General features: G+C 47.6%; 11 protein-coding genes, 1 long non-coding RNA gene and 1 pseudogene across 48 annotated transcripts; 7 read left to right on the top strand and 6 right to left on the bottom strand.

Annotated features, from left to right (window-relative positions):
* Positions 1-1,111: 1,111 nt before the first annotated feature.
* Positions 1,112-21,002, bottom strand: ANKLE2 (ankyrin repeat and LEM domain containing 2). 2 transcript variants are annotated; one of them, XM_036014498.1, is made up of 13 exons: positions 20,755-21,002; positions 15,393-15,866; positions 14,105-14,296; positions 12,172-12,365; positions 11,904-12,092; positions 10,057-10,179; positions 8,468-8,534; positions 7,025-7,197; positions 6,010-6,116; positions 5,080-5,270; positions 4,086-4,704; positions 3,137-3,268; positions 1,112-2,636 (listed from the first exon to the last, which is right to left on the bottom strand). In XM_036014498.1, the coding sequence occupies exons 1-13, from the start codon at positions 20,939-20,941 to the stop codon at positions 2,429-2,431; spliced, it is 2,856 nt and encodes a 951-aa protein (XP_035870391.1). In that variant the 5' UTR covers positions 20,942-21,002; the 3' UTR covers positions 1,112-2,428. The 2 variants fall into 2 exon arrangements, with proteins under 2 accessions (XP_035870391.1, XP_028359389.1); XM_028503588.2 differs by having other exon boundaries at positions 14,093-14,296; positions 20,755-21,001.
* A 2,476-nt stretch (positions 21,003-23,478) lies between these two features.
* GOLGA3 (golgin A3) lies at positions 23,479-56,333 on the bottom strand. Of its 4 annotated transcripts, XM_036014496.1 has the most exons (25): positions 56,009-56,333; positions 50,196-50,507; positions 47,879-48,157; positions 45,571-45,683; positions 43,697-44,352; positions 43,169-43,280; positions 41,812-42,118; positions 40,362-40,564; positions 38,324-38,461; positions 36,305-36,466; positions 35,633-36,001; positions 34,537-34,614; positions 33,311-33,574; positions 32,280-32,374; positions 31,703-31,919; positions 30,140-30,283; positions 29,467-29,664; positions 28,916-29,032; positions 28,504-28,643; positions 27,843-27,975; positions 27,528-27,650; positions 26,767-26,931; positions 25,782-25,945; positions 25,059-25,207; positions 23,479-24,881 (listed from the first exon to the last, which is right to left on the bottom strand). In XM_036014496.1, the coding sequence occupies exons 2-25, from the start codon at positions 50,326-50,328 to the stop codon at positions 24,853-24,855; spliced, it is 4,488 nt and encodes a 1,495-aa protein (XP_035870389.1). In that variant the 5' UTR covers positions 50,329-50,507; positions 56,009-56,333; the 3' UTR covers positions 23,479-24,852. The 4 variants fall into 4 exon arrangements, with proteins under 4 accessions (XP_035870389.1, XP_028359378.1, XP_028359379.1 ...); XM_028503577.2 differs by having other exon boundaries at positions 23,479-25,207; positions 56,009-56,332; XM_028503578.2 differs by having other exon boundaries at positions 23,479-25,207; positions 47,999-48,157; positions 56,009-56,332.
* A 3,355-nt stretch (positions 56,334-59,688) lies between these two features.
* Positions 59,689-85,545, bottom strand: CHFR (checkpoint with forkhead and ring finger domains). 3 transcript variants are annotated; one of them, XM_036013921.1, is made up of 18 exons: positions 85,273-85,445; positions 80,900-80,999; positions 77,768-77,877; positions 76,895-76,954; positions 76,568-76,774; positions 73,070-73,237; positions 71,014-71,173; positions 70,012-70,166; positions 69,761-69,923; positions 67,860-68,002; positions 66,622-66,738; positions 66,080-66,163; positions 65,499-65,569; positions 64,453-64,540; positions 61,706-61,813; positions 61,275-61,347; positions 60,847-60,928; positions 59,689-59,809 (listed from the first exon to the last, which is right to left on the bottom strand). In XM_036013921.1, the coding sequence occupies exons 1-17, from the start codon at positions 85,409-85,411 to the stop codon at positions 60,886-60,888; spliced, it is 1,989 nt and encodes a 662-aa protein (XP_035869814.1). In that variant the 5' UTR covers positions 85,412-85,445; the 3' UTR covers positions 59,689-59,809; positions 60,847-60,885. The 3 variants fall into 3 exon arrangements, with proteins under 3 accessions (XP_035869814.1, XP_028359429.1, XP_028359430.1); XM_028503629.1 differs by having other exon boundaries at positions 59,691-59,771; positions 85,273-85,505; XM_028503628.2 differs by having other exon boundaries at positions 59,689-60,928; positions 85,273-85,545.
* A 282-nt stretch (positions 85,546-85,827) lies between these two features.
* LOC118497880 lies at positions 85,828-105,109 on the top strand. The gene is made up of 2 exons (XR_004900394.1): positions 85,828-85,957; positions 104,059-105,109. It is a non-coding gene; the product is annotated as an uncharacterized LOC118497880 (long non-coding RNA).
* On the bottom strand, positions 88,063-105,864 carry ZNF605 (zinc finger protein 605). Its single transcript, XM_036013920.1, has 4 exons — positions 105,743-105,864; positions 102,260-102,380; positions 101,938-102,027; positions 88,063-96,763 (listed from the first exon to the last, which is right to left on the bottom strand). The coding sequence occupies exons 1-4, from the start codon at positions 105,755-105,757 to the stop codon at positions 94,974-94,976; spliced, it is 2,016 nt and encodes a 671-aa protein (XP_035869813.1). The 5' UTR covers positions 105,758-105,864; the 3' UTR covers positions 88,063-94,973.
* A 5,986-nt stretch (positions 105,865-111,850) lies between these two features.
* On the top strand, positions 111,851-123,124 carry ZNF26 (zinc finger protein 26). 3 transcript variants are annotated; one of them, XM_036013929.1, is made up of 6 exons: positions 111,851-112,103; positions 112,267-112,319; positions 115,426-115,719; positions 116,146-116,272; positions 116,531-116,626; positions 120,027-123,124. In XM_036013929.1, exons 2-6 carry the CDS (start codon positions 112,287-112,289, stop codon positions 121,376-121,378), a joined length of 1,902 nt encoding a protein of 633 aa, XP_035869822.1. In that variant the 5' UTR covers positions 111,851-112,103; positions 112,267-112,286; the 3' UTR covers positions 121,379-123,124. The 3 variants fall into 3 exon arrangements, with proteins under 3 accessions (XP_035869822.1, XP_035869823.1, XP_028359431.1); XM_036013930.1 differs by lacking the exon at positions 115,426-115,719 and having other exon boundaries at positions 111,855-112,103; positions 116,164-116,272; XM_028503630.2 differs by lacking the exon at positions 115,426-115,719 and having other exon boundaries at positions 111,855-112,103.
* Positions 123,125-126,173: 3,049 nt separating this feature from the next.
* On the top strand, positions 126,174-141,869 carry ZNF84 (zinc finger protein 84). Of its 13 annotated transcripts, XM_036013919.1 has the most exons (8): positions 126,368-126,508; positions 126,773-126,892; positions 128,228-128,336; positions 132,102-132,298; positions 134,613-134,739; positions 134,951-135,072; positions 135,455-135,550; positions 138,518-141,869. In XM_036013919.1, the coding sequence occupies exons 7-8, from the start codon at positions 135,466-135,468 to the stop codon at positions 140,497-140,499; spliced, it is 2,067 nt and encodes a 688-aa protein (XP_035869812.1). In that variant the 5' UTR covers positions 126,368-126,508; positions 126,773-126,892; positions 128,228-128,336; positions 132,102-132,298; positions 134,613-134,739; positions 134,951-135,072; positions 135,455-135,465; the 3' UTR covers positions 140,500-141,869. The 13 variants fall into 13 exon arrangements, with proteins under 13 accessions (XP_028359386.1, XP_035869804.1, XP_035869803.1 ...); XM_028503585.2 differs by lacking the exon at positions 134,951-135,072 and having other exon boundaries at positions 126,174-126,372; positions 132,126-132,298; XM_036013911.1 differs by lacking the exon at positions 134,951-135,072 and having other exon boundaries at positions 126,198-126,372.
* Positions 131,590-131,768, bottom strand: LOC114489744 (annotated as a pseudogene).
* A 4,010-nt stretch (positions 141,870-145,879) lies between the features above and the next one.
* Positions 145,880-155,867, top strand: ZNF140 (zinc finger protein 140). Of its 6 annotated transcripts, XM_036013935.1 has the most exons (6): positions 145,880-146,231; positions 146,528-146,583; positions 148,917-149,036; positions 149,425-149,551; positions 149,864-149,959; positions 153,637-155,867. In XM_036013935.1, exons 4-6 carry the CDS (start codon positions 149,518-149,520, stop codon positions 154,800-154,802), a joined length of 1,296 nt encoding a protein of 431 aa, XP_035869828.1. In that variant the 5' UTR covers positions 145,880-146,231; positions 146,528-146,583; positions 148,917-149,036; positions 149,425-149,517; the 3' UTR covers positions 154,803-155,867. The 6 variants fall into 6 exon arrangements, with proteins under 6 accessions (XP_035869828.1, XP_035869825.1, XP_035869829.1 ...); XM_036013932.1 differs by lacking the exon at positions 148,917-149,036; XM_036013933.1 differs by lacking the exon at positions 148,917-149,036 and having other exon boundaries at positions 145,881-146,231; positions 149,867-149,959.
* Positions 155,868-162,131: 6,264 nt separating this feature from the next.
* Positions 162,132-164,535, bottom strand: ZNF891 (zinc finger protein 891). Its single transcript, XM_036013931.1, has one exon. It carries the CDS (start codon positions 164,513-164,515, stop codon positions 162,848-162,850), a length of 1,668 nt encoding a protein of 555 aa, XP_035869824.1. The 5' UTR covers positions 164,516-164,535; the 3' UTR covers positions 162,132-162,847.
* Positions 164,536-167,285: 2,750 nt separating this feature from the next.
* Positions 167,286-184,708, top strand: ZNF10 (zinc finger protein 10). 11 transcript variants are annotated; one of them, XM_036013926.1, is made up of 7 exons: positions 167,286-167,666; positions 173,186-173,345; positions 174,461-174,593; positions 175,282-175,371; positions 176,954-177,080; positions 177,442-177,537; positions 179,739-184,708. In XM_036013926.1, the coding sequence occupies exons 4-7, from the start codon at positions 175,339-175,341 to the stop codon at positions 181,199-181,201; spliced, it is 1,719 nt and encodes a 572-aa protein (XP_035869819.1). In that variant the 5' UTR covers positions 167,286-167,666; positions 173,186-173,345; positions 174,461-174,593; positions 175,282-175,338; the 3' UTR covers positions 181,202-184,708. The 11 variants fall into 11 exon arrangements, 9 of the variants coding, with proteins under 9 accessions (XP_035869819.1, XP_035869818.1, XP_035869816.1 ...); XM_036013925.1 differs by lacking the exon at positions 174,461-174,593 and adding an exon at positions 171,111-171,261 and having other exon boundaries at positions 173,205-173,345; XM_036013923.1 differs by lacking the exon at positions 174,461-174,593 and adding an exon at positions 171,111-171,261.
* Positions 184,709-185,463: 755 nt separating this feature from the next.
* Positions 185,464-198,435, top strand: LOC114489727 (zinc finger protein 268). Of its 2 annotated transcripts, none has more exons than XM_036013909.1 (5): positions 185,464-187,228; positions 190,533-190,733; positions 194,403-194,529; positions 194,832-194,924; positions 195,845-195,960. In XM_036013909.1, exons 1-5 carry the CDS (start codon positions 187,196-187,198, stop codon positions 195,880-195,882), a joined length of 492 nt encoding a protein of 163 aa, XP_035869802.1. In that variant the 5' UTR covers positions 185,464-187,195; the 3' UTR covers positions 195,883-195,960. The 2 variants fall into 2 exon arrangements, with proteins under 2 accessions (XP_035869802.1, XP_035869801.1); XM_036013908.1 differs by lacking the exon at positions 195,845-195,960 and adding an exon at positions 196,001-198,435 and having other exon boundaries at positions 185,467-187,228.
* Positions 198,436-208,767: 10,332 nt separating this feature from the next.
* ANHX (anomalous homeobox) lies at positions 208,768-222,644 on the top strand. The gene is made up of 9 exons (XM_036014136.1): positions 208,768-209,163; positions 211,687-211,814; positions 213,744-213,867; positions 214,952-215,138; positions 215,569-215,683; positions 216,580-216,872; positions 220,422-220,569; positions 221,673-221,757; positions 221,963-222,644. The coding sequence occupies exons 1-9, from the start codon at positions 208,915-208,917 to the stop codon at positions 222,047-222,049; spliced, it is 1,416 nt and encodes a 471-aa protein (XP_035870029.1). The 5' UTR covers positions 208,768-208,914; the 3' UTR covers positions 222,050-222,644.
* Positions 222,645-231,862: the final 9,218 nt, after the last annotated feature.

The following is a 231,862-nucleotide window of genomic DNA, read 5'->3' as shown; positions in this document are numbered from 1 at the left end:
TCCTACGAACAGTCTGGACAGCTAAGCCAGGCTCCGTGCCAATTTCTGGAACCACAGGTGCAACAGGCGGCGCTCACATTTGACCTCCCAGGATGAGGCCAGGGAGCCCTGCCCGGCTAGCCCTGTACCCCCGGGACCTGCAGGCCTGAGGATGGAGGTGGCAGGTCCTCCTTCCTGTCCTGTGTGTGGACCTGCCTTTGGTGGCATTTCTGCCCTTTACACAACCTGTGAGAAGCGAAGGAGGATCTCAGAAACCAGAGTGAGTCTGAGTGGGACACAGCTTAGGAGCAGGAGGAGGGCGTTTGGACAGTTACAGGGCCCAGTGGCATCGGTGACAACTACACACCAGAAACACATGAACCAACACCAGCATGAAGGCGGCAGGCAGTTCTTTATGTGCTGATGCTGTTCGTTCCAGAACCCCTTCTGTTGAGACAGGTGCGTGTGTGGTCTGTAAGCCAGGAAACTCGGGTGTTGGTGCACACGCAAAAAACATCAGTGTCAGACACAGGAAAAGCATGTGCCTCCCAATGGCCCAGGGAGCACACCCGGCCCAGGGAAGCTCTGAAACTACACCCAACAGGCAGGCATCCCCCAGCCCGTCACTTCCTCTGGAAACTGGATGCTTCTGTGAACATCCGTGTACAGGCTCTGCCCAGGGCCTGGCACCTGGGATGGCAGTTGCTCCACAACACGGAGCCCGTCAGGCCTAGCACCCGACCCCACTGCAGGGCGGTTCATGTCACCCCTTTTCGACGGCAGGAGTCACACAGCAATTGCTAGCGTCACAAACTGCAGCTAGGAAACACACTGACTTCTCCGAGGCCAGAACAACGTTCACAACTGTGTCGGGAATGAAAGGAAATGACTGACCAACAGTCACCGAACATGGCTTCAGATTTGACTAAAAACAGCATTTTGCCTGGTCACAGGTGAGAGGTCTTTCTGAAATCTTAGAATTATTGCCACATGGTCTTAAAAATGATTCCTTTCACTAACTGGTTCTAAAGGAACTTCGTTGCCGGAGATCTCGCTGGGACCAGGCTGCCCAACAGAAACAAACGGGGAACAAAGGCCAAACTTCACAAGACAGGAACAGCAGTCGGCAGAATTAGGGCAGAGCACTCCTTTAATGTCCATCTGAATATTTACAGCAACACACAGGGCAGTAAGGTAAGAAAAAGACAGATGAGCACTGTGAATGTGTCTACTCTGATTTCTTCTGAGAACAAAGATGCCATTTAAAATGCTGCTGGAGTTTACAGCAGAACATTATTTTCTGTCTCACGCAGATTGTCAGCGATACTACATGTGAAAACACCTGGTGTAATCATAGAAATTTTAAATCTGCACCTTTATTTGAAAGACAGCCGTCTTTATGAATGAAAAAGAATCTTCATGCCTACTCAGCATCACTGTACATTCTCAAAAATCAAGTCCAGGAAAATAAAAATCATTTACAAAAGGCACTGAAGTTAGCAAAAGTGCTGGTAGTTTTCAGTTGGCTCCCACCCTGGACGTCCAGAGTGCGGCTCTGCGAGCAGCTGCCTGTCACTCTGTGGAGTCTGTCCCTGGGCGTCTGGTGTGGCACTGGGAGCGTGACTCCCACAGTCTGCACTGAGACCCCGGGGGCGGGGCTGAAGTAAACCACACTCAAATCACTGAGCCAGTCTCAACCCCCTCAGAAGTCAACCTCTAGTTTCTGTACTAAAATGTGATGCTTTTATAACAGAAATCCAACTGGAGCAAGTTCCAAAATATTCTGAGTAAATTCTGAAACATGAGATCACTTCAAAGCCAGGAAACAACTGTGTGCCCTGCCTGGCAACAGAGGCAGGCGGGCTCCGAGCCGGGGCACAGCACACTGCTCGGGGCCGCTGCCCAGGCCTGGTGGCGCACGCAGGCCTCCCAGGGCCCCTGGCTGGGTCTGAGAAAGCAGCTGTACCTCTGTCCAATCAAGGGGAACCCCAAAGTAACTCCCCCACCCCAGAAAAGGAAGGTGGACACAATTCACCTCAGTGTCCAGAACTGAGCTGCAGTAAGGTGGCTCCAGCAGGGGGCAGCTCCTGGCGCGGCCGACCCCACCTCCAGGCACGGGTGGTGGTCTGTGGGAGCACAGGTGGCCTTGGCTCCCAGGCAGTCACACATGCAACCAGGACAGTAACCACGTCTGGGTCACTGCCACACTGACAGATTCCAAAATCTGGTACCTGAGTCTGCTTTCACCAACTTCTCCCAAAGTACCAGATACATAAATTTTATACAGAACATACACATTTTCTAAAATACTTTTACTCTCAAAATGATTAATAAATTAATCAGAATATATCCTTTTTTTGGTGAATTTTAGCAACATACACGTTATCCTTCTTTCTTTAAAAATAAAGCAAGAGCCGCGCAGTGAGCCCCAGCCCTACAAGGATGCGAGCTAGGCCAAGGGCACCATCCTGCGCAAGTGGCCCTCGTTGGCAGGGCTGTAGCGCCCAGGGCTGCCCAGGCAGGGCGAGTGGGGGGCCAGTCCCGGCCTCCTGGGGCTGCCTCCTGAGGGACCACTTCTCCCTGGGCTGCAGCTGGGAGGGCGACTGAGGTCTGGCTGCTGAGACGTCGGCTTCCCTTTTACCGCAGGGCTTGGCCAGCTGAGGAAACCGGAAAAGGTCTGTCAGTGCACGTGGGGGTGGGTGTCAGTGCACGTGGGGGTGGGTGTCAGTACACGTGGGGGTGGGTGTCAGTGCACGTGGGGGTGGGTGTCAGTGCACGTGGGGGTGGGGCGGATTAGAGGCCACGAGGGGACCTCCTGCACCTGAGCCCAAAGGACCACTGCGGCTACAATGAGAGGCCCTTAGAACCTCAGAACACAGGCCTTGAAGTTTAAGAGCTCATTTGATTGTCTACGTAAATCCCACATGATCATGACCAGGAACCCTGGGTGCCCCCCATGCCCTCCCTTGTCAGAAGCACCCCTTCGGCTTCTTCACGCACTGCAGACCCCCCCTCTGAGGTGCCCCCAGCCATGGACACATGTCGGGGAGCCAGACACCAGCTTGTCCAGTGTCCTGGGGGGACCACCACAAGCACGCGGGTCAGAACTGGGGGGCCCCAAACTCCAGTGCCAGCAGACGCCGGGGCCCGTGCGTACCTCTGTCTGGCAGAGGGCGGGTAGTGCAGGACGGCGCTCCTCCACCTGTGCACGGCAGGGTGCTGCTGAGGGTCCACGTGTGCACACTCCAGAGCTGCCAGCACGTCCCGGTCCAGCTTAGATGGCTCCTCGCTGGAGGGCGTTACCGAAGAAGAGGAAACGAAGAAACATGTGATTAAAAACAGACTTCTGGCAGCACTGCATTTCTTTTTCTTCTGACTGATTGATTTTGGGGGCACAGCGGAGAGAAACATCAATTTGTTGCTCCACTTATTCATGCATTCAGTGGTTGATTCTTGTATGTTCCCTGACTGGGGACTGAACCTGCAACTGTGGCGTTCCCGGGACGACACTGGAGCCAACCGAGCTACCCTACCAGGGCAAACCGCTGCACCCTTAGCTCATAAACCCAGCACAGGGGCAGACCTGGGCTGGTCCCCCACCACCATCTTAAGCACCAGCTGTCAGGCACAACCCAGGCTGCGGAGGGGCCGAGGCTAAGGTGGCAGAAAGGACACGTTGGCTTGGGAGAGCGTGCCCCCAGGACCTGCCCTGCCGTGAAAATGCAACTCCATTTCCAGTTCTGAGAACCGTTGACCTGGGACAGGCCGCCACCTGGGGGGCGGGGACTGACCCCCAGACCTCTCTTCCCAAAGCAAGCAACATTCTTAGGACAGTTCCAGTCATTCTGGGGATGTCTATCTCCCCAGGAACAACAGCAACACAAGGACAAGCTGAAAAGGGCGTGTCTCCTACCAACCTGAAGATCCAGCCGAGACAGACTGAGCACCTCAAGGAGCTACACACCCAACACGTGTGGACAAGTGGTGCGTATGAGGCCAGGCTGTGGGCAGAGGGAAGCTGCCACACACACTCGCTCCCCCACTCCGTGTCATCGAGCCTCACGCCCGTCCTACAGCGTCTCCCCGCACACCCCCCCAACTCATACCCAAAAAGGAAGAGCCTCCAGACAGGCTCCTCCATGGTGGGGGCCTCTGCGGGCTCCGAGGGCGCAGAAGTGCAGCTGTGCTGGGCCTTGTGTCCAGGACTGTGGGGACCCAGGCACAGGTTGGCGATCCCTGTCGACATCTCGCTGTCTGTCCTCGCCTGGCTGTTTCCGAGTCTGCTGGCAGCAGGAGGCTCTGACGCGTCCCTGTCCATTGCATCCGCTCCTGATGTCAGGATCTTCTCATCTCTCGTGTTCACACTTTCATTTGGTGTCTCAGAAGGGCCACTCCCTAGATTCTGCAAGTGGAGCTTATTGAACTCCACCGCCAAGCTGCGGACAGGCGACGGGAGGGCCTCCTCCCCGCTCGTGGCCTTTGTCCTCTTCCCACCCGGGATCTTGCTGCCACTCAGGGGGCTGCAGCACCCATTCCTGTTGGGGGGACAGGTCCTCTGCTCCAAAGGAAGGATGTTGCACCCCAAGTCTCCCAAAGCCTCCACTGTGGGCTGGCTGTTGTTTCGAGCTGTGTTCTGTCGATTTTTAACCTCTTCCAAGCTCATGACATTGTCTTCACTCAGAAAGGCCTCCCCAGAGGTGGAGTCGCTGCACTTCCCACGGCGGCCTGTGGGGGAGACAGAGCAGCCCCTCAGGGGCGGGCAGGCAGTGGAGCCTGCACAAAGCACGAGCAGCACAGTGCAGACCCCATGACCACCCAGTCCCTCCTCAAAGCCTCCCGAGACCCCAAACGAAACCACCCGCCATGCTCGAGGGGCAGGGAAAGCAGGGCCCTGGAGCAGAAACAGAGCCTCCAGGAAGATGAGAAGGACAAGGCCAAGGGCAGCCACAGGTAGGGCGGGCTAGTGCCTGGTGTCTCCGTCTAATCTGTGCGAACACAGGGCAGCGGCAGGCGTTCCTGTGTGTGCAGGGACATGCTCGGGTCCACGGCCACAGGGCGGGGTCCAGGCCAAGAGTGCAGGGACGCCACGCGTGTCCTTACCCAAGGCAGAGGGGTTCTCCCGAACACGGGCTTCATTTTCTCCTGTGTCTCGCTGGGACCCTCTGCCCATTTCCTGCCGCGTGAGATATTCCTCCAGTTTCTGCAGGCCTTCCTGGGAAGACAGGTCGACAAAGCAGCCCAGGAAGTCCCAGTACTCGACCCAGGGGTACCCCAGGTCGTGGGCCAGGTCCCTGTAAGAATAAAGCGTAAGTGATCAGTTGTGAGGCCGGAACAAAAATCCCAGAACCGACAACAGAAAACAGCCAGCTAAGGCAGAAACCCTGGTTACGGTCTCATCTCACCCTAAATCTGGGGCAAAGACAGGACTCTGGGTCCTCTAGCACAGGCGAGCAGCTCACTCGTGGGGCTCTCAGGGGATAGAACACGCCAGTCACTGGGGCGGAAGGAGCCCGCAACCAAAACCAGCTTCACCAACAAACCGTACGGTGAGGCAAAACAGCACAATGCCGCCAACAGACGGACCTTTGTGTTTTCATAAACCAGTGATATAAAGTAGGAAACGATTCTGGTTTTAGCCAGGCACATGGAAATTTAGAAGTCCTTTTCAAGTTTAAGCTGTAAACCTGAAACTGAGCACATATTTTAAGAAAAAATTCTAAATCCGTTCAACGATGCTTTATTTGATTACTCTGTAATTTAGCTCCCTGTCACTGGCAGCTTCTGGCCACCCTGAACACCCCGTGTTCTACTTTCCCCTTCACTGCCAAGGAAGCACCCAGCGCAGGGCACTCCTTCCAACACTCCCCGCCCCTCGGACACAGGCTGCGCAACCTAGGGAGGGCTGCGTGTACAAGGCCTCCAGGGAACCAGAGCTCCAGGAAGAGCCTGGAACATCCCAGTAAATGCTTCCCGGGGATTCTGACTCTGGAGCAGACGTCACTGGCCTTTCCACCCGCAGTTCTGACGCACCTGCCCGCTCTCTCCATGCCTCTTTCTGGGTCCGACTTCTTGACATCGTGAAAGAAGCCCGCCTTCTCTCGAGGCGGGGTTTTCCAGAGTCTGCGAAAACCTTCTGCCTATGAAGAGAACGCATCTCGAGCTGTGTCATGCATCCAAGCTGCTGGAGAACGTGAAGACCCACCAGCACCACAGAGCCAGCTGGGTACTCCCAGGGTCCTTCCCCTCCTCCCAACACAGCCTGGACGACATGCCCACCTGCCTTGTAGCTGAGAGAGCTACAGGGGGCCGCATTCTGACTGAAGTGTGGCGGGGGAGGGCCCTTCTCATTCCCTGTGGCTCTGGGTGGGGCGTGGGGTCGGAGCTGCACCAGGAGGCCTGAGGAGGAGGAGGCCTCGCCTGGGAGCACAGCACCGACCTGCCACCCAGAGGTCTCCAGGCTTCTGTTTCCCGCCACACGAGAGAAGAATTAATGCCTGTGTTTTAGACCCATTAGAATTTTGTTTTATGCAGCTGACTCTAATCCCACTGATGCCACTTGTTTTTGGAGATATTTTATAGTTGCACGTAACTATTCAGAATTTTTTCAATGAGATGAAAGATTATACAGGCCACTATATGTAACAGCTCAGAAGGTGAACTTCAAAGCTTCCAAGTGGAAGTTTCCTTGTGACAATGCCAGTCTGCACCACTGGGAGAGACAGCCCAGCTAGACCGGCCACGCCCTGTGAGAAGGGCTATCAGAACTCAGGGGAGAACGTGGTGACCATGGCATGGGAAGCGTCGGCCCAGGTAAATGTCGCTCCTGAGGTGCAGGCTCCCCACCATGCCCGTGCTAGTGGCCAGTGAGGAGCAGGACCAGGACACTCCTGTTTCCCCAGCGAACCTCTGAAGCCCCGTCACTCACTCGCTGGGGTCCCAGGAAGACCTGGTCTCTGAGACCAGATGCGGGGCAGAGGCAAGAACACCCAGCACTTCTGGTGGGGATAGCCAGGAGCTTATTCCAGAAGCTTCCACAGCAGCTCACCTTGGCTGGACTCAGGGGCCCTGCGAAGGCTCTCAGGGTCATAACGGGGTCCCTAGGGCTGCTTCCACCGTGGCTGATGTGAAAGGCCTTGGCCGTCTGGTCTGAAGACCACAGCTCCCCGATCACTGGGGACGACATGTCCTCTGCTCTCAGGAGCGGCACGTAGTAGTGACCTAGGGAGACACCAGGGCTTGTCACGTCTGCAGAGACGGCTCCTCGCCTCAGCACACAGGTGGGGGCTTCCAGTGGGCAGCCCAAGAAACAACGTGAGTGACCCCTGACAACACAACAAGGCCGCGAATCTCTGGAGCTGAAGGGGCTGCACAAGAGGCCAGATGCTCCAGGCTCCGTGGGTGAGCCCCACGCTCTACCTCGGTGGGAAAAGGGAGGGAGGGGGGCGCAAGCATCAAAAAGAGGGACTGTCTTCACCTCCCCTCCCAGGTCCCTGTCCTTTCAGCACGTCCCAGTTCTGGTCGCCGACCACCTATCTCTAACCTGACGGGCACTCGCAGGCGCTGCGCTGGGAACTCAGGACAGAACAGAGGGAGGGCACGGGGAGGTCACAAGCGACAGTGTGGCCAGGCTGCAGGGGACAACATGCACACAGCTGGTTGGCTGCCCAGAGCCAATGAGCCTTATGTATGAAAGTAGGAAGTGGCAGTAGTGTCTGTTCAATGCAGACCGAGTGACAGGGATCTGGATAAGGGAAACGGAGAGAGAGGACAGAGAGGCAGTCAGTGGAGGTCAGTGACCTCTGGCTGCAGGTGACGAGGAAAGGCCCCTCTGCTGTGTCACCTGAAACTCCCTGGAAACACAGAGGAAGACAGTGGGAACAGCCCCTTTCCGAAACCAGCCATCTTCACAGTCTGGAAGCCTGACAGCTACAGGCCAAGGCCCACGGGCTCCCGACCAGAGAAACGAGGGCCCTGAGAGTGAACGTGAACCTCCACAGGGCCGTCTTCAAAAGCTGAGCAGGCAATCCAACTCCCGGTCTGAGGGGTGGGATGCAGAGCTGGCCAGGCCTCAGGAGTGGGGGCTGCCCAGGGAGCGAAGGGAGGAGCTGCCCCACTCTGCCAAGGGTGGGGGCAGGGCCTGGCACAGAAAGAGGTGACAGGGAGCTCAGGCACTGGCCCTCCTGCTCGCATCTACCCGAGAAAGGTCAGATACACCTGCCACATGAGCCGTCTGCAGAGGGTGAAGGGTGAGGCACATGACCGACAGCTTGGTCTCTCAGAACAGCTCAAGGGGTCAAAGGAGGGACAGTAGGAAGACAGAGGTGGAGCAGGAGCTGGAGAGTTCAGGAAACAGGGTAATGAGGATGAGGGCTGACACGTGGAGCTCATGCATAACCCTCACTTCACGCCCTGGACCCTGCCAGGCTGGGACCTGCCCAGTCATGCCCAGCAGTGGGCCCCACACCCCCGCACCAATGCCCCTCCTTACCCTTTAAATATTCTCTGATCCGCTCCTTCAGTTCCATGGATTTATTTTTGCTTCTTTCACAAATAACCTATTTTAAAAAAGAGTTATGTGAACTTCACTCAAAATCTTAGTTTACCACATTTTCTTATCATTAAAGTTTTATAAATCCAAGTTTTTAACTCAACAAAATAATAGTACCTAATGCTCAATATTTCATAAAGCCCACCACCAAAAATTGTGTCCTGAACAGTTAAAATCTTTCTTCCATAACGTTTTGTAACAGCTTATGTTGCCAGGACAAGAAAAACGCTAAGATTCTGGGTGAATTTTATTTCCTTTCTTCACGTTGTTCTCCATTTGCTAGTGGTCTGCACGGAGAAACCTTCGAGTGCACCATGGAGTGGAGCACGGTGCACAGACAGGCTCATGGTTTTCGGCCGAGTGCCGCTGCCCGGGAGCCCACTCTCTGGCAGGGTCGACACACAATAGCCATGTAGCACGAAACGCCAATGTTTGCTTTTTGCAATTACAGGAGTCAACTTTGTCAGCCCTTGAAGAACTGGAGTGACAAGAACATCTTTGCTAGAAGAGAATCAAAACTCAGTAACCTTCAAATAAGGAAGACACCACGATACGATCATCCTGAGAGCCTGTGAGAACTAACTCACAGCACGGCTGTGCAGTGCACCCTGGGACAAGTGCAACTAAGTGTCTGTTTGAGTCTGTAACTAATTGTGAGAGGTGTCAAATGTTTTTGAAATGTCTTACCAAAGAGCATTTTATATTAAAATATATACATATGCACAGAAAATGCCAAGTCAGATATATGCAAAGTACTGTTAATTTCTGAGTTGTAGAACTGTCTGGATTTTCTTCTTGTTCACGTGCACTCTAAACTTTCTCCAGAAAGTAGGCACGTGACCCCAGCTGTTACAAGGAAGGCGTCTGCTACCAGAGCAGAGTCCTCACAGGTCACATTCCCAAAGGGTGGGCAGGTCAGGCCAGGTCAGCCAACAGCTCCAACCTCGGTCAAGTCCACTTCCCAGACACAGGCAGGGCTCAGCCCTCGGCGGCGGCGGCGGCGGGGGGCGCAGGGTGGCAGCACGGGCACATTTTGCTCAGTTGCCAGCACAGAGCATGCGGAGGCCTACATGCCTCAGGTGGGAATATCTGGGTGGGGCTTAGGTCAGCACCTGGTGTCCCCTGGGCTGCACCTGTCAGCTGTTTGCAGCATCACCATCCTCATCACCACCCTTACCATCACGACCATTATCACCATCACCACGACCTTTGCCCTCTCTGGCCCTGGCCAACTGAGATATGTACAGAGAGAACTCAACAAAAGACTGTGAGCTGCTGAGAAAACTGACCACCTGTTTCAGGAGAATAAAATCAGCACACAGGGCTGCGCATCCCCTCCTGGCTCCATGGCGGCCCTGTCCTCAGCAGCCGGGCTCTAGGTGAGTGTGAGCGTGCACACGCGTGCACACACACACACACACACAATCCGAGTTGCTCCTGGCTTCATGGTGGTGGTGATCACAGACTGCAGTTTTACGTACTTTCATTTCTAATGCCACACAGTGAAAGCATTTTAATAAAGTACTTACGTCTTCAGGTGTTTTACCACATTTATTCCGTGGACGTCTGGCAATCAAAGGGTGTGAAGAAAGCACGTTGACCACACCTGCATTCCCAAACTTACAAGCAAAGTGCAACGGTGTGTCGTAGCCCTGAGAGGTGCAGAGGAAGAACACGTTTACACTCCTTCGTCTCGTAAGGTTGCTTTACGATGAAAACAGTTACTCAGTATAAGAAACAAAGTCCCCGAAAACAAAGACCTTGTTTTTATAACTGAGAATACTGGCGGCTACCACCTATCCACTTCTTGCTAGGGCTTGAGCCCAGCACAGTGCCCTGGTCACCATGTATCTAGTGCCCAGGTGCCCAGGTCTGGTGGGAGCTCACAACGGAGTTGGGGCGTGAAAACTGCTCAGTGAATAGCAGCTTTGACAATTCAAGGCCTGGTACGATGTCTCACAACTGATGCTCAAAATGTGAAATAAACAGATGAAGGCAACATCCAGAATAAAGCAAAGTCTATGAAATTGCTCTGTGCTCAGAGAAAATTCTCTGGCAGCTAATGCCATTGCAAACCCAACAATCCAGTCCTGGGTTCCTCAAAAATTAAAACCAGAAATACCTATGAGCCAGTAGCTCTGGGTATTTATCCAAAGAAACACAAATCACTAACTTAAAAAGGTATATGCACCTGTGTGTTCCCTGCAGCGTTATTTACAGCAGCCAAGATATGGAGACAACCTAAGTGTCCCTTGAGGAAAAGGATGTGGTGCACACGCACAATGAGTATTACTCAGCTCTTAAAACAAAAAGCACCCCCCGCCGAAATCCTGCCGTCCGTGACAACATGGATGGACTGAAAGGGTATTATGCAGAGTGAAGTAAGTCAGAGAAAGACAAAAGCTGAATGATTTTACTTTTATGTGGAATCTAAAAAATAAAATAAACAAGGAAGCAAAACAGAAACAGACTTATAGGCACTGAAAACAAACTTATGGTTGCCAAACGAAAGGGGGTTGAGGGGCTAGATGAAAAAGGTGAAGGGGGCCCTGGCTGCTTGGAGCTTCACCTCAGTATGACCAGGTTGAGGGTTCAATCCCCAGTCAGGGCACATACAAGAATCAACCACCGAATGCAGTGGATTCGGTGGAAAATAAGTAGAACGACAAATCAGTGTTTCTCTCCCTCACTCTTTCTCTCTAAAATCAATAAATTAAAAAAAAAAGTGGAGGAATGACAGCCTTCTTAAAAAAAAGGTGAAGGGATTAATATGTATAAATTACCAGCGATGAAAACAGTGACAGGATATAAAGTTCAGGACAGGGAACATGGTCAACAGTATTGTGACAACCGTGCCCTGGTGTCAGAAGGGCACTAGACTTATCGAAGGGAACCACTCTGTAAGTTATGTAAATGTCTAGTCACTATGCTATACACTTGAAATTAATACAAAGATAACTGAATATAAACCGTAATCGGAAAATAAATTAAAAAAAAAAAAGAAAAAGATTTTAAAAGACAATATTCCCAAATAAAGTTACAACGGACAACTCCCCGCCCAAGTTCACAATGCCTCTCAAGTCCCTCACTCGCCGCTGTAGTCCTTCCCAAGGGTCCCCGCTGGGGCGCCTTCCACTGCTACCTGCAGCCCAGCGGCCCGAGGGTCACAGCACCCTGCCTGGTAGGGCACACCTGTGTGTGTGAACGGCTCCTTTCCCAACCACCTTTCCAAGCCCTCTGAGCTCACGGGGTGCACGTCTCCTTGCTGACCCTGCACGTGCAGGGACGCAGCACATACTCAGAGCCAGGCGCATGGGTCTGGTTTCCACGGTGAGGCTGGCCGTGACGTCACTGAAGAAAGAGGCGGTGCACTCACCCCCTTGTCGGGCGTATTCAGGTACAGGTCGAGGATGTAACAAATGCGTTTCTGCAGCATGTCCGGGGAGTCATCAGGGTACATGAGCTGCATAAACTCAGGGTTCTCCAGCGTCTCAAGAGTCAGCTGGCAGATGGAAGCCTGATTCTCTCTGGCAGCAACATGCATGACGTTGTACCTACATCCCTCCTAAGGCAAGAGCAAAGATTGTGAGTTTCATTTTTGTCACCCGAGGTCTTGAAACTAACAATGCTGGACACAAGCTCACCTGTACAATGGTTGGGTTGTCCCCAGAACCAATCAGATACCGGGGGTTACTCCAGACAAGGCTGGAAAAGGTGTCTTCGTCTCCCTGCTCCACAGCTTTTCGCAGTTTGGAAGTGAGGTCCTGTGTACGGGGATTCTTATAACTGTTTGCTCGTTCTTTGTTCACGGTTTCTGACTCGGATGAGCACAAGCCATCTGTTGTTGAGAGACAGAATTTAAGAACACTTAACTTCAATAAATTATGTACACAATACAAATCTGAAAAGGAACTAAAAATAAAAGAAAATATTAAAGATAAAGGTTGAAATAATTAAATAGAAAAAAACCAGTAATGGCAACAAGAAATAAAACAACAGCTAAATGAAACCCCAAAACTAGTTGAAAAAAAAACTAATATATAACCCTTTGATAACCTGCCCCACAGAAGCCCCCAGTCCAGCTGAGAGAAGCAGGGAAGAAACAGGAGTGCCCGGTGACAGCAGGATGGTGCCCTGGCAGCCAGCAGGGGCACAAATGCGTGGCAGCAACGCACGCACGAAGAGCAACGACCCGCTGGGATCCAGCCGGGAAAGCTGGGACGGGGCAGGGCGCTCAGTCAGAGGAGCCGGGCAGGGGCACGTGGCTGCTGGCATCACCCCAGATCTGCAAAGCACAGGGAGTGACCTTAAAGGCAGTGAGCCAAAGAGACTTCGGCCAGTTTCATGCCAATGCCTGGAGAAGTCTGGAAGATATCCTGAGGGAGACTTTTGCAAACAGCACAGAGGGAAGCCCGTAAGGCAGGGGTGTCAAACGCATTTTCACCGGGGGCCACATCGACCTCGTGGTCACCTTCAAAGGGCCGAATGTAGTTTCGGGGCGGTGTAAATGTAACTCCTCCCTGACAGTGAAGCGAGAGGTAGGCACTGCTGCGGGGCAGAAACCAGGTGCCAAGCCGGACAGAACAAGGGGGAGGGCCGGGTTCGGCCCGCAGGCCTGGTGTTTGCCGCCTGTGACCTAAGGGCTTGAAATCCTTCTGGCTTCCAAGCAAGAATCACCTGTGTGAAGTCAAGTAGGGGACAGAGGAAAGAAAGCAAATGGGACTCTGGACAGATGGCCAAATGTCTGTGAGGAGGGGCTGCCTCTGGAACCCCAGCCAGCCCAGGAAGCAGGACAGCTGGGAGCTCCAAGAGTGGACAAGACTGAGGCCAGGGCTGCGCACACAACCGATGACAAAGGTCTCCTCACAAGACCAGGTTCTGAGCCGAGAGGTCAGGCTTCCAGCTAAACGGATGGTCTGGGTCAAAGCTGCTGCCCCAGTCCTAGAAGCAGGTGTAGCTTCAGGTGGGAAATAGGCTGGTCTTGGCATCAGAAGGTGCCCCAGCCCTGGCTGTCGTGGCTCAGTGAACTGAGCTCCGGCCTGCGAACTCAAGGGTCGCCAGTTGGATTCCCAGTCAGGGCACACGCCTAGGTTACAGTTCAGGTCCCCAGTAGGGGGCGTACGAGAGACAGCCACACACTGACGTTTCTCTCCCTCCCCTTCTCCCTCTTCCCTTCTCCCCTCTCCAAAAATAAATCAATAAACTCTTTAAAAAATGCCCCTGAATGCAACAGGCAGCAGGGAGAGAGGAAGACAGAAGGAACAGGACAGAAGAGGTGACGGTGGCCCTCGCGGCTTCTCCCACAGCTCGTCAGTGTCGGGGCCTAGAGTAGCTGCCCGGCCCACTCAGCCCCTGTCGCCTCCACCCTCAGGGTCCCGGCCCCCCCAGACCAGCCCAAGGACCCATTCCCTTCCAGCTGCTCCACACCTGGACTTCCCTTCCCCGGCAAACTGGACTTCTCCTAAAGGCAGGAGAAACTAATTCCCATGTATCAGGAAAGACAGCCAAAATACTTCTGGGCAAAGCTGATAGTAATGCCACGCTGTAAACAGCTACATAACCTACCCTTTGACCCACCACTGCTAGAGAGTGACGCTACTTTCACAGAAGACGGTAGAGAAGCTTTGCTTGGAGAAGGGAGATAATCACAAATCCCTCGAGCGAATCTCTCGGCATCTTCTCTGCTTGAAAAAGCCTTAAATCGGGATCCTCTGATCATTTTGGCAGCTTGCAGCGCTTCCTTCTTGTCTTCGTAAACGTGAACCCTTTCTGGTGGGACGCAACAGAGGGAAGGTGGAGACGAGCGACGGGAGCCGCTGTCCTGCAGCCGCACCGAAGGCCCAGGAGCCCCCTGGCAGCAGCTGCTCCCCGGCTGCCCGCCCGCCTCCTCTCTGACATGAACGTTTCATGGCTGTGACACAGGGAAAAAGTGCTTCGCTGGCCAAAAGAACACAGTAAGCTTGATCATGTATGTGTGTGGATGTAAATAACATGATACATTTTTATACATATATGTAATTTTATATCCAAGGATATAAAATTCCATATTAAAAATAAAATTCATGGGTTAATGACCTAAACAAAAATAACAAAGAAAGCAAGTTTTAAAACTATGAAGGTATTAGCAAAACAATGTAAGAAAATTTTAAACATAATTTTGGGTGGGAAATGCCTTTTTAAGCATGGAAAGGAACCCAAAATGCATGAAGAAAAAGAAAGTTCTGATTATATAAAAATATTATAGTTCTTTAGGGGAACTATCACAATCAAGTTCTATATAAGACTCTGAAAAAATACATAACATGCAAATGATAGACCGGGATAAAATATTTTTAACTGATATACCAGAAGAATGGTAATGCCCACTGCCCAATAAAAACAGTCAATAGTCCTGGCCTGGTGTGGCTCAGTGGACTGAGCTCAGGCTGTGAACCAAAGGGTTGCTGGCTCAATTCCCAGTCGGGGCATGTGCCTGGGTTGTGGGCCAGGTCCCCAGTAGGGGGTGTATGTGAGAGGCAACCACACATTGATGCTTCTCTCCCTCTCTCCCTCCCTCTCCTTCTCTAAAAATAAAATAAAATAAAATAAAATAAGTAAATAAGTACCTCAAAAAAAAAGGAGGGAGATGATTAATTAACAAATAGTAGCCAGCCAATAAATATTTTATTTTTAAAAATTTCATATATAGATTAAAAAAATTTTAGGAGAGTTCTATATAAAAATGCCAACAGTGGTTAACTCAGAGTGATGAGATTATGGTGGCAAAATTATTCTTTCTTCTCTAACGCTGGGATTTTTAAGATCACCTCATCCCTGTGGTCAAAGCACCCCCTCCCCGTGCAAAACACCATGCGGGTTATATTACCATTTCTCGCTGGGGCATCCTCGTAGGCTGGACACACCCCATAGTACAGAGGCGGCCCAGCAGAGGCCCTCGCCACAGTTTGGGGGCCGCCGACCCCGGCCACAGCACTGCAGGGCATTGCGCAGGTCCGAGACTCCAGGTCATCTTCCTCCGGAGGACTCAGGCCCACACCGTAACAAAGATCTCTGTCTTCAGGAAAGCTGACCTGCTCGCGAGGGCTCCCCACGGCAAACTTTGAAGGCCTCTGCGTGCTCTGGCAGAGAGCTGTGGCACCCACGGGGGTCTGGGTGGGAAGGTGCGAAGGCGGGGTTCTTCCACACTCTAACAGAGCCTGAGCCAACTTCTTCTCAAAAACGAACCTTGTAGTTGAGGTAATGGGTCCACATTTCAATCCGGCCTTGACAATTTCCTCTCTGAGGTCATCCGGATTCAGGAGTTTCAGTCGAGCGAGGATGGCATCCATTGTCATTTCACCTAGGCCCAAAACAACACAAACCAGTTGGCTGTCTCTACATATATCTTTTTTTTATTTACTACCAATCAACCAAAGAATGCATAAATAAGTGGAACAACAAATCGATGCCTCTTTCTCTCCCTAAAATCAGTTTTTTAAAAAAGTGGCAAAAAAAGCTGGCTTCAAAGTTTCATTTTAATCCAGTGTTTCTCCATATTCTCTGGAGTCTGTGAACTCCCTATGAGAATTTTCATTATGTTTTTTTGTTCCCAAATCTATCAGAACACAAACAAAATTAAGATACACAGTTAAGGCTCATCTGGATAAGAATCTTATAACCTAGTACAATTACACAACAGGACCACACTAACATTCCAGGCAGGGGAAACAGGCACACTCCCTTGTTGCTAGTTGGACTGTAATTTGGAACAAACCCCAAGGAAGGCAAGTGAACAGCTTCCATCAAAACTCCAACTCCAGAAACTTATCCTACAGATACATTTGCACTTTATCCCATAAGTGGCAGAAGTTACGCAAAGATTTAAAACAGAGGAGCCACATGGCTCTAGCAGTCCTTTTGCTCATAGCAACAACAAATAGCTCATGTTTAACTTTTTGCCTGTCTTTCCACGTGCCTGGTGCTGTTGCAAGCACTCCACATGCTTGAAGATATTGAACAGAAACAGTAACTCTGGGAGGCCTCACCACTCACTGCTCACCCCCACTTTACAGACGAAGAACCCAAGACAAACAGAAGCTAAGGAACTTGTTCAAGTCATAAAGCTACCGAATAAATGGATGTGAGCTGGAGCTGTAATGAACACATTTGGAGAAACAGCAACTAAACCCATGGAGCACAGATTTAAGTGTGGTCAGCTAGCATCAGCAAGGAACTGAGCCCTGTGATTAATGGGGCTTGAGACAAGGGCCTAGACTGGAACAGGAGGCCTCGACAGTGGACAGATCAGGTGCCATGCGAGGGCCTTGAGGGACTGCAGCCAGCCTGGACAATACCTAGATTCCCAGTCCAGGTGCCCAGGAATTGATTTCACCTGAGGCAGAGAATGCCCGACACAGAACAAATGGAGATTTAGGCACCGAGCGCTGGAAACATCTGTCGCACACCATGTGGGCACTTCAGTTTTCAAGTCTGAGAGTTAGAGGACAAGAGGTGCAGAGGGTGAAGGACAGACCCAGAGTCCTCAGCACACAGGTAGTGGTCACAACACCAAGAGGCTAGACCAGGGAACCACACACACACAGACAGGGAGCCTGAAACGGAATCTGAGCAACACCAAGGAGTAAAAGGCAGGAACATAAAAAAAATTGGACATATTAACATCAATATGAAATATTAACATCAAGGAGGTGATGGTTTAAGAGGTGTTCACAGATGAAATGATAGGCCTTCCAGGACTGGTTTTAAATTACTCCAGCAGAACAGAGGGCCGGTGACAAAGAAAACGAAATTCGAAGAATACCAGCTGCAGCTGGACAATGGGTACGGGGGCTCATCATATTACCCTATCTATTTTTGTGTGTTCCTCTTCAAAAAAACTTTTTATGATGCCCTCCCCTCACTGCAAGATTTCAGACACGGCTGCTACTTATTTGCAAAGCAGAGCCAGTCTCAGAAACAGCGACTGTGACGCACAGCCCCCGCGAGGAGGGGGCCTGCTGGGCGCAGCACTCCACCGGGAAGAGCCCCTCCTCGAAGTCTCTGTGCACCTGATACCAGAGCAACTGAGATGGCTCGGTGATAAGGACCTGGCAGGACAGGGACAGGGCAGGTCCAAGCCACACACAAGGCCAAGTCCAGGGCTAGGGACACACTGGGGAAGATGCTGTGAAGAGAGAGGAACTCAACCCCTTCCTGACAATATTCTACTTTTCATACTATCCCTGTGTCCTTACTCTGAAGCCACGTTTTTAACATGTCTAAAGGGGACTTTGTCCTCGCAACTAAGCAAACGCTAAACAGAGCAATTACACTGCACTGTACCGTATCCCTCACTGTGTGACCGTGGGCAAGTCATGTAAACTCTAAGTCTCCGTTTCCTCATCTGTACAATGGACACACTAGCTCTCCTTCTTAGGTTACAATGCGAATTAGATAAAACAGTATGTGCGAAGTCTATGCCACTGAGTTTGACACCAACAAACTATCCACAAATATCAGCCACAGCTAATGAGCTAACAAGGAATACAAGCTTCTAATTCTGCAAAAAGTACACTGTTACTAATATTCGTACAACCCACAGGTATCTGCTCATGTGTGCGGAGGAAACGAAGGACGAAGCAGAACCTTGAGGGACCAGTTACCCCTCGTGGGGCAGGTGGAGCCGCACAGGAAGAGCAGTTCTTCAGAATGTGACTCTATGTTCTGACTTCTAGAAACATACCTAAAGAATAAGTCAACAAACAAAGACATGGGGGGGACCCCCAAATAGAATACAAATAAAAACAAATGGGCTCAAATGTATTACAAAGTAGTAACAGAGTCCCTGGGGAGAAGGAACCCATTCAACACTAACAGAGAAACAGTCCCACCTGACTACAAACTAAGGCCAAGACTAAAGAAGGGCCAGGAACCCAGACTGGAGCTGGCAGGTGGTTGTCAGTGGCTTCGGTTAGTGGTTCGGAAGCTCCTCTATGGGCACTCTGGGGCTCAGCAGGGATCAATCATGGCTCCTGAGGTTACAAATCAGGAGAGGGAGCCTAGAACAGGGGTTAGCAAACTTCTGGAAGGCCAGGGAGCAAATTCTGAGGCTCTGAGACCCACAGGTCTCGCAATCGCTCAAGAAGAGCTATAGATGAGCGTGACTGTTCCACTGAGACTTTATTTACAAAAATGGTGGGGCCCGACTCGGTCTGCAGGCCCTGGTGTGCTGACCCTTGGGCTAGAAGTGGACAAATCTGTCTGACCCCGAGTGACTGACAGACACATAAAAACAAGAGAAATCGAGTTAGGTGTGAGGATTTAGGGGTCCCCAACCTCTGGACAATGGATGGTACCAGTCTGGGTCTATTAGGAACCTGGCCAAGCAGGAGGAGATGAGCTTGAATGAACTGCTCTTGAATCACCCCCAAACCACCCCCCACCCCTCCCCCAAGGGGTCCATGGAAAAATTGTCTTCCACAAAACCGGTCCCTGGTGACAAAGAAAGTTGGAGACCAGGAATGACATTCCCTGGTCCCCCTACCAGTAGTGTGATCATGTAAGACACTAACATTGGGGAATCTAAGTGAATCATCTACAGACTTAACTCTATTTTGAAACAATTACAAACACAAAAAGTTGAGACACAGTAGAGGTCATGCAGACCCATCACCCTGCTTTCCTCAGTGGCAACGCCTTAAACATTGTAGTGCATGACCCAAAACAGGAACTGACCCACAAACCAGACAGAGGTCTAGCTGGTTTCGGGGGGCATTCTTTTGGGTTTCTGTACGGACCCAACCATTTGCCACCCCTGGAGATCCACAATCAATCCCTGAACCGTTCAATCACCATGCACACCTCCCTCCTGCTGCACCTTTAGTCATGTCCAACCTCCTCCCGGCTGTCCCCCACCCTGCACAACTCTGATCTGTTCTACTGCTACTGTCGCTTCGAGAGTCACACGCTGCAGACCTTCTGGGGATGGCTCTGTCACTCAGCACAGTGCCCCCGAGCACTGGGCAGGCTGCTGGGGGGGGGGGGGGGGTTCCCCCCCCCCCCCCCCCCCCCCCCCCGGTCTCACTGCCGGGGAGCATCCCCTAGCATGAACCTGCCAGTGTGTTGAACACTCACCCCTCAAGAGACATCTGGGCTGATTCCAGTTTTTGACAATTAAGGATAAAGCTGTAAAATGTGAACATGGGTTTCTGAGTGAAAACGAGTTCTCCAGAAGAAATGCCCCAGAGAGCGGTGTGGGTTCCATTCTCCGAGAAACTGCCTGTTTTCAGAGTGGTCACACCTTTAAGGTTTCCACCAGCAGTAACAAGACCCTGTTTCTCAGCGTTTGCATTTTTTTTCTTTTAGCCGTTCTAATGGAGTACAGTGATACCCCACCGTGCATTTATTTGTGTTTGGCCAGTGACTGGTGGTGCTCAACATCTTTTTTCCACATGTTTCTTTGCTTTGTACTATTTTTGTTCACTTCTTAGAAACCTAAAATCATTTCAAAACGACAAGCGAAAAACTTAAAAAGAAACTGTAATACAAAGAAACACCGAGCCTCAGCCCTCCCCATCCTGTGTCTGGGAGGTTTTCAGTCCCGGGCCCTGTCCCGATCGCGTAACTGGGCGGAACAGCGCGCGGCTGAAGGTGCCGCCGAAAGCTTTGTTAAAGGGCGAGCGCAGGCGGCCGGCGACGCGGCGACGCGACAGCACGGACGCGGGCTAGACCCGGTGTCCACAGACGACGTCCCCGCTGGGATCGGCCCACCACCGCGGTCGTCCCCACGGAGCCCGCCTTCTCGGGGCTGCTTTCTCAACCGCGAGGTGTCATCCCCAAGGACACCCTCAGCCCCGAAGTTCCAAAGCGAAATTTCGCTTTCTGTTAAAAAACTGCACCCTTCCGCAGGAGCACTCGAGAAACTTGAAATGCGGGCCAGGGAACTGAGGGCGCGAGAACGAGGCGGGTGCGGGAGGCGGAGAGGGCGCAGACCGCGTGCGGACACGGGTGGGCACCAGACCAAGGGAAGCCCAGACAAAGGACGCCAGGGGGCTCCCCGGCAACGAGATTCGGACGGGCAGAGAGGCCGACGAAACGGTCCGCAGACGCGGGGCGGGCGTCCGGCCTCAGCGCCGGGCCGTCGTCTGCACCGTAAGGACCTCGGAGTGCTACTCCCGGGCTTTTCCCAGAACAGCACCCCCAGGTCGGGGTGGGGTCCGTCCAGGAGGCGGGGAACCGAGGGGCCTTACCTGGGTCGGGTGCCGGGTCCACCATCGCGTGCGGTGGCGGGGCGGGAGACGCGTCCTGGCCCAGGCCCCGCGGCCGCCTCTCCAGCCGCCACACCAGCCAGCGAACCGCGAGCAGCAGCACCGAAGCGCCCAGCAGCTCCCAGGCCAGCGTTGCCCACTCGGTGGCCACCAGCCGCTGCCACAGCATCGCCACCGCCCTCCTCTCCGCCGCGGCTGCCGCCACCGAGGAGACCCGCGCCCCTCAGGACCCCGCGTCTCGGGCTGCCCACGCCGCCGCCTGACGGCGCCGCCGCTCCCGGGGTCGGCTGGCGGGGGGCCGCGGCTACGCGCACAGGCCAGGGCGCTCCCACCAGCTTCCGGCGACCCAGCGAGGGAAGTGCGACTGCGGCCCCCCGCTGATGGCACCGGGCGGGCGAGGGCACACGGCCAGGCGTGGCACGGGCAGCCCCGGACGCGGGGTCCTGAGGCGGGCGCGGACCGGGGGCGTGCCCCAGGCGGGGGCGTGCCCCAGGCGGGGGCGTGCCCCAGGCGGGGGCGTGCCCCGGCGGCGGAGCCCTGCTGCTCCTCTCCCCACAGCGCCTTTTCCTCGGCTTCGTCGACCCAAGCGCTCTACGAGCAGAAGGGGCCGAGCAGAAGGGGCCGGAGACCTCCCTCCAGCGGCCGCGCGCCTCCGCCTCCGGGAGGACGTTTCCCGTTAGCGGCGCGGCCGGCTCCACCCTCCCCTTCTCAGCCCGTCAGTGCGTCTCCTGCCCTGAGTGCGGCAGGCTCCCCCAGGGAGCGGGAGAGCCGCCCGTTTCACCCAAAACTCTCATCCGGTTCATCCTTCTTGGTCAGAAGTAAAGTATAAAAGGGGTGAAACCGGGGGCCTCCAAACTGACACTCAGTCCCGCTGCCGTAAGCAGGGCCAAGGGCTGGCCAACGACACCCTGGGGCGCGCGGCCTGGGAGGGGTGCCGCCCTCTCCGCTCCGCTCCTCTCGCTCGCTCGGAGCCTCCCTGGCTGTGCAAACTCCCCTCCAGGTACCGGCCGCAGGTGGCAGCAGCGACGCGGGCCGGAGGGGGAACACGGGGAAGCGGTTGTGAGCTGGATTTCACAGCCCACCCGAGGCTTGGGCAAACACATTCGTTCGCGAGTGGACAGTGTGTGCGACTACAGAGGCGAGTTACCCCCAAACATGGCTCTTCCTCTCTCTCTCTATGGACCCCAATGAAATATGAAAATCTGTAACAAAAAATAGTTTATTGCACAGATTTCAAAGAATTCCCAAGCACGCTGAAATTTATAAAAAGAAAAAATGAACATGCTTTTTAAAGTTACAATTTGTTGTGCATGGTGACACCTTCCCCCTGAACTGCCCCCACCTGAGGAGTCTGTTTTATGAAGAAATGTCTCATCAAAGGAAGAAACGTCTCACCGAAGGAAGTGGCTAAGCGTCTCTTGAGCTTTCTAGCCTCTCCCAGACAGTGCCCAAGGACCCTGCTGACCGGAGACCACCACACAGGAGATTCGCCTGGGGCGTGCTCACTGGGCGTGTGTGAATAAGGCTGAGGGTCCCACACGTCCCAGTGCCGACCACGTCTCGGGGGGCTCTCAGGAAGGGGCATTTCCCTTCAGACACGCTGGTCCCTGTCGCTGCCAGAAATATTCACACACCACACTTTTGTTAAAGGAACACGCATGAAGTAGGAATGAATGTCACAATGACTGTGCAGTAGCCCCAGACCAAGGAAGGTCTAAGCCTCGAGGGGCTGCGTGAGACTCCCCAGTGCCATGGCCACGGGCCGGCTTCCCGGTGGGCGCTGCCGTCCAGACCCGGGGACAGGAAGGGCACGTTTTACACCCCAAGGGAAGCTGACGCTCCAGATGTGGGGCGGGGCAAAAGTGGGGTTACAGTCGTGAGCACAGCAAACAGGTGACTCTTGTGTTCGTACTGTGTCAGTTTGCACACGAGCAACTGGGAACCTCCTTTCGCCCCACCCTGGAGAACAAAACCTATCCGATCTGCGGCATCTGCCTGATACATGTTGTGGAGAAATCAGTGACAATCTCAACGCAGTATTTTTTGCAACCTAAGAGAAACAAGTAATGAGATTTTAAGGTGTCCGAGCCCACATTCTCTGGGTGAGGGCATGACGGCGCACTCGCACACAGGACGAAAGAGACACACCAATGCAACGCCACGGGGAGCCCGTCCTTCCCGATGCTCCAGGCACGACTGCTGGTGTTCACGAGGAGGTTCCTAATTCCCACTTGTCCCCACACAGAATGTTGCACACATCGGGAGGTAGAAGTGACAGCAGAGTCCCATGGAGATAAGAAAGCTGGAGCCCCCAGAAGACACCACATGAGCTCTTGAATCCCAGCCCAAGGCTGGCTGGGCGCTGGCTGGACTGGAGGGTGGGAACTGCAGATGAAGGTGGCACAGGGCAAGGCCAAGGAGCCAGAGAACACGCGTGCAGAGGCGCACATGCACACGGACCAGGGAAGGGGCTGAGGACAGAGCGGCTTCCCCTTGCTGGACGCACTCAGAGTTCGTGTTTCGTCAGGGAAAGGACACAGGGGTGACTGGCAGGCCTTCCACAGCATCTGGGGCTGAGTGCCATTTCTTGGTTTTAAAATTAAAACAAGGGTAATGCAGCCAAAATAAATAACAACATCAATTATCATCTTTCTCTTCTGATGGTACAAAAACATTTTTTTCAAAAATGATTTCCAACTATTACGGAAAGCAGAATACATTTATAATGAGTTTTCAAGTATTGTTTCAAGATTGACCCTGTACAAATGAGACACGTGTTTAGAAGTCCCAATACTTGCCGGGGAACCTTTTTTAAACAATAAACATCTTTGTGTTAATACAACTTTATCAATGAACCTTCTGACAGCATATTATAAGAGAGCACAGCTCAAAAATACCCTTTTCTCCACAGAGGAGACTCAAGGTGTGCACACACGTCACTCCACCTTCAGAGCAGCAGATCTGCACAGGATGCACGTGCACCCACCTCGCTGTTCTCTAACTTGTTACAATAACTATTTTAGGTTTTCTTAGCTAACTTGGGGACAAGCTTACAGCCCTCCAGTCCCACAGTCTTTCCGTTTTTGCCGGTGTGCTTCGGGTGGGACACGTGTACAGGCAAACCTCACGCACTCGTGGTGCCTGGTTTCAAACAGGGCTTTTCCACGTTGGGAGAGCATGGGGACCTCACCACCTTTCCCCTCGGGGCAACCTGCCTCTTCCAGGAACCTCACTGCGCTCCAGATAAGATGTTAAAGCACTGTGGACCTCCTGATGGCCGTCACCACCCAGTCCAGCATGTCTCCGATGACCACAGGTCCTGGTGCTCACTGCCACCCAGAGCACAGAAGGTGCAGCCTGCAGAAGCCATGTTACCTGGGCTAGAGCCCCGCCTACCCACCTGACCTGTGCCTCTCTCCAGACCTCAAACGTCAGGCCAGCTTGTGGGGACCATGGCATCCTTTTGGGTGCCCCTGGTGACCGCAGGGCCTGTCTGGGCGATGACCAAGGCGAGGCCAAGCAGGGCTGGGTTGGAGAGGTGGACATCATGCACTTGTACCAAGGAAAAAGACACTCAAAAATAAAGTGAAACAAAAACTAGAAAGAATGCTCTTTGTCTAAGAATATTTGGTTTTAGAAGGTAAATAAAATAATTACGTTTCTTAAAATATAATTTTCTGACATCCCTTAATCCTACATGTACATTATTTCCTAACAGCAGATTTTCAAAAGGCAATCAAAAAGCAGACAATTTAGGTCATTTTTAAATAATATGAGGACATACTTTTTAAAGATTAGGTTATAATTCTCAGTATTTACATACACGTCCTATGGTGGGATGGCTAGGAAAAAATAAAATAAAATAAAAACCAAAGGTGCAAATAAAGTTTCACTTCCGTGGGAGGTGAAGCTCGTAGTGGGTCCCACAGGGAGTGAAAAAGTGAACCCACGGCCAGGTTCCCCAGGACCAGCGGCTGCAAAGCCACGTTTATGTCACTCGTGAGGTTTCGCTTCCACATGTAACCCTCAGAGACCTTCCAACACTGTCACCAAAAGCTCACCCAGGATTTTAAGGGTTGGTCACTTTGTGGGAAGCTGGCTGTGATCCGCTCTGTTATTTCACCCCTTGTAAAGGCAAACACAAAACTTAAAACTCCATCACTGAAAGACACAGCTCGGTCAGACACATGACCTTGTGAGGGACCGTCCGGACAGTTACACACACTCGGGATGGGGATGCTCCATGGTCGCCATTCCCAGCCCCTCTGTGGGAGCCCTGCTGGGACCCGGTGGCTCTGTGTCTCCTCCGGGGTTGGCATGGGCACCTGGGGAAGCGGGGCTGGCGGCGAGGTCCCCTGGAGTCCACGAGGACAGTGACTCGTGCACAGTGACTGCGTGTGCCTCCATCTGGCGCTGCAGGCTGTCCATCTCCTGCCTGGGGACACAGGGAGAAAGGTGGGAAGGCCAGTCAGAGACGAGTCAGGATGCCACTGCTTCTCCACGATGGATGTGGAGCCTAACAGGCTTCAGCTGGATGGCCATTCGCTCACACATCTCGGGCACCTTCAGGGACCAAAGGAGCCTCTCTATCTACACCAGCAACAGCGATGGGGGACACAGAACTTAAGGGGCTCTCGACACTGTTCTTGGTGCCGTGTAGAAACCAACAGGCCATGAGGCTCCACACATAGTCTTCTGTTCAGGGACGTGAGGAGGATGGAGCCAAGAGACTCACACGCAGACTCCCTTACAGGGTCCAAAAAAGAGGTCCCCACCAGGCCATGCACTCTGTACATCAGCCTCATGCCAACAGAGTTGAAGGGCTCAGGACCTGGTAATTTAGGGCTTCTCAGGGTTATTTAGCTGCAGGCAACTCTCACCTTACAATGTGACCCCACTTAACAGAGACCTGCTCAGCCCCGGCTGGGCATTCAGTGCTGCAACAGGGACTCTGCCAAGCTCAACACATGACTCAGAAACTAAGCAACATGAGACAGAGCCCCTCGTACTTCAGTTGCTGGAGGCAGCTGTTGAGGTTCCTCAGGGGCTCCTTGCTCACGGCGGGAGGGGGCCTCAGCAGTTCCTCCAGCAGCGAGGCTGGGACCGGGCAGTCAGGGACCTTCACTGGCGTCACAGGGCTGGAAGGGCTGGCCTCGCCTCTCCGTTCCTTCCTCTGTTCATAAAAGCATATAATTAGCTGTCTGCTGCCTGCCCCGTTGTCTCCGCTCCACACGGCCCTGGGAAGGTATGTAAAGTCGTCTGCATCCACTGAGCTAGCAGCCACAGGGGCTCAAGAAATGTTGGCCGAAGAGAAAACCTCCCTGCTGCACACAATGGACACACACAGTCCTGGATCCTCAGGACAAAGCCAAGCCCTAAATGTGAGCTCCCACACAGGACTTTCCACGAGAGATCACAGCCCTGACTCTGAGTTTCCCTAAGAAATTAAGTCAATTTTCCAACTCAGATGACTCCCCTTTCTAACACTTCAAAGTGTAAAGACTTTGCACAGATATATGCTGATGCTACTGAAATCCTGAATCTGTGCCACTTCTCTGACCAGGAAACCATGAGTGTATGCTCATGTGAGTATGTCTCTGAGAAGAAACAAATGCTAGGCACGCAGACAATCTGAGAGGGGCCTGTGACCACAGCCTCGGGGTCCTGGGGTTTCAGGGCCCAAGCTGGTCTCAGCTGGGTGCACCAAGGGACTAGGGATTTTAACACAGCAAACCATGACCTCACTTGGTTTATAATGCCCAGTCAACAACATGATAACTGAACTCATAAATAAAAGCAAACATTTTGCTGGAAGTCACCAAAATAAATACTAGGACTATTGTCCATGCAGAATTCTCCACATTTCACACAGGGGCTGCTGAATGTGGGGTCAAATACAGTTTTATGTCTGAGATCCACCGCCCCACCCCCAGCCCCCGTCCACCTCCCCGCAAAGGCCTGCAGTTCCCATTCCTGCCGCCAGAGCCCGCTCACCGTCTTGGCTGCGCCGCGTCGCAGGTCCAACTTGAGCTGCTGGTTCTGCTGCAGCAGAGTTTTCATGTTGTTCTTCAGCTCCGACACTTTGGCCTGAAGCACAAACTTGTCTTTCTGGGTCTTGGACAGGTCCTCCTGCACTATCTCCAGCTCAGACTTGATGTTCTAAGGGAAGTCAAGTCACAGAGTTTTCACAGTTGAAAGATCTGAAATGCTGCCAAGGTGTCTGCGTGTCATGAGTCTAAGGAGACACAGCAAGGTGCTGACTGTCGTAGGTGCCCCTGCCTGGCTCCAGGTCCTCCCGGCAGGCCAGCCTGTGATGCTGGCAGTTCCATTTACATCCCGCATGCCCTCACCCCCTCACTGCTGCCCTGACCACACCCACAACGAGCCAAAGTCCCCAGTGCGAATCCCATGCTCAGCTACGGAGAAAGAGTGAAAGTCGGTCCTGGGGGCCAGTAGAGCTGCTACAGACAAGTCATGCTCCCAAACCCTCTGCAGTCAGGACCACCCTCCAGGCACCAGCGTGTCGATGTGTCACATGTGCTGTGTCACTCATTGCTGCATTTCGCAGCAAAGCCCAGGTGTGGCACCAAGCTCTGGTGTCCTTGGCCTTCACCTGCTGCATGACCCGGACATGTCCATGAAATGGGGTAATGTGGTCTCACTGTCATCGCTGATGTGGTGGGAGCAGTGGCTGCCCATGTCCTGGCTGTCTGAGGCGAAATCTGCCCGATGACCCCCGGCTGTGCTCCCAGTACCTGCAGAGACTGCTCAGCCCCATCCAGCTCCCGCCTGCTCTGCTGCTCAGTCAGGTCCAGCTGCTGCTTCAGGGACTGGATTTCTCTCTCCTTCTGATCCACCTCCCACTTGAGGTTCTCCATCTATAGGAGGGAAAAAAATCACACAAGCAAAAGAATTTCACAGTGGCTTTCTTGCACAAGAAGTACTCCATGTCTGTGTCTTATTTAACACCACACTTAGAGACACATGACTGTCCCTGAGCCAGCAGGCAGGGAAGCAGCCGAGTCCAGCCATACAGGTCCTGTCACCAAAAGCAGAGCCGCCCTGCCTACCTCCTGGTTTCCTGCGGGCTGTCTGCTCAGCTGCTCATCCAGCTGCTTCTGCAGCAGCTGCAACTGCGTCCGCGCCTCTGCCAGCTCTGCCTGGAACTGTGCGACTTCCTGGGCACGTGTGCCCTCCTGACGCCTGGCACAGAGAACACGGCAGATGCAATGACAGCATGCAGCCCACCTGACCCCTCAGCCCAAATGTGTCAGCTCTGTGTGACCAGTCCTGGGGGGTGGGGGCTCATGTGCTGCTCACTCTGGGCAGGGACCCTCTAGGGGTGGTTGATGAACTGTCTCGACTGAGCCTCACAAGCCCCCTGGGGTTATGGTAGTGGGGAGAGTTTCACAGGGACCTGAACCCACACAACTCGAGGCTGCCCTCGTCGGAGCTGACAGTGAGCCTCAGAGGTGGGCATAGCCCTCAGGACTCGTCCCCCAAACAGGATTCTCCACTGTCGATGAAGGGCTGGGAGGGCGCAGAGGGTACGGCAGCATGGCGACTGTGACATGGGGGTTAAGCACAGACTTCTTGAGACAGACTAGACATCTTCTCCTTCCCAGGCCTGCTCACACGGTGACCTCAGAGTGTGCAATGTACTAGGTGGACATGGGGCAGAGCCCCGGTGGGGACCCTGTGGCAGTTGGCCCTCTGCCTGTGGATACTCACTGGAGACAGTCGGCCTCCGCCTGCAGTGTCTGTACCAGGAGCTCCTTGGCCTGCAGCTCCTTCTTCACCTCGCTCAGCTCCAAGGTGGCGGCCTTGAAGTGGCGGCGGTTGTGCCCTGCTTCCGCTTTGGCCGCAGCCACCTGGAAGGACACTGGCCTCAGCAGAGTTCAAGGCAAGAGCAGTATCCCCTCTGCCCTTGCTTGTCCTAATGGGTACCAGGGCTCTCCTGATCCCACTGTCACCCAGGCCCTGATGCCACCTCTGTGCTCGGGACACGTCAGAAAAGGCACTGGTACATTAAGTTCCTGGAGGGAATGGCTGTGTCAAGGTGCTCAGTTTTAGACACTGAAAACGCGCCCTGTAAAGGCTGCACGTGGCTGCACGGTGGATGTGTCGGAGGGTGGCCACACACCTGTTCCCTGAGGCTGTGCACTTCCAGCTTCTCTCTCTCCAGGGCGGCTTGTAAGGTCTGCACCAAGTGCCTCATCTGGCGGTCCTCCTCCTGTTTGCGCTGCATGATGGCTTGCACCTGCAGCACGGCACCAAGGGGACCAGTCAGGAAGGACCACCATGCCACAGCCTATAGAGCCCAGGAGAGAGCACAGGCCACCGTGGTGGCCCACATGGGAGACCAGGGCCAAACAGAAACCAGTGAGTTCTCTGATGGCTGGAAAATCCAAGGCTGTTGATGGCCACAGGAGGACACCCCTGAAATACCCAGCTCCCCCGAACTCCAGAAGCTTTGGAGCCCTGAACCGAGAACAGGGTCTGGAGCAAGACCCCTGCTGGTCCCTTACAGACAAGCAACTGCCTTGACGTAGTGAGGGTCCACCCTGGCCCAGCAGGAGTTGCCCACCCCCAGCCCTCCCAGGACTCAGTGACGGGACAGTTCGGGGCCTATGTGCACATGTGAGGAGGGTGTCACACTCCCCCTGCAGGAGCAGCGACGACTGAGCCTGATACCTGGAGGTTCAGCTCTACAAGGTCAGCCTCCCTCTTGGCCAGCGCTGTCTCCAACACGCTGTTGTGCTCCCGCAAAGCCGAGTTGGACTGGCCGAGGCCCGTGAGCTTCCCTCGCTCATGCTCCAACTCCAGAGCTAACTTCTTTTTTGACTCCTCAAGGTGCTTTATCTTCCTCCTAAAGCCCCTGGACTCCTGAAGCTGAAACAAGTCCCAGTGATGTTACAGAGTCATGCGTTCTGGTCAGGGGAGCTGTGACCCACTGGGGACAGAACAGCCAACATAAAACACAGTGACAGGTACCCAGGGCCTGACTGACAGTCAGTCCCATTCGATCTTTAAACGTCCAGCCCACCTGAGCTGCGCCCCCTGGAATTTGCAACGAGAGCATCACAAGCAGGAGCATAGCTGCCACGAGGCCTCTGACGCCCCCCACATGGGTGGCAGCGGACATGTCCTGCTAGCTGCTATTGTTACCGTGCATGGGGTGGGGGGAGTCTACACTTGGGCGGTCTAAGATCCAGAAACGTGGTCGGACGGGTGTGGAGTGCAGAGCAGTCAGGTTCAGCACACAGGCCAGCCAGGCTGATGCTCCAGGGTCCTTTATGTCTGCACCAGGGCCGCAGTGGAGCGGCGTGGCCCATATACTTTGCCGCGTGACCACGAGCTCACCTACCTCGTCCTCCAGCTCCAGCACCTTCTCCCTGTACTCCTCCAGCTCCTGGCTAGTCAGCGCGATGACCTCCTGCAGCTCCTTCTCCAGCATCACCTTGCTGTGGCCCACAGTCTGCAGCTCCAACTCCAGGGTCTGGATTCTCTCCTAACAGCAGGACAGGAAGGTGGACAGAGTCGTGGGCTTCAGTATGGCCGTGGAACGTGCTGACCTCCCTCCTGTGTATCCCTGCGTCACCTGACCCGAGAGGCTGCTGACCACACTGACAGCAGGACGTAACTAACCACTGTACACACACACGGGCACACATACACGTGCATACACACTCTTGCTGCCGCTGTGGTGTAGGTGCTGTTCATGCTTGTCTCTCCACTGAGCCTCCTAATGAGGGGTCTGACTGTCCACTCAGACTCAGGAAGGTGAATGACCTGCCCACAACCCACTTTCTGTGTGTGGCTTTCGGGCTGAGCTCCTACAGCAAGTGGAGGGTGGAGTCTATAGGCTTTGTACCTTCCCACCTACTGCATAAGCCAAGAAATGAAAAAACCAGACATGTTTTACAGTGGAAGGGAAATTGTAATTGAATAAATTTTCCCCTATGATAAGTGCAGGTGATTGTAGAAACAAACTTCACCTGAGAATGCAATGACTAAATGGAAGTGAAATGCCTTAAATTGGAGAGTAATACATAAAGTGTGAACTAACTTACTCAGGCAGACTTACTCTGAGTAGCAAAAGTGAAAAATGGTCAGGCCCAAGGCAGGCGTCCCCAGCAAGTCTGAGAGCCTTCATGTCATACCTTCAGCCCTGCCCACCCACTCCCCAGTGGGAGCTCCCGCCTGCCACCATCCTCCATTACGCTCAGGGCTGCCAGCCAACCGTGACCTTAAAAATAATCTACAAGCCAAAGGCTTTGGGCTCACAGCACGGACCTCCTTCCCCAGTTCCTCCAGGATAAGGCCCCCCTGTCAGCAGAGCCGCTCGCCACCACCTGCATCTGGATGTGGGCGCATGCCAGCATGGACCCGAGCGTCCCGTTTTCCCGTTCTCTCCCTGTCACAGCCTCCCCTGGAACCACCATCCCTCCACAAGAGAGTCGCAGGTCTCACCCTACCTGACCTCAGTCTGCTCAACACACACCCTGACCCCTTCACATCACACAGGCCCATCCTCCGCTGAGACACCAAGCTGTCCACCCTAACACCTTGGTTCCTCAAGTACTACCTCCTCCGAAAGATTTTCTTGATTGCCCCGCAGGCACTGGAGCCCTCACCAGCCCCCACTCACACTGCTCACAAAAATGCTCCCCAGACACTGAAGGGGCAAGAAGGAGCCAGCGTGGTGAGCACACTGTGGGCCACGCCTGAGGACTGTCCAGTGTCCGAGCAGACCCCACGGCCCCACAGGTCCACAGGGGCTGAGGGAGAGGACCTGCACGCAGCTCCCACCCCTGGCCACATCAACATGGTGTTGAATTTTAGAGAGCTGCTGCCCACACACTTACTCCGCCCCCTCACATCCCTACCCTGGGCACCCGTGATGGGCCAAAGCAGACGCAGTACCCACGTGCAGTGTGCGGTCACTGGGGCCGCCGGCCTCCTGGGCTCTCAGCTGGCTGAGCTCGGCCTCAGCTGCCTCCTTGGCCGTGAGGGCCTCCTGCAGGCGGCGGCTGAGGATGCTCACAGCGCTCTCGTAGGCCTTGTGCTTGCTCTTCATCTCCTTCTGAGCACTGCTCAGGTCCGAGCCCAGACGCATCACCCTCTGCTTCTGCTCGGTGATAGCCCTGGGGCATGTCAGAGGAAACAGGCTATCTTAAGTCCCCCATACCTGCCCCCCACTCCACCTCTCCTGATCCTGCACCCCCAGATCCAAGACCCGTGGATGTGGCCGGTGCTGGCAGCCCCACAATGCCCATCATTGTGCTCAAACCCACCTGGCCCCTCCTGGAGCTGTTCACAGGCTCCTAACCAACGAAACAATGAACCCGACCACAGGGTTATGAGTAAATCACAGCTGATAAGCAGCGCCGGTGTGCATGTGTGGGATGTGTTGGGGCAGGGCCGGGGTGGGGCTAGCATCCACCAAGAGCAAGACACACAACTCCAATGGAAATACAAACAGAAAGGGTGAGGCCCCAACTCACCTGGCGGCTCCCTGGTGCAACTCCTCGATCTGTGACTTGAGCGCCTCATTCGCCTCCGTCAGCGCAGCCACCTGCTGCTTTTCAAACTGCAGAGACTTCAAAGGAGGGAGGAGGAACCAGTGAGAGCAAAGCCCCATGTGCCTCGGCAGCCTGATTCTGGACGCACCCCAGGCACGTGGTCCCGTTTCAGAGCCGCCTCCAGCACGTGGGCTTTGAAGGTCCTGGGAGAGAACTTTGCACTTTTATGAGGGACCGTGTCAGAGAGGTCAGGTGCCCCTGCTGTCTGTGTCATGGCGATGGAGGGAACACTGGGAAGGGGCCCCCTCCCCCTGGGCTCCCCAGCACCCATGGGAGCGAACGTGAACCAATTTGGGAGGCTCAGCCTCCTCCTAGCCCCTCTCGCTGCCCTGAGCACGTCTGTGACATGACTCACACCGAGGCCCCCACTCCAGTAGCTCCACCTGCGCACTCACGGCTCTAACGCTGTCCCTTCCCAAAACCCTTAGCTTGCGGCCCCCAGTCAGTCTGCCCAACCTGCACCCTGCCTGGCCCTCTCCTGAGACTTCAAAGGCCTCACACACCGAACAGCCTTGGTTTGACGTGTACGCGCATATGTCATTTCAGGAACACCCCGCAGTCCCAGCAGGGCCCTGGACTGAGGTCTCGCTCTCCCTGCCCTCTCAGGCACCCTGGGCCCTCGCAGCACGGCCATCTACACCAGCTCCTGCTCGCACCCTGGCCTACCCTTGGCCACAAGACCTGCACAGGTGCACCTCCCTCCTGCTGGCCCTCCACACCGCTCACCAGCTCCCACTCCCAGAGGCCGCAGCAGCCGCTGCAGCCTGGCGCTCCCTGCTGTCCCTCAAACCCAGGTCACCCCTGGGTCTCCCCACAGTGCCGACTCTCTTCCTGCACTCAAATCCATGTCACCTGCCGGCAGGTACCTGTCGCCCTCACTGCTGTATGCCCCCCTGCCCCAGCCCCACGAGAGCCCGAACAGCCAAGCCTTCTCAGGCAGCGCATCCGCAGACCTGCAGGTGCGTCTCCATCTCATCACGCTCCCGCTGCACCAAGTCCAGTTGTCCTTCGAGAGCTGCCATCTGCTGCTGGACCTGGGACACCTCCTTTTGTAAGCGCGCCCGCTCCGCCTCCACGGACTTCTTGTCCCCTTGCACCTGGATCAGCTCTCGCCGCAGCTCCTTCACCTCCACGTCCAGCCTCTTCTTTGTGGCCTTGAGCTCGCTGATGAGCTGGTCTCGGGAGGCAGCGTCACGTCGGTAGGCCTCCATCATCACCTGCCAGGACAGAGCTGCAGCCAGGGCGGGTGGGGCCCCCAGCGGACACGCAACTTACACAAAAACGCTCACAGGCCCTGAATGGTGAGGCTCAGCGGGCTGGGTGTCACACCACACACCAAGAGGCCACCGGCTGGATTCCCAGTCAGGACACATGTCTGGGTTGCGGGCCAGGTTCCCAACTGGGGGTGTGCAAGAGGCAACCAATTGATGCGTATCTTGTACACTGATGTTTCTATGCCTCTCTTTCTCCCTCCCTTCCCCTCTCTCTAAAAATAAATAAATAAAATCTTTTTAAAAACACTCATAGCTTGTCTGGGGCTAAATAAAGATAACACTTTGCCAAAAACTGAAGACACCATCAACTGAGACGCCCCCGTTATTCTGCTCCCTGACGCGCTGGTGAAGCACACAGCTGCTACGGCAGGTGCGGGCACCTCCGGCCTCCATCCTCCTGGGCGTCCGGCCGTTCCCTCTCTGAGCCGTGCTCCCGGCTGGCAGCAACGCCCACACAACTGGGGGCGCGCCCTCAGGGGCCAACCCTGCTCAGACCGTGTGCCGGCAACACTCTCTCATGCCCCCCACACGGATGGCCTTCACGAACCGACATGCACTCTGGGTGCGCCAAGACTGACGTCAACGCTGGGTCACCGTGTTGTTCTCCGAGCGTGCGTTAAACAGAAACTCAGCCTGTGCAGGGGTGACGCACCTTCTCTGCTGTGACCACAGGGCATGATGCGGCCGGACACCAGCCCCACTGTGGACACACCTGACTCTGGAGACTTTCTATGGGAGGGGGAGGGGCACGTCTTAGAGTCAAGAAGTGCCTTTAAAAACTGAAGGCATCTAGAGGCTCGCTACCTTGCTCTTGATCAGTGCGACCTAGTGATGTGATTAAACCACTTATAAGACTGTGTGCACATACTTGTCTCATGTAAAGAACACCAACAACTCAACTTTACCTTTTGTTGAAGAAACTGTTCTTTTATTTTCTGTGTCTGCTTTTTCAGAGAGGCAGTCTCTTCCTGCAGGTGCTCCACCTACGAGGGACATGTGCGCACTTTAGTGCCCGAGTCAGGGCAGGAAAGACAACTTCCCAGTGGGACAGGAATGCCACCCCACTTCCTACCCACTGTTTTAAAAATAATAACCTTAATCCAAGGTGCAGCCACCGGTGACCTGGTTAATAACACCACAGGCAAAATGGAAGCATGAGCAACAATGCCTCATACCAATGACTGTCTCTTCCAGAGCTTTCCAACTATCCGCTGGTGTCCCTCTTACTGACAGTAAAATCAAACTCCAATTTACTCAAAGAATCTGCACACGTGCTGTAACCCCATCCCTGCTGGTTTGAAAATCTCCCTCCGCGTGCCCTAGGAAGTAACTTAGCTCCGTCATTGTCCGCAGAGAAAACACGGGCCTCCCTCGATCTTACTTCCCAAAAGGGAAGTGCCGTTGGTTTTTTGTCTTGTCCTGTTGCTTATGTAGTGGGACCTGAAGACAAAATTATTGCCTGACACCCACTCTAGTTCTGCACATCCTGCGGCTTTCTTGTTTTGCCCGTACTTTTAACATTTGTCTACGCCCAGCTGTGTTAGCTGTTTGCACCACGGCTCCCAGGAGTGGGTGCTAGGTGACATCCACACAACCAGACACTCAGGCCACCTGCCCACCTCGCCCGCTGACACCAGTCTGTCGCACTGCTGTGTGCTGTGGGTCCACTGCTCAGGCACACAGGAGGGAAAAGACAAAAGTTCCACACACTTTCCCTGCCTGAGCTCCACACATTCCATGGACAGAAACTGTGTTTATTGGTAGATTACTTTCAAAGCCCAAACATAATTGTTCCCTGGCTCTTGGCCTGTACATGCCCAGCACCTAGAGGGCCGGAAGCCTACCACCAAGGGAACGGGTCCTCCCCCAGTGAAGCCCTGGCCTCAGTCTGGGTGTACTTTCACCTTTGTACAATGGGGTTTAAAGAAAGAGCCAAACCCTGAACATCGATGCTCACATGTGTGACTGTGACTTGTACAAAATGATGGCAAATGGTACTACCTGGCTGGACTTGACGGCTAATTCCTGTCTCAACTGCTCCAAAAGTTCCGATGTCTCCTCAGCACCTTCTTCCAAGCGTCTGGCTCCTCCATCAAGCTGCTCCCCACTGCTCCTGGCCGCCTGCAAAGCCACCTCCAAGACAATCTTCTCCTTCTGCAGGAAGCTGATGGTGTCATCCCTGGTGGTGGCCTCACTTTCTAGCTCTTCTAGCCGGGCCTGCAGCTCATTGTAGCGCTCCTGCAGGTCGCCAAGGGTCTGCTCCCGGCTCTGCAGTGTCTCCTGGGTCGAGGTAAACTGCTTCAGCAGGTCCAGGTGCTCCTGCTGCAAGGCCTCGAGCTGCTGGTCTCGCTGGTGCAGAGTCAACTTCACCTGGAAAAGGGACCAGATTCAGTGTGACCACCCACTCTGGAATTTTTACTGTTGCCCTGTTCAGGTTGAAGATAACCTGCATGGACATTTTGCAGCATCTTGTACATAAAAGTAAAGTCTGGCATACAAGGACACTTGCAGAAGTAAGCACTTGGCCAGGTCTGCCATAGCAGCCAGGTCTGGTGGTGTAACACTGAAATGAATGTGATAGGTGGACCAGCACCAATGCACACAGCAAGGACAGCCACACGAGGCAGCCGTGTGTGGTCCAGGCATCTCAATGGGGCTGCAGCAGGGCCTTGCCTGCTCCAGCTGCTGCTCCAGGGCTACTGCCGAGGCCGCCACGTTCTGCAGCTGCTCCTTCTCCTCCTCAAACTCCTCCAGCCTCCGCTGCAGGTCCTCCTCCACCATTGTCTTCGCCTCCTGAATCTGCACAAAGGCAGCTTCTTGGTCCAACATGTCAGCCTAGAGCCGGAAGAGAGTGCATTTTAAAAAACAGGATAACCTGAGTGCCCCAGCAAAGTGAAAGGACACCCTCCCAGTGGTTATGGAACTCAATCCACATCACTGTCTGCCCATGCCCTGTGAACGGAGGAGCCAACGGCCACCAGAGTGAAAGGCTGGTGACCTCCCACTGCCCACTAACAGGCTCTCTGCCTGCTCTCTGTCCACAGTCCTCCCCAGTGCTGACCCTCGGGCCTGGCTGGAAGGAGAAGCAAGCAGACAACTGTCTGAGGACCTGGGATAAAGTGACAAATGATATCTCACACTGCCTCTCACATGAAGATGAGGACCCTGGGGTGTGACACAGGGAACATCCTGTGTCACAGGATGATCCGGATACCACTTGGTAAAGCCAGAGACTAGGGTCGTGGGACAATATGGGAACCCTTACATCTGACTCTGTACATGAGACCCAACATCCAGGTGTGTTTCACAGGGAAAGTAACGTCAGTTTATAATTTAGAATTTTCCAGTTCTTTGAGGCTAGAGCCCATGAAGAGCATGTTTTTCACAATGTGACTCTCCCCTCATCCAGGTCACCTGTGAGGACAAGGGCCATGTGCAGAGAAGGAGGAGAAAGGAGCCACACCAGTGGCAGAACACCGGTCTTTGGGGTGACTGGAAGGCCAGTGACAAGACTGCCACGCCCCACCCCTGTGATGCTGCATGCCCTTTTCTCTGCCTGATTTCTCCCAAGAAGTAGGTACTCTTCTCTCATTTTATAAAAAGGGAACGAGGCCCTGGCTGGTGTGGCTCAGTGGATTGAGTGCCAGCCTGTGAAATGAAAGGTCATAGATTCGATTCCCAGTCAAGGCACGTGCCTGGACTGCAGGTCAGTTCCCCAGTAGGGGGCATGTGAGAGGTAACTGATTGGTGTGTCTCTCACACATCAAAGTTTCTCTCCTTCTCTCCCTTCCTTCTCCTCTCTCTAAAAATAAATAAAAATAAAAGTAAAAATAAAAGTAGACTAAAAAGAGAAGAGAACAAGGTTCTGAAAGGTCAAGAAATCATCCAGGTGTCACAGCTTGAAAAAAGGACAGGTATTGGGTCCCAGACCAAGCTGCTGCGTCCCACCGCCCTGACCCTGACCCTGACCCTGCACATACTGCTGGGCAGGAGAGTAACAAAGGCTGAGGGCAAGGAGACACTTGCTGCCACTGGGCTCTGCGATGCTCTCAGACATGCACTGCACTGAACGCCTTCCTTCCCGCTCACTCTCTGCCCAGCACCACCCGCCACTGGGCTGTGTGCCAGGACCCAGACCCACCACAGGCCAGAGGAGACAAGCATGAGAGAATGTGAGGAACTGAATCCCGACACCTAACCACTGTAGGCTGTTCAATACTTTAAAAGACATACAGCCCCGACTGGTGTGGCTCAGTGGATTGAGCATCGGCCTGTGATCCAGAGTCGCTGGTTTGATTCCCAGCCAGGGTACATGCTTGGGTTGCAGACAAGATCCCCACGTGGGGGGCGTGCAAGAGGCAACCACACACTGCTGTTTCTCTCCTCTTTCTCCCTCCCTTCCCCTCTCTGAAGATGAATAAAAATATTTGGAAAAAAAAAAAAGAAATGAGTTCTCTTTCCCCTACATTCAAAACTACCCAACTTCTGAACATGACATATATTTCTTAAAAAAATAAAAGTAAAAAATAAAAGACATACAAATGTATGTGTGTATTACTCATGTGTATGTATGTATTTGTATATTTCCTTAGCCTTGACCGGAGTCAAAAAAAGCCCAATTCAAAACAAAAAAAAAAAACAAAAACAAAACCCTAGTGACAGGCAGCGGCCGTGGGACAGCCCGGCCCGCACCTCGATGCCCTGGAGCTGCAGGGCTATGCGCTCCTTCTCCTTGATGGACCTGTGCTGGGTCTCTGTCAGCTGCTGGGACAGGGACACGTTCTCCAGTTTCAGGTGCTCCAGGAGGCCTGTCTGGGTCATCTGTCCAACCTGCAAAGAAAACACATGGCAGAGAGTTGCTAGATTTCCAGCACTAGATTACAAGTGCAGACCAGCCTGTGCCCTAGGCTGCCAGGGTGAGACTCTGCCCATTGGTGGCCCCTGAGGGGCCAGTTCCTGAGGAGCCACCACACAGGGCGTCTGCCCACCCTCTTGCAGGACAACCTGACACTAGGGGCAACGGGCCCTGTGTGCCTAAGAGGGGCAGGCAGGCGGCCCAGGAGCTAGAGGTTACTCCTCTGAGAACGTGCAGTTTGTGGCAAGATTTATACCTAAGTTCCCACTGAAGGCTCATCCTGAGCCCCAAAGGTGAGGGGGCCTTACCTAGACGACAGGTGCAGCCAGGGCTGGAGATCTGCCCCGTCGGTGAACTGACCAGCTGTGACGAGACACACTTCAGGCCCTGCCAGTCTCCATGTCAGATTGTCCTGGGCACACCAGGTTGACCCTGTCCATTCCTGGGATCCAGCCCAGGGCCTGGCCCAGGCCATCAGCCAGGCCTCCTTTGACTACTGTCTCCTGGGGAAGCAGGCACCCAGCTTTGAACATGCCAGTGCCAGAGAAGGGGTCAGCGGACGCAAGGGTCTGCAACTGGACCTTTGAGCACACACTTCCAGCTCCAATAACAAGGCTCCTAGAAGGACACGAGTCCCAGGGCCTCAAGGGAAGCCACTACAACAAGAGGGGCACCACTTGAGGGGACTGTGTCTGGAGACAATGACACAGTAAAGACCACCCTGACTCTCCCCCTGCTGGATGGCCCTGGGAACAGGTCTAAGTGACTAGGAAAAGGGGGGAAATGCTGAACCTGGGTCCCAGAGGGATTTGTAAACAGCAATTACGTTTCTCAAACTGCCACTCCCGGAAATCTTCCTGTTTTCATCTTCCCAACTCCATCTCTGACTTTTGTCAGATACAAAAATCTGGCATATTTAAATACTTTATGCTTCATTTAAATGAATGTACCATAGCTTCAAAATTACAGTAACTTGTAAAATGATGTATTTTTAAGTTATGTTGTAAGCAGAACCAATGCTTGTCTATGTGGTCCTTTAGCTTAGATATAAACTTAGAGAGTTTCTACTTTGTACATACGTAGACTTTAGATGTTTAAAAAAGGAACATTTGGTCGAGTTAGTATTTCACACTCTTTACCAGGGAAATAAAGTTTTAATTAATGTAAATTATTTTATCTGGACCAAAAAAGGGGGCAGGGAACAAAATCCATAGTTAAATTCAAAAAGAAGCCTGAGGCTGACACAGGTGCCACGTGGCACCTTCGTGGTCAACCCACTTAGTCGAGAGCCCTGAGGTCCAGAGCAAAGAGCAGTTCAGCCCGTGCCGGCTGTTCTGGGTCCTCCAGAGCAAGACATGGCTCAGAGGGCGCAGCCCCAGCGTGACTGTGCACCTGTGCCAGCTCCCACGTGTGCCGGCTCCCTAACACAATGAAAGGGAGGAGAACCTGGGGATCAGGCATCTTGAGAGGGAGAAGCTCTCGCTGGGAAGAGAAGGCATGCCTGCGCCCCGTGCGTGTCACAAACAAGTCACAGGAGAGCAGAGACCGGGCAGACTCAGATTTGGGAACTAGGTTCACAGGACAGAAGTCACCCTCAGAGGACGACGAGTCCTAGCAGTCAGAACTGGGGACACAGTTCCAGAGAGGAGTATTTTAGGGTTAGATGTGTGAAGCGGAGGTTGTGACACTCCCTGTGTCAGAAGGTCACGAAGACGCTTATGTACAGGGTGAGTATGGGCTACATGACTGGTTAGCAGATATTTTAAAAAGCGCACCAGAGAAATCCAAAAAGCAGAAGTCTTTCTAATTTACAGAAAAGCAGTTGCTCCACACGGAACACGAAGTGTGAGCTGTCCAGCCCTGCTGGGGCCATACCTGGATGTGGGCCATCTCGCCCTGCAGTCTGACCCGGGCCTCCTGGGCCAATGCGAGCTGCTGCTGGTACCACTGCCTGACGCTCTGCAGAGACGCGATTTCCGCCTGGGATGCCTTCAGCCTGCTTGTGAGCGTCGTGCGCTCCAGCTGCACTTGCCTCAGCTGGCTCTGCAAGGCTGTCATCTGCTGTCGTAGGTCATGCACTGGAGGCGAGAAAGCACAGTGCTCAGGCCAGCCCACAGCTGCACTTGGAGGTCCAGATCAGGACGGCCTCTCCACAGAGCAGGGACCCTGCAGGCTCCCGAAACACACAGCAGTGATGTTTAAAGTTGCAGTGCTGAGCCATGTCTCCTGGGGATGGGATTAGCTTCCTGTCACAATACTTCATCACTTGGTCCTTGTCACATGTGTCTGTTTATGACACCCAGCATCACCTATAGCGTTGATGCATCAGCACCAGACTCACAGAATGAGGCTCAACTAATACACGTTTATTCTACAAGACAATGCAGCCTCCTTGCACGTAGGAACAAAACAGTGTTTCGGGTTCTTTTTAAATAGCAAACTACCCGAAAAAGCACAAAAATGCAAAAAACATGTCACTGAGCCTCGCGTGAGTGCAGGTCCATCCACTGCCTGATGAGCTCTGGTCGGGTCAGGCCCTGCAACCCAGATTTATAAAATCATTTTTGAGTTCAGAACTTTTTGGATTTTATAATTTTCTTAAGGGACTGGGTACGCAGAATGCTCAAAAAACTAAAAACAGTCTACCGTTTTGTTTTTCAGTTGTGCTGTGTTTTTTTCTAGTTTCAAGGTGACAGCAGTCCGTCACTTTTTCTTTTATGTCATCAGACCTAAAACCTAGCGTCACACGCCTTACGGCCAAGACTCTGTGCTGACAGCAGCCCCACAGCCGCCCGGCCAGAAGGGGCTCATCTATGCCTGCAGCCTGTGCTGGAGGGGCCGAGGCCCGGCTGACGCTGAGGTGTCCTGAGCTGACAGCCAGTCTTCTTGGCGACTGGCTGGGTCTGGGGCCTGCACCCAGGTTCCCTGGACGCCGGTATTGCATGTCATTCTGCAGAGGATCCCCACAGGGACCCAGCCAGACCCACAGCTGAACTTAAGGTAGGAATAATAAAGGTTTACTAATCCACAACCTATTGTTTTTTTACATATTTTAAATAAGACCTGTCATTCTGTGGAATAAGCAGGCAGCTCTGACGACTGACTCAGGGTCAGAGCCCACATCTGAGACCTAGGCCACCCTGATGCACATGCAGAAATTTACCAGAAATAATCCCCATTCAGAAAAGGAGGCCCTCATGTACAAATCAGAAGGAAGTACAACCCCCCAGCACATTCATATGGCAACAGGTCAGTGTCCAAAGCAGGCACCTGAGGTGCACCCCACTGCCGAGCCCAACCCGCAGACACCAGGTCGCACACGCACCTGTGCTGTCCTTGCTGAGCATGCTGCTCTGCATCTCCTCTACCTTGGCCAGGAGGCGCTGGTATTGCTGCTCGGCCACCTGCAGGTCTCGGTGGGAGGATGCCAGGCTGGCGTTCTTGGCCTCCAGGGTGTTCTGCAGGTCGCTCATCGCCCGCTCCAGGTCCCAGCATGACTGCTTCAGAGTGTCCACCTCCGAAGTGAGCGCGTCCTGCTTCTGCTGGCTGCTGTGGCTGTGCTCCTCCTGTGCCTGCAGCCGCGTGTTCAGGGCTGCCAGCTGTGCCTGCAGCTCTGCCTTTTCTTTAAGTGCCTGGAAAGATCGCCAAAAGGCAACCCAGTCAGGAGATCCAGTCACCTCTACCTTGTGCATTAAGGAGGCTGCCACACCACCCAGTGAGACAAAGAAAGGTGCAGACAGGTGGGCTTTCCAGGAAAACACTGATTTCCAAATTATCCAGGTGTCTGACACAATGGCCCCCCCAGAGGAGGCGCACTATCCAGACAGCCAGGGGCAGGGGACCATGTACCTGCCTGTTTCCGCAGAGTGGTGCTGCACAGGTGCACCCTGAGAGGGCTGTGCAGCACCTGCTCACCTCTCACACAGCATATTTGTTCAGAAACAAAAAGCTCACAAGCACCCCCCCCCAAAACGCGCACACACACACACACACAGTACCAGGAGCCCTGAGGGATCCTCAAAAGACAGAGAACCAGGTTCAGATCTGGGAAAATAAATCGTCAGGGAGAGGCTCCTACACAGGGACCCTATAGGGCCAGTGGGGGCCTCGGGCAGCCTAAGGCACCATCCTGGGCTGGGTGGCAGGCCCTCAGAGGCCACTGTCCACAGGATAAAGCAGGAGAGAGGAGAGCAGGGCCTTGAGAAGCCCCAGGGAGAGCAGGGCACATCCACAGGAGCAAAGGGCATGAGCTCCACCATCCGGAAGTCGGCCTATCAGGTGTGCAGGAACTCCTGAGTAGAAAATGATTTTTAGGAATATGCTAAGCAAATAAAGCAAAGTTCGTATCAGAAAAAGAACCCACAGCAAAAAGCGTTCAAGGGGAAAGATGACAATTTTATCATGCCAGAAAAAAGTGAGGTCCAGCCAAATCAATCTGACTCTTAAGCATGGCTGGTTATCTGGCATCAGGGTGAGCAAATACTGCAGGCTGACCCAGGCAGAGATGGCAGACATGGGAAATGCCAAAGGGAAGCTCACATGCCTCTGAGCGGACAGACCAGGCCAACAGGACGTAGGCACAAAGGTCTGGCTGCTGCTGCTGCTGTATTTGTAAGGACATGTGAGACTCTACCCAATGATCAGAAAGCACACAGCACACGTGTCCACCAAGCACCCCTTACCTGACTGGCCTCGTGGGATAAGGCTTCCAGCTGTCCTTCAAGTCTCATTTTTTCTTTAAGAACCTGCAACATCTCATCCTGAGTTTCAGCCACAGAACTTTCCATGGATACGCTGGGGGAAAAGGTACACGTAGTCAGGTGGTGAGAATACGAGTGATCATAACCTTCACATCTGTCCACACTCTCCAAACCTCACACATCCCTGCCGCTCTCCCGCAGTTGAAAATAAGTAAGGAAAACGATTCCAATGGAGAGCTGTCAGGAAACACCCCCACCACAGCCGGGCATGTTCAGCCCCCCTTGGCTGGAATCCCCATGTGGAGATGTAAGCCAAGGTGAGCTCCCGTGGGCTTTTGTAGGCAGGTCTAGGAAACGCTGGAGGAGAGAATGTCCTAGCGTTGCAAACGATGACCGGATAGCTCTAGTTCCATTTCTAAAGAGCAACATGTGTGTCGAGGAAATGTGAAGGACTGAGAAGTTAGGTGTTGCAGCCCCTGCCCGGGCGAGTGGGTCCTGCGTGGTGCCCACCTGCTGCAGATGCTGTCTGTCCGGCTCCGTGTCTCCCCATTGACCTCCAGTCCTTGGTCTCGGTGCTCAGCTGCCGCGGCCTGAAGGACATCCGCGATGGATGGGAACTGGCCCAGGGAACTGGCAGCAATCTCCTGGCCGTTGACCACATAGGAGGCTTCACGCATGCCGGCACGGTTCACGGGAAGGCGGTGCACGCCCCGCGTGGAGATGCCACTGCAGGAGGAGCTGTCGCTCTCATTCCCATCGGCCTCAGACGTGTTGTCTCCAGTCAGGGAGGAGTTCTCCAGGTCGTCGGCCTCAGGACACAGGCTGACCTCAGACACCACTGACGTCATGCTGCTTCGGCTCTGCTTCAGGGAGCCCCTGGTGGAGTCTGTGGCCAGAACATTTCCACCCGAACTCCCAGCATTTGACTCTTCAGTTCTATAATCAGCCAGGGACCGAATTTTGCTTGATTTGGAGCTTTTTTTCTCCTTAGGATGTGCCAGGAGCCCTAAGCTGCCTACCTTTGGCCCCCGAGGCACGCTGGTGCGCAAGAAAGAATATTCCTTTGTCATAGCCACGGTGCTGGCCCTTGGTAAGGTTTCTGGGTTCAACATGAGTTCAGGATCAAGTGTGCTGAAAGGCCTCATTTTAGTTGCAGGCTGGCTGGACTGAGAAGGAAATAAAAGCAGGAGTACGTTTGAACTTAGCAACAGCATTCAAGCTGTGCTGCCCACAAAGAGGCTGCACAGATGACAGCACCCCCTGCGTGTGCACCGCCCCTGCCCAGCTCCGCCCCAGCCCACTGTGCTCTGTAGCCTCACTGTCCCTGCGTCACATCCAGGGACCATCTAAGCACACTGTCAATGACTGCAACTTGATTACAATTAAAAACAGCTATTAGCCAGTCCTTCCTCATCACACCTCCTTTGCAATATTTTCCTGGCTGTTCTCCCATTTTTATACTTTTGGATAGACTTAAATTTTTTCTTCAAGTTATAAAAAGAAGTTCTACTGAATTAGAACTAGCTTATATCTGTAATTACTTAGCAGATAATGAGTGGTTTCCCTCCAGTTATTCAAAACTGCTTGCAGAGGAAGTTACAGAGAGTTCATCCAAATTCTGGCCACCTTTACTGACATTTTAATGTGATGCTCAGATAGTTACCACTTTTCTTTCATTTTTTTATTTTTTAAAGATTTTATTTATTTATTTTTAGAGTGGGAAGGCGGGGAGATAGAGAGAGAGAGAGAAACATCAATGTGCAGTTGCTGGGGGTTATAGCCTGCAACCCAGGCACGTACCCTGGCTGGGAATCAAACCTGCAACACTTTGGTTCGCAGCCTGCGCTCAATCCACTGAGCTATGCCAGCCAGGGCTGATAGTTACCACTTTTCTTATAAACATGATCTTTTCCCACTAATATTATAATTGGCCTTATTAGGATAACTATTGGTTTTTAATACTTGTATTTTTCAAATTTCTGAATCCTATTTTAATAATTTTATATTTTTATAAATTATAATTTTTGGTTGACTCTCTAAAGTTTTCCAAGGCATCGCCAACATGTGCAAACAAGCCACCTCTGCCTGGAGGCAAGGACTGGCTGGCTGCTCTAGGGCAGAAAGCAGTGACACCCGTGCGCTGGCTTTCTGTGCTCTCCGAATGGCAGATTCCAGGGTGGAATGCCCTTGTTTCAAGGGAAGAAGAACCAGACAGGGTGGGAACCAAGGCCCTGCTGGAAAATCCCTGAAGGGGGAAACCAATGAGAAAAATGGCCTTTCCAGAGAAGCACAGAGAAGTGAACCACAGATCCCAGCATGGCATCTGACTGACCACGCCTGCTACACAGAAGCTCTCCATTAGCTCTTCCAAGAGTGGGACTCACCCGTTCCTGGTGCCGCTTCACCCTGTACTGTTTCAGCTGTTCCTCCAGCCGCTTCCGAGCCTGGAGTCGGACCTGCTCCTCCTTCTCCAGGGGCAGCGAAGCCTCTGCTGAGCCTGGGGTGGGGAAATGGACTCTTGGAAACTCATAAAGCACCAGGCACAAAGGACAAATCAAAATAGCAGCTGTGCTGGCTGCATTTCATTACCGACATGATTTAGCTTCTAAACAACTCATGCCATCTAGTCTGAAAGGCCTACTTCCAGAAGGAAAGACACTGAGCCCCAGACACTGGCCACAGATGGGACCCATGTGGCAGAAGACACCCTGGCCATGCCTGGAGCCTGGGCTCCACACAGCACCCAGCGGATACAACAGGACATGGCAACTTGCCCCTAAGTAACGAACTGGACTCCAAGTTGGTGCTCGTGGGGAGCCCTCCACAAGCTCTAACTCGGATCTCTGAGGTGACAGAAGGACCAGAGGAGAATAGTCCTGATGGAATGACACCCAGTCACATGGGCGTGCCACACCAAGCATGCTTGCTTTATGCAGTTATATCTGGAGATAGGATTTGATCCACAGCTTACCGAAGTTCCCACAAAAATGACTCATGTTATATGAGGTCAGTAACAGAATTGAAAGTATCTAAACCCAAACCTTTTCCTTTAGATAATCAAGGGGAACAGTGAGTGCAGTAGTACAAGTTGCAGGTGTCCGTCACATACAGCAAACATGCACGCTGGGGGATATGCTGATGAGAGCAGGTAAATGTCCTGACTTAAGCACTTCCTAAGCAACGCCACCCTCAGAGGTGGAGTCCCAGACAACAGGCAGTTGCTGTTTTAAATAACCCCTAACAAACACCTGAGCACCAGAATTCCAAGAATTTCACTAGGAATTCACCAACGTCATTACTAATTGGTGCTTTTATCAGACCTCTAGTACTCTTTTTGAGGCTTGAGTGGTTTGAAATGCAGAAACCCAGCGGCCAGTGGCTGCATGCAGGGCACCCGGACCTGCAGGTTCCACAACAGAGACACAGCCCGAGAGTCAGGGTCATGAGTGAACACTCCCCAGGAGGGGCAGCAGATCCCTGCCACATGGGCGCCTCGTGGGCATCTGGCGCATGCCGGAGAGCAGGAACCAGACTTTTATGTGACGTCTCTTCGCTTAACTGTTGACAATGAGTTTACAGAAAATTTAAAACACAGTATGGCCTTAAACAAAAATAATGCCTGTGAAGAAAAAGGCAAACAATCCTAAAGAAAAATGGGCCAAACGTATGAACAGACATTTCACAGAAAGGAATGACCAAATGGCCAACAGAGAACAAGATGCTCAAACCCTCCCGCAACCAGGGAAGGGCAAGTTGCAAGTGAAACAATCCGTGCTGATGCACCCACCAGACCAGTAAAAACTGAACAGAAAGTGTCTGGGTGCGGGAGGGCTGGGGACAGTGTGCTCTCACGGGTCCTTAGTGGCAGTCACATGACCACACACGACAGAATAAATAAAAACGCCCGTTGCTCTGGACCAAGAAGCTGTCTCTGGGGGGCAGCCCTAGAAGCTGCAGCAGTGATGGCAGTGATGCTGCAGGCGTGAAGACGAGACACGTGTGGCAGGAGACGCACAGCCGTGTCCACGCAACAGTGAAGGGGTGAGTGAGAAAAACCTCCAACAGTGGGAGCAACACAATCCCATGGAAAAAAGCAGGGACCCCAAACCCAGCAGTTGACAAAGGTCTATGGAGGGTCAAGAGAATGTGGCCGACCAGGATGGGGAGTGGTAAGAGCCCCCCGCCCCAACCCCCGGTGTGTGACATGACCCACTGTGCACAATTCTAGGTCTGGGTGTGAGAAAGTCATTGGCAGACAACAGTCTGAAGGTTTCTTGGTTTGTAGGCCAGTGCTCAATCCACTGAACCACACCAGCCAGGGCTTGGTCTGGAGGTTTCTTGGGCTCACAGGCTGCCAGTTTGTGACTTGGCCATCCCAGAGTCCCAGGATCAGCACAAAATCAATGATGATAAAAATAATTCACAAGAGAAAGCTTCCAAAGTGTTACTGTTGAGATGCATTTCCTACAGGCTGCTGCTCCCCATCCCAGATGACAAAAGTCACATAGTGGCCCTTTAAATCTGGAACACCAACGCCAACGCCAGACCCCGAGGATGTGTGCTTCCTCTCCAAAATGGAGCCATCTGATAAACGCACAGTCCACCACACTGACGAAGCAAAAAGCCTGTGAAGGTGGTGGCGGCTGGCACACGGGGGAGGGCAGGGAGGGGAGGCCGGGGTCGGATGCTTACACAGTTGCGTTTCTTGCATAGGAAGACTGAGTCTGAGAGACTGCAAAGCTTCTTTTCTAACACTGCCCTCAGCACTAGTCCCCTGAGACTTCGTTAGGTTGTCATGGAAATCAGCCACACCTGGAGGGGCATCAGGACCCACTGGGCTTGCGGGGGGACTGACAGCCCATGGCGAGCCTGGGAGCTGTGGCGTTGGCCCATTCTGACAGGCGTCCCCCTTGCTGGGCATGTCTAGGCTTCCTCCTTCATCCACAGCTCTGCTCGCCTCAACGCTGGCACCTGGAAGAGAGGGCAAGCTGGGCCATCAGGTTGTTCTGCAGATGTGCAGCTGAAACAGGACGAAAGAGAATCTGGAGATGTGAGCACGAGCAGTCCGCACACCCTACATCGGTTCACTCCAGGAGGAGAGCAGGCCCTGGTTCCCTCGCCACGGGCGGGAACACGGGACAGGCCACTCAGCCACTCAGAGCCTGCCATCCCCATCTGTGGAATGCCTTCACCTTTGCATTTTGGATGAAGAATTTAGGATCGTTTCCTTTTTATTTAAATACGACCAATGGGAAATCTTGTGAAAGTCTGTATTAATGAGACAGAAAAAGAAAACAAATGCTTAAAACATAGCTGGCCGTGTTTCTAACAGGGATCAGGAACTGCAGGGCTAATCAGAGCCATAGCCTCACAGTCATTTTCACAGTCATTTCAAAGTATAAATTCATCCTCCAAAATGAGAAATCTAAGGCAAAGAGGTGGATTAGCTGATCAGGATGATTTCAGCAATGTTGAGCCCCGAGTGTGTGCTTCTGCTTGACAAACACCTGTCAGGTAAAAGCCCAAGATTTATCCAATGATGACCCATCAAGCTCAGTTTCACCCATTAACACATTACACATACACTTGTTTATACATTAGCTTAAAAACTCTTTCCTTATCAAAAGGAAGAAAGGAAGAAAGACTTTATACACTCCAGTGACTGTTAGTCTTCTCCCTGCCCCTCACACTGGGGGTGAGCTAGTCAGAGGTTGAAGAACCAGGGTGGTGTGTGGAGGGAGGGAGTGACCCGTAACACCCTCTTTTGCCCAAGTAAATTTAAAATGGGGTTCTATCACTTGAAATGTGAGTCCCAACTAACACAGTGACTTATGGTCATGCCTCTCTAAAAGGAAAACCAGAATAAAAAACATTCCAGACACAAAGCAGAACCAGGGGGCTGCCCTCAGCCCTGAGACTGTGTCTGCTCCCACACAAACCACCCTGTAGCTCTGCTGTATGTGTCGGGGGGTGGGGGTGGGAGGGGAGTCCTGCATTTCAGATATAAGACAATCAGGTTAATACCACTTTCTGATGAGTTTACAGGTCTGGGAGAGTCTCACAAACCTTACTGCTTATATAACAAAGTAATTTTTGAGCATCATATTGCACTTTAAAAATATCTAAAAGTGAGAAGGCCCAATAAACAAGACTTTGTTTCCAAACACAGGCCTGACTATGGATAAACAAGTAACGATGATGATGATGATGCCTCCCGAGTGCCTGTGTCTGTTTCATGTGGGCCACTTCCTCCAGCCCCACGACGGCCTCGAGAGGTAGGCTCCACCCATCTTCTGCTTCACACAACGGGACAGTGAGCCCGAGGTAAACTGCAGACCCTCTGCAGGGCTCACTGCTCTCCGTGGTGGACCTCAGGGCTGCCTCCCCATCTGCCCCACTCTGGGATTCTCCGTCTCGGGCCCATGCTCTCACCGGCCTCACCGGCCACTTAAGCGCAGTAACCAACAAAACCATTTTAGGTGCTTAAACACCATTTTGAAGAACCAGGATGCAATTTCCGCCAGTAAATCAGTACACACACACTTTTTGCAAGCACACACTACACTAAGTGTCATGACCAGGAAGGGGCATGAGGACTCAGTGAATTAACCCATCAGCTAACACACAAATGTGACCTGATAATCCTTCGATCACTACTAGACCATTCTGGGTCCCAGTTAGTAAAATTCCGGCAGCCAACCAATCAGAGAGGTAGGACACCCAGCCAGGAACAGTGATGTGTAAGAAAGACCCACAGAAGCTTCAGGGAAATCATCACGGCTGCTCTGCTGGGGCCGAGAGCAGGGCAGTTCCTATTCTGTTTAAACACAGGCCGTTGATTTACAGTTGGAGTTAACTGAGAAAAGACACTCATCTGATCGCTACAACACACTTCGAATGAAAAGTTAACTGTCGTCCTAAACACCACAGTCCGCCTCCGAGATGCCAGCCGATGCCCATCCCTGTTCAGAGACAACGTGTCGGCAGCACAGAGTGCCCGGTGACTCACGCTGGGCTTCGTCCCGCTGGTCCGGAGGCACCTGCGGGCCCAGGGGCTTCGGGAGGGCGCCAGGGAGGGCTGAGGTGCCGCTGTGGGATCCATCCTCCAAGAGGCCACCCTGCACAGCTGACGCTCCATCCATGGTCAGGACGACTCAGACTGGGTGACACCCAGGGGCTGCACGGGAGCTGCGGGCAGGCACAATCTCTGCCATCACCAACAGTTGGGGTCCCCTTGGAAGGACGGCACTAGGTTTTCCATTTTGAAGACATTTAAAGTCTCATAAATGGCTTGAAATCAAACCGAGGAACATCATGATACCTGACAGGAGGGAAAACAGAAAGTATTATGAAACGTCACTATCAGATTTGAACTAACAATTCCAAGATTAACATTTGCTTCTCCGTTCGCATCAGTATAACAAACAAATGCAGATACCAATGTGGCTGAGTAGGTGGGGCAAAGTTGCCCCGAAAAGCAAGAGGTCACCAGTTCAATTCCCAGTCAGGGAACAGGCCTGGGCTGTGGGTTCAGTCGCTAATTGGGGTGCCTACCAGAGGCAACTGATCAATGTTTCGCTCTCACATCAATTTTCCTTTCCCTTTTTCTCCAACCCTTCCCCTCTCTAAAAATGAATGAATAACATCTTTTAAAAAATCATTGCAGCATCCTAGGTTTTAAGGATAAAATGCTGAGCCAGTCACACCCAGGCCTGTTCCTGAAGGTGCTTATTGTCATTATTGGTGACGGCCAAAGACCGTCCTGCCATGGCAGAGAAGCTCCCTCAACTGGCGATGTGTTTTCACAGGTGGCCACTGAGGGGGGGTCCAGGAACTGAGGAACTGAGTTTGTTGTTTATTTAAACTACCATATCTTGCCATGTATAATGTGCACTGTTTTGCCAAATATTTAAGGAAAAAATAAGGATGCACATTATACATGGGTAGTACTAATTCATATCTAAATGTTTTTAATTCTTGTATTTAGGCTTATGTGTTAAAAGTAGAATTCTAGAAAGCGACATCCAGATGCAAAATAATACCCTGGAATGTGATCATTGATTTTGTTTCTAAATAAATAAAAAATTGAATTAAAAAATTAAAATGAAAGATTCTTTTTCCTGAAAGTTTAGGCCAAAAACATAGGTGTACATTATACACAACAAAATATGGCACTTAGAGTGTACACAGCCACCGGGGGCCAGGGACTTCTGTGTAAACACTCAGAGGGCTCCCCTCCTCGGAGACCTAGCACGAAGGTGCTGAGGCCACTGTTCAGAACCAGCTTCGGGCACAAGGTCACGGGGCACTGAGCTGGGGAAGCACAGGAGTCGAGGCCACTGTGGAGTGGGGGCAGAGAGAGCATCTTACAGGAGGTGACCAGTCCATCTTGCGTTTCCAGCAGTGTCGGTGCCCTTGAGCCCATCCTGCAATGCTAAGTTTAAGGGAGCAAAACTGCCCAGTTTGGCGACTGGTTTTGGCTTGTGAACTGGCTGAGGAGGATATTATCACCTTGTTTCCTCGTCAACAAATAAGGTGTTATTAGCTGTTACTCTTTCTATGGGAATGTTGACATTTAGTTCCTTTAAAATATTATCCTATGCACTGTTCTATGTTGCACATGTTTCAGGATAAAATTGTGCACAACTTCCTCTCCAGCTTACAAATCCCACTGATGTTGGGCTACAAGCCAGGCAGTGGTCCTCACCAGGGGGGCTGACATAGGTGAGCCTGCTCTGCCAGGTGCAGTGCCTCTGAACACTTCTTCACCCAGTCCGTGAACAGGTATTCTCAGCGGTCTCATCACCTGCTGCACCCATGCAGTGAATGACTAGTAGTGGGAGTGTCCCCCTGGGCGAACCTGGGGTGTGGAGGGAGGGGGCTGACTTGAAGCTCCAAATACCCACACATTCCTCCCTGCAGGCCAAAGACACCGTGCGTTAGTGCTATTAACAATACAGGGTGTGGCAAACAAAGGTTTACAGTTGTAAGTATGCAAAACAGTTTATTCTTGTATTATTATTTATTTTTTAAAAGATTTCATTTGTTTATTTTTAGAGAGCATAGAAGGGAAGGATAGAGAGAGAGAGAGACAAACATTACTGTGCAGTTGCCTCTTGAGTGACCCCTTCTGGCGACCTGACCCACAACCCAGGCATGTGCCCTGACTGGGAATCAAACCGGTGACCCTTTGGTTTGCAGGCCCGCACTCAATCCACTGAGATACACCAGCCAGGGCTTGTATTATTATTTATTAATTACTGTATTATTTTCCATATAAACAGCTACAAGCCTACTTTTGCCCCACCATGTATAAAAGCTTGTATCTACTACTAAGCATAAAACTAGCACTGAAAGGATTTGTACTGGAAAGAACTGTTGATAGAAATGTGTGCAGACACGAACTATAATCCACTGTAGCTCATCCAAGGGCACTGGGCTCCAGCCCGAAAGAATCAGAGAAAGAAGGGGAGGTGCTGAAGTTGGAGAAAACGTGATCCTGCACGCAGTGAGCTCTCAATCTCATTCTTGTGTCTTCAGTAACCAGTAACCTCTTTCACCCCCAGACTTTCCAGGTGGGGTGTGTGTGGGAGGCAAACAGGCCCTCGGAAGCTCCACTGAACTTGCAAGCCCCACGGACCCTCCCTGAAAATCACCGATTCCCATGGTCCCAGCTCCAGAGAAAACCATTGCAATGCCCACCAAGCCTGCTCCGCAGCCCCACTCCCAGGGACTCCCTGGGGTGGCTGCTGGTACACTGGTCAGGCCAGGATGAGATGCTACAGAGGAGAGCCAACAAAGCCAGGAAAGGCACGCCAGCACAGGATAGCCAGCTGCCCCCTTCATTGCAGGGACAGATGATGGCAGACAATGTGTAAGAACCAGTATGGAATCCGTGCTCACAGCATGTGGCATACTGTATGTGTTGGCCACCCCCACAAGTTCCCTAACGAGAAAATGTTTGGATTTGCTTTGAAACGTGGGTGAAGATGTCCACATCACCACCATGCTCCCCACAACACATGACGGGGTACCAACGAGATCTCAGTGTTTTTCAGGCAGAAGCTGGTTCCTCTACTGTGGCACCCTTTACCCCACACCGCCAAGCAAATCCCCAAATTCTTTCTATGTACCATCAGGTGCTGCTCTGAAGACTCTCTGGGGCCTCAGGTACAGCACCTGGCCCGGCCTACTCCCTTCTGCCATCAGAAACCCCCTTTGTGCACATCACAGTACACCTGTGCATGTGCCCGTCTCCTCCATCGCCCTGTGAGGTCCTTGGAAGCAGAAACCACCACCCCAAGTCTGCCCTGACATCCCTACTTAAGAGCTGGCGCCCAAGGCAGGCTGCTTACTTAAATCTTTAGCTCCACTGAGTTCCACCCCTCAGAGACCAAGCTAGCGGTTCCCCGCAAAAATGATTCAATGTCTGCATCTGTGAGGATCAACACTGCCTTTCCGAATACAGAAAAACTCTAGTCCTACTAAAAACACAAAGACAAATGTGCCAGCTCTCGCAGCCTGATGCCATCACATACTCCACTCCTTTAATTCCCTTTATTGGGTTTCTTGGTAAACAAGAAACCTTTTGATTCCCAAGTAGTTCTACCCCCTAAGAATGTGAGGCCCTGAGACCGTGACTCGCTGTGGTTCCCCATGAGGATGGCTCCTGGTCACGCGCAGCCCCTGCCCCTGCAGCCGGACAAGAGGCAGGGCTCATCGCCTGCTCATAGCAGCGCACCCGCCTGCCAGGGAGGGACTGGCCGTCTCAGCCTGCCCTTGGCCTTGTTGGAGTTTTACTTGTCCTGAGTTTTAATCCATCGTTTATGGCCTCATGACCTCCAACTGCTGACCAAACCAGGACAAGGAAGAGGGTCAGGCAGCTAGGAAGCTGTTATTAGTAACATGCACCCCATTCTGTAATTTTTTAAAAAATAAAGAGATCAGTCTTATCACAGTTCCATTTTTGGCTACCTGCACTCTGCGTGTTTCCTAGAGGGAAGACACAAGGCAAAGCTCTCCCCTAGAACTGTGCGGCGTGTTCCTGACTCCAGGTTCAGCCCCGCCTGGTGACAAGGGACCTCATGCTGAGAAAGCGCTGTGTCAGGCACCTGTGTGACTCCCAGCTTCCCCCACATGGCAGACTACACGAATTCAGCATCTACACGCACCCCACCTCATCTCCGTTGTTACTGTTGGCAATCAGAAACAACACAGCACGGCAAAGATAAAACAGAATTTTCTTAAGAAGTAATGTCTTCTGCTGAGGCCACACTAGTGACTGAAAGTAAACAGAGACCGGCACACAGAGTGAACCTTGGGGAGCCTCCTGCACAGGCTCCGGCGGAGACATCTGGGCTTCAAACCCAACCTGCCACCACGGCTGTGAGGGCATGGACACACTGCTGAACCAGCCTCGTGAGTAAGATGAGAAAACAATATAAAATTCTTGCCAGGATTAAATGCAATATGGCACAGGGTCTGTCCCATGCCCTCAAAAAATGGTTGCTATTATCATTAATGTTATTTCCTTTCCATTATTGCCTGTCAAAATTTATAGGCATAAGTCAACTGAAAATATCCTTTCTCACTTAAAGTATACTGCTGTTTAAGGCAATCAGCAAAAAAAAAAAAAGGTCTATCTGATGTCAGATGATTTTTATTTCTTTTTCTCACTCTCCAAGGCAGACTGTCACTGAGAGCTCACTCCCATAAAGGGTCACGTTTGCAATATAAAAGGGACAATTAAAAAATTTAACCCCATGAATCACTTAAACCCATGAGTCAACTGTGTATCATTTACAATGTCCCACTGTGGCTTTCAATCATAATGACAATAAAATCCAAGCCTCTCACCATAAACTAGAGAGCTGCACCCAAGTAGCCCCTCCCTCCGCTACATCCTCGTTCCTGTCACTTTCCTTCCTTCTCATGACGCCTTAGCCACCCGTCTGCACCTAAGGACACCAAACCGACTCCTCCCTCAGGGTCGTCACACTTGCGTTCCCTCTGCCAGAAACGCGCTTATTCCACAGCTTCGCGCGGCCAGCTTCCCGTCATAGAGACGTTGGCTCCAAAGTCACCTCCCAGACCCTCCCTAGCACCAGACCCTACTCTCGGCAATTCCCTCACTGGCTGTCCCTGTCCCTCCACGACAATGTGAGCTTGGTGAGGGCAAGGTCCCGTGTCCCAGGACCTAAAACGAACAGTGCCTGGCACGAGGCTGACACTCAACAAGCACCTGCAGCAAGTCTGAGCTGCTCACCTCTCCATACTGGTGTCAATGCCTGGCCCAAATCGCTCCGGAAAGTGTCACCTCTCCAGAGAAACAGCTCTAAGCACAGGGGGGAAAAATAGAATCCGGTGGAGGGAGAGGCAAAGGGCCACACAGATTCTTTCAACCTGGTCTCACACTAACCATGTCACACCATGTCACGCCTGTCCTACCGACCGCAAGTCTGCAGATGGGCTCCGGCGCTGCCCGAGGTTCCTAAGCAGCTTCCAGAGCAGCTGCGGGCACCTCTGCCACAAATCACGCCCCGTCACGCGCGAACAGAGTGCCGAGGGCTCAAAAGGAAAAACATGCACGAAGCTAGTTCCTCAGGCATCTGCACAGGCCGGCTTCCGGGCCCCGAGGCTACCACGGAGCAGAACGGGGCTGGCGCGGGGCGTCGCCGCCTTCAGAGGGAACGCGGCCTGCCCTCGGGGTCCGCCCAGGCCCTTCCGCCCCTTTCCCAGCCTCCACGCCGACCGCGCCGCGGATCCGGCGTCCACGCGCCCTTCCCGGCGAGTCGCTGCCAGGAAGCTTCCCGCGACCCTCACCCCAGAGCTCAGGAACCGCGGCGGCAGCGCTGACCCGTGGCTCCAGCGGCGACGTGGCCGCGCCAGGGGCGGGGCGGGGCGGGGCGCATCGACTGCTTCGGCCCCCCTAGGAAACACCCTGTGCTCGCTGCCTTCGTTCCGGAAGACAGGATGACCTTTTCTCTCCAGCAGGTGCCCTCAGGCCGGGGATTCTCGGGCAGCAGGGCCAGCATCCAGACCACTCACAACTGGCTCGAAACAATTTCAGAAAACGAGTTGGCGGCTCTTCCCCGTGTAGAAATGCAGCTTCCTGGCTCGCAAGACCTCCACAATAAAGCCGGACAACTGAGCTTCCGGCGGAAGTGGCGCTCCAGGACTCGGACCCCGCCCCGCCCCATCTGTCAGGTTGTGGGCGTGGCCACCCTCCCCGCCTGTGGGCCCGTTGGGGGCGTAGTTAGGAGGTGCGGGGGCGGGACATCGGGCCCGTTCACACCCGAAACCTTCCAGCGCGCTAGAGCAAAAGTGACTGAGGCTTTGGAGCCACAGCAACGTTTTACCTTTTAAAAAAAAAAAAAGTTGTTGGGTCCTGGCTGGTGTGGCTCAGCGAAAAGAGCACCGGCCTGCGAACGAAAGGCTCGCTGGTTGGATTCCCAGTCGGGGCACAAGCCTGGGTTGACCAGGTCCCCAGTAGGGGCATGTAAGAGGCACACTGAAGTTTCTCTCCCTCTCTTCCCCTCTGTCTAAACATAAATAAAATCTTTTTAAAAAACTGGTAACATAAAAAATGTTGGCATAGAGCCCTGGCTGGCGTAGCTCAGTGGATTGAGCGCGGGCTGGGAACTAAAGTGTCCCAGGTTCGATTCCCAGCCAGGGTACATTCCTGGGTTGCAGGCCATGGCCCCCAGCAAACCGCACATTGATGTTTCTCTCTCTCTCTCTCTCTCTCTCTCTCTCTCTCTCTCTCTCTCCCCCCCTGCTTCCCTCCCTAAAAATGGATGAATAAAATCTTTTAAAAAAATGTTGGCATAAAGCTTGAGGTTTGGGTTTTTTCTTTTTTCTTTGCCTATAGATATCAAGTTGTTACAGCATCCTTATTGAAAAGACCTCCCTCCACTTACTTGCTTTGGCACATTTGTCAAACACCAGTTGGCTGCTTGGCAGAGACTTTGGGTCTGTTTCCGGGGTCTCTGCCGTGCCATCTCCTTGCCTATCCCAGGAGCTTTGCAAAAAGCTGTATTATCCAGCAGAGAATTCCTCCCACTTCATCATCTTTCCTCATTGTTCTAGCTATTCTGACGTCCATGCCAGTCCATGTAAATTTTACAACAAACTTGTCTGTAAAAATCTTTTCTGGGCCCTGACTGGTATGGCTCAGTTGCTTGGGTGTTGTCCCACAAAGGGAAAAGTTGCCAGTTTGATTCCCAGTCAAGGCCCATGCCCAGCTTGTGGTTTTGGTCACAGTCAGGGCACATAGGAAAAGCAACCTCACAGTGATGTCTCTTTCCCTCCGTTCCCTTCTAAAAATAAATCTTTTTTGAAAAAAAAATCCCTCCTGGGATTTTGATGGGAATTAGAATAGCACTATAGATAGATTTGGGGAGAATTAACACCTTTACTATGTTGAGTCTTTCAAGTCATGAACACTTGATGCCCCTCTATATTAGGTCTTCTTTGGTTTCTTAGACATGCTACCAAAAGCCACTTATCTCTGCTGCATCCAGTTTTGCTGACTTTCCAAGGGATAGGGAAGAAAGGCAAGTAACAGAAGCAAAGAGCACATACTTGTTACAGACATAACACTGACTATGGCATGCCCAAGGGAGGGCTGGAAAGTTTTTGCCAGGAGACAGAACTTCCTGGAGATGGAGCCAATCTATTGTGAGCTTTTAAGTGCTCTACTGTTTCCATCTCACAGAAGAAGAAATAGGTTCATTGAGCCCGAAACAATCCAAGTGAGACAGGAGAGAGCCAGATTTGGCTGCACTCCACCTGCACCAAGGATGGTGGGCCTAATTCTGCAGGGAGCTATGAATCCCACCAAGGAGAATGTCTAGGATCCTCTGTGTTCCCACCCACGCATGGCTGGTGCTTGCAAGGGGAGTTGCCAAGACCTGGCCAGTGCTTTATTGAGGCTCCCACCAGGGTCAGGCCTGGACAACTGAGGCTTCTGGGACTGGGGTGGTTTCAGTTCTCTTGGTGGCAACACTTGATACTTGACATTCATCTTACTGTTGCCTGGGACTGCCCCTGAACTGCCCCACTTGCCTGTGGGTGCTGGTGGCTGGGAAATACAATGGGCTCAGGGCTGGCCTGTCGGTGATGGTGCCAAAGACAGGCTTTCATGTGAACGAGGGGGAAATGCCAGATCACCTGCTTCTGCCTGATGGGAGGTGAGGAGGGTCCCAGTACTGTGTTTAGGTCCCTGTGTCCAGCCAAGTTAGGCCCACTCTGGGCTTTCCAAGTCCAGTTAATTTTCATCTCTTGCTTCCTTCCTGGTGGCCACCATAGCAGCAATCCTGACCCAGAACCTGGGCATTTCTGGGCCTAATCTGGGCAGCACGTGCTAGTCTGGCTGCACGAGTCCTGCTGGAAAAGTCCGACTTAGCCTGTCCTGGTTCGAGCACTTGCCTGCAGCAAAACCCACTGATGCCATCTGCTCCTCTCAGGTCTGGGTCTGTGATTCCCATTCTGTTAGCACTGATGTATTAGAATGATTTGTTTGGCCAACAAGGCCCCTATAGGATTGACCACTCACATTGGAGCTTGGACTGCAGACCAGGAGGGGCTCAAATGTAGCCTCTTGGAGGGGGAACAGTAGGTGGTGGTGTGGGCAGGACTGACCCCCTTTTGATGGGGGATATTGGGAACCCAAAAGGGACTTGGGTCTAGGGACAGGCTGAGAGGCTGAAGGACACAGCTGCACCTGTGCTGGGCTGACGGGGCCAGAGAGCACGTGGGAATCTCCCCTGCATAAGCCAGGCATACTCGGTACAGGCAGGGCTCCAGCCCAACCGTGGGCTGGTGGTGGGGTGGGAGGGTGCTGAGGAAGAGGAAGTACAGAAAATCACAAAAACATGGCGTGACGCACACCCACCCACCTCTGTAGAACAGCTGCCCTGGTCCTAGGGTTCTGCCCTAGACTTACAGCTGACAGCTACTCTTAGCCTGTGCACTCATTAGGAATGGGGATCCCAAGTTCCACCGGGGTCGGCCCACACCATGGGCCCCCCCAGTGTGATGTGGCACACACCTTCCTCTTCATGGATAGATTCAGCACAGTGTGAGGAGTTCCATGTTATTTAAACATAGACAAAAAAAAAAAAAAAAGCTGGTACATCCTCCAAGGGACTGCACCTTTGTTCTCACTTTTGGGGAGAGGTGGGGTGGGCTGAAAGGGTGATGAGCCAACATCTTAAGGTGTGGAGGGCAGGCCTCACTCCTGCACAAGCAGAGCCTGGGGCTTGGACACAAAGCTGTGGCTTCAGAGTGGACCAACAGGGCACTCTGGTTGGCTCTCTCAGGTTGGCGGATCCAAGAGACCCTGCACCTTTTCATGGGTGCTCAGACCTGGGGCCCAAGCCAGGGTCACTTGTGCCTGAGAGCTAACTCAGCAGAATCTCCTTAGTATTAACTAGAGATGTCTACAGCCATCTGTCCTTGTGATGGGAAGGGTCACATCGTAACCAATACATGAACAAACATGCAGGAGAGAGAAACAGACACGGCTTGTTTATTAGAATTCAGGAAGGAGGCCTTCTCTCACAAACAGGTGCTGCTTCTCAGTCTGTATCAAGAGCAAGACAACAGTTTAAAATCGTATTCCTGAGAAGAAGCAAAAAAGTTACAATTTTGCAAACAAAATTAACAGGTGATTTTAATAAAAGATAAAAAATATTTTTTCTTTTACAAAGAACAAAATTTCAAGTATTATTCCAGATGACAGCAAACTCAATGCAGGAGGAAAGGGCAAGGACTAGTGGAAGCCAAGGCCCCTGGAGCTCTTGGTGGGAAGGGGCTGCTCTGGGGGGTCAAGATGCCAGCAGGGCTGACCTGCACGTGCGCCTTGGCTGCCCAGGGCCCCGCAAGAGGGAATAAAGAACTTGGGGACAGTGGGTGGGGTCTGCAGCTATGCAGAGAGAGGAGCAGCAGGGCCAGCTCTTTGCTTGCAGGCTCAGGGTGGTGGTGCCCCAACCTCCCCAGGCCTGGGAGGGGCCACACACTCAGTGTCGGTGTCCAGAGCTAGCAGTTCTGGACACCCGATGATGTTTTTATTAATAAACGGAAACATACATTTGTTTTTTCAAATACCGTACTATCCCTAATATTAGTCAATTTGTAAATTATAAATTATATTATTTGTGCTACAATTTGTGGTATTTAAATCTTATTAAAAGATAAGCACCAACCCTATTAAAATAAAAGCTCGTAAGAGCTGTGGCTTTCCCTGCGGGGCACTGCAAAGCCTGTGGGCTGTAAACGTTTTTCTTAAAGAACAGAATGTTTCTGACAAACTTTCCTTTTTCTCCCATGAAACTTTTCTTGGAAAGAGATGTGCATTTCAACCACAGCTGTGGGAAAGGTACAAAGAGCAAACCTGCAGGCCACCATCTCAGGAGGAGGAGGGGACAGCTGATGGCTGTTCTGGCTGAAGCGCTTCAGGTGGCCCCAAGCTCAAAGGATGGAAGTGCACGCCCTGGGCTCCCCAGGCTGTTGCTGGGGCCTCAATGAGAGGGTCTCCTCCACAGAACAAAAAGTCACACCAGAGTGCTGGATGCAGAGGCCCCCAGTGTGCCCTGAGGGAGTGTAAAATGCCCTACAATGTTCATATTTAGTTCTTCCTGAAACATGCTGTCACTGACCCTTGTGCTCCCAAGCCACCTTGGTGCCTCCTCAGATGCTTAGTTCTTGAACCTCGTCTGTTCACAGATATGATTGAATTTCCTGCAGGGAGAAAGCAGTCAAATTACACACGAGAGCAAACATTTAACACCACCAAAGAAACTCAGAGGTGGAAGGGAGAGGTGAACATTTCTATGCAAGTGTTTCACAAAATGAGGTAACAGGAGAGTAGAGTTCCTAAATGGCAACACCACTTGTAGACTACATGGTTAGAGTAGTATATTTGTAAGTAGTTAGTTGGCTAGTCCACAAACATCCCTAAAAGCTGAGATGTCAACTGGGACGCAACACTTGAAAAAGCCCATTAGAAGAACAAGGGTCAACCCCTGTCCCAGCCTCTAGGACCTGAGAGGACACACCCCGCCCGGCACAGTACAGCGTCACTCACATTGCATGGTGGGCCTTCACCTGAGTGCGGCAGTTTCGACCCCAGTAGCAGTCAGGACGGGAAGTTACAGCCACTAGAAAGAGAAAATCATCACAATGTATAGTGTGTACACCATACTCATATACTCAGGTCAGGGAGTTTACCTAAGACCCAGAGACACTGCAGCTGAAATGCACTACAATTTGCCCTGCTTTACACTTTTCCTTCCACTGTTCCAGGAAGGATAAAAATGTTTAACTGAAAACCCAATTCAGGAAGTGGTATTACTCCAGCTCGGACATTCTGTGCACCTGGGGCCTGAGGTGGCACGGCACTCAGGCAGCCCTCTGTTAAGAACACGAAGCAAAGGCCCAGACAGAATGCTGACCTGTCATGCAGGAGCATAGAAGCCACAGCAAACAGACATGAGATGGGGGTAGGGAGTCACTTACCTGGCAACTCGGAGGCAGGAATGTTCTGCCGATACTGGTAGGTCAGCTCTCGGAAGCTCCGCAGACCACAGCAGTAGCACAGCACAGTGCTCCCCGTGACCGTGTAATCTGGAAGACACAGGTCATGCAGCACGACCAGACATCAGGAACGCCAGTGTCCAAAACAGCAGGACAGACGTGGCTGTGTTCACTAGTGGAGGACTAACACGCTGATCCATAAATGGAGGAGAGAGCGGGCCAGATGTTTGGGAAACAAGAACAAAACCAATTCAGATGCCAACTTGTTTCTTTACCGTAAAACAAGTCCACTTGGATTAAAATTTTTAATATTTTTAAAACTCAAAAAAGCACTAAAAGGAATGATATGATTTTTCTCTAGTTATTTCCAAGTATGCCATGAAAATTAATGGCACATAAGGGTCAGTAACTGAGTGCCCACAGTCCACATCACAATGGAGACACGTGCAAGGAAGGTGAGAGCTAAGGAAACTGGGAAATCTGCGACACCGAGGACACGTGCTGGCCTCACATAACAAAGCCGTCACATACACCCACACCCAAAGTGCAAACAGCCTGACACAAATAAGGGCTGATGTCACAGACAGCAAATGACCCATAGAACAAAAGGATCCTCAATTCTGTGAATAATCAAACACGGGCAGATAAAAAGACAATGAAACCCTGTTCACCTCTTTATTTACAAGACCTGACAGATGAAATTGGCTGCCGGTCCCCACTCCGGAGGCACAGCCCTGGGAGGAGTTAGTTAACAGGACGAAGTCTCAGCTGTGTGCACCATTTTTTCCGTAAAGTAAAAGAAACATTTTTCACTTTCACTAATTATTGATTTGGATATTTTGGTATGTCAGCTATTTCTCACATGGTGTATGTAACACTGATTATTCTCAATTAGTGTCTCAATTTGATCGCTATCAACTTCAAAAGGTCTACTCAACTGTGGAGCACCATCCAGTGAGAAATCTCCAGCACAAAACTTGGCAAACCACTTTTGATATGTTCAATCAGTCACAGCACCTTGTCTATACACTGCACAAATCTTTTATTTTGCGTTTCAGTTGCAGTTTTACCTTAGAATAATAAAAAATAATATGCCAAAAATGTCTTTTCCTTCATCTTCAATATTAAAATGGTTACACAAAAACTCATCCATTTTGACATTTTTTTAAGTGCACGCTGATATGACAGCTGTCACAATACAATCTAACAACATTGTTTCAAATGGAGTTAAAGACAACTAAGCGCTGCTAGAGCCATCTTATCTAAAAAACCAAATAAACTTTTGGGCCAACCCAATAGGTTACAATACTATAGTAATTAAAAATAAAGGTGTATAGATCTTTACTGGTGTGTGGAAGGTCCAATATGTATTGCTGAGTGGACAGGTTATAAAATGGCATGTGTGGTAGGATTTTATTTATGCAAGTTATGTGCACGTGGGTGTATGTGGTCATGAGAATATTATCACTGGGTATAAGCTTTTAGGTGGTAGGATTTCCAATGGTTTTTACTTTATGCTTCATACTGCCCCGTACACTTCCAATTTTGTGTGAGCCATGTCATTCTTACTAACAAATGAAAGGAGTTAAGGCCCAGCTGACAGATTTGGGCAACTACCCAGGAGTTCCCAGCAGAAAACACCTGAGATACTCCCTGGAGTGTATCCACAACACAGAAACAGCCTGGAAGGATTCCCAGCAAACCTCTCAAGGCTTTCACAAAAGAATCATTTGAGCCCTGACCAGCGTAGCTCAGTTTGTTGGCTGCCATCCTGCAAAGCGAATGGTGGCTGGTTCGATTCCCAGTCAGGTCAAGGCCCATACAAGAGGCAACTGATTGATGTTTCTCTCCCTCTTTCTCCCTTTCCCTCTCTCTACAAATTAAATAAAATCTTAGTCCTGGCGAGTGTGGCTCAGTGGATTGAGTACTGGCCTGTGGACAGGTTCTGTTCTCGGTCAAGGCACATGTCTGGATTCTGGGCCAGGTCCCCAGCTGGGGGCATGTGAGAGGCAACCAATAGATGTATCTCTTGCACATTGATGTTTCTTTTCCTCTCTTTCTCCCTCCTTTCCGCTCTCTCTAAAGATAAATAAAATCTTGCCCTGACTGGTGTAGCTCAGTGGATTGAGTGCGGGCTGCGAGCCAAAGTATCACAGATTTGATTCCCAGTCAGGGCACATGCCTGGGTTGCAGGCCATGGCCCCCAGCAACCGCACACTGATGTTTCTCTCTCTCTCTCTTTCTCCCTCCCTTCCCTCTCTAAAAATAAATAAATAAAATCTTAAAAAAAAAAAGATAGATAAAACCCCTTGATTTTTCTGCAGCCTCCCTCAGTGACAAAAGTCATGATCTGCCAAGGCACCAGGTGTCTCTGTGGGAGGAGCCGACCCTTCGGTCACCAACACACTGAATGACAGGCAATCGAGGGCCCGGAGGGTGTGGGAACAATCCACTCAGGACCTTGACACCAAACATCTCTAGTGCTGGGCCCCTCCCTCCTGTCTGGGAGAAGAGATCCTGGAACGGGTCATGAGGACTCAAACCCCACTTTGAAAAAATTCTGAAGTTTTAGGGCTTTTCTTTCCGTCTCTGCCAGGGTGGGCAGAGGTCGAAGCTGTGGGTGTGGGAGCACTGCCCAGGGGCCCGACAGACACAACTGCTTCACAGGAGGCCCAGGGGCCACGGACATGCCAGCGTTCTGCAGGGGATGGCAAGCACCGTGAGCTTACCCGTCAGCAGGAACACTCCTCTCTGCAGCGCTGCCAGGCTGTCAGCCAACACGTTCTTCCATGTCAAACCCCTGGTCGCCAGGTAATTCTGTGGTGGGGAAACAACGGCAACAGGAGAAACACAAGCTTGGACAAGAGGGTAAACGGTTTGTGAAAAAGCCCTCAAAGTTGTAACCTAAACACGGTGGGTCTTTGTAGAGGGCAGCCGTGCACCTTATGTGGGCTCACCTCCATGACCACAGCTTAGGACAGCCAGGAGGGCCCGTGCACCAGGGCCCCCAGACCAACGTGGTAACACACCCACAAACCAGTGTACAGGGATTCTTGTCCAGATGCTTCCAAGCCTCACCAGGCAGGCCAGCTTCAGACTCTAGTGCAGAGTGACGCATATTCTCTGAATCTATGCCAGGATCTCTACCAGGGCATCCCAGCACAGGAGTGTGAGACGTCCACCCCAGCCGGAGCAGCTACACCACAGTGACTGGCCCATGACCATGTGGCCAGGAAGCTGGTGTCTGGATCTGCACTCTGCCCTTCATTCACACAGAGCTGCCCAGCTTTCTGGGCAGACCTACAGGGAAGTTCCATGTGCACACCTAACCAGGGGCAGTAGTGCTCAGGAATGTGCCATGCAGCTGAGAGGCCCTCAGTCCTATCTGGGAGGCTGCACGTAAATGGGGTGAGAGGGACTGATGTGCACATTAAACACACTGAAATCCTAAGAGCTGTGCTTGCTTCCTGACATGGGGAAGGAAATTATCAGAAGAGAGCCAGAGAGAAGGCTCCAGCTCCACCCAGGCCCAGGGGTACCTTGGCCCAGCCAAAGAACCTCTGTGTGGGGCGAGCAGGAGCCATAGAAGCACCTAGGATTCATGGCATGATGGGCGTAAAGGAAGGACCTAGTTCTTGGACTATGGGGGAAAACAGCCCTATATAAACACGATGCTGACCATCAGTGGTGGCACGAGTCAGAAAATGCCAAGTTATTAAAGCAACCAAAAAAGTGCTGGGGAGGCCTCCCCCTGGCCCTGGCCTAACCCAGGTACCTTCAGGATGTCAGACTCGTAGTTGTTGTTGTTCAGCACCCCGTCCAGACACCTGTCGCCCAGGTTGAGCTCTGTCAGGTAAAGGGAAGCAACATTACCTGTTTTACGAACATTTTGTAAAAGCACTGTACCCCCGACAGCTAATATAACCACCTTCCCTTCATCATGGAGTCTACAAATAAAAAGTTCTATGACAAACCACAACTTTATAGTGAGAACAATAAAATAACTTCCATTCCCTCTTCCTGAAATGGCCTGTTCTCCAGTCTCCTCGGCGCCTGGTCTGCTATCACAGATCTGAAGGCTATGGCCAGGCTGTGCCCTTTTAGGGGTGGTGATCATTGTGCATAAATAAACCCTCTTGACTTTGAACTCAGGATCTCCTGAATTCCCCTGTTATTGTTTGGTGCTGAGCCAACACTTTAAATGGCCAGCCATGCAGTATGTCGGGAAAAGGCAGTTAATTTGTGTGGACCTATAGTGGCCTCCCCATCCTTGGACACGTGACAGGCCACACCACCCCATTCCACCCTCAAATGCACCAATATACAGAGGCAGAACTGGCTGAAGAGCAGCATTACCACAGAAGGGGGCCAGGCAGCCGAGGCAGCCGGTCCGGGTGCAGCCCCAGTACAGGTGGCAGAAAGGCTGCAGGCAGACGGTACCTGTGGACACAGCACAATTGCCAGTCAGGATACTCCCGTGAAAAATCAGGCCAAAGGGCCATCAAATAAGCAACAAGCTTGATTTTAACAGCAACCCACAAACTCTAAAGTAAAGCATCATATTTATCTACCAGACTTAAAAGTGACACATGAAAGAATGACTGGGGCCCCAATGTATGGGCAGGCATGAGATGCAGACTCCAGAAAGAGAACCACCAAGTACGGACACTGGATATACAGCAGGGAAAGCCTCACCAATTGGTGGGAAAAGCTGGTGACTCATGTGTCCACTCAGGGACCACAAACTGCACGATGGAAAAGCAGAACTGCATCCTTACTTCCCACCACACACAAGCACAAGTGTCAACCACATGTTGAAACCCAAGCCTGAAGGACACACAGGCGAGGCTTCACGGTAGGAGGCTGTTCAGGCAGACGGCATGCACGTGCTTACTCACACTGCTGGGGTGCAATGCGGGAGTCCTGCTCATGCTCCGCCCTCCGGTCAGGCATGGGCTGGAAGCAGCAGGTGCATATGACATGGCTTCCTTGCAGGGTGCACACATAGTCCTGGGCTGCAGATAGACAGGACAACAGGCCAGTGTGTGTTGGGGCACAGGCAGAAGGAGCAAATGAAAAAAAATCTAGGGGGTGGTTATAAACTACACACAAAGACATACAGACAGACCTCCACGAACACTCAGGAGAATTCAGACCCCTTCCCCTCAATAGACAGTTAACAGTATACCACTGAAATGAAGAAGTTTAAATAAACTGAAAACAACCAAAGTTATCTTTTGGTTCAGTGGTTGTTATCAGGATGTCAAAAATCACAAAGGTTTTCTGCCATTTCCTATAAAGGAAGGACAGGCCACAGAGCACACACCATAAAACAATATAGCGACAGGCCTGGCAGGCAACACTGGCTGACCCGCACCAGGCGATGGTGCATGTGGCCCAGCCAGACACTCTCCATCCACTTGAGGCTCTGAGCACGCACACTAGCTCCAGGCCCCATCCCAACGGGGACTTGTGTCTGCAATCTGCAAACGACAGAGACCACCTGGTGAGTGGCAGGGTCAGCAGGAGACCAAGCACTGCACGACCCTGTGCATGTGGCCTACAGAAAGTAACCGAGAGCCACTACACAGCGCTGTGACAGATGGTCAAGAATGTGGCTCTAGGTGACATTCTGGGTCAGTGACCTCATTCTAGGTCATGATGGGTTTAGGCCGACAGTGGCTAAGAGGCCAGGCCCTTGTGGGGCCACAAACCACAGATTCCGTGTGTCCACTCTCCCTTTCCTGATGGCAACTCAGGACTTGGCTGGCAGAAACAGGCAGACAGCACTCAGGGCAGCTCCGGGAACAGCATGGGCCGTTGCCAGAAAGAGGCAAGTCTCTCACTGGAGGGGCCCATGCGTGGTTGTTTGGCTTTGACAGGTACCACCAGGAACACCAGCTGCCCCAAAGTCGGTGGCTGTGGGGGCTCAAGGTGAGAATCAGGACTCATTTCCCAGGAGTGTCCAGGAGCAGGGAATATGATAATTACCTAGTTTCTTAGCCCAGAACAGATGTAAGAAGCAATAAGCTACAAGGCAGTGGGACCACCAGAAGCAGGGGATGGGAGAGCAGAGAGGAGCCACACCCCGAGTGATCACAGTAGGGCCACATCTCAGAAGGCACTGCCGTCTCACCTGGTGTGACACTGGCAGACGTTGATGGTGTGTCCCCGGGTGCCTGCATTGCCCGCTGCTCGCTGCCAGGTCCCGAGTAGTGGAAGAGCTGCCCCACCTGCCTCCGGTACTCAGGGCACTGTCTGCACACGATGTATGGCTGGCTTCGAGGACAAACACACAGACCTGAGCTCAGAGGGGTGGGGTGACAGCTGCCCTCACAGATGGAGGCGGTGGGGATGAGACAAGGGCCAGATCCCTGATCCCAGCAGTGTCTTCTCCACCCATGGACCTAGTCCCCACTTCACACCTCAGCCCTGTAGTGCCGACTGTCACCCGGTGAGTGTTCTGGGCTCTGCTCTTGGCCACCTCTACTGTTCAGTTTCCACAGCCCTCACTCCTCAACTGCTCCTGGGGTGTTGAGGTGTCCTTGCTTTGCAGGACACCCCCAGGGGCACAGCAACTCAGTCTCCACAAGGAGCAGGACCTGCTCTCAAAGGCTCAATGCTGGGAGAGCTGCGGCTGCATCCAGAGGTGCCCCCAGACCCCCAGGGCACCTGGGACTATCACCCTGGCCACCCAGGGAATGTCTGCACACATTAAAACCAGAACAAAATGCACTGCAGTTGAACGCTGCTGCCCTCAGGGAACTTCCTAAGTAGCCAGCAGGAGCCCAGCCCACCCAGCCTCATGCAGGTCAGCTGAACTCTCAGGATGCAGATAGTACAAACAACCCACGGAAAGACTGACAGGGACTCCTTCCCATTCAGTCAGAAAACGCCTTCCTGAGCCTGCACCAATGGCAGGAACCAGTGAGGGAAGAACAGGTGGCACCCAGCCTGGGACCCAACCCAGGTGGGAAAAAATAAAAACCATCCACAGGTAGTGCCATTGCTAGGACCTTGCCAGCAGGCATCTGAGGACACTTCGAGGGCTCCTCCCCTCAGCTCTCTGACCTGGCTGGCCCCTCCCACCTGTTCCTCATGGGGGAATTGACTGGGCACTGCAAGAAACTACAAACGTAGGAACTCACTGCAGCATGGTTTCTGAGTTTAAAACATCGGGAAACTACAAAATCTCAGACACAGTATAAGCCCACCTTCACAAAGTTATTTACTTCTGACTACAGTGCATCCTACTTTGTCAGAAAAGAAGTGTGCATGACACACATCTGAATGGCCAGATGGATAAACAATATGTTCACCCTGAGGTGACTTTTAGTTTCTTTTTGCTTGACAGTTATTTGCAAAGTTTTGTGAAAAGGAATAAAGATAAATTTGGGGGTTTTGTTGTCGTTTTAAATATCACGGCCTCGGGTCAAAATTCAGACCCTGGACTTGTGAGTCAGGAGCCTCCACATTCTACAGCAGATACAGTGCGGTCTCCCCAGACTGCACACTCTCTGCATGAACATCCTGACAAATGACAGACACTGGCACTTATGCTGTAGGACTTTATGGTCAGTAGATAAGCTACAGAGTACATGTGCTCGTGCGGGACAAGGAACACGTTAAATGATGCCTATTGCGGCCAGAGTCAAGAGAGGTCAGCATGCGAAAGGGTATCAGTTACTGTGGTGATCATCTCACCTGTCCAATCACGCAGGACACCTGAAACTCACATAGTGCTACACGTCAGTTACATCTGAATAAGCAGGACCCCAATACAGATAAGCAACAAAAAACCAGAATGCTCCATGTACACTTGAAAACCAAAAAACCAAGGCACTGGAGGAGGCAGGGTAGCTGATACTGCTCAGAGCCTGGGAGCCAGGGGCTGTTCTCAGTGCCCGCCCCTCCATGCCACACTCAAGACAGGGAACATCGCCACCTGAAGTCACATGTTGCAAGTGAGCCCAGAACACCAGAGAGCTGACTGCTCGGTGCAGAGCCTGCCCCACTCCTTGCCAGGTGCAGGCTCACCTAACATCCGAGGATTCGCTGTCCTCATCTGACAGGTCCAGCAGGTCCTCCAAACTGTCCTCCTCGTCTGAGAAAGACCTCCTGACTTTGGGCTGCAGCATGTCCTGAGTGATCTTGTTCCTGGCGGCCATGCTCTGCACATCTTCCTCGCTCCGCCTCTTGTCTGCGATTCAAAGGACACAGCTCTGCTGGCAGGCAGGACCCTGGGGACATGTCCGTGGCTGCGGGAGCTGGGCAGGGGCTCCACTTACCTGGGTGCTGGAGAAGGTACGCCTCTACCAGGTTGTTGAGGATGTGGTTTTTACAAATCCGCTCGACCAGACAGCGGCACGTGGGGCACAGTGAGGAGCGCTCCATCCAGCCCGAGTAGCAGGCCGCGCAGAAGGTGTGCATGCAGGGCTGTAGGCTGTGGTGCGAGGACGGGCCTTCAGGTGACCCCGCAGAGCACTTGCAGGGGGAACTTCTGCCCACCAAGCCACAGCAGCCCCAGTCCCCAGGGCATGGCCTGCCTGGAGCGTTAGAAGCTGGGATTCCGGGTCACACTGCCTCTTTCCCCAGAGGAGGGCGTGGCCTTGCCCCAGCTGAGGGTTGGCAACAAAACAAAATCGAGCAAACTATCACCTCAGCAGGGCCTGGAGCCTACACTTCTGTGTGGTGCCCACAGCTGGAAACATCTGCATCCTGAGCAAATGACCAGGAATGCTGCCTGACTCCCACATCCCACCAGAGAAACAGTCCCCACGTGAAAACACAGCATTCAACCTAAGCTATGTTCACTTGGCCCTTGTCAAGTAAAAGAAACTAGAGGCCATGGGGCGATTCTGTGTCCCGGAAGGTTCAGAGAGCACACTGCACTCCAGAAATGCAAGGAACACAGACGCCAAGCACAAGAGGCCCGCACTTAAGCTGAGACACGGATAGGCTCTAACTCTCCCCACAGAAAAGCAAGGCATGAGCATTCTCCCACAGCCACTCCTGGGACCTTCCTTCTGTGTTACCTAGTGTGTCCTTAACCAGGTGCAGTTCACCTGGTCTGCATCTTAGGTGGACCAGCACTTAGGTTAGACATGACTATGTCAACCAAGGCCACTGCCACACCAGTCTCATGGCTCCTTCTGCAACTTTGGTCATGGGGGCCAGGTTTTTGGCTTATAGGCCATTTAAGAAAGACTATTAACATCAGTGGACTCGACCCCAAATGTGACCCAGAGGCTGACTGCACCTGTGGCCCCCAGCCACCCACACAGGCGCACCTCACACAGTCGTACAGCAGGTCCTGGCAGATGCAGCACGTGAGCTGCTCCTCCATCCTGTCAGGCTTCTCAACCGCAGCCCTGACCCCCTCAGGGGCACTGAGGGTGTCTCCACCCTGGTCTGTGACCAACAAATGCAGGTTCGGGTTGGGTTCTCCATCTGCAAAAGATAGGGACAGGTTGTGGCAATCATATCCAAGAAGGAAACAGACACTTGCTCTTTTCATTTTATGAAAGTTTTAGCCTGCAGACAGAACACAGTCCTGGCCAATGTTTTAAGGGCATTTTTAACAAGGTCCATAGTAAGTCTCATCCTCCAGTCCATTTAAGTCCTGTTTTAGAAAAATAGCTAATGACATAAAAGACATTCAGGAGACAGAGGTAAGGCCCAGCTGTCAAAGAGTAGTGTCTAACATCATTTTTGCTTCAACAAACAAAAGCATGACTCATATACACAGGAAACTGATTGCTGGAAAGTCAAAATCTCAGACATTACCATAGGAAGGGGGAGAGAGAGGGGGAAACATCAATCTGTTGTTCTACTTATTGATGCATTCATTCATTGATTCCTGCATGTGCCCTAGACTGGGGATTGAACCCACAACCTTGGTATATCGGGCTGATGCTCAAACCAACTGAGCCACCTGGCCAGGGCCATTACGAGGAGCTTTAAAACTTTTCTTCTAGCCCTGGCTGGTGTAGCTCAGTGGATTGAGCGTGGGCTGGGAACCAAAGTGTCCCAAGTTCGATTCCCAGCCAGGGTACATTCCTGGGTTGCAGGCCATAACCCCCAGCAACCGAACATTGATGTTTCTCTCTCTCTCCCTCCCTCTCTCTCTCTCTCTCTCCCCCTCCTTCCCTCTCTAAAAATAAATAAATAAAATCTTTAAAAAAAAAAAAAAACTTTTCTTCTCCTGGTGGGATTTTTTTTCTATAATTCTCAGGTGTTGCTAATCATAGTTTTATTTTTAATTAATACTTGTATATGGCTAAAAAGTCTGAAAGTTTTTAAAAGAAAGCAGAAGCTGCACCCTCTGCTTGGCCTCTCCTCACCTTCAGTCTCCCTCCTCCGAAGACACTGCTTTCGTGCATTTTAGCCGCTTCTCCTCTTGGAGACTCGGTGTGTCTGAACTATGATGCTACGTTTAGGTCAATTTTGGAAGCCATCTCCTGACATCTACTATGGTATAGGATTCTGTCCCCTGGGCTTCCTTCCCAATTTACTGTAACACAACTGTTGGCTCAGTACATTATATGTAGGTTATTTGCTTAAGTATTTACTACTGAGATAAAGAGTAAACTATCATTGTTTTCCTCCTACAACTTTTCATCTTTACTGAGATAAAAAATGGCTTCATTTTCCTGGCTGGCATAGCTCAGTGGATTGAGCGCGGGCTGCGAACCAAAGCATCGCAGGTTCGATTCCCAGTCAGGGCACATGCCTGGGTTGCAGGCCACGGCCCCCAGCAACTGCACATTGATGTTTCTCTCTCTCTCCCTCCCTTCCCTCTCTAAAAACAAATAAATAAAATCTTTAAAAGATCCATTTTTACACTTGCTTATTTTTATATACCTGTTGCTGATTCCTCCCCAAGCTGGTTAATTATATCAGCTAATTGGCTCTTCCTCCCATCCGAAGCCCCCTGCTCTGGTGCTTTCCTGTCCTGCTCTCAGGACTGACGCATAGCTATTGTCCTACTGCACATGCCCAGAAATATTTTACAGGCTTTTTAACTTTTGTCTTTTAAAGCACAGATTTTTCTCTAAATTACCTTTGATGTGAAGGTTCAGACTAGCTTAGAGATAACATATTCCTAAGAACTGGTTGAGTCAGGACAGAAATACAACTCTGAATGCACTGTTTCCAGATGAAGACCATCTATCTCCTCATAGTAAACAGGAAAGAAGACCCCTGAATTCCATTCAGAAAACGCTGAGGTATGACAGGGCTCAGCCTGAGATGCATCCTCGTGCTTCTGTGGAAGATGAGCCCCCGGGGTGGCAGGCTGCAGCCCTGCCAGAAGGTCAAGGGCACAGGGAACCACGAGATTCTGACCTCCTCTCATTCTCTTCTTAACGGGCTCCAGACTCTCTGGATTCTGTGGTTCTGATGGAGGAAAGGATGTTCCCTCTCTGTTGGGGACAGTTGAAGGGACGCTGGAGGTGTCTTCGCTTGTCACAGGTGGACCACACTCTTTCAGGGAGATGCCGGCACCTCCGGTGGCTGTGAGACAAACAAGAGAGGTTTGATCCACCAGCCTGGAAGGAGGGAGCATGGGGGTGAAGCGCCAACGATCCAAACCAGATGCAGGTGGTTTAAGATGCCATGTGTAAGAATGACATGTGCAGCCCTGGCTGGTGTGGCTCAGTGGACTGAGCGTCAACCTGCGAAATGAAAGAATGACATGTGCTTCCAGGAAACACCTAACCACTCAAGTCACTTCTGAAATGCACTGTGCCCATTGCTGTGCTCAGGGGTGCTGGGGGCACGCAGCACATTCACAGGGAGAGACACACATGTCTGCAATGGGGCTCAGCCTTGAACATTTAGTCTAACCATGGCCAATCCACAGGCATGTCATCACGTAAAACACACTGTTGACACCCAAGTTCATGCAGATACCTTAGGAAGAGGATGCAGAGGGCCTCACTGCAAGAGGAAGACCAGACAGGTGGGGATGGAGAATGTGAACACTTTTCCAAGGGTAACAAAGGGAAACAGGGAGAAATAACTCCTGGCAAAAGTTCTGGCATTTAAAAAAATTAATCAATTTATTGATTTTAGAGAAAAAGGAAGGAGAGACACATACACACACAGGGGGGAGGAACGGGGGGAGACAGAGAGGGGGAGAGGGGGAGAGAGAGAGAGAGACAGAGAGAGAGACAGAGAGAGACAGAGAGAAACACCGACACATTATTCCACTTATTGATGCACTCTCTTTGGTTGCTTCTTGTATGTGCCCTGACTGGGGATTGAACCTACAATCTTGGCCTATTGTACGACACTCTAACCAACTGAACTGTCTGGTCAGGGTGGAAGGACTGGTCTTCATGAGCAAAAAGCAGAGTCATCAATCAAAATGAATTTGACAGAAAGGTAAAAAAGCTTTCAAATAACCTTTATCTTAATAAAGACCTCAATTGTATTATTGTAGAATGTATATCTAGTCTGTAATGTTCAAATGGTAAGTGTTTCTATTTGCTTTTTAAAAAACTGGTCTACTGCAGCAGAAAGAAAAAACTTAGAAGTGTTTTGTGAACAAACTGTCTTGCATCCTAAGGGAAGAAAAGCAGCAGCTTTGAGCCCTGGCTGGCGTAGCTCAGTGGATTGAGCGCGGGCTGGGAACCAAAGTGTCCCAGGTTCGATTCCCAGCCAGGGTACATTCCTGGGTTGCAGGCCATAACCCCCAGCAACCGCACATTGATGTTTCTCTCTCTCTCTCTCTCTCCCCCTCCCTCTCCCTCTCTTCCTCCCTTCCCTCCCTAAAAGTAAATAAATAAAATCTTAAAAAAAAAAGAAAAAAAGAAAAAGAAAAAAAAAAAAGAAAAAGAAAAGCAGCAGCTTCCAGGGCCGGGTGGGTCCTGAGGGCATTGTACTTGCAGTTGGGCTCCTTGCTCCAACATGAAGGTTATAATGACACCCATGGTGAGGACTAACTAACCCTAACCAAAGTGCTTGGCACCCCACTTCACATTTAGGAGGCATCCTGGAAGTATTAACTGCGGTTATTTTCTTAATACACTTAGGTATACAGATAGGAAAACCCACATTTACAGAATTGGAGCTAAGTTTTCATCGGAACAGTTTGCTTATAGGAACAGTTTTGGTGTTTATATATTTTTAAATTACACAAGTAGTATACACGAATGCATCACCCTTTTATGGCAGATTAATATCCCATTATGTCCATACACACACGCATGCCACCTTCATCCATCATTGCGTATTTAGGCCAGGGGTGTCAAACGCATTTTCACTGGGGGCCACATCAGCCTCACAATTGCCTTCAAAGGGCTGAAATAATTTTAGGACTGTATAGATATAACTACTCCTTAACTGTTAAGGAGCTGAAATTACTTTTAGCTCTTTGAAGGCAACTGTGAGGCTGATGTGGCCCTCAATGAAAATGAGTGTGACACCCCTGATTTAGGCTGTTTTTGTACCTCGGCTGTTGTCAATAATGCTGCAGCGAATAGCGCCAGGAGTGCGGAGGCGTCTTTGAGATGTTTCACTTCCTTCTGGTATATACTCGGAAGTGGGACTGCTGGGTCCTACAGCAGATCTATTCCTGGTGTCCTGGGGAGCCTGCACACTGTCCTCACAGTGCCTGCAGCAGTGTGCAGCCCCACCAGCAGGGCACCAGGGCTCCCTTTTCCCACATCCACACCAGCACTTGCAATCTCTTGTCTTTTTGATGATGGCCATCCTACCAAGTGTGAGGTGATATCTCATCGTAGTTTTGGTTTGCATTTCTCTGATTATTAGTGATGTGGAGGCCCTGCTGGTTCCTGCCTTTGAATGTGGCTGTGATGGCTGGAGCTGTGGCAGTCATATTGTAATCAGAAGATAAAAAGCAAGAGGACAAAGAAGCAAAATGTGGCAGACAGATAGTATGTGCTAAGGTCTTGAGCTGATGAGTCTGTGGTTGGCTGTGTGTCTCCGGACTTTGTGCCAGAGGCCAGGTTTTCTTTTTCTCACACCCAAACACCCTCATTGAGAGTGTCTTTGAGACATAAAAAATCTGCAGGCTGGCCTATAAGGTAAGAACAAGAGAACAAGCATTCAAGAGACAAATAAGTATCCCAAAACTAGGCGGAGAAGGATGTAAGTTTACTAATGAATATCAGAGACCTTAATAAACAGGGGAAAATAGCATTTTTCTGAGTATTGTAAAAATGTCAATTCTCAAAACAAAATCTCAAAAAGACTTTTTTTTTAAACTTGAAAAGATAATTCTGAAGATAATATGGAAGAAAACTATAAAATAGTTAAGAAAGTAAGCTAAAATATTAATATGTATAGTGTGATCCAATTTAGAAAATAAATATGTATATATTTTAACATCTTAATGATACTTCATCTACAGAGCAAGAATTTTCTCTAGTAACAACAAAGGAAGGCAAAGAATTCATGCTGTAAGGACCAAAATACATAAAATTGGCTTTAAAAACATATGCTACTCTAGATGAGTCTAAAAATGTGAGGTCCAGTAAAAGAGGCCAGACACAAAGGCCATGTAATAGAGGACTCCATTTACACGAAGTGTCCAAAGAGGCAAATTCAGAGACAGAAAGCAGATTAGTGGTTGCCAGGTGATTTTATGGTATGTGAATTATATCCCAGTAAAACTGTAAAAAGTACCACAGCACCATAGTCTCTGACCTTCAGCACTTCCCCTGCATCTGAAACAAGAATATTTACTGCACAGAAATCTTAACTACTGAGAACCTGATGCCACCTCTGAACTCCTTAGAGGCTGATCTGTCTCACGACAACATAGGTCAAGATTAGTGAACAGAAAGCAGTGTAGTTCCATCCGAAACCCCAACTCACCGGGGTTGGAGGGTGGTGCTCGCCCTGCAGGGGGCTCCATGGAAGAGGTAGCGACCCGGGGGAAGAGGTCAGATGTGGAAGTTGATGGCTGTGGTTCCTCAAAGCACACCTGAGTGGTGGGCAATGGCGGCAGGAACTGGGGCTCATCCCCTTGCCCGGCACCTGAGGTATCTTTGGTCACATGGAACATGTTTTCTTTATTGGCCTCTGGAAGCACAAAAGCAGCAGAAGGAGCAGTCAGGGCTCAGAGTGCAGCTGCTTTCCACACCAGCTGATGGAGAGGCCTCCTCGTCACTGCAGACAGCCCTCTGCTGAGATCTCACTTACCGAAGGAGTCCTGTGCCAGGCCGTGCTCCTCACTTAAGGACTCGTAGAGGTACGCCACGTCTAAAAGGAGTGAGCCCAGTCAGAGTGGTGTCAGCCCACACACCGAGCCAGAGCCCATTTTTCCCATCTCTTCCCTCCAGTCTCTGTGTCCTCGTTGACTATTCTGACCTATCAGTCACTAACAATATTCACCAGTTTCAGGGATTCTAAAACAAATGATTCAAAACATGCTAACCAACTTTAACATAAGCCTCAGGAAACCACGTCTGGAGTCAGGAAGTTTTGTGTCAGGAGGCAAAAGGGAGGCAAGGCACCAGCCAGGTGAAGAGCCTGCGCCTTCCTGTCCTTCCACGGAAGGTACAGACACGAGACTCTCTGTGGCCTGGGCTGGCTGTGGTTATGCTGCGGGCAACCTAGGGCACGCCCGCTCCTTCTCCCTGTTTCAGGGGTAACCCTTCAAAGCTTCCTGACTCTCCTGGTCCAGTATGGTCCTTCTTCCACAGACTCAGAAACTCAGAGCTGGGAAAGCCCTAATGGAACCCAGTCTAAGCTGCTGTCTCCTGTCAAGTCTCCAGAGCAAGACCAGCCGTGGTCTCTAGTCCCCATTCTAGGCCTTACTACCCACAATGCAGATGTGTCCTACTGTGTGCCCAATCCATCCCCCTTCGCTTCCCCAGGGCTGCCCTTTGGAGATCCAGGCCTCACATCCACGGGGGTATTTTTGAAGGGCTGGGCCCCATTCTTGAACAGACACAACTCACACCAAGAATCTATATAAACAATAGAGAGACTCTTTCCAGGAAGCGTCCCAGCTGTAGCAGAACTTCCCCCTGCACAGCACATGTGCGTCCACCCCATTGAGTCTCCTCTTACTGTGTTCTGGCTCGTTCTTCCTGAACACAAAGTAGATAACATCCCCCGTCTGTAAAGGACAAGTCTGCTTCTTAACAACCTTCAGCTTGTTAATTACTGTTCCATTGGTGCTGCAGAGAAAATAAAAATGCAATTTTAAAATCACATGGTATTAAAAATGTGTTTCTACAACTACTAGGAAAGCAGTTCAATATTACCACTTTGATACATGCACCCCTATGCTGATTGCAGCAAAAGCCAAGATGTAGAAGCAACCTAAGTGCCCACTGATCGATGGCTAGATAAATAAACAGTGGTGCACCTATACAGGGAATATGACTAGGCTGTAAAAAAGAACAAAATATCGTCATTTGTGACAACACGGATAGACCTACATGGTATTGTGCTTAGTGAAGTAAAACAGACAGAGAAAGACAAATACCACATGATTTCACTTATATGTAGAATCTAAAACACAAAACAGACCGTTACTAGAGTGGGGAGAGGCTGAGGGACAGGTTGAAATAGGGGATGGGGATTAAGAGGTACAAACTTCCAGTTATACAATGAATGAGTCATGGGATGTCATATACAGTGTAGGGAATACAGCCAGTCACACTGTGACAGTTTTGTATGGTGACAGATGGTGACTGGACTTATTGTGGGGATTTCATAATACACGGAAATAACGAATCACTATGACGTATACCTGAAACTAATAAAATACTCTATGTTAATTATGTCAATAAAAAATTAGCACCTTGAAATGATAAATTACTCAGAGGAATGATGTAAACACTTAATGAGGCAGAGACAGAAGCGCCCCCTTACTGGCAGCTTGACCAGCAACCAGCCAGTCTGGTCAAGTGTTCCAATGTCTCTGCTCTCCCACCACCACATTCTGCAGGTGGACCCTTGGACCTGAGCCAGCAGCTCTGGGCTCTGGTTCCCAGGTTTTCTCCTGCCTCTGTACTTAGCTCTGTCCATAGGTCTGCCCCTCCCTCCAGGAGCCATGACCTGGACCAGCTCACTCTTCAAATGAGACCTGACTCCTCCTGAAAGTGGGAGGTCAGCTGGGGCCCACCCAGCTGGGAGGTTGCTCCAGTCAATCAGGGACACCCTGCTGCGTGGGAGAGGTACTGGTGGTGAGGAGGCCAGGGACCTGAGTCAGAAGAGACAGGAAGCCCTTCGCTGAGGAGGGACTTTCCAGTGCAGCTCTGACGCCCGCGGCACAGCCACATGCTGCCAAGGGCCTGTGCTGTTGGGCTCCTCCTCACGATCCACCCTCATGCTCTTCCTGAATAGAACATCTGACTTCATGCTACTGCTTCACTGCCCACCCCCGCACCCCATGACATCCTGCTGCTCTCAAGCTACAGTGTGGCCACTGGGTCTCGCGCCCAGACCTGCACCCCCACTCACTCTGACCGCGTAGAGCGCCTGTGGTTCCTTCTGCCTGGAACACCCTTTTCCCCTCCAGCGTCTCACTGAGGAAGGCAGTGGCCCCTAGGTGCTGGAAAAGGCAGGTGGGGATTCTTCTCTGGAGCCCATACCCTGATTTCAGTCCAATGAGACCTGAGTTGAACTTGAACCTCCAGAACTGTAAGATCATGAATTTATGTTGTTCTGAGCCACTAAGTTTGAAGTAATTTGTTACGGCAGCCACAGGAAGCTAATACTGTCACATGGCCCATGCAGGAGAGCCAGGACCAGATGCAGAAGACCGGCTGTGGAAGCAACGTGGTTACTGTGATGAGACATAGAACCACACCTACAATCCGAGACAAGGGGCATAAGAATGCCAGTGCTTCCAAATAAATCCCAGTTCCTAGTCTTCTGTCCCCACAGTGCCTGGCCTTTACAAAAATAAACACCTGCCGTGGCTGGTGTGGCTTAGTGGACTGAGTGCCAGCCTGTGAACTGAAAGCTCACCAGTCTGATTCCTGGTCAGGGCACATGGACGGGTTGTGGGCCAGGTTCCCCCCACCCTCTGGTTGGGGACCAGAGAGAGGCAACCACTTGACATCTCTTGCACCAATGTTTCTCTCCTTGTTTCTCCCTTCCTTCCCCTCTCTCTAAAAATAAATAAATAAAATCTTAAAATAAAAATCCAAAACCTCATCTGGTGGGAAAGACACTCAGCACACTGCTAAAGACCATCTGCCACTTGCACCAGTTAAAATAGGCACATCCTGACACAGCATTCCATTCTATAAATTTATCCCAAGCAAATAATTAGACAGAAAAGCAAAGTTTTAGAAAATCACTACTGTCACTTACAAGAAAAGTCAAAATAATAAATTCCCATTAGTTATTATATAACAATGAAAAAAAAATGAGATGGATTTAGACGTACTAACATGTCAAGCACTCCAGAAACATTATAAGTGAAAAAAGCAGATATAACAGTAAACATGGTAAAATGTCATTAATGTAAAATAAATATGTATGTACTTTTCATGGGTAAGTGAGATTTTGGCAAGCTTTTCTCTTGTCCCCAATAGGGGGTGTGCAAGAGGCAACTGGACATTGGTGTTTCTCTCCCTCTCTCCCCTCCTTCCTCTCTCTCTAAAAATAAATTAATATTTTAAATTTTTTTATGTATTGGTTTTAGACAGACAGAAAGACAAAGGGAGAGAGAAACATTGGTCTGTTTTTGCATTTATTCATGCATTCATTGGTTGCTTCTTGTTTGTACACTGATGGGTGATCAACCTTACAATCTTGGTGCATTAGGACAACACTCGAACCAATTGGGCTACCCTGCCAGGGCCAAAGCTGTTCTCTATTACATACTACTTATGTTGTAAAAAACTAATAAAAATTTAAAAAGGAAAGATTTTATTTGGGGAAAAAGTTGTCTAGCTTAATTAAGTAGGCTTGCAAGAAGTAAAAATTTATCACTTTCTTTTAAGTCTTATTTCTAAGATATTGTTGCTTTAATCTGAATACTTTCAAGAAGGGTCACAGACACCCACGTGTCACTGAGCATCCATGCCGGGAGTGGGAAGTATACTTCCTGATACCCCGATGGCCTGGCCAACTGCCAGGTTACAGAAAACCAACCCTTGTTTCTTCTCCACAGTCACTGGCTTTATGTCAGGTTCCTGAAACTACAAAAAGAAACAGAAAAGTTGTCCAGAAAGAGCTTACCTGGTATCTTCTAGCGACACCTGACCGGATTTTTCATCCACAATAATTTTACAGTGATCTCCAGAGATCAGTTTATTGCCAGGAAATGAAAGGTCACAACCTAAAACACAGAGGGGGACACCTGAATGTGACTGTGCTCACCGTGCACAAACAGCCCTTTGCATAACCAGAGCGTGTTTGCACGTGACTGGAAATCAGGGCCCACAGTGTATGCACTTAAGGAGACAACACCTAATTAAGCAAGGTACAAAGAACATTTGTTAAAGGATTTAAGTGTTAATCCAAAGTAAAGGGACAGGGACTGTGTCCTGAGCCTTCTTCATGTCCATTAAGGGGACAGGATACCCCACCAACACCTCCAAATAAACAGCAACGGCTTCTAGGCATCAGTTACACAACATGCACATGTATGCAGCTAATGATAAATATTATAGAACTTAAAATATACTAAGGGGTTTAATTATGTGATTCTTCAGTATATTTTTAAAAAATATATTTTATGTATTTATTTTTAGAGAGAGAAGGAGGGAGAAAGAAAGGGAGAGAAACATCAATGTGTGGTTTCCTCTTGAGTGCCCCCTACTGGGGACCTGGCCTGCAGTCCAGGCATGTATCCTGGACTGGCGAACCAGTGGCCCTTTGGTTCATAGGATGGCATTCAATCCACTGAGCCGCGACAACCAGGGCTTCAGTATTTTATCTTAGTCAATTTCTTTTCTGTGTAAACTAAGGTTTCATAAACCATACAAAACTGAAGCAATGACAAACGGTCACAGAATATGACTGAGGAAATGATCACAGGCACACGTACATGTTTAAGAAAATTAAAAACAGAAGGGATATGCAGCTATAGCTAAACACAATTCTTATATTCTCATTAAATGCAAAGAGAAAATCCTCAAATACTTTGTTCTCTCCTTAAACCTAAAGAATTAAAGCTTTCAGGAAGCTTTTAATATCTAATCACTAATCTGCTTATAATAGGTGTATGTGCTATAGTTATTGAGGTTTATAATAGCTTTCTTTTTAATAACCTAATGTGGGAAACAATAGTGTCCATCAACTGATGATGAATTAATAAACAAACGCTTGTACATCTGAGAAAGGGAACACTACTCAGTAATGGAAAGGAACAGAAGAGATGGATACACAGGACAGCAAAGGATGGATCTCAAAAGCATTATATAAGATTAAGAAGGCAGGCACAAAAGACTGGTGGAATACTGTGTGCTCACAAGTAGCTATTCTAGAAAAGACAGACGATAGGGACAGAAATCAACTCAGTGGTTGCCAGAAACTGGGCTTGCGGGGAGGGGAAGGACTTCAAAAGGACACCAGGGAATTCCCTGGGGTGACTAGTGGTGGTTCTATTTCTCAAAACTCACTGAACACCAAAAGGGTAGATTTTACCATACGTGAACCAGGCCTCTATAAACCTCACGTATTAGAAATGTTATTTGCATCAGCCTTTGTTCTGCAGTATGGGAAGTGTTACATTTGTCCAGGTGAATGTCACCTGTGCTCCAGATGTCTCCATTGCACCAAGCACCACCTCCAGGCCCAGACCCTGCACTAGTCACGCTGTCACCAGTGTGGGTTTTGAACAGGCTGTGCATGCCAAAACATCACCATTCTAATTTGGACCTGAGATAATCTGTGCTCAACTCCTGTTCTTGGCATGGGCCCCACTTGTCATTCAACTGGTTACATCTCCCATGTGGTTGCTGCACAGTTCTGCCACTCCCCAAGAATGGGGATGTTTGGGAAGGTGAGGTCCTCATCTCCTCTCCCACACATCAACTCAGCTCTCCCTTTCCCCACAAGTAATGCCTTGTACATAGCAGGTATGTAATCATTTTAAGTTAATATAATAAAGTCCTACAGTTCCTATGGTATGTTTGTGTGCACCTCAAATTCATGTGTTGAAGCCCTAACCCCAATGTGACTGTATTTGGAGATAGGCCTGCAGGGAGTGGGGGTGGGCCCTAATCTGAGAAGGTTGTGACCTCACAGAGACAGGAAGAGACACCATGGCTGTCTGTCCAGCAGCGAAAAGGTAGCTGTTCAAGGAGAGGGCTCTCAACTGGAAACCCACTGGCACCTTCATCTGGGACTTTCCAGACTCCAGATTGAGAAATGAGTTTCTGTTTAAGCTTCCCATTCTCCAGTACTTTGTCACAGCAGCCTGACCGGAGTTCCTAATACAGCAACTACAGGTTTTGCTGTGAAGTTTAATACATGCGATGGAAGGACTTCTATTAAGAAGCAGATTAACTTGACATGCTTTTTCTCCTTGTAGGAACATGTAAAATGCTGTTATTAATATTGTGTTATAATAACAATGGCTAACGTTGAGTGCCTCGGCTAAGCACTTCACACGGGTGATCTCAACCCTTCCCGAGACTGTGAAGCACGGACAAAAGCTGCAGAAAGGTAAGATGTTAGCACAAAGCAAATTATGTGATGATGCCAGGTGGAAACCCAGCAGTTCTTTTCCAGGGCTTCTGGTCTTCACCAAACTTCCAATCACCTCGATTAAAGACAATTACTTGTCTTTCAAAAGTTTCTAATGATATGTAAGCACTTCCATAGTTGCAAAAAAGTTAACTCGACTTTGGGATTTCCGACAACCAAAAAACAAAAAAGCAAAACCAAACAAAAAAACCCCTGCTAAACAAAAATAGCTGCAGGTCCATTGTAAGGGGTAAAGTGAAACCAAAAGCCTCTGCTTTTAAAGAGTAATCACTCTCCTCTCTTTTGTAAAGTACGCGGTCACAATATACAAACTAAGTATTTTTTTGGCCTGACCAGTGCACTGGACTTTGCAGGAAAGCCGCTCCAGCAGCACGTGGGGAGCAGGAGGACCCCCTTCTTTCCACAGTGCCTGTCTCTGGCTCCCCCATTCACTAGACCAACATACATTGGGGTGGCCGAAAAGTTCGTATGTTTTTTTCCATAAAATAAAAGACACACTTTTCATTTTCACTAATAACTGTATTGATGTGGACATTTTGAGTATGTTGGCTATCTCCCACGTGGTACAGTGTTGATCCTTCTCAATTAATATCTCGATTTGATCACTATCAACTTCAACTGGTCTAACCCAACCATGGAGCACCGTCCAGCAAGAACTCTCCAGCATGAAACTTCACGAACCACTTTTGACACGTTTGGTCAATCACAGCACCTTCTCTATACACTACATAATTTTTTTTTTTTTGCGTTTTAGTTGTATTTTTACCTTTCCTGAAACAATAAAGCACAATATGCCAAAAATACTTCATATTTTCTCCATCTCCAATATTAAAATGGCTACACAAAAATTTACAAATCTTAAATTTTTTTAAATGCATGCTGATGTAACAGCTGTCACGATACAATCTTAACAAAATCATTTTGAATGAAGTTAAAGACAAGTAAGGGCTCTACCTTACAGAAGAAAAAAAACAACAACGAACTTTTTGGCCAACCCTGTATTTCAAAGGTAGCAGCAGTTGGGACTTGAGATGTTTTCAAATGAAGGGCCGGCAACTATACACATTTCGCTATAAGCACTACTTTAGCTGCATCCCATACGCTTTAGTATACTCTTCACTTTATTCATCTTGAGCTATTTTTTTTCTTAAAGATTTCATTTATTCATTTTGAGAGAGAGGGGAAGGGAGGGAGGGACACATCACTGTGTGGTTGCCTCTAGTGCGCCCCCTACTGGGCACCTGGTCCACAACCCAGGCCTGTGCCCTGACTGGGGATCGAACCGGCGACACTTTGGTTCACAGGCCCGCGCTCAATCCACTGAACCACCCAGCCAGGGCATCTTGGGTTATTTTCTAATTTCTCCGAAACGACTTATTTCACACCTCCCCCCACATCCGCTCATGAGCGAGTCATCCAGATTCTCACTTAGCTGTGAGTTCTCAGCTACCCTCCCTTCCTGACTCATCTCACGGCGCGGCGGCCAGGAGGTGCTCTGTGCAGCCGTGACGCCGAGGCAACGGCGCTCTGGGGATAAACGAACGCCCCTCCTCATCCAGCTCTCCCGAGGGCTGAACAATCTGCAGGAGGCGCCCCAGGGAGCACATACGTCGGCTCTCTCCCAGGGAAAGCTGTTCCTCACAGCCGGCGGGCCCCGGCTCCCAGTCCACGGCCTCTGTCCGCACCCCGGCCCCACCTCGCGACCCCGGCCCCACCTCGCGACCCGGCCCCACCTCGCGTCCCCGGCTCCAAGTCGCCGACTCCCGTCCCCATCCCGGCCCCTTGACCTCCGGCCCCACCCCTGTCCCGCTCCCGGTCCCCTACACCGGTCCCCATCCCGGCCCCCATCCCGGCCCCACCCCGGACCCTCCGGCCTCCGTCCCCACCCCGGCGAGCACCTCTCCTCCGCCCGATGGTCAACTCGCGTCTCCGCAGAAGGACCGGCGGCTCGCTCTCCTCACCGCCGAAGCGGAGGAGCCTCCCCCACGGCTGCAGAGGCGGCTTCTGAGACGGCGGCTTCTGGGAAGGCTGCCCCATCGGCTTAACATCTGCCGGAACCCGGGAACGTCACCGGATGTGGCCCCGGGCCTCACGGCCCTGCCGCACCGCCTCCCGCGTGCCGGCCGGCGCCGAACCCGGAACCGGCCGCGCCGCTGTCAACCGAAGTCGCGGGGGTCTCTCAGACCCGCTAGGCGGGGCCAACGAGGTTTACGCCCTGCGATTGGCTGGCGGTGGCGCCCACCGAGCGCCGCGGCTAGAGTGGACCTGGGAGCCGCCTTGGGGAGTGGGCCTGTGAGGGCTAGCCGAGCGTGCGCAGTGGGCCTGGGCGCCATCTTTGATGCTGGCCGGGACGAGTGCGTCGTCGCAGATCTCGGAAATAGCCGCCGTTGGCGCCATGTTAAGTTGGGGCAAAAGGGACAGAAGGACTTGGGAACTGAAAACAAGTGTGGACACTTGTTTACAAACGTTCTGCTGATGAAGTGCCTATATGCACACGAGGTTCAGCAGTTCTGACACGTTCCTCAGAAGAAAAGACATATGTTAAAACTCTCCATTTCTACCCATTACAGTGAGTAATTTCGGGTCAGTACTGCCTATTCTTACGGTATAATGGAGAAGAAATTTTCGTTCTTTCTTTTGCAAGGAAGGGAGTCCTTCCTTTTGTTGAATCACACGGGAACGATTCTAGATAATTAAATGCTTACATCTCTCTCGCCACCCCCAGCTTGTATCCCAGGTAGAGTAATTTCCCCCTTTAAAATAGTAAGTTCTTGACAAATGCTTTCTATTGTGTTATTGGACAATATGAGATCATTGTTGATTTTCTTGGGTGTGATTACCGTGGTTACGTAGGAAAATGTTTTTTTAGAGATAATACTACTTAGGGATGAGATGTCATCATTGTTACAATATTCTTTAAAATGTTTTTAGTTAAAGAATAATATGAGGCTATCATTACATCTATAATTAGTGGGTACTTATGCATTGATGGTGTTATCCTGCATACTGTATGCTTGTGATTGCTATAATAAGGAAAAAATACTTCCCATGGTGAATTGTCTTGAATGTAATGAATGGTTTTGGGGGAAAGCTCTTCATTTATGAGCTCACAGATACATCCATAACACAGCACCACCTTTAAATAAAATACAAGGTTGTTTCAGTCACTTATATGTTACCATAGCTAACATATAAGTGACTTAGTTACCATAACTAAGCAGTTCATATTTAATCAGTAATCTTGAATATGGCTGTTTACACGAATCTCATTTTGTTATATATAGTACTGTTTTAAAAAAAATTGAAGTATAATCAACAAGAAACATTTTATTAGTTTCAGGTATACAACATATTGTTTCAGTATTTACTTGTGTTCCAAAAGGATCACTACAGTAAGTCTAGTTACATTCATCACCATACAGTTACAATTTTTTTTCATATGACAGGGACATTTAAGATATTTTCTCTTACCAACTTTCAGTTATGCAATACAGTATTGTTATCTACACTCACTTTGCTATATATTACATTCCCATGACTTACTTTATAACCAGAAATTTTTACCTTTTAACTTCTTCCATCCATTTCAACCATCCCCCAAACCCTGTCTCTGGCAACCACCAATCAGTCCTCTGCACCTTTGAAGTTCATTTATGTTTTTTTGGATTCTATGTATTAGTGAAATCGTATGGTATTTGTTTTTCTCTGACTTATTTCACTTAGTATAATACCCTCTATGTCCATATTGTTGCAAATGGCAAGCTTTCATTCTTTTTCATAGCTATTAATCCATTGTATGTACATGTGTGTAGACATTTATCATATATATACAGTACTCTTAAGTTTCTGCTCACAAATCATTCAATAACTCAGTGTATGTAACTGAATCTTCAATTTGAAGATGCAGGGGGGCCACATGAGTGGCCATAACTTTCTTGCAGTTTTCTTTTGTGTCACTTTGTGGTATCATTGGTAATTTTATGGTGGCGATAAGTTTTTCTGCAACCTGGTGGTAGGCCAACAGTGATTATTCCTTTTTACAAACTGCCAGGTCTGCAGTGTAGCTTTGGGCATTGCTCTTGGAAGCTTAATAAGCTTCAGCCCTGCTTATCTAGTCCATTTCTCAGCCTCACAAAAAACAAATAATTTGTGGGTGAAGGAAGGCATTCTGCTGATTGTAACAATGAAATTATTAAATGAATTTAAAATGTAGTGACTAAATGGTGAGTCGCTGAAAGAGGATAAGGTTTTTATGTTCACATCATGTCACTGGGCAAAGGGGCCGGGTTAAGGGTAGTTGGAGGGGATTTTGTGTGTGCAGATAAGAAATTTCCCAACATGGGCAAAAGGTGCAATCAAAGCAGCAGTCAGGTTTCTCCTGAGTCCTGAGTCAGGACCACAGCTCTGGCTGCACGCATGATTACCAGTAAGTAAAGTACTAGGTGGAAAAGTGGTAATATAATTTTTTCCTATAAAAACTTATTATTCTGTAGCCCATAAAAAAACCTCCCCAATTCCAACCCTGGCTGGTGTGACTCAGTGGATTGAGTGCTGGCCTGTGAATTGAAAGGTCACCGGTTCAATTCCCAGTCAGGGCATATGCCTGTGCTGGGGCCAGATCCTGGGTTGGGGGCGTGTGAGAGGCAACTGATATCCCTCACAGACTGATGTTTCGCTCCCTGTTTTCCTCCCTCCCTTCCCCTCTCTAAAAGTAAATAAATAAAATCTTTAAAAAGAAAATCTCCTCAATTCCTGTATCTGTGGAAATACCAGGTAATGAAATTAGGGGACATATTTGTTAAGATGTAAGCAAAAATAAAATCCCGTTGCTGAAAGGCAAATGGCGTCAATGACGACTGGAATTGCAGCCACGAAGAAAGGAAGATGCAGGTGGAGCCGCAACCTAACCTCAGCAGTACAGTGAATGTGCTGAGTCCTTTTCCTCGGTGCTATTCAGACTGTATTTCGCATGCAACCAATTTTGTTTAAAACATCAACCTATTTGTTTAACTGATAGTAAGCCTTGTTCTATAGCCAACATTATATAAAAACAAGAAAACATCTGCTAGTTAAATACATTCTTTAGTCAATGGACAATCATGAAAAATGGACAGACCATACCTCAAAGGACATCACTGGGACTTTTTTCTGCACACTCATTTTTCTGCCTCTCTCTGCTTCATTTTAGGTCTTGGAATCCTTTATCCTGAAGACAGGGTCTCTGTACAAGTAGGGAGGATGACCAAGCGCTGCCCCACTTTCCAGTTTTCAAATCCAAAGGGAGGCCACTGCTCTCCAGGACCCGTTTTATACAGTCTTGGTGAATACACTTGAGCCACACATGCTCAGAACCTGGGCACTCACTGTGTCCGGAAGGACAGAACATGGCTTTGGTCAGTAAGTCAGACAATCACACTCACAAGAAGGAGAGGTGGGCTGTGATTCATGGGCCCAGAACAGGATGGATCAGACACCGTAAGACCACTCCAAGGTCCTGTTTTAATTTTAAAGATTGGGAAACTGGAGACCCAAAAAGCTTTATCTGTCAAAGACTACACAGTAGTAAAATAATTAGTAATGCAAATGAGACATGCCTCTTGTGCTTCTGACTTTTCCAGACCCTCAGTCCTTTCGGGCTTTAGTCTGTGGAATAATGTAAATGTACGAGTTTTGAGCTACTTGGAGAAAATAGCTGTTTTAAACAGGGATGACTACAGAGTAATTAATAGTAGTATCATAAAGAGTGCTTCACTTTTAGGGAGATAGGGGGATTCAAACCCAACTCTGCCACTTGGTAGCCGAGTGACCTTGGTGTATCAAAGCACCTCAGAGTTAGTACTGAGCTAAAAGCTTTAAAAAAAGTAAAGCACTAAGCACAGAGCTTAATGTAGCACAAGCACCCCCACCCCACACACAGAAAGATGCCACTGCATTAACAAATGCCAGAGTTTGTGAGTTCTCATTCCCTCCATCAGAAACCCTGTCAACAAGGCAACAACATGCAGTTTAACACCCACACTCAGGCACTGATCAAAGCTGGGAACTGGCCGTGTGTGTGCCAGTGAGGTGGAAGGCATTCAGACAAAATGAAAGCCAAGGACAACTGCGTGTCCCATCGGCGGAGCCCTGGGCCTGGGAATGTGGGTTCCCACTGCCACTAAGTGATCTTTGGCAAGATACTGCCCACCTGTTTGAGTCTTGAGTTAGGTAATACCGATGGGCATTTCCAACTGTTAACTGTCTGCAGTCCCACCCAGACCCTTGTCTTCAGAAGGCACAGCATGCATGCAGCTGCACTTACACATGGTGCCTCTTCTCTACTTTTTTGGAAATTATATTCATAGCACAGCTAAGCTGTGAGGACTCTACTCTTTTAAGCCTCGGACAGTTAAGGGAGTCCCCAAGTTTAGTTTGCAAAAAAGCAGTTTTCCCTCTGCCCAAATGCCAGACCCCAGCTAGGTGAGTGAAGGGCTTGGTGGCATGTTAATACCACCAATAAAAATGGAGTCAGGAGGAGCTTTTCACTGGATGTTTAGGTGTATCTGATCATACGTGCTGGAAGCTGGCGGGGGTTCAGGTTAGGTTTGGGAGACCGAGCTGGGATGGAAGCCAGAGTTTATTGTTCATAATGATCACACTCAATCATGTTCACTCACCAAACCGTTTACTCAGTAAACATGTGGGCACACAGGGAAGTGTCAGCAATAGGTCTGACCAGGGCAGCCCCCAGACCCCGAGGTGCAGTGTTGGTGGGAACTAATGTCGGCAGCTAACAGAGATTGTGCGTCCCTGAAAGAACAGCAACCTGACCTTTGTCTTTAGTTGTTGACCCCATCCCTGTATGGGAAGCACAGCTGGACCCAGATCTCAGACATCATCACGTGACACATTCTGCTTCTTGACATTACACACAAGAGGATAAATGTATGGAACTTGCTTACACCCTTGGAGCTGGCCTGTGTTTGCAGTCTGGGGTAAACCCGCATGGCCATCTGGGGTTGAAATGCTCCCCTGTCCCATAATCGTAGCCAATGCCAACCCGCTTCCCACATCTTTGTGTGACTCTGAGCTTGATTTCTTTTAAATAAATAATTTTCCATGATAGGAATGCTTCAGATGAGAAACTCAAGTTACAAATGTCACTTATATGTCTCTCTTCCTATCATCTCAGCAGTGACTGCTTTTATAGCTACCTTCTCTTTGTTGAGCACCTTTAACATTCTACATGTTGATAAATACCTAAATAGAATGATTTAGGTATTAAGTAAATTTGTTGCTCTGTGTTTATTTAATCTTAGAATTCTATAAGCAAGCCTTAGCGACAAGATGCCAACAGTACCTGGATACAGTGAGTACTGACTGACCCAAACTGCAAAGACCCCACAAAGAAGAGAAAGAACGATCAGATGGCACCCCAAACCCACAGATTTGGCCTCAGGACAAACTGACTACATTTAAGGTCCACAAGGTGATGGAAGGAAACAGCAATGTAGGGGAAAGCACTTTTAGTGGTAATTCAGTTGCATTTCATTCTTTTGAGCTGCTGCACAGCCTGCTTCTAAGTTGCAGACAGACATCATGAGATAAATAAAATGTCCTAAGATAATGAGAGTGAGAATAGCTTCTCCCTTCACCATGTGGTGTAAAGGGGGTGGGAAGGATCCTGATGGTGGGAACCACTTTATTATCATGCATAGATCACACAGCACTGTGGCAGCGAAATGGTCACAGGGGGCTGTCACCACACTATTCCAACTAGGCCCAAGCCTCAGGATTTTTTTCACTTGCTGGCTGATCCCATAATCTCGGGGCCAGAGTGATACCAAATTGGATTAACCCAGACAGTGTTGTGAATGGTGCCTCCCAGACTTACACAAAATGGAAAACCTGCATGAGAAGCTCCTTCAACGCGCAGATTAAGATGCAGAACCAACTGGAAGAGAAGACACTACTGTGCGTGTAGCTGGATGGCAGTTCTCTCGCTTCCAACGAGGCTTGTGAGCTGGTGAGAGGAGGCAGGTGAGATGGCTGAAAGGTGTCTGACTCGGATGGGACGGTGCTGTCGGCGCCAGGCCTCTGTTGCATCCACACTCACTGGGCCTCACAAGGTGGTGAGGGCAGCAGGTCGGGTTTGATCTGAGCAATGGTGATGTTCTGACATAGTTTGTGATGGGAACTGGTGTGGAGCCTTTGGGGAGATTCTCCAAAGTAACTGTGACTACAGAAATGAAAATCTTGTCTGTGGTTACAGACTGCATGCATTGTACAGAATAAGAACAGCAGAATATGGAATGAGGATGTTTAATTGCACAGCACAGTTTTTAAAAATGAGTACTGGGAAGTACAGTCCATCGCTCCTTCCTTTCTTCACTCAGTCGTAGGTTGTCATTTTTTCTTACACGTACATAATTAACATACTAACTGCTTTCTTGTCAGTTGTTTGGCTAACCCAGAGGTAGCATGAGATGTTATAAATATTTTGGTGATATTACTGAAGAAGGGTAACAGTGGCCAGACCACCTGCATATGTAGCAGATGGCAACCTTCTGAGCATTTCTGTTTATAACTAAAACCACTTTGATATTTGTTGTAATTTTTACTGAGTTGTTAAAACACAAAATATTGATATTTAATGAGGAAAAGCTTGATAGATGTCCATCTGTTCCCCGTGAGACACAAATACTAGTAACTGATGCTCATCATTAAACACATGTACTCAGAATACTAGCTGAAGAACATTTCATAAAGGGACTATTTACAGCGTGTTCAGAATTAAGGAAACTGACCAGGTGAAGCAGTGAGAAGCAGTGATCACCCTTAAGTCTGAAGAGCAAGGAGAGGGACGTCCCAAACTAAAGCTGAGGCTCCCACTGGGAGCTGCAGTGACACAGGGAGAGATGCTGCCAAACTGTGCGCCAGCAGGAGAGACAAGCAAACACTCCAGCCTCTGCCTCCCACCGGCTCATGTCATACAAGTACCTCCCATGTTCGACCTAAGCAGAAACCCTAGCCAAGCAGTCCCTGGGGGACAGCCCTTGGGACGCAGAGCGGAGAAGAAAATGGATAGGAGACACAGAGAACAGTAGGCACATGTACAGATCCACAGCACATAGAACAACTTCGTGCAGCTGCTGCAAACACAAGTCACACTGAGCCTCGAGCAAACAGGTTTCTGGTTCAGGCAATGCAGTCTATTCAGCTGTTTTTAAAGGTTCCTACTTACACACCATTGTGGTCACTTCTAAGTAGATCATAACCTAAAATACACTGTCATTGCTGTGGCTATAAGCAGGACCATTACCTTTTATTTATTTACTTTTAAAGATTTTATTTCTTTTTAGAGGGGGAGGGAGGGAGAAAGAGGGAGAGAAACATCGACACACAGGAGATACATTGATCAGTTGCCTCTCCTACACCCGCTACTGGGGACCCAGCCCACAACCCAGGCATGTGCTCTGACTGGAATCAAGCCGGCAAACCTTTTTTGTTCGCAGGCCAACAATTGATTGAACCACACCAGCAAAGGCAGGGCTGTTACCTTTTAAGATTTTAAAATAAGAAATATATCTTTTATATTTATCCACATATTCACCGTTTCTAGAACTCTTCCCTTCCTCCTGCAGATCCAGATTTCCACTGTTATTTTTCTGCTGACCAAAACCATTTTCTAATGTTTCTTGAAGGCAGGTCTGCCAGATATAAATTCTCTTTGATTTTGTTTTTCTGAAAATTCTTTTTTTGCTTTCATCTTTGATGGGTAATAGAACTCTACTGTAGGTTTTTTCGTGCCCTCAGTAATTTACAGATGTGACTCCACTGTCTTCTACCTTGCATAGTTTCTGACTGGAAGTTTGCTGTCACCCTTCATGTCTTCTTTTTCCTTCAGGTTCTTAACTATTGTTCACACAGGTTTTCATTCAATTGACATGGTGTCATTGCATGATTTTGTTTTGTTTTGTTTTGTGTTTCTGAGCTTCTTGAATATGTGGAGATACACTTTTCATGTATGTGGAATTCTTTCAGCTACTACTTATTCAGACACTTTCTTTTGTGTCTTCTCTCTTCCCTCCTGGGACTCCAGTCCCTCTATGTTACACACTGTAGCCAACTCCCCGTTCTCTTCCCTCTGTCTTTTCTCTCTGGGTACATCATTTGGATAGTTTTTGTTTTTTACTCTTCAAGCTCATTATTTTTTGTGTTTCTGTGTTTAATCTGTTATTAATTACACCATTTATGTTTAAATTTTAAGATGTTATTCTCATCCCAAGAAGTACCATTTGGGCTTTAAAAATATATCTTCCACTTCAAGTTTCATCAGATTCATGTTTTCCTCTATATAATAGCTATACGAACATCTTTGTGTACTAATTCCAACCACTTCAGTATTTTCTAGGTCTCTTTCTACTGATCTCTACTTGTTACCAGTCCCATTTTCCTACTATTTTGCATGCCAGTATGCTTTTGGATGCCAGACACTGTGGGCCCAGAGTAGCTTTGAATCTAGCATTAGTCACTGTCACCACTGAGGCAGCAGGCTGCTGGGGATTCTGTATGGTGCACTGTGCATTAAAACTTGTTTCCACTCTGGCTGGTGGGAACTGTTCCTAGCCCGGCACTGAATTCTAGGAACTGTTCAGCCTCCTTCTCTCTGTCCTACTTTATCTGGTTTCAGGAAGTTTCTTTTCACAGATATGCAAATTGATACTAAGTCTAAAGGCTCCAGGGGATGCCTTGTAGATTTCTGCAGTCCTCTCCCTAAGAAGTTCCCTCTTTTCCAGTACTTCCCCTTGCAAATTCTAGCTATGGTGGCTTCCCCAAGTGCCAATTCAGCAGCTCTACTCAATTCAGCACTATCGTGTCTGTTACCTTCCCTGAACTGCAGCCTGGAAACTGCCACCACTTTGTCCTCCTCCTACCACAGGTCACAAACCTGTGCTTGTCATGTCTAAAAACCATTATTTGATATATACTGTACAGGGGTTTTTTTAGCCATTTAAAGCAAGAGAGTTCATCTATTCCTTGCTCTACCACCATGGCAGAAAGAAGTCTTCACACTTAAAACACACCTACCATTGAAAAATGACCATCTTTTATATAATTTGTATGCAACAAACACAACCTCTTTATAGTATTATTTCAATAGGATCATGCTTACAAACCCCTCAGATTATTAGGACTCCTCCTCCACATGAAATCTCTAATACTCAGTATTCCCCTATGCACACATTCTCTACTATGCTGAGAGTTATCCTCACTTGCTGTCCTTCACTTGCTATGACTATACAGTTTTTCTCCTGTTCAGGTCTTCTAAATATTTAATGAGCTTTCATTTTTAATCAAAAGGTTCTGTACTATCACAATATTGATAGATAACTCATCAATGTGTAATAAATTGTGTCTTCTGGGAGAAGGCTTTCTTATAGTGTCTACCAAAAAATGTCCTCTTTCTGAATTCTGTTTAGTGACACTTGCCTTTCCAATAAAACTTTTTCTAACAGTCACTGCATTGATAGGGTTCCTCTCCTGTGTGTCCTCAGAAATATCAGGAGGCAAAGTGTCTGCTAGCAGGCCTTCCACACTCACTGCACTCATGTGCTTTCTACCTGACATGATTTCTCTGGTGGATCATGAGCTGTGACTTCCTGTTGAAAGTAGCCCCACACTCATTGCACCCACAGTATTTATCTCCTGTATGAAGTCTCTGATGCCTCATAAGATGTGACTTTCTAGTGAAAGACTTCCCACACTCACCACATTTATAGGGTCTCTCTCCTGTATGAATTCTCTGATGTATGATCAGCTGTGCCTTCTCAAAGAAAGCTTTTGCACAATCACTGCATCCATAGGCTTTCTCTCCTGTGTGATTTCTCTGGTGTTTAATGAGCTGCACTTTCTGAACAAAGGCTTTTCCACACTCGCTGCATGAATAGGGTTTCTCCCCTGTATGTATTCTCTGGTGCCTAAGAAGCTGCGGCTTCCAGGCAAAAGCTTTCCTACATTCACTACATTCAAAGGGTTTTTCTCCAGTATGGGTTCTCTGATGGTGAATGAGACTTGATTTCTCACTGAACGTTTTCCCACACTCACTGCATTCATAGGGCTTCTCACCTGTGTGAGTTCTCTGATGGGATATCAGGCTGGACTTCTGGGTGAAGGCTTTCCCACATTCACTGCATTCAAAAGGTTTCTCTCCAGTGTGAGTTCTCTGATGTGTAAGCAGCTGTGACTTCCCAAAGAAGGTTTTCCCACATTCCACACACGCATAGGGCTTGTCTCCTAAGTGAAGCTTCTGATGTCGAATTAGCTCTGACTTCTTAAAGAAGGCTTCCTCACAGTCACTGCACTGGTAGTTCTTCTCTCCTGTGTGAGTTACCTGATGTCTGATAAGTTGTGGTTTTCTGATGAAGGCTTCACCACATTCACTGCATTCATAGGGTTTCTCCCCTGTGTGAATCCTCTGATGTCTAATGAGGAGTGAGTTCCTGCTGAAGGCTTTTTTACACTCACCACATGCATACGGTTTCTTCCCGGTGTGAGTCCTCTGATGAGTAATGAGCTGAGACTTCCAAAAGAAGGCTTTTCCACAGTCACTGCAGGTGTAGGGTTTCTCTCCGGTGTGCGTCCTCCGATGTGCAATGAGCTTTAGGTTCTGGGAGAAAGCTTTCCCACAGTCACTGCATTCATAAGGCTTCTCTGTTGTATGGGTTCTCTGGTGTCTTTTAAGCTGTGACTTCCTGCTGAAGGCTTTCCCACACTCATTGCAGCCATAGGGCTTCTCCCCCGTGTGTGTTCTCTGATGTAAAATGAGCAGTGACTTCCTACTGAAAGCTTTTGGACATTCACCACACCCATATGGTTTTTCTCCCGAGTGCGTCCTTTGATGGATAGTGAGCAGGGACTTCTGGGAGAAGGCCTTCCCACACTCACTGCACCCATAGGGCTTCTCTCCTGTGTGAGTTCTCTGATGCACAACAAGCTGTGACTTCTTGTTAAAAACTCGGCCACATTCCATGCACAGATAGACTCCTCTGTGTGTTACATGGTTTGTCATGAGCCATGACTCTTTGCTGCTGCTCTTTCTACATTTATTGCCATCACAGTATTTTATTCCACCATGGGCCCTGTCAGTTTTCATATAGAATAACAGCTTTTTATTGAGCTCAAGTTTCCTTCCTCCACGATTATTTTTATGAAGAAAATCAAGAGGATGATTCAGATTTTTTTCACTGGTGCCACATTTATGGAGTCTCATCCCTAAATGAATGAAGTTAATGCTTGAATGAAATATTTTACCCAAAACATCATGTTCATGGCCTCTCTCCATGCTTTTAAGCTTGTCTCCATTATCTCGGTGCCACATTCTGAGATTATGATCTATCCAGAGTTCTTCTAAAAAGGAAAAAAATGAACCATACTGTGTAAATCCCCCCCGGGATTATGCTTATTATACAAAACTTATGAAATGGAGCCTAGGATCCCAGTCCCCACTGTGCCCCACCTCCCACCAACAAAATCTCCCAAATACAATGTCTACCTATTAGGCATTAAATTTTTTAACAAAAATTGAAAATAGATATTAAAAATTACAATTGTTTATAATCACAAAATTTTAAATAAGGAACGATGAAAGATATTCAAGGAACAGTGATCATAAGGTAAAAAAGACTGGAGCAATTTCTAATGAAATACTAGGGCGGTTAATTTACTTAAACGTGGTAGTAGCAGAAGATCAGGGAGGAAAACAGGTGAACATCCACTATCAGAAGCCTTACAATATAGGGAAGGCTGAGAATAACAAGTCCAAAGAGAGGAATATTACACATATTGTTAAATGCTTTAAAGGAAGAAATACTGAATACAATGCACAGTAAATGTAGGATATCAACTTTACATGAAAGATTAGAAATACTAGTTTTCTGTATTATCATTACATTACAAAAATATTTTCATTCAAGATCATGACCTGAATCACTGATATCAGTAAGTGTACCATCCATAGAGCTACTTCTTGGAATTATCCAAGAGTTCTTCAGAGCTCAGCATCAACATTTTTATTTAGGTTTCTTGACATTTTAACTGAATCTATAATCTATTATAAATTGAATCTATAACCTATTATGTATTGAATCTATATATAATGCTATCAATGGAAACTATTCCAAACCACAAGAATCTTTACATAACATTAAGATAGAATAGGTACAATTACCTGTAATTTCCATAATATGACCATATATTGACTACTTTAAAGTGATGTTTTCTTTCCAAATTATAAAAGAAAGATTAGGAAAGTTACAGAGGTAGTAAAAGTGAGCTGTGGAAGACACAGGCCAAGGAAACCAGTTAGAGACCAAAGAAGGGCACTCGGAGCCCAGGAGAGGGAAAGGCAAAGGTAGCAGGCAGGCCTGCAGAGAAGACGAGGCAGGGATGGGACAGGCTGGGTGTGCTCCAGAGAGGGAGAGTGCTGAAATGATCTTTTGAAGGTTTGTTTACGTTAGAATGAGGTTCTTCATTAGCAGTTGTGAAGTAGCATTTCCAGGAAGTACTCTGCAAGATGAAAGATTTGGCAAGATCTCAAAGGTGCTGGAAAAGACAAGAAAAGGGAGGCTCCCCTGGAGCCTCCAGAAGGGGCCTCAGCCTGTCCAGAACGTGGTGTGAAGCCCGTGACACTCTCTCTGACTTCCAGAAGTGAATGACAAAGGAACTGAGCTGAACACAGAAAAAGAAAGAACAAAGATGCGAAGAAGGGGAAGAAGGACCAGGCTGGAGGGAAGGAGTACCAAGGAAAGGTTGGCTGGAGCTGCATTTTCAGTTGGCTTCCAGAGCTTTATGACTTGAGCAGCTGGACCGCAAAGGGTTCTGAGTAGGTGTTAAAACCCCCATTTAGAGACGAGAAAATTCAGGTTCTAGGTGTTTATGTTACTTCGCCAAATAAACTCAGACTGACATGCAGGCAAAGAAACAGGAAGGAGATCACCCAAATTCAGCGTGCAAACTGCTGTATAAATATGGCTTTGACTGCGACTGGTTTTTGAATAGGTAGGTGCTGAATTTTTTTTTTTTTAAGTTTTATCATATATATATTTTTTAAGATTTATTATTTTCTGAGGGGGGAAGGGAGGGAAAGGGAGAGGGAGAGAAATATCAGTGTGTGGTTGCCTCTCACATGGCCCCCACTGGGGTCCTGGCCCACAACCTAGACATGTGCCCTGACTAGAAATCAAACCGGTGACCCTTTGGTTTGCAGCCTGTGCTCAATCCACTGAGCTATACCAGCCAGGTGAATTTTTCTTTTCAAAAATATTAATAAGGACTTCAGGTCAACATGCCAGTATAGGCAGACAGGGGTCTCCTCTTTGCAAAGCCACATCAAAATTACAACTAAAATATAGAACAGCCATCACTCAGAACCATCAGAAATCGAGTTGAATGGAAGTCTGACAACTATGGAATTCAAGAAACCACACCCATCCACACTGGTAGGAGGGGTGTAGAGGTGGAACGGTCTGGTCCCACACCCACATGTAGAAGATAAAAATTTAGGAGGGATATCTCAGGAGTGAGGAGTCCCAGCCCCTCACCAGGGTCCCCAGCCCAGGGTTCCAGTGCTAGGGAGATAAGCCCCCATAACTTCTGGCTGCAGAAACCAGTGGGAACTGAGTTGGTGAAAAACTTCTGGAGCCTGAAGCAGTTCCTCTTAAAGAACCCACACACGAACTTAGACTCACTCCTCTGAGCTCCAACACCAGGGTAGCAGCTTGAAAGGCACCAGTGGCCTACAGTGAGGAACTGAAGTGTCTGGCATCAAGGTGGGAGCTGGGGGACAGCTTTCTCCCAGACAGAAAGGAGGGCACAGCCACAGGGTCAGCAAGTGGTGCCATATCTGACACTCCATCAACCTGGCTAACACTGCTCCACTCTGGAGATCCCCTGAGACTCCGCCCCACCCAAGTTGCTTTTCCATATGAATGGCTGGTGTTAGCTCTTACTGCACAACTTCCTAAATCCTTTGAAACAAGCAACAGCCAATCTCAGGGAGCCCTCACAGCTCCTATACTTCTTGTTAAGTGGCCCCAGGCCTGGCACTAGCAGCAGCCAGCCTAGATTCACAGCTTGGCTTTGCCTGGGAATCTCCAAGCCCAGCACAAGTAGCAGCCTTCTTAGATTGCTTTATAGCTCAGGAAAGGTGACCCCAGGCAGAACACAGGTGGGGGCTGACCTTGGCCTGCATCATCTGGGAAACCCCAGGGCCCCGAGCACCCAGTGGACAGCTACAGACCACATGGGAGCACCACCACTCAGCCCCTGCACAGCTGATCCTCCGCAGAGAGCGGAGGTTGGTGGTCAGTGGTCAGTGGTCATAGCCAATCCCTGCTGAAAGTATGGGCACACTAATAAATACCTTTTTATTTCCATTACAGTACTTATCAAATAGGTAATCATCTTTGTGCCTCTCACACTAGAATGTACACCCTGAGGGTGGGGAACGGTTTTGCATTTGTCAGTGTGATAGGGGACTCAAGACCTGGAAAATTTTAGCTTACGGTAAAAAGCTGTAAGCCTAGCACGTAATGTGTATGTTAAGCTTTTGTTTCAATAACTACAGATAAGGCCCATCCTGGCTCCTGGGAAAAGCAGCTGACCTCCTGGGGCATTGGCTAGAGATTACCACCTGGGGACAAGTTGGAGGCATCCGGGCCTTTTGTGTGACCGCCCGCCCCCCCCCCCCCCCCCCCCAGCTAACAGCCTGCCGAGAACAGAAATCCTGCTGCTTCACTACTAATCCTCCCTGAATTTCAAAGCCCTTACTGCACCTTGTTTGTCCTCCCCACCCCCTTATAAAAGAGCTGGCCACGAAACAGAAGGGAAGAGGATTTGTTAGGGTATGAACCTGCCATCTTCTCATATCACCGGCCATCTGAATAAAACACCCATAGAAGATCCAATCGCTGTCATTGCTTATTGGATTTGGTAGTGACAGGCAGCCTGAACACCGGTGTCTTTTACAGTTTCAGGTGGTATGCCCCCGCTACGTGGACACAGCCCTCAGTACTTGAGGACGGATACAGTTCACCTCCCACTGAACTCCTGATGCAGTTTGTTTCTGCTTAACCTTGATAATAAACTTTGCATTTTAACACAAGTGTTTTAAGGTTAAGTACTGAATATTTTATACTTTTGAATTTTCTTCTAAATTAAAATTCTCTGTTCCCTCAAGGTTATTTAATGACTCACATTTTCTCTTAAATCCTCTCATTCCACATGATAGCAGTGTTCTGAATTAACAGGAGAACATAAAATCTATCTTCACAGCTTTTCCAAACTGCACAAAGCCAGACTTAATCATCCATGAACGGTGCATGGACGTTTGTAATCTGAAACACTTGCCACAGTGAGATTAAACACTCGCTTAGGCAAAAACCTTGGTACTAAATAAATATTCAATGAATAAGAAAGTTGCTGCCTTACCTCACCCCAGAACTACCAAGTAATGAAATACTTAATAATTATGTACCACACATTCCACAGAGAACAGGGAAGTTACTTGCCATCTTTCTATGTGGAAACACAGTAAGGCCTCCCTGCTTAGGGAATTCCACACAATGTCTGGTCAGGCCCAGGTTCCTATAAAACAGGGCTGAATGGGCGGAGATTTCAGAAAAGGCTGAGACAAGGACACTCACTGTAGGTGGAGAAGGAGCTCAGACTGCAGAGGAACAGTTCTGAGTGGGGAAACCATAGTGCACTTGAGGCCCTCACGCAGAGAAAACGTATGGAAGACACCGAGGAAGAAACAGTTCCAGTGCAGTTGACCGCGATCTTCGGGCACAGAAAGCACACTGGAGAGGGAAGACGTTGCCATATATGAGGCTCTTCGACACAAATGGAGTTTAAACATCCCAGCAGGTAACGGGCTTACACCCAGCAGACTGCTTGATGGGATGAAGAGAAGCTTTAGAGAAGTGAGACATCAAGTCACCACAAAGGTGCACTGGAAGCTGACCGTCACGTACAAGTCTGCACAGAGGCCAGGAAGCGCGAACCTCACTCTTGAAGGTATCCAGTTTGTGTCCCGCGGTCAGGAGTCACCTACCCTCTGTGGGTTTAAAACAAAATCTGACAAAATCAAAGGAGAAAAGAAAAATAATAAAGGAAACTCAAAGGTCATCAGTGTCACCTAACATGAGAAAAACCTTTGAACTCATTGAGAGGAGTGGAGCCTGGCCAGGCAGGTTGGAGTGGGGCAGGAGAGCAGGAGATGGAGGCCGCGGAGGCCGGAACAAGAGCCTGGCCCACGGAAGCGAGGGCCTGAAAGACTGGCCGCTGATGGGGAAAACAGGGTGCATCTCATCATCGACCGCACACAGGACACACCCTGACGTGGGGACCAGGACTTAGAGCACTTTCCAAGTCACGCAGAACGATGTCACCAGTCCTGAGTCGCCTCTAAAGACTCAAGGACTTTAAACAATTTTATAAGTAACATTTCAAGAGTGCCAACCTGTCATCTGAAACCTGTGATTTAACTTCCGCGGTATGCCGCACACCTGATTATTTCTCACCTGAGAAGTGGTGACTTACTATTTCTTCGTTTACTGTCCAGGGCTCTTGCTCCAGCTTGAAAACGGCATCAGGTTTGACACTTTGATGACCTGTTGGTTGGAAACACAGAGGACTTGGCCGCCATTGCATGGGTGGAGGTGTTCTTAAATGTGAAGAATATTTTACTACAAAGGCTACAAAATAAAGCCAGTGAATGAGAATCTCTAAATTTGGTAGATAAATCAAAAGAATCTTTGACGTCTGAAACTTAAATCCCAAACCAGTAACCCCTTCGAGGCCCCCAGTCACTGGCACACACTGCGCACGTAAGAATGCTCTTACCCAGGAACACCAGGTTGCTGTAGGTCTCCAACATCACGTCTCGGTACAAGTTCCTCTGGGTAGGATTTAGTAGCCGCCACTCCTCCAATGTGAAGTCCACAGCCACATCCTCAAAAGAAATCTAGAAAAGCATAATCCCTGTTATATCTTCAGTGATTCTCCTGTAGAATGCAGGCTTTCTTCTCCACAGAGGTGGGCAGCCACTTCCACTGAGCAGAGGAGGACAGACGTGACAGCTGTCACCTACAAGAGTAGCTGACAGAAGGACGCACCTCCATCCTGGGAACCTGCTCTTGCTCCCTCTAGGGGACCCAGCTGCCACGCTGGGAGGCAGCCCTTGCAGAAGTCCGGGAGGCAAGGGGCTGAGGCCTGCCCACACCCTCTGTGGGAGCTGCAAGGGGGCCCCTCCTGCTGCAGGCAGAGTTGACTGCAGCCCTTTTCAACATCTTGATTACAGAACCAAACGGGTAAGACGCCAGTAGATTCCTAACCCCCAGAAACCGTCAGATGAGTGTTTTGTGTTTTCAGCCATTAAGGTTTGGGGTAATTTGTTACATAGCAATAGTTATCTTATCCTAATCTTGTATTATACATTGAGAGAGATACAGAAATGTTATTAAAATATTTGTCATTATGCCCTGGTTGGTGTGGCTCAGTGGATTAAGTGCTGGCCTGCAAACCAAAGGGTCACCAGTTTGATTCCCAGTCAGGGCACATGCCTGGGTTGTCAGCCAGGTCCCCAGTAGGGGGCGCGTGAGAGACAACCACACACACATTGATGCTTCTCTCCCTCTTTTTCTCCCTCCCTTCCCCTCTCTCCAAAAATAAATAAAATCTTTAAATAAATAGATAAAATATTTATCATTACGAATCCATTCATCTATATCCATTTAATAAGAAGTTGAAATAGTTTGTCTTCAAGCACTGTTTCTCAAGGAAGGTGCCACTGGTATTTGGGAACGGTTCTTAGTTGAGCGCAGTGCCCCATGCAGTGGGAGCCCTTCAGCCAGCCCGGCCTCTTCCTGCGGAAGGCCAGTACCATTTCTCAGCCACTGTCAGACCCAAGTCCCATCTATGCATCGAAGACACACTCCTCCCCCAGGGTGGTTCTGCTCCCAAGGAGGACAACGAGCTAGCTCCTTTAGATATCTCCTAGATTACAGAGATTGAGCACTTAAGGGTTCTGGAACTGTAACAGATGCTAGAAATAAAAAGATGAGTAAGAAAAAAATCACGTTTTCAAATACTTTGTCTTTTCGAGCCAGAGGCAATAGTGTTATAGAAGCCATGAAACAAGGACACACAGGGCATGGGGACAAAGGGCAAAGGAGCTAGAACAGCAAAAATGATTTGGGAAAAAACAAACAAAACAAACGTTGCGGTATTCACATGACCTGATTTCAAGTCTTCCTGTAGAGCCACAGTAGTTTAAACAAGGGGCTATTAGTGAAAGAGTAAACACAAACAAGGGGGTCAAAAAACCCCCAGAATTATCTTCTGGAGAATGGGCCCCTTTAGTACAGGCTTCGCTCGCTAGATCCTAGGTGTGTGTTCTAGGAACCCATCTGTGCCAGCTGGTGTTGTGGTGAGAGGCTGCGTTCAGCTTCAGTGAATTTGTTTTTGAACTCTTTCAAAATACTCGAATTTGCGCATTTCATGATGGGTGATTTACCAGTGCGCCTGCCCACACCATCTGAGTGTTCAGCAGTCTTTGACCAAAAACTGCATGATCCCCCCTGCCCCACCCTCCTATTCATCTGATCTTGCCCTGAGTGACTTTTTTGTTGTTGTTTTCCCAGATGAAAAAAGTCCTCAAAGGGAAACATTTTGTCGGTATGGGAGAGGGAAGACAAAAAACAGCAGAAGTACTCAGCAAGAAGAAGGAACAAACAACGTGAATCAATCGCAAAAACATGATTCCATTAGGTAACATTCTGGAAAAGGAGAGCTGGAGACAGAAGACAGAACAGTTGTTGCCAGGGGTCAGAGATGCAGGAAGGTGAGACGCGGAGTTTGTCTGCAGAGGTGGACTGTGACTGCGATGGGGAGTACGTGAATCACATGTTTTAAAACTCACACGAGGAATCCAGCTGTGGGGTAGAACCAGGACTTTTCAGGCCCATCCGCAGGCAATGACAAAGGCTTTACCTGGCCGGCCTCCAGGGGACACCGTCCTCAGACACAGACCTGCTGGGCAGACCGGGACGGCACTGCAGTCAGGGCCTCAGGACCCTGGCTGGTCATGAACTTGTGCAGCCTCGGTCTCCACATCTGAGGCCTCGCTCAGGTGCCTCGGCCAAGAGCTCCTTACAGGGTGAGGGAGAGGAGGAGCTGAAGTCACTGCTCATCTTGGCTCAGTGCCGGGTACTTTCTTGCTCCCGGACCTCCCACCGCACCCTCCTCCTGACCGAGGACCGTGAAACTGCCGGAGCTCGCTGTCTGCGGATCCCTGGGAAGTGGGCTGACCCCACATCTGTGCTGATGCACCTGACCCCTGCCCTGTGTACTGTGGGCGATGCGTGGGGGCTAGGTGCCTCCTCGGTTAGGCTCTGGCTGCACCATCGAGGTACATGATGAGAGGTTCGGTTACTTTCACCTCAGCCGTTGCTTTAACCAGGTACTTCGACACCTGGCAGCTGGGCATCTGACCTAACTGCACACCAAGAAAGGGGAAAAGTTGGTATTATGCTGCATAGGTTTAGACAACAGAATTTTTTTTAAGAAAGCAAGCTCAGTGGGCAGGAATGGCTTTGAAAGCTGAAGGGACATGAGTCTGTTTCCCGAGTCAGCAAAGTAAGGAAGCAGTGCTGAAGGCAGACACCCTCGTGCCTGGATTTCCCAACAGAAGCAGCAAAAACATTTCTGAGAGAAGTTACAGGGCCACCTGGACGTTTTGTAACCATCACCTCTGCCTGGTGATGCAGGCTCTTTCTTAAAACTAGAATATCGGCAGCATGTGTCCCGCACGCCCCCTGCTGGTTCTCTGAGCACCAGCACTCCGCCGCCTCCAGAGTCATGCCCTTCGCTGGCACTGGGGTCTGGAAGAACCCTTCCATGTGAAGGTGTTGATTATAGGACTGGTGTTTAGGACACCGTCCACAGTGTCAGCGACGTCAACAGCGGTCGACGTGTTTCCTCTCCATGTAACTGTCAGGAAAGGCTTGCTCCGGTGGAGGAGGAACTGCTCTGCCTTTGGGAGCTGCTCCTGCTGCCCCCGTCCCGGCTTCAGGAGCAGCTCAGCAAAGCTCGCAGCTCACCTCTGACGGTGCAGGGCCTCGTTGCTTGTACCCCCGAGTTCCAACTTTAAGGCTGGGTACGATTCTACATCCACTGTGCTTCTTCCACATCCTCCTTCCCAGGTTTACACTCTTCTCTCTGGCTATGATCCAAATATACGTAACCCCCTCCTATTGCTCGTAGAGACTCCTGTAAGCCTCATCACATCCACAGAAGAAAGTTGTGGCGAATAAACAGATAACTCACCTGTGACGTGATCATTTTCTGCTGCTTTGGGGAAGTCTGCCGTTCTGAGCCTTCCCTCTGTCCTGACGCTCTGAGAAAGGCCTCTGTCCAGGGCTGTAAATCGCACCTCCGGCCCTGAGACCTCCGCTTCCTTATCCTGCCTCAGTCATCTTGTTCCTGAGAGCACGGCCTAGAGATGCAGTGGGAATTTTATTTCAGATGGTATAAGTAAATCTCCGTTCTCTCTTACTGGGAACTTGGAGGAGCTGTTTGCTGCGCCCCAATGAGAAGCAGGAGTGAACAGCAGCCACCGCAGGTCTCAGCTGAGCCTGACGCTGCCCTCGGCAGCCCTGGCTCCCACCTGGAAATGCCAACCAAACACACCCAGAGCCTCCCCGCCTTCACACTGCTCTGCAGACACCTCAGCAAAGTCTGAACATACCGTCTTTTTTAAAAAAAGACTTTGTTTACTTTTATGGGGGGGGGGAGAAAGACAGGGACTGTGTGAGAGATACATCAATTGGCTGCCTTTCAAATGCCCCCAACTGGGGACATAGCCTGGAACCCAGGCACATGCCCTGACTGGGAATCAAACCAGCACATTCCTGGGGGCACTTAAATCAAATGATTTGCATAGGTGTGAAATGCAACTAGCTTCTAGATCAAGATGGAGCAGCATGAGGTGCTGGCTCTCCACCCCCAAATCAGCTCTGGGGCAAGAGGGAAGCAGAGGTCAGAGAACTAACATGAATGGCAAGAGCGAGACACAGGCTGTGGTGAAGCTGAGCGCACACCGTGGCAGCCCAGAGTGGACGGCAGTAAGGAGAGGCCGAAGAAAACCTTTGCGTTGCTTCTTTCTTGGCTCCCACTGGGGCAGAGCAGCCCCGACACAGGTCTCCAGGGAGAACGGAGGCAGACCAAAGTGCTGCTGCACCCAGAAGCCAACGAAAAGGCAAGGGCTGCCCAGTGACCTTGGGGCCTGGACTCATCCCCTGCTTCCATCGCTCCCCGGGGAAAATGCTCCACTGGGGCTTCCAAGGACCCCTGACTTCTGACCTGAGGAGCTGCTGGAAGAGGCAGTGGGACTCAGCTGCCCAGTGGTTCCACAGGGACCCACCCCTCTCTTCAAAGGCCTGGCCTCAGCCCTTCCTTGCTGCAAGGTACCAGAGCTTATGTGAGAGTAGCTAACACCTCTAGGAAAATACAAGCTCAGAGGCCTATAAGGGCAACTGTAAATGAAAAATTAAGAAAAAAAACCCTAATTCTCCCTCATGCAAAAAAGGGAAAGAAACTCCCAATACCTATTTAAAGAGCATTTAGTTTAAAAAATCTGTAATTGCAAATCCTTCCCCTGCCCTTTTGAGATGTATGTTAATCTTTTCCAAAGCAACATGAGCCTCGTCCAGTTTAACAGTCCAAGAATGTCAGAGTCTTTCTTCAGGACCTGGAAGCCATCTCTCGGAAGATGGGCTATCTCCCAGTTTCTGGGAGGGCGGGAGCCTCAGCAGCCTGATCTTGGCACCCAGCTCCGTCATGATGTGAAAGGATGATTTTTTTCCCTTTGGATAAAGGCAATTAGCTGACACAGATGACCATCCCAGTCACCTGGTAAATTAAGGATGGACTGTGTGTCCCAAGCGATCATTCACCTTGAGAACGGGTGTGGTGGGCTGCATCTACCTGGCCACAGCAAAGGAGAGCCTTCCCCACTTACTCCCTCGGCACACTGCTCACGATGCTCCTCGCGCTCAGGTTTACTTGGGATTGAATAGTACAACTGTTTCTTTCTCTTCTACTTCTGTGGAGAATTTTTCTGGGTTTGCAGATCATGGTTTTAATTATTTCCCTAACAGGCCAAATAGCCAGATAACTGAGTACAACCACTATTTTTAACACTTTTAAAAGATCACACACTGCCTGCTGGTGTGGCTCGTTGGTTGGGCATCGCCCCGCGAATGGAGAGGTCACTGGGTTAGATCCCCAGCTGGGGCGCAGGCCTGGGTTTGCAGGTTCTGTCCACTGGGCATGTGCGAGGGGAAACCTGTGGATGTCTCTCTCACATCGATGTTTCTTGCCCTCTCTTTCTCCCTCCTTTCCTCTCTCTTTAAAAAATAAAAAAAAATAATAATTTTTAAAAAAAGGATCATAAACTGCATAACAGTTACCACCTTAGGCAGAATTATTGGGACAAACCAATATTTAAAATAAGCATAATAAACAAACAATACTACGTTTTGATGTATAAAAACACCAACACTTTTGTTGTCCTCACTGCTTACGGACCAGGTCACCTATACTCAGCCACAGCTGGGGCCAGAGAAGGGCTTCGAGGGCGTGGACTGTGCAGGGATATTTCCCTCATAAGAGCACGTCTGAGAGGAAATGCCCAAAAACCTCAGTGTCTGAATGACCAAATATATATTAGAAATCATAACATCATGCCCACTGTCACTCATCCTGTGTGCCCATCCCCCATCCCCCAAGGCCCCAGTTATTGATTTCACAGTCCACCCTTCCAAGACCTTCAATCACACACACTGTGGGTCCCCAATAACTCATCTAACGAAGTCTCCAATTGCCAGCCCCCAAGTGACAAAACCAATCCATAGGAGTATATGTATCAATGAAACCCAAAGCCTCTCCACAGCCCCGCCCCCAAGCCAACACCCACAGGACCCTTGATTCACCTCCCCCCAGGCTCTCCCTCACTCAGCCCATGCACCTCTGCAGGCCCCAAACCACTGACTCCTGCAGGCTTCTAAACACTGACGCCAAGAAACACCACCATGGGCTCCCCAGACCCGGGACAGTAACCTCCACAGAGTCTGTTCACTGGCTGAAAAGTGAGTCACTGAAACCCCAACCACTGGGTCCCCAAGAAGCCCACGGAACTCCAACCACTCCCTCCCACAGGCTCCCTCCCACAGGCACCCACTCACTCACCCTGACAGGTGCCCACCCGTGCTCTCACAGAGCTTGCTGCTCCCATCACTAAACCCCAAGGTGTCCCCAATCTCTTATCACACCAGACCCCTCAACCATTCCCATCTGCAATTCTCCAATCCACTGCGTGCTTGCCCACCATTCTGTGGTACCCCCACGATTTCTCCTTAGCGTCACCCTGAAAGGTCCTCTGGTTCTGCACAAAACCCCAGTACTCCGGCCCCTCCTACGACTCCAATTACTTGCCCCATTGTCAGCTCATTCAAACCCCCAAAAGGCCACCCATTAACTAGTATCTGGCTCTCTGTCACTGACACTCAGTGCCCCAATCTCTGATGCCCCAATTACCAGACCCTAAACACTACACAGGCCCCCCAACAGTCCCTTCCGCTGAGAAATCAACCACGGATCAGTCAAATAAAAAAACAAATGCAGACTTAGTACGGAATTATTTTATTCCAAAGGATTACTGGGTGGGGCCTACTGCCCCAGGCAGAACACTGGGGCCCTCCGTGCGGAGTGTTTTGGTTTCTTTTCTATAGAGAGGGGTAAATCAGGTTAGAGGAGCCAGGTGAGCGGGGACCAAAGTTCAGGGAACTGGGGGAAGGAGAGAAGTTGGGTGAACAAGCATTTTTTTTTAAAATCCTCACCGGCAACCTTTTGGTATGGGGGCCAACGCTCCAACCAACCCAACCCCCCCCCCCCCCCCCCGCTAGGGCGGGTTAACAAGCATTTTGTGCCCACCGGTCAGTGGGGCATACAGCTCAGCTAATCACTAAGTTGGCAAAAAATAATTTGGAGGGTCAGCGTCTGGCCTTGTCACTTGGTTACACGAGGGCCAGTGTGAGCCTGACCCTGCCACGGAGGAAGGGGATCTCTGCAGGGAGCTGTTTCCCGGAACACAGAGGGTGGCAGGTGCGACCCCACGCTGTCAGCCCCAGCAGGCCGCTCCACGGATGAAATCTTCCACCCAACCGTTCGGTGCCCCATACCCTTTGTAGGTGCCCCACCACGCCTCGCCATTTCTCCTAAAGGCATCCGGGTCGTCGATCATCGAGCCTAACTGTTCCCCCGAACAAACCCGCTGCCTGCGTCCCCCTCACTCCAAAGGGCAGTGTCCGGGGCGCCCCCACTACCAACCCTTGCTGCTTCGGGCCCCCACATCCTCCACCGCACCGAAGGACCCCTAGAGCCCCTCCTAGGGATTCGCCCACTTAATTCCCTGCCCAGCCCCAACTTGCTGGTTTTCTCAGATTCTACCCTCAAGTGTCCCCAGATTTAATCAGCTCCACTGTCTCCACACAGTCCCTCGTCCCGCTGCCACGCGCGGGCCCGCCGTGAGCCCCCCACATCTCCGTCCTGCCGCCGAGCACTCACTCGTACGCTCCGCGGGTCCCCGACCGCGACCGCAACCAGCTCCCTCCCGCTCCGCGCGTCTCGCGGCCCCCACCCACCTGGACGGGAACCGCAAGCACCGCCCGGCCGTCCGGAGGGCCTGCCTGGCACCCGCTGCAGGGCGGGCAGGTGCTCGCGCCGGGCTCGACGCGGGGCTGCGAGGGTCACGGGGGCCACCGCAGGCCGCAACCTCACGGTTCTGCCTCTCCCCCCACACTCTTACCCCTTGGGGCCGCAGCTCCGAGCTGACACCACCCGACGGCGTTGTGTCCGCGCAGAACTACATTTCCCTGAAATCCGCTCGTTCCAGAACTACATTTCCCAGCGGGCTCTGCGGGACAGACAGCTTCAAGGTTTGAAGCCGCTCTGCAGCTGCGGTGGTTGGTTGGTTCAGAGATTAGGGGAGAGAGTGCTAAGGGTCAGAATGTGCGTAAATCAACCGAGTTGTGTCCGCAGAAGGGAACTTCTCTATCCTTTATATTTTTTATCATGCCTTAAAGTAATTTATGAAACGAAAGTAGCCCTGGCTGGTGTGTCTCAGTGGATCGAGGGCGAGCCTGCGAACCAAGGGGTCGCAGTTTGGATTCCCACTCAGGGCCCACGCCTGGGTTTTCGGACCATGCCGCGTGAGCGGCAACCACTGGTTGATGTTTCTCTCCCTGTCTTTCTCCCTCCCTTCCCCTCTCTCTAAAAATAAATATATAAAATATAAATAAATATAAATAAATAAAAGTAACGTAGGTATGTTTTAATACATCCAATCCAACAGCACTAACAAAAGGACTGAAAGTAAATGAGGAATTTAGGGAGAATTAAACGCAACCATGGGAAGAAAAAAATAATGAATAAAAAAATAATTAAGGAATTAAACAGGAAAAACTAACCTTGATAAATCCAGTTCCATATGTTCATAAAAATTATGTACATTTAAGTCTTGGTAGTGTTCTCTGTCAACTAAATGGATTCATAGTATTTATTGAGTCTTTTCTTGCTAATCTTGTCGTTTGCTTTTATCCTTAAATTTCTTTTCCTTTACTTTCTTTTGTCTTACTTTGTTGTTTTTTAATGACTTTTTGAGAATTAAATGCACTCATGTTTTTACTGTTATAATTACTCAAGACTATGAAATTCCCGGTCATCATGGCTTAAAGTTTCTCCCATAAATTCTTGTATAGTGTTGTCTATATTTTGTATTTTCTATTTCATTCACTATTTGTTGAATAGAAAGCTTTTTAAAAGATTGTCAGACAGGAAGTCCTGTAAAAGTTATGCTATTTATAGTTCTATTGCAGTTATGAGAATGGGTCATTTGATCCGTGTTGGACTGAGAGAAGCATGTTAATAGCTCCTGTTATTGATGTACTTCTATTTTTCTTTATTCATCTATTGTACTTTCTCCTTTATGAAGTTGGTAACTGTATTATTTGGTGCATTGATAAGCAAAGCTATTTTACAACCCTGGGAACTGCAGCGTGTAGCCCCACAAAGTGCTCCTCTCTGCTCCGCCTTGTGGTCTGAACCCTTGTTCAACATCAAGACCTGAGCACACCTGTCCCTCTATCGAGGCCGCACTTTTCCCCGGATTGCGTGGGCTCTGCAGGAGCTGGGGCATTACGGTGCCCGGGGCGGATGACCCGAGGCTCTCGCGGAGACCCGCTAGCCAGCCTGACTTGCACGTTAGGTTCCCCACTTCTCTCCATTCCCGCTTGCTTCTGGAAGCTGGTCCAGTTAGTGGGACCCTTCGCAGAGACTTCTGGGAGATGTAGTTTTCTTCCCTGACCGTCCCTTCTGGCTTCTGACGCTTGACGTACTTCCGCGTGCGCCGCACCGCCGTTGTTGTCCGTACGTGCCTGCGGTGCTGGATCTGGCGTGCTGTCAGTGGACGCGCGCGGGCAGGGGGCGTTCTCAATGCCTGTGGCTGCGGAGCCGGCGGCAGCGCAGAGTTAGCCCGGCTCTGAGCGTGCGTTGCAGACCAAGACCTTGGCCAGCCGAGCCCTCCGTGGCCCGTCCGACCTCGGTCCTCCCGCGTCAGGGCAGCGGAACGGTACAGACCCTTAGTTCCGAGTTCCTCTGCCCAGGTTCGGAGGCCGCGCTCCTGCTAGGGACTCAGCCCCGGACTCTCCTTCCGTGGGGTGCGAGGTCTCTCCTGGGTGGACGAGGGTGGAGGCGGCAGGGAGACCCTTACAGTTTGGTTCTGTTCCCGGCAGCCTGCACGAAACAGCGCGGAATGGCCACGGGGATCCGGACAGCTTCGTGTTGGGTGAGTAGGGACTTGCTTACTTTTTAAAGCTGACCGCGCCGAGCGCGGACACGTGCATCCCTGCACGGTCACACCCAGGGCCGGAACTCACGGGCTGCCCTCGACCCCACCCCGCCCGGGCTCTGGATCTCCAGAGACGTTGTCTTGTAGCATTAGCATTTCGTGTCCGAGGCCGTCTCCCTCGGCAACCCTTCTGATCGCCAGCTGCGGACCCTGAACTCCGAGGAAAACGAGCGTCCTTATGGAAAGGATCCGCTATCACTTCAGGTTTTTCACACTTAAGGACTAAGTCGTCTTTATATCCAGTCCCTTAGGGACTCTTTAGGGAAGTTACCCTCCTCTTTGTTTTTGTGTTTGTTCAAATGCTTATTTACTGAGAGTCTTTTTTTGTGTGCTGGACCCGGGGGCTGGTGTTGGAGGTGCAAACATAAGTTATGTATGTTTCTTGTTTTGGAGGAGCTGTGGTCTGGCAGGGAGGGTAATCAAAAGTGAGCATTGGGCACTGTGGCAGGTTAATGGGTAGGGAGAGGAGTTTTGGAGGAGGAGAGGTCCTGTGGACCACCTGGACTGATGGAGTGAGCGAGAGCGGCGACCTCACAGAGATGGCTGAACTGACCCGTGGCGCACGCCAGTGTGTTCCGGCCGTGGGAGCACAGTTAGAAGACATAGCCAGGGACCAGGGTGGTTTTGTAGGTGTTAAATATGCACTATCTGTAGTCGAGTCTAGCTCAGCGGGAACTCTCAACTAGAAATACATAGAGGAGAGGCACCTACGACAGTGTCAGCTCAGGGTGTGACCGAACAGAGCCTCGGAAAGGACCGAGTAGAGGACTCTGCAGTGGCAAGGAAAGAACTGCTGTGAAGAAGGACTGGAGTGAGTGCAAAAGACGTGGAAGTTTGGAGAATGTCCTTTTTACCCCCTGCAAATTTGAGAAAAGAGCACATAATGTAATGGATTGTACTTTAGTTTTTTGGATAAACTTCCTTCTCTCAGTTTACTATGTGTGTATGTACAGAATTCATTTTATTTCACTAGTAGTCTTCTATAGGAATATCGATCAGAGTTAATAAATGAGGTTAGGCTACAGTTTGTGCTGTCCTTGTCTGCCACTGTCTGTGGGGTTTTGCAAGTCTGTGTGATGTGCTGTCTGCATCATTTCCTGGCTCGACATCCGATCAGATATGATGGGGACTTTCTATTCCTGGGATATTGATAGAACTTACTTCTAAATATAATGTGACCCCTAGCTGGTTGGAGTAGCTTGGTGGATTGAGTGCCAGCCTGTGAACCAAAGGATCACTGGTTCAATTCCCAGTCAGGGCACACCCCTGGGTTGCGGGACAGGTCCCCAGTTGGGGGCTGGAGAGAGGCAACCACACATTGATGTTTCTCTCCCTCTTTTTCTCTCTCCCTTCACCTCTCTCTAAAAATAAATAAATAAGATATTTTAAAAAATAAATATAATATGAGACTATTATCTTTCTGGAGTTTGTTTTATGATCATTGGCTAGTCATCCATGCTTTCCTAATTCTTTCTGGGCCAATTTTGGTTAGTTTTCTTTTCCTAGAAAGTTTTCCATTCTAAGTTTTAAAATTCATTGACATCAACTTGTAAATACAGTCAGTTCCGCTATCCTGTTTGCTTTAAAAATGTCAATTTGTTTCAATGTAATTATCTTAGGGGAAAAGGTGAGCTTTCTGATTTCAGACAACCTTCTTTCTATCACTTTATAATAAGCTGCAGCCCCTCTGATACCCAAACATCAGGTGTTTTTCAAGGTAAAGTATCGTAATTATTTTAGCATATTTATGTATTTCTTAACCATAAAATGTATGTAAAATACCTACTGGTTTTCTTTTTGTATGTGTTGTTGACACAGGTCTTATTTTTCCCATGAGCCCTATGGTTTTTACTGTGAGATTTTGCATAGTAGTAATTTTTTTGTAGCATATGTATCTCATTACAGCAGCACTGCCAGTGTATAGAGATGTCCTAATAAATGTTTAATAGGGGCCCTGCCTTGGTCATAATAGTCGTGACCAATTAAACAGTGCTTGGCCAATTAAATTTTTAAATAGTTTCTTTGTATTTTATTTTTATTCACATCAAGCTTCAAAAATAGTAAAAGGCTTAAAGTAGAATAAGCCTCCTGGCTTACCCCCACTCCCTGCTCTGCACCTTGCTCTTTCCATCCTGTCCCCAGAATCAGCAACTTTGGTCCGCACTCACTATTGTGGCATCTTCTCCTAGCTTTTCTGTGGTCACATCTCTATGCCTGGCTTCACGTTTCTCCTCCCTCCATCACGAAGTGGCCAACTTGATTTGTGGCCTGGATGGACTTCATTAGGATACAGACAAGCCGCAGCTTCATTTTAACCATCACAACCTCAGACTGCCCTGTTGGCTCTTCTTTCTCGGGCCCTGGTGGTCCTCTTAGCAGAGCCCACTACGGTCCACTCACAGTCTTACTTGGCCGTCAGTTACTTTCAGGTGTTGGGAAGTCCAGTTCACACTCTCACTCCAACCCCAATTCTTCCCGCTCTCAGGGTGCAGAGGGGAGACGAGAGGCTCATCACTGTATTCCCACTTCATTTTCTTATTGCCCTCCTGTGAGGGCTCCTCCTGGATCAGGGTGGGAGGGTCAGTGATGAGAGGAGAGATGCTCCTGCAGTCTGGCCCTCAGCGCCCAGCCACAGGAGTTGCATGGAGCCTCGTACGTCCTTGGTGTACACGCGTCTCGCTCGCTCACCTGTGTGGCCATCCGGGGAATTGCACTCCCTGTCTCTCCCCTGCAGGTCCTTCTCCCTGCAGGCAGTGCCGTTGGTGGGGGAGCCTGTCCAGGGGATCAAGTCCAGGACTCTTCTGGGCATCACTTCTCATCTGCGTTTTAAGGGCACTCCAGCACTTTCTGGGTTCAGAATTTCCCAGAGGGCTCAGCGGGCACCTAGGCTGCATATAAGACACTGTCTCTTCCACCCCTTCTTCCCATGGGAGCTCTCCTCCATGGGGACACTTCTCCCTCAGTGGCCCACTGCAGGGAACTTTTCTCTGGCAGCTTCTTCACGGTCTTCAGCCCTTCGTTTGCTGTGTTTCTCACCCCTCAGGCTTCCCAGACTCCTCAAAGGGCAGCATCTTGGTCTGCTTTCCTCGGCACCCTTCCCTTTCTCTGCATGCCACCTCACCTCCGCCGGGATGTCTTCTGTCCCTGTCCTCACAAGACACCCGGAAGCCAACCACTGCTCCTGCTTTGGCCCCAGCACCTTCACCTTCCTCCAGCACACTTTGAGCCCTGGTCCGCCTCAGTTATAGGCCGCACACTTCCTTGGAAGAAGGCCGAGAATTCACCTCTTCACCACACTTTTTATAGTTCCAGGCTCTCACTCCCACGGAGACTCAAGGTGGGCTGAGTAGCTGGTAAGATGACAGATGCTTCCGGAAGGTCAGATCCTCCCATGTGTCTGGCACCTTTATTTGGAATTGTTCTCTAGCTCTGTGCAAAATATACCCAGGTTGTGTTTTGATCAAAGACTCGAAACGCCTCGTGCCGTTTGTTTGCACGTGTAGATGTGTGTTTCCCGGCGCAGGACTGCGCGCTTCTCGGGGGCAGAAGTGGGTTTTATCCATCCCGAAATCTTTTGTCCCCAAAAAGCATCTGACACATAGAATCGCAAAGATTTTTTTCCCCCACAATTCTCTCTCAAAACAAATGCTGACCTGGAGGAAGCAACCTGCGAAGGAACATCTCTCCCGTCCCATTCCACCACATCTTTCCCACGCCACCTAATGTAACTGTGCCCGTGTGAACGGGGTGTGTGTTATTACAGGGATTGTTGTCATTCAAGGATATATCTATGGACTTCACCTGGGAAGAATGGCAGTTACTGGATTCTGCGCAGAAGTACCTGTACAGGGACGTGATACTGGAAAACTACCGCAACCTGGTGTCCGTGGGTAAGTATAGCTCTCTGCTAACCCTGACTGTGACTCCGAAGTTGCCATCCCTTTCCTTTTGCTGACCTGCCCTGGGGCCTCTGAAGTACTTAGTGAGTATGGGCTTGAACTTGAGAGGTCAGGTGTTCCTCCCTGTTTGGCCGTCACCTCATAATTATAATTTTCCCTCAAGTGTTAATGAGCAGTTTCACGCTATAGCTCCTGACCCCTTAGTCCCTAGCAGTTTGGCCCACATCCTTTGCCATTTTGTATTAACAGGGTATCATGGTACCAAACCTGATTTAATCTTCAAGTTGGAGCAAGGAGAAGAGCCCTGGATAAGAAATGCCAAAATTTCTCGTCCGCGCTGTTCAGGTAGGTGCATGGGGACCAGGAAGACGGAGGCCTCGGAGTCCGTGGGGTGCCATGCAGGCAGCCTTGTGTGTAGAAACTTCTGTCTGGAGTCCCTGAACCACCGGGGTGGCTGGGGGAGCCCAGGAGCTCCCCAGGTCAGGCAGGGGCTGCCGTTCGCCCACGGTTCGGCTTTCCTCCCCTGGCTCGGGGAGGTAGGCATGCCCCGCTTCTGTGCACCCTGCCCAAATGGCGTTTTTCGGGTTGGTTTCCTTCCTTCGGGCTCCTTCTTTTTGTGCCTTCCTCCACATGGTCATGGGCCCCATCGGCCGGTAGCGTCTCGCCTGGTGTCACTCGTGCCTCCACTTCCCGGACGTCCCTTGTCCCCTTGCCATCGCCGTTGCATCCCTTAGACCTTACCCACAGCCTTTTTCTTCCTTTCCTCTCCCTGACTGTCTTCAGAGATTTCCTTGCCTCCTCCCTTCTCACTGATCGCTTTGAAACTATAACTGTTACTTTCTTGGCACGTTTTTCCTTCAGACAATTCTGAAGCCTGACCTGGTCTCCGCTGGCTTCTTTTCCCATTTGAGTTATCCAAAGAGGTTTGTTTCCCAAATTTGGCTGTTTGGTCCCATATTTATAACTCTTTTATTTTATTACTTTTTTAATTGTTATTTTTTAAATCAGTGTGAGAGAAAAACATTTGATCAGTTGTTTCCTGTAGACACCCTGACTGGGGACTGAACCTACATCCTAGGCATGTGTCCTAACAAGAATCGAACCCACGGCCTTTTGGTTTATGGGACAAAGCTCTAACCAACTGAGCTACACGAGGCAGGACTATATTATAACTACTGAAAAGCTTTTCTGTTCTGAAAATGTAAGCTTTTACTTCTCTCAGTGTTGTAACATCAAAATCAACATTTTTGTCCCGTTTCCTCCTGCAGTCTAGTCCCAGGGGTGACATGCTTGCAGGAGAGCCCCCCTGCGCTTTTCCATCCTCATCCCCAGTGTGTGGAGCAGGAAGTCCCCTCTTCTGAAGTCGGCGTTCTCCCTCAGTGTTCCTGTTGTTGTGATCACTGTCTTGCACTACCGTTCTTCTGTTCTGCTCTTGGGCCCACCTCGGTGCCCCTGTGGTTTTCTCCTTGGCTAACCCTGGTACTGTTTTCACTTCTGTTGGTATCTTGTCCTTTGAAATATCCTTATAGTTCCTGCCTCCTCAGTTGTCACCGAGACAAGATCAATATTCTCTCATACTTCAGCTTCTTAGCTGTATTTGAGAACTCAATCTCTTCCTTAGCTATTGGTGCTGGATTTATTTTCGCAAACATGCCATCACAAGTCCGAGAATATAAACAAGTATCTTGAACCCCTGATTCAACCACAGTAAACAACAAAGGATTTACAGTCTCAAGGGACAAGTCGTTGGCTATAGGGCAGCGGCTCCACAGTGTCAGAAGTGTGGTGGCATCAGGCGTCAGGGCTCCAGCTGTCCCCCTTCGTCTTCCCCAATGTTAGCTTTTCTCTTCAGCGTGGCTGGGTAGGTGTCTTGTGCCAGGCATGACATGAAGACACAGCAGGAGCCACTGGATAAGTCCTGTTTCTTGCCAAAATATCCCTTTCATTGGTGCCCGAAATTTTTCCCAGAAGCCTGAACAACTTACAGCATCTCACGGCTGCCAGGCCAGTGACTAAACCAACCGTGGTGTGGGAACGGGGCCCTGCCTCTGCCAGCCAGACCACCTCCACCGTGTCCTCACCAGTCAGGGCTACGGCACGGAAGGAGGGAGATGCCTTTCAGGTACACAGTGACAGGTGTGTCAGAGTCCCACCTCTGGATACTCCACACAACGTGCTCTCCTTTCCAACTCTGCACCTTCCGGAATGGTGATGTTCCATGAAAGATAACCATCCCGTCCCCAAAGCGGGTGGGGCATATTCTCTTCCCAGACCTGCATTGAGTTACAAGTCCAGGATCTCTTGGGATGTGTGTGGCACCATCCAACAGCTAAGACTGGCCTCCACAGTAGCTTAATTCAGAAGCTTGGTGATGTCAGGGACCAAGGAGGTGACATGCAGGTAGTAGATAGATCTTCTATCCCAGATGAACAGAGTGATGGGGAAGGAACCGGAATATTGCCACAGAAGCCCCTCCTTCCAGAAGGGGAGGGGGGGAGACCATGGCTGTCACTGGTCCACTGCTCACCACATCCCTTTTAGAAAAAGGACTGGGCAGATGTTTTTGGTATAATTGGTACAATTCCCTTGTTAGCCAGTTGCACAGCTCCTGGCACATCATTCTGAGAGGGTCTCCCTTGCTCGTGTCCTCCTTGGCCATGGGTGAGAGAAGGTTGGGGAGAATCCACTCTCTGAGGGCTACTTAAAGTTTCATTAACCCACTTCTGTTGGTGCATGTTTTGGGGCATTTAGGGTTAAAGAATCACAAGATGTTATCAGAGCAGACTTAGGGCTCCCTTCAAAACTTAGCAGGCTTCTACTCGGTTCTCTGTCTATCTCTGTTAACCCAGTAACAACACCCACAGTTATCTAGACATAATCTTTAGGCCTAAGAGCTGCTCCCTTCTAGCCGCTGGTCTCAGTATCCTCCCACTCAACCTGGAGTTTAGTGGCCCTGCTTCGAGGCACGGACTGTAACTGAACCGTCCCACCACTGTGGGGAGAAGGAGTTCAGGAAGGAAGCTGCAGAAGGGTGCCTGTGGTGACAGTGTGATAAGGGGGCAGCTGTCCAGACCCAGACCTGCTGCTGCTCCCTCAGCCCCGCTCAGCTGTCACTCGGCATCGTGTTCCTGTTTGTGCCTCACGGACGGACCTTCCTGTCCTCTCCGCCTCTCTCTCCAGCTCTGAGTGTCATCCGCTCCAGGGCTGTGCAGGCGTCCCGTCTCACCTGCACATTCCCTCCGAGAGCTCTTCTGTCCTGTCACTGAATCCCTTTCATACGCTCTTGACACCTACTTTTCACTGAGCACGCAGGTCTGACTGCCTGTTTGCTGTCCTCACTTTCATATTTCACTGAGATCTCAAATGTAATAAGATGCAAAACAAAGTCCTTTATTCTTCCTCCAAACATGTTTCTCTCCCAGTGTTTTTCATCTCGAGCAGGACCACGTGTTTCTCAAGTTTAAAATCTAGGCATTATTAAAACGTCTGTATTGAAAACCACCAGTGAACTGGCCTTTGATCACTGCCAGTTTGCTGCCCATTTCCACAATGGGACGTGGTCTGGTGGGATCCGGTCCCCTTGCCTCCATGCTCAGCTCTCTGGTGCAGGTGCGTGAGGCCACTGTGTCTCTGAACCAGCATCAGTGGCCTGTTTCCAAGGGGAGACTTGTTACATGGCAGCTCTAAAGCTCTTTCATTCCATATCATGTTCATGTTATGATTTTGAAAATATTTTCCTTTCTAGAAGGTTGGAAAGAATGGTACCAGAAAAATCAAGATGTGCTTGAAAGTGTTGAGAGAAACTATGCGTGTAATGCGTTTGGGAAACTTCATCTGAGCAAAATGCATGGTTCTTCAAGACAGAGACTCCATAAGTATAACACACATGGAAAAACTATGACACAAAACTCAGGTTTAACCAGAAGCTGTCTCAGAAAGAGTCCTGATAAGTTTCATGGGTACGAACAATCGTATTTTCTTAAGCGTCAAAGAGCTCATAGTATAGAAAAAAACTGTATCTGTGGTGAATGCGGAAAAGCTTTTCGATGCAAATCACAACTCATTGTACATCTCAGAATTCACACAGGAGAGAGACCTTATGAGTGCACTAAGTGTGAGAGAGCCTTCAGCGCCAAGTCAAACCTCAACGCTCATCAGAGAGTGCACACAGGGGAGAAGCCCTACTCGTGCAGCGAGTGTGGGAAAGTCTTCTCTTTCAGGTCACAGCTCATTGTCCACCAGGAAGTGCACACAGGAGGGAAGCCTTACGGTTGCAGTGAGTGTGGGAAAGCCTACAGCTGGAAGTCCCAGCTCATTTTACACCAGAGAAGTCACACGGGAGTGAAGCCCTACGAATGCAGTGAATGTGGGAAAGCCTTTAGCTTGAAGTCGCCGTTCATTGTCCACCAGAGAACTCACACAGGAGTCAAACCCCATAAATGCAACGAGTGTGGGAAAGCCTTTCGGAGTAAGTCATACCTGCTCGTTCACGTCAGGATGCACACAGGCGAGAAGCCCTATCAGTGCAGTGAGTGTGGGAAGGCCTTCAACATGAAGACGCAGCTCGTTGTCCACCAGGGAATTCACACGGGAAACAACCCTTACCAGTGCAGTGAGTGCGGGAAGGCCTTCGGTCGGAAGGAACAGCTCACTGCCCACCTGCGAGCTCACGCAGGAGAGAAGCCCTACGGGTGCGGCGAGTGTGGGAAGGCCTTCAGCAGCAAGTCGTACCTCGTTATACACAGGAGGACGCACACAGGAGAGAGACCCTACGAATGCAGTTTCTGTGAGAGAGCCTTTTGTGGGAAGTCACAGCTCATCATACACCAGAGAACTCACTCAACAGAGAAGCCCTACGAGTGCAGTGAGTGTGAGAAAGCCTATCCTCGGAAGGCATCACTTCAGATCCACCAGAAAACTCACTCAGGAGAGAAACCATTCAAATGCAGTGAGTGCGGGAAAGCCTTCACCCAGAAGTCATCTCTCAGTGAACATCAGAGAGTCCACACAGGAGAGAAACCATGGAAATGTTCTGAATGTGGGAAATCCTTCTGTTGGAATTCAGGGCTCCGCATACACAGAAAAACTCACAAGTGAAATGAGGATGAAGTAGATGTTAGAAGCATTCTAATAAAACTTGCTCCTTAGGAGACTTCAGGTGATAATGTAGAAGGACATATAAGCAGAAAGCCCTAAAAATACACATACTAACTTAATATAGGAGAGAAACCAAGCGTATTTGGAGTGAGTGTGCAAAAGCTTTTAGAAATGTCGTATACAGGCTTTGTAGATGAGAATAATGGAAGGAACCGAGCAGTAACTGTATCGAATGTAATGGCATCATGAGGCATTAATTTGGAGGATTCATTCTGAGAACACTTTATAAATTTAATAAATTGGGAAAGTGTTTTCCTGTAGAAAATGTGTTATATGGAGAGTCACATTCCCGATTTGAAGCTATGTTTTAGAAGGAAGGAAATAATTATAAACCTTAGACTTTTTCATGGTGGAATATAAAGGTTTTTATTTTGATATGTAAATAAAACATCAGGGAAACAGAAGGAACATATCCTGCAGGTTAAGGGATATTTAGTGTGACTTTCCTGAGCAACACTGAATAGCATTTTTTAAAATTTTGTTATTTTATTTTTTAATGTAACTTGTATTACATATATTTGATAGTTTGCAGAATAACACCCCCAATATTCTTCATAGTAATGTTAAATATCAGTATTGTCTATTTCTTGGCAATATAAATAATATAATGTGACTTAATAAATGAAAAGACATGGTTCTAACCCCAAACGGGGTCACTTACTTGTGAATCTACATATGTGAGTCTGGCAGGTAGTACAGGGCTGCTTGAGGGAGCTCACCATGAGGAATGTTGAGGGCATTTGCAGGGTGTCCAACCTTTTGGCATCTCTGGGCCACACTGGAAGAAGAAGAGTTGTCTTGGGCCACACATTAAATACATTGCAACACATAATTTAAAAAATAATATTTTAGGTAAATTTACAGTTTTGTGTTGGGCCGTATTCATAGCCATCTAGGGACACATGGGGCCCATGGGTCACAGGTTGGACACCCCCATTTTAGCAGGTCAGTAGCCATTCCTGTGCATCCATATGAGCACCCTAGTTTTCTCTGGAGAAATAGCTCTGTCTTGTCATCATGTTTTTCCGGGTGTCCTGTCCACTCACTACAGGTGGGCATCACACCCATTGTTGGGGAAGAGGAGCCTCTTCCAGGACCTGGAGTCTAATCAGTCTCAGGTGAACCAGAAGGGAAACGGAGTTCGGATGTTCTTGTCTCACAGCCCTATGGAGACCATCAGCTCCTTCCTGCTCCGCTGATGTCCCAGAATGACTCGGTACGCTTCCTTTTGGAACCTGGTTTTCTGGCTTTGTGGGTGCTTCTTTATAACTTTTTAATAAAAGTGGGTCTTTTCTTCCTGCTAAAGTTAAGGAGGAGTTTCTTGTAACCACAAGGCTTTAGTTCATAAACTTGTTGCCCCTAACATTGTGTAGGTAACAAAATGGTAGAGACAAGTGCAGTTTGTGGCTTAGGTTTTCTTCCTGAAATGAAGAAAATCTTTCAGATTCTTGTTTAAGTTCCAAGACAAACTTTTTAGCTCATAGGATGAAATGGTGTCCTTGTTTGCGTACACCAGAAACCTTGTGGCCCCTGAGGAGATTCTGGGAACTTGGAGGAACTATTGCCATGGAAGAGTTTTACATTTATGAGGAAATCTGGGACTGGAGATGAGACAGCTCCCTCTGGTCATCTTGGCCCTTGAGTTCCACAGTGGCAGGCCTGAAGCCCTGGAGTCTCTCCTAGAAGCAGAGCATTCAACTCTGCACCTCTGTGACATTGCTGAAGCAGTCGCTCACTCACAGCTGTAGTGCTGAGATGGTAAAAGCCAGAGACACATTTGGTTTGCTGAACTAAAAAAGTCATCCACCTCAAATTTGCATTGGTCTAGAAACAAGCTCCTAATAATTCAGGTACAGATATCTGAGAGGATTCTGAGAACAGCCTAGCAAGCTCTGATACACGTCGGACTGTGTGCTCTTCATCCAGGCACACAGGCCAAGGACAGCTCACTGCTAATGGTAAGGCACAAAAGGACAGAGATAAATTGATAAATGAATTAAGCATAAAGGAATTAGATCCTAAAGGCTGGGAAGACACAGTTTATGCATATTACTAAAAATGGGAAAATATGCTGTGGCCAGGACACCCAGGATGTGGCCTGGACCGCTGTTAAAGATGGTGGGTGTGTGACTTGTGAATCCAAATATCTCAGCAGAAATTCTACCACCTTGGACTGATGGGGACACAGAACGGTTGCAGTGAAGGAAGTTGCTGGGCTTCTGAGATTCTACGCATAGGAAACAAGCTGATAGAGGGATCTAGCTTTAAACGTGGGTTGACCTTAAAGAAAAGGGGGGAATGACTCTGAGGCAGGACCACTCCCTGGGTCCCAGAAGGCGAGGCTGGTTTCAGTGGCAGAGAGCTGGCCTACCAGGCAGGGATGAGGGAGCAGTACCCCCACCCGTACCCGCCGTGGGCTCGCTGTGGGCTCGGTGGACACAGCATTCAGCCACAGAGCACTTGGAAATCTCTTCAGCTAAATGTCCCAGTTCACTACTGGGCAGTTCTACTTTTCACAAAACAGAACTCAAGTCAGTCAGGTTCTTTCCCACTTTATTCCAAAAATCCCCTTTTCCCCCAATCTCTGGTAACATGGCACTCATTTTTTCCAACACCTTACCAAAAGTACCTTCACCATTCGTATTTCTGCTGAGTCCTCTCAAGGCAGCCTGGGCTTCTTCTCTCCAGCACCTCTAAACACTATCTTCTGCTGCTAAGTCCAAAGCCACATCCACATTTTTAGGCATCGGCTGTAGGAGCACCCTGTTTTCCAGTACAGAATCTTTATGCACTTGCTAGGGCCACTGGGACAAAGTGCTACAGAACACGTGTTTGCCTAAAGTCTCAGTTCTGGAGGAGGAAGTCTGAAATCAGGTGCCAGAGGGTTGTCTCCTTCTGGGGGTAGTGAGGGAAGAGTCTTCCAGGCTTCTCTTTGGCTTGTAGGTACCCATCTTCTCTCTGTCTCTTTACATCATTTTCTCTATTTTTTTTCCATCAAAATTTCTCCTTTTTATAAAGATACCAGTCATATTAGTTTAGGATCCACCTAATGATCTCATTTTTAACATGCTAATAGCTTTAAAATTGCTCTGTGAAAGGAGGGTCACATTGAGGTGTGGGGGTTAGGACTCTCACATGTCTGTTGGGGTGGCACAGTTAACCCATGAAAGGCAACAAGGGAATAGACAACTTGAACCACAAAACCGATGAGAGACGTGTATGGAACACTCCACCCAAATGCATGGGAGTTGACATTCTCTAGTGCACAAGGAATGTTCCGCAGCGTAGGTCAAATGCTGGGCCATGGAACAAGCCTCAGAATTTAATACTGAGGTTTTGTGAAAAGGAAACTGCAACCAGCTTGAAGGCAGAGGCCAAATCTGGAACATCTTGAACATCCAAATATAAGAGGTTATAACCCCAAGAATAAGATGAGAATCCATGTATCCATGTGGACATAAACAAATGTATAGACAAGTAGGGAAGAAGGGAAAACTTCCTTACAGTAGAATATAATTTAATAAATACCAAATGAAAAGCAAGAATCACTCATGAATGCTAGATTTAGGTGGATGAAAGTGTTTATGAGAGAATATTTCATTAGTCTCAGAAAGTCAGCCCACAAAATACTTATTAATTACAATTGGAAAAGTAACTTCACAAAAGAGAAATGTGGCATTCATCACCTTAATTAAACCATGAAAATTAATATTGCCATTATTGGTACAAACTAATTTATGAAACTTGGTATGATTCTCCGAGGATACAACATCACTTCTGTAGTGTTCCTGCCAAAATGCTTAACCTGAATCTAAATCACAAGTCATATCTACCAAACACGGTGAGGGCCCTTCAGCACTTCCCAAACCAGTGCTGAGGGCGCGAGACAAAGTCTGAAAGACCGCCCGGGTGCACTGGTGCTAAAGACTCACGAGATTGGATACCGAACCCAAGTCTGTTTCTGGCACATCAGGACATTTTTTGGAATTTGAGTAAGTTCTGTGTATTAGATAACAGTGCTGCATTTATGTTCATTCTTCAGTTTGATCATTTTCCTGTGATTAGACTATGGGATGACTGTGTTGGACTTAGGCACTGAAGTGTTCAGGAATTTGGAGGAATTACGTCTGCAACTCATGGTCCCACCTTACGAGAAAAATAAGTTATTCTATGAAGAAAGCAGACTTGGTAAGATGTTAACATTTGGCAAGTACAGATAAAATAGTGTTTAGGGATTCTTTAGTACTCTGTAACTTTTGTAATTCTGTACTTTTTTTTCTTTTCAGTAGTATGAAATAATTTCTAAATAAAAAGTGAATTTAACGAGGTCATTGGATGTCACAGGCATAATAAACTACCTATGAATACACCTGATACAATGTTGAATTTAAAATGAGATCCGGGAATAAATCTTTTAAAAACCTACATAAACCAAGAATCTATGACGAAAATGACAAAATGCTAATAAAGTTCATAAAAGAACTGAAAAGATAATTGAAATATATATTGGTGGAGTAACCACTTGTCTTTCTTTTTTCATCTACTTTTAGGTTTGTATTCCTGCTCTTTTAAAATTCTAACCGTTTAATCACATCTCCCAAAAGCTTATTCACGCAACTCGCTCGAGTGCCGGCGGTTATTCCCAGTAAGCCGGGACGCCCAACCGCTAAGTCTTCTGGGAAGTGTAGTCCGACGGCGCCTTGCTCTCGCGCACGCGCACTCGCGTGGTCACCGACGCTTGCGGGTTGAGCCGCGTCTCTTTGTCCTTCGCAGCCGCGCAGAGGCGAGTGCGGACGGGGCCTCGTACTCTGCTGCCGCTGGGAATAATCGCGGAGGCGCCCGAGTCGCGCCGAGGCCGGAGGGCCGGGGCGCTGTGCTGGCCGGGGGGCGGGGCGGCTGCCGCATCACGTGGTTCCGGATCGTGCGCGTCCGAGGTCGGAGGCTGGGTTGTGGGTGGGTGTCGGCGTCGTTTCGGATTCCGGCCTGGGTTTCTAGGGAGGGCCGTCGGCCGGGGTGCGCGGGGTTCCGGCCCGGACTGCAGGGGTCGCTGGGCTGCAGGCTGCGAAGCCGGTAGGCGTCGCGCTGAGGCCGGTGCCCGCGGTGGGGTGTGGCGGGCGCCGACGGACCTGGCCAGAGCGCGAGGGAGGAGTCCGGGCCCGGGCCCCAGCCTTTCGGAGCGGTTGGGGACCCTGAGGCATCCTGACGGTGCTCCGCGCGCGGCGAGTCGGTCGGGAGGAGCCGGCGCGCCGCCTCTGGGTGGCCCACTGCCTTTCTCCTGCCGCTTCGTTCCCTCGGCCCCCTGGGTTCTTACTTCTTTGGGACGTTGTCTTTCAGGTCGGTTTTTAAAAGGAGCGCCTCCCGCCCGTGGCATCCGTGGATGTGCTCGGCTGTGAGCCCCGGCCTGGTCCCGTGGACAGGCTGGGACCCTATGGCCGCACCCGGGGAGCCGATTGCGTGAGTGTCTGCGGCGCCGGTGTAGGTGGCCGGGGGGACGGTTGCCGGGCCTGATGACTCCTCCAACTCAATTGCACTCATCCTGCTGTACGTTTTTCAGTGGAGGTTTTTAAAGGGTTTCTCCCCGATAGATAGATAGATAGATAGATAGATAGACAGATAGATAAAACCCTGCCCCCCCCCCCCCCCCCCCCCCCCGCTCCCGGCTCCGCCAGCCACTTGGAGGGGGGAGGTCTGACGGCAGCTGTTGTGGACCGGACATCCCTGCCTTGAGCCCCTTCTCTCCACTCGCGTTTTCCGGGTTGAACAATTTTCATATGAAAATGAGGGAGTGAGAAGAAAGGAACTTTCCCCCCAGCTTCGATGCTTTTTGCTCTCATTAAAACATACTTTTTATTTTAATTATTATGTTTTTTACTTTGTTTCAACCATGTACTGCTAGACTGAAACTGCTCTGCTTGCCCCTTGTTTCCTTGGTTTAAGGACTAACGTTAAAAATTTTTTTTTTTAGCCCTGACTGGTGTGGCTCCTTGGGGTCACTGGTTGGATTCCCCATCGGGCACAGGCCAGAGTCGCCAGCCAGGTCCCTGGTTTGGGGCGTGGGAGGCAACCCGTCAATGTCTCCCTCTTTTTCACCCTCCCTTCTCCTCTTTCTAAGTAAATAAAATCTTTTAAGAAAGATGTATACTTTTATACTTTTTTCCATTAAAAATTTAAAATATGTTCACTGTACTTAATTTGGAGAGTCTTGGTAAACAAATGCAAATCTTTGTCCCATTAACAAGAGAGTCACTGCTAGCGTTTTGGTCCGTTTCTTTTAGTAAGTGTGTATGTGTCTTCAGTACGTCTTATTTATATTTACTTTTCAAAAACAAAATTGAGAATGTGCTGCATGTGCTGCTTAAAGCTATTACAGTATAACGTGAATATCTTTTTGTGACTTGGAATATTTTTTCCCAATTGGGGAGTTTTAAGTTTACCAGAGGAGTTTTTCAGTTGGCCTGTAAGAGCAAGAGTTTTCTCTTCCTCTTGTTTTTATGCTCAGCCTGCTGCCGCCTTTCCTGCACAGGGGACTGTATCGCTCCTGCACTGGGAATGGAAACAGGGTCTTCCCCCCCTGCAGTGCTGCCGAGAGTCTGCAGTCACTGGCTCTGGGGTGGACAGCGTGGGGCTAGTGGCCCAGATCTGCCACTTCCTGGGGCATCATTGATGTTGGGCAAGTTCCTGAACCTGTATCCTGAATGCTTTAAAAAAGACAATATGGTGTGTAGGACATTGACACTTAAGTATAAATGTTACTTTTTATTCTTTTTCTGCTCTCTGAAATTCTTTCAGAACTTGATGCTGAGTGGCACTACAGGATGAAGAGGGAGGTAGCTTCCTTCTGAAGATAAATGTGAGAGCTGTGACCCAGAGCTGCAGTGTTCTGCAGGAAATGGCCAAGGTAAAAAAAAGCACCCATGAAGAGCTTAAGTCTCCACTGATGAGGGGATATGTGACAGCCAAATATAAGAGTTCATAGTTTGGGGTGGGGAGCCCTGGCTGATGTGGCTCAGTGGATTGAGCACCAGCCTGCAAAATGAAAGCCAGTTTGATTCTCTGTTGGGGCACAGGCCTGGGTTGTGGGCCAGGTCCCCAGCTGGAGGTGTGTGAGAGGCAGCCATCGGTGTTTCTCTCCCTCTTTCTTCTTCCCTTCCCCTCTCTCTGAAAAGAAATAAATAAAACCTTTAGAACAAAAAAGTTTAGGGATGGGACTTGTCCTGCAAGGGCCAACTTTCAAAAACATTTTTTAAATTAAAATCAGTGCAAGTCTTCATTGTTGAATAGTCTCTGACAAAATTACAAAGGAAACTCAAAAATAACGTTCTGGATTGGGCTGTGTGCTTGAGGAAATGGTTTCACTGATAAACATAGTTTTATTCATTAAAATGCTAGAATTTTTTTAAAGGATTTTATTATTTTTACAGAGGGGAAGGGAAGGAAAAAGAGAAACATCAGTGTGTGGTTCCCTCTCATGCAGCCCGCACTGGGGACCCTGCCACAACCCAGGCATATGCCCTGACTGGGAATCAAATTGGCGACCCTTTGGTTTGCAGGCTGGCGCTTAATCCACTGAGCAGCACCAGCCAGGGAAAAATGCTAGAATTTTTATTACGTGAAATGAGGTAAAGTGGAAGCATAATTCAAAGGAAATGACATATTTGTTAGGGTATGTTTTCCTGGCTTGGGTATGTGTGTCCTTTATGATTGATACTTTTTTAACCATATACAGGTTTTTGCATTTTTAATGTTTAATGTTTAAATGCTCAATTTAATGTTTAAATTGAGTTTTTGGAGAAAAAAACTCGATTGCTTTTATATTTGTATCATGTTTGGAAAATTTTCCCCCAGTTACCTAAGTATTCAACTGTTTTTTCTTCGGGCAGTATTGTGGTTTGCATGATTGACCTGGAGGTAGTGTGTTGTAATGGAAGAGACACAGAACTAGCTTTACTTTCTTTCAGATGTTACCACTTCCGCTCATGAAGTAATCCATTTACTCTTGGCTTTGTAATGCTAGTTGCATCCTAAATTCTTACATATTTGAAACATAATGCTTTATTCATCTGTATATCTTTTTTTCAGTGTTGAATGCTTTTCTGACTATTAGAATTTTATGAAGTTGGTTAACATCACATGGACCTGTTTATACTCATTAATTTGTATCTCCATAAGGTTCCACGCTGCTCCTCAGCCTTTCTGCTTGTCAAAGGAAAACTTTTTGAGGTTATGATCTGAGTTAATAAAGATATAAATCATTTTTGACTAAATTATCTGTAGTATAATATGAAGTCTTTCTACCCCAGAAGACCAAATTGTGCATGTATGAAGTCTGTTTTTATAGTCCCCATTGGTGTTTTTAGTTTGTTTCATGTAGATCTTATATATTTCTTGTCAAGTATATTGCTACATATTTTATGTATTTTTTCTATTATGAGCATATTTTATTTTCTACATTTTCATTGTTTTATATAAGAAAGCTGTTGATACTATAGAACTATGTTTATTAATCTGGTAAGATGGTCTTTCTATAGTGGGAAAAAGACAAAAACAATTTTATTTGTTTTTACAGAGATGGGAAGGGAAGGAGCAAGAGAGGGAGAGAAACATCAGTGTGTGTTGCCTCTCCTGCATGCCGCACTGGGGATCCTGCCTGCAACTCAGGCATATGCCCTGACTGGGAATCCAGCCAGCGACCCTTTGGTTCACAGGCAGATGCTCAATCCACTGAGCCACACAAGTCAGGGTGACAAAAACAATTTTTAAATGTACCATGTATTTATTATTTTTGTTTAAAATGTACAGATATTTTGCACTGTCTCCTAAGAGTGGTTGTCTGTGGTATGGTTATATCATAGGTAATAATTACTTCTTATTTAGTTAATACACATTTCAAAATTTCACTGTCATATTTTCCTTTTGTAGTAATAATTATGGCTAACTGTTCAGTGCTGATGTGTGCCAGCTCCTGTCCAAAGATGCATATAGTTTCATAATTGAAGGTGTGGAGGAATAACTTCTGGTGTAGCTGTGAGAAACCTCCGTATACGTTTCTGAGTGGGCGCCAAAGTTTGAATCACAGAGAGGCAGGAAAGGGAGGAGCTTGGTTTTCTTTTCTGAGTGCTGCTCCGTAGTGTGGTGTAGCGGTGAGCAGCTTTTCTCCAGGTGTGTTTTTATGGAAATAAGGTGACTGAAATAAGCTAATTCTAAGGTATACAGGTGGACGTGTGAATCAACACACCCAGTGACGTTGGGATTTTGGTACTTAATGCCCTCAACAGAGCAAGAGGACATGACATTCCAGATGTACTGCTTCATAGCTGTGCAGTCCTGGGCACAGTTTCACTCCAGGTCTTAGTTTTCCCATAAAATGAAGATTTTGCTAAGTGCCTTACTGAGTCATCTGTGAGGGTAAATTATAAAGTGCTTAGTGTTGTGCCTTATGCGTAGAAAAGACACAGATGTCAGCTGTGGTTACTACAAAGAACTAGGCACTTTCCTTTTAGTATCTCAGGTATTCCTCAGGATCCCACTGAGCCAGCCAGAGGTCCACGCTCCACCATTTTAGCAAGTAAAGACATGGGGACTTGGAAGACAAGAAAGCAGCATTATATGGGATATGGAGTGTCATTACATAATGGTAAAGGAATCATCCCCCAGAAATATATAAACTCTACACATCGAACAGCATAGCCTCAAGCACATAATGCAGACATCAGTGGACTCACAAGGAAAAACTCACCAGTCTGTAATCATATCGGGAGAGCTAGCACATGACCTTCAGAAGCTGGTAGAACTGGCAGACATAGGTTATGGAAGGTTAGAGGTTGACAATTACAGTAGGAAACTAAAGTTCATAAAAGTGGAGTTTGGCTCTGACCAGAGTGGCTTGGTTGGGTGTCATCCTGCAAACAGAAAGGTCACTGGTTCAGTTGTTGCTCAAGGCACGTGCCTGGGTTTCAGGTTCGACCCCTGGTCAGGGTGCAACTAGAGGTGATTGATGTTTACCTCTCTCCCTCCCTTCCCCCCTCTGTAAGAATAATAATAATAAATAAATGTTTTTAAATTAAGTTTGTTTTTACCCAAAGTCACATAGACAGTAAAGGGAAAAGTTTTATTGAAACACCTACTTGTTTTTATGTGTTTATTGTGTATTTTTTTGGTGCACTGTTCCTAAAAGCATTGCGGTACTGGTGCAGAGTGGACAGAGCAAGCTCCTACTCCATCTCCCTGCTCCAAAAATCCATTTAACATATTTTTCCTCAAAGGACGAATCAGATACTAGATTGTTAAGAACATGCTATGCTTGATCTTAGCCAAAAGGCCGAGAAGCAGTCTAGTCTGTTTTAATGCAGGTCACATAAGCTTCCCAGAATTCCCTCTGTTGAAGATGGAGTGTCTTCACTGCACCTTCTGAAGTGACTTAGACTTCATGCCCACAGTGAACACCGAATGGACCTCAGACTGACTTTATTACTGTCATTTTTTCATCTGTTTGCAGAAAGACTTCTGCTGCTTTTCTACACCGTGTTCCATTCCTACCCCGTAGCCCTGTTTCAGTTATGCAGAAGACACTCAGACTTTAGCAGGTCATGAATTCCCAGTTCTTAGCAAAGGAAGATCATAGGTGCAGTGTAAATATACCAGTTGAATTGTGTTGGTCCCTAAGTCTGCAGATCCTGCTTCCCCACAGTGAGCCTGCTCTTGCAAGATAAGAAAGGAGTTCCTGGAGCCAGGAATCCATCCTCAGTGGGAAAGACCTAGACAGGACCCCACACCAGAGCTCCGCGGCGCAAGCAGAGGAAACTCAAAGGTCTCAGGCTTGCTATCATTTTACTCAGAGAACAGAAAATGACCATGTTGCAGGTGAGCTCGTTGTTTATTCCTCATTGTTTTTCCAGGGGTTAGAAGTGTGTGAGCCTCCCAGTGAAATAGAAGAAAATAATTGAGGAATTGGAAGCCCTGGCCCTGTGGCTTGGTTGGAGCATCGTCCTGTAGTATAAAGGTTGTAGTTTGATTCCTGGTCGGGGCACATGCCTAGGGTGCATATCCTTCCCCAGGCAGGCTGTATCTGCTTGCGTGAGGATAAAAAAAAGAGACAGAAATCAGGAGAAAATAGCCTCAGAGGAGGAGATTCAGAGTGGGACAGACTTGGGGCATTAACACCCTAACTGGGTCCTGAAACATTCTCAAGGCTTCAGTTTTTATAAACCATAATTACTGAGTATATTCATATTGATAGTTACTGAGTATGAGCTGCAATCTTGGTTCTCAAAATTTTGGCAGTCATAATAAATACGAACATTTATGTGAGTTATGGTATGCAAATTGATTCTTCATATAAAGTAAATATTCCTAGGTCATGCTTGATGAAGTCTTTGAATAAATGATATAGTGGGTAATGAATGTCCTGAAGAGGAACATTGTAATAAATACACAGATCTTACGGCCATTTGTTTTAGTTTTACACAGTGTGAGTGACCCAAAGCAAAAATGACAAAGCAGGACTTAGTGACCGTAATTACATATTTACTTTCTGTTGTGAAGCAGAATACATGCAGGAAAGTACATAAAAGGTGAAAGAACCACTTAATGAATTTTCAGCCGAATACGATTATAGTTCATGACGTCCCCTCCTGACAAAGGACACCCGTAGGTGCCCTCTCCGGTCACAACTTCCTTCCTCCCGACAGGCAGCCAGGACCCCCCCAGCTTACCACCGTTTTCTTGCTTTCCCTTCACCTTTACCTCGAAGTTCCCACCTTGAGCACTGCAGGTGGGCTTTGTGTGCTGCCGCACAGACCTGCGGCTTGCTCTCAGCCCGCCTGCCGCAGGGGCTTCCAAACCGTGTAGCGCCGGCTGCTGAGTCGGGCGCAGACCTCTCTCTCCTGAGATGGTCCGCTAAGAAAACGTCAGCATCTGCACAACAGTGGCCATCCAGTGCGAACGTATCAGAGTTACACCTTTTTTTTTTTTTAATTCCATTTGGAACCAGGACGAAGTTGAAATTTTTTGTAAAGATTTTATTTATTTATTTTTAGATAGCTCAGGCAGGGCTCAGCGACACCTTTTTTAGTAAAAAAATTCCACGGAAATTCTGAGTTTCCCAAGACTTTTTAAAACAAATGTGAATTGTTTTTCAATTTTTAGTGTGTTGATTTTCTCTTTTTTCATCTCCTCCTTCCTTCAGAAATCAAGTCCTTTTTATAAATTTTAAACCTACTTTTTTTTTAACTTTGTTAGATTTCCTGTGTTTGCAGTTCCTGTCATGCACATGCTTCCCTTTGCGGATACACTCAATGTGCACCTGTGGAGGTGATTAGATATTTTTTCTTACTCTGTTTAGGTAGTGAGTATCCTTGACTTATTTTTTTTTGAGGATTTTATTTATTTTTAGACAGAGGGGGAGGAAGGGAGAAAGAGAGGGAAACATCAGTGTGTGGTTGCCTCTCGAGTGCCGCCTACTGGGGACCTGGCCCGCAGCCCAGGCATGGGCCCTGACTGGGAATCAAACTGGTGACCCTTTGGTTCAAAGGCCACTGAGTCACACCAGCCACAGCTGACTTATTTTTTATTTATGATAAACTAATCTAGTCTGAATATTTTTTCTTTGTATGTTGCTCACTATAATTTAGTAGCATGTTTAGGATTTTCACATCAATGTTCATGTGAATGGTCTTTGCTTTTCTTTTCTTACCAAGGTTATGCTGGTATCAACAAGTTTAGGATTGTGTTTTTGCTTTTATGTTCCATAACAGTTTGGTAAAATTGAAAATAATTCTGTATTAAATGTTTACAGAATTAACTGCTAAGCCCTTTTTATTTTTGTCAGAAGATATTAACACAGGGAACCAATAATTTCCACATGTGCAATGCATATGTTATAAAATCATTAATTGGTAAATAAATGAGTCATTCAAAGAATAGGACAAAACCATAGATTTTAATGTAACAATACAAGGAGTTCATTGTTGTGCACAAAGTTCTCTGATGTACACAAAGCTGTACATAAACGAAAGGACAGAAGAAGCTGTAGCAGCTTTTGTCCCACAGTGCGATACAACAGTAAGGGCAGTCTCAGACTTGCTGTGGTCAGAGCAGTGTGTTAAAGCTCTGGTCTGGCTTTTCTACATCACGGAGGGATAACTGCCTCAGGTTCAGCAGGATTGTGCTTTTACAGGAGCCGTTCTCATTTGAAGATTTGTCTGTGGACTTCACCCAGAAGGAATGGCAACTGCTGGACCCCTCTCAGAAGGACTTATACAAGGATGTCATGCTGGAGAACTATAGCAGCCTGGTGGCACTGGGTAAGAAAAGCTTCCCAGAGGACCTCACTGTGCCCAATACCTTGTTGTTATTTTTTTGTTTGTTTTTTAGTTGCTGAGAGCTTGTGGGGCTCTGAAGTTGGTAATGAGTTTGGGCCTAAAGATAGGAGATCAAAGATTCTTAAAACTGTGACGGGAGGTGAAGTAGCTGGATCTCACCTTCCCTTAATGAAGTTGTAGTGTCCTTATGCAGCCTCTGAAACTCAGTGGTAGTCCCGGTGGTGGAAACACCCTGTGCGGACAGACACCTTCCTGTGCTCCCTGTGCTGTTCCCGTCCTGACTTGGTTAGTTGTTAGGGCAACCCTTTGTAAAAGGTACGACTTTACAAAGGTAAAGAAAGCTTCCCTCTGCTTTCTGATGAGGAAATTGAAGCTAAGAAAGGTTATGTACCTTTCCCGAGGACTGATGGAGTAAATGGAAGAGTCAGGATTTGAACCCAGGCAGGCTGGCTCTAGAGCTTGGGAAGTGTTTAATGGCTTTGAACGTGAATTATAAGTCAGTTTCTTAGACTTTGTCAGCTATCAGGGACACCATTACTATTTCTCTGAGAATTATTCACTCTGACAATTAGTAACCATCTGTTGATTCACAGATGATGAGCTTAACTGGGTCAGTTCTGACCCAAACCATGCCCATTGCTCAGGCCCTAAAGTCCAAGCATTCAGGGCCAAGGGCTTTGTGATTTCCCTCGAACAGGGTATGAATTTATGAAACCTGATGTCATCTTCAAGTTGGAACAAGGAGAAGAGCCTTGGATAGGAGATGGAGAGGTTCCAAGTTCAGAGTCTCCAGGTGAGTGTGTACAGACCAGGTAGGTGGGAGAAGGTAGCAGTGTAGTCCCAGCTGCTCAGAGGGTTGGCATCCTTCACATGTGCTGTGGGGTGCTCCTTTCCACTTCTCTCAGCCTTCGACATGTGCTACTCAGAAACTCACATTTACTGTGGCTTCTTTGCTTGAAGCTTAAAGTGAAATGTTTCCAGTGTGTCTGGGCTGCGATGATCCTCCACATTTGTCACATCTTGGGCTTTGTCCTCTTGTTTGGTTTTCTGCCTCTGAAATATTTACTCTCCTGCCTTCCCTTGCCCTCTGGTCAAAGACACCTTTGCTTGCACATTTCAACATTTTTATCTTTTTCCTCGTTTTGGGTGTGTTCGATGCCCTGAGCAATACGCTGTGAAAGCCCACTCTGTTCCATCTTATGATAGGGAATGGGGTCAGCATTCCTCCTAAATGTGGTGTTCTTGTCCTCCCTTTTGAATCAGGTTCTGCTGTGCTTGTTCTATAGGCTAGATGCCGTGGAGTACATTGAGTGATCTCTTTCTACCATTCTTTCTATTATTTATGTTTTTTTCCCCTTCAGACATATATTTTTAAAGCATTCCCTCCTCAACTCCTACTTAAAACTAGACCCATCCTGTCTCATTCCTGAAGTTCCCAAATTGCTAGAGTGAGTCAGATTTTAATCTTTCGTAAGTTCAGTGATGCCACCATTTCAGTTCCTAGAGTATGCAGCACTACTTAGATCAGTTAAACCTTCCTGCTCATTATCTGCTATTTGACATCAACCAATTTCGGGTTCCCTCCAAAGCAGACTGTGAGATAACTGTCGGAGGGCAAGACTTTACTGGGCATGTGATTCATACGGTGCAGTGGGAGAAAGTGACGGGTGAGCCATGGGCACTTGGTGCTGCTGGGGGCCCTCTGTGGAACCCTCCCGCTGCCATCTCTGATTGAGCATTGCTCTGGAACGTTGACTTCGTAGTGTCCAGCATCCCTGCCTGGGAACCAGGCATGCCCTTGCAGCCCAGGAAAGTTCTCCGGTGGAGAGATGCGGGTGCCTGGGGTAAGCGCCACCATCCACCCGAGCCGCAGGTGTCCCCTGGGTGTAGATGAGGCAGCAAGAGCACCTGCTACAGCATGTCATCTCTTCAGTGACCTCCGTGGTGTTTGCCTGTTTCCCCCTTCACAGTCACAGTCAGCTCCATTTAAACATTTCTCAGAGTTTTCAGTTGTGATATTTATTCTTTTCTGCATCTGAACTTTTGTGTTATGCTTTCTATATTTAAGACCTCTTGATCCTTTCTGCACAGACTCCGTTTTCAGTGCTTTCATGTTCAGGAAATGTTTCTAGACTCCAGCCCCCCAAAATGGAGCTCCAGCCTCCATTTTTCTCATTGTTTTCTGATTTCCTTTGCTAGACTTGATCATATTGTATATAATAGTTTTTAGTTGGTTGGTTCCTGAACTTTGTTTGCACACTTAGACACAAAAGCATATAACTTAATATCTTTCATTATGGAACACATTATACTCATTCAATAAATGTGTCTTCATAAGCCCATTGTTTTAATATAGATGTTTTTAACCAGGTGTGCATCAGATTACCTGAGGATATTTTTTCCCAATGATGAGCATAATGGATCAGTTACCAGAGGCTGGTTCAGTAGGGTTGTGTGCATGTGCGTGCATGCATGTGTGTGTGTGTGTTAAGATTGTTAAAATTTATTTTTAGCCTTGGCTGATGTGGCTCAGTGGGACTGAGTGCCGGTTTGTGAACTGAAGGGGTCACTGCCTCGATTCCCAGTCAGGGCACCTGCCTGGGTTGTGGGCTGGGCATGTGAGAGGCAACTACATATTGATGTTTCTCTCCTTCTCTTTCTCCCTCCCTTCTCTTCTCTCTAGAAATAAATAAATGAAAAAATTTTTAATTTATTTTAATTATTTTTATTTTTTATTTCTTTAATAAACATTTTTTATTGTTACTTAAATAAATGAAAATTTTAAAAATGAAATAACATTTATTTTTAGAGAGAGGGGAAAGGAGGGACAGAGGGAGAGAAACAGTGATGTGCAAGAGAAATATTGATCAGTTGCCTCTTGCACGCCCTCAGCTGGTGACCTGGCCTGCAGTGCAGGCATGTACCCTAACAGGGAGCGGAATGGGGACCTTTCGGCCTGCAGGACAATGCCCAAGCCACTGAGGCACCAGTCAGGGGCCACATACGGTTTTTAAGTTGGGTGTTCTGGGACTGGAATTTGTAATTTGAGAACCCACTAGTGACTTCTGTGTACCACATTATTTGAGACCCAGTGCTTTAATAATGACTTTCAAAGTGATAAAAAGTAAGAAACATAGAAAATACCTCCCAGTAGCTTAGAACTTATTTAAGAAGATGAAACATTCGCATCTACTATTTCAATTTTGCATTTAAATGTTTTTCTCTTACATCAGTGTTTCTTTCTCTCTCCCCTTCGTCTTTCTTTAAAATCAATAAATATATTTTAAGGTGTGGGTTAAAAAAATATATATATATATAATCTATTTATTAGGTTTTCTAATTGAATGTAAGTTTCGTGATGGCAAAGTCTTTTTCACTTGTGTGTCTTGTACATCACATACCGCCTGGAACACAGAGTGTGCACTCAGTAGGTGTTAAGTAAATTAATTCCTCAGAACATTGGATCAGTGCTTCTTCAAACGTTCTCTCTTTAGTCCTCATTGCTTCTCGTGTATCTCCACAATCTTCCCACTTTATAAACTTTAACAACAACCAAAGATAACTTAGTCTACGCTTTCCTGTTTACAACATTTCTCTTATTTTTGTTTTTAGTACCTCAAGTGTAGGTATTGTTATTGGAGCTTATGTCAGACTGGAAAACTAACCTTAAAAAGCATCTACCCCTTAAATAATATTTGTAGCTTTTTATTCAGTGCACCCATAGGAGAATTCACAGATTCATGTTTTTTTTTCTTTATAGAACAAGTCTTACAAGTAAATAGTCATATGATGTGGCACCAGGATAACCAAGAGAAGCTTAAAAATGTGAAACAAGATTATGAATGTGATACATTTGGAAAAAATTTCAATATGAACATAAACCTTGTTCCTTTAAGGAAGTCAAATGGTGAAGGTGATGTAGATGGATTAATTTTAAAACACAATTTAGACCTACTTCTTCCAAAAGTTGATTATAGAAAAACAGAACCAGGTGACTTAAATGTATTTGATAAATTGTTTCTCCATGGCAAGACTGAAGAAAATGATACTTGGTTAAAATACTATGAGTGTGATAAATACGACAAAATTATCTATAAGAAGTCACAGATTATTATATACCACAGAAATCGTTTAGGGGAGAAGCTTTATGAATGCAGTGAATGCAGGAAACGCTTCAGTAAGAGATCAAGTCTCATTAAACACCAGAGCAGACATGTACGAGAGTTAGCCTACGGCTGTGGTAAATGTGGCAAAACCTTTCCCCAGAAGTCACAGTTTGTCACACACCACAGAACTCATACAGGAGAGAAACCTTATAATTGTAGCCAGTGTGGGAAAGCCTTCTCTCAGAAGTCACAGCTCACATCCCATCAGAGGACACACACTGGAGAGAAACCATATGAATGTGGTGAATGTGGGAAAGCCTTCTCCCGGAAGTCACATCTTATATCACACTGGAGGACACATACAGGGGAAAAACCCTACGTATGCAGCGAATGTGGGAGAGCCTTTAGCGAAAAGTCAAATCTCATTAATCATCAGAGAATCCATACAGGAGAGAAACCCTTTGAGTGCAGAGAATGCAGGAAGGCTTTTAGCAGGAAGTCACAGCTTGTTACACATCACAGGACTCACACAGGAACCAAACCTTACGGATGTAGTGATTGTAGAAAAGCCTTCTTTGAGAAATCAGAGCTCATTAGACACCAGACAATTCACACTGGAGAGAAGCCTTATGAATGTGGCGAATGCCAGAAAGCCTTTAGAGAGAGGTCAAGTCTCATCAATCATCAGAGAACTCACACAGGAGAGAAACCTCATGGATGCATTCAGTGTGGGAAAGCCTTCTCCCAGAAGTCACATCTGATATCACATCAGATGACACACACCGGTGAGAAACCCTTTGTATGTAGCAAGTGTGGGCGGGCCTTCAGCAGGAAGTCTCAGCTTGTTAGACATCAGAGAACTCACACAGGAGAGAAACCCTATGGCTGCAGTGAGTGTGGGAAAGCTTTCAGTGAGAAATTAAGCCTCACTAATCATCAGAGAATTCACACAGGAGAAAAGCCCTATGTGTGCACTGAATGTGGGAAAGCCTTTTGTCAGAAGTCACATCTCATATCACATCAGCGGACACACACAGGAGAGAAACCCTATGAATGCACCGAATGTGGGAAAGCCTTTGGAGAGAAGTCAAGTCTTGCAACTCACCAGAGAACTCATACGGGAGAAAAACCCTATGAATGCCGGGACTGTGAAAAAGCCTTTTCCCAGAAATCCCAGCTCAATACTCACCAGAGAATCCACACAGGAGAGAAACCTTATGAATGCAGTCTTTGTAGGAAAGCTTTCTTTGAGAAATCAGAGCTAATTAGACATCACCGAACTCATACAGGAGAAAAACCTTATGAATGTGGTGAATGTAGAAAAGCCTTCAGGGAGAAATCAAGTCTCATCAATCATCAGAGAATACATACAGGAGAGAAACCCTTTCAGTGCAGTGAATGTGGCAAAGCCTTCTCCCGGAAATCACACCTGATACCACATCAGAGGACACATACAGGAGAGAGGCCCTATGGATGCAGTGAGTGTATGAAGGCGTTCTCCCAGAAGTCACAGCTTGTTAATCATCAGAGAATTCATACCGGAGAGAAACCTTATCAATGTAATGAATGTGGGAAAGCCTTCTCCCAAAAGTCACAGCTCATTAATCATCAGAGAACTCATACAGTAAAGAAATGATAGACATTGACTTAATATTAGTCTTTGAAAGAGACCTTAACTCATTGTACTTCAAAAAGTGCAGTTGGTAAGTCAGATAATAGATCACAGTATATGTCAGTGTTGTCTTGGGTAGGAACTCTAAATGAGGTTATGTAGGGAAAGCTTTCATCAGATTGACATGTTTATATATCAGAATTCATAGAGTGGAATGAGCCTATGAAATGCAGTTTATGTCCAAAAGCTTTCAAACTATAATTACACCTTATGCAGTAGAAAATTCACAGCAAAGAGGAATACCGAGAATATTAGAAAGCCTTCCAGTGTGCAGATCTCATTGGCTGTTAGAAATACTCCTACTAGGGGTAAATCCTAGTCCAGTGAGTGAAGGAACCCCCTTCGATGTGGCATTTGAGGTAATATTTTTATCAAGAAATGACAGCTCTTTGTACATTAAAAAAATGTCCCCAAGAATGAAATTTTATCAAGACACTAAATATGGGACAGTGTCTAGCAAGTAATCCAATGGTATTTTGGACAATTCACGTTGTGGGTAAACCTAACAATTTAAAGACATTGGAAATATGTGTCCTAGAAATAATGCTATAAAGGGAAGCCATGTAATTTTTGTACACAATTCTGCTCCATTCTAAATGGTTCACAGATCTTCACTCTGAAGTAAGGAATTTTAAATATATGTGATTAAACTGAATCATTGAAAAATCTAAATAAGGAATTTCTTATTGGTGTTTGTGGCTTACTTTCCTTTGTCACATAATGTGTGTTGTATTGTGAAAAAGCACATGGTAATGTAGTTGGGAGCATCAGGTGGACGTGTGTAGTGCCTCTGATGTCTGTTGAGACACATCACACACAACTTGTTTCCTATCATACTGATAATATAAAAATGGTAAGTAATGTAGCATGTCTTACTGTTAAATAAGAGCTTCAATGGGAACACCACATCTCAATTCCCTATGATCTGGCATATAAAAGGGGTGTATTGTTGTTACTTAATTTTATTGGCAAAATACTTAATTTTGTCTTCAGTAACAGAAGCCAACATTTTATATAAAGCCTTAGAATCTGAGACAGTTTATATAAAACCTGGTTAATGAGTATTAAAAGGCAGGAACCACAGAATTGCAGTAGTACTCATGACTGAGCAAAAGGAAGGAAGTGTGTGACTACATTACTCAGCATTCAAACAAAATGACAAGCTGTGCAAAACCTTTTTCTCATTTACTAGACGACTCCATGTATAACATATATGTAAAGTTCTTTTGTAACCCAAGTACAACTTGCATTTTTATTTACTATGATGAAATGTCATGGATTCTGTGTGCTGCCGTTTTTGGTATTATATAAAATATCTTTAAAATATTAGTGAAGAAATTACTTAAGAGATACTCTTCAGAAAATGTAAAGTATAAAGAACTATGTGATGAGAATTATATTTTTGATGTATTTGAGGAAGCCTATTTTACCTTCCAGGAAATTTCTTTAATTACTGAACAAATCTTAGAAAACAAGGTTTTCCCCATCACTTGAAAAACTTGTTTCGCCTTTATTGCATCATCCACATTGGAAACTTTCCATTTTAAATTTACCATTATATAAGTATGGTACTCTTTGAAAATGCATGAACCATTCCTTAGCTCAACTGAAATTTTTTAGTGATCGTTCTATAATGTTGCTTGATAAAGTCAGCAGTAATTTTTTAATGTGTGGGGGTGAAATTCAGGAAAGTCTACATTGTCCTTGCTTCCAATCTTGGAAAAATCAAGACTTTTCTCACACACAAGTTGTTTTGTTAGCATGGTGTATTGCATCTTTGATGTTATGAGTATTTTTTAACTTTCAATTTTACATCACTATTGAAAAATTGGGACTTTAAATGAGAGTAATTTTTTAAACCATTGCATCAGAATTTTCAATAGCCAGATGATCATTCCTTTCCATATGGTGATTTTAAGTGTTCTATTTCCCAAAATTTAATTCATACTCAAATTTGTGGACTTCTTTCTTTTCTCCCTAGTACCTGAAGGGGTAAAACAGACCATTGAAAGTGAACAAAGGGTTGCAGGGTGATGTTTTACTTTGTGGTTTTCCCGACGGGTCCCCACTCCTCCCATTTATTATGATTCTTCCCTTGTCCCAGAGATTCATTTATGAGGTCTTAGAATGAGCTCAGGAGTCTGTAGCTAAAACTTTCCAAGTTTTGTTTATTCTAATTCTAGATTTTATTAATCAGTACTTCCTTCACTAGATAATAGAACTTCAGCACTGGTCTATTGGATGAATACCTAGGGACAATGTTATTTTGGTAACAGACAGGTGTTACTCATAGTGAGGGCTGACGCTGGCAAAATATCTGATGCAGAATTCACAGAGAGCTATGGTTCTGAAATTTCACAGGAGGGCTCTGATCCTGAAATTAGAGATTTTTCGTTTTTTAAATTACCTTGGTAAATTACACACAAAAAAGTCTCTACCTTTCCCTTCATTGATTCCTACCAGAAAGCCTACTCAAGAAGAAAGGCAGTTTTAAACTTAGAGTTGATTTACTTCCAGTTTTGTGAAGCACAATGAACTTACGTCGATAGAATACGTAAGTGGACAAAATAGGAAGCATCGTCTTTTCTCTTACCACCCAGGTTCTTCCACTGACCTGGAGAGTTTTACTAAGGACCATTTCCATTGTATTCATTTTAGTAAATAACAGGCCTTTTGGAAGTCCAGTATGAATTTCGAGGTGTGTTTCAGGAATGCCTTCTGTTTAGCTTTTTATTGTGGGATGTTTTACTTGCTGACAAAATTATCTCATGGATCCATGTGTTCCTGATATTTGGGTTTCAAGAACATCACTTGTTAGAACCCTGAGATGAATCTGAACACCAGATTTAATATGAGGTATTAAAAAGAATGTAGATCAATAGTCATTTGATTTCCATACTTGAGACCACAGTCGTTTATTTTGTCATATATTCCAGAAATATATACCCAGTTTTTCAATTTCAGTGGGTTTCTTAGACTACAAATATGGTACTAACCTTTCAGATGTTCACTACTGGTATCTACTTGACTAATTGCTAAGTAACTCAACCATGGCCCTTTGCAGCTGTATGCATACTTTTTGCAACCTTGCCTTCATCCTTTTTTAGTCTATTTTCACACTCATACATAGTAGTTATTTTAGGATGCACTCACACTCCTGTGTTGAAATATTATGTGCTAATTGTGGACTTCAGAAAGTGTAATATGTTTATGGTATGTGAGGACTTTCATACAAATACATGCATCTCCATTTCTGAATACTTTTTCTCCTACACACTACTTTGTGGCCTCCTTGTACTTGCAGTTCCTTGAAATTTCTACATTCAGATGCTTTTTGCAAATCTGTCACTGAAATGCTCTTGTTTCTTGTTAATGCCTATCCAATCTATATGAACCTGTACCTGTATTTGTCACTGGATAATATAATCATTGCATGTTGTATCTTTTCCATGAGAAAGCTTCTGGAAAGCTGGGACTATCTTGTCTATATAATTTGAGCAATGAAGATTTACTATATAAATGTGAGTGCTTATCTGTAGCCATGTTTTCTACTACACGGAGAAGTGTAGTCTCCAATGAGAAGAAGGAAGCCCTTATAGAAGCAAAGCCATGGAACAGCCCTGAGTGAGTCCCAAAATCTGGTTCTTGTCTTGACGTGCATATTCATCTCCGCCCTTTTCATGCCTTCATCATTAGATTCTTCTATAAGATACTTCTAATAAATCCCCAAGTTTGCTTCAGCTGGTTCAGGTTGTGTTTGTTACTTACAACCCATATATTCCTAAGAAAGTCGAAAATTGGGTTCTCTGCAAGCAGATACTGAGGTGAAGTTTTGGGTGCAGGATGTTTATGGAGGATCAATGGCTGTGAAGTGATTGGAGAGTAAGTAGGAAGAAGTCAAAATGCAGTGTAGTTGTTGCAATCTTTGCCAAGCCAGTACAGAAGCTCTGAAACAAATACTCCTCATCAGAATGTCTCATCTTGGGCCAAAATTAGGTTTTACAGGCTTGAGTTGCTCAGTCATCTGAAGCTGCCTTAGGAAGGGCGTACTCTCAGGCGAATCGGCTCTTTGCAGCGGCGGCCAACTCTGAAAAGTCTGGGCAGCTAGTCCTTGAGGAGGGATCTGGGTGATGCATCTGGTGAAGACACAGTCCCTCCCTCCGGCTATTTAGATCCGTTTGTCCCAATTTTAGGTCTCTCTGAGGACAAAGAAAAGGAAAATTAGCAGGACAAAGTGCAGGCCCTACTGTTGAAGTTGTTTTCTCTCATCTGTTATCCAGTCCAGATTCTCCTCACAGTCACCACCTCTGGGGGCATCGGTGGCTGTCTTGGTGGCATGACCTGGACCCTCATTCCTGAGCCCTCACGTGCCCTTCCCATTCCCGACTTGATCCCAAGAAGCGGCGGGTGGATCACCTGAATCCACTCTACTCCTCCCCGCTCCGTAGTGACAACAGCAGCCCTGCCTCTTCCGCGAGTGTCAACACCCTTAAAAAGACAGCGGCTCCTCTTCTGACCTCTGGGTCTCTGGGCAGAAGGAGCACGTTTCCCACGTCATATCTGTAGCTTATAATCAAGTATCAGACTTGCTCTGTCCTCTGTCAGTGAAGTCTGTCACCCTTGGGAGCCAAGCGTACAAAGTCGCTGGAGGGTCACTGCTAATGGTGGTGAGAGCATCCCTCGATCCGAACACTGGTACCGAGAACCAAGCATCCTTCCGCTTTGGGGGACACAGCACCACAGCCCTGCAGACAGGCAGCACGTCGCTACCCGGCCGCCGCTCGCTTGGGACCCTCCACCAACCGCGAGGGTCTCTGGGAATCGCAGTCCCTGCCGGCGAGGATTCTGGAGGCCAAAGCTGTCCCAAATCGGAGGTCTTGGACGGAAGTGCTGGAACCGCAGTCACTTCTGGGAATTGTAGTTGTCTGAGGGTGGGGCTTTTGGTTTCGGGAGGCAGAGGCCGCAGAGCGTTCTGGGAGCTGTGGTTGTCTGAGGACAATGCCCTTTGTCTGGAGGCCCCCCGGCCTCCGCCGCATGGCTTTCTGTAAGTTTTTTTGTGTGTGTGGGCGCTCCTTCCCCCCACCCCGCACGCTGAGGCCACTGTGTGTCCTGGGAAGTGTAGTCATCTGGGGGCCGGGGTCGCTGTCCCTGGTGCTGCGGGTTTAGGGGGTTTTCGGTGTGTGACGGAGAGCATTCCCCGCCCCCCACGTGCTGAGGCGCAGGTGGATCGGGAGCGCAGGGGTGCGAGGCCCTCCGCCTCCCCATCGCACTGTCTCTCGCGCCAGGGTCCTGCGGAGTTCTGGGAATTGTAGTGTGTGAGGAGAGACTTCCTCCCTCCGCTGAGTTCGCGGAGGACCCTGGGAAGTGTAGTTGTCTGAGGCACGTCCTGTCAGAGGCTGGCGCCGCAGGCGTGAGGACTTCTGGGAGTTGTAGTGTGCGAGGGGAAGCTTTCCTTCCACTGTTTGCTGAGGCCCAGGTGGTGAGTCGGTAAATGCAGTTCTCTGGGACCCGCTCTGTCTCTGGCGCCGTAGTCGTGGGGGGGGGGTTCTGGCAGTTGTAGTGTGGGACAGGACTCACACCGCTGAAGCCGCGGTGGATCCTGCGGCCTGGCCCCGGGGTTCGGTCCCTGAGACTCCGGAAGGCGCAGTTTTAGCGCCCGGACGCAGACCTGAGAGTCTGGGATTCTTGGGCCGGAGGTAGGTAAAGGCCCCCCAAACCCCCAGCCTGCCCAGGCATTCCCGCAGGCAAGCCCGGGCGATGACCGTCCGGAACTCGGAAAGCTTCGCGCACCCTGCCAGAACCGCAGAGGAAGCGCGCCGTCCTGTGACCCCATTAGAAGGGACGCTGAGCTCGCGGGCGGAAGGGAGCTCCCTCGGGCTCCCCGGGCCTGCTGGGTTCCCTGACCCCGTGTGCCGAGGGCGGAGGGTTGGGACCCGCTTCCTCGCGCACCGCCCGCGGGCCTGACGCTAACGGCTCCTTTCTTTCCCTGCAGCTCTCCCAGTCTACTCCGCCCTTTTCTCCTCGGCTTTGCAGTGAGCCATGTCTCAGGTGAGCCGGTGCTCCCTTTCTTCTAAATGAAGCTGTGATTTTCAGTCCCTAGGGACTTCCGCGGACGGCCCCGCGGAACCCCAGGACCCAGCTTGGCTCCTCCCCTTCGGGCGCCGTGCTTCTCAGGGTGTCAGCTGGCGGGAGGCTGTTCCGGTGTGGGCGGGGTTTCTGACCGGGCAGGTGTCTTTTAGCAGGTAGGGAGCCAGCTGTTCTCTTGCCTCCTCTTTCTCCCTTACTCGATTGAGAAGAACTTTAAATTTTGTCTCTTGGTTTAGCTACCCTTCATGCATTTACTTATCATATTTATATCAAGCATCTAGTTTCAGCACCTGTACCTGGTCTCAAAGGGCGATCCCTGGACCAGCAGTGTCAGCGTCACCTGAGAACTAATTAGAAATGCATGTGTTTTTTTTTAAGATTTTTATTTATTTACTCCTAGAGAGAGGGGGAGAGAGGGAGAGAAACACCACTGTGACACAGAAACACTGATGTGAGAGAGAAACATCAACGGGCCGCCCCTCATAGGCACCCGCCCCTCATCAGGCCCGCAACCCAGGCATGTGCCCACTGGGAACCAACCAGTGACCTATCACTTTGCAGGTCGACACCCAACCAACTGAGCCACACTGGCCGGGACTAGAAAGGCACGTTCGTGAGCCCTACCCTAGGCCTTCTAAAGCAGAAACTGGGAGTCCGGGTCAGCAGGTTGTGTTTTGACAGCCCCTCCAGGTGGTTCTAATGCATCACCCATTCTCAGTCTTGGGGATCCAGCAATGAGCAAAACAAAATCTCTGAACTCACGGAGCTCGTTTTTCAGACATGACATCAAGTTTATTTTAGAGCAAGGAATGCTGATTATTTTTGTTTTGGTTGTGGCTAAGTGCCTGGCTGGCAGTCATGCTTCTCAAACGTGGGTAATATTGGCAACCATTCCAAGTTAGTCCCTCTGTCTTATTTACTTATTTATTTATTAATTAATTAAAGATTTGATTTATTCATTTTTAGAGAGAGGGGAAGGGAAGGAGAAAGAGGGAGAGAAGCACCAATGTGGGGTTACCTCTCCCACTCCCCCTGCTGGGGACCTGGCCCACAACCCAGGCAGGTGCCCTGACTGGGAATCAAACCAGAGAGCCTTTGGGTCGCATCCAGTGCTCAATCCACTGAGCCACACCAGCCAGGGTTGTTTTTATTTTTAATTAATTTACTTTTAGACAGGGAAACATTGATGTGAGAGAGAAATGTCGATTGGTTGCTTCTCATATGTACCCTGAACTGGTGCATGAAACTGAACCCACAACCTAGATGTGTGCTCTTTCCGGAATCAAACCAGTGACCTTTAACTTTGTGGGATGATACCCAAGCAATTGAGCCACACCAGTCAGGGCTGCCCCTCTGTTTTGTGTGTATGCGTGTGTGGGGTTTTTTTTTAAAGGTTTATTTATTTTAAGAGAGGGGAAGGGAAGATGAAAGAGAGGGAAAGAAACATCCATGTGCTCCTCTGTTTTTAGATCCAGTTCTCAGTCCTACTTTTTGTCATACTTGTCTCCAAATCCAGAGCTCTCCAAGTTTTGCTCAGGAGTCCAAGTTCCGCCCATGTTACAAATCCCACTGTTTACTCTAGGAAACAGCTTTATTCTCTATCACTAAATAATCTTTATCACTTAAAAAAGTAACTTTGCCATACATTTTGGGCTGTTACTAGCTTGGGACCTTCTTTTTTTTTTTTTTAGAAAAAAGATTGTATTCACTTAATTTTAGAGAAAGGAAAAGGGAGGGAGAGAGAGAGGGAGAGAAACATCAATGTGTGGTTGCCTCTTGCACACCCCCAACTGGGGACCTGGCCCACAACCCAGGCATGTGCCCTAACTGGGAATCAAACCGGTGATCCTTCGGTTCACAGGACAGCACTCAATCCACTGAGCCACACCATCCAGGGCTAAAATTCCTTTTTATGTCTAACAGTTATGTGGATCACTCACCAGGTGCAAAACTAGGTGTTTATTGTTCCCTCTAACCTAAAGGGAAGAAGCATTAGGTTCCAGCATGGGAGGTATTACATTCCCTGCTCTGGAGGTCCTGCCTTCTACTGCTTATCTTCCTTGTTCTGTAACATTGCTAAAATTGCCTCTGAGTTTCATAGCTACGGGCCTGGTAGCTCAGTTGGTTAGAGTATTAACCCCATATATCAAGGTTGCAAATTTGATTTCCTAGTCAGGGCCTGTGCAAGAATCATCCAATGAATGCATAGGTAAGTGGAACAACAAATTGATGTTTCTCTCTCTCTCTCTCATTTCCTCTATCTCTCTAAAACAATTAAAAATTAAATTTCACAGCTATTTCTTCAGGAATGGGGACAACTATGATAAACCTGAGAATGCATACCACATTTCAAGGGTACGACTGCTATGGACTACAACTAATTGTTATCAAGAAGAAATTCTTGCCAAATCAAGGTGAAATACACTGGTATTAAGGACAATATCCATTGCCCATTAAACACAAAGGAATTGTCTTCACTATTCATAAAGTGCTGTAAAGCCTTAAGAATTTTTATAACCAAAGCCAGAAATCCATGTTCGCATATATAATTTTTTACCTTTCAAAAAATTGTAAATTATCTCAGGACAAATCACATATTTTTTCTCTCATTTTCTTTATTATACAGCAAAACAAAACAGCTCTACTCTTACTTATACTGTCAGTGATCACTCAGAATTTGGAAAACTCCCATTGCCATTACTTGTATGCACTTTCCGCCCGACAGTGGGATGCATTGCACTACTCATCAGGGCCTCGGGGAGCACTGGTGCTTGTTGCGCAGGTGCCTGTGTGTCATTTCAGGGGTCAGTGACGTTCAGAGACGTGGCCATAGACTTCTCCCAGGAGGAGTGGGAATGGCTTCAGCCTGCTCAACGGGACTTGTACAGACGTGTTATGCTGGAGAACTATGGTCACCTGGTCGCACTGGGTAAGTGTTCCTCCTCCTCCCCCCCGCACAAAGAAAGTGACCTTTAGTGTTACTCTCGTGAACCTTCTCTCCCCGCACAAAGAAAGTGACCTTTAGTGTTACTCTTGTGAATCTTTAAATAAATCTTTATTTATTAGCCTGAACATTCCCAATGGAGGTATGTCCCCCTTTTTTCCACTAGTTTTTAAGATGGGGATTATAATGCCACCTACTCTTTAGATACCCTTTATACTTACATCTGGCATTTCTTTTAATGGTCCCTCTTTCCTGAGGATTCAAGAAGTGATTTTGAATTTATTTCATTTCTTCAAGCAGGTCTTAACATGTCTAAGCCAGACGTGGTTTCCTTACTGGAGCAAGGGAAAGAGCCCTGGCTGGGGAAAGATGTGAGAACAGATTTCTTCTCAGGTGAGTGAGTTAGAAGTTGGTGGGGAAGTTTAAAAATAACAACACAACTAGTCAGTGAGAAAGCAATACTTTTTTATATGTTGGTTAGAAAGTTTTCCCTTATAGACACCAGATACAGAGATTGTGAAGTCTTGCCCACAGCTCCATAAGGGACCACTTACACCACTTACCAGCCTGCCTTCAGTTCTCGTTGTGGCCTTTCCCTCACTTCCTCAGAGATACACGTGTCCTCTCCTTCCATCGTTAGCTCTTCTGGTCTCTGAATTTCATTTCTTTTTGATTTCTCTTCTTTGTTCTTTTTTTTAAGGTGTATGTTTGTATGTATGTATGTATATATTTTTAGAGAGAAGGGAAGGGAGGGAGAAAGAGAGGAAGAGAAACATTAATATGCGAGAGATACATCAATTGGTTACCTAACTAGGGACTGGTCCGCAACCCAGGCACGTGCTCTGACTGGGAATTGAACCTGTAACCTTTTGGTTTGCAGCCCAGTGCTCAATTCACTGAGCCAGACCAGCCAGTTATATTGTGATTTGTTATATTGTGTTATATTGTGATTTGCTTCTCAAAATTAAGATTTATGTATTTTGCATATTGTTCTTACCGTTTGTTTCATTGTATAAGTAAGTATACCCCAATTTATCCATTCTATTATTGAGGGCTTCCTGGATTGTTTGCAGTTTAGGGCTGTTGTAAGCAATGTTGTGATCGTCCCTGTGTCCTGGTCCACAGTAGGCAGCACCTGCTGCCACAGGTGTCCTGGGGGATGTCTAGGACTGGAGCTGCTGGGTCAGAGGACAATGCAGCTCTTCCACATCATTAGATAATGTCCAAATATTTTCCAGAGTGCTTTGCACAGACATACACTCCACAAATATATTAAGTGGGTTCTTGTTTTAGTTTTGTTTTGGTAGTTTGGAACAGTGCATGGTAGTATTTCAACAATTCACTGAGCTTCTGACTTACAAAGATTTCTGGTACAATTCACTGATTTGACAACTGAGCAGTTCTTTTTTTTTGATAATTTTTTTATGTTTTTTAATTACAGTTGATATTTAATACTATTAGTTTCAGGTGTATAACCCAGTGATTACACATTTATACAACTTACAAAGTGATCACCTCAATAAATCTAGTATTATCTGACACCATGCTTAGTTATTGCAATATTATCACATTATTTATGTTGTACTCTGCATCCCCATGACTATTCTGTAACTACTGATTTGTGCTTCTTGATCCCTTCACCATTTTTAACCATTTTCTCAACTCCTCTCCCATCTGATAATTATCAAAATATTCTGTCTACGAGTTTGTTTCTATTTTGTTTTTTAGATTCCACATAGAAATAAAATCATGGCATTTGCCTTTTTCTGACTTACTTCACTCATCACAATACCCTCTAGCTCCATCCATGCTGTTGCCAGTGACAAAATTTCTTGTTCTTTTCTTTCTTTTTTTTTTAATGTTTGAGTCATATTTCATAGTATTTACTGGGTTCGACAAAAGTAGGTTTACAGTTGTGAATACATGAAACAACAGTTTATTCTTGTATTATTTTCTATACAAACAACTGTAGACCTACTTTTGCTTCATCTTATTCATACCACTTCTTTATCCACTGATTTATTGGTGGACACTTATGTTGCTTCCATATCTTGGCTATTGTAAATAATGCTGCAATGAGCATATGGATACATGTGGTTTTTCAATTTAGTGTTTTGAGTTTCTTTGGATAAATACTCATAATTAGAATTGCCGGGTCCTCCTTTGACTCTTACAGCCTTTGTCCTGCTTTTTATCCTCATTGGTCTGGGAAATCATACGACAAATAGTATGCAACTAGTTCCAAACTAGTTTTCTCAGCGAAGCTTTCCTTTATCTGTTGCAGTGGATTTTTATATCTTGTCCCTGATCTTTTATACACTTTTTTATTCTAAATACTTAACTTCCATTTCTTTTCTTTTTTTAAAGATTTTATTTATTGGGCCCTGGCTGGCGTAGCTCAGTGGATTGAGCACGGGCTGGGAACCAAAGTGTCCCAGGTTCGATTCCCAGCCAGGGTACATGCCTGGGTTGCAGGCCATAACCCCCAGCAACCGCACATTGATGTTTCTCTCTCTCTCTCTCTCTCTATCTCTATCTCTATCTCTATCTCCCTCCCTTCCCTCTCTAAAAATAAAAAAAATAAATAAAATTAAAAAAAAAACACCTGATTAAAAAAAGGGTTTATTTATTTATTTTTAGAGAAAGGGGAAGGAAGGGAGAAAGAGAGGGGGAGAAACATCAGTGTGTGGTTGCCCCTCGAGTGCCCCACACTGGGGACCTGGCCTGCAACCCAGGCATGTGTCCTGACTGGGAACCAAACTGGTGACCTTTTGGTTCTCAGGCCAGCACTCAATCCACTGAGCCATACCAGCCAGGGCTTAACTTTCGTTTCTTATGTCATTGTTTTCTTTTCTGTCTTCACCCTGTTTATATTCTTAGCTACTGAAGAGAATTATTCAGTTCATATCCCCAGCGCTCTTATAGAGGTACTCAGAATACATGGAACTGGTTTACAGAAGAGTTGTGAAAGTAATTTAAGACTTTCCCTTGTTGCAATGATCACTTTCTTAACAGCTAATTCATTGCTTTCCCTCTCTTTTTTCCTTTTTTTGTGCATACCATATATAGGTATATATCTTGGTTCATTGCTTAAACACATATTAAAGAAATATGAGGTCTCTCTACTTTTCTGTAGAAGCTTACAGTCAGTGATGATAACAGGCAGCATTCCCTCCAAAGAAAATGTCAAAGCATGTTTTAGAGGAAAATGGTTTTTTTAAGTGTAATAATTTTGGGAATAATTTTAAACTTCCATAAAAGTTTGAAGAATAGTACAGAGAATACCCATATGTTTATTTGCTAACATTTTGCCCCATTTTTAAGGATAATTTAGTACATGAGTTTTTCCAGAAACTTTTGCGCCTATGTTGTATACATCATGGACTTGCATGGACTTTTAACCCTACATATTTTATAAGACTAAGAATATGAGAGAATATGTATTTTTAGAGACCATCATGTTATTATAAAATTCTCTTCCCCCCAAATAATCGATTAAGTATCTGTTTAAAATTTAGCCTGAAGATAATCAGGGCCCGTGCTCATCTATCAGAAGCATCTGGTAGAAACACTGTTACAGCAAAGCTGAGCTTCAGATATCAATGTAAAAAGTAGAGGTAGAGTGAGTAACGTAGAAGGTGATATTCAGAGAAACTTTTTGTTATTTTATTTAGAATAAGCCACTGTTCCAAAGGCATTAGGTGAACAATCTGATATCTTTGTGGGACCCGAGGAGCACTTGCAGTTTATTAGCATAATGAAATTTTCATTTTCAGGTCATTCTGGCAGCAAATAAATGGATGTGAGGAAAACTAATAACCTGTCCTTCCCAATTACTTATCTTCTTCATATCCCTCACTTTCAGTTACCTTGATTTAATTTTTCCCCTTATTCAACTAAATCTCTCTTCTGTTTGATGTCTTCTGAATTACTGGGCTTAGACTGCTTAGATTTCAAAGTCACATATGACAAATATAAAAACATTTCATACTTAATTTTTTCGTTGAAAAAGGGAGGATGGCTTTTATTTCACTCAACAGAAAATAAGAAACATTGCTGTGTTTTTTGAGTTTCAGGGTCGAATGGTGTGATCAGAGAATTTTCTCCAAACAATGTTATATATGAAAATGATTCATCCCAGCATTTGATAAAGGAGAGGATTCTGAACTACAGCCCTGAACATTCCTGTTTTAAAGGAAGCTGGAAATGTGAGGACGTTACTGAGATGCTGCAAAGAAATCAGGGATGTATCAGGCAAGTGAGAGTTTCTCATCAAGAAGCCCTGTCTCAACATAGTGTCAATGCCGTGGAGAGGCCCTTTGGGTGCCACGAATGTGGGAAAACTTTCAGTCGGCGCTTTTCCCTGGTATTACATCAGAGAACTCACACTGGAGAGAAACCATATGTATGTAAGGAATGTGGCAAAACCTTTAGTCAGATCTCAAACCTGGTGAAGCATCAGATGATACATACTGGAAAGAAACCCCATGAGTGTAAAGACTGTCGTAAGACATTCAGTTACCTTTCATTCCTCATTGAACACCAGAGAACACATACTGGGGAGAAACCCTATGAATGTACTGAATGTGGAAAGGCTTTCAGTCGTGCCTCAAACCTCACTCGGCATCAGAGAATTCACATAGGGAAGAAACAGTATATGTGCAGGAAGTGTGGGAAAGCCTTTAGCAGTGGCTCAGAACTCATTCGTCACCAGATCACGCACACCAGTGAGAAACCGTACGAATGCATTGAATGTGGGAAGGCGTTCCGCCGCTCTTCACACCTTACTCGACATCAGAGCATTCACACCACCAAAACCCCCTATGAATGTAACGACTGTAGGAAAGCCTTCCGTTGCCACTCCTTCCTCATTAAACATCAGAGAATTCACGCTGGAGAAAAGCTCTACGAGTGCCATGAGTGTGGTAAAGTTTTCACATGGCATGCATCCCTTATACAGCACAGGAAAATCCACACTGGAGAAAAACCCTACGCATGTACTGACTGTGAGAAAACCTTTAGTCGGAGCTTTTCCCTCATCCTACATCAGATAACTCATACCGGGGAGAAGCCCTATGTATGTAAGATATGCAACAAATCCTTCAGCTGGAGTTCAAACCTTGCGAAACATCAGAGAACACACACTCTAGAGAACCCCTATGAATATGAAAATTCATTTAATTACCACTCATTCCTTACTGAACACCAGGGAATTCACACTGTTGAGAAAACCTAAAAATGTACAGATTTGAAAACATAGCAGCTAATGCCTTACTTTGACTTGAGAGCCTTAAGTGAATGTGTTGAAATTGAAGACATTGACCCATACCTGGAGAAAGACCCCAGAAATATATGGGAAAGCCATTAAAGCTGCTTTTCTTTTTGTAATATCAGAAAATGCAGTCAGTATGGAGGGGACTCCTCATCTGGTAGGATTCCCTTACTCTACGTTTACTAGTTCCCACCAGGAAAGGGATGCAAGTCCAGTGCATGTGAGAAAGCTGCCCCTCGGAGATTAGCTCTCATTCTGCATCTGTCAGCTCACGCACGGATGAATGCATGGGTAAGGGTGCACTTTTCCCAGGCCATCAGAAAATTTATACTGAAGTAAAGTCATACATACAAACACCGTGATTTGAGAATGCCTTCATGTACCCTGCACTATTTATAAAATTATAAAGGTCTTTTAAGGAGAAAAAGCAACCCTCTACATGAACTGAATATAGATTGACTTTCTGCAGTATCTTAAATCTGTAGAATTATACTGAGGAAAACATGCCATTGTAATGGGTGTGGGAAAATCTTAGCGTTCTGAGAAGTCATACTGGAGGGAATTAATGTAGGAATTTTTTTCTTTACAGGGGGAATGTTTTGGTCTTTTTCTAAAAAAGCAGGCATATTCAGAAAAGACCTGTACATACACGTTTTGATTTATAGTTAATATGGTACTTGCTGAGACTTTCCTCCCACAGCATACATGACTCTGAAAATGCAACTGTCACGATGTCGACATGAACAAGAGTAGTGTGCTTTCCTGGAAACATTATACAAACATAATTATAGAAACATTTTTGGTGTCTTACGGTTTTAACTAAGCTAGTGTTTGGATTTAAGGTTATACTAACGCACATTTATCCTTGAATCTGACTAGACAGCTCTTAGTCAGAAATCAATGTCAATGAGGCATATTACGGGGAAATGCCAGCGTAGTTTTCCTCTTTTGTTGCATTTACAGTAAGAACATTTATTTTGTAAAACCATACTTGTCTAAATAAATTCTGTTGTGTTCACTTTCAATGTACACCTTGACCATTTTTTAATGTCCCGGGTAAAAGTTTATCTTCTCTGAAGCAACTGATTGCCTCTTATAAGAACTTGCCCCGAATCTAGTGTTTGTAATATGCAATTTAGTACTTGACTAAGTGCTTCATTTGTTTTTTCCATATATACGTAAACCTTACCCAAAATGAGAGGCTAGCATTTTCTTTTGTGACAACAGTACAGCTGCTGCTTAGTAATTACTTTTCTAGAATTACCCAGTGAGTCATTCTGTTGTGTAAACCCTCCCTTTCCCTAGTGCTGCCAGCATTGTTCCTTTCCCCAGCACCATGGGCCCCGTGGGGGATGGGGAGGTCTCAGTGAACAAGAATGTATTTGTCATTTCAAAGGTTTGTAGCATTCAGAGGTGTAGCCGTAGACTGCTCTAAGGAGGAATGGGGCTGACTGCACCTTGCCCAAAATAATTGATATTGGGATGTAATGACGGAGAACTATGTGAAGCTTGTCTGAGGAGGTTACTATTCCTCCAAATTAACTGAATTTAGGTATCTTTGGTATCTCCCTAGGAAATATTGTGAGCAGCGGGTGGGCTCTGAGTTGCCTGGCTGAATTCCTATTCCATGTCCTTGAGGAAATGATTGCAAATGGGTACCAGTGGGAAGTGGATACATTTTCCTCCTGCTGTTCTTAAAATAGCTTTTCCTCCGTTTACTGAGATTGGGTCTGGAGCTGAGGAAAACTATAATATTTTGAAGTATCTATTTTCTCTCTCTTGTAAGCAGGACTTTCTATTTCTAAACCCAATGTGACCTCCTTATTGGAGCAAGGGAGAGAGTGATGGAGAAAAATGTGACAAGAGGACTATGACCAGGTAAGTGAGGGGCAACCAGGCAGGAAGTGCCTTTACAGGAAGTTCGGCACACAGATACAGTATCTGAATCATTTTATCAGAAATAAAAACTTTCTCCTCCTTCATGTAACATCATTCAAAACTACGTAACTCATCTAAAAAGTCCTCTAATTTATTTGTGCTAAGATATTTCAAAAAATAAGAACTGTTATTCTAAAAAGCAAAAACAGATAATTCCTAGGTTATACAGGAAGAGATGTCAAACACTCGCTACTGAAAAAAGAAAATGAATACTTCGTGGATGTTTTTGGTGATACGGTATGCTTTGTCACTGCAAGAAGGTGCTGGCAAGGTTCATAATTGCTTTCTTTCACTCAATTTTAGCATATAAATCTGTTACATCTTCCCATTTTAACCATATCATTTGTTACAAGCTGTGGCACTTTCCAGAGGTAGACAATAAAATGTTGCCAGTTTTTTCAAGATGCAATTCAGTAACAATAGCAAGACACAGTAAGATATAAAAGCAAACAGCAGGAGAAAAGTATATGCTGTTGCACTTTAAATTACTTGTATAAAATTTCAGGCCAATTTGTATTGTATTGTTGAGACAAAGAAACAGTGGCAGTATATAGTGTGACCATCTCCATACATGTGAAGGGGTAAACATCCAGTTTGAACGTTTTGATCTATGTAGTGTAAGTTTATTTCAGACACAATTTTCATAGGTTTGCATACTCAAGATGTGTGAGATTTATAGGAAACATACTCAGGAATGCAGCTACAGTATTTTCATACTCTGTTGTCATGGTTACTCAATTACCCATACATTGTAAAACCATCACACTCCCAATGAACATCTCTGTCCTTTACAGAGGAGCGCATTAGGTAACCTTCCACACAGCACAGGGTACCTGTACCGGAATGTGACTCCTTATGTAACAATTTCCGTGTGAAACCTTCTGAATTAGCATTTGCCTTTAGAGTAATTCTCTTGTGTACAATCAAAGTGTACAGCTGAGTGAGTGTCATCTTTGGCACACTGCTAGATGCAGCTGTCACGTACTGCATGTCAGATACAGTTACAACTGTTTTTTACTATGACCCCTTCAACTGAATGCAATGTTACTATGAGACTGTTTAACTGCTATTTATAATATCTTCAGAAAGTCTGCTTCAAGACAGGATGCAGTATTGTGCCAGCAACCAGGTAAAGCAGATAAATTACAAAATCATTTTTAATTTTTTGTTTATTTTTATTGTTGACACTATTACAGATGTCCCCGTGTCCCCCGCCCATTGCCCACTCCACCTGGCCTCTCATCACCACACTGTTGTCCATGTCCATGGGTCGTGTGTAAATGTTCTTTGACCAATCTCTTCACCTTCTCCCATCCAGTCCCCCTTCCCTCTCTCACAGCTGTCGGTCTGTTCCGTGTGTCCATGCTTCTGTTTCTGTTTTGTCAATTTATTTTACTCATTAGATTCTACATATAAAGGAGATCATGTTATTTGTCTTTCTCTGGCTTATTTCATTTAGCATAATCTCCAAAAATCATTCTGAAAGGCATTGTGGAGCTGTGGAAGCAGAGGACTAGATGAACCAAAATGCTATAGAGGGACAATGCCTCTGAGGTAACTTGATGATCACAGGCTATCTGGCCCTTGTAAGCATTTCCTGTTTTCAGTGTGGGCCTGGGGGAAAATCACACGAGTTTTAGGGGATCACTGGTGGCAGATTAGAAACACGAGCAGCCTCATGCACAGCTGGTTCTTTCACATGGGACATTGCTGAGTTTCAGGGCTGTGCAGGCGGCTAGGGCGTTGGAGTCAAAGCTTTTGCAAGGAAGAGTGAGATGTCTACGGTGTCCGTAGTGCTTAGGAATGACAAACCCACCAGGGAAGGGCAGCTGCCTAAAGTACACGGTCAGCTTCTTCCTCAGCCATTGGTCAGAATTTGAAGCTGCTGGGGCAGGAGGTCAGGGAGACTAACCTCACACAGTCCTCGGATTTAAAAGCCCAGGAGAGTCATATCCGGAATACAAAGCTAAATAGAGGAAACATTTCAACCCAGCTCTGACGCAGCTCAGTCTGTGGTTGGACTGAAGTATTAGCCCCTCCAACCATCAGGGAGAAACTCCGTGGCAGAAGGTGACGTAACCTGGAGCCACTGTGCTTCTCTTGAACACAATGTCTGGAATACAATGTGCATTTCTCACATTACAAGTGAGTTTAAGTCATGACATACATTATTTGAGAATCTCCTGTTTGTGTTTAAAATGTCTCAATTTATGTATTGTCTTAAAAGAACTCTGTATGCTGAGGAAATGAGACACAGCCAGTGTGATCTTTTAAAAACAATTTTTCTCTTATGAAAGATTATTGAAGACCTTCTAATAGCTCTTCAAATAAAAAAAATAAATAAACTGTACCATAGCTGGTAAGGTCTTTTATGATGTGGCCTACTTTCCAACCTGGTTTCATATACTCTTCTTGCCCCCTTGCCCAGTTTTCAGTTGCTGGCTTTTCTTTTTTAGAAAAAATACGCCAAAGTCTGAGTGATAACTTCTGCTCTTGCAGAATACTACTTAAATCTTGTACCTCCCCCACTCCCCCATGGAGTCTAAAAGGAGCCCCGTGCCCTTTAACAGTACTTTCAAAAAGCTTGCCTTTAAAATGTTGAAGATAGAACACGTGGTTTTAAAAACGTAAAAAAAAAGAAACTTAAATTTATAAAAGGGACAGAATCTATATACCCAACAACAGTCTAAACAAATCTATTTACAACTTTGAAGACATTAAAAACAATGCTTTTGATAATTAAGACATCATGATGGAATTGTCTTTAAAAATATTTTAAAAATGTATATTATCAATTTAGTTATCAATTTTTATATATATCCTTCCAGGATATCTTCAGCTCATACAAATATACACTAACAATGTATATTTTATTTATTTATTTGTGTTTAAAGATTTCATTTAGTTTTAGAGAGGGGAAGGAAGCGAGAAAGAGAGGGAAACATTGATCTATGAGAGATACATCGACTATTGCCTCTAGCAGGTCCCTGATCCCAGACCTGGCTGACAACCCAGGCATGTGCCCTGACCAGGAATTGAACTGGCGACCCTTTTGTTTGCAGGCTGGTGCTCAATCCACTGAGCCACCGCAGCCATGGCAGGCAGTGCATATTTTAATAAAAACATGGTCATACTTCAGTAATTTGTAATTGTACTTAAAAAGCATAATATATTAAATACATCCCACATATCTATAAATATATAACTACACTTTTTAAAAGATTGTATTTTATTTCTAGAGAGACAAGGAGGGGGAATGAGAGGGAGAGAAACATTGATGTAAGAGAAAAAACAGCAGTTGGTTGCCTCTCTTATGTGCCCTGACTAGGGACTGAACCTGTAACCTGGGCATGTGCCCTGATGGAATTGAACTGGCAGTCTTTCAGCTGGTGGGACAGTGCCCAACCAACTGAGCCACACTGGTTTTAATGACTGGTTTTTAACTACATTTTTAATAACTGCATTATATTCCACTTTATGATTAGCTATTATTGGGAATTTTCTAGTTTTTCACTCGAGCATGAAACTGAGATAACTGCTGTTACTTAAACATGCATGCATTAAGAATTTTTTGTTTTATTTTATAAAAGCTCAGAAAATAAATATTTTGGATACATACTGCTTACCTGTCAACCTGAAAAAGTTGTATTTATGCTTCCATCAGTAGCCTAAAGGAGAACACTGCCCCCTCACCAATACCAGGTCATTTTACTCCTTTGAAGATAATGCACAACATAGCAGCATATGAACACTGGCCGTACAAAGCAAACTATATGAGCTTGTAACGGGGGAAAGGAAGAGAGGGAATGAGGGAGAGAATAGTAAACATGACACTGCAGTCCTCTCGACAGTCTTAGTTTCTGTGTGCCTGTCACGGCGGGATATCTTACTACGCCAAGTGTGACTCTAATGCTTAAGAAAAAGAAATTTTGATTCTGTGCAATTTTGCCTTATTTTAAGTTAAGCTACCACAGAAATACTAAGTAAAAAAGTTTTGAAAAACCTTAAATGTTTAAGTGAATTCCTACTATGGGCTAAATACTAGGAGTAAACAGTGAACAACGTTGACAAAGTTCCCACCGTACCAAAGCTCCCATTTGTGAGGGGAAGATACATAATTAGACAACACTGTGAGAGTGTGAACAGTTTTGTTAGGAGAATTATAGGATAATTCATCGTAAAGGATGGCCAGGTCAGGGTCCAGAGTCACAAGATGCAAGGGATATGGCCCGAAAAGACAGGTGACAATTTGAGCATGAAAGGTCAAAGGTGGGAGGATTTCAAAGAATAACGTAAGAGATTAGTGCCTTAGGTGGATCACCCTGGGAGCAGTGTTACGAACACATGAGAGGAAAGCAAGAACTGTAAACAACACTGTTCCCTGCAGCATTGCTTGTTAGGAAGCTCCTGGAGGGGAACTGGATTAACTACAGTATGATATATCCATATAATCAAATACTACATGGCTATTAAGAATGAAATAGAACTATATGTGCTGGCAGATAGGTTTTAAAAGATAAGGAATGAAAGGTGTGACAATTTTTATAAAATGATATATTTGCATATGCATAGAATACCGTCTATAACAATTTTTATAAGACCACATACTTCTATGTACATGGAACAGTCTGAGAATGCACAGTCATCTACAACGTTAACATTCAAAGGCAGTAGAAGCTGGGGACTTCCCCTTCTACTGTGCATACATAGCACAGGTGGTTTTACATTTATCTCATATGCATGTATTCGTTTCATAATTAAGAAACACCAAGAATAAAATAAATATAAGAATAAAAATAAAAATAGTGAAAGGATACTGTGGAAGCTGCATAGAAAACATACTGGAACAAAGTAAGATCAAATCAGAGAAGCCAGCGATGCCGCGGTTCCAGTAACGTCCAATGTGCTGGGTGAGACTGAGCCCGAATCTGCAGGTGCTGGCCTGCCGAGATTTTGCAGGATTTTGAGTACCACTTAAGATAATCTCACACAAGTACTATATTTGTACATCGGACATAAAATATTCAACTCTACATGCCCATGGATCTACAGTCTTTTATTTATTTAAAGATTTTATTTGTTTTTAGAGAGAGGGGAAGGGAAGGAGAAAGAGAGGATGAAACATCAATGTGTAGTTGCCTCTCACACCTCCCTCCTGGGGACCTGGCCCGCAACCCAGACATGTGCCCTGATCAGGAATTGAACCGGTGATGCTTTGGTTTGCAGGCCCACGCTCAATCCACTGAGCTACACCAGCCAGGGCTGCAGTCTTTTAGTTTTTAATAACTTTACTGTATCTCATATACTGCTATGAAGAGAATCAACAAGCTTATTTTTCCCACCTAAAAAGATGTCCAGATATACCAGTGCAGTGCTGGTGCAACTGTTTAAAGATGTCTGTGAGGAACCAGTGTTTTTATTCTACTCCACCCATGAGCCATAGTTGTCATCCTCAGGCACAACCTGGTTCCTTCCGCTCTAGGAATGGAAAATTGAAAGGGAGAGGAATGGGGAACACAAAAAGGCAAAGTAAAAACAGACAGGTCTGTCACTAATGACACTGTCTATTTTGGATTAATCGGGAATGAGGGATATGGCTACACTTGGCTGTAAGGAGGCTGAGAAGTTGTGTAACTGGGCATACTGGTCCTATGAGCCAAAACAGGGTCATCAGGATGGAAGTATGGCCTTGCTCACCTGGCTACAGCAGATCTGCCACAGCAGGGTAGAAAGCAACTCTGAAGAAAATACTAATAAAGTACTGTAGTCCAGATATTCTAAACGTAATGCACTCAATTTAGAAATCAATGAGAAGGTAACTGAAAACCTTATGTCACATATTATAAAATCATAATTCTAAACAGCTATGGATCAAAAAGTCATAATAAATATTAGACAAGTAGAATTAAGAGAATAAATTAGCGTACACCAATATGTGTTATGTAGATAAAAGAGGTTTTAAATGACTACATATGTAGCTTTAAATGCTTATTTTAGAGAACAAAGACTGAAATAGTGAAACTGTAGTCCACCTTAAGACGATGAAAAAGGTCACTCCACATCCCAAACACTTACAGGGATTCTCTCCTAGTGTGAATTTTCTTGTGTATGATAAGTGAAGAATTCTGACTGAATGCTTTGCCACACTGAATACATCCATAGGGTTTCTCTCCTGTGTGAGTTCTCACATGTCTCCTAAGGGAAGAGGAAACAGTGAAGGTTTTCCTGCATTCCTGACATTCATAGGGTTTTTCCCCAGTGTGAGTTCTCACATGCATTCTAAGGGATGAGAGACCACTAAAAACTTTCCCGCAGTCTTTGCACTCATAAAGATTTTCTCCGGTGTGTATCTTTTTGTGAACTGTAAGGTGAGAACTCGTGTTGAAGGCTTTTCCACAGTCACTGCACTTGTAGAGTTTCACCCCCGTGTGTATTCTCTTGTGCACTATAAGGTAAGAACTTGTTCCAAAAGACTTTCCACAATGATTACACTCATAAGGTTTCTCTCCAGTGTGAGTTCTCACGTGGGCCTTAAGAGATGTTTTTTGACTGAAAGCTTTCCCACATTGATGACACTCATAGGGTTTCTCACCAGTATGAGTTCGTACGTGTCTCTTTAGGGTTGAGGAATCAGTGAAGTCTTTTCCACATTCTTTACATTCATACTGTTTCTCGCCCATGTGACTTCTTTTGTGCAAAATAAGATTAGAAATCCTTTTGAAGGGTTTTCCACACTGACTACATTCATATTTCTCTCCAGTAGGAGGTTGCTCCTTTTGCTCACAGGGTGAATGATGACTAAAAGTTTTGTTTTTATTACATTCATAGGAATTTTCCACCATATCAAAATTATTTTGTATAGGAAGCATATTATGTTTGAAATGTACACCATGTTCAGAGCACATGCACTCTTTTTGTGCTGTTTGGGCTCTTTCAAGATGCCATCTATCATATTCATGACTCTCACAGAATGTCTCACTCACAGAGTTTTTCTCATTACTGTTTAGGATTGACTTATGCTTCAAACTCTCAATAGTTAAGTAACATTTATGGCAATGTTTACTGATGGAAACTCTGTTTGAAAAAGCAAGTTTTGATCTAAGTTTAGAGTTTTCTTCTAATTCATGGTAGTCACAGAATCTCTCCTGATTCGCTGTTTTCTTCTGGGTAAATGTCATTTGCTTCAAATTACCCTCTGGGATCTTGTGCTGTTTTCTGGTCTTATGGCATTCCCAGTCTTGTATTAATGTGGAAGACCAATCATCCATTGTGAATCTTACCATTTTACCACTGGATCTTTCTCCCCCCAAAGCATTCTGCTTTAGAGTTGACTCTTCGGTTGTAATTTGAATCTCCCAATTTAGATAGGTGCCTTTGGGTATTCTCCTTTTCATAGTTCTTGTCTCTTCCTGACCCAACTGGGAGGTCACAGAAGGCTTGCATAATTGATATGCCACTGAAGTGAGATTCATGTAGTTTTCCAACATGACATCTCTGTACATACTTCTCTGAGCGGAGTCTAGCATCATCCACTCCTCCTGTGTGAACTCCATAGCCACATCTTTGAAGGTCACTGGTGCCTGTACCCAGGCTGCTGGAAATCCAGCCACCATCCTTTCTTCCTCAGTATTTCTCACATAGAAACAGGCAGAGTCCTGCCCTGGCCAGCGTGGATCAGTTGGGTGGAACGTCCTCCCATAACTGAAGGGTTGTAGGTTCGATTCCTGGTCAGGACACATACCTGGGTTGTGGGTTCAATCTCTCATCCAGTGTGTGGGGGAGGCAACCAATAGATGTTCCTTTCAGGCATCAATGTTTCCTTTTCCCCTTTTCTTCCTCTCTCTCTAGAAACAATGAAAAAAAAAAAGGTCCCCATGTGAGGATAAAAATATTTAAAAAAAGAAACAGGCAGAGTCCTGTGTAGTCAGAACTCATGTGGGGGTAGGTCAACAGAGAGATCAGGATTACTTCTTCTCTTGTTTCTCTGGTCCAGTCAAGGCAATGATGCATTTCACTAAGCATCTTCCCTGTAGGTAAAGAGGCAGGTTCAGTTAAAAGAAGAAACGTGGAAATAGGTACCCACTGGAGGCAAAGGAAAAAAAAAGTCCTCCCCCTGCTTCCCACGAAGGTCTGACCAGCTCAAATCTTTACTGGACTGTACTGACGTAATCTAGTTATCCTTGGCCACCTTCCAAAACTGTCATCTTGGTTATTTATACTGGCTTGCCCTGCAGACTACTTCTCAGTCCAGGGTGGAAGAAGCATGCATTATTAAAAAAATCAAAGCTGAACAGAACCAGTCAAAAAAAGACATGGTTATTTAACTAAATTTCATGCATACTTTGCTACTTTTTAAGCTATTTTGTTAATGGAAAAATAATTTCCCTGCTTAGAAGAACAGTTTTAGTTAAATTTGTGTATTCTATGTATAACCTGGTTCACTGAATAACCTCACATATGATTAACAGGACTGATGATATGGCTGATACTTTGCCTGAATTTTATTGGAGTTGTGAAAGGTAGATATGTGAGTTTGAAACAAATGTTCATTTGATTATGTACCTTCATATAATCTCTCCAAAGTCCATATCTCCTCATGAGAAATTAGGCTATCTAAAACTTGAACGGCACGAACAAAAAGGCATGAACTATGTTCCAAGCTTTAGGAGTAAGTGCTTAACAATATTAGATGGCACCTGAACAACAATAAAAAAGTAAAATTCAACAAAGCTAAAATAAATATTAGAAGGTATAGAACTTTCCTGAACAATTTTTATAATAGCTTTAACATAAAAAAACAAAACAACAGTGTGTATACAAAAGGCTAATGAATGCTTGGAGACTTTAAGGATCATAGCAAATCATCCAATAATTTGTTATGCTAGTATCTATACAGGTCTCGCCTTTTTTTTTTTAGAATTTTTTCACTTATTTTTAGAGAGAGGGGAAGGGAAGGAGAAAGAGAGGGAGAGAAACATCCATGTGTGGTTACCTCTTGTACATGCCCCACTGAGGACCTGGCCTGCAACCCAGGCATGTGCCCTGACAGGGAATGAAACCAGCAACGCTTTGGTTCTCAGGCTAGCACTCAATCCACTGAGTTACACCAGCCAGGGCAGGTCTCACTTTTTGAAGATGAGATGATAACCTTCAAATGCGAGCCTCCTACCTCAGCATTATATTTCAATAGAGTTCAGTTTTAGTGGACAAAATTATGTCATTGGCATTTTAGACAGGTAGGTGTTATGTCCCTAAACCAGAAACATATTTGTTACTTTAGTGTATATCCTATAGAAATAGATTTGTCTGAACTAGAATTATAATCCTGGAGAAAAAGTTTCCAGGAAACAAGAGATCCAACACAAATGAGGGAATGGATGAGAGTAAAGGGAAGTCTCAGTATGCCAGGGAGCTGCACGGTAAAGAATAACCTGTAAACCCTGGCTGGTGTGGCTCAGTGGATTGAGTGCGGGCCTGGGAACCAAAGTGTCGCTGGTTCCATTCCTCGTCAGGGCACAGGCCTGGGTTGCAGGACGGGTCCCCATTGAGGGGTTTGCAAAAGGCAATCACACATTGACGTTTCTCTCCCTCTCTTTCTCCCTCCCTTCCCCTCTGTCTAAAAATAAATAATTTTTTTTAATTAAAAAAGATGGTTGAAAAGCAAAACTATTATTGTTACTATAAAGTGATAGCATAATGAACGCTCTTGTACCCATCACTCGATTAAACAGATCTGGAAATTATATTCTTAAGTACTTCAGAATTTATCTCTGAATGATAAGAATCCTTCAAAAATCATAACCAGGATATTATCACACCTATTAGATTAGCAATGATTCCTTAACATAAAAAAATACAGGCAGTGTTACGTTTTTTATGTTATGCTTTAAAATTTTTGTTTTTCTTGGATTCATAGTCCACCTAAGGTTCATTCAATTTTTTTCCCTATAATTTTAAGCCTCTTTTAACTTAAGGTTTGCTTTAGAGAAATCACATTCTGTGATGCAGCCCATTAACAGAGTAAGGGGTTAAGACCTTCAGGAAAAGCTCCTGGGCAGAGAAACAAGGTTCCCACGACCTGCCGGCCCCTCTAACCTCACCGACCGTAAAAGTGAAGCCTGCGCCAGCCCTTGCAGACCCAGCAGCTCCCGGCGCGGGAACGCCCCCCACTTGTCCAGCGCGCCGCCTGTGCCCGCGTCCCCCACCCCCGACCCTCGGCTTCAGGCCTTGGCAGCCCCGGGTTCTCCGGCTGCTTCCCGGCCAGGGCCTTGCCTGCTCACAGCAGAACTTGGGTGGCCGCCCCTCATCGCCCCTCTTATTCGTCGCGTCTCCTCAGGGTTTACCGGCTCCACCGCACTCACCTGTCGTTCACACACCTGCCTCTCCCGCCTCTCGGCGTAGGAAGGACCCGGTTTCCGGGAAGAGAAGAGAGTCCCGCGGACTGCAGCGCCCCCCAGCAGCCTGGAGGAGGGAGGGGCTCGGAGGTCTCGCGGGTGGGGGGGCGAGACTACATTTCCCAGGAGCCCTCGCTCCGCCTGGCGGAGGGATTCTGGGCTTGGCGTCACGGCCTTGATTCACGGGTGCGGGGCCACCGCTGCGAGGGTCGCGAAGTGTGCGCGAAAGCCTCGGATGGTTCGCGCGTGAACGGACGGGCGTGGGCGTGAGGGGTCTGGGCGCGCGAGTGCGCGTGGCCGCCCAGGGCGCGTGAGTGAGGCGACGGGGACGCGCGGCGAGGCGCGGGGGTGTGCGCGGACAGTCCGCCGGGCTCCGCCGTCACGCCCGCTCTGCGGAGCCGCCCCCGGAGACCCGGCTCTTTTCGAAGAGCCGTTGCTGTTGCTGCCACCGTCGTGACGGGATTGCTCCCTGTCGACCTTCCAGGGCTTCTCGCAGGTACGCGAAAATGCCGGGTGCGTGTGTACCTCGTAGTCGGACGTGTGTGGACCCTTGTGGTGAGACCGCGGCTTCTGAGCCTCGTCGTGCTGGGGAGACGGTGATCTCATCAGCGAACAGTTTTCTTCTTAACGGGGATGTTTTACCCCTTTGCATGAACGACTTCTTCCCCTGGACGGCACTTCTGGATTCCTGTCCCAGTGCGGATGGAAACGTTCGTCGGGAATGGTGACGGTGCCCCTGCCGGTGACCTTGAGCCCAGCGGCCTCGGTCTGCCCTGTGTGCAGAACTAGGCTTGTGCCGTCGCTCCCCCGCGCCCCGGCCGGGACTGGGGGTTTGAAATCGCGCGTACCGGCCCTTCTAGCGTCCGCTGAAAATGGGCACGCTCCTGCTCGTTAGAGGAGGAAATTTCTTTACAGTAAAAGTTACGTTTCTAGGAGAAACCCAGCGTGGTCACTCTGGTTTTTAAAAATACATACTACTGGATTCTACTCGAGGGTATTGTGGAAGTTAAGTGCTACCACCATTGATGACATAGGTCTACTTTTAATAAGTTTGGTAGCAGAAAGGGCCGGACAGATTCTGTTTCTCGGTTTAGTCTAAAAATAACCATTAAAATATCAGTCTTGTCGATGCTTGCAACGTTTAAGATCAGGCAGGTTTGTGTGTTGCCATAGAACAAAAACATCTGTAGCTCCTAACTTCCTGTTCTTCAGTTTTTTGTTTTTGTTTTTGTTTTTTACTCAAATAGATTAACTGGTGGTGTGTATGTGTTTAACCCAGTTTTATTTTTCGGAGACACCTCAAATTATAATTTTATTTCCCTTTGATGCTGGAGTTATTAAGTAGACATGATACAGACCATTCAACATCTAGTAGAAATGTCAAAGGAACATCTAGTAGGAGTGTTAGGAGCCCATAGATCCCACCCAAAGTACACGGAGAAGGGGAAGAATTTCAACTGTGTGTATACTGCAATAGCAGAATATATCGTTGAAAAGAAGGGAAGTAAACGGGAGACAGGATATTATATGGAATGCTACCTAACTAATTATACGGAATTAGGTTAGAGATGTCGACTGCAGTTACCATCTACCTGGGAAATAAGTACTTTAAAAAAAAAGACTTTATTTACTCTTTAGAGAGAGAGAGAGGAAGGGAGGGAGGAAGAGTGGTAGAGAAACAGCGACGTGTGAGAGACACGTTGATTGGCTGCCTCTCACACACCCCGAGCTTTGGACCTGGCCAGCAACCCAGGCATGTACCCTGACTGGGAATCGAACCTGCGACACTTTGGTTCCCAGCCCGTGCTCAATCCACTGAGCTATGCCAGCCAGGGCCAGCATTTATTAAAATTTTTTAAAGATTTTATTTATTTATTTTTAGAGAGGGAGAGAGGCAGAGAAACATCCATGTGTCGTTGCCTCTCCTGCGCCACCTACTGGGGACCTGGCCCACAACCCAGGCCTGTGCCCTGCCTGGGAAACTGGTGACCCTTTGGTTCACAGCCGGCACTCCACTGAGCCACACCAGACAGGGCTAATTTTAACTAGAAATATGTCTGAATTATGAGAAAACTTTAAAACCTTATTAAGAGATATAAAATAAAAATAAAGGATAAGTAGGAATAAGGACAGTTCTATTTATAGATTAAATTCAGTTGTCAAGAAAATAGAACTGGGCCCTGGCTGGTGTGGCTAAGTTGGTTGGAGCATCCTCCTGTAAACTCAAAGGTCACGGGTTCCATCCTGATGTCTAGGTGGCTGGTTCTGTCCCCGGTTATGGCACATAGGAGAGGCAACCAGTCAGTGTTTCTCTCACATCGGTGCCTTTCTCCCTTCCCTCCCTCCCTCCCCGTCTCTCTAAAATCAGTGAGCATGTCCTTGGGTGAGTATAAAAAAAAAAAGAAAAAGAAAATGTAACTGGGATTTTTAAAAAGAACCCCCATGCACTTTGGTCTTTTCTTTATATCTTCAGTTTCTTAAAATGTTTTGGAAGTGGCTCATTTCATCATAATTTAGTGAGAAAATTTTCTTTTTGAAGGATAAATGCTACTAGAAATGATGTGTTTTCTTGTTTGTCATCACATAATTAAAGCACTGAAAGACTAGTTTAAAAAACATTTTAGGTTTTAAATAAAATGTTTATTTTAAGGAGAAATTAGTTTCATGTTGTATTGGGTTGGCCAAAAAGCAGTTAGTTGTCTTTAACTTCACTCAAAACAATTTTATTAGATTGTATTGCGATAGCTGTCATGTTAGTGTGCATTTAAAAGAACTTACCAAAATTGGTGAATTTTTATGTAGCCATTTTAATTTTGGAGGTGGAAGGAGCATGTACTCCATATACCCGAGTGAAGCCCTGTCGGTGACTAGGCCTTGCCTCTGGGTCCTGGCCCTCAAGTGTTGGGTCTCCAAACAGAGACCTGCAGGCAGACACCTTGGGAAAAAGACACATTTTCATTGTAGGTGCTCACTACGTATTTGGCAGATGCCAGAGTGAACAAATAGAAAGGGCAAAGCTCTATGCTAGCCTCTTCTGGGGTTTAAAATGAGATTATCCCAATTTTCACACGGGAGGCGGATAAGTAAATAGTGGTGGCCTAAGAGAGAGTGTTGAATTGCTGGAAGCCCCAGAAACTGTCCATGCTGACTGCAGTTTTCAACCCATGTGCCACAAGAATTTTTAAAACATGCAGTACCTCACTATTTAGTCAGGGGCACTGACCTCTTTTCCCTTAGGTTGTCAACTAAAAAAATGACAACAACCCTGACTGGTGTGGCTCACTGGATTGGGCATTGTTCCTCAAAGTGAAAGGTTGCCGGTTTGATTCCCCGTCAGTACATGTGCCTGGGTTATGGGCCAGGTCCCTGGTTGGGGGTGTGCAAGAGGCAACCAACTGATGTTTCTCTCCCTCTTCTTCTCCCTTCTTTCCCTTCCCTCTAAAAATAAACAAATAAAATCTTTTAAAAATAACCAAACAAGGTTAGGACAAGGACCTGTGCCTGGTATCAGAGACCTCACTCCCTGTGGACACAACCCTTTGATCAATGAGCTCTGGCGCTCTCCGTACCTTTGTGAAGCCCTGTTGCTTCTGGTATCAGGGACCGTGGAAGTGGAGAGGAAGAAGTGCTAGCCTTTCCAGCAAAATTAGGGAATGGTACAGAGAGGGGGGCATTCAGTCTTGCAGGATAGAGCTTTTGCCAAGAGGCAAGAAAGGGAACGGCTTCCATGTATACGAATAGCATGTAAAGGTGTTGAGGCAGTTCAGGTAGGTTACCATGGTGATAGGGAGACGTGTGGTAGTTTGATGGGACGTTTAGGGCTAATGAGGTAGAGAAGGGCCCAACCACAAAGGATCTTGCTGAGGACTCAGTCAATTTTCCTGTCAGTTCTGGGAGATGAACAGAATTTTAATCAAGGAGTGAAACTTGTGTTTTACAGAGATGATGCTGATGTACACACTCCAGGGAGTGGGAGAGATGGAAGGCAGAGAAGCCAAGTACCATATCTAAGTCAAGAATTCTGAGGGCTTGACCCCAGGCCATGGCAGTGGAATCCAGCGTAAGAGATATTTAGGAGAGCAGATTTACAGGTAATACTCATGGGGTGTTAAAGAGGACAAAGTCTCGATTCCCAGCCAGGGTACATTCCTGGGTTGCAGGCCATAACCCCCAGCAACTGCACATTGATGTTTCTCTCTCTCTCTCTCCCTCTCTCCCTCTCTCCCTCTCTCTCCCTCCCTCCCTCCCTCCCTTCCCTCTCTAAAAAAAATAAAATCTTAAAAAAAAAAAAAAGAGGACAAAGTCTAAAAAGACACCAAGCATTGCTGGGCCACTAGATGTCAGTTTTTTCCCCCAGAAGGAATGTGTTTTACAGGGAAGGTGTTCTAGAATGGGAGAGGAATTACTCCGGGATGGGGTAAAATTGGCAGTAGTCCGATCTCAGAGTACCTTGAAGTATTTGTGAGTGACCAGTTGGAGTCACTCCCTGTCCTCCTTCACATTGTTAGAACTAGCTGCACAGAGAGTTTCAGGCAGCACTTTTGATCATTTGGGCAGGTTAACTATGGAATTTCTTACTTTCTGCAGCCTTTCTGCCTTTGCCGTGGTAAAGCTGGCTCTCACCACGGTGGGATCTGAACGAGCCGCCTCTTTTGACAACTCGTAGTTCTCAGCTTCATAGTCTCTGCTTGGTTTAGCTAATATCTTGGGTGGCATCATTTTTTTTGAAGGTTTATTTTTTATTCTTATTTGAGGGGGAGGGAGAGAGAAACAGTGATGTACGAGAGAAACAGCAATCATTTGCCTCCTGCACGCACCCCAACCAGGGATGGAACCTGCTACCCAGGCATGTGCCCTGACTGGAAATAGAACTGGGGATCTTTCTGTGTACAGGACAATGCTCCAACCAACTGGGCCACACTGGCTGGGGCTTGGGGGCATCGTTTATTAGTTTAAGGGATTCACGCCTTTCAAAACTGTCGAAGTAAGAAACAGCAAAGTCATTTTATTTACTCCATTCACGTGGAAAATAATAAAATGCCAATAATCTCTCTAGATCACTGGTTTATTGTACAAGGGTATAACTCAGGAGCAGCCAGATGGAAGAGATGCCTAGGGCCAGGGGTGTGGGGAGGAGCAAGATCCTTCAAGCCCTCTTCAGGGCACCACCCTCCTGCATCTCTACATGGTCACCTACTGGAAGCTCCCAGGTGTTTTCTTAACAAACGAGTAATCATTACCATGTGTCTGGCAGTGTTCTGTGTGTTTTACAGATATTGACTCAATTATCATAATAACTCTGAGGTAGGACTATTTTGTCCCCGTTGTACAGATGAAAAGACTGATATCGAAAAGTTAAGAAACCACCTTATAAGTAATGGAGCAGGTTTTTGAATCCAGGCAGTCTGGCTGCAGAGTCTGTGCTGTTAGGCACAGTTAGAGGTTAGTCTGAGGTTAGGGGGCGAGGTTGGGCTAGAACACAGGGTGGTCTATTTGTTGTAGACAGAACACTTGGTCCCGTTGTGTGTCCTGCAGTGGGATAGACAATGGGGACAAAGCAAGATGTGCTTTGTCCAGAGAGTACCCTGGGGCTCACTGAAAATTGAGAGTGGAAAAGACTGAGGACTCAACGTTTTAGCCAATCATGATTTTTGAAATCATTACAGAAGAATGAGAAGTACCAAAGAGGAAAACTAGGTGAAAGAGGAAACAGTCTATAAAGAGCTTCAGGGACAGTTGAGAGGCCAACAGTGTCCTTTGCAACAGGGGTCTTTGGTGAGATTTGTTCACCGGTGGGGGCAGAAGCTATAGTGCTTGTATTTACATTAATGTGCATAGAAGTGAAGTGGAAATTATTAACACCTCAGAGGGCAAAGTGGGTAAATCATATAAAGAAAACAAGATACAAAAAAGCTGTAAATGTAGACAAAGCGAAAATACTCAAACAGTAATCAAAATATGGAAATTTAAAATATAGTCTAAATTTAAAACAAGTTAAAAATACAATGTTTATAGACTTCTGCTTCTGGCCAAGATGGAGTAACAGGGAGTGGATTTACCTTCTTGCCCAAACAACCCAACAACAAAAAGACAAAGTACATGAAACAATTGTTTGAAGACGCTGGATGTCAGACAATGCAGGACAGCCATCCCTGTGAGGTGGAACACCAACGAGGTAAGCCCTCTGATCGCCTCAGTTCACTGCCCTGAGAGGGTTTTCAGGTCACAGCCGAGGATGGAGAAACTGACGTGGAGCCCAGCAGTCTGCCAGTGTCAGGGACGTGGAGCTGAGAACCTGGGGAGAGCAAAGCGGCTGGAGTGTGCAGGACAGGCACCGGAGAGGGCAGCGCCGCAGAGGGCCTCCCTTGCATTGTCAGAGCACAGGTTGGCATGCATGTGTGAGGGGACGACCAGAGGCCAGCGAAGGAATCCTCTGAAGGGTGAGAGGGAATAGTACCCGACGTTCACGGGGGTAATACTGCCTGCTACTACTGTCCAGACTGGGAAACTCTGAAACTAATTCCCAGAGTGTTGGGAGTGAGCTTTATCTGTAATGCCCTGAAAGGAAAAGTAACTGTCTACTTCAAATCCTATAGTCAGCAAAAATCCATTTCAACAACAAAGGTAAACCAATGTATAAAATGGGAGGAAATATTTAGAAATCATATATATCTGATGAGGGTTTCATATCCACAATATAGAAAGAACTACAGCTTACCAACAAAAAGACAAATGACCCAGTTTAAAATGGGCAAAGAACTTGAACAGACATTTCTTCAGCCATTAAAAGGAATGAACTTCTTATACATACTACATCAAGGATTAACCCTGAGAACATGCTAAGTAAAATAAGCTAGACATAAAAGCACAAATACTGTATGCTGTACTTACAGGATATTTCTAGAACAGGCAAATTCATAGAAACAAAGTGTAATAGATTAGAAGTTTCTGAGGTTTGAGGGGAGAGAGGAACTTGCTCAATGTTTAGGAATTTCTACTTGTGGTGAGGAAAAAGCTTTGGGATTAGTAGTGATGGCTGCACAACATTATGGATGTAGTTAATGCCACTGAGTTATACACAACAGTGGTTAACAAGGCAAATTTTGTTGTATATATTTTGCCATAATTTTAAAGATTAACAGTGTAATATACCAAAATGTACTGATTTTGTGCACTTGAGGTGAATTGTATATGGGAGTTAAATCTCAACAAAGCTGTTGAAAAAGGATACAAAGGCAAAATGAAGACATTGTCACATTTACAAAAGTTGGAACAATTTATTACCTGCAGAAACATTACAAGAAATGTTTAAAGATGTCATTCAGGGAAAAAGGAAATGAAACCAAGTGGAAATCACTATCTACCAGAAAGAGTGACGGGCAGTGCCAAGTACTTAAGTAAATGTATATTTATTTCTTCATAGGTAAGTACCCCTAAAAGGTAATTGGCCAAGTATTAGCGTTCTATTACTGTGTGACAAATTTCCACAAATTTAGCAGCTTCATAGAGTACCCACTTACTAGCTCATAGTTCTGTAGGTAGAATGATGTAGTGTGTGTGGGTTTTCTGCTCAGATAGCCAGCAGCTGACACCAGGTGTTGGCAGGTCTGAGTTCTCACCTGGAGGGTGAGGGGGAGCGTCCACTTCCACACTCACTCGGAGTTCTGCATGGCTACAGGACAGCTCCTGTTTCCTTGCTGGCTGTCTGCCAGGTGCCACACTTCTTGCCACATGGAACCGTCCACCTTTAGGCCAGCAGTGCACATCACATGTGTCTTGTGCTTTGATTTGCTTCTGCAGTCAGTTGGAGAAAACACTTTCCTAACCTGTAAAGTAAGGATGTTAGATGAAGTCAGGTTTTGGGGTTTTGTTTGATTTCCTCAAAAAAGAGAATTTGTAGCAGTAGAACAGTTTGATTCCAAATGAAATTTGGCACTGAACTCGGGAGATTAAGGGGGGAAAGGCAATCTACCTGGCTCTTTTCTTCCTCCTCTTGGGAACTTTGGAATATCTCTGAGGTTCCTCCATGTGGTAAGAGGGAGTCTGGGCTGAGGATTTATGAAACATCCCAGCCACAGCAAACTTATGTCAGGTTTCTTCCCATTCCCCAGCTTTGCCTTTTCAGATCCGTCATTACTCTGGAAAGCATCATCGCGAACGCAGAGGGCATGGAGCCCAAGTCACTGACTGCCCGGTCCCCTGTAAGTTGAGCTGCCTTCTTTGTTTTCCAGCTGAGAATGCCTTTTTGTTATCCAGGCTCTGGAGTTTGGCTACCACTTCAGAAATTGTGTTTCAGACATTCTCCTCTAGGAGACTAGCACCATTTTGTTTGTTTTATTTGTAGAAGTAGTTTTCTAACTTCCTTTTCTGTCAAAGAAACAAGTTTATCAGTCACGTGGGCAGGAATCATTGAGGTAATACTGAGGAATGAAACCCTCCCTGTGTGTCCACAGGAAGGAACTGAGCCCATAGCAAGCTTCCTCCTCCAACACAGGATGAAAGAGCTGAGAAGGGCGGTGCCTGTCAGGGTTTCTCTAGTCCCTGGCTGTCCCGGGTGTGGCTTTGGCCGTGTGAGCTCCCACGTGGTGCTGGGGAAGGCCCTGCGGAGGGACAAGTCATACACGTGTCGAGGGGCGATGCAACCCAGGCAGGAAGAGCCACAAGGAGGAAGGAGCCTGTGGGAGCAGCGTGCCCCGAGAGACCAGATCGGGGACGGGGCTCCCTGGCCCCAGTCCGCTTCTTCCCCCCAGGATTCCTCTCTTGTCGCCTCCGCATACGTGGAGAACCCCACCAGAAAATGATGCAGGTTTTGTCTCAGCGGCCCTCCAAGGTTAGAAGGATTTGAGAGAGGAAAATTAGCTTATTATATTTACTGTTTTTGTTGCTCCTCTTGAATTCCTGAGATTTAAGGTTTCTCTCTGATATAGTTTCCCTTCTGCCTGAAGGAACTACCTTTCTCACGTCTTTCAGAGCAGGTCTGCTGGAGACAAGTGCTGTTAGTTTTACTTCATTTGAGAATGTATTTGCATCATTCCTAATGGATATGTCCATTGGACATAGAAATTCTGGCCTGACAGTTGTTTTCTTTCAGCGTTAAAATATGTTATTTTACTGTCTTCTGACTTTTAAGGCCTTTGATGAGAAATCCTCAGTCATTAAATTAGGTTTTTCCCCCACATGCAGTCATCAGTTCTCTTTGATGTGGCATTATAATAAAGGCCTTACGTCTTTGTCTTTTGTTGTTGTTTTTTGTCAAATTGTCTTGCTACTATAAAAATATAATATGTTTCATTTTTACACCAATAAATATTTAGAGAAAATGTTTTAGATAATTATTTTAGGCCATAAAACATGGCTATGTTGGCCTGTTAAGCATTAAGTTACCCCGAACTCAAGACTGTTTCTTTCTCTTTTCCTGCCTTGAATTATGTTCTTTATTTCACATAAAATAAACATAGATTAACTTTTGGTTTCTGGTTCTCTTTGCTGTAACTGTTTATAGTAAACTTGATTTAAATAAAAGTGGTTCTGACAGTTCCTAAACCTCTAAAGCATAACAGAACTGGTTTTAGGACTGTAGTCATCCAATGCACCTAAGAGCTGCTATTCCTGTAGGCCTTGACCAGCATCCAGCACAAATACCACTGACTCCTGGGGTAAATTCTGGTCCACCCTCTGTCCCTGCACTAGCACTGTCTACCTCATCTCTCTTTCTGTCAGTCTTCAGGGAAGGGAGGGCAGTGAGGTGCATCAGACTTACTGCAAACTTGTTTCACGGTGCAGACACTAGTGACCTTCAAGGATATACACGTGAACTTCACCAGAGAGGAGTGGAATCTCCTGGATGCTGCTCAGCAGATCATGTACAAAGATGTGATGCTGGAGAACTACAAGAATCTGGTGTCCGTGGGTAAGGCTAACCTCTGTTTTTGGAGATGTACTCCCTGTGGCGATTTTGGTTCTTTGTTGATCAAAAGCTGTGGACCCTGAAGTGTGTATCAGAGTGTGAAGTTCAGTTCAGGGACCTAATTTCTTCAGTGCACAGAACATCATTTTTGTATTCCGGCTTTTGTGAAAAATAAATTGTTTTTGTTTGTTGGATTTGTAAAAAGGCACCTTTTGATGCCTCTATAGCCTCACCTTCTCTGCTCTTCAGAGCTTCCCAGGGCTTTGAAGGGCTTGGGGGTCCGGGTTAAATCTGGGATGCTTCTCTGTGTCTACCTCAGAGCTCCCCAATCCTTGCCCAATTCTTTATCTTTCACTGTGACCAGGACATCAGCTTCCCAAGCCAGATGTGATCCTCCAGTTGGAGAAAGGGGAAGAGCCATGGCTCGTAGAGAGAGGCGTTCGCCAAGACACCCGTCCAGGTAAGGACAGAGTAGAGGCTAGCATCCCTGGAGATAGTGGTCACTCGTCTCATTTCTGAGAAATCTCAGTTTATTTACCCTCTACTTCCCCTGGCTAGTCTTTCTACAGTTTTGGCATTTGCATACGAAGACAACAGTGCCTTCTTTATTAAAATTACGTTTCTCTTGATGAGGTTGGTTTGATCCCTGCTTAATACCACCAACTCTAGCATCCCCATTCTGTCATTTTTACAGAACCCATTTTTCTCTATGCTTGTCTCTCCCCCTTTCACGTGGACCTTCCCACAGCCTCTCTGTAGGCTCTGCAGTGGGACCACTGTCCTCAGTTGTCCCTGCCACTTAAGAAATGCAGCACCGCTCACCTGTGCCCACTGCTTCGCTCTCCTTGTCCAGAACTGCTGGTCTCACCCACCTGCGTACCTAATCCATGCTGGCTTTTTATTTAGTGTTTTTTTTTTCAGTGTATACCTATTTTATTTCAATCTTAACACATAAAATGCAAACCATTTTGTGGATTCCTGGCATCACTTCTTTTCCCAACTTCCCTGTGTATAGAAAGTCAGCCTTCTAGGTTAAGAGATAGAAAGTAGTCTTTTGTTTTCCTCCTCCTTTATTCTCTATAAGCAATCTTTTCTCTCACCTTTGTTTCTGAGCTCAACATTCAGACATTTTTCTCCTCAGACCTCGTGGGTATTGCTTGTCTGAGTCATGCTGTGACAAGCTGACTTCACATGCGCAGAACAGCCAGGACACTTGCTGGTGACGCTCTCCAGGTTTCTGTAGACATCGAGCTTTCCAAGCTCAGAGCAGCCTGCAGGTGTTTCCGTCTGATACCGAACACGTGTGCCTGGGCGTTTCCCTCCATCTCAGGCTTTGCGTGTGATGTAAATAAAGCCCTTCAGAATTAGCTGCCCTGTGAGTTTTCCCTCAAGTCCTTTCTCTGTGAAACCTTTGTAACTTCTCATCAGGTACAGCTCTCTTCCTTTCCCAAGCCTCCACTTTGGTTAAGTTCACAGCAGATCCTTCATTGACATCATTTAGTTCACAGTTTCGCGACAGCATTAATGTGATGCCATAGGATGCAACTGTTGTTTATGTCAGTTAGCCTAGGGTGAAAATGGTTTTGTTTTATGTTATTTCGCCTGAAGTTGCAGAACCTATTGATAATGTTGAGGACCTACTGCACTTTTAAATATCATAAACCCTTTTTGACTTTTTTTCCCATTTGGTCTTACAAGTGATTGTACCAAATTCCTGTTTCAAGGGTAGGTCTTTAAATACACTTAAGAACTTGGTCAGTCAGCCGCTCTCAAAAACGCATGGGAGACAAGATTGTTCTCTGTTTTCTTTCATTCTCTATTAGTTTCTTTATTTTCTCCATTCACGTGCTCATTTATTTAGCAAGCTTTCCTGGATGTGTGTTGACAAGTATCCAAAAATAATTGACTAGATACAGTTGTTTAGATTTTTATTGAGAGTTTGTTATCCAAAGAAATACTAAAACTTTACATGCTCAAACACATGTAACACATACAATCTTACACAGCAAATACTATGTCCTGGGGTTACAGATAACCAAAGTGATTTTTGTAAACTTTATCGACTGGTCTGAGTCCAGCACTAGTTGTGCAGAGGTGAGATTAGCACCTGTGTCTGGGTAACTTCTGTGTGGTGGCTCTTCCAGCCTGCCGCCTGGCCCCTGTGAGGTTCATTATGGCAGTCATCTGGGCATTATGCTGCAGTGCTTTGGTGCTGTAGATGAGAGGTACTGCCTGACATGGCTGCATTTGTGATTCGGGAACATTAAACTGGCTGTAGTGTGAAAAAGGCATGTTGGGGAGTGCTTGGCAAGAGGTAGACACTTAGGTTCTTATGTCATTAATAGTCGGATTAGAACAAGGGAGTGCAGCCTGTCCTGTGGGATTTCCTTTACTGACTCCCTCACCACTCGATATCCTGATCCTATGTGTCACACCCAGCCCTGTGGCTTCCCCTTGCTCTCTTTGCTCCTTGTATGTACTGTGTTGCCCGGCACATTTCCTGTTTACTGCTATGTTCTTCCCTTTCTCATGCTCTATCCAGGTTGTAGAGCCATGTCTGAAAGCACTTCTACATGACTTACATACTTGGTCTCCACATATACCCCATCATTCTAATGTTAGTACTTTTTTAATTATGCAGCGCTTTTTCATTTCTTTCAGATTGGGATACTGCAGTTGAAATTAAGTCAATTTCCAATAAGAGCATTTCTAAAGGTAAACAATCCTATGACATTAAAATGGAAGGAATGGCAAAGAGTGATCTCTGGTATCTGTCATTAGAAGAAGTTTGGAAGTGTGAAGACCAGTTGGACAAGTATCAGGAAAGCCAGGAGGGGCATTTGAGGCAAGTGGCATTCACCCAAAAGAAAGTACTTACTCCAGAGAGAGTCAGTGGAAATGGTAAATTGGGGGGAAACTGTCTCCTTCCTGCTCAGCTGGTACTGACAGAGTACTTCCATAAACATGAGTCACGTGCTAAAAGTTTAAAAGGTGATTTGGTTTTCAGGGGTCATCAGGAAAGCTATGTAAGTAATAGCAGTGAATGTGGCCAACCCTTCTGTCAGAACATTCACCTTATTCAATTTGCAAGAACTCAAACAGGAGATAAATCCTACAAATGCCCTGATAATGGTAACTCTCGTAGTCATGACATATCCCTTGGTGTATCGAAGGGTATACACAGAGAGAAACCCTATGAGTGTAAGGAATGTGGGAAATTTTTCAGCTGGCGGTCTAATCTTACTAGGCACCGGCTTATTCATACTGGAGAAAAACCCTATGAATGTAAAGAATGTGGGAAATCTTTCAGCCGGAGTTCTCACCTCCTTGGACATCAGAAGACTCACACTGGTGAGGAACCCTATGAATGTAAAGAATGCGGAAAGTCTTTCAGCTGGTTCTCTCACCTTGTCACCCATCAGAGAACTCATACGGGAGACAAACTGTACACATGTAGTCAGTGTGGGAAGTCTTTTGTCCATAGCTCCAGGCTTATTAGGCACCAGAGAACTCATACTGGAGAGAAACCTTATGAGTGTTCTGAATGTGGGAAGTCTTTCAGACAGAGCACACATCTCATTCTGCATCAGCGAACTCACGTTCGAGTGCGACCCTATGCATGCAATGAATGTGGGAAGTCTTACAGCCAGAGGTCTCACCTCGTCGTGCATCACAGAACTCACACTGGACTCAAACCCTTTGAGTGCAAAGATTGTGGAAAATGCTTCAGTCGAAGTTCTCACCTTTTCTCACACCAGAGAACCCACACTGGAGAGAAACCATATGAATGCCATGACTGTGGAAAATCCTTCAGCCAGAGTTCTGCCCTCATTGTACATCAGAGAATTCATACTGGGGAGAAACCCTATGAATGTTGTCAGTGCGGGAAAGCCTTCATTCGGAAGAATGACCTTATTAAGCATCAGAGGATCCATGCTGGAGAAGAGACCTATAAATGTGACCAGTGTGGAATCCTCTTTAGCCAGAGCTCTCCACGTATAGTCCATCAGATTGCTCACACTGGAGAGCAGTTCCTAACATGTAATCGCTGTGGGTCAGCACTTGTCAACAACCCTAACCTTATTAGATACCAGACAAATCATATTAGAGAAAATACTTATTAATGTAATGAACATGGGAAATGTCTCATAAAAAACAGTAACTTTATTTAGCTTTGGAGAACTCCTAGAGAGGAACTGTGCAAATGTAGTCCATGTGGAAATGCTTTCAGTCTTGTTGCTGCCCTTTTCCGTGCTAGACACTTGGTCTTAGAGTGGGGGGGGAACCCCACAGATTCCACTTTAGTACACAAATACATTGGATTTTATCCTTTCCTCAAACTTAATGAAGGAATTGGCCTGGGAGCATTGTTGACCAAGCTCTGAGCACTAAAATCTGATGAGGAACCACTAAGTAGGTGAGTTGTTGAGAGGCGATGCAGCTTTCTTAGCTTCTTTAAAAAAGTAAATAAATAATGATAATGCTGCTTCAAAAAGGTAAATGACAGTTGTTGCTGAGAAAAATAGAAAATTGACAGCTATTATAACAAAAGATGGAACATAATATTCCAGTGAATTGATAGGCCATTTTTACTCTCTTCTCGGATACTTAATGTTGTGTAACCTGTTTTATGTGTCTGATGTGACCATGTTTTGGTTAGTCAGGAAAATGAAAATCCTTATAATGGAAAACAACACATTTGCTAGTAGTAGTACCTATTGTAAAGTATATTTGCATGTGGGCAAGAACTGGAAAAGTATCTATGGATAAATGAATAGAATGGATTTGTTAGATAACGGGATATGAGTGAGTTTTATAGTTTATTTGGTGTTACTGCAATACTCTAATGAAGGTATTTTTAAATATAAAAAAGGATATCTAGTTTCTGTATTCCACCATTAAGGAAGCTTAAGAGGCACCTAATAGCAAACTTTGCCATTAATTCTAAGTTATTTTGGGTTATAGAGTTGTATTCTTTGAACAGGGCACTAAAGTCTCCTGTGAATTTGAAAATAATGATTCTCTGGACTTTGGGACCTAGAGGAACTTAGGGTATTTCGAACACACCAGGGAGGGTTTCCATTTTGAGTGGGAGCAGGCACCTGGGTAATACTTGGAGCAAGTATGCTCGGGATGTAAACACAGCACTACCCAAAAAGCACCTTCCTTCCAAAGTAATCTTTTGTCTTTACAAAGAAGACTTGGGCCCTGGCCAGTGTGGCTCAGTTGGTTGGGCCTCATCCCACAAATGAAAAGGTCACAAGGTCAATCCCCTGTCAGAGTACATGGCTAGGTTGAGGGCAAACAATGGATGTTTCTCTCTCACATCGATGTTTCTGTGCCTCTCTTTCCCTCTCTCTAAAATCAATAAGCATGTCCTCAGGTGAGGATAAAGGGGAAAAAGCAGACTTGGTGATTAAGAGTATGAAGCTTAAGTTAGACTTAAGTTCAAAGCCCACCCCTGCCCTAAATTTGCTGGGCAAACTTAGGCATGCTACCTAGCTCCTCTGTGCCAGCTTGTGGCTATCCTCTGTGAATTGGGGATAATATTACTTACCTTGTAGGGTTGTGGTGAGAGTTAAATCAGTAAACATATAAACAGTTTAGAATAGTGCCTGGTGTACTAAGTGCTTTACAGTTATTAACTGTGATTATTAATATTGTTATTGCTTCACCCTAGTGTCATTTAAAACTTCCTGAGTGCTAATAAGAACTCCTTGAATTCTCAATTCCCTTCCGGTCATACATGTTTTTCCCTTTTAGATACATCAGAATTTATCAACATGAGGATATCATTGACCCATAGTGGGTGTATGGATTCATTTCTGAGGATCAATTAACAAATTTTAAAATTTTATGCAAAATCATTGTGTTCTTGCAAAGGTTTTTCTTTTCTTGGGAGAGGATCCTAATCTACAGATTCTCTGGTAAGTCCATAATTTGGGAAGAGAATCTGTCTTAATTCTGTTTCATTGTATAAATGGCTCTCCTATGTGTAGGGACTGACCATTATTTGCCATTTTCTAGCGAACAGAATATCTGTTAAATGCTCAGTGATTGATTTTTGAATGATAAATATTGAGACCAAACAAAATCTTTATATCTTTCCCAGGAGAAAAATCTAGAAATGATTGTTAGCATCATGAGACAGCAGAACTACAAGGAACATGGACTGTTTAACTCATGCTCTTCATGGTACAGTTGAGACACTGTGAGTTGGCCCAGGGCCTCACGTTTTGAATGAAGTCAGACCCAGACCTGGGTCGCAGGTCCCTCGATCACTGCTGCTCTCTTAGTGCTCATGTGCCATCGACACAGGTGACATAACCCTCTCAGAGCCGGTTTTCATTGTGAGCAGGGCCTCTTTGTGGGAATGGAAGAGGAGTCCCTTCACTCAGCCCTGTGGGCTTTCTAATGGCCAGCGGATCACTTTTTCTCAACTGTAAAATGGAGGTACTACTAGTATCTACCTCAGAGAGTTGGGTGGCTTAGTGTGATAATGTGTATAATGTATTTACAACAGTGTCTGGCATGTAGTAGGTGCTGTAGGTGTTGGAATGTGGGAGGAGATGTGTTTATGGATGATCAATGAAATGTTACTTATGATAGTGCAAAGTTTACAATATATAAATGTATAATAGCAAAAGGATTATAGTATATCTATGTAATATTATGCAGACATTAAAATTATGCAAAGAAAGTTTGGTAACTTAGGAAAAATGTTGATGCTGTCATGTGTTAGGAAAAAGCATGGTAAATAATTTTCAATATGGAATAAGCTCAAATATGTAAATAAATGAACTGTAAAAAATGAAACGTGCTCAAAACTCTAAGGAACTTTGTTAGGAGATTAACTGCAGTTAACCTACATATTAGGAGATTTGGCATTTACTTTTCTGTTCTTTCAAAAGTCTCTTCAAAGAATACCGATTACTTTTAGGACCAGGAAAATAGTCTTGAAGGTGATGGAATGTTTTTTCTTCCAAAGGTCTTATCTACAAATAAGTTAGAACTTTAAGGGAATTGGGTGAGGTCACAGGATTCAAGATCAACACACAATAATTGATTTCAATTCTAGCATTGCACAATTTGGAAACGAAGTTAGAAATACAATCTCATTTACAATGGTACAAAAATGTAAAATAGATAAATTAATGAATGAAGCAAGTTCTGTACAGTAAAAAGTGTAAAGCATTTCTGAAATTCAGGAACACATACTCAAGAATACATACTGGATGATAAATGGAGAAATACCCTATGGCCAAGGGTTGGAAAACTAAATATTGTTAAGATGGCAGTTCTCCCCAAATTAATTTTTAGGTTCAGAGGCATTTGTGTGGAATTAGACAAGCTAATCAAAAATGTGTATGGAAATTTAAAGGACCTAGGATAATCAAAGCAATTTAAATATAAGAGAACAATGTTGGAGGGCTTCCACTGCCTGATTTCAAAGTTCGCTGTAGAACCACGGTAATGAAATGTTGGCATGAGGATAGATACAGATCAGTAAAACAAGAGTCCAGAAATGGACCTCCACATACATTGTCTACATTTTGATACAAGTGCCAAAATAATTCAATGTGGAAAAGATAGTCTTTTAAACCAATCATGTAAAAACTGAATATTTTTATTGGGGAAAAAAACCTTTTACATAAAAAATTTTTTTCAAAATGCATCACAAACCTAAATGCTAAAGTTAAAACCTTTAAATATCTAGAAGAAAAGAGGAAATATTTATGGCCCTGATCTAGGGAAAGATTTCTTATAGCACAAAAATCATGAATCATAAAGGAAAAATTGGCAATTGGACTTCTTAAAAATTAAAAACTTCAGGTCTTTCGAAAACACTATCAAGTACATAAAAATGCAATCCATAGACTAGTACATATTCACAATACATGTATGTGACAAAGCCATGTATCCAGAATACAAAGAACCCTGTAAGTCATATAGCAAGACGACAAACCAATAAAGACAGTATTTTACCAGATGCTTCACTTATAGGAAGACATGACTGTCCAATCAACCCTTGTAAAGATGCTCAACATCATTAGTCATCAGGGAAATGCAAATCAAAACCATGATGAGATAGCATTTCACACCCAGTGGAATGGGATAAAAAGTGGGCATAGCCCTGGCTGGTGTAGCTTATTGGATTGAGTGCGGGCCTGTGAACCAAAGGTTTGCTGGTTCAATTCCCAATCAGGGCACATGCCTGGGTCGCAGGCCAGGTCAGGACCCAGGAAGGGGTGTGTGTGAGGCAACCCCACATTGATGTTTCTTGCCCTCTCTGTCTCCTGCCCTTCCCCTCTAAAAATAAATAAATGTTTTAAAAAATAAAAAGTTGAACAATTAAAATAAAATTTTTTAAAAAATTAGAAAAAAATAAGAAGTGGGCATAACCATCCTTAGTAAGGATTGGTGATGTTAGAAGCCTCTTACATTGCTGGTGGGATTATAAAATAGTGCAATCTCTATGGATAACAGTTTGGCATATCTTCAAAATGCTGAACATATACCATTACCACATGACCCATCAGTCCCATTCCTTGAAAATGTAAACAGATGATGTATATACTAATTCACAACATCTGAGTGATAAACAAATTGTGGTTTAGCCCTATGATGGAATAGTCCTCAGCAGTAAAATATAACTAATGATCCAGTAGCATGGTGAAATCTCAAAGATATTCTAAGTACAAGAAGTGAGACACAGAAGAGTAGACACTGTTTGACTGCCATCTATAAAATTCTAAAGCAGTCTCTCGCGACGACATACGTCAGTGCTGCCTCTGCCTGTGCGCGTGCGCGGTGGACTTCACTGTCCACCGGACCGTAAACTATCTGGATCTTCGTGGCGGTTCCTTGAGTGTTACTTACTGAACACCCTTCATACGGACCCAGGTTGCTGTATATACATTATACCTCAGTAAATCTGATTGAAAATACCCTGAAAAGCAGGGAGTTCTGGGAAACAAGAGCTGCAGCTCCAAGCGAATGCTAGTAACAGTAGTAATTGTAATTGCTGATTTTTAAAACTGCAGTTTAATATGAGGTAGCCAATCTACTAAGCCTTTTAATACATTAGATTATAACCCTGTGAGGAAGATATTATAGCCCCTATAGTTAAGGCACCTAGATTTTGGAATTTTTAAGTAGTTTGCCCAAATTCACATAGCTAGCAAATGGAGCTTCATCTGAGAAAGGAACTGGCGTGTGTGTGTGTGGCAGGTCACAGAAGATGATGGGTGGTATATAGTAGAGGGTCTTTAAAGATCAGCTATTGTAATATAAAAGATAAATACACACGACCTTTCGTTGACACATTTAAAAGATTCCTTCCCTCCCCTCCAAAAAACAGTTTTAAAATTGCACCCCTAATTTGAGGGGAAAACAATTCTATTAAAATGTTAATGGTACACATTTTTTTAATTATTAGTGTAAATTAGGACTTTTATCAAAAAGCAGGGCCCTTAGTACACTTAATTTATTCGACTACCATCTCTGTGCTATTACTGTCAATTACTTTAATTCTTTATATTATTGAAAGGCTGCAGTGGCCACGCCCTAGTCCTGGGCAAGAGAGGCAGAGCTTTCCCCGCTACTGCACGGTGGGCGCGCCGGGGCTGCCGCAGTGGCTCCTGGGAGTTGTAGTTCGTTCTGGTCTTGGTCTCCCTGACGCATTTCCTGTGCGTCCCTGTCAGCAGCCGTGGGCTCCGCCGAGGCCCGAGAGGCGCGCTCCGCATTCCGGGGCAGGCTGCCTTCACCGGTCACCGGTCACCAGTCATCGCGGTCACCCGAACTGCAGTGGGCTGTCCTCGTCGTTCCCGGAGGGGTGTCACGGAAACGCCCAGGACGGGCTTCTGAAAGTCAAGAGCGAGGACGAAGTCGATCTGGCCGCAGGTCCGTAGGTGGAGGCGGCCAGTCTTCCCCTGTTCCCCGCCGCCCATTCAGGGATCCGAGGAGCCGACGCTCCAAACCCGTTGTTTCCAGGCAGCGGACCGTACGGACTAGTCTGGCCTCCCTGCAGCCCGCCCGCGGGCGCGGCTGGGGCGGAAGCCGGGAGCCCAGCGGCTGCTGCTGTCGGCCTCCTCTCGCGGGGCACGGACAGCGCGGGGATGGCCACCAGGGTCCGCACAGCTGCCACCTGGGTGAGTCGGGTTTCGTCTCCTTTGTGTAAAGCTGTCCCCGAAGCTGTGTACCTGCCAGCTCCTCCAGGGCGATGGAAATGTCGTCTCCTGCTGACGTGATTGTTGCAAAACATCAAATTACTAAAGGTCACTGAAGTTAAAAATTACTCTTTTCATGGAAACTTCATTGAGGTATAAATTATATACCATAAGATCTCTCCGTTTAAAATATATCATTATGCGTGGCTGGTGTGGCTCAGTGGATTGAGTACAACAAACCAAAGGGTCGCCGGTCTGATTCCCAGTCAGGGCACGTGCCTGGGTTGCATGGCAGGTCGCCCCTGGGAGCGTGTGAGAGGCAACCACACGTTCTTGTCTGTCTCCTTGTCTTTCTCCTTTCCTTCCTTCTAAAAATAAATAAAATCTTTATATCATATAGTCGTTAATATAGTAGCACCCCCCACTTCCCATACATCGTTTTCCACTTAAAGGAGGCACTTTATGGCTTCGCTGTGGCGTATTGGAATTAACCGCCTCACTCCGGTGGTGCTTCGGGCCGTTACGAAGTAAAGCAAGGGTTAGTTCAGTGCAGTGGCTGTGATGCCACTGCAGCCCACAGTCTGCACATCCTGGCGAAGGGGTCCTTCGTGTCCTGGGTGGAGTAGAGTGGAAAAACGCAGGATTTTATCACACTACTTAGAATGCTTTACAATTTAAAACTCGTAAATTGTTTGCTTTGTGCAATTTTTCATTTAATGCTTTTGGACCGTAGTTGACCATGGAAAGTGAAACAGCAGATAAGGGGCAATTATTGCCCTCATGGAGTTGTGCAAATATCACCACCATCTGATTCCAGAACCTTGTCGCTGCTGAGAGAAACAAACCCTGTCCCCAACCATCAATCTACTGTGTGTTCTCGTGAATTTACCTATTTTGGACATTTTCCTGTAAATTGAATCATACCATACGTGGCCTTCTGTATCTGGCTTCTTTCATTTAGCATGTTTTCGAGGTCGCTCTGTGTTGCGCTCAGCCCATTGTTCTCAGTCACGTCGCTACTGACCGGGGCTGCAGGGCACAGTCTTCCGGTCCATACCCACAGACATGCCCTCGACTGGATCTAATGTTGTGGCTGCACTGGCCTTTGTGGTTCTTACTGTGGTTGTAAGAAACACGTCAGCAACAGCTATCGGGGAACTTTGAGAAAACAAGGATTGTTACTCCCAGGTCCTGGAAGGTACATGACACACCTGAGGGCCACATAGTAAGGTCAGGGTAGAGAGGGCAAGCACACACAGGCCTGGGGTTCTGCCTTGGTTGGGGTGGAAAGGTGGGGGTGCCTTTGGTGTTACAGGTTTGCACTTTTTTGGTGAATTTAAAATTTAAGGCTTGGAATTAAAGCACAGGAAGGGAAAAGCATGGTCACTCATGCCGGCTGTTACCTGCGTAAACCAGGGCTTTTGTAAGGGGAAGTTCCTGGGTGAGGCCTCCTGGCTCTTGGTGTCATTTGTGTAGTTGACTGTGTGCATCTCAGAAGGATGTTTTTGAAGTGGACACCTCAGCAATCAAAAGCTTAATGTCAAAGACTTACAGGATAAAAAGCTAATTGAGAGGCATTTAAACCACAAAAGTTAGCATTTATCAGTACTTTATTATCGCTTAATAACACTCCTGTGTGGAGATGGGACCCCATTTTGTCTGTCCATTCATTCATTAATGGATGTTTGGATTGTTTCCACTTTTTGGCTATTGTGAATAATGCTGTTAAGAACATTTGTGTAGTGTTTGTATGGACATACACTTTTATTTCTCTTGGCCAGATACCTAGGACTGGAATTTCTGGGTAATATAGTAATTCTGTGTTTAACATTTTGAGGAACTGCCAAAGTGGTCCAAGGTGGCTGCTCCATTTTGCTTTCCTAACTGTAACATGTGACAGTTGTAACTCTCCTACCCTATAGTGTACATAAAATGCTGTTTAAATATCAGTGCTACTACTATATCATGGTACATTCAGACAGTCCTTGCTCTCATCCATTCCACTCTATTTCTCTCCTCCAGAGGTAAGCACTTTTACAGTTTCTAGTTCTTTTCAGTGATTCTTTTGGAAATACAAGCAGGCACACACACACACACCTGACCTGACTCATTGCAAAGCTTTGTCAGGAAGCCTATGTTTCTGCCTCAAGCCTTTTCCTAGAGCTCAGCGTGCCTTGTCTCGCGTGTACATGTTGTATTTTGTTAAGAAAATTTCTGGAATAAGATAACTCTGGACACTCCCCTCTTTATATCCTCTCTGATTATTTCTTAGATCCTCTTCTTTTTTTTTTTTTTAAATCCTCACATGAGGATACCTTCATTGACTTTAGAGAGAGAGGAAGGGACACACACACACACACACACACACACTCTGATGTGAGAGAGAAACATCCATCAGTTGTCTCCCGTGCATGCCCTGACCAGGGATGGAACCTGCAACCTTTTGGGGCTTGGGGACAGCGCTTCACCCAACTGAGCCACCTGGCCAGGGCAGATCCTCCTGTTCTTGCATGCCCACAGCACCGTGAGGTCACTTTGTGACTCTACAGGAATATAGTTTTTAGTTGCCTGCAACTCGGAACTTGAGAAACATTGCTCAGAGTCCACTCGAGGGAGGTACTCTCCTGTTGGGGATGAACATTTATTGGTGGCTTCAGAGATTTGCAGTGTGTGGCTCAGCAGAATTTTCCATCATTTCCCACACTTCCTCTGCTGGGAACTGGTCTCTGTGAGGAGACCTGTCACCTCGGTTTCATTTGTTGTAGGTGTCTGGGCTTTTTTTCTGGCCTCTTGTTTTTATTTGGGAGTTTTGGGGAGATTAAATAATGGTACTGCTGCCCTGATCTCATCCTACTTCCAATGTTTTAACAACAAAAAGTAATGATCAGTGGGAGAGGCGAAGTGAATTTATTCATCAGCATCTGGATAGTGAGAGAAGGAACTCTTAACTGAAACAGGCTGTTCCATTCAAAATCCATTGCTTGTGTACCCTCCCCCCAAAAACAGTGTTTACTTCCGAGCACCTGGCATCTGGTTCTTAGTTAAGTGGCTGCCCAAGGTTGTCTGACTCACAGGGTAGTGGTTGTGCTTGTGGGGTCCCGGGGCCCTCTCAGAGCCTGGGGCGGTGGAGAGACTCTTCAGGTGCCAGGTTTCGCACAGTGGTACTGACCACAGTCTGCAGACCGCCTGTCCTGGCCTCCTGTAAACATGTTCTCTGGCAAAAGAGGCCAAGGTGGGGGCCCAGAGGATGTATGCTTGGTAAAGTGGCTTCCTCTTGAGTCTACAGGTCCCACCCCTTCAGGAACGAGACAGTTCGGGCAGTAGGATCAGAAAGCTCCGAGGTCAGGAACCCATTGTGGGTCAGAGGACGCCTGACCAGAAGCCTTCCCCAGGAGGACCCCAGCGGAGGCAGAAGAGGCAGTGGACAGAGCAGGTCCCACACTGGCTGTTTACTTCCCAGGAACAGCTGCAAACCACCAAGTCCCAGGTGAGTTGCTTGTTTATTGAAACCAGATTCTTTATTAGTTTTATTCATTCATTTACTTGTGAGGTTTTTTGTTGGGGGGAGGGATGTGATTCGTAGCTTAAAGGGTCAAGCTAGTCGCTCCTAGTTTGTGGCCTGCTTATCGTGATGGTTCCTGTAGTTTCCGTCTGCCTTTCTTTCTGTATTTCCTGGTCTCCCCATCCTCAGTTTCCATCTCCTTTTCCACCTCCCCCAACATTAGCTTGTGTTTTATGGATATCCTTTGGTTTATGTGTTCATAAAATGAGTATTGTTGTTGCTGTGTATTTTTAGTTCCCACTCCCTCCTCCCGCAGCCCCTGGCAACCACCTTTCTCCATTCTCTGCCTGTGGTTCCCGCTACTCTGGACGCTGCCTGTCAGTGCACTCACGTAGTAGGTGTCTCTTTGGACCAGGCTTCTTTCATTTGACAAAAAGTCCATGAGGTTTATCCACGATGGAGTGTGTTGCATAATTTCCCTCTTCTAAAGGCTGCCTGGTTTTCCCTTGTATGCACATATCACACTCATCCCATTGATGAACACTGGGACTGCTTCCACATTTTGGCCGTCGTGAGTAATGCTGCTGTGAACATGGATGCGAGTGTCTCTGTAAGACCCTGCTTTCTGTTCTTTCGGTGTAGACCCAGATTTTCCCCTGAACACTGCTTTTGTTGCATCCGATAAATTGTGGTATGTTGTGTCTGGTTTTCATTCAAGTCTAAGTATTTACTAATTTCTCTTTTCACTTCTTTGATCCATTGGTGGTTTAACTGTTGGAAGACACCATCACCCCATACCACTTCCCATAGTAGCTATTCTGTTCCATCTTCCCACCAATATGTTTCTATTTTTTTTTTAGATTTTATTTATTTATTTTTAGAGAGGGAAGGGAGGGAGATAGAAAGAGAGAGAGAAACATCAATGTGCGGTTGCTGGGGGTCACGGCCTGCAACCCAGGCATGTGCCCTGACTGGGAATCGAACCTGCGACATTTTGGTTCGCAGCCCGAGCTCAATCCACTGAGCTATGCCAGCCAGGGCTAATTTTTTATGTCTTCTTTAATTTCTTCCAGCAAGGTTTTCTACTTTTCATTCTGCAAGTCATTTTTACCTCCTTGGTTAATAAAATACTTAGAAATTTTATTTTTTCCTAAGTATTTTATTTTCTTAATACTATTATAAATGGAATTGTTTTCATAATTTGTTTTTCAGATTGATAATTGTTAGTGTACAGAAATACCAGAGCCCTGGCTTTTGGCTCAGTGGACTGCGCACCGGCCTTCAACCCAAAAGCCCGCAGGGTTGACTCCCAGTCAGAGCACATGCCTGGGTTGTGGGCCAGGTCCCCAGTTGGGGGAGTGTGAGAGGCAACCAATTGATGTTTCTCTCCCACTCATTCTCCCTCCTTTTCCCTCTCTCTGAAAATAAAATTTAAAAGTGTGGGGGAAAAAAGAATTTTGTATTTAAAAAAATACAATTGACTTTTGTGTGTCAACTTTGTATCCTGCTACTTTGCTGAATTTGTTCTGTTTTTTGTTTGTTCGTTTTGGTGGAGTCTTTAAAGTTTTATACATATAGGAACATAGAATCTCTGAACAGAGATAATTTTACTTTATTTACAATTTGGTTACCTTCTCTATCTTCTTTCGCCTGATGGCCCTGCCTAGAACTGCCAGCCCCATGTTGGATAGAAGTGGGAGAAGCAGGCATCCTTGCCCTGTTCCTGATCTTATAGGGGAAGCGTACAGTCCTTCACCATTGAGAACGATGTTCACTGTGGGCCTTTAGTACATGGCTTTTATCATGTTGGGCACTTTTCTTCTATTTCTACTGGTTCAGCGTTTTTATTGTTAAATGATGTTGAATTTTGCCACTTTTTAAATTTTTTTTAAGATTTTATTTATTTTTAGAGAGGGGGAAGGGAGGGAGAAAGACAAGGAGAGAAACATCAGTGTGTGGTTGCTTCTCGTGCGCTTCCGACTGGGCATCTGGCACGCAACCCAGGCATGTTCCCTGACTGGGAATCGAACCAGAGACCATTTGGTTCTCAGGCTGGCACTCAATGCACTGAGCCACACCAGCAAGGGCAAATTTTGGCATTTTTTTCTAAATTGAGGTAATTTTTTTTTTATTTTTCCCAATTTGAACGTAGTGTATAACTTTTAAAACATGCTGTTGAATTTGATTTGCTAGTATTTTATTGAGGGTTTTTTTTAAAGGCAAAGATTAAAGATAGATTTTTTAAATTGATTTGAGAGAGAGGAAGAGAAACATCAGTTTGTTGTTCCACTTATTGATGCATTCATTGGTTGATTCTTGTATGTGCTCTGACTGGTGATTGAGCCCACAACCTTGGCATATGTGGACAATGCTCTAACCAACTGTGCTACCCAACCAGAGCCAAAACTTTGTGTAATATTTATCTTTTAAAATCTGTTGAGGCTTAATTTGTGGCCTAACATATTGTTTATCCTGGAAAATGCCCCATTTGCAATTGAGAAGAGCAGGTATGCTGTTTTGGGGTAGAATGTTTCGTGTATGCATCTTTGGATCTAAAATGAGTCTCACCCTGGCTGGTGTGGCTCAGTGGCTTGAATGATGGCCTGTGAAACAAAGGGTTGCTGGTTCTATTCCCAGTCAGGGCACATGCCGGGGTTGCAGATCCAGTCCCCAGTGGGGCGGCGCATGAGAGGCAACCACACATTGATGTTTCTCTCCCTCTCTTTCTACCTCCATTCCCCTCTGTCTAAAAATAAATAACATAAAACGAGTCTCTTGTACACAGCATATAGTTGAGAGAGAGAGAGAAACATTGGTTTGTTGTTCCACTTATTTATGCTTTCAGTGGTTGATTCTTGTATGTGCCTTTAACGGAGTTTGAACCTGCAACCTTGGCGCTTTGGGACAATGCTCCAACCAACTGAGCTAGCTGGCCAGGGCCTACTCCCCTGAGTGTTAATGCATCTTCTCTAGCAGTGGTCACCTCTGTGGTACCCTTTCCCAGACTCCGCCTTCAGGCAGCATTGCTCTGCACCCCCTCTGTGCCCCTCATGTGCTCTGTTATTTCATCCTCACCTTTTTGATGCCCAGTTGCATTTGTATGTATTTAACTCTGCTTTCCTCTCTGAGATGCTGAATGTTTCCTGGGAGCAGGACTATATCATCCTTTTTTATATCACCTGCACCTAGTGAATACCTAGCAGCTACATTCAGTAACTACTGCAAAACTAGGGTAACCAGAGCCGCCCGGGTGTGCCATTGCAGTGGCCTGTGGGGTGTGCCTGTGTGTTTCATGAGCAGCTCTTCGCCTGCTCTGCTGTGCCCGTGGTGTACTCTGTGTGTCCTTCTGTCTTGGCTTCTTCGACTCCCACTTGCATTTGTATGTGGTTGACTTTGCTTTCCTGTACATTGTTGGACACTTGTCGGCAGGCATTTGTTTCACCTGCTGTTCTTAGCTGAACACCTGGTACCTGATATTCTTATATGTTGAGCGAAAGGCTGACTAATACAGCACATATGGATGGGAAAATTTTCAATGAATTTTGCTTTTATCGCAAAGTAGAATGTAATTGACGGAAACCCTCAGAAGCAGTCTGCTGTTGCCCACAGACTCAGTCAGGTAATCTGTAACTGTATGGGGATATGCCATTTCAGGAGTCACTGTCATTCACGGATGTGTTTGTGCCCTTTACCTGGGAAGAATGGCAGCTGCTGGACCCAGCTCAGAGACACCTGCACAGGAGCGTGATGCTGGAGAACTACAGCAACCTGGCATTCCTGGGTGAGTGCTGCTGACCTTGGGGGAGCCGCCTGGTTGCCAGGCTGCCTCCTGGCTGCTTTAAGCTGGGAGTTGGAGGTGGAGCTTTTGTGAAAGACTGAGTAATTATAGACTTCTGTGTAGAGGCCAGGTTCCCTTAGCCTCCCATTGCCATCAGAATATGCTCTTTGAATGGTGTTTGTTTAGCCAGAGTACAAAAGGGCAGCTTTATCATGTTGCCTCTTAACCAGATTGTCCCCATTTCTGCAGTATCCCTGAGCCCTAGGCAGCTTTGATCAAGGTTGACTGGGATTTTCCGTTTGCAGGGTACCAGCCCACCAAGCCTGATATCATCTTCCAGTTGGAACACGGAGAGCTGTGGATGATGCAGGCCCAAGTTGCAAGTCCAGGCCATTCAGGTGACTTAGATTTTTTTCCTTTTTATTTAGAATTGGTGTGAATTCTGAAGTGCTGCGCACCTCATGCTTGTACTTCTTGTCTCACCTGTAAGCATTCTTTCTCAGTTACTTTCCTCTCTGGCTCTCTTAGTCTTCTTTTACTTTCCCATGCATCTTAGTGTGACTTTCGTATCCCTTCAACTTCCTTTCTGTTTCCTAAATACATTTTTATATCCCTTACACTTATGTTACACAACAGCAGCCTCAATTTCCTTTCTTTTCCCTGAAACCACGCCTTCCATGTTTCTCCATGCTGATCACTGTAATGTCCTCACCACCCTTGCCAGGTGCATTCCTGCATCGTTGATGGTGTCGGTTTTCCTGCCCAAAGCCTTCCCCCTCCCCCTTACCCAGGCAGCACCCCACCGTACCCCCTTCTGCAATGCACACTCGACGGGCTTCTGCTCATTCTCCATTGGCTGCTCCTGCTGTTTCCTCTGAGCCCAAAGGAGTTTCTTTTTATATTTGCCATTTGCGTCATATATTGTAAATTTTAAAAGGTTTCTATTCTGAAGATGTAAACTCTTTTTTGTCTGTTGGGTGATTGATAGGTCATCCCTCTTTCATTCTGGGAGTGATTGGTCCACAGGGCATCTCGCCTGCCTGAGCCACTCCCTTGTCTCATTTTCACAAACTGGAACATCTCTTCCACTGCTTCGTAGCCACATCCTGCCTCCTCACCATCCTGATTGCTGCTTGTTTGTCCTGCCACACTCCTCGTTCTTCCTGGGCCCGGGGAGTCTTTGTCGGTTTTCATTTTTCATTTTGCCTATTCTGCCTTCTTTACCCATTATGCAAACCTTTTAAAGTCAAAATAATCTTTAATTATCATCACTTGCCTATGCCAATGTTCATTTCTGGTTTTGCTTTGTTTTCTCCAGTGCCCAGGAGTTTGGGGACATTTGTACTTCAGATTTGACTTATATTCAGGTCTGATCTCTGAACGTAAAACAATAACCTCACGAAATGGCATTTTCAAGGCAATTTAATGCTACACCAGGAGCATATTATCATTTATACCATGTTTCCATTTTTAGATAAAGCCTGTGAAATTGGTGATCATGTGGAATGTTATCAGGAAAATCAAGACAAGATGGGAAGTGTGTCAGATTGCTGTGAGTGTCCTGCATTTGGAGCACAATGTCTTCTTGCTACAGCTTGTATTCCTGCAAGACAAAAGCTTTATAAATGTGGCACATGTGGAAAGAGTTTGAAATATAATACAGACTTCAATAGTAATAATGTTGGAAAGAACCCTAATGGGTTTTATGCACAAAGGGAATCATTCCTCCATTGTAAACATGAACGAACTCTTTTTGGAGTAAAATACTGTGAAAGTAATGGATCTGGGAAAACTGTCGAGAAGCCACAACCCATGCGCCAACAAATCTGTATGGGAGGAAAGCCCTTCAAATGCAGTTACGGTGGGAATGTCTTCAGCAGCAAGTCATGCCTTGTAGTGCATCAGCGAACTTATGCAGAGATGGAGACCTGCAAGTATGATGGATGTGCCAGAGACATCAGCCCCAAGTGTCACCTCAGTGAACACCAGGGAAGTCACTCAGGAGAGAGAGTATATGAATGCAGTGAATGTGGGAAAGTCTTCAGTAGGAAAGACCAGCTTGTTTCATTCCAGAGAATTCATTCAGGACAGAAACCCTACGGGTGCAATGAATGTGGGAAAGCCTTCATGAGTAAGTCATACCTTGTTGTACACATGAGGACTCACACTGGCAAGAAACCTCATGAATGCCATGAATGTGGGAAATCCTTCAGTTTCAATTCACACCTCATTGTACACCGGAGGATTCACACAGGGGAAAGTCCTTATGAATGCAGTGAGTGTGGGAGAGCCTTCAGTCGTAAATATCAGCTTATTTCACACCAGAGAAGTCATGCAGGGGAGAAACCCTATGGTTGCAGTGAGTGTCAGAAAGCTTTTGGTTTGAAGTCACAGCTCATTATACATCAAAGAACTCATACGGGAGAGAAACCCTATGAATGCAATGAATGTCAGAAAGCCTTTAGTACAAAGTCAAACCTTCTGGTACATCAGAGAACCCATACGGGGGAGAAACCTTATAGTTGCAGTGAGTGTGGGAAAGTCTTTACTTTCAAGTCACAGCTCATCATACATCAGGGATCACACACTGGGCTGAAACCCTATGGATGCAACCAGTGTGAAAAAGCCTTTAGTTTGAAGTCACAGCTCATTGTCCACCAGAGAAGTCACACAGCTGTGAAACCCTACGGGTGCAGTGAATGTGGGAAAGCCTTCACGAGTAAGTCATACCTCGTTATACACACGAGGACTCACACAGGCAAGAAACCACATGAATGCCATGAATGTGGGAAATCCTTCAGTTTCAATTCACACCTGATTGTACACCAGAGGATTCACACAGGGGAAAGTCCTTATGAATGCAGTGAGTGTGGGAGAGCTTTTAATAGGAAAGATCATCTCACTTCACACCAGAGAACTCACGCAGGGGAGAAACCGTATAGGTGCAGTGAATGTGGGAAAGCCTTTAGTAGCAAGTCATACCTCATTGTACACATGAGATCTCATTCAGGAGATAAACCACATGAATGTAACAAATGTGGGAAAGCTTTTATTTGGAAATCACTACTCATTGTACACGAACGAACTCATGCAGGGGAAAACCCTTACAAATGTAATCAATGTGAGAAATCCTTCTGTGGAAAACTACGGCTTATTGTACATCAGAGAACGCACACAAGAGAGAAACCCTATGGATGCAGTGAGTGTGACAAGGCCTTCGTTAGGAAATCTCAGCTCATTGTACATCACAGAACTCATTCAGGCGAGAAACCCTATGGATGTAAAGAATGTGGAAAAGCCTTCTCGCAGAAATCCGTTCTCAGCGCACATCAGAGGACTCACACAGGAGAGAAACCCTGGCAGTGCACTGGGTGTGGGAAAGCTTTTTGTTGGAAGTCACAGTTCCTTATGCATCAAAGAACTCATGCAGATGAGAAACCTATTGACAAGTTAAATGTAAGAAACTTTCTCTCAAAAGTCAATTCACAGGGAATAACCAGCAAATCCATATAGAAGAGAAACTCTATAAGTGAAGTCATTTTTTACACCAGAAATCTTACACTGAATAAAAGCCTTGTGAATGTACAGTATGTGGAAGGGTGTCCACAGAACACTTTTTATTTATTTTAGAAGAAAGGGAGAGAGAAACATTTGTTCCAAATATTGATGTATTCATTGGTTGATCATCGTTTCCTGACCAGGGCTGACTGTGCCACATTGGCATAGTGGGACGATACTCTAACTGAGCTGCCTGGCCAAGACCCCAGAAAGGTGTCTTTTTAATCCATACTTTATTAATTAAACACTGGGATTTTAATGACAGAAAATGTCTACTCTGCATAGCAATATTCTTAACAAATGCAACTTTTTCCTAGGGTAAAATGACTTATTAAAAGTGTGTTTTAATAATAGAAGCAACCTCTGTTACTCTCTTTGTGAGTGGACCTGGTGACACCTCTTTAGTGACGACGTACGTCACCGTGTGTGCATTTCTAACTGGGCAGGACGTCCTGGTGTGTGTGAAGACTCAGAACCCGTCACAGCACTTGCACTCACTGCACATACTCTGCCAGGGGGTGGGGTTTTTCACCAAGGTAGGCTGGTGTACTAGATGTGAAAATGTTAATGGACTCCTTAAGTACAGAAAAGCAAACAGGTCTTGTTTTCTGTTAATCACCTTTCAATTATTAATTAGTTCATTTTATATTGATTACCCAGTGTACCTTTAGCTATTGTCATTTTTTAAAATCCTCATCTGAGAGTATATTTATTGACTTTAGAGAGAGGAAGGGAAACATCAATGTGAGAGAGAAACACCAATCACTTTGCTCCTGTATGTGCCCTGACTGGGGATTGAACCCACAACCTAAGGATGTGCCCTGACCAGGAGTTGAACGGCAACCTTTTAGTGCACAGGACAATGCTCCAACCAAGCAATCTGTCCAGGGCACAATCGTCATTTTTAATTCTAGTTTACTTGTCTTTATTTTAGCTTTGTGGTATTTTTGTAATACATTTAAGTGATGCTGAAATATTTACATATAGTTGTAATGGAAGGGTGGTAAGAAAGCATTTTGCCAGCTGCTTACTTGCAAAGTCTGTGCTTCACAACCTCACCAGTTTCATTATGTGAATGAGCAGAATGAATGTGGAAAGAGTTGGGTCCCTGGCAATTAGATTAGCACTATCTTGGAGGAATATGAGGATTCAAAACTGCAAGTATTTCTGAAGCACCCTCCACTTTGTACTCTTTACTTGAGGGAATCTCTCCTGTTTCTTCCTTGAAGGAGATATTTAATAATTTCCAAGTGACTAATCTTTATTGTTTTCAGCTCATTATACAGGACATAATCTCAAGATACTGGGATGAATGATGATTCACAGAAGGGAAGAGAAGGCTTGGATAAAGAAATAAGTTCAGATATTTGCTAAAGGATGTCCCCTAAATCTGGGAAATCTCATGAATATGTATTTTGTCATTGATGTACTATGAAGATACACACAGTACAGATAAGCACATAAGGGAAAATCTACATACAGTTTACTACTCGCCTCGGTCAATTAGATTTTAAAAGTTGCTGTGTTGTGTGATGCAAATGCACATGAAACCTCAAAGACTTGCAGTGCCGTGGGGAAAGGAAGGACAGTGCTGGATTCGGTTTTAATCTTAAATGCAGTGATAAATTTAATCTTAAACTTACCAGATACTTGAAACTTAGAGGAAATTAATAGATGCACAAACAGTAAATCAACTTACATTAAAAATTGGATTTCTGGTGTGAAAATCTACCTAATCCCTTCAACCCAGCCCCAGAAGGCAAAGACATTCCAGAGACTTTTCTGTAACAGTTGATAGTTACAGAAAAGTTAAAGGAAAGGTGATTCCGATATTTTATAGTATTGCCCAGAAAACAAACATTGGGGGTTGAAGGATGAATTTTAAGTCATTTATGGACCTAGATTTTAATGTCCTAAATAGAATTTTTAGCAAAATGCATGTAATCATGTATATTTTTTAAAAGCCTTGACATTGTTAAGTGCAGCAGACCACTGGTAGTGGGCCTGGTGTTCCTTCATTCCCAACAGAGGCACGGTAGTTTTCCTAGGGCAATGTGGACTGCTACAAAGCTACATCTCTCCGTTTTCTTTGCAGTTAAGTGTAATTGTGCTACTAAACCATATGCAAATGGGAATACAAGTTGTTGAGAGGGTCTAACGGAAAGGTTCTTCAGAAGGAAAACAAACAGCTGGGAGGTGTCTCCCAGTGTCCTCTCATCTTCCTCTTCCATATGCAGCATGTCATCGCGGGGTTGTCTCAGGAGACCATGTTGAGGAGGAAGCCAACTGCAGAATGCCATGGAAAGAGCGGTGTGGCTCTCTGCTAATGATGGAGCTACTAGAGTCGCCGTATACCACTACCATCTGGGCACGTTTCACACAGGAGAGAAGTAAAGGGCCTTGTTTCAGCACCTTTGCATGGGGGAACACTTGGTTCTGTTGTATGCAGCCGAATCTGATCCTTTTTCAGGGTGTTTGGAAGACAACAGTAGAAAATTATTTCATAAAAGCCACACTGCCAGGTAAAGAAAAGCCCTATATTATCAATATGTGTAGATAATTAAATTAGGACTAGAAATGAACCCCTTTAACTCCTTCAAGGAGTGTTCATAAAAATGACTAATGTCATGCATAATGGCAAAACAATGGACATGTACCTTTAAGAAAATTACAAGGATGTTCATTTTATTGAACAGTGTAATGGAGGTTGTAGCTAAGATGTGAAAACAAGTTATAAGGAATCTGAGGTTGGTTCAGAAACAAAAAAAAATTCCAATTTTATACCTAGCTATTGTGTTCTAGTTAAACAAATTGGGTAAGCTACAAAATCAAGAAACCAAAGAAACCCAAATCAACAAAACACTAGAAAGGAAGGGATATTCTGTGTAAGAAAAATGTTGCACCCTTTGCAATGGTATGGGTGGACCTGGAGGACATTGTCCTAAGTGAAATAAGCCAGTCAGAGAAAGACAAACCCCTTATGATTTCACTCATGTGTGGAATCTAATGAAAAAACTGGACTAGGCAACTCGGGACTTCCGGCCAAGATGGAGGCATAGGTAGACACTGCCTCCTCGCACAACCAAATTAAGGACAACAAAAATTTAGAAACAAAAAACAACAACCAGAACTGACAGAAAATTGAACTGTACGGAAGTCTGACAACCAAGCAGTTAGACACATTCATCCAGTCCCGTAGGAGGGATGGAGTCAGGTGCCAGGTGGAGAGAGGTCACAGCAAAGTCTTGCAGACCCCTGCGCACAAGGCAGCGGCTGACGGACCCCAGGTGCAGGTTGGCAGCAGGCAGACCCAGCGAGGCTCGCAGGGCAGCTGGTGGACTGGGTGGTCCCACATTCTTGCGCAGACAAAGCAGGTGAAGTTGGGGAATGAGACAGACCTCGAAGCCCAGGGCCCCAGCTCAGGGAAATAAATCCTCAAAACACCAATTTAAAACACCTGTGGGGGTGAGGCGTAGGGAGAGACTTCCAGCCTCACAGGAGAGTTTGTTGGGGAGACCCACTGGGCCCTAGAACGTACACAAGCCCACCTACGTGGGAATCAGCACCAGAAAGGCCCAGTTTGCTTGGGGGAAGCAGTGGGAGGACTGAAATCCAAGAGAGAGCGGAGCAAGCGCCATTGTTCCCTCTCGGACCCCGCCCCCACATACAGTGTCACAACCCAGTGACTGGGTTGCCCCGCCCTGGTGAACACCTGAGGCTCCGCCCCTCATACGTAAACAGGCACAATCAGACCAAAGGGGGAGGGGAAGATGACTCAAAAGGAAGAACAGATCAAAGCCTTAGAGCAAATAAATACTTTCAAGCAACGAAGAGATAGCCAAACTATCAGATGCACAGTTCAAAGCACTGGTAATCAGGATGCTCACAGAATTGGTTGATTTTGGTCGCAAATTAGATGAAAAAATGAAGGCTATGCTAAGTGAAATGAAGGAAAATGCACGATAGTGATGGGAAGAAAACTGGGACTCAAAGCAATGTAGTGGACCAGAGGGAAGAAAGAAACAACCAAACAGAAAAGAATGAAGAAACGAGAATTCAAAAAAAAATTAGGAAAGGCTTAGGAAACTTCCTAACATCCAAATTATAGGGGTGCCAGAACCCATCAGACTGTCAGCTGATTTCTCAAAAGAGACCTTGCAGGCAAGAAAGGGCTGGAAAGAAGTATTCCAAGTCATGAAAGGCAAGGACCTCCATCCAAGATTGCTCTATGCAGCAAAGCTTTCATTTAGAATGGAAGGACAGATCAAGTGCTTCTCAGATAAGGTCAAGTTGAAGGAGTTCATCATCACTAAGCCCTTATTATATGAAATGTTAAAGGGACTTACTTGAGAAAAAGAAAAAAAAACGTCTATAGTAAAATGACAGCAAATTCACTATTATTAACAACCACACCTAAAGCAAAACCAAAAATAAACTAAGGAAACAACTAGAACAGGAATAGAACCATAGAAATGGAGATCACATGGAGGGTTAGCAACAGGGGAGTGGGAGGAGAGAGGGGGAAAAGGTATAGAGAATAAGTAGCAGAGATGGTAGGTAGAAAATAGACAGGGGGAGGGCAAGTGTAGTATGGGAAATGTAGAAGCTAAAGAACTTATGACACATGGACATGAACTGAAGGGGGAGAATGTGGGTGGGAGGGGGTGTGCAGGGTGGAGGGGAATGAAGGGGGAAAATGGGACAACTGTAATAGCAGAATCAATAAAGTATATATTATAAAAAACTGAACTAAAGCAAAACTGAGACAGCAAGATAACTGTTAAGGGTTGGGGGAGGCTAGTGGGTGGAGGTAGTGAGCAAAAAGGAAAAAGGACTCACACGTGGAGAACAGTGGTGATTGCAGGGGGGTGGGATATGAGGGGACTAAGTCGTAATGGGAAAAATACAGTAAAACACTAAAGTGAAGGCATCAAAAATTCATAAATTAGTCTGTCAGAAAAAGAAAAATGTTGCTGCTCTCATTCTTGGCGCAACTGCAGCGAGAGACGTCCTGCAGAGTGAAGGGAAACCACACACCACAGTTGGCCCTGGACGGGCATGATGGTCCAGGCTCCCTGGCAACCCCACCACGGGCGTGTCCAGCCAACTCTTTCCCATGGCGCATCATGGGGCCCTTACAGATAGTACGACGAGTGCAATGTTGCCAGAGAAGGCTGAGAAAGGATTGTGCTGAGGTGCCCAGGTCCTCTCCTAAGTGCAAGGCAGATACTATGTGAAGACAGTGCAACAATTGAAAGAAACCCCTGAAGAGTCTACTTGCAGGCAGAAGGTTGGGTAAAGAACTCCCCTGCCGCCCTTCCATGTGAATGAAAATTGCCTCAAGGCACTCAGGACTTTGTACAAGACATGGCAGAAGGGTCAGGAGAGCTGACAGGGTCTCTAAGGCGTTGTAGGCCTTTGCGGGGCTGAGGGGTCAGAGGTCAGAAGAACTGGAAAGCAAGGGGACCTCCGCATCCCAGAAAGTGGGCAGGCTGTGGGGCCAGCAGGTATTTCACACTGCCAAAGCTGGTGGCCTGGCTTTGAGCACAAGCTAATCTCAGACATTCCCACGTTCTGATCCCAGGTGCTCCTGAGGGAAACTTCCTGGTCCTGCCCTCAAAATAGTTGAAAGAAGGTGTGGTCTAAATCCAGCCTAAAACTGCAAGGAAGCCCAGGCCAGCTTAAATACAGCTGGGACTGAATCGGTCTCACCCAGTCTAACAGCTGACATGAGAAAATATGCACCCTTTAATAGAAATACAGACAGACCCAGGGCAAAGAAATAAATCAGGAATAAAGAGATTATATACAATTATGAAGGCTTCATTTCACCAAAGAAACCCCAAGTGTGTGTGCATGAAACTGAAGCTTCAAAATCATGCAAAAACTGAGCCGAAAAGAATATGCTCTTATCATTTTAGTTGGACACGTTTACTTCTCAGTAACTGGGAGACCAAATGTCAGCAAGGCCATAGATGAACTGAGTAATGCCATCCACAAAGTGGAGCCAAGGCATTTGTAGAATATTCAACTGCAGGTTACACATTTGTTTTTGTTATGAATCAAATTGACATTTCTCTCCCATTCTAAAAATACATTTAAAATTTTTAAAAAGATAAAAGTCATGTAATAGGCAAAAACATTCAACAACTTAGATGATATGGACAGTCTTCTGGAAAAACAAAACCTAAAACTAAGAGCAAAAAAAATTTGAAAAATTGATTCCAAATTTAAAAACCTTTCCATAACAAAAGCCTGAAGCCTGGATGACTTCACTAGTGAATTCTTCCTGACAGTTAAAGAAGAAATAATTCCAATCCTGTAAAAATTTCAGAAAATAGGAAAAGCAAAACAATCCTTCCCAATAGTTTTAAAGAGACCAGCATAACTGTGGTGACAAAATGAGATAAACAGTTGGGAAAAAAAACCCAAAATGTAGACATATCTCTTTCATGAACATAGATGCAAAAATTCTAAACAAAAAATTAGCAGCCTGAATCTAATGATATGTAACAATTGTATCATGATCATGTATGGTTTATTCTATCCAAATATGATTTAATTGAAAAAAACTATTCCACCACAATTTCAAAATAAAAGAGAAAAACCTAGTCCAGAGACAGAAAAAAGTTGATGAAATTAAACTTTATTCAAAGTGCAAAATCTTAAAATTAGTAAGATAAACCTCATACCTCATATGAGAAATTATCACGTGTAATTCAATGAATTTTATGGCCCTAATTCGTTGTTATTCCGTCACTTTTTTGTTTGGCATTTGCTGAACACTGAATGTCCCAGATAAGATGTTATTGTTTACCAGCATTGTCTTACGGTAGCCTACTACCCGCTTCTGAGCTAGGGTTCCCTTCCCTTGTTATTGATGAAGAAACATTGAAACAGTTTCCAGAGTTTCCCCACCATTAAGTGGCCGCCTTTAACTTGGACTGAAAGCCTACATTCCTAACTTCAGCACAGAACTAGTTGTATTCCTAAGTACCTAAATCAGGACAAAGTCTTCATAAGCTCCCATTGTAAGAAAGGCCTCATCTTCCAAGGAAAGGTCATTAACCGAGGCGAGTTGTAAATACAGGCTGCCTTTCCTCTCACCATGCGGTCTAACGTCTGTCTAACGCAGCCATTAGCACATTCTAAAGCAGTTTCTTAGATACGTGGATGTTTAAGTTTCACTGACTCGGTTGATGTTAACTGGGTAAAGAGGGCCGTCAGGAATGTTTCATTGCGCACACACTGTGGTTTAGAGAAAGGGACTACGCTCCCCTTGCCAGAAGGTTTTCCCGGTAAACCGCCGGGGAGGACGGCGTTGCTGCGAGCAACTTCTCAGTTCCTCTCGTTATACTGGGTCCGTCGGGTTTGCTTCCCCCAACCCCGTTTTCTGTGTTTTCTTTTTTTCATGCCTTGGAGAGAATCTAAAAGTAGAAAAACAAAGTATCTTTTTATAAAAATCAGAAAACACGAGTAAGGAAAGAAATTAAAATGCCTAGTAAAAAGAATTATATCACCCAGGGTCAACCAGAATTCAACGTTTTATTATATGTACTTTTCCAATGGGCTCCTATCACTCCAGCTGTCTCGTAACTCGCCATTTTTATTGTACCATTTGTCATGATCCCGGGTCGGGCCGTGAGCGTTAAGTGTGGTTACTTGGCAAATCTTCCACCAGCCGCTTGGATTCCCGTATTTTCACTTAACGCCGAAATGTCAGTCTTTGTGCCTAAGTCTTTGCATAAGCTCTGCAGCCAAGAGAATTTTTTCTTTTCTAGTCAGACCTTGATCATCCTTTAAGAACCAGCTTGCAACCTTCCACTCCTCTCATTTCCGAAACACCGTCTAGCGCGCTGGGTGGGGCAGCGCGCAATGTGTTCCCTGCACCGAAGACCACGTCTGAGCAGGACGTCGGGATTCCCACCGACTAGACCTGCATCAGCGAGTGCCGAGACTCCTCTCTCCTTGCTGGTGGAGACATCCCAAAGGCCCGCCGCCCGCTGCCGGACGCTCGGGATCCCGCGAAGGTCAGGCCGGCGCGGGATTCAGTTCGCTGGGGCTGTTCCCGGGTGCCCCTGCGGCCCGACTCAGTGCAGCCCCCTCCTGAATCGCGAGCCCCGCGTCCCGCAGGGGTCTCTGCTCCCGCCCTGTGTCCTTGGGTCCTGGGTTTGAAAGGCACAGTCGTCCAGCGGGGCCAGAATAAATAGATCCCCACGGGGTTTGGCTCCTTGATCCACCTGGGCTGGTGGCCTGGGGTCAGCCAAGGGTCACCGCTTCCTCCGGACCCCGCCTCTGGGGCGTGGGGGTGGGGACGCCCTCGTCTCCGCTGCAGCCTCAAGACCCGCCTGCTCCGTCCGGGAGCTGAGGACTTGCACAGCCAGTTTACATGGTGCCTCCGAACGCCAGAACTTCTTGGCGCCCCCTGGACTGCACGGACCCCGGGAACAGGGGGAGTCAGGCGGGGCCCTCGCCCGGATTGGCTGCAGCTTCGATACTTTGTAGCGACCGAACCTTTTACGCTGCCTGGCAGTCGCCACGGCGCCTCCCTGGAGCGGCGGGCGGAGCACGTGCTCGCAGGGCCAGCGCGGAAGTGGGACTGGGGGGTGGGGTGCGGACCCCGAGCCCTGAAGTGGATGCGGCGGGGTAGGACTCTTGGCCTCCGCAGCAAGCAGCTCCTGGTGAAAGGTACGTGGCGTCGGACCCCAGCCATAGGGGTGTAGGGGTCGGGCCTCTGGGCAGAGCTGCCTACCGTTCTCCCGTCCGCTCCATCTGCGCCCAGGGCCGAGTCCCCTCAGGGTTCGGGTCCTGTCCGCAGGAGCCCGGCCCTTAGCCTCTTTTCCGCCTCCCCTGGAGCCCGTGGGGTCGGCGCTGGAGGAAACGCGGGTGAGGAGCCTAGTTCTCCCCTTCCTGTACCCGTTGAACCTCTGTAGCTTCTGCTCTCTCGGGGACCCGGGGTCTGGGCCTCCCGTCCATTAGGACGGGGTGAATCTTAGGGTCCGGAGTCAGGACCTGGTGAAGTGGCGACGTAGGTGGGAGCGCGTCCACTTGGACAGGTGGGCGTGGAGCCGGGAGGAAGGTGGGGGAGGGGGGGCGCATAGCCTGAAGCGAGCGCTGCGCGGCTGCGCGCGCAGATTTTTCACAACCTTAGTGGAAAGTTCAACAGAATCTGCTAAAAACTTAGATTTCCCATAGCACCGCCCGTTAACTTGGCCCCCAGGAACATGGTCCATAGAAATAAGGCCTTATCCTTGGAAACGTTCACGGCTGCAAGGTGTTTGAACACATTGCAGCCTCTCCTTTCATGGGACACTTTGCAGGACCATGCATATGCGCCGGCACATGTCCTTGGTACTAGCTGGATCAGCCATCCCTCTGTGCTGTTAAAAATAAGTGTATGGGGCGGGGGGAGAAAATGCAGACAAACTGTAATTGAACAACAATAAAATAATTTTTTAAAAATTGGTGTATGGCCCTGGTTGGTGTGGCTCAGTGGATTGGGTGCGGCCCTACGAACCAAAAGGTGTCAGGTTTGATTCCCGGTCAGGGCACGTGCCTGCGTTAAGGGCCAGGTGATATGAAGGGTAATCAATGATTGCTTCTCTCCCTTCCTCCCTCTCTTCCCCTCTCTGTAAAAATAATAAATAAATTTTTATATTAAAAATATTTTATTTATTTATTTTTAGAGAGAGAGAAAAGGAGGGAGAGAGGGAAACGTCAATGTGTGGTTGCCTCTCATGCGCCCCCTACTGGGGGCCTGGACTGCAACCCAGGTATGTGCCCTGAGTGGGAATCAAACCAGCGACCCTTTGGTTCCCAGTCAGTGCTCAATCGACTTAGCCACACCAGCCAGGGCAGAATAATAAAAAAAATATTTTTAAAAAATAGGTGTATGTATACATAGATTTGTATAAAAAAGAAACTGATAAAGCTTTGAAGTCCACTTGCTATAGCTTTCATGTGTCAGGGGGGCAGCACGGGCTTTGTGGAATAACGACTCAGTTCTCTTTGCTTGGGCCCTGCAGCCAGCCTTCTGGGCTCAGGCTATGTCAGGTCCCTGCTGCTGTGCTCACTGAGTGCCAGCACTGCGTGAAACTGTGAGGGTGAGGGAGCCGGAGTTCCAGGGTTAGTGGGCGCAGGGAGGCCCAGCAAGGGTGTATTCCATTGTGTAGGGTGTTTTTTTTTTCTTTTTAAATTCGTGTGGTTAGGGCAACCTTTAACTCTTTGTGCTTTTCAAATAATAAGTTTCAGCTTTTTTAAAACTCAGAATAGTGAAAACCAGATGGTCTTGTCCTGCTCCTGCAGGCCCCATGGCTCCTCTTTGCAGAAATGTGAGTGGCCTCTGCCCAGCGCCTGGCCCAGGGCACAGCTAAAGGCTGGTAGAGGCCTTGGCATCCGTCTGGCGGATGCTGAGGAAATCGGACCCCCCCCCCCCCCCCGCATGGTCCCTGCCCCACTGAGTCCAGATGGGGGAGTGAAGCAAAACGTCATCACTGTGTGCATAAGGACAGGTGGAAACAGGATGGTCAGAGGACCTGGGTGGGGCCTGTGTGCGGGCCACCCAGGGGATAGAGGGAGGGTGCAGAGGAGTGAGTGACAGTACCTCACTCGGGAGGGATGCACAACCAGGGGGCTGGGAGGAGATGCCACGGGCATCTGCTCCCTTGGGCCTTTCTCAGGCAAGTTCTCATTAGTGGCACCTTGCGAGGGTCTGTGGCAGGAGGGGCCCCTCAGAGTTGGTCAAGGGTTGATGTACAATCAACCTGTCGTCAGCGCTGGCCATCGTCATGACTGTCACCTTGTTTATAGAGGGGTGCAACCCAACACAGGATGCAGAGTTTCTTGAAGATGCTGAGGGGGAGTGGGGGCACCAGCCCACCCCTGGAGGAGCTGGTGACCCTCGCTGGCAGGTTGTGCCGGGACCTTCAAGATGACCTCGCCCAGGTGCAGCCCTTGGTCACAGCTGTGTTGGACAGCCAGCTCCGCCTGTACCTCCTTGACAACGAGGATGTGGCCCTAGTGTGCACCCGAGTGCTGGTCCAGCAGGGGCAGCACCAGGCTGCCTGCCGGCTGTTGGAGGTAGGACTGGTCTGGAGGGTGGGCGGTGCAGAGAGGGGCAGCAGCCGCTGCCGTCCAGAGCGAGGCGGAATGCCCGGAAGTCAGCATGAGCCTAGGGAGAGGTGCCGTGGACCACTCTCACTTTACCAAGTTCCGAACCGTTTGGTGATCTGAGAAGAAAATCCATTTACCAAATCTTTACTGAGTGGTGGTCCTGGCTGGGAGGCCGGCATACCGATCGATGAGCCCCCCAGTCAGACAGACCCGGGATCTCAGCCCCGTAGGTGAAGTTTTGCAGCTGAGAACTCTGAAACCAAAACTGTCTTTGTCATTCATCCAGTGGCCCTGGGAACCTCAAGTTATTTGGCCTCGAAAACTAACCTGCACTGACGTGAAGGAATTTATGGTCTTTTTTACAAAAAGATTTTATTTATTTATATATAGAGTGAGGGGAAGGGAGGGAGAAAGAGAGGGAAATATTGACTGGTTGCCTCTCACATGCAGCCGCCGACCAGGGACCCAACCCACATTCCCGGCGTGTGCCCTGACGAGAAATGGAACTGTCGACCTTTTGCTTTGCAGAACAAACGGACAGCCCACTGAGCTATACCCCTACTTGGGGTATATGGTTGGGGCTATGGTTTTCATTTATCCACTTAATAGGACAGAGGTGCATTTTGCTGTCTAAATATTGACGTGTTTGATTGCAGGACGCGGCCTGCCCTTGATGGGGGGGCATCATACAGTATATGCCCGTGTTACTTTCCAGAACCTGAGCAAGTCTGAGTTCCAAAACACAAACAGCTCAGAGGCCTTCAGTAAGGGACCTGAGGGCCTGTCTTTCCCTGGTTCACCCCATTTTACAGTCCGTGCATAGTTCATGCGAGTTTACTTTGAAGATACTCCATTTTTCCTAGTTCTTTGTATTTCCACTCCCTCCCAGCCAAGCGGTGTCCTCTGGTCCCTCAGACTGCCTTCACGCAGCAGCGGGAAGGCGTGTAAAACTGTGCGCTGGGGCAGTGGCCCAGGGCCTGGGATCTGAGCCTGCCTGCTCTCTGCGTGAGCCTCCGCACTCTGTCCCAGCGTCCTCCACAGTGGCCATGCCGGCCTCCTTGCTGTCCCTAGAATTCCCAAGATATTTCTTTGTCCCAGGACCTGTGCACATGCCATACCGTTTGCCAGAAGCTGGTGCCTTCCCACCTTTCTGGTTTCTGCTTTAAATGTCACCCCATCTAGCCCTGGCCAGTGTGGCTGAGTTGGTTGGAGCGTCATCCCCAACAGAAAGGTTGTGGGTTTGATTCCCAGTCGGGGCACATACCTAGGTTGTGGGTTTGGTACCTGGTCCAGGTGGGTATGATCCCCCATCGGCATGTGTACGGGAGGTAACTGACCAATGCTTCTCTCTCCAATCGATATTTCCCTCCCTTCCTCTCTAAAAGCAGTGGCAGAAACTATAAAAAGAAACATGAATGTCACCCTGTCTAGGTAACACCCGCTTTATCCCCTGATGCAGCCCCACATTCTACCCGCTGGGGCCCTCCTCAGGTCGTGTCGGAATTCTTTGTCAATCTGTGCTCCCTCTGCCTCCCCTCGCTGTGCTGTGGGCCCACGAGGGAGAGGCTGCCCCTCGAATCACAGGGTCGATGACACCCAGCATAACATCTGGGACATAGCAGGGGCTCGGTTTCTGATTCTCAGCACCTCCCTCACCACGGTGGTCCTGAGAACACTGGGGTTGAAGGCGCAAGACACCCTGACCAAGATGTCTGGGGAGGCCGGTGCCAGGCGTCCTTGGCCACCTTTGGCCGAGTGCCTTGTCAGAGTCTGGTTATGTGAACAGACCAGGACTCCTTCCTCCCACCCCGCTCCAAATGCACTCTCTGAGGACCCAGGGGCCAGCCTGCTGGAGGGAGAAAAAGTCTTTCACATAAGATGTGGGTCAAACCCTGGCTGGTGAGGTTCAGTGGATTGAGTGCAGGCCTGAGAACCAAAGGGTCGCCAGTTCGATTCCCAGTCAGGGCACACATCTGGGTTGTGGGCCAGGTCCCCAGTAGCAGGCATGGGAGAGGCAACCACACACTGATGTTTCTTTCTTTCTCCTTCACTTCCCCGCTTTCTAAAAATAAATAAATAAATAAATAAAATCTTAAAAAGAAAAGAACATTCGAAAAAAATAAGATGTGCGTCAGGCTTCAGAACCTCAGCTCTGACAGTGTGGTGCTCGCACAGCTCTGCCGCCCGTGTGGCCGTCAGCCAGTCATCTGCCTGCCCCTTGCCTCGTGCTCCTCGCCTGTGAGGGGTGACTGAGAGCTGTGCTCACCTTAGTGCTTCGGGGAGGGTTGAGGTGCTAATGTGAATGGGTGGCCAGCTGGGCCACCAAGGACACGGCACGGCACCTGGTGGCAGTCAGAGCACTGGCCATCTGGTCACGCCCTTGCTACTTGGCCCATCAGTGAGCAGCTCTTCCCAGGGGTCAGGGCAGGTCGGATGGCAGGGCTCCAGGTAGGTGAGAGTGGCCAGGCCTCAGCAGGTTCTTCTCGGCAGGGGTGCCGCGTGCCAGGAGGCAGCCAGGAGCTGGTGCAGCTTTGGAACGACATTCACTACCATCTGGTCATGAAGAGGCTGGGCGTGGCCACGCTGACCCCAGTGCAAAAGTTCCGCTGCAGGAAGAGGTACGCCAGTGGGCCTTGCTTGTGCTTATTCCTTGGGGCTCCTGAGCGATATGCCATCCAAACCACAGGAGGACTTAGGTGAAGCAGGCAGGATGATAAGGGCAGGAGGAGTCAGACGAAGCATCTGGTGAAAAGGTAATGGACTCATTATTGACCCATGTGTGTGACACAGCCCCACCCTCTGTCTGCTCTGGTGACCATGGGCGTGCATTCCCACCTTTGCCAGTGGGGGGGTGGGAGTGGTTCCCAGGACCCAGGCGGAGAGTTCCAGCTGCAGCAAGAGCCACTGCCCCGAGTGAGGGCCCGCAGGCTGGGACCCTCTGTCTTGTGGGAGTGGCCCAGCACATGTGCCTCAGGTAAGGCTCTGCAGGTGGTTCGGTCTCAGCAGTGGCCCTCAGAGCTGCAGGACCTTTAAAGAGAGTTAAAGAGGAGAGTGCTGTGGGTAGTACTCAGAAGGTTGCCTGGCACAGTAGATGTTAAGGAGAGGTAGTATATAAGAATTACCACCATAACCTTTGTCAGCACTAAGGAAACATTACAACTGTTAGTTATTGCTACTGTTGTCACCATTCATGGATGAGGAAACCAAGGCACAGAAAAGTTAGTGACTTGCCTAGGTTACAAAGTAGACGGAGGCAAAGCCAGGATTCCAGCCCAGACATTGAGACCGTGGAGCCTTTGATCGTGACCTTGGTTGTTCCCTGCTGGTCTGCAGGGCCACTGTGCTCCTGACAGCCCAAGTGCCTGGACTCCTGAACCATGGGGCCTGGCCACCAGAAGAGATGGATTCGTTTTGTACCAGAGAGGATTTTTTTCATGCTCCCCACCAAACAGAGTGAGATGTGAGTCTTGGAGGCTACAGGGGTGTAGCCGCGTCCCTGCATATTGATGCTGATGGTCTGCCCGAGTGTGGTTCAGCAGCGTAAATGATGTGGGACCAGCAGAGGGTGTTTGTGAGGGGCCCCTGATTACTGGGAGTTATTGGAGGTGCTGAGGATAGAGACTGGGCTTTGCTCTGCCGGAGCTGACCTTGGGTGTGGACGGTGGACAGAACAAGGAAACCAGGTACACTCCACAACTCGGAGGGAGGAATGCTAGACAGAAGGCCTTCAGACGAGGACAGTGACATGGTATTCTTCGCTGTGGGGAGGGGCTGCAGTGCGGGCCGGTCCAGTCCTTGGAGGGCAGATCTGAGCAAGTGGATCTCTGGGTCGGAAGGAGGAGGTGACATCGGAGTTCCAGCAGATGGACAGTGCAGGAGCAGAGGCAGGTGGTTCTTGGACTTTCTAGGAGTGGCCGAGGAAAGGGTTGTGTGAAGGTAGATTTTGGAGGGTTTGCTGATGGCTTGGCTGTACTGGAGGAGGAAAAGGGGGAATAAAGCCAGACTGTGATGCTCTGGGCTTGAGTGGCTGGAATAGGGTGGTTTCTCACCGAGATGCACAGGATGGGGGCTGGGGGAGGTCTGGGGGGCTGCGGGTCCAGCTCCTCTGAAGCTCTGGGATCAATGGGAAGGATGTCTTTTCTGACGCCGTGGGGATTCGTTCGGTTGGTGTTTGGATATCAAGTCTCATATAGACAGGCACTAGTTGTTTCTACGTCATTCTTTTCCTTTGCAACAATTCACATGGACACCACCGTGAAGCATAACCAACTTCAATATCCTCATCGCCCAGCTTTGACAGTTTATTGGCATTTATCAGCACTGGCCTCTCATGCAGTGGTGCGACCTCTGTGACTGTGCCCAGCAGAGCGCCGGCCAGGGCAGCCCCTTCCTCCCTCGGGGTGGGCCCCTGGGACTCGGCAGCAGCGAGGGGCAAGGAGTGGCCAGTGAGCTGAGAGGAAGTGCAGGGGTGCCCGGTGCTCTGCAGCACTTGAGATGTATCCAGGTTAAGGGATGTCTGTCACCACCTCCTCACTGTCCCCACCCAGGAACCCACCGCCCCCCGCCCTCTGCCCTGAGGGCTTGAAGAGCAGGAACTTCCCTAGAGAGGTTCGCCAGAAGTTGCATGACTTTGCCTCCGGAGTGAGCAGCAACCCCAGCAAGGCTGAGCGGGTAAGAGCCAATGACAGGTCAGGCAACCCTCCCCTTAGCCAATCTCCACCGCTAGGTGACACCCCGTCCTTAGGTGACTCACCCCCAGGCCTTCCCAGTGGCCCGTCTTGCCAGGGCCCTGGTGGTCTCCGGTTCTCCTTGAACTGGCCTGGGGACCACAGCTCATTGTCTGGCAGCCCCTGAAAGCCCAGCCTGCACACGTGGAGGGTTTAGTTTTCTCACGTGAGGTCGCCTGTGGCTCAACCAGATGCTTCCTGAGCACCCGCTGTGGCCAGACACGAGGTACTGGGTGAGGGTGTTGAGTCTCTGCCTTCATGGAGCTGCCAGCGTTGGCGGGGCAGATGCCGGTGGAGCCCGGCGCTCGCCGAGGCTGGAGCCAGGAGGCGGGGAGCTCGCGGGGCGACGGCGCGACGGGAGGGAGTTTCCCGCTGCTCAGAAACGGGATCCTGCGCCCTCCGCCGCCTGGCTGCTCCGTCGGATCGGCTGAGTTCCGCTGTGTTGGTCGAATTCCCCCATTAACTCAGCAAACGTCTCCCCAGTGGTCGCTCTGCCCACCTCTGGGTCTCATCCAATCACGAGGGCTCTCCGGGTGCTGCCCCACCCACCCCGCTTCCCGTCCAATGGCTGGGCTCGAGCCGTGCGCCTCCCCCCCGTCTCCCCGCCCACAGTCGGGGCTCTCCGGGGGGCGCTCCTTCCACTTGTCGGCGTCCAGTCGGCGGGGCTCTGCGCGCGCTCCCGTCCGCCGTCCAGTTCAAGGGCTCTCCGGTGACGCCCGCCCGTTGTGACTGCCGAGTTTCGTGCCCGCTCCTGAGGGAGCAAAGGGCGCGGGTCAGAGGTCGTCGTGGTTTCCGATGGGCCGTGGTTGACTCCGGCCGCGGGGGCCGCGGGTCTGCAGGTCGTTCCCGGGTCTTCCTGGCTCTCGGGGTGGCCGTCGGGGGCCGCGGCGCGAGGGAGGAAGGAGCCCCGGCCGCCCGGTAGGAGGCCTGGCCGCGGGTCTCCCCCGCCCGCCCACGGTGACAGCGAGGTCGCCCCTGTGGACACCGCAGCGCGGGTGGAAGCAGCGCTTGAGGCTCGTTTCCGGCAGGAGAGCCTGGCCGCGGAGACCAGCCTGACGGCAGAGCAGGTCTACAACTGGTTCGCCAATTACCGGCGGCGCCAGAGAGCCGGCCTGCAGCGCCCTGAGCCCGCGGGGGACACGGCCGAGGACCCGCTGCAGCCCTCACGCCACCGCCGCCCCTGCTTCGGGTGTGTGCACCGGCCTCGATGGTCAGGTGAGTGGCCCAGGGCCCCGGTGGTCGGGGCTGACGTCAGGTCACTGCAGCTTCTGGCAGGGTTAGGCATGGGTAGGGTCACTGTGGTTTCGGGGACCCTTCCCCGATCTGCACGGTGGAGACTTCACCCTTAAGGAGCGAGAGCTCGAGGCTGAGGGTCAGGTGGGGCTGCCGCTGATTCGTGTTTAGAGGCCTGTGTGGCCAGGGCCAGAAGTCAAGTCCGTTTGGGAAGTGAGCCAAGCGCCAGGCTGTAGGGCGTCTCAGTCACGGACCGTCATTAGGACCACAGATGGGTTAGGGGACAGAGTATCGGGATGACTCAGAGGTTGTGCCCCTTTGCAGCCATCGGGGCTGCTGGTAACCTGCTGGGAAGGAGGCTGGAACTTGAACTTCATCCAACCTCCCATCCCGTCTGATCGGCTTTTGACAGGCGAGGAAAACGGGCATGCTTGGCCCCTGGCCACCAGCCACAGTCAGTGGGAGCCTCTGGCCCTGGCCTCGGACTTTTCTGGAGATGCGACGATGCCAAAACCACTGATTCCCAGGTACTGTCGTCCCCGCAGGCTGGGGACCATCGCCCTGTTCCGCTCCCCTGTCCTCAGCAGGAAACCAGGCCTGCAGTGGGCGTGGGAATGCGGGGCCAACCCTGGGACCAGGCCAGTGACACTGTGGCCCCAGGGGTCGGGGAACCCCTGGCAGGAACCCAGGTCAGGGGCCCTGCACTTCTTTACAGGGGCCTGCGTCACGGCCTGATGTCACGTGGATTGTGGGGAACAGGGAGAACAGGCGTAGGAAGGAAAACGTGCAAACGCGCTGCCTACAGGCAGACCCCGCCGTCGTGGTTTGCTTATTTCTGGTATTTTGTGTGGCTTGTGTTTCGTTGAGCTGGTGACAGCCAACACTGCGTGAGGTCCTACTGTGTACCAGTGACAGTAGCTGTGCCTGATGCCTGGTGTGCAGACCCACAGCACTTTTGAGGCAGGTTCCTGTGACCTCCCTGCCCCACTCCCCTCACCTGTGAAGGGGGAGCTGTAGGACCTGCCAGGTGGGCTGTCCCAGAGATGCCTGGGGTGGGACTGTGGACCACCCGAGACACTGCGAGTGTCTGTGGGACACGGATTCTTTGTGCCGTGTCGGCAGCTGCCCAGTGTTCCCTTAACGTCAGCCATCACGTATGCAGCCCGCTAGTGGGCTCCTGCTGATCGCGTCCAGCTTTCAGTGTTGTGGAAGATAGCTTCAGGGAAGGTCCTTGTGAATGAACTGCTAGTGTGTCCTGAGTGTCCGACAGTCGTATTTTTTGAGTGTCTCTAGAACATTTGCAGCCCCAGGGAGGACAGGGCAGGTGGCGGGATGAGGGGGCGGTGGGCCCTGCACCATCAGTGACAGCCCCGGCCTGAGCGAGGCCTGTCCACCCAGGAACGGTGTCGGTGGTGTTTCCCAGGTCTCTGCAGGGTGCTGAGATGTACCAGGAGGGGCCCGGCCAGGATCCCGCCGCTCTGCCCCCCGCCTGCCCTGACCCTGGCCTCGGCGCGCTGGCCGCCTGCAGTGACGCGCTGGACCCCTCTCCAGCTGCCCCCAGGTCCTGGCTGATGTCCCTCGCGCTGGCGTCCTCCAGAGACGTTCCCTTTCAGACCGGGCAGCTGGTCTACGGTCCCCGACTGGACTTCTCGATGCCCCCCACAGACGCCCCTGTGGCTATGTCCATCACCACGCTCTCGGGGCCCAGTTCCACAGGTGAGTCTGCTCCAGGCAGACCGTGAGTGTCTGCTCCGGAGACTGCAACTGCTGGGGCCTTTCGGAGGGTAGCGAGGCGTGGGAAAGGCTCGAGTCCTATGTTTAACTAGACCCACAACCAGTGTACCTGAAACAGGCCTTCCCACAACATTCCAGGTAATGTTTCTCGTTTAGTTCACAGTCAAAGTACAATATGCACATGAGCCATGGCTGGTGTGGCTCTGTGGACTGAATGCCCAAACCAATGGGTTGCTGGTTCTATTCCCAGTCAGGATACATGCCTGAGTTGCCAGCCAGGTTGCCAGTAGGGGGCATGTGAGAGGCAAGCACACTTTGCTGTTTTTCTCCCTCCCTCCCTGCCTTTCCTGCTCTCTAAAAATAAATAAATGAAATCTTAAAAACGTGTGCACATGAAACAAAACAAGACAGCGAGGGAAGAGCAAAAATGAAATGAGGTGGCTGCCACCACGGGCACCCCAGTTGAACGCACCTAACTGCTTGTCAGCTTCTGCTAGATGGGGGGCGGAGCTTCTCCAACCCTACATCTCCCCACTCTCACCCCACGATGGAAATATCGTCATCTTAGTTTCTCCCTGATTATCGTTGTAGCTGTAAGTACCTTCAGAACATGTATTTGGATGTGCATATGCATTTTGCCCATCAGGACAGTAGCATCTGGTGACATCCTTCCTTGTAAGGAAGGTACTGACACTAAATTCAGCCTGCCACCCGCATTTCTGAGCCATCTGTGCTTATTATATACATGGTGTTCTGGGGTTTTCAGTTGCTTCTCTGTTCCCCTTACATCGCCTGCTTTCCCCACACATTCCGTCTTCCCAGGCTTCACGTGTCCCGTCTGAGGCCTGGCTGCTGGGAGCCGCCTTCTCCCTGGGCCCCTCCCAGTGGCGTCTTCTCCCGGGGTGCGGCCACCATGCCCAGAGCCCCTCGAATTGTTTCCCTGGGTTGGCCCAGCGTGTCCGAGTCACAGGCCTCGCTCTCTCTTTCCTGACACCTCTGTTGCATTCGAGCGTGGCTTCAGTGAGCTGTGCAGTGAGGTGCACGCAAGATAAGCTTTCCGATCAGTGTTCTCAAGTTGTCTTTCATCTCCTCTCACGTTCGACTCACAGTTTGGCAGGGAAAGAATTCTGAGTTTAAAGTGCCTTTTCTGCTATAAACCCGAAGGCGTCAAGCATCGTGTTGCCGCAGCGTCCAGTCACGTGTCACTCTAATGGTCGCTTCTTTGCAGATCTCCCAAGGTTCCTGTATTGGAGTTTTTTTAAAGGTTAAATGTACCGGGGTAATACTGTCAGTACTGTATAATTTGCAGGTGCTTTCATGGTAATTTGATACCCGTATACTCAACCGTGTGCTCAGCCTTCTGTTACCAAACACTGGGATCCCTTCCCCCAGTTTCCCCTACCCGCGCCCAATTCCCCTGGTGACACCATTCTGTGGTTCGCATCCACGAGTTTGGGGGGTTTCCTTAGTTCACTTGTTACTTTTTGTTTATTCCATCCACCGTGAATGGATAAAACTGAAAAAGGAGGTGATTTTGTTTTTGTTTTTTTTAATGACTTGATGTTCTGAAATTTCACAGTGATGGTCCAAGGTCTTTTTAATTCACTTTGCTGTTAACTGTTTGCATTTAAAACAAGATGTCCTTTAAGCTTGGGCATTTTTTAGTAATATTATTTGATTCTTTCTTTCTTTCTTTCTTCCTTTTATTTGGTAGTTTCTTCAATAATTTTTTTCCTCCGTGGTCTCAGTTCTGTTTTGAGCACAAATGTTATTTGGATGTTGGAATCCTGGACCAGTCTTAAAATGCTTACCTTGTTTCTTGTATCTTCTTTGTTATCGCATATGCTTTTGAGGGTGTTTCTTAAACTATCTCTTCCAATATTTTATTTTGATAGATATTTCAAGAGAATTCCAAATTCTCTTTCCTTATCTCTGAATTTTCCTTTCTTCATAGGCCATGATGCTTTTTGTAGATGCAATATCTTATATTTCTCTGAGGGTCTCATTGGAAGGGTCAGAAGCTGTGCTTTGTGGCCTGAAGGCAGAATGTTGGGCCTGTGCACCTGGCTCTTCTGAACAGAGGGGCCGAGGGGCAGGGAGGGAGGAGCGGCCTGGGGCCTGTTCTTCTGGAAGCAGCTCTTCAGTTGGTCAGATGGGCCTTTCATTCCTTGCTCTCCGTTTGTTTCTGCCACCGGAGACTCACGTGTGCCTGGTTAGTGGCGGAGCGGGGACAGCTGCTGGTCCTGCCTCCTGCAGGCCTGGGGCAGCTGGTCTCGAGTCTGCGTCCAGCACCTGTGATGGGCAGTGCTGGCCGGGAACTCGAGAAATTCCCCGTGGACCCCTGAGCCCCAGGACATCACCGCACTCTCCCCCCGGGCCCCTCCCTCCCTGACCTGTGCTCCAGGTTCCTCTCAGATGAGGTGCCGTGTGGAGAACTGGACGCCACCACCTGCCGTGGCCCCTCCACGACCCTCCGTTTGTTCAGAGATTGTGGCTTTTGTGCTTCTCTCCGAGGAAGAAGATACATCCCATGGATCTATTGTGTTTGAACCCAAAATGTTCAAATTTGCACTTAACTGTGTGCCCTGTACCTCAGAGCCTCTGAAAGTTCTGCAGGAAACAGCAAAGAGCAGGTGGTCGGGGAGCTTCCTCTGGTCACAGAAGGTCTGGGCGGCGTGAGCTGGGCGGCGTGAGCTGGGGCCGCTCGCCTGTTGTGAGCTGACGTAAGGGCCACTGGGTCTGATCTCACCCCCGGCCGACCCAGGGCAGGAAAGGGCCTTCCTGCTCAGCTCACTTTCACTCCCAAGTGTCTGTAGAGTCTGAGGTGATCCACAGGGGGCTTGTCTTCAAGACCAAGAGGGATTCTGAGACCCTCTGTGGTACAGTTTCGGTAGAGAAAGCGGCACTGGGAGGTCGTGGCACCCTGCACCTCTGTGAAGTCCTGGCGAACTCTCAGGTACCAGGCTAAAGCGACCCAGAAGGGTAGGCCCGTGTCCGATCCTCATGTGGCCGTGGGGGCCGTGGCAGATTCGGATGCTGAGCCTTGTGGGTGGGGACAGCAAGAGGTCTGGAATGGATTGAGCACGGGCTGGGAACCAAAGTGTCCCAGGTTCGATTCCCAGCCAGGGTACATTCCTGGGTTGCAGGCCAGAACCCCCAGCAACCGCACATTGATGTCTCTCTCTCTCTCTCTCTCTCTCTCTCTCTCTCTCTCTCTCTCCCCCTCCCTTCCCTCTCTAAAAATAAATAAATAAAATCTTTAAAAAAAAAAAAAAAGAGGTCTGGAATGGCCAAGCAGGCTTTGCCTTTGTTTTGTTCTCTAGAAGCCTGGGGGGGGCCACTGAGGGGCACAGGGGTGTCCAGTTCCTGTTCTGGGAGGGAGGCTACGGCCTGGGGCCAGCTGGGCTGGGCGCTCCTGTCCTGTGGATCCCGGCTGTGCTGCACGCGAGTGGGCCTCCCTCCCCGCCCCCCCCCGCGCCCCCCCCCCCCCCCCCCCCCCCGCATCGGGCTGTGGACTGTGCTCCTGTGCAGGCTTCGCCGACACACCCGGCAGAGACCCCCAGAGTACGTACCTGGAGGAAGGTCCGGGCACCAGCACTGGCCCAGCGGATGGACAGGCAGGCAGCTTCCTGGTGATGCGGCAGCCCCTGCAGGCTCCGGAATTCGTCCTTCCCCAGAGGTGAGTCTGCAGACCCCAGAGATGGTGCAGTGACACCCGTCGTTCGCAGGTTTCTGGGAGCGGCAGCAGACCCCTACCCAGCCCGCTCCTCCCAGGAGGAAGAGGGCAGCTCTACCTCAGGCACAAGGACCCCTGGAGACCCGAGGGTAGATGTGGGCGTCTGTCCTGGGGACGGTGCTCAGGCCCATGACCTGAGGTGGCCCCGGGCCCCAGAACCCTCTTTCTGGCATCTTCTTTGTCCCAAATACAGGCTGTCAGAGTTCCTGAGCAGGATAAAGATTCTGATTTTATAATCAGGTTGTAGTTTTCCAGCAGCTTGGGAGGACCGTGGGTGGCAGCGCAGGCGGCTGCAGATGGGAGCCCCGGAGGGTGTGACGGGGCCTCTGCTGGAGGGGCCTGGGAGTGACCCCAGGGCCAGGCCCTCGGGGGTTGGGTCTCCCACATCTGGCAGCAGTGGGCCAGATGCTCGGTGGCGGCAGAATTACAGGGGACCAGGAGAGGGGTCCGTCCCCCAAGTCCTAGGCTCTGGTCCTTATGGAGCAGCGGTCCTCCTAGGTGCAGGGGGTCGGGGTTTGTTGCCCCATCACCTGGAGGGCATTCGGGAGCCTCAGGTTCGGGGCAGCAGTGACCATTCCTGGACACGTGTCCTATGCACACCTGCCTGTTTTGTGTCTGCTGTCAGCACACACCTAGGAGCGGAGTGCCGGGCTCACAGGGTGCGTGTGCGATTGCCTGTGTGAGGAACTGCGGGACAGCTGTCCCTGGGAGCTGCACTTGGCACCTTCCCTGCTGTCCCTGCTGCTCCCTCTGTTTTGGTCCCAAGGTCCTCTTGTCTCCTTCACACCACAGTCCTGTCCCTTCTAGTGACCTCCTTCCTTCACGTCTCTTCTCTGTGAGCCTGCTCTGATACACTCTGACCCACCCAGGCCCTGTGCTCGGGTGTCACACAGGCCCCTCCAGCACCCTGCACACCTGAGGACCCCAAGGGAGGAGACTGTTTCTGAGCATCAGGCACTTGGAAGGGCTCCTCCTTCCTCCTGGGGTGGAGGGTCGGGTGTGGTGCCCCTTGAGACAAGGCCTGTTCTGACATGCCCCTTTTCCAGCCTCCCGGAGCTGACACCTGTCTCACCTGCTTTCCCTGACCCTGTGCCCGCTGTGGAGCTGAGTGAGGCCCCGCCACCCAGCCAGGTGAGGCTTTCCAGGAGGTGACCCAGGCCTCTTCCTATCTCCTGAATCAGGCGGCCGACGATGGACACTGGCGTGAGGCCTCGAGGCCAGGTGGCTGTGGAAGGAGACCTGGAGGCGGACGCCGTGAAGCAGGGGTGTCCGGGGCCGGGCTGTGGGGGAGCCAGGCACAGGCCTCTGAGTGGTTAATGCTATATCGGCTTTCCAGGTGCAGTGGGCTGACAACCAGGCCTCCAGCGATGCCTTCTGGGGGGCCAGGATGCTCCTTGAGCTGTCGGGAGGCAGCCTGGGCTGAGCTGCCCTCCAGAGCCAGTGCCCCAGGGCAACAGGAGTGGACACGCAGCCTTTCAACGCAAGTTACAGAACTTTGTCCTGATGGAAAGAGGAGGTTCCTCAAGTTCCCGGGGTGGGGAGGTTCTGGTGAGAAGCATTGTCCGCCCCTTGGCGCATGCCTTGTTTGGATAGTTTGGTTGGCAGTTTCCGGTGTTGGAGGAAGCTCTTGAGACGTGTTCACGAGATCAGAAGCCGAAGGTGTGTGCGGTTCGCTCGGGCAGCACTACGTCGTAGGCTCCGGCTCCTGAGCAGGTTGTGACAGGCCGGACGCCTGCCCAGTTCGCCGGGCGAGTGAGGCCCGGACAGCATCCTGACGCTTCCGGGTCTGCGGGCCGTGTGTGGTCCAGCAAGGTCGGGTGGGTGCATCTCACCCTCAGGTTGCAATTCATTTATGTTTGCAAAACAGATGTTCTATTCAATTAAATTAAAGTTTAATGTTCTGAATGCCTCGTTTTTATTCACCTAACTGCATTCTGCACTGTCTTGTCACTCTGGCTGTCAGTCCCTGGCCAGCATTTCACAACAGGAGTGCATTACCCCCACGTCACAGCCCGCTGCCCCTGGTGTCCTCGTCCCATAAGCAGCAGTGGAAGTGGCCGTACGACGGCACACAGGGCACCGAGGGCTGAGCGCGGTGGGTCTCCTGGCACACGTCACCCCCTTTTGCGTAGGTGGCTTTGACACTCAGGGCTGTCACCTCCATGTAGCTTGTGTGATACAGAGGGGACAAAGCCACATCCATGCCCTCTGTTCACAGGGTAGTGGGGGAGACAGAAATAGCAGGCGTGCGGGCAGTCACCCATAGGAGGTCGTGAACGAGGGGTGGGTGAAGACCTGGCATGTGTGGGAGCGGGTGCTTGTGTGACGAGACCCTGGGGGCTCCTGCAGTAGAGGCCTCTCCACTGGGACCCGCCGAGCTTGGCCACCACAGCTGCAGGACCCTCGGCTGCGTCCTCTGCCCTCACTGCACCCTGACGACCTGCGGACCACCGCATCCCTCCCTCATCGGCAAAGCACATGTCTGAACGCTCGATAATAGGTGCTTCCAGCAGAGACGGTCTCCCACGTGCACCGTGTCCTCGCACCACCCATCTCTCCGCATTACAGTGCTTAGCACTGGCTGGTGTGGCTCAGTGGGTGGGCTTCCAGCCTGCGAGCCATGGGGTCATGGGTTCAGTGCCCAGTTGGGGCACAGGCCTGGGTTGCTGGCTGAAGGATAACTCGTTGATGTTTCTTCACCTTTCTCCTTTCACTCTCTAAAAATGAATAAGTAAATTGACTAAAAAATATTTACTTAAAAATTTAACAAAATTCACCCTGGCTGGTGTGGCTCAATGGTTGAGCACAGGCCTGCGAACCAAGTGGGCTGCAGGCCAGGTCCCCAGTAGGGGGGTGCAGAAGTCAACCACACATTGATGTTTCCTGTCTCCCTCCCTTCCCTTCTTTCTAAGTAAAATAAAATCTTTTTTAAAAATAGTAAAATTAGAAATAAGCTGAAATATATAGATATGAAGACCTTTTTCGTTTGAACCATTTGAAAGTAAATCCCACTTTGTGTATCAGGTACAGAATGCTCCCACGGTCACAATCAGATCAGCACTGATACTTGACTGCCTTCTAATTGCCACACCCTATTAAAGTTTCATGAATTCTTTCAATCATGCTCTAAATTGTGAACAAGTCCCACCCTGTCTCATACACTGCACTGATGTGGCGAGACACTCACAATGCCCTCGAGCCTGGAACAGTCCCAGTTTTTCTTGGGCTTTCATGGCCTTAACACTTGAGAAGCACAAGCCAGTTATTCTGCAGAATGTCTTCCAAAGTGGCTATCTCTGGTGTCCCCTTGTAATTCAGGGTACCCACTTTTGGGAGGAATGTCCCAGAAGTAACACTGGGTCCTTATGGCATCTTACTGTGGCATGCAATTGTGATCCCCAGTGTTGATGGTGTGACTCAAAACATTTGAGGCTCAGCCCCAGTGCTGGTGTGTCTCTGGTAAAGCACTCACCAACCTCCAACCACAGAGGCTGACGTCGACCTGGGGGTTTCTTGGTGACCAAATGGGGTGGCGCAGCCTCAAATCTGGGAGAAGAAAGTGGGACCCAGTAAAGAGTCTCAACACTGTGCTGATGAGGGAAACTTCATTCTCTTGGCTGGGGTGGGGGAAGCTGTCGGTAGTTCTCATGCATGGGAAGGGACAGGATTAGAGCCCCAGTCCTGGAAGGTCAGCAGGTCACAGTGCGGAGGTTGGACTGGACGAGACGAGGAGTAAGCAGAGGGAGCTGTGAGAAAACACGTGAGGTGGTGCTGGCCTGAGCTGAGGTGGGACCCAGAGTTTGCGGAGGAGCAGAGGTGTGAGGACGAGGAGAGGCTGGGGTCAGTGCCGTCCTGAGGAGGAGGCCAGACCGGTGCGGGAGTGAGTGCCCACGGGGAGCTTGGCGCTGCGAGGTCCAGCCTCACAGGCTCTCAAGAGAGAGCTGAGTCCTAAGCCGAGATCGTAGAGCGATGAATGTTCTAAGGTATAAAAATGAGACATTTCCCAAGTGACAAAACAAAGACTCTGATTGGTTTGTTCTGTGTCCAAAAGAACATAGCTAGTAAGTGCCAGATCCAGGCTCATATCGCTTTTAGAGACAAAAAGTTAGCAGTCCCCCCTGTCAGAACTGCTGCAATCGCACACAAAAGAGTGCAAACTATAATAGGAGGCACTTTGGGCGAAGCAATGACGAAGAATACTTTCTTTCTGACTGATGAGAGGCCAGGCCGGGTGAGCAAAGGAAAGGGGGTCGGTGAGAGGTAGGTGGAGGAGGGTGTGAGGGGTGACCAGTGATGGGCAGAGACCAGACTCGAGGTGGCGAGCACACAGCACAGTGTACAGAGGATGTGCTGTGGAATCACGCACCCGAAACCTGGATAAATTTATTAACCAGTGTCTCCCCAGTACATTCAATGAAAAGAAACGGCTTGTGTTGCTGTCAGAACAATATCCATTATTACAATCTTAACTGTTCCATGTGTTCTTCTATTACTTTTCTCTAAAATAAAAATGGCTTTGTTTGCTCCAGTTTACATAAACAATGGAGAAAAATAAAGTTGATTTAAAATCCTACCCAAGAAGTAAAAACTGTTTTAGTTATAAATATCTGTCCCCTCAGACATCGGTAAGTGGACATTTCCTTTACTCTATTGTATTTTCTCTGGATTTTAGGTTCTTCAGATGGTTACAAAACTTGTACATTTTCAGCTTTTCTCTTTTCCTAAATATGCACAACTTAAGACTGTACAATTTGCTGCCAGTTGAGGTATGTTGTATTTTTATTATTCAGTTCGAATTATTTTCTAACTCCAATTGTGATTTACTTTGGGGATTATTTAGAAGTGTATTTCATGACTTTTACATACAAGGATAGCAAAGAGCAATAAAAAAAGTTTGTGGAACATTTGTTGAAACTTGCTTTATAGCTAAATATAGTTATTTTTCAAAACGTTCCAAGTGTGCTTGAAAAGTATTTGTAATTTTCTTGGTTGCTGCTTACTTAAGCACTGAGAAAAAAATTTATTCCAAATTCTACCCCAAGATTTAAAAAAACTGCTATCATTTTATGTAAATACACTTGTAGATATGTCTACATGCATGCTTCTATGTACTTTCTTTGGATTTAGTGTACTATTTTAGGTTCCTAACATGGATACAAAACTTGTACATTTTTAGCTTTTATTTCAGATAATGTGCATTTAAGGGTGAAGATGTTTTTCATAAGTTTTGGTATGTAGTATCTTTAACACCATTCAATGTAAATTATTTTGCAATTCAAGTTGTTTTATTTTTGAGATTGTTTAAGAGTGTATTACATAACTACTAAATATAAGGACTTTACAGTTACCCATTTTTAGTGAATTGTAGCTTAAGTGCAAGGAGAGCATTTAGGAAACAGTACGACATTTCAATGCTGCAGTGCTTGTTGAAACTGGCTTTATATTGGCTTGGCTAAAAGATGAAAACTTTGGAGAAGATGGAATTATGAAGATGCCTGAAAGGTGGTAGAAAGTTGTGGAACAAAATGGTGAATACGTTGTTCAATAAAGTCATTGTTGAAAACATGTCTTTTATTTTGTCTTGACCAAAAAAACGAATGAACCTTTGGCCAAGCAAATAGTGTGCATCTCTGCTGCCATCTCGTGGGAATTTTGGGAATAACATGTTAGTGGCAGGTCAGCGGGGAAAGTGGTTGACTGTGGGAGAATATCAGTGAACATTGATTGCAATGTTATTTAGGTGTGTGTTTAGTGACTTTTAAACATCAGGACTTACTAGTTCATCTTGTCCATGATTTCTATATTAACAGCAATGACAGTAAGAGACATACTGCATATAATTTCAGTACTCTGAAATTCGTTAAAAGTTGCCTTAGCACAGGACAGTCCCTTTGAAAAATGTCCCAAGTGTGGCTCTCTGCTGCCATCTCGTGTGCAACGTGGGAATAACAGCTTCGTGCAGCCAGCAGGAAAAGTCATTGGCGATAGGGAATTATCTACCAAGGGCTCATGGAACGTTATTTGACAAGTGACTTTCACTACATTTAAATGACAGGACTTTCTAGTTACCGTCTGTTTATGACTTCTAAATTAGCATCCTTGAGGGCCAGACATATATTTTTTATAATTTCAGTCATTTTTTGAAAACTGATGGATGGTACATATGGTCATTTCCAAAATGTTCGAAGTGTGCGTACTGCTGCCGTCTCGTGGGTATTCTGGGGAATGGCACCTTAGTGCAGGCCTTTGGAAAAGTGGTTGACTCTAGTGGAATGTCAATGACTGTTGATGACAGTGGTATTTAGAAGTGTATTTCAAAACGTGTAAGTGGACTGTCTCGTTACCTCGAGACTGGTTTCCAGATTAATGGGCAAGGGAACAATAAACGTGGTTTATGTGACATTTATTGGAACTGGCTTTATAGTGTAATATAATCAGGTTGTTAAAAGTTGCAGGTGTGTTTCAAAATTGTTTGTCATTAGCTTTGTCTGTTGTAGCTTCCTTAAACAACATGGAGGTAAAATTTAGTCATAATTTTGCACTAAGAGGTAAAAAAAGTAAAATATAAGTGCTGTCATTGTATGTATGTGTTCTTCTGGACATGTCTAAGTGCTCATTTCCTCCATTTTGCCTGGACTTTGTTTACCATTTTAGGTTCCCTGTATGGATGCAAAACTTGTGCCTTTCCTGGTTTTGTTTATAATGTGTGCCTTCAAGGGTGAAGATTTCTTTCTCAGGCTTTGGTACAGAGCATCTTTAGCATCATTCATGTCAAGTTACTTTGTAATTCAAATAGTGGTTCAATTTGGAGGTCCCGTAGCAGTCTATTTTAGAAGTTCTGAACAACGGAACTTTCTCCTCATCCATGCACTGTGAATGGTAGCTTAAGTGCTATGAGAGCAGAAAACATAGTATATAGGATTTCAAGGCTGCGATGGTAGTCGAAACTTGCTTTGAATCGGGTTGGCCAAAATGTCAGTTTGGTCCCTCACAACTATGCCGCTGCCTGGTACCCACCATGTCAACTGGTGCTGGTCTTGCATACTTGCCTTTAATGTAATTTGAAACCTTTTTGTGGCAGAGGGCAGTGGAGCAAAACTGTGATGACCTTGTGCAGCCACCGTGTTTGAGGGAAAAATGAAAAGTGTGCCTATTGTTGGCGTCTCATAGTAAAAAGCAAAGGAACCTTTCAGCCAAGCCATTAGTGGGATTTGCGTTCTACATGTTGGTCTCTTCTGCCATCTTGTGGCCATTATTGGGAATGACACTGTAGTGCAGGTCAGCAGGAAAAGTAGTTGATTCTAATGGAGTATCAATGGTTTTTTCGGCAATGGTATTTACAAGTGCGTTTCAAAACGTTTAAATGTCAGCACCGTTTGGTTACCTTGTGACTGGTGTGCAGGTTAGGGGCAAAGGGAGTGATGAACGTGTGTTATGGGACATTTGTTGGAACTGGTTTTGTAGAGTAATAGAGTCAGGTTTTCACAAGTTCAAAGTGTGTTTGAAAATTGTAATTTGCTTTGTCTGTTGCAGCTTCCTTAAATAAGGGGAAAATAAAATTAATACAAAAATCTTTATTCTGAAATAAAATAAAATAAAAAGTAAAATAACATCAGTATCATTTCACGTACTAGAGGCATGTTCCCTCTAGTGTGTCTTGGCTTCATTTACTCTTTTCAGTTTCTAAAATGGGCACAAACAACTCTTGTAGAATTTGAGGTTTCGTGTGTAACCTGGGTGTTTAAAGGTGAAGATTTGGTTCTCAAGTTTCGGTATGTAGTATCTTTAGCATCATTCAGTTCAAATTATTTTGTGACTCACATGTTGGTTCATTTTGGAAGGTCTGTAGGAGTTTATTTCAGAAGTACCAAGCAGGAGAACTTCCCAGTCACCCCTTTTCAGTGAATTCTAGCTTAACTGCTGCGTGAGCAAAAAACATACTATAAATGATTTCAATGGTGCAGTTCTGGTTAAAGCTTTGTTTATGCCGGGTTGGCCCAAAAGTCAGTTCGCCCCCCTCACCCACTGCCCCACCCCATCCTGTGAGTCTGGTTCTGGAACTTGTCTAACCTCGTTTGAAAGCGTAAGGTTAGACTGCATGGTGACAGATATCATAGCAATGTGCATTTAAAGAAAAAAACTCATCAAAACTATTGCGTTTTGTGGCCATTTCCATGCTGAAGATAGATGAACGTAAGGAACACTTTTGGCACATTAGGCTTTGTCATTTCAAGAAAGGTGAAAACACAACTGGAATGCCAAAATAAAGATTGGTAGTGTATATGGAGAAGGCACTGTAGGTGATGAAATGTGTCAGAAGTGGTTTGTGAAGTTTCATGCCCAAGATTTCTTGCACAAAGGTGTCCCACGGGCCTGGCAGACCATTTGCAGTTGAGAGCCACTGAGTCCAGATGTTAACTGAGGACAGACCATGTTATGTCGTGTGGGAGAAAGGTGACATATTCAAAGTATCCAGATCTCGCATTGAAAATCATTTGCACCTACACGATTACATGAATTGCTCTGATGTTTGGGTTCCACAGAAGCTAATCAGGGAGGCGGGAGCTTTCTTCACCTCATTTCCACATGCGGTTATCTACATAAACATGAGGAAACCATTCTGGTTGCAAGCAAATTGTGAGGGGGTATGAACCATTACAATTTGAGAATAACACGGAATGGGAGAGATTGTGGGCCAAGGAAGGAACCACCAGCAGCCCCTCCACAGGGCGGTCTTCATCCAAAGGAGGCGATGTTGCCTGTGTGGTGATACCAGAGGGAGTGCTGTAGGAGGAGCTCTTTGGGGAAATTCGCAACTCGTGCTGCCCCATCAGACCCACTACAAGCACCATCTGAGGGAAAGGGTCCAATCAAAAGTTGTAAAAGCTTCAGGATGAGGTGGGAGCTCACATTTCTCTTTGGTGACCAGGGAAAACTGGTTGCAGCCTGGCTGCGCAGTCGTGATTCCTCTGCAGCACTTACCAGACCTTGCACCTTCGCGAGGCCACTTAGTTCAGTATTCCGAATCTCTCCCAGTGGAGAGAAATTTCTGTTTCGTGGAAGGTGGCAGAAGGTACCTGGAAGAGCTCTCTGCTCCTAAAGGTAACAGGGCTGTTGGATGGTGGAATGGGAATTTGCCTGAGAGATGGCAGAGGGCAGTGGAACTGATTGGCGATGACATTGTGCAGTCACATTTTGGGGGGGAAATGAAAAGTGTGCCCATCATTGCATCTTACACTAAAAAGTGAAGAAACTTTTTTTCAGCCGAGCCATTAGTGGGATATGCATTGCATATGTCGGCCTCTTTCGCCATTTTGGGAAAGACCCCTTAGTGCAGGTCCGCAGGGAAAGTGGTTGGTTGCAGGGGGAATATCACTGACTTTTCACAGTGATGTAATTTAGAAGCGCAGTTGGAGACGTCCAAATGTCAGGACTGTGCGGTTACTTCATGTCTGGTCTCCAGATATCAGCCTAGGGAGGAATAAGCATGTTTTATGTGATGTTTCTTCGAACTGGCTTTGTAGCTGATAGAGGCAGGTTTTTACAAGTGCCGAGCGTGCTTGAAAATCATCTGTGATTAGCTTTTTCCATTGCAGCTTCCTTAAATAATGGGGAGGTGAAATGTATTTGAAATTCTCCACCAGGAGGTAAAAAAAAGTAAAGTAAAATACAAGCGCTCTCATTTTATATACATGCCCCTCAGGAGGACATGTCTATGGGCTCGTTTCTCTCTTTTGCCTGGACTTCATCAACTATTTTAGGTTCTTGGTTCCGGTCCAAAAGTTGTGTATTTCCAGCTTCTCTTTCTAAGCTGTGCATTCAAAGGTGAAGAGTTCTTTCTCAAGTTTTGGTATGGAGCATCTTTACTATCAGTTATGTTGAGTTCTTTTGTTGTTTTTTATTTACTTACTTTTATTTAGTTTTAAAGTGTTTTGCTGATTATGCTATTACAGTGTTCTCAATTTCCCCCCTGTACTCCCACTCTGCCCTGCACCCCAACCCTCCAGCTCCTTCCCCTTAGTTCATGTCTGTGGGTTGTACCTATGTCTTTAAGTTCTCTGTTTCCTATATCATTTTTATCTCTCCCCATCTGTTTTATACCTGCCAATTAAACTTCTTCCCTGTATCTTTCCCCCTATTCCTCCCTCCCCCATCCCCACTGAAATCCCTCCACATGATGCCCATTTCTCTGATCCTGTTCCTGTTGTAGTTGTTTACCTATTTTTTGTTTTCATTGTTTTTCTTTTCTTTTGGGTTCATTTGTTGATAGTTGTGAGTTTGTTGTCATTTTACTGTTCATGTTTTTTTATCTTCTTCTGTTTCTTAGATAAGTCCGTTTAACAATTCAAATAATAAGGGCTTGGTGATGATGAACTCCTTTAACTTGACCTTATCCAGGAAGCATTTATCTGCCACTCATCTCCAAATGAAAGCTTTGCTGGATAGTCATCTTGGATGTGGGTCCTTGTCTTTCATGACTTGGAATACGTGTTTCCAGCCCCTTTTTGCCTGCAAGGTTTCTTTTGAGAAATCAGCTGATAGTCGGATGGGAATTCCTTTCTAGGTAACTCTTTCCTTTCCTCTTGCTGCTTTTAAGATTCTCTCTTTATCTTTAAACTTGGGTAACTTCATGATGATGTGCCTTGGTATGTTCTTCTTTGGGTTCACCTTCTTCAGGAGTCTCTGGGATTCCTGGACTTCCTGGAAGTCTATTTCCTTCACCAGACTGGGGAAGTTTTCCTTCATTATTTGTTTAGAGAAGTTTTCAATTTCTTGCTCTTGTTTGTCTCCTTCTGGCTCACCTATAGTTTGGATATTGGAACATTTAAAGTTGTCCCAGAGGTTCCTAAAAGCTTCCCATTTTTTTGAATTCTTGTTTCTTCATTGTGTTGTGGTTGGATGTTTATTTCTTCCTTTTGTTTCAAGTAGTTGATTTGAGTCCTGATTTCCTTCCTCTGACTGTTGGTTCCCTGCATATTTTGTGTTGGGAACCACCGTGCCTGGTATCAGAAGCTATAACCCTCCTAGGCTAAGGCTAAGGGAATGCCCTTGAAACCATAAGCCAGCAAGGAGACAACCATATCTCCCTGACAGGAGCCCCACTTCTGCTCCTTTGTACCTCACCTGGCCTCGACCCCAATGCTTGGTCAGTTAGCCAATGACGGGTAAGATTCCCCAAAGGGGGAATGACCCCAGACAGGCACGATCACGTGGGAGGTCCCCAAAAGAAGGACTT

Source organism: Phyllostomus discolor, chromosome 13 (assembly GCF_004126475.2).
Source record: "Phyllostomus discolor isolate MPI-MPIP mPhyDis1 chromosome 13, mPhyDis1.pri.v3, whole genome shotgun sequence".
Lineage (NCBI taxonomy): Eukaryota > Metazoa > Chordata > Mammalia > Chiroptera > Phyllostomidae > Phyllostomus > Phyllostomus discolor.
Note: the sequence above shows the minus strand (reverse complement) of the source record. Positions and strands in the feature narration are given on the sequence as shown.

Bases quoted from the DNA above. Each gene is read 5' to 3' on its own strand.
- ZNF26 (XM_036013929.1), top strand. From the start codon at position 112,287: ATGGCCACGGGGATCCGGACAGCTTCGTGTTGG. The intron at 112,320-115,425 runs GTGAGTAGGGAC...CTCACCCCTCAG, and splicing joins TCCGGACAGCTTCGTGTTGG to GCTTCCCAGACTCCTCAAAG. The intron at 115,720-116,145 runs GTGGGCTGAGTA...GTGTTATTACAG, and splicing joins CACTCCCACGGAGACTCAAG to GGATTGTTGTCATTCAAGGA.
- ZNF10 (XM_028503605.2), top strand. From the start codon at position 175,093: ATGAAATTTGGCACTGAACTCGGGAGATTAAGGGGGGAAAGGCAATCT. The intron at 175,372-176,953 runs GTAAGTTGAGCT...TTCACGGTGCAG, and splicing joins CACTGACTGCCCGGTCCCCT to ACACTAGTGACCTTCAAGGA. The intron at 177,538-179,738 runs GTAAGGACAGAG...CATTTCTTTCAG, and splicing joins TCGCCAAGACACCCGTCCAG to ATTGGGATACTGCAGTTGAA.
- ZNF891 (XM_036013931.1), bottom strand. From the start codon at position 164,515: ATGTGTCCTGACCAGGAATCGAACCTACAACCCTTCAGTTATGGGAGG.
- ZNF140 (XM_036013932.1), top strand. The intron at 149,552-149,863 runs GTAAGTGTTCCT...CATTTCTTCAAG, and splicing joins TGGTCACCTGGTCGCACTGG to CAGGTCTTAACATGTCTAAG. The intron at 149,960-153,636 runs GTGAGTGAGTTA...GTGTTTTTTGAG, and splicing joins GAGAACAGATTTCTTCTCAG to TTTCAGGGTCGAATGGTGTG.
- ZNF605 (XM_036013920.1), bottom strand. The intron at 102,028-102,259 runs GTAAGAGCATTC...TCCAACCAACAG, and splicing joins CAGCAACCTGGTGTTCCTGG to GTCATCAAAGTGTCAAACCT. The intron at 96,764-101,937 runs GTGAGAAATAAT...TTTCCTTTTTAG, and splicing joins AGTAAGTCACCACTTCTCAG to AAGAACTCTGGATAGATCAT.
- LOC114489727 (XM_036013908.1), top strand. From the start codon at position 187,196: ATGGCCACCAGGGTCCGCACAGCTGCCACCTGG. The intron at 194,530-194,831 runs GTGAGTGCTGCT...TTCCGTTTGCAG, and splicing joins CAGCAACCTGGCATTCCTGG to GGTACCAGCCCACCAAGCCT. The intron at 194,925-196,000 runs GTGACTTAGATT...TTCCATTTTTAG, and splicing joins TGCAAGTCCAGGCCATTCAG to ATAAAGCCTGTGAAATTGGT.
- CHFR (XM_028503628.2), bottom strand. From the start codon at position 85,411: ATGGGGCAGCCTTCCCAGAAGCCGCCGTCTCAGAAGCCGCCTCTGCAG. The intron at 81,000-85,272 runs GTGCTCGCCGGG...TCTGTGTTTTAG, and splicing joins GACCATCGGGCGGAGGAGAG to GTTGTGACCTTTCATTTCCT. The intron at 60,929-61,274 runs GTGAGTGACGCT...TTCTCCCTGCAG, and splicing joins GTGAAGGCCCACCATGCAAT to GAAATTCAATCATATCTGTG.
- ANHX (XM_036014136.1), top strand. From the start codon at position 208,915: ATGCAGAGTTTCTTGAAGATGCTGAGGGGGAGTGGGGGCACCAGCCCA. The intron at 211,815-213,743 runs GTACGCCAGTGG...GTCCCCACCCAG, and splicing joins AAGTTCCGCTGCAGGAAGAG to GAACCCACCGCCCCCCGCCC. The intron at 213,868-214,951 runs GTAAGAGCCAAT...CGTTTCCGGCAG, and splicing joins ACCCCAGCAAGGCTGAGCGG to GAGAGCCTGGCCGCGGAGAC.
- ZNF84 (XM_028503585.2), top strand. The intron at 134,740-135,454 runs GTAAGAAAAGCT...TCCCTCGAACAG, and splicing joins TAGCAGCCTGGTGGCACTGG to GGTATGAATTTATGAAACCT. The intron at 135,551-138,517 runs GTGAGTGTGTAC...TTTTCTTTATAG, and splicing joins TCCAAGTTCAGAGTCTCCAG to AACAAGTCTTACAAGTAAAT.
- GOLGA3 (XM_028503577.2), bottom strand. From the start codon at position 50,328: ATGGATGGAGCGTCAGCTGTGCAGGGTGGCCTCTTGGAGGATGGATCC. The intron at 43,281-43,696 runs GTGGGCACCACG...CTTTTCCCCCAG, and splicing joins ACAGACAGCATCTGCAGCAG to CGTATCCATGGAAAGTTCTG. The intron at 25,208-25,781 runs GTACGAGGGGCT...CTGTGTCCCCAG, and splicing joins AGCTGCCTCCAGCAACTGAA to GCAGGAGATGGACAGCCTGC.
- ANKLE2 (XM_028503588.2), bottom strand. From the start codon at position 20,941: ATGCTGTGGCAGCGGCTGGTGGCCACCGAGTGGGCAACGCTGGCCTGG. The intron at 5,271-6,009 runs GTGCGTCAGAAC...TTATTCTTACAG, and splicing joins GGCATGGAGAGAGCGGGCAG to GGACCTGGCCCACGACCTGG. The intron at 3,269-4,085 runs GTATGAGTTGGG...AACGCCCTCCAG, and splicing joins TGGAGGCTCTTCCTTTTTGG to CGAGGAGCCATCTAAGCTGG.